Source organism: Lutjanus erythropterus, chromosome 13, assembly GCF_056507025.1.
Source record: "Lutjanus erythropterus isolate fLutEry1 chromosome 13, fLutEry1.hap2, whole genome shotgun sequence".
Lineage (NCBI taxonomy): Eukaryota > Metazoa > Chordata > Actinopteri > Lutjaniformes > Lutjanidae > Lutjanus > Lutjanus erythropterus.
In genome coordinates, this window is record NC_139329.1 from 21033794 (window position 1) to 21304822 (window position 271029).

At 38.4% G+C, this 271029-nt stretch overlaps 6 protein-coding genes and 1 non-coding gene across 8 annotated transcripts; 2 read left to right on the plus strand and 5 right to left on the minus strand.

Moving 5' to 3' along the window:
* Positions 1–68624: 68624 nt before the first annotated feature.
* On the minus strand, positions 68625–96896 carry tmtc3 (transmembrane O-mannosyltransferase targeting cadherins 3). 2 transcript variants are annotated; one of them, XM_084733877.1, is made up of 14 exons: positions 96765–96896; positions 95885–96098; positions 95494–95712; positions 89978–90077; positions 88175–88290; positions 87736–87908; positions 82881–83133; positions 79226–79374; positions 78281–78401; positions 77945–78056; positions 75938–76041; positions 75506–75675; positions 74762–74988; positions 68625–71420 (listed from the first exon to the last, which is right to left on the minus strand). In XM_084733877.1, the coding sequence occupies exons 2-14, from the start codon at positions 96071–96073 to the stop codon at positions 70543–70545; spliced, it is 2811 nt and encodes a 936-aa protein (XP_084590003.1). In that variant the 5' UTR covers positions 96074–96098; positions 96765–96896; the 3' UTR covers positions 68625–70542. The 2 variants fall into 2 exon arrangements, with proteins under 2 accessions (XP_084590003.1, XP_084590004.1); XM_084733878.1 differs by having other exon boundaries at positions 96832–96884.
* Positions 96897–97173: 277 nt separating this feature from the next.
* On the plus strand, positions 97174–141868 carry cep290 (centrosomal protein 290). The gene is made up of 53 exons (XM_084733381.1): positions 97174–97866; positions 98277–98354; positions 98883–98952; positions 99038–99084; positions 99647–99781; positions 100654–100707; positions 102761–102907; positions 103129–103311; positions 103517–103606; positions 104749–104871; positions 105515–105535; positions 105695–105818; positions 106621–106793; positions 107119–107281; positions 107408–107508; positions 107600–107666; positions 108926–109035; positions 111258–111333; positions 111525–111658; positions 113587–113751; positions 115384–115533; positions 115645–115760; positions 115851–115953; positions 116468–116698; positions 117397–117570; positions 117728–117839; positions 118020–118225; positions 118571–118722; positions 119051–119162; positions 120058–120513; positions 120664–120828; positions 121567–121674; positions 121854–121988; positions 122075–122344; positions 122711–122818; positions 123698–123897; positions 127402–127615; positions 128861–128998; positions 129794–130015; positions 130568–130690; positions 130815–130957; positions 131821–131976; positions 133151–133274; positions 134042–134839; positions 135454–135588; positions 136936–137022; positions 137172–137336; positions 137432–137554; positions 138643–138812; positions 139092–139233; positions 140075–140148; positions 140839–140933; positions 141226–141868. The coding sequence occupies exons 1-53, from the start codon at positions 97762–97764 to the stop codon at positions 141468–141470; spliced, it is 8118 nt and encodes a 2705-aa protein (XP_084589507.1). The 5' UTR covers positions 97174–97761; the 3' UTR covers positions 141471–141868.
* A 1824-nt stretch (positions 141869–143692) lies between these two features.
* rlig1 (RNA 5'-phosphate and 3'-OH ligase 1) lies at positions 143693–148651 on the minus strand. The gene is made up of 7 exons (XM_084733382.1): positions 148454–148651; positions 147299–147416; positions 146488–146583; positions 146269–146385; positions 145472–145669; positions 144500–144669; positions 143693–144160 (listed from the first exon to the last, which is right to left on the minus strand). Exons 1-7 carry the CDS (start codon positions 148541–148543, stop codon positions 143975–143977), a joined length of 975 nt encoding a protein of 324 aa, XP_084589508.1. The 5' UTR covers positions 148544–148651; the 3' UTR covers positions 143693–143974.
* An 835-nt stretch (positions 148652–149486) lies between these two features.
* Positions 149487–153723, minus strand: lyve1b (lymphatic vessel endothelial hyaluronic receptor 1b). The gene is made up of 6 exons (XM_084734587.1): positions 153600–153723; positions 152399–152564; positions 151777–151916; positions 151218–151604; positions 150671–150749; positions 149487–149945 (listed from the first exon to the last, which is right to left on the minus strand). The coding sequence occupies exons 1-6, from the start codon at positions 153700–153702 to the stop codon at positions 149756–149758; spliced, it is 1065 nt and encodes a 354-aa protein (XP_084590713.1). The 5' UTR covers positions 153703–153723; the 3' UTR covers positions 149487–149755.
* Positions 153724–160624: 6901 nt separating this feature from the next.
* On the plus strand, positions 160625–168113 carry LOC146316506 (uncharacterized). Its single transcript, XM_084734715.1, has 7 exons — positions 160625–160758; positions 162506–162706; positions 163731–163918; positions 166798–167011; positions 167216–167314; positions 167434–167501; positions 167812–168113. Exons 1-7 carry the CDS (start codon positions 160669–160671, stop codon positions 167969–167971), a joined length of 1020 nt encoding a protein of 339 aa, XP_084590841.1. The 5' UTR covers positions 160625–160668; the 3' UTR covers positions 167972–168113.
* Positions 168114–169392: 1279 nt separating this feature from the next.
* On the minus strand, positions 169393–241294 carry eif4g2b (eukaryotic translation initiation factor 4, gamma 2b). Its single transcript, XM_084734079.1, has 21 exons — positions 241222–241294; positions 185201–185309; positions 183261–183326; positions 182631–182756; positions 179494–179596; positions 179194–179325; positions 178885–178951; positions 178154–178305; positions 177886–177996; positions 176811–176993; positions 175567–175708; positions 175260–175423; positions 175027–175140; positions 174549–174677; positions 174277–174381; positions 173032–173247; positions 172527–172785; positions 172190–172394; positions 171706–171914; positions 171279–171400; positions 169393–171039 (listed from the first exon to the last, which is right to left on the minus strand). Exons 1-21 carry the CDS (start codon positions 241292–241294, stop codon positions 170974–170976), a joined length of 2853 nt encoding a protein of 950 aa, XP_084590205.1. The 3' UTR covers positions 169393–170973.
* On the minus strand, positions 174776–174960 carry LOC146316508 (small nucleolar RNA SNORD97). Its single transcript, XR_014771819.1, has one exon. It is a non-coding gene; the product is annotated as a small nucleolar RNA SNORD97 (small nucleolar RNA).
* Positions 241295–271029: the final 29735 nt, after the last annotated feature.

Here is a 271029-nt window from a genome sequence, read left to right on the forward strand (position 1 = left end):
GTAGTATTAGCCAGTAAATGCTCAATCTTTGAAAGCACCTTGAGTCAGATGCTGATCATTACTCGTCTTCATCTGGCTTTTCCCTGCAGGGACCAAAACCAACTGTGGAACACTGTGGAATGCTGAGCCGTATACCTCGTGTAACATGAGACGCATGTTAACCCGTTCACCTCCATAATAAACATATAGTATGTCGGACCACCTTCTTTTATCTTCGTGATTTATTGATTGAATTGGTGACAGATGAGCCATGGCTTTGAGAAGCTGAAGTTGAAGTACTTAGGCCCTTTTTCATCAGAACAAGTTTTCAAACAGGCAGACAGCATTGTTACCAAAATGACATGTAGCAAAATAGCATGACATCTTAAAATGTTTCACATGCAACAACTGTTTATAAATGTTTCTTTATTCATAGAGGAACAGCTGGTATTTTTAGGAGAAATAGTTCCAATAAAACTTTGGCAGTGTGGTCTGTGCACTGGCCAGATATTTCTGTTTGTCTGTCTTGGACATTTAATCAAAGCATTATGAGCTCCTTTTTAAAAAAAAGTACAAACACCATTGTTAAGTAACTGTCTTTATAATCAAAGTATAAAAGAAAATACACTTTAAAAATAAAAGTTCCCATTTAGTATCTGCTCTTATACAGATTCACAGCAGGTAAGTGAGTATGTTTCAGTGGAAAGTTTGCTTCCCAAACAAAAAAAAAAAATGGAGTTTTTGATAAACAGGCATCTCTGCAACATACTGTAGGACACGTGTCAAGCTGTTTGCCTCAGGAACAAACGCATGGAGAGCCCCTCTATTTTATCTCTGTATTTGTCAAGAGAGATCTAAGCTCTGGTTCCTGAACCTAAAACATGTTATCCAAAGATTGATTGATTGAGTTGGTGAGTGATGAGCCATGTCCCTTTTACCTTCAGAAAAAAAAGATAGTGCTCACAGAAAATGTTTTTTTTTTTTTTTTTTTTTTTTTTGTGATTTTGGTGAATTGACCCTTCAATGAATCATTTCATTGCATCAATAATTCATAATAATTCATTTTAAATTATCAAAATACAATAATACATTACAAAACTAGAATTACCATCCCATTGTAGGCACTATTTTGTTTTTGGCAAGATGGAAGTTATCAGAATATTGACCTGTATGATTCAAATAAATAATTTCCAGTGAGAAACATGCTGTCTTCACTTCAAGACTACTTTTACAAAAGAGCACATAGAACTGATAGAGATGACATCACAGTGAAGCTGAACTTTGACCTTTTGTAGATAAAATGTCATCACCTCATCATTTTATCCTATAAGATGTGAGATTTTTTTCATAACTAGCCTATGAATTCTTGAGCGATTGCCAAAAACGCCTTGACCTTTGGCCACCAAAATGCAGTCAGTTCATCCTTCAGCCCAATGGGACATTTGTGCCCAATTTGAAGAAATTTCCTCGAGGCATTCTTGAGATCAAAAAGCTGATTTTGTAACAGGGATGCTGTTGGTTTAAATCTTAATGATTTGTCTCCCGCATCTCTTACAAAACAGTTTCTGCATTTGACTCCCAACCAAGAAACTGTGTTTTATTCATGATGCTGCCAAAAACTGAGATATATGGGTAAAACTTAATTCCTTTAATCAACTGCGTACATGCCTCCTCTTGGCACTATGAATTAATTGCTCCACTTCTGGAGGCAGGGAAGAGTGGTTTGAGATATCCTGCTATCAAGTAATAGTAATGCACTCGCTGCAGGCTGCTGTGTTTAACCTCCTCTTAATATCAGCCGTTTGCACTGATCGTGATCCAGGGATTTAGGCTCATACTGAGTGCTGGATAAAATTTGGTAAAACTGTTGTGTGAGAGTCTGTAAATCCATTAGCACTCTGAAGTTGATTTGGTACATCCCTAGATAAGTATGTCCTTTTCTTTTATTGGTTTCAAAGGAAGGTCATGACAGAAACTGTAGCAGTAAGAGTTAACTGTTTCCATGTCATACGTTCTTCTTTTCTGTGTCCTTTTTGTGTACAAATTGGAGATTTTTTGAGATATCTCTACCGTATTTTACGTGTTCCTGATGAGCTTAATGGGAGGACCCATTGGACAGCTGGTTTACCTAAAAATAAATCAGTATCAGTTCAAGTGAATGATATATTTAGAATATTTTCACCATAATATTTTGCCTTCAGACAGCTGTTTCTCACTGGAAGCCGTATATCATATAAGCCAAATATGGCTCTCTCCAAACCAACCAACTCCACTGGCAAAATCAGAAATGGGAGTTGCTGCACTACCACTGTCTCAGTGTTAATAGTTTAATATTCATCATTGTTGTAGGTCTAAAGTGATTCTTATATTCTCCAACTGTGAAAATTGTGTAGCCTCTACCGATATATGATATTTTGTCAATTAAAATGTGTGTCATAGCTTGCAGCTCCGTGCCTTTTCCTCTCAGTTTCTCTTTCAGTCTTGGATCTCCCAAGAAAATAGAGCATTCAATAGATGCAGCTCTAGACAGATTTTTTTGGGCCAAAAGTGGTACTGTTGAGAGTAAAAGTTGCAGACCCCTGCTCAAAACTAACCAAACTTCATAGGCAAATCAGTCATTTTACCTCTCAGAACATGGGACTTGCTTGTCTACCCCCGTCTTGGTGTTTTAAAAGAATAGTTTGGATTAGACAAAGTCACACAATAACACAAATTAACTAACAAATCAAGGCAGACCTGTAGCTCCTGTGCTCTGCCAGTGCAGTTTGGTTGGTTTGGAGAGAGTGATATTTTGTATATTTTTTACAATGGTTTCCCGTGAGAATTTGCTGTCTGACAGCAAAGTACTCGTGCTGGTACTTTTCTCTGTTTCACCAAACTAGGGGCATGTCGACCAACATCTGCTGTAGGTAATACACTGACTATCGATAAGTACCTCATACAGTCCGCACTGTAATATACCTACCAGTCCTTCAGGGACAATATAGTACCGGTATTGCATCTTTATTCAAGTTGGTTACCTAACTGAAAAAAGCCATAAATGAGATGACCATGTTGCACAGTAGTTAAGTCACATCTAGTCAGGTTTGTAATTTGCTCAGGGGGTTTATAATCTGTACAGCATACAGTATTCTCTGTCCTTTGACCCTGGTAACTGGCACGGTCAGTATCCAACAATTTTGTTTTATGAACTGAAAAGTGTTTTTTTTTATGCCATACATGCCCTGCAAATTAATTTAGGAGATATTTATTACATTATTTGTGATATTTCCTTCCTGTCAGGCATGCTTGGAGGTGATAAATACATTTTACATTTGACAGTGCAAGGCAAATATAATTTTATAGGCTACAATATATACAGACTGGAACTGGCTTATATGTTCGTGTATGTCCAGCAGCTGTGTCTTATTATGAACTAATCCACAGAGCCAAATAATCAGCTGTGTTGCAAGTTTTGTTCTTAGCTGTATTTTTTTTTTCTAAGTATTTATTCAGAGGATGTTTAGAGGCAGTAAATATTTTATATTCACCAAAGCAAGGCTATTTTGTTTTTATAGCAAACTTAGTAAGTTTAATATGATCTGCATTAAATTTGCAACAACATCCACTCAAAAACAGACAAGAACCACATCACAGATATAACAAAGAAACAGACATACTCAGACTCATAGGCATATTTGCACATTAGCAGTTATTTCACTACTAAAGGATTTAGAACATTTGTAGCCTGGGGTCCTATTCTTTAAACCAATGCAACTATAATCTGGAGAAACATTCATTTTGTAGGGTGGTAAAATCTCTGAAATTGTTTTCTGTCAATTTCGATGTTCTTTTTTGTAGTTCACTGACCTGACTGTGCAATTCTGTTCCAATAAAAATCACATCAATAATGGCATGTTTATTGTGTTTGGAGATTCTTCTTTTGATCATTATGAATGTGTCTTTGTTTTCATCAAGGGAACATATTATCCATTGATTCTTTTAACTGTGCACAGCATGTATTCACCCTAATATGATGTTGTCTGGGTGGCCTTACTTCTTCCATACTGGAACCAGTTGAGTTATTGAATGGCTAAAGCAATATTTATCACCTGGCTAACCCATGCAGATAAGAAAGCAAGTAGTATGATTCTGCCAACTGGAGTTCAGCATTAACAACCCTTACCTCCCCTCACCTCAGTTAACAAAGGCAATCTCTGGTACTAAAACGTTTTCTTTTTATTTTCCCACTAAAGACTGACACTGCCCCCAATACAGTTTCTAACCATTTTTTGACTGAGGATGTGACACTTAACCTTTCCATAATCTGAATTTTAAAGCATTCATACAGAATTTTGGCAACCTCTCCTCTCCACTCCACTCTCTTATTTGTCTGTTAAATGTGAAGCTACAGCCAGCAACCAACTGACTTAGCTTAGCTTAGCTTAGCTTAGCATGATGAATAGAGACAGGGGATATAAGGGAATACAAGTTAAAGAAATCCTGCCTCTAAAGTTTTAGGAAGTAAGATGCTGACCCATTTTTGTTTAAAGGCCAGCTCCTGTGTATATTGACATGTTTAAAATATTTCATACTTTTCTGTTTATTAACCACATTGTTCGCCAAATATTGTTGACAAATAACTAAAATTGAATAATAACATGTGACTATCGTAGATGCTGAAGTGCACAGACACACTGTCACACCTCTTTGTTACCGTGGACTCTCTAGATGCTGCCTCTCCAATGAAATGACATGAACTGGAGAGTAAAGCACCCAGAGGCTAACTGTGTTTTGTGATTTTGGGCTAACATTATCTAATGAAATCTGACTTGAATGTGCTGCACTTTGGCAATAATCCCATCCAACCACTGTGTGCCAGGACAGGGTCATCACTGAGTCTACCTATGGGAATTTAGCGTTAGCTAGTTAGCTGCGGATGCATCTTTCTTGTCGCTGAGCATCAAAATTATATAGTTTTTCTTTTTACGTGAAGTATATACTGCACCTGTCCTTAGCCTCGCTAAGTTTTAAGCTTGCCCTGTATTATTGTAAACACACAGTAAACAGTCGTTTAGTATTCACACAGGCACACAGAGAGAAAGCTCACATTTCACAGTCCTTAAACAGTTATCGGTAACAAGTCACAAATGTGCAATAAAAAACTGAGATCCAACTGATAAATCTGCTCTCTGGCCGGTGGCCTGCAGTCATTAGATCCCTCCCCACAGCCCATCACCTCTACTGAAGGTGATGGAACAGCAGGAAGAGGTCTAAGCCCCCATGGATCATCAGGCCTCCTCTTCTTCCTCTGTGGTACTCACCTTGCCAGAACACATTTGTACTCCTACAATGACACACTGTAAGTCAGGGTCAAAGTTGTATTCCTTTTTGGATTTCAAGGAGTACGCACTCCAGCTATGAGCCTTCTTGTTCCAAAGTCTTTTGTAGATGGAAAAAAGTAACACAATCATTTGAATCACATCGATGATTTTTGTTAGTAAATGTCAGTCCTGGTGGTAACGTCTTAAATGGTAATGCCACACATTTTAAGAATTCACATGCTCCAGGTCAATTCAGTCAGTATTTGTAAACACAAACTACTCTTAAAGCTAAAGATCACATGGAAAACCCTCAAATGTGTGATGTAACAAGGACTTTTTGTGCTTTTGCACCCAAATGAGAGTTACATTCTGCTTCAGATCTTCTAGAATTGCCAGACCATAAACCTGATTTGGGTGTGAAAGTGCACATAACCATTTTATGAACTGATATAAACTTTTATAAGTTGGATTTTTTTTTTTTTTTGAAGTTGTACTCCAATGCAGCCAACAAGATTCTTGTTTCATAAGCAGAAGGTTAAAGGAATAGTGTTGTCTGACACACATCAACAGGTTTCATGGATGGACACACAGCCACCTTTCAAGTGGGCATAACAAGTTTGTCACTAATAGAGCACCTCAGCTCACTAAAAACATTATGTATTGCATGATCCTCATTTTGCACAGTATTGAGCTTATACCGGGTTTTTTTTCTCCATGACCACTTCTGCTGAGTCAGGGGTCAAAACAATAATGCATCTTGCCTTCGTTATTAATTCATTGATCTTGTTTTTGTCCTGAGTTTTAGTCCCACCCTCCTCAAACAACAACATAAAAAAGAACACTCTGAACATATTTTTATGAAATACACATGTGAGTGACATCAAAATTTTCCTGAGGAAAAACACCCTGGACTGGGCCTTTTTAAAGATGTTACTCTTTCCAATCCAGCCTGTTATCCATAAGGACAGTGAAGTATTTGTAGGAAGAAACCACCTCAATAGCTACATCTTTAATCAAGACAGGAGTCCCTGCAGTCTTTTTCTTTCTAGACTCAATGACAAGCTCCTTGGTCTTACCGAGATTTAACATCAGGTATTTTTCATTGCACCATTTTGACCTCTGGTAGACAAATCTGTCTACATCCTGTTGGTAAGATGCAACCAACTAGTGCTGAATTGTCTGAAAATTTCAGGGATGGTCATATCAACACAGAAGATAATGTACTCAGTGATACAGTCTGTAATATTTATTGCACAGGATGCATTATTACATTTATAAACTACAGCTCAGAAAAGATAACTGTGCACACTCAAAGATTGTGCATACATGAAATGAAAGTGATGCTGTCCAGCAATAACCTCTGTGAAAAATAAGACAATGATTATCTAGTCTCTGTCAAGGTATAGTTACAACCAGGAGTGGAAAAAAGTATTCACATCCTTCACTTAGGGAAGTATTATAATCAAATTGTACTTCGAGTGAAAGTAATAATTGTGCAATGAAATGTCCCTGTCAGTGTTTTTTTTTTTTTTTTTTGGATCAGTATGCATTAATGTTGCATTTAACTGCTGCAGATTTTTATGGGTGAGCTCATTTTAACTACTTCATGTTGGCTTGTTAAATCTATAGCAATGCGTCATATTCTATAAGATCATCATATGTTTGTAGCATCACTGTCCTGTGAGAACCACAAATCTCTTAAGTGTCAGCCAGAGAGCTTTCACCCTGTGGTGAAAGTTCAAAGCTGTCAGAGTAAAGACAAACAACTGAATTTACCGCCAACCATCTTGTATGGTTTATCTTGCGTACTGTAATGTAAGCTTTAGCGGGCTAAATGTTACCTCAAAATGCACTGAAAATGCAAGCTGCTTCAATATCTCTAATTGAGTCAAGTTCATCCATGTTCATGAATTAGACAACCAGATAGCCAACTAATTTGCCAATGGTCTACCTTTAGCTATATTTTCTAAGGTAATTTGATATAGCTATCATAGCTAGCTCACTAACTTGATCATTCCCAGCTAACAGAAAAAATAAATTGCTCTTGAAGCAGTCTGTCATGGTTAGGGGTTTGTTGGTTATTTCTTGTTTTATATTGTAGTCCTGGTCCTCCCTCACGTGTCTTTTCTTTATTTCCTGTCTTTGTCCTTTTCCCGCTCTTTATTGATTGCCATTGGTTTCACCTGTTTGTCCAGCTGTGCCTCATTAGTTCCTTGTCTATTTAGACCGTGTAGTTTTCTCTGTTTCTGTGTCAGTTCATACATTCTTTTGTTTTTCTGGTCTCTGGTTTTGACCTTACTGTATTTACGTAAGCTTTTGTTCTGTCGATTTCTTTATTAAACGCATTTGAACTGTTTTCTGTGTCGCTGTCTGCAATTTTGGTTCCACCATCTTGTTTCATTTTGACATAGGTAACACAGTCCCGTTTGTTGTTTTCAAACCTGATGACCTAATAACCAACGGGCAATCTGTAATTCCACTTGGGCACCACCACAAACAATAGTAGAGTAGATATTATATGTATAAATGTTAGAGACCTTTAAGTCCAAGAGAAAGAGAGCCACGTCTTTATCTGCCCCCAGTCTCTTTTACTCTTTTAATGCACTCCACTTTGGAAAGGCAATGGTGACACCAACTTTGTTTTTTCCTCGCTAAATTTTCTTTTTTGTCTGTCTGCTTTTTTCTGAATGTCAAATTTCTTTCATTTTCCCTTGATTTACACTTTTTTGAGATTTCAGTATCTGTAAGTATAATAGGTGAGAGAGTAATAGAGAGTATAGAGAAAAAGTGAAAGAGAGAGAGAGAGAGAGAGTGACATTAAAGCACATCCAACAACTCGTTCAAGTCGGACAGTCAGAGCATTAGTGAGATGAAAGCGATCGCATCATGTGTGCTTCCTCTGTGACATAACCAACAGCGCTGCCCTGGGTACAGACTGTTGGAGAGAGACGTTTAAGAGGGGGAAGGGAGGAATTTTATTTTATGTCGTGTGTAAAATGCTCAAAGTAAATTACAGACTGTTTGAAATAAATAACAATGTTGAAATGGAAAACCTTGGACCTACTTTTTTTTATACAAAAGAAATGACATTTTTTATTAACCAAAAAAAGTTTCTGATGTGTACCTCACTGGTTCAAATGTGAGTGGTAACCAACCCTAATTAAGTGAGAAACATTCCAGTATATTCAAGCTGAATCCAAACGACCACCCTCTGGACATGAGGACTGAACCCTCGTGCTCACTGTCATCACATCAAGTCTGTCAATCTAATTAAATCAGTGAAGTCTTGTGAAGTCTGCACTTCAAGTAAAAGTCTACAGAAAGTCCTATTCAGACCCGCTGTGGACTGGACGAATTGTGGGTTTGAACTTCCCTCATCACCTGCAAACTTCCCAGGAACGCAAAGTCTGTGAGTCTGAAATCCTGACATTTGAATTAAGCCTCAGTCTCTAGTAAAACTACCACTGAGAAAATCCTCTCATTTTAACACAGTTCAGATGTTTCACCCTCACATTTGTCATTGGGAGATGAAACAGGATGAATCATTTATCCCAGATTTCATTTGTAGTGAAAATCAAACATGTGGCCCATTTGAAATAATCTTATTTTTGTTATGTGTTTTGAGCAACTAAGAAACAACAAAAAGGTTGGGATTTAAAGCGAGTGCGTCTTTTAAACAAGGATACATTCACTGATTTCATGCTCTCCAGTCTCCTTTTTTCTACTTTCAGATGTGCCAGATTACATCTACCGCTACAAAGCAGAATTGAGTATGACATGTACACTTACTCCCACTGACTGACTATAATAAAAACATGATCATAAATTGTTGCTCCAAAGAGAATAAAATAATGGATTGATTCATAAAGCTGACACACTAAAATCATGAGAATCTCATTTGAAAAGGTCGTTTTTTTCTCCTTGTCAGGAGCAGAGTGTTTTATAGCCACAGCTTGGAAAAGGACAAATAGCTGATTTGTAGAATTCCAGCGCAGGCATGAACAATACTGGATATTTGCAAGATGTGTGATATGTTATTTTCCAACTCACAAACAATTTTGGCCAATTGCTGATATTGATATATGCACATTCTTACCTAATTGCAGAAAACAAAGTTTCTCCTGCAGTGTAATTATGCATTATTACACCTACCTTTATCGTGATGGCACACTGGCAGATGCAAACATAAAATACAATGCTTTTCAAAATGTACACATTCACTGGGCAAAATAAGACAGTGCGTGTGTCTATTTATACCCAGGTATGAAAAGACATACAACAGCTATTTGGTTATTTACACCATACCCCCTTATTTTAGCTATAAAGTGCAGAAAATTCACTTCTGCTAAGAGGCGGTGGTGGTTAAATGAGTTAATCACAAGACTTTCCTGTTGGAGAGAAGGGTTGGAGGAATAAGGAATGTGATTTTTCTCATGTAACGGGCACTGGCTGAACCCATTTGCAGCACATGGACACACAGGAACATTTGGTAATGACCTTTATTGTCACTCTGGCTGAACAGGAACTTGAGCAGGTAAAGCAACACAGTAAAATGTTTGTTACTGAGACAACGAGTTAACACAAAGTCTTTAAGCCTCCCACTTGAGGGATGAACCAAGCCGAAGCTGATGCAGTTCTTCTCACTTGCTGTATGTGGCCAGTAGAGCATTGAAGCCAATGGAGTTCAGTGTATATAATGATGATTTTAACAGTCTTTGGAGTACTAAAAAACAATATATTAAAATAAATTACAGACAATTAAAATGCTAAATAAATGCTAAATATACACATTTCATAATGATGTCATGTAGGCCCCACAGTTTATAGTTTAAGTAATTAGTCTATGAAGTGTGATTTAGACTAATTAAACTGTACAAACGTGGTTAGTATGGTACACCACTAATGATGATTTATACAACCCATCATTTAAAAATGATACTGTATAAAATTACCAAGTATGGCTTACTGAGTAGCCTTTATGACTTTGTTATCTTAATATTACAGTCATAAGAATGATATTTCTGTTATAGAATGCAAGTGCATTTTTATTCAGTCAGTACATGCCTTAATGACTGAATTATAGATGATTACACACAAAAGTTTGTGGACACCCCTGTCACACATGCTGTTTTTCATGGTTTGAGTTAGGTCCCTTAATTCCAAATAAGGAAAATCTTAACACTATAGCTGTCAGACAGATATAGTGACAGGCCCTTTCCAGTTGTGTGTGAAAACATCGACCCAGCATTCCTAGAAATTAGGCTCATATTGGACTAATCAGCATGTTAAGATGTGTGCCAAGTGCTAATGTTCAGGGTTAGTGCAGGAAGCAGAGTTCCCTTTGTGTGCCTTGTGCCAGTTTGAGACACGCAATTAATCTAAAAGGACCAATATGTAGCAATTGCGCATGCAAATTTTCATGTAGCAGTCCAGTGAGTTGGAGCCATAGACACTAAATCAAATAGGTTGAAATCCTATTTAATATACAATATATCATTGAAGCGAGTTGTTTCCTTCTGTCACCTCCTACCAAGACCGGGGAAGCTTGGACTGCAGACGTGCAAGATGTGCAAAATCATAAACTGACAATAACAAGTGAGGACGCCCATTATTCTGAAAACAAAAGACCACACACTTTGAGTTATGTGACTCTCTCACTGCCTGACAAAGCCCAATAATATATTACTCAATCTAACCATACTAAACATCAGATTATCAAAGATAATGAAGGATTTCTTACATCTCATTAACAAACACTTAGTAATTTGGCAAAGGTTCGGCTTCAATTTGAATTTTAATTAACATGAAACAGGCAAATAAAACAGTTATTCTGGTCAGGGAGTGGAAATTTCAAAGGGAGATGCCACAGCTGTAGCGTTGTCACCAGAGAAGCAAGTATTTCAACTTAACTTGTTCCTTAAATTTCTGATGACACATTGTGGTGATTTTACGATTTATTGCAGTGAATATATTACTGATTGTCTCCTTCAGCTCAGTGTTGTAATTGCCTAAACCGCAACCGCATTTTAACCATAGTTTATTTGTCATAATCACAATATTTTTCCTAAGTGAGAACTTTGGAACGGCTGTCACCCTGGCAGAAGGGTTAGAGAAACCTTGACTGACCTGGCCCTCACCCCGTCAAACACCTTTGGGATGAATTAGAGTGCGGTCTGTGAGCCAGTGGTTCAAATGGTTCAAATATTTTATAGAAGCCTTCCTTGAAGAATTTAGGCTAAAGCAGCAACATCCATATCTAATGTGTTAATGGTATAAGTGAGAGAAAATGAACTGTAGATACACAACCACTAATTGTTTACACGTTAATAATAAACCCCACTATTTACAGATTTCCTGTTTTACTTCCAGACCCATCCATTACTCTGCCATATTATTGTTAGAGCTGCCAGCTTGCCCTAAGTATAAACACAGTCTTAAATCAGCAGGAGGAGATTTATTACCTGTTACAAAGGTTATAACAAAGACCAAAGCAGTTGGAACAGTTGTTGTCTGAGAACCTAATGCTCCTCATTCAGCTTGTTTAAACTCCTACATAAATCAAAATAGCATTATTTTATTTGAATATTGCTCTTTCCTCTCCAACAACATTAAACTGTTTGCACCATTACCGTCAACATCCTCAATGCAGTTGATACATTGGAAATTTAGTCATGAATGATTCCACAACAGGCGTGCTTTGCTGAAAACGGACTTTGAAGCTTGGCTCCAGATTTTTTTTCAACCTCTTCATGCATTTTCAAAGCAACCACAGCTCTGTGTTGCACACCACTGGCATGAAGAAGTTTTTGTTCCTTGAGATTTACATCAGGAGTTGCAATGCTTTGATGTTTACTCTAATTCAGCCACACAAACAGCACGACTAGCGCCAAATACTGTATACTCACTTCTGTCATGGACACTTTTCACCGTGGCTGCTTCTTACCTCAGACTGAATGCATTACTTGATTCCTCTCATGTGAAAAGCTTGATGCAGTTATGTGCCTCTGGAAATGAGAAAATCTTAATAAGTATTGGATTAAATGTTTAGTGGGTGGTTTACTTAACAGCATACCTTCCTAATAAGATATATAAATTAATTGTCTGCCATTGTCTTTAACTAGTTCATATCCTGCAAGAGGATGAAGAGTTGTAGAAAGGGCGCATATGTACACAGAGACTTTTACACTTGGACTTTCATTATTCATGGTGATTATGATTATATGGTAATGAAGACAAGATATCAATCAATATGGTGGTTTGGGAATAAACTCGGCACTTATTGTCTGTAGTATTTATGCAAGTTATGTGCTTAAATACACCTTTGAGGTACTTTGTTTGAATATTTCTATGCCACTTTATATTTTCTCTACATTTCAGAGGAAATGGCTAATGGCAAATTAAGATTGTATGTACAAAACATGAAAAATGATAAACAGACTGCATTTATATAGTGCTTTTTCTCCCAAGTCTACTAATGATTCTATGCTTGCCCACTCACACACACACACACACACACACACTGATGGCACAGCCATCTGGAGTAATTTCGGGTTCAGTATCTTGCCCAAGACACTTCTAAATGAAGACTTGGAGGCGTGAGGGAACAAACCACCAACCTTCTGATTAGGTCTGAAAAAGTACAGCTTTAGCTAAATAGCTAATTAAAACCAAATTATGATGCCATCAACGACAAGACAGACCCATTTCCCAAACCTATAAACACCATTCCTGTTCTCACACATGCTTCAGGTTTGTTGAACTTTGTTGAGACACAAATTCCAATATTACTGACATTCAGACAACACTTGCTTTCAACATTATTATCTTCCACAGCTGGAACCCAATTAACACACAGTTCCCCAGGTGGAAACACTAAGGCTTATGAATATTGTTTACTTAGAATTTAAAACGGTAAACTAAAACAGTTCACTTGTTTTTAAAGAAAAGATCCCCCCCCCTCTGGTGGACCACCATAGGACCTAACCTCAGAAACTTTATGTCAGTCAACCATGAGAGACAAATTCTTCCATGAGATACACCAGATGTTTATCAATTTAAAAGATAAGCGTGACTTTCTCTTTTCACAAGGTAACTTTAGCTGCTGAAGCTACAATGCCTGTGTGTTTTTTTACTGAGATAGTCATTCAAGGAAGGGGTCCTGCTCATTCTTCTGTTTCCTGACTGATAATAGGACCAGGATTTGCTGGATAAAATACCTCAAGTAAGATAACATTACAAGGGATGGTGATGTTGGTGTTGATGATGTATATTGTGCAAGAGAGATGTTGTTCACTGAGCGGTTTCACACAAAATTAAACTGTACAACAACAAACCTATCACAAACTGTGACCTTGATTTGTAAAATTATCTTATAAACTGACAAACATGTATGTGTAATTTGTGGCATAATGCAGATGAGATCGAAGAGTTATTTGTCTCTCACTGTTATGTAACTACTATTTTTTCTAAGGTAATGTCCCATGGGGCACACCAGAAGGGGAAGGACTTTGTCTTTCTATTGACCCACAATGACCTGAAGGCAGATGAAGAGGACACAGGAGAGGTGAAAGAAATCAAATAGATTCCGATGAGATTTGAGTGCGACTCCAGTTGACCATGTTCTTGTTTATGGGAGTTGTACGAGGGGAAAAGGACTAAAAAGGGAAAAGAGTGCAGCTGAATCTGAGCCGCTTCGCAGAGAAGCTTCTACATCCCAGACCTTCAGTGAAGAAAATAGGCAGGGAATTTACATATTGCTTGCTACTGTAAGTTTGGAGATCTGTGCTCTGCATTGTTACATAAGATACAGGTACAGTAGCTGTTTGTGCTATTGTACTGTATGCTGTATGAAATGCATTTTATTACTGTACCATATCATATAAAGTTCATTTGGAGTTGCTGTATGGACCCAATTTGTAAACGCATGGTTTGCTGTAATCCCATTGGTACTAGTAATAGACCTTTTCTTTAGTGCAGTAAGTATGTTTTAGCAATGATACTAATCAAGATCCTGTTCCATTTAGTGTAGTGCACCACAGCAGCACCCCGACTCTGTTTGACATGAATAAAAAGGAATCTTAATTAGTATCACTGGTAATACCCGTGTCTAACCTACTATTTCATGTCTGCTTTGAAAAAGGCCTTTACAGAACTAAGAGACGACCACCTAATGGTGGCAGAAAACGGCGAAGAGCAAGCAAGGAAAATCATCAATATGGTCATAACCAGCAATTTCACTCACTTGCATGAGAAACATAGCAGAGTTATTGTGAAATGGGGAGTATTCCTTGGCATTGACACAGTCGGCTTTACAATAATTTACTGCTTTCTTCTTATTATTTTGCTGTGTTTCATCTCTTTTGTTGACAATATTTAGTATTAATGACAGAGACACTCCTCATGAACTCCTCTTTGTTCATGAAAATGAAAATGATTTAATCTTAACAAAAGGAGGGAAAAGGTGAGGAACATAATTTGCAATCGGGTCACTGTAAATGTCTCTGGCTATCAAAGAAAGAATGTGCCCATGGGTGCTTTTCATTGTGTGGCCTAAGTGGAGGACTGGTTTAGTTTTTGGACTGCCAACAATGCCCCTTGGGGAACTGCACCCCAAGAAATACTTAAAATGACAAGACTTCCTAAGACAAACTATTTATTTTCACTGATCCCAACTCATCCTACATTCAACTGGTTTAAACCTCTAGACTCAATCATTTCCACATTTTACTGGAAAAACACTGTTGCCATTTTTGCTACATCTGCAAGATAGCAAATGCACTTGTGCCTGGTCTGTGTGATCATGGGCAGGAGGTCTAAATATGAAGACAAAACAATGACTGTCTTATGCTAGGTACACTGAAGTAAAAAACACTTGTGCTTTAAGTTGGATAAAATCTGGTTGAGGCACAAAGGCTGTGGCGTGAAAAACAAGGATTGAACGATTACGATCGTATATTGTTATATCTGACCATGAGAACAGTTCATCCCAGGGAGTGTACAGTAAGTGTCTTTCTTTCAGAGCCTGGTGCTGGGTGGATAAACTATGCATAATTTTGCGTGTGGGTTTGAGCTGCACCTCAGGGTCTATCTTGCTCCTCACTCATCTTCCCCGCTCCTGCCCACTGGCTCGTGGTGTTATAATGATGGTAATAAAAAAGAACTGAATGAATGAATTATAGCATAATTTCAAGGCACTTTAGTGTAAAACATAACCAGTTACATAGATGCGTGACACTTACAGTTCAGGCATTATATTACTTTTTGCAGGTGTTAATGTAAAATAAACTATTTACACATGAAACCTGCATTGGAAATATCTATATATAGGATAGGATACCACTGTGCCCCTGGAGCAAGCCAGCAAAGGTGGATTTGGACACACCTTGAATGAATAAAATTCATTGCATCTTGCACTTTCCACTTGTGCTTTAGATCAGCGTAGGGCCCTTCAGAGTTAAATTAGCCACCCTACAAAAACCCAAAACACAAGGCAGTCTGGAATCTCAACATTTTTACCACTACTGTCTGGCTTACCAGCTTCAATACATGTTCAAATGGATTCGCCCTAACCCATCAGAAGGCATATTGTTTTATATGAAACACTCCGGTGTTCTAAGGGAACTCCTATAAAGTCAAAGACCAGTGCTTGGAATGATTTGGAATGAAGTGTTACAGTAATGCATTATGGCCGTGAATGCAACCAACTTTGCAAGGGGCCTGCCAGCTTGGCAAACCCATGTAGTAGCTGGCAAACCCCCAAAACGAGTGCAGCTACACCACATTGTGGGGTCACAGCTACTTGGTTACTGCCTCAGTCTTTGCAGGCTTTGTAGAAACCTCTTTGTCAGAGATGACATGCTCCAAATAGTTGACCTTTTGCTGGACAAAAAAAGCACATTTTTTAATTTTGCTTTCAAACTCCTCTTTGGAGTGGCCAAGAACAGCGTCCAGTCACAGCAGGTGTTGGGAGGCAGAGGAGGAGAACACTGGCACTGCGTACCACATGCTGAAAGATGCTTGGGGCGTTCTGGGTTATTCAATAATGAACACACAACCCAAATGGCATCCAGTTCCAAGACCAAAAGGTGCATAAAAAGATGTTTTGGCTGCTTTACTGGCTGCTTTACTGGCTGTTTTACCCTGCTTGTAAACTGGAACTCGGTTGTACCTACTGGCCCAGTCAATAGTAGAAATACAACGGATGCTCCCAGAAAGGGCATCCAAGCTCTCCTCTATATGAAAAAGGGGTCCTCTACTGTCTTGCTCTTAAGCAGACGGTAGACTACGCATAGTGTAAGCTCCCGTCCTTTTTTTTGACCAACACAATGGGAGTGTCAGTGTTTTCCCTAATCACCTGAATTCCCAACAGCAGATCAATTTGAGCCTTCATGTCCTTGTACTCAGATGGAGAAATGTGTCTGTACCTCTGCTGAACTCTGTAACACAGCCATAGAACAGGCTGTATGATGCTATAGCAATGTGTTTCACAGTAGTCATTTATTATCCTGTGTTTCATCTCTTTTGTAGACAATATCTGATATTGATGCCAGAGACTCCCCTGAACTTTTCCTTGCTCATGAAGCAGGATTTAATTCCACTGAAAGGAGGGGAAGGGTGGCCAGCTGGCTATTGCGAATGTTCCTTTGAGGAAGGAATGTGCCCATGGGTGCTTTTCTTTGTGCTTTATGCTTCCCCATGTCCTCTCTCTTCCCTTGGCCCACAAATCATTCCACCTCCACCATCATGGAGGATTCTGATGACCTCTTCAATGCCACTCGAGGAGACAATGAGAGAAGACACTTCTCAAAGAGCTTAGAGCGAGGAAACACAGATGTATCCTACGTAATACTCTATTAAGTGGCGTGATTTATAAATGTCACCCCTCTACATGTGGCGCACAGTTTGAAGCACGGAGAGAGCAGCTCTTCATAAATGCAACTTGTCCACAATTGCTTGTTGCAATTATGTTCTTTAATAACAAATGTATGCTCTGCTACAAAAGGACAAATTAATGCCAGAAGAGGTCTAGCAGCTGTGTGTAGATAAATACATAGCAGGTGTAGGTCTACATGCTATGTAAAACTTTATGGTTTACTGTTGTTGAGTTACTGTTACTTCCTCTTGTATGACATTTATGGCTTTCTGTAAGTATTAATACTTAGAATATTAGCTTAGTCATAACAGTATTAATATTAGTTTAGTTATTACAATAAACAGTACTAAAGTACTGTTTATTGTAATGCAGTCATTACCTCTGTGATGGTCTCAGAACTGAGATGTGACCACCTAATGAAAGCAGAAGATGGATATGGTCATAGCCAACAATTCAGTCACTTGTGTGAGATATAAAGGAGACATTTTTCTTTGACAGAACAGGTTGAATATAAAACAGGGCTATTGTTCTCCTTTTAAAAAGATCTCCAATAAGAACTTGGAATATGTGCTAGTATGTTATTTCGCAAAGTATCAAATAATTTAGTACATTTATGTATTATTGCAGTCATGAACAACAACAGCCATGTTACACTGTCATTTGGAACAATGTCAGGTTCATTTTGGGCTGCTTTAGTTCTTTACTGGTTTATGAACAAATCAAGAACAACCCCTGCTGCCTGGCAATGACTAATATTGCCTGTGATGTTGATGAGAATCTCTGGCCTGATCCAAACTAGAGATGGGATACAAAGACAAAATAAAAAAAGCAGAAAATGTGATTTCTTGCTTTATATACGAACTGTACAAAACCATTTTTCTGCTTATCCGGGATCAGGTTGCAGTGGCAGCAGGTTAAGCAGGGTATTCCAGACATCCCTCTCCCCGGCAATGCTTTCCAACTTCTCCTGGGGGATCCTGAGGCTTTCCCAGGACAGATGGGATATGAATCTACTCCCTGTTGGGCCACCCCGGAAAACCTCCAAAGAAGGAGTCACCCTGAACAGATGCCTGAAACCCTCCCGGCTCCTTTTGATGCAAGGGAGCAGCGGTTCCACTCTGAGCTCCCTCCAGATGTTTAAGCTCCTCAACCCGTCTCTAACGGCAGAGGCACGCAACAGAAGGTGCTGCAAAACACTGCGATAGGTCAATTCCAGAGCAAACCAACCTGGCTGAACACACCAGAAGCACATTTCTCAGTGCCAAGGAACACGATTCAGCTCCTTTGCTGAACACCTTGGTGTCCTTCATAAAGTGAACCAACCACAAAGGGATTCAAGCACGTCCTGCCTCTTTCATTATAGATTTAGTTCAAGAGTCCTTTTCAAAGAAGATAGACTTCTGCTAAGCTACAGAGGGAGAAACCTTGAAACATGCAATACTGGATGATGGTTCTGAGCAAACTGTTCTACTAGCAACTGCAGCCAGATGTCTTGGTCTTGATGGGGTGTCTGCATCCCTCATGTGAAAACTGTCTTTACAGAAGTCTTCTAACCGGCCAACACACACCCCTCATTGGATATCAGCTTCATATGTGTCATGACTCACCATCCAGTTAAAAAACTTAACTTGGCACAGGACCTGTAGCAAGTTACTGCACATATGGAAACATGTGAGTGAACACCGCCTCTCTAATGATTAATATACTATTAAAACACTCAGACAGCATTACAAGACACACCAAAGAAATCACCTGTAGTTCTGGTGGGTGGAGGATTTATGTGCACATGTAGATTCAGATGACATCAAATCTGATCCGCTCATCACTAAAAATCATCACAAACAACTTTTTGTGAGATTTTATGAGAGGGATTTTTGTTTTCATGGTCTGTTTCCCCCATTTTTTATTACTGACATAGTTAAAGCTCCTATAGGCAACACTGTTTTGGTGTTACTGAGAAATAATTTCATAAAAAACCTCTCGGCATATTGTAAATCAGGTGTTCTGGCAGAGAACTAGACTTCTGCGCCACCTCTTGTCTCTTTAGAGAATCTGGACCGTGATGATAAACTGGTCTTTTCAGACCTGGGGGGTCTCCTCCCACTAGAGCAGCAGTGCATGCACATTCCTTCAATGAGACCCTGAATCAGTGATAGAAACTACTGCTGGAAAAGTCGCTATAAAATGCATTATAATAAAGAGAAAAAAGCCTAATGAACAACATGCTCAACCCAGGAGTTTGTCAGTTCACTCAGTTACTTCTGAGTTCACCTTCAATTGTGTACATTCACATATATCGCAGAGCTTTGCCGAGTGCCGAGAGGACCAGATGGAGCTGAGACACAGAGTTGACAAACGGCTGCTCAGAGCTGGGGAGCTTTGTAGGAGAGGGTTGGTGGCAGACTGGTGCTTCTTGAGGAAAAAAAAACACTGGAGTTCCTGTGATGCCGGCTGCTTTACTGGCAGGAGAGGAGCTCAGAGTGTATATGTCAAACTTTTAGGGTTAAAAAGAGGATTTATTTTCATGTTTGCTTGGTAAGCCTGTGTGCAGCAGCACCATGGAAAAGCCAACCACGCTGTTTACAGGCTGAGTAAATGACACAATTACTGACACTGTGCCTCTGTACTGACATTTTTGGCTGTGCGATTCAAACCGTGTTGCCACTGAGTTGCATTTTCATGACCGCTTATATCGCAGCGAGCCGCACCTGACATGAATCGCAAGCCTGACTGGCCTCCAAGTAGGCTGCAGTCACGTTGAGCTGACCGCTGTCAAACCATGATGAGCCTCCTTCACTGAGTTTGTGTGTGGAGGAGAGCAGAGATAAAAACATTTTTAAAAGTCTCTTTATATTCATCTCAGTACTTCTGTATCTTCACACTGAATCTCTATATTTTTAAATGTAGTTTCTCTCCTCTGTCTGTGTTTTTTATTGCCAGGTGTCTGTTTTATTGCACACAGCTGATGTCTTTCAGTCTGAGCTCACTCACGATTGCCTCTGGAAAGTGTTGCTTGCGCTCAGGAAGCGTATGCTGCTCATCAACTGAGAGGGGCTCAGGGCACAGAAAACAAAACCCAACTCAGATGAGACTCAAAAATCAACTGTTTTTAGGCTTTCTACTCACTGCAGTTTTAACATTTGACAGAAGGAGAGCCTATCTATCAATGAGAAAAACTTTAGACAGCATTTCCCATCATTTCATTCAGTCACAGGTGAGGGAGAGTTATCCCTGAAACATTTAGCTTAATTGATAATTACTAATGTTCAAAAGACACTGTGATCACATTCTGGGTTATTTTATAATGAATACACAATCTGAATATAAATACAGTTGCAAATGATGAATAAATAACATAAACAGATTCTGCCTCTGAGCAGGACACAGGACATCGCATTTTCGCTTGACATTGTAATGATGCGGCAGTTGATGAAACTGCAGCTGTGGGACTCCAGCTGACTTTGCACGATGGATATTCACACACACACACACACACACACACACACACACACACACACACACACACACACACACACACACTTCTCTCCCCCACAAACAACCTTTGAACACCTCATATAAGAACTGGGTTGGTCACTCACAGGAGCTAGGAGTGCACCCTTTGAACCACCAAGAGAAGCCAGCCTCACAGGGGACACGAACCGGCTCAGGACAGCAGTAACAATAAGCATGGCCGCCTGCTCACTCACCTCTGTTTCATATTGGCTCTGCGTTTGTTTTTTCTCTCTGTTTTTCATTCTCTACTAACCACAGCAAGTGGCAAGTTCTGACCATGGGCTTGTGGCGCTGTGGCATAACAAGTCATTTAACCTGGCTGAAATCAATATCAGTTTAAATGTACACTATATTTAGAACTTTCTCCGTCCTCGTCTGTGCTCTCTTCACAGCTGCAGATTTTTTTCCCTTGCAGGAAATGGGAGTTGCTGGTCTACCACTGCTTCTATCTGCAGCAAGTACAGTAACGTTATTTAAAACAAACATGTTTCAAATATTGATACCATATAGGTATTTTACTATTTAAAGCCACCTCTCCAAAGCCTTTAAAAGAGATTTCCTTGGGGAGCAGACAAAACTGAACCCCTCTGGCCTCTGTTTCCAGCCCTTCATCTGGTCTGCTCTGCCTTGGATCCCCACTCAGCTCACGTACTTCCAGGTTTACACCCTGGACCTGCACATCTCAGCTGTCCCCTCAGTTCAGCTCAGCCCCGGCTCAACCCTCCTGCTCAGCTCTACCATTCATACGTCACGTCCCACGATCATGTCTCCCTTTGAAGACAAGCCCTGTAAAATCAAATGGTGAGTATTTGATTGTAGCAAACATTTTGAGACAGTAAAGGACATATTTTTATTGTGAAAAATATGGCTCTACTTTAAAACACCTGTTTTTATAATGAAGTTTGGTTCAACAGCACAAAAACAGCAAAATAAAGTGTCTTAAAAAAAAAAAAATGACATTATGTGGCAGGCTGGGTCCTTTCCCCATCTCTCTGCCTCAGCCACCTAATTATCACCAACTGACTTCAATGTTCAGGTAGCCAGGTATGTGTGCTGTTACTCTTGTAACCTGCTGCCTGCAGCAGTGTGTGGCCAGTTTGGTGTGGCCGTCTCTTGGTTTTCCACCACGTGTAATGCAGGCATTTTTAATGTTTATCATGCTGCATGTTTATCTTGTTATTGTTGGTGTTACATCTGCCTCTGCTCTTCGCTTTGCACTGTTATTTGGTTCTTCTCCCTTCGGCAGGTCCTGGGTGATACTGCTCCACTTTAAACTTTCGCATAAGGCAGCTTCACTTTGTTGGGGTAGGCTGGCACATTTTTATTGTGACCTGCAGCTTTTGTCTTTGTCTGTGGTCCGCTGTTAATGAAGGTGAAGCAACAGCTGTGTGGCTCTCCTCTTCCTGCTCTGTGGAAAACTGCACCTAAAAGAGTAAAAAAGACCTAACAAGATGAAAACAACGTGGTATGTAACAAGACAAAAATGACACAACAAGACAATAACCTTGAAGTGAACAGACTTTCAAATCCCATGGCTAGAGTTGTGAACCAATATATTTATTGGGACTGTATAGGTTTTATATTATTGATCAAATGATAGCCGGGATTCTTAATTTCCTCCTCAGCCAATGTGAATTTTGGCTCTTCGCTGAGGTGCTCTCTAGGTTAAAAGTTTATACAGTAAATGCATAATAAAATTAGTTGTGAATGTAAAAACCATCAGCACCCGTGTAATTTGTGTCCGTCTGTTGTACAGAGATTGCTGAGATTCAGAGCTGGAACCAATGTTACACACCCTGTTCAATTTAAGTCACTAAACTGCATATCAGTGTCCAGCACATACAGTACAGTAAGAGGCAGGCTTGTTGCAACTTCACTCTCAAACGACCCTCTTGTGTACTGTGAGAAAAGCTATATTTAGTCTTGTGGTCACTGACCTAGTCTGACTTTTTTTTCCGGACCAGAACAATTGTGGGAATTTTGGTAAACAGAAGCTGAACCACAGAGGCGTGCACTCAGTTGTTGTTGTCATATCAGACGCAGAGAGCTTTGGAGTTATCTTTATTACACAAGCAAATCTACACTCAGCATAATTACAAGCAACTCTTTACATATTATTCTTATCATATTGATCAGTTTAGATAAAACTTTCTCAATCAATCAACAGCAAATTAGAGAAATACTGTAACTAATGGTTCATGTCAGAGTGAGAGATTGAGCTGGCAGGAATGAGAAGCCACAGGATTTTCTAAAATATTACAAAACTTGTAACACAAGTCCTCTGCTCATAAAAGAGATGAACTAAAGAGAACTAAACTCAGGCTATGATATGATTTTACATAACCTGAATAGAACTGGTCTGACTAAACTAACTGAAAAAAGACAAGTGACCTAACCAACTGGGCACAAAATAAAATAAATAAAATAAAGAAATACAGAAATAAAGCATGTAAACTGTCAAAATTGTAATAAACTGGAAAATGACCCTTTGCTAAGTCCCTCCTCCACACAACAACTGTCCAATCAAGCATTAGTTGACAGTAACTAGACACCAGGAAGTGTGCCGGGCTTTGAAGCTAATTTGACATAATGGCCAAACCATCACATCATGTGATGCCCTGCGGCAACAAAAGGACTGAAGTGCTGTAAAGTAGTTGATACACTGTTTTTGAGTCTCATTGTCCCCGAAGGGACTCATTTCAATTTCAGGATTACAAAGGAAACATTAAAAAGTCAGCTGGAGATGGACTTCTCAGCTGACACCACATTTATGAAATCTGATAGCAAGAGTACTCATTTTTAGCCAACAAAATCCACGATTGTCAGACATAAGAAGCCTGCTTTTGTTCATAGACCTAGTTTTTCAAAAAATAACTGCCAATTCTGATGTTATCACTGTAAACTACATATGTGCAGTGTGAGAATGGGAAGCTTGGCTTTTAACAGGCATTTAACTGTAAAACTCAGGGTCAAGTCAGAAAGGAGTGTGGCTCCCTGATCTCCCTTCGTCTAACCACTTGGTTAAATGAAGAGAGAATCAACTGCAACATAGAATTTCTCATGGCTTCTCTAGTTTTCTCCGTCACTCCCTCTCTGGCTACACATCATCCATCTCTTCTTGTCCTCCTCAGCTGGTTATTATCCCACACGTGTGTATCCAGTACCAACCTCCATTTAGCCTTCTACATTTCCTTTGGAGCCGGTATCTCCCTCTGAAACATGTGACCGCTTCTCTTCTTCAATTGAGTAGTGTGCATTGACTTTTCATTAGTTCAAGGAATCAATCAAACTGCTGGCGGCAGGAAAAAAGGATTCCTAATTTGCCCTCTCATCTACCCAGCGACAGAGCTTCTGAACGGGCTGCTGTGTGTTGAATTACTGTGACCTAGAAAGCCTTTTTTATCTGCTGTCTCAGAATCATATTGAAACAATGTAATGAAGACAGCGTGCCTCGTTGTTAATCCACAGATCTCATTATTGTGGCTTGTTTTGCACCGACCCTGCCGACGAAAAACAATACATCAAGATTTGGGTCAAGAACAGTGATGAAAGAGACAGTTCACCCCAAAATTAAAATTCCTCCTGGCCTGCAGTGCTGTTTATCCATTTAGATTTTTCTTTTTTTTCAGTTTGTGGTGCTCATAAATACATTTGAAAAATTCAACAGCAATCCAGAAATCATGACCAAATTATTCAAAATAATCCACAGAGCCTGTGAGGATTTCCATGTTGTTTCTGTAGTAGAATCTATCAGGACTGTTTTTACTTTTCTAATTTTAGCATGTCACTGTATAAGTTTAGAATATTAGCATGCTAACATCTGCTAATTAGCAGTAAACATAAAGTACAGCTAAGACAAGAACATCACATGTTTTGCAGGTACTTGGTGATAAACCAAAGGATTGGACAAAATGTAAATTTGACAATGGCCACTGGCTTTTTGTTGTTTTTATGGCCAGAGACATTCAAATTTCCAGTCATCTTATTATTATTAACACAATATGTCAAAAATGTCTTGAGGGAATTTCCTCAAATTTGGCACAAATGTTCACTTGGACTCAAAGATGAGAATAGATTTTTGTGATCAAAGGTCACAGTGATCTCTCAAGAAGAACTTGAGGGCATTTCGTCACATTTGACAAAAACGGTCAGTCAAATTTTGTTGGTCAAAGGCCAAGGTCACAGTGACCTCACTAACCCCATATTTGGCCATAACTCAAGAGTTAATATGCTACTTATGACTAAATTAACCACAAATACCGAATAGAATAAAATGATACAACAAAGGATGGAGAAACAACTGTGAGGCAGTAACGCTAATTTTTCACTGTTCTGTTTTATATGATTTCAGTTTGAAATCTTATTTCAGTTAGGGACAACGTGGGGAGTCAGCTTAATGCTGGCAGAGCAATCTGGCAGTTTTGGTGGTATTGCAGTAGGTGCTTCACCATCTGTAGCCTGGTGAGGATCTGCACGCTGCTGAGTGCCCTCTTATAGTTATCATAATGTCATTTGAGAAAGTTACCCATCCTTTTTTCCCTCATGTATTGGTTACAGTAATTTTTTGTTTTGTTTGTTGAAGGCATGACGCTAACTCTCATCTCTGTTCTGCGTTTTAAAACTATGGCTTGCTGAATACTTAGGGAGCATAAAACTCATAAAACTTTATTTTAAGCTACTTAACCAGAATAATCACCCACCTACAATTTATGGATACAAATAGTGGGATACATATAACAACAAATAGACTCATTGCGGCTTCAAAATCCCAACTTTATTAAGAGATACAGTCCAGCCATGTTGTAACTAATGCAGGAAATACTGTAGTTTCATTTTTATGACTCTACTTTAGGCAGAGATTTATCTAGGTTTTTTTTTTCCATTTTCTCTTTGTTCCCTTTATTCAATTACTTTAGCTCAATGCTCTCTAACAAATCTTAAAGGAGTGCCTTGCTAAAATGATATATGAGTACTTTCAGTATGGTTTGCAATGAGTAATTTTATAATATCAGTCAGTGTTCTGTGCCGTGCCAAAAATATTCAATAAAAATAAGTTCCAAATATAAAAACATAAGTGAATTAAAAGGAAAAAAAAAAAAAAAAAGAAGGACCGCAAGTGGGCAGCTGACTTTTGTGCTGACTGGATCCAATCGGTAACTTCCTCATCAGACTAATCCAGTCTAAGAATAGTAATTGGCACTGCAGGGTCATTATGACAAGACCACATGGCTTCATTATTGTTGGCCCTCAGAGAAGAAACAACGACTGCTTCTGTAAAGTTGGTCTTTTCTGTGGAGACCTAATGCTTGGGTCGCTTGGGTTCGGGGTTTCTCTCCTCATGACATTTTGAGTTTAGGACACTTCATTTCCTGCATTCTGGTGAGTTTTATACACATATGAGTATTATTGTGTACTTGCTTATGCATCACTTTCAAAGTCCATTCCACTAGGCCTACTCTCAACATGAATAGAAAGGAAATAAAGAGTGAAAAGAGTTAAACATAGTTTCATTAATTCGATTAAGGATTTAATCATAAGATCATAGACACATGCAAAATGGTTGGTCTGTCAAAATAAATTGCAGTTTTTTAGTTTGTCAGGTGGAGGAAAGAACCCATTGATAAACTTTGGAATAACAAATGACCTGATAGACCACAGAGACCACTATGGTGGATGACTGAACAATGCATGTATTTGTGAAAAAAAATTCCTTTTCTTCACTGTGAAACAACAGTCCTGAATGCTGACTTTGAAATAAAGAGCAGTCTGTTCCAAAGTGAGAAAAATAAACAAAATAACTGCTTATTTATCTAGATTATGTGAACTTAATTAATGTAAGTTTATCTTTCAGTTCACCACCTTTCAGGAATGACCTTTACCTAAACCTAATTCAAACCACAACACAACAACAAAGTGGTGGTCTGGACTCTGCCATCCACTTGAGTTAGTGTCATCTGAACTCACACTGCTCACAAAACTCAGATCAAACAGTCAACAAAGGAAGTGCTGATCAAATGCAGATAAAGATTATGTTAATACATTGTCTATTCCTCCCTTAAAAAGTCTTTTAGTGACTGTTTTGATTAAAAAAAAAAGAATGCTTGTAACCAGGCGGCTGCCATTTTGGCTCTGGTGTCTAGAAGGAACCCCAGACCCACGAAAAATCTCGTAAGAGAAGTGATTTTAACCCAAACTATTATCTTTCCCTAATCCTAACCACATGTCTTCTGCCCCTAAACCTACCCTGATCTCAAACAAAACACTAGAACACATAATTAGTTTGTACTATGAGTGCAATAAACAAGAGTTTAACAAATCTACGGCTCACCTCTAGACACAACCATTTTGAACGGAGACTCCAGAAACTCGGATCAAACTGTCAAACTAAGCAGTCTTGATCAGAAGTTGCTCAAAATTCTGTCTCTGCATCAACTGTTTCAACTGTGAAATGTGTTCAGAAACATATTTTAGGGACTCTTTAGCTGTAATATGATAAAGTTACTCACCAGGCCGACGTGTTGAAAACGAACGCAGGAAAGACGCGGCTGTCCTTGACTGACAACAAAATCACAGGGAGTTTAACATCATTCTGCTCAGGAAGGCATTGTGCCATATCTGTACATTGCAAATAGTTGTTTTCTGACATCTAATGAGACTGAATGTTGTATTTAGCAACTTTAAACAAGCAACGGAACACTTCTAGGGTTTCATGAATTGAGCGATTACACATTGCTTCCTGAGTTCTTGCGCTGCTCGAACTTGGTAGGCATCTGCTGAATGTAACTTCAGATTGCGCAGACCACCATGGGCAACAGAAAATACTCTATGTCAAGCTGTACAGTTTGACTTGCACTCATTAACATTTAAAGAAGTGACCCATGACCGTCCTTCAGACCTGTGTTTGGACAGCCTCTTCCTTTTTATGGGCAATTCCGAGCTGAGATTTTTGCCAATATTTTTAAATAGGGCAACAAGGACATAGAGTGATTGATTTAATACTTCTCTGCTGTGTCTTGTTAAACTGTTTTGGTTTTATTATTTCTCATGTCATTCCAATCATATGAAAACATTTTGTATATATTATAGGCGGGTGTGCACAAAAATATAGGACAGATAGTCCCCCATTGTTTTATGTTACTCTCCAGTCCAGTTGCAGCTCATGAACTCAGCATGAGCTTTTCATTTTGTTGAAGGAAATGTAATTTCTATTAGAAAATACACTCAGCAGACAACAGAAGCCAAGTAGGATGTAGGACAGGACCTGGGCCTCTTTTCATTTTATTTCTTGCTTTAAAGCAACTACAAGAGTTTTTTACTGGTTATAAAATATCAGTTTATTACATATATGTGCTGTATTTTGTGGTTGTTACAGTGGAAACAGTACTGCTTTCATCCAAAATCGGCAAAATATTAAAGTTCCTTGTAGTACCTTTATATAAATGTAATACAAATCCTTAAATATATATTGGCCTATTTAAAAGTATTAATGTTTTCATCAAAAATATGTGGATGTTATTACACGTATACACACACGACTACTTGTCATGTGCGAACATGCATTTGTGTGGGCGTATTTTAAGACCTCCTGATTCTTTTTTTTTTTTTCAAAAGGGAATTATGTCTCCTTCCCTTTCAGCCACTTGAGCTTAGATTCAAGTGTGGGATTTAGTGTGATGACATAGGCTAGCATTATCTCAGTCTCATTATCACAGTCAACAATTACGAAGAACACAAAGAGACAACAAATGTCAAACGGCTGCCTGCTGTCTTGTAGCTGCTCTCCACCAGTAAGAGATACATGATTAAATATGCTTCAATTGTTAACTAGCTAATGAGCCTACATTGTCTATTAGCATTCTATAACTAACTTTAAAATTAGTTAATTAAATTATATGTTTGGATTATTTCTGGTCCATCTTAATAGACCCTTTTAGCACAGACGTTATGATTATGTACTGGGGTAAGCTGGAAAAGGAAAAACTGAAGGAAACACAAAACACCCCAACATCAAGACCACATAACCAAGCAAAAATTTCATCTTTCTGTGTTGTTAGTGCCAGAATTGAGGAGTATGGCTCAAAATTGAAGTTTTATCACATACCAGCTGCCACTGCCAGTCAAAAAGACAAAAAAAACTACTGGGTAGTAACTTGAAATATTCTCTCACATCTATTTTCTTTATTAAACAGAAAAATAAAACTGTACAGCTTTTTGAATCAAGTTTCTTTCTTTTACCAAACTAAGACGAGCTGTAATTATCTCCGTAAAACACTTAATTTAAACTCAACAGACAGAAACATGAAAATAAAACTTCTCGGTCAGTCCTTCCACTGTTATAACAATCATCATCTCTGATTTGGTTGCAATAAATTCTTACTTCACCACGTTAGATATGAAAATAATCTAAAGTACGACAAACTACCATAACCTGCATACTTGTACAGTCTGTACAGTCTACACAAAGAGACTAGAAAGACAGTAACTCTGGACGACTTGGATGACTTGATTTGTCTAATTCAAACACTGAGTCCTCATATTGACTTCAGTCAAATTTAGAATGCACAGAACAAGCAGTGTGCATTTGCATGTGAGTGTTATACTATGATTAAATGTGGGATGGAGAAAGATTGTTTATATTTGAACTCCACAACTAAACAAATCCTCCTTCAGTGCTTCTTCGTCCTTTGGCCTCTGTCTGAGCCACTTTTTGTTTCCCATTTGCAGAGCCAGGGCTGTGTAGGAACATTGGATGCTTTTTCAGCGCACACACAGAACAGGGAACTGGAGGCCCATGAGAAAATGTTCACTGAATTTGCTAAAAAAGTGAACTGGATTACAATATCACACTCCACCTTTAACTTGAAAAAACCCCCCAAACTTCTCCTTTAATAAGAAAGAAAAACATCATCATTTTTAACACTTTATTTTGTTATTTTCAAAAGTTGTTCCTGGAGTTGTCTTACCACTGCCTACACTAACTTTCCCAGCTGTGAGTACATTTCCTGTTATCTTTGTACTACAATCAAAATGTTCAAAGAGAAATTAAATGGCTCTATTTTTAAAGATAGCATGTGACTTCTGTCCAGTCTAGACAGATGTACTGTTTTTTAACAAAACCACAAATGTGTGAATCGAGAGGCTTCGGAAATAATTAACTCTTTGTGTTAATACAAAAAAAGCCTTTTGGTAAAAATGTATAAAAATTGGAAACTTGGAAACTGGAATCATGCATAGTTAATAGCATGGAATTTCTAAAAGGCAGCATAAGGACAGCTATTCTTGAATATGGCTTGATAAATTGGGGGACAGTGTATAAAGGGGGGGGGGGGGGGGGGCGGTTGCAATGAAAGAAAAGGCACTCTTTCATTTTTGCAGGAAGTGAAGTGAGGGCACGTTTGTCTGTCTGTGGCCTCATTCCCTGGATACGGTTTGGTTGTTTATATAAGTACATAAAATATGTTTCTCCACTTCAGCACAGTTCAAACAGGCTGTAATCCTTGAAGTACAGGTATGATTTTGTTTCTCATACGCACAATAAGAATATTATGAGTCACGTATTTGACTTTGTGCTTCATAAAGCTTCACTTAAAGTGTGTCAAATAGTTTTGAAATGACCGACACACCATCAGTGCACTCATTCACTCATTTTAACACTCTATTTGCTCTGCAAGTTCAAACACAAACTCAAAAACATGTTACAACAGTGCTACTCCTCAGGCAAAGTTTAAGGTCACTCACAACAACCTACAAATGTTACAAAGGAGACCCCTTTATGTACCCTCTTATGTAACTTTTTGTAAGTCAGTGGGACATCACCACATATTTAATTTTATTCCTCAAGACTCAAAACTCTTGCCCAATGTCAGCTGGGATCAGCTCCAGCCCCCACACGATAGATAAATGGATGGATGGATGAATGGCTGGAAGACTCAAAACTATTTGGCTCACTTAATTTTAGTCGCAGTTTCATGAGTATGGTGTCAAATGTCAAAAAGCCTGACTCATAGCTTCCAAATTTGAAAAAGAGCCAAAGCTCTCTTCAGAGGACTGCTGGCTGTTTAAACTGTGCTGCTCTTAAGGAAAGTTTTTATAGAGACCATATTGCATGATGGTTTTTCAGCCAAGCATATCTTGCCAAGTACAGTCCCAGCAGTTTTAAAAAGATAATTTTAAGAGTTTCATTTTTAACCAGTAACAGATGTAACACATGGGTGGGATGCAAAAATGACTAGTGCATCTGGTCATTATCTGATGCATCTCTCCGCTGTATTCAGTACAAATCAGTGCAAAAACATAAATACAGCCAGACAATGCACACTCACCACCAACACACACACAGAAGCTGGATCAGTATAAACAAGCAACAAAGCAATCAACCATCATGCTGCACAGCTACCATTATAGGTGGGGTTAACATGGCACCGTTTCCTATATGAATGGTACCTACTGGACCAAATTACAATGCAGCTTATGGTGCCTTATGCTGGACGTTATATTCATTGCAGATGCTACAGATGCATCACCAAACCACAAGATAACATTATCACAACACTCTCTACATAGCACCGGGACCAGGTGATGTGACAATAACCTTCCTTTATCTAGTAGCTGCTGCAAACACAGTGAAAAATGCAGAGCTAAGCGAGCTCAAGTGTGGCTGTATTTCAACTGAACCAGTTCAAACAGCAGGCGAGACGTGCAGGAATTGTTCAAAAAGACTTGCACGTAAAGAGGAGAAGCATCTGACGCTGCAGTGATGATGATCACAGCAGCCTGTGTTCAAGTTTGCAAATATGATCATATTTCTGCAAGAGAATTAAAGCTTAAGTTTTATGCTTTAGTTGTCGAATATGAATATCAACTTAAAATTTGTCTTGTTATTAGCACTGTAACTGCTAGATAGGTTTTACCTATATATGAAATCATGTAAATGCAAGTGTTTTATATATATATTTAAATAAATGTTTAACTTATCAGTTAATATATTGTTCAAATCCTAACTCACATTTTCCTCAGCAATGAAAAATCCACACTTAAATGTCACAGACGATCATTTTGTGCTTCTTAAAAAAACATAGAATCAGGCACCATTTTAAAAGAATCAATTTAGCAACAGTATTGGAGAAAACTCCAAACGAGATGATCAAATGAGGGTGAGTTAGTCCTCTTCATGGGCTAACTCACCAGATGTCACCTCTCTAATAAGAATGGTGACTGGTCTCTGCAAGTTGCTACTGCTTCCGTGTCTGTTTTAGGTTTCATTAAACAAATATTGTGATTCAAAAGGTCTGGACTTTGCGGCTCTGAAATTTTGCACAGACATTAATGGCATACCCTCCAGTCAGTCTTCACTCATCTTGAGGAAAACAACAGCTAAATCAGATTTCTGATACTGATACTGCGCCACAAGGTGTCAACAGTTATTTTTTAACAGGATGGCAAAGACATATCCCACCCTACTCTTACATGCCAAGTCACACTGACGTCAGATAATCTCTGCATCTATCATCCTTCTCTGCTTCCATAACAGCTTGTTAATTTGGTATTTAAATCAGTGCCTAAACAGTCAGCATTACAATGAGTCCTCCTGCTCTCCTGCATGCTCTGCAGGCACCGCCCTTGCCTAGATTATACAGATTATTTCTAACATATATGAACAGGCCTGTGAGAAAGGGCACATTCAGACAATGTCCAGACCTGATTCTCAGGATGTAATTCAGTGTGCATATGTGAAAACAGATAGTCTTTGTTACAGCTGTACGTTCCCTGTGCTGCTGTTTCTTTTGTTACTCTCTCTAACTCCACTCACCTGATTGCTTCATGAGCTGCACCTGGCCTAAGTTAGGTGCTTAAAAGCACCTGTGCAGAAAGCATTTATGGCAGAGACTGTTGGCGTGCTTCCGTCTCAGCACAGGGTTTTTGTTGTGTCTGTTAATCTTGATTTAGTATTATCTAGTGGTCTACAGTCTTTGTTTTTATACTTTCTTAATAAATCTAATGGATTTTGTCATTTTAAAGGTGTCTTATTCCAGTTCATTTGGGTTAAGTGTGAAGTGTTGTTCGCTCCAGTAGTGCCATTTTGAAGTGGAGCATACAAGTCTTGTTGTCAAGGTCTCAGTCACACCAGAAAGTGACAAAGCGAAATTTCAAGACACCACTCTTGTAAAACCGTAATACCTCAAGCTCACTCTAAAGCTAGCAGCATTATCCAGCTTCCACATGAAACCACTTGAGCTATCAGTGCTGTTAACCCAGTGCACTATTAGCTGCAAACTGGTGTATCAAAGTTCACTGAACCTAATGGGAAAGTGCTCTGGCAGTACTCTGCCTGAGGGCACAAATCCTCAGATTATTTTGTCTTTCATGCATCATAAATTTAGTCCTATGCTTATATTTTAATGTCAGCAACAAATTATCACAACCAGCAATTATCAGATGCATTGTGTTGCTGCACTTACATGGATTCAGTATTTAATTGCTGTGTTTAGCTTAGACAGTTATTATATAGATGTGCTGAGATGAGCAGAGACAAGACATGTTAAGTATATCACAATCATTCAATTACCTGGTGCAGAAAAATATATCCTCCAGGGAAACCTTCCCTCAGTCACATTCTTTGTTCTAGTATGTAACCCTCTTTGCGTTATTTTCCTCCTGTATTTAAATCACATAACATTTATTACCTTCATTATTAAGTTCCAGACAATTGACTCCATGTGTCTTTATTTGTTCCTTGGGTCTTCATTTCCCTCAGTGTTGTTCTGAAGGTATTGTAACTGGTGCAGGAACAATGGGGAATGTGATGTTTCTGATGTGAATATCCTGCTGGCAGCAAGTGTCAGTTTTACAATGCATACTGACCTCTGGGCAAACCTCTTAACCTCTGGATGAGTCACAGAGTGAACTGGCAAGAGAAAATCTAGTCTGTGATGGGAGACTTTGGCCAACTACAGTCTTTTTATTAAGTTCAAGTAAAGGCAGACATCTCTACATCTAATATCTCCAAAACTAATCTGGTTGGAAAATATATATTTTTGATTTTGTGCTGAACTGTCCCTTTAAGTGACAGACATGAGTTAATGCAGCTTTAAGAGGATCTGAAAATATGACATGTCATTGCCCCCTGCTATCCTGGGTCATATCCTGGACAGCCGGAGACGAGCCCGAAGGCCTGTTTGACAAGAGGAGAAAGTTTATTGACTGCAGGTGTAATGCTTCAACATTAGGGTGACAGAGATCCACCCACCTCTGTTCACAAAGGGAACTTAATACTGAGTTTTTGTTTGTTTTGTTTGTCTTTGCATTTATTTTTGTCTTTGCATCTCCATATTCCCTTCCCTTTTAACGACTGCCAAGAGCCACTCATCTTAAATCAGCTAACAGTTCAAAGTTTTGATCCATGTGTGTGCAGAGAAACAAACCCTTTTTTCACCTACGCTGGGTGCCACCCTGTTGAAGTTTTCCTTTGTCAGTGATCCCTGTAATTTAGTTGATGAGATACCAATGCGATACATTTTCAAGTTTAACCACCTGCACAAGCATGTTAATGTTTGGTGTTTCTGCCACAACTGACGACGTCTTTATTGTTGATGGATTTATTGCATCCCTAAAGTGTGATCTACGTGTAACCTGCAGTGCAAATCCAGGCAAAGCTGAGCATGAATGACTGAGCTTTCAGTTTAGTCATCACAGAAGAGTGTTTATTATTGTTTATGACATGAGAGAAAAAAGTTCCAAAACTTTTTCTGGCATTTTGCTCTTCCCACTCCAAATAATCGAGGAAGTAACTCATAAAGAAGGACTCAAGCTGAATGTTAGTGAATGCATGATATCATCAGCAAATAGCATCAGCAAATAGTAAATCAGTAAATCATGTTTTATTATTTCCCCTGCAGAAATCACATTCATTCAACTTTGTTTGACTCTGTATTTCTTCCATGGACATCCACATCCCCCCTGCAGTGGCTCTGTGCCTTCCAGTGGGAACCACTGATATAACAGATGGCACAAGTCAGTATCACACCAAACTGTGTAATAAATAACTGATTAGACTTTAAAAATAAAGCTTGCTGAGAAATATTTCTGGTGACGATCGGTTAGCTTTAGGAAAACTTCTTGGTTTAGGTTAAAATACTTTCTTACAACAATCAACACTGAATATTGCTCTCACATGGAAACCAAACCATGGTCACTCATGTGAGATTCCTGTGTTTTAATCCACCCATTCACTCTGACCTCTTCCTTATGTGAACTTTCTTACTACACACGTGTACTTTCCACACCAAGTTGAGGCAAAATGTGACCCTGACACGGCCAGGTGCCAATTAGTTTTGACAGAAAGTATTTGGCTCTTACACCCTACTGAGAGATTTTGTTGTAAAGGAGCGCCTGTCCTGAGCAGCACCAAGATAAATCCCCTGATGGAGGCCGACATGCTGATAGGGCTGATTAAGGTGGAGGGGCTTGCATAACAGCAGCATGAACATATTAAATGCATAGACAGAATCATGTTTAAAGAGACAGCACCAAGATCATAGGCTAACAATGCTGTGTCACTGTGCCGAATATGAGATGAGATGATGAGAACAGCTGATATCACAACTGACAGATCCAGACAATGACACCAAGGGAAATTGTGTGCGGGAGAGAGGAGGGGAGTGAATGGCAGGATGGTAAGAAAATCAACTACAGGCCTAAGCATGCAAAAGAATGGCCTTCCTGACTGAACTTTTGCCAGAGCAAGCTTTAAATTTGGCTGGAGGACCAGCGGCATTGAGACGTAAATTGTCTGACTGATCAGAGAAGAGACTTTAACTCTGTAGCCACCACCACCAAGGGATTAACTAGCCTGCTGCAAATCTTTGGTTGTTATCATTGATTATATTTAGTAGTTTCTGTGTTACATGTGCATGTGGCAAGGATTGCGGTGGGCATTTTAATGTGTGGTGTGTGTGATTCCTGATATAATTAAATTTGATATATTGAAGAGTCTCTCTCAGATCATATCGAAGAATCCCATAATTGACCCTTCTTAAGTCCTACCCCTTTTCACTCTGTACTCCAATAACAGTTGAACAAGCTTGGTTCCTCATTCAGTTTTGTATTGGACTTGTCTCTGTTGTAGAGAAATATAAGATGGTTAAAAGATGTTGCAGTGAAAAGCTGCAAAAGTGATATATATTCACAATGACTCTATATAGAAATGGACTTGAGAGCCGCTATCTAATTAGCTAGAGACTCTTCATCAGTCCTTATCCAGCTAGTTTGCTGGCATTTTGCTAACATTAGCAAACTTGAGATGTGACCCTCTTGTTTTTACAGGAAAAAAGAAAAAGGCAACAAAGATATCAAGTTTACTCAAATGTCATTGGAGCACAGAGCAAAAAGGGGCGGGAATAAGGAGAAGTCTGTTTCATGTTTATCCATTTGTTCATTAAGGTTCCCTTTACTTATACAAAAATACACTCATGTCAGACATTTCTGACTATTTATTGTACATCTCCCCTCCATCCTCTAAATAATGATATTCACTAAAGTATTTTTCCAGATATCTAAATAACATAACAACAAATAAACTTAAGCCAGTTTCACCATCTTTTGACCTGCGTAAGTGCTTCCTAATTTGTTGGTAGCAGTTAATCTTTCTTAAAAAATAAATAAATAAATAAAGGGATCTTGAACTATATAGGTTCTGTATCTTTTATCATGTTTGCCTTGTGTATAGAAGTAAAGAAAGTAGAAGCAAGTATTTTCCATGTCTGTGTATCTAGGTTTAAAGAGCAGTGATTTGTTTTGCTGCTGTTTTTTTCTGACAGGCTGGTGGCTCACTCAGACAGCTTTTAGTTTTACACAAATTGTTATTGTTATTAAAAGAGAATTTGAAAAAAGATATATGAGTATGTTCATTTAGCTTGTTAGGGATGTGAACAGTGGTAATCAGATACATGTCAGTGATAGCGTGTTTATGTGTAATGAGAATTTAATGAGGAATTTAATAAAGGCACAGATGTTTGACACTATTTCCAGATCTGACTAATCTGCTTTGATGAGTCTGCATGACAATTGCACTCATCCAGGACATGTGGCCTGTTGGAAGAGTGTGATCATAACAGCAAATAACTCTGTTCTCTTTCCTGTTTTTCATCCTGATATAAATCAACAAGTGAAAAGTGAGTGATCTTGATGTATCTCAATCAGACAAATTAAACAAAAACAATTTGAAGATGTTAAGATTAAACCAATTTCAAAAATGCAGGCAGACAAACATTTGTTTTAAGAATCGCTCGTGATGTCAGCGGAACTGTTACGTGAGGAGCTGAGAACTTGATGAGCAATTATCTGTGGATGCCAGTTACACAAGAGCACAAAAAAAGCTTAACACATGATTGTCTCTGGTTCGAATATTTTTAGTAGAGATTCAGAGGAAGTGTTATGAGTTTGCATTTGTTTCATAATATAATAATTTTCCTTTTTTTTTCTTTCTTTGCCTAGAAACAGTGCATTTATTTTTACATTTATAACTTACTTATTGGCCCGGACTAAACTGCTTTCATGCTTCACAAATAAAAAGCATCAGGACACTGAAATTGGAATTAGGTTTAGCTGACTCGCTAACTCAGTATGATCTCAAACAGACTTTGTTTTTGTTTTGCTGTTTTTTCCAGGAGACCATTTGACACGAAAAGCTACGGCGAAAACACTACTTGGACATATATCAGTAGGAAACACACAGCCAGGTGCTCCTGATATTCTCTCAGGCACAAATTTCCCAGGCAGTTTGTGTGCAGGCAATACACATTGATCATTTTTAATTATGTAAGCTCATTACTGTGGCCTTCATTCTTAGAAATGAGAGTTATAAAAGGGTTCTTCCTGATGGTCTGAGGTTCTACCCAGAACCGTTTGCTTCTGAAGAACCCCTTTGTGAAGAAATGGATTGTCAATTGCTCTTTGTACAATGAAAGTAAACCTTTTTATCCAAAGAACCCTTTTTGGAAGACAAAGCTCTTCTTCTTCTTCTTCTTCTTCTTCTTCTTCTTCTTCTTCTTCTTCTTCTTCTTCTTCTTCTTCTTCTTCTTCTTCTTCTTCTTCTTCTTCTTCTTCTTCTTCTTCTTCTTCTTCTTCTTCTTCTTCTTATTATTATTATTATTATTATTATTATTATTATTATTATTATTATTATCATCCTTGAAGAGCTCTTTTGTCAAGAAATCGCCAAGGGTTCTTTGTACCACAATATAAAAGGGTTGTCAGGAGAATTCCCTGGCTGAGTTCTAGATAAAATCCTTGGAATATGAAAAGGTTCTAGGTAGAACCTCCAAATGTGTTCCAGATAAAACCCTTGGAATATAAAGGGTTCTCAAAAGAACCCCTTGAGTGTGCTCTAGATAAAACCCTTGAAACAGAAACTGTTCTCAATTGAACCCCCTTACTAAGTTCTACCTAAAACCCTTGGAATATAAAAAAGGTCTTTGTAGAACCCCCTGAGTGTGTTCTGGATGGAACCATTACATCATAGAGGGGTTCTCTGTAGAACCTCTTATGGGGAGCTCTGGATAAAACCTTTCACAGATGCTTCTAGGTGTAACAGTTTTTGTTGGGTGCGAGGTAGAACTCTCTGAAAGTGGCTCCTTTATAAAAAAGGTACTACCGGGAACCAAAAAAGTGTTCTCCTATGGGGACAAGCCAAAGAACCCATTATGGTTCTAGTTACCACCTTTGTTTGTAGAAGTGTATTAGCCTTGCCAGGACTGAGCTGAGTTGTATTAAAGGTTAAAGGTCAATTCACTCGGACAACGAAAAACATTTTCTCCCTTACCTCTGTTTGTGTTCACCCACTCTGACCGTTTTGGTTTTATTAGTTGAGGTTTGTTTGTTGACAGTTTTGTTTGTAGTGCTTTAAGCAAGGAATTTGGAAAAACAGCGAAGTGTTTCTCCAGAAATGATGCGCCATGAAATTGGTGTACTCCACAGACCTCACTGTGACAGGATTTCACTGGAAGTATTTATTTCTGAATCAGTAGTTCTAATGAAAACTTTTCGAGGAAATGTTTTCATGGAAACATTATATCAATTTCTTTCACTTATGTTGAGGAACAAAATAAGATTCTAAGACCCATTATCAGTGCACAACCCAGTTTCAGTGCGTGAAACTAGAGCTATCTGACAACCCCTCGTGTTTTAAAGCTATCACAAGGAGTTTTTTTACTTGACTATGAAACAGTCTCATTTACTCGTTACGTCTCTTATGTGACCTACATAAGCAAATGAGACCATCCACGAACTGATACTGGTTATTTCTTTATAGTTATTCTGAATGTCTGATTCTGCTTGAAATCAGATGAAACAGGTTTACATGACTGCAGCTTCTCCACAGCTAATCTGGCATACTAGTGGACTGATTAGTGTAAAAATTTATTGTTCACATTTATGACTGTATGCTCAAGGACCTCTTGTGGTTGCGGTGAGTTTGAAAAACCATGAAGCGCCTGTATGTATACTCCAATATATAACCTAAACCACTGAGTGCTGCTCACTCCTCCTTAAAGGCTGGCAGGGGCTGCAAGTCATCAACAGCTGCTGGGCTAAAACAAAACTTACAAACAAAGACAAGTTTTCAAACTGATAAAAATCACTGTTTTTTTGTAAATATACACTCATTTTGAATTTGATGACTGCATGACATTACAAAAAAGTTGGGACAGGAGCATGTGTACCACTGTGATACATCACCTTTTGTTTTATCAACTCTCAGTTACTGTTTCGGAACTAAGGACACTATTTGTTGAAGTTTTGAGAGTGAAATTCTCTCCCATTCATGCTGAATAAACGATTTAATGTGCTCAACAGTTTGAGGTCTCTGTTGCTTCATAATGCACCACATATTTTTAATGGGAGACAGGTCTGGACTGCAGGCAGGCCAGTCTAGTTCCTGAGCTCTTTTACTATGAAGTCTCTGTTGTAACATGTGCAGAATGTGTCTCGACATTGTCTTGTGGAAATAAGCAGGGACATCTCTGAAAAAGACATTGTCTGGATGGCAGTATATTTTGCTCCAAAACCTGTATGTGCCTTTCAGCATTAATGGGGCCTTCACAGACATGACATTTACCCATGATGCCATAGGCACTAACACAACCCTATACGATCACAGATGCTGGCTTTTGAAGTTAGTGTTGGTAATAATCTGGATGGTCTTTTCCCTCTTTAGCCTGAAGGTCATGACCAGTGTTGACCGGTGCAGTAATATATTACTCGATAATTTAATTACTGTAATATTATTACTTTACCCAGTAATATGTGGTGTAAGGAATTACAACACAAATCATAATATTGTATTAATTCTGAGTTACTGAGTTACTTTTTGTTACCTCTAGTTACCTCTGCAGGCTCTTATGATGACGTGTTCATGCAGCAGGTCAGAGCAGGTGTTCCAGATTAACTGGTGATCGAATTAACTGGTGATATTCCCGTGCATTAGACAGATGCGCAGCTGACGTGGCTTCTAAGTTTTCATAACACTGCAAATGCCAGTACCGATAAAGAGTTTACAACTTCTTCTGTTGTTTGTCTAATACAACACTATTTAAAAATAAGTAATATATATCACAGTAATATATAGGAACATTTTTGTGAGGGATTTTTCTAACTTCCGAGTCAAGAAAGTTGGGTCCTGAGATCGGCATCGCAGCCACAGCCTAACGGAGTATCACAAGTTAATTGAGACTCCAGTTGATCTGCTAATGTTTTTTGTTCCAGAGCTGATCTGTTGCCAATTTTAATGATTTAATTTTGGTGGATCTAAATTATACTGAATATAGAATGGCGTCAGTGTTTCCAGAGAGCATTTGAAGCTTATGTTTTATGAAAACTTAGAAGCCACGCCAGCGGCACATCTGTCTAATGCGCGGGAATATCACCAGTTAATTCAATCACCAGTTAATCCGGAACACCGGTTATGTCAGCTGCTTGCCAAAAAGCTTCACGAGGGCTGGAGGATGAGGATGAGGGAGAAGGAGATGCTTTCCACCGGATGTCAAGTATAACTCATTATTTCGAGTTTGTTTGGCTCCTGAGGAGATAATATGTGGTGATGGAGAGCTTTTGTTGTTAGCTGTCCAGATGTTGGATATTGTGTTCTGTGTGTTGTTGTTCTCAGAATCAGCAGTTTAATTTTGGAGCACAGCAAGGCCGCCAACGAGGTACGAAAGTAATATAGTAATATAACGAATTATATAACTTATTGATTTTGATGCCAAGGACAGCTTTTACAGGAATTGTAAGAATTTATTGACTTAATTCTTTACACCTGAAGCTCATTTGAATAACGTATGAATATGAATATGTTCATTTAGCTTCTTAGAGACGTGAAAAGCAGTAATCAGATACATGTCAGTGATAGCTCATGTTTATGTGTAATGAGAATTTAATGAGGAATTTAGCTAAAATAGACACACATGTCTGACACATTATTTCCAGATTTGACAATAACATATTACTAATCTGCTCTGATTCGTAGCAAGCGTTGTTGACAACCTACGACAACCCTTGCTACGAAAACCATGACCTGGATGACTGAAAATCTTCACAGACAATCTGCTTTGATGTTTATGCGTGATAATTGCACTCTTCCGGGACGTGTGGCCTCTGGGGACAGAGTGTTGATCATAACAGTACATAACTCTGTTCTCGTCCCTGTTTTTCATCCTGATATAAACCAGCATGTGCAAAGTGAATGATCCTGATGTAGCTCAATCAGACAAAAAAACAAACAAAACACAATTTGAAAAATTTAAGGATGAGCCTAATTCAAAGATGCAGGCAGACATTCACTCATGATAACAGTAATTGGTAAAGTAATTTATCAGACCTCCTGAGTAACTTGCCCAACACTGGTTTCGACGTCCAGGATTTATGAGAACTATTAGAAATGTGGACTTGTCAGACCACCGCACACTTTTCCAATTTGTGTCAGTCCACTCCAGAGCCCATGTCGTGTCCTCTACACAAGTATGTGGCTTTTTAAGGCAGTTTTGGATGCAGTGCTGCCTGAGGACTCAAAAGTCATGGTATTCAGCTTTGCCCCTTACATGGAGACATTTCTCCATAACCACTGAATCTTTTAACTATATTAAGGATTGTAGATGGTGAAATCCCTGAATTCCTGTAGTTTTGTGTTAAGAAATGTTGTTCTTAAACTGTTGGGACTATTTGCCCACTCACAAAGTGGTGAACTTCTCACCATCCATGCTTGTGACTGAGACTTTGGTGTAGGTGATTACAAAGGGGTTCTTCTGAGGGCGCTGTTCTAGTTTGCAAAGTAAAAATTCCACAGTAAATTACCCACTATATTTTGCCAAACACAGAGGTCTTGTGATAAACATTAGTCCAGTGTGATTCCGCAGCTCTGTAATTTGGTGGTTGTGATGTTTTTTATATGTTTTCTGTTGTCAGATGTTACGTGCCACAGTGTGTGTATGTGTGCTGAGCTCTCCTGAGGGCTGTACTACGAAGGAAGCTCAACACAGCCAGGCTTTCTTTGCATGATCTGGATCGACAAAGCCTAAAACCACAATCAGAGATAACGGGTATCACGATGGTGGTTATCAACTCACTTTGTTAATACAGGCTCTCATCTTAAGGCTTTGTGCGCGCTCACATAAAAAGGGCGTTTGTTGCGTCATTTGACTCTTCTTCCGCATGAAGTGAAGCGATCGCGAGCCACTTACTTAAGTCAAAATGATCAAGTTGTTATAATTATGAGCTGTGGAAAGTATACTAAATACATTACGGCAAAAAACAACATTGTTGCTGCAAATAAAGCAGGAGAAGACGAATGATGTCAGAAAATGACTGATGGACTAAATGTGGTCTTAATGCTGCCGTTTATTCTAACATGAAAACTGCACATTAAACAATAAAACTCCATACAGCAGATTTAAACATGATGAAGTCTGTCTGACACTGTCCTATGATGACAGAGACGTGGAGATCACTGAAGTTTTTGACCAAACCAACGTAAAATGAGTGTAACTGATTTAAGATTGCCCGTGATAAATTATGAATTTTCTAATCAGTGATCTGAGCTGCAATATCACCAAGACAAAAGAGATAACAGGAAAAAGTATTCAAAGTGTCTGTAGTTGCTTCATCATTATTTTAGTGTGTGGATTATATACGATGTCAATTTAAAGTGTTAATATGATCTGGAGCAAACGGGGAAAATGACTCTGCATCACCAAATGGAGGTTACCATCATGACAGCGCGATGCAGACAGTTTGTGCCACTGTTTCATTTTTACATTAATACGGATTCATTCAGTGATATTATGAACATAAAGCTCAGCAATTTGGCCGACTTACAGGTCTCACACACCATACAAGGTACAACAGCAACAAAAAAAAAACACGCTCATTGATCCTGTTGGTTCAAGCAGCTCACCTGACCTCCACTGATGTGGATGCATACAACACAGGCGCACCCACAACACAAAATAGTTCCACAAATCGCACATTATAAAACAGGAGAACAATGTGAGAACATAAACTAAACCAGTGGGCCATTTGGCAGGTGGAAGTCTGCATATCTGCACTCTAGTCCTGCAGTGGCTGGACTGCTTGTAGTGTTGTTTGTCATGTGCTTTGCTCTCCTAGCTAGCAAAGGCACTCATTGTATATTGTATATTATGTGTCTTGCTAGGCTCTACGGTTAGCAAGGACACTCACTGAACACTCCATGTGCTTTGCTAGCTCTGCCAGCTAGTCTGTGTTTATGTGTTCTTGTTAGCCTTTCTGCCTGACAAGGACACTCTTTTGTGTGTTGATATTGTTGTTGTTGTTTAATTTAGTAGATTAAGTTAACCTTTTTCTTTTATTTGATTTGTTTACTTAATTTTGCACTCAATTAGTTCATAAAAAGAACCTTTGTTTACACTTTTGTCTCAATTTCCCTGGTTAAATTTATTTATTGTTACATCCCTCATCCCCTAACCCAGTCCTGGGGGTCGTAACATCAGACAACTAATTGAACAAGAAATTTAATTGTGGCTGATAATGTCTAACAGCAGCTGTGCTGGTGTTACAATAAGTGATGATGACAGGGAAAGTTAGTAGCAAAACTACTCTAAACCATATTATTATTGTGGCTGCTGAAGAAGAGACACTTTGCTTTGCTCAAATGTAAAGTCTTGACTTCGTATCCAGGAGATAATTTCTAAATCACGAGGTCCCCTGGTAATATTAGTCCCGTGAGAATAGGGCTTATGAGTGACTTCAGAGTTGGATATTTTTTCAGAAAGTAAAACATTGTTTTAGCTGATTTGCAACTGTGTGTTAGTTTATTTTTGTTGGTGTGGAACAGTGTCAGATTATCAAACACAGGGGTTAGTAGCTTATTTTTGAAGGTAACATGAACTGCCCTCTGGTCTTACACTCCCCGTGGGCTTGTTTAAATCTGAGGATGGAAGTGAGGCCCATCTTCCTCCTGGATCTACTATAAAACCTGCCCAGGCAATCTCACTGTTACATTTAAACTCATTTCACTGTTAGCTTTTTTTCATTTTATGAGCAATAGAACAAGTCAGTAAAGAAAGTCTCAACTGAGATTTTTTTCATTAAAGCCACAATATTTAACATTTCTACATTAAATGTCTAAAAACACAATTTTGTTGAGTTGTATGTTTGCATTACCCCAAATGTTTCAAATAAATGCAGAGAAATATGTAATTTATTTAAGGTAATGGTGCTTTTCCTGCTGTCTATTGCTAGGTAGTTACTATAACTTTCAGGAAAACACAACATAATCTGAATAAAACTTTCACACATTACCTCATCCATGAACATGATTTCATGGACGTCATGTCAGATAGATTTTCATCAGTAATGGTGGCTGTTTAACAGTGACAATAACAATTCCCATAATCCCACACTAATTCACAGTATCATCAAACTACATTTTTGTGTGTGTGTGTGTGTGTGTCTGTGGTTTTAATGTGAGAGACTTCTAGTGGATGAACATATATATTGAGAGTTTAAATATGGTGTTGTTATTAATGATTGATATGCTAATAAGGGCATGACAACTGGCCTATTTTATTTGCACTATGCAATTCATTAATATTAAAATGAACTCAAAGGACCTAATTATCCTAATTACACAACTTCCCGAACATGCAACTCTTAGCAACCAAGTTGATCTTCATTCACTATGCCTTTAGATGACATTTCAATAATAAAAGTTTCCTCAAAACAGTTTCTTCACTCCTGATTCTAGTGATTCAGTTAACTGGAATCTTTTAGTAAACTTGTCACTGTTGCACAGGTGCTGTGCCTGCGAGCTTGGAGTGACCTGAGGGGGCTGACATAAAACTTCTCCTTAAACCAGTTGCGGACTGTTAAAAATGTGTTCACAATGAGACTCCCGTCAGCATATGAGGTTGACATGTTGGAGAGACACAAAGATTTCACCCAAGAGCAAAATTCTTTAGGTAATTTTCTAACAGTTCCATGAAACCACGCCACGCATGTAGAAAACATGACATGCTGCTATATGTAAATTTTCTCTCGGAACTCAAAACAGGTTTCTGTGTGTGAGTGTGAGTGTAGCTGGGTTTCTGTATGCATCTCAGTGTAACAAAATAATAGACTAAATGGAGGCATTGACCATTTTTAAACCAGGAGGTGTGTTGAGCTGGTGCACTTCAAATTATTTCAAAGAACAAAGTAAAAAAACACAAAAGACTTATGGAGGGTAGACAGGTACAGGTTGGTACTCGTACTCATAAAACTACTCCAATTCCACCACACCTGATACCACTTCACAAAAAGTAGCTCCTTCAGTACTTCAGCAATTTGATATAAGATCCAAAGAACCAACACAACACATTGATTGAGGAGTTTACTCATGGCAGCAGTGGGAAACAGAAACAGCATTTTGAAAGGGAGGAATATCTGATGACAATAAAACATGTTTTTTTTTTAAGTTATTTTAAGAACTGTAACGGCATTATTAAGTACTCATATTGATACTCAATATCAGCAAGTATCCAAATTTGTACTCAGTCTGAAAAAAAGTGATAGTGCATCAAAGACATTCATTCTAAGACAAACAAAATCTAAAGGGGCCTGCAAGAAATCCAAAGTACAAAAAACTCAGAGGGATGTCCAAAACCACAAGGAAAACAACTCACGTTTTAGAATGTTTATTCAGCAGCAGAACATGACTTAAGTTTGGCATTTAGGCTCTGACTTCATCACTCCACGCAGGTCAAGTTAGAGAGAGATAAGCAAATTCTTAAAACCCCCCCTGTTGGAGCCTCCAGGTGGATGCTGGGGTGGTGGTGGGGTTAAAAGAGCAGGCACTGTGCCCTGACACTGTGTGGGGCAGCAATGCATGCAGGCAGAGGGGGAAATGGGAGGTTTAGCAGTTTAAATAGACTGCCAGATTGGAAGGGTGCGTTCTGTATCGAGAGTGAGGTATGTCACGTGTGATTGGCGATGCAGCTCGAGTTGTCTGCCTGAACTAGCTAGTAGGCGTTGCTGCATGAATTTGAAGGTGGACTGGCAAGGAATGGAGGAACACAGGGACTCAGTACACGGGGAACTAATCAGGGACAAAAAAGATAAAAAAGTAAAGCAACATAAATAATGCAAGCAACTTGAGCCTCGAGTTTGGCATTATCAGGATTACCATGCACATGGGGTAGGAAAAAAGTTTTTTCATCTTGCATACTCAATCCACGCAGATTGTGAACTCTTGAACATAAATATGACTTGTATTTGTTTACAGGCCAGTCTCAACTGGTCCAGTATGGCGGCCACGTTGACATATGATCCAAAGGTCAATACACCGTCATTGCGTACGTCTATGCCCTCTAAGGTTTTGGCGAAGGCTATGGCTAGAGTAAGTTAAATGAGAAACAGATTTTGACCTGTTGTCCTTGTCATAGCAGCACAACAATAATACAGCTTGGGGCTTTAAAAGTTGTCTGTTTCCACTTTGATTAAGTTTGTTTATTGATTTTGAAACTCTGTTTGAAGTGACTTATTAAAAAGTGGGAATCAATCACAGACATGGAGGGATTAGTGTAGGGACCAGGCTGAGGGTGAGAGGGATTGGGGGACCCTGAGCTAGAACCTCTGTGTGAAGTTGCTGGTATTGGCTTTGTATTTTGTGTCATTTAGTCATTTAATGCAGAGCCCCAAAAGTCTTACTGAAAAACTGAAGAAATAGCAAAAACATTAACTTTGAAGATGTCACAAAAAAGAATTTTATCCCCCCAGTTTACCCACAGGAATTCAGATGGGCTGAGTAGTCCATGCAATATGGGCTCTAATAAGTTAATAAGATTCAGGTGAATGTGTAATCAGTCTTCATTAATATACTTTTTTCATTAATTGCGTGTATGTGCGCCGCATATCATGTTGTGGTACAGGAGAACTGCCAGGTGGTTTGAGGGGATCACAGTCCGCCTATGATCACAGACTCAATTTCTTCAGAGTTATGATACATTTTCATTTGAGCTGAATTTAATGAATAACTGAGAAGACATTAGTGAGGACCCTCAATGAATCCCCTGCCCTTAATTCCAACCATTACCATTATGATTACCTTATTCAATCCATAACCATAAATTCTAAACCCTTAAACAGTCCCTTAAAGAAAAAATCCCTCTCTCACAAGGTCATAAATACTTCTAACATAGAACAGATGCAAAATGCTGAATTTACTGCACAAATATGCACAGTTTAATAATTATAATAACAACTTTATTTATATAGCACCTTTAAAAACTGAGTTTACAAAGTGCTTTGACAGACAAAACAAAAGAGCACAAGAGCAGGATACAGAGGAAGCAAAATAACAACAGAGGGCCAAACAGCAGCAAGCTAAAAATGAAGCAAACAAGATACAAGCAAACACAACACTGTTAAAAAGATAAGAACAGTAAAACTAGCTAAATAAGACACTAAGAATACATTAAAATAAAGAGGGAGGACATAATAGAGACATAACTTGATCAGGGTTGGGAGGGTTTAAAAATGTAATCCAGTACAATTGCAAGTTACCTGTTAAAAATATAATTAGTAATTTACTCTATCACAATATTAAAGTAATGTACCTGATTACTTTTAGTTACTTCTGGATTACTTCAATACCAAACTTGCAAATAAAGACAAGAGAGTATAAAATATGTGTCATCTGCTCAGTGTATTTTTTTGAGAAAACATACAAAGATAAATAAATAAATAAATAATAATAATGATTGTAACAATCATCAATCATACAGTCAGATATTAACATGCTTCAGAGTTACCTAAAAGTTACCTACACAACATCAACAATAATAGTAATTATTATTGTTGTTATTAGTTTACTTTAATTTCAGGTGTGCCAAACATGATCATCTGCCAAAACTGATTTCCTTTGCACACAGGAGCAGTTAGCCTTAATTCCGTTGTGCCAATAGCTCTTTCTGGCAGAAATCTTGCTATTATCACTAAAAACATGATTAGTTTCCTCCCTCTAAACCCAAGAAGGGCTTTTAAAGTGTTAAAAAGAGATTGGATGGTTATAATTTACAGCAGAGAGCAGGTAAAATAATACAGATGATAAGCAAGAATTTAAGACCAAACACATATAGAACAGGACATGACGTTATGTTTATTGCACGTTATGACTGTTTGATCCAGATAAATGCAGCTGTTAAAATATTGGATGTATATAAACTGGGTGATTCAGTTTTTGGTGGATCAACGTGATCACTTTTTGGCAGTTGTAATGCATGCGCACTGTGCGTGTGTCTGCTGCATTGTAGTATATCCTGTTTGATTTTAAAATGTAATCCTGTAATGGATTACAGTTTTTTTTGTATCCTAATTACGTAACACTGTTACATGTAATCTGTTACTCCCCAAGCCGGAACATGATGTTGTCAAGACAGTATAAATAATAAAGGAATGGAATAAGACAGAAAACATGTAATGTCAGTGTAAATAAGTGCAAATAAATGAATAAAAATTAAAGGATAAAAATTAAATATATTAAAAAGAGACGATGAAATCACATCAAAGCAAGTCTATAAAAATGAGTTTTAAGAAGTGATTTAAAAGATGTAACTGATTCTGCGAGCCTTATTTCGTCAGGCAGGTCGTTCAAAAGTCGAGGGGCCCTGATGTAGAAAGCATGGTTACCTTTAGATTTAGACTAGTTTTGTCTGTAGTAGCGGAAAGACTTATCAGTAAGACACAGGAAAGTACGATAATGTCTTATCAATTGCTTTATCCATTTCAACTCTCTATCTGGTTGTACAGCTTGCCTTCCTGTGCTTTTTTGGCATTCAGGTTGAAATAAATTTCCCTGAAACTGGGGCATGTTTCAGTTACATTGATGACAGCTTTATGTAATAGCTAACATTCCACTGTGTAGAATTCTCTTCAGGAAATAGCACACACGACACAACACTGTATGCAAATTTTCTCAGAACAAGTTCCTGCATGCACAGTTTATGAGTGAGTGTAGCTGAGTTTGTGTTTGGGTCTCAGTGTCACAAAATAATGGACAAAACAGAGGCAAAGACTACCAAAATACAGATGCATTCACCGTTTTTGAACAAGGAAGGGTGTTAACACACCTAGATCCATCCAAGTAAAACATGGCCATACACATATTGTCAGTTGGGGGATTTCACTGGCCAGTCATCTGCACAATCTGTTGCAACTGGCTCTGTCTTTACAAAGGAGACGGGTGGCAGGCTTTTCCTTTCAGCTCAGACTCTTAAAGGCTATTGGGCTCTGGACATTGTTGAAGTTGGTTGTTTGCTGGCTTGTCACGCTGGCTGTCACTGCTGTTGTGACTGCATGTGGACATGCTTGGCATCAGTAGAATCACAAGAATCTCATCTTTCTGGCAGTGTATATGCATATTTACAAAACAGTTTTGCAAATATAAGCGGAGATGTCAAGATTGTCTAGCAGATTTTGTGCATTTTGAGAATATTCATCTGATTGTGTGTTTTGGGCTGAATATGTGACTGGACTGGATTTACTGGACCTTGCCGGTGCAAAAGCAGTACTTGTGTTGAATATTGTTGATCTGTGGGATTACTGTTGAGTTTTAAAATGTAGGTCACCCAGATGTTTTTGCATTTTTAATAGTATGCTTGTTTGTTTGAGGTGCTGATTATACCTGCTGCTGTGATTGTATCTGGAAATACGCTGTCTGACCAAAGAAAAAGTCACCTGGATTTAACTCAGTAAATAGGTTAGAGCCTTCCATTGAATACTTACTGCAGTGATTAATGTGTTTCAGCTGGCAACAAGTTATTTAACCCTGTTTTATAGTGCAAGGTACATTGATATCAGTTAACACTTTACAGTTCTTGCTTTGATTTGGTATAAAAAACTGGAGATTGCATTTTTTGGAAATTGAAATAGCAAGTGCTGCAAGACCCGACGGGACCCGACAGGTTTGGGTCAGGTCAGGCTGTATTTCTTCTCAGTAGTAGCAGTAGTAATTTTCGTTTTTCATTTTTCTCTCCAATTTTGTCATTTCCAGTTCTAATCCTTCCCATGTACTATTCCTGTCACTGCCAAAAACTTTTGAGTAAACCTGCTTGATCTCAAGAAACAAGCTTTAGCAATGTCACAGAATCAAAACAACTGGGAGTTAGTTAGACTTTCTCTGTTGCTAATGATATTATTTAGTGCTTTTGTAAGATTAGTTAGCCAGCTAGCAGCCATGGCACGTGGAGACAATTGTCCTGGGAGATCATATTAGATGGACATACACCACTTCACCTCCATTATGACCCCTTCACGTGACCCGGGTGTATCTGCCTGTGTGGCTCCTGAGGCTTTACTGATGGCTAAATGCCTGCTGTGACTTTGTCTGGGGATTTACTGGCTGTGCAGTTGTTGGGGTGATATATGTTGCCTGACTTGTCTGCAAGCTGCTGTTTTATTGTCTGTCTCACTGCATGACCTGTCTCACTCGGCTTCCTCTGACATTTTTCCTGAGACACACTACTTTTAAAATGAACGCTTACTTTCATGGTATACTGCCCCTCTAAAAGGATAGTTGTCCTCCTGTGGTTTAAATGAGCCAGAGCCATGATGGCTTATTCGGCCCAGAGGACCCATCAAGTTGGTTCAGGCCACGTGTCCATGTTCATGCTTCGAAGTGTTTGTGTCATCAGTTTAACTCATCGTTAATTTATCATCTGTTATCATTAAGCAGAAGCATGTTGCTATTGTTACATGTAGTTTCATTAACCTGCTTGTTTACTGATTTTGCATCTTTGTCCAAAGTGGCCTGTTAAAAGCGAGAAATGATCACATACTGAATTTCTTCACTGAGTTATGACCCCTTTTCACTTAAACTGAAGTTAAAGGACCAGTGTGGAGGATTTAGTGGCATCTAGCGGTGAGCTTCTAGGTTGCACACTTTTACCCATCACTTTCACCTTCCATGCATGTAGGTGAAACATTGACATAAATAGAAGACTTCCTTCCACTGTACAAAACTGAAGCCAAAATATCCTGGATACAAGCACTGCCATCTTGTTCTGGTGACATAATTTGAAGCCAGAGTCTGCACAATAGTGACCAGCTTTTGAGTTGAGTTATATTTAGTGTACTAAATCATAAAATGACCATGTTATGTCAGCTGAAAGTTGTAATAAAATAATACAACCATGCTACAACCAGTATGTTCCTCTTTGAAATCTTCATTTCGGTTTGTAACATCTGTTACACTTTACAGTTCAAATTAGAGTTTATATTATTTATCAATTTAATGTTTTTGGGATAACAACTGATCAACTTACACCACAGGACTCGCTGCCACTTGTCATTTTCAGAGTATAATGTTAAGCTCATCTTGTGTAGCCTTAGATCATTAGGGTGCAATCACAACAGTTTGGCCTTAATTAAACAAATCCCTGTGAGTTCTGCACAACCTTGCAAGTTTGTTCAATTACAAAATATTTTAAGCAAATTTTAACAATCATATAGCTTCCAACTCAATGTTTTATTGTTAACTTTTTTGTCAAAAACATTTATCAATGCTCTGTGCACTTTTATTTTTTATGATTTTGTGCTGTTTTGACTAAGTTTAAGCTTTAATAAAATTTTGCTTCTTTGTCAGATACCACCCACATGGACTTCTTCATTTACAAACAAAGCATATTTTGTTTAAAAAAAAAATACCTAAAAGCATTGCAACATGCATCATTTCCAGCTGCAACAGTCTCAAAAAAGGCCTGCGAAATCCTGGACTGAATAGGGATTCACCCTATTTAATATACCTTCTATGACCTTTGACCAGTAGGATGTTACATATTGCTCCTTTGATGACAATAAAATCCTTAATTTTACCACAGAAGAGTGGAAACAGTTGTCTATAATAAAAGCAAAGAAGTAAGACAAAAGAAAGTACAGCAATTTTGATTACATTTATGATCTTGTCTTTCATTTGCTGCATCCATTTTAAATCACTATCTGTTTGCACCTTTCTGTTCCTTGTTGGTGTCCTTGGGTAAAAATAAATTTGCCCAACATTGTGGCATGTTTTCAGTTAGGTTAGTGATGGTTTCATGTGATTCAGTGGGACAGACTATTGGGCACCACACGTAATCAATAACATTCCTCTGTGACATTTTCAGACTTGACTTGACAAGACTTGAGAAGGAAAGAAAAATCACCTAGTCAGGGAAAGTTCCTTCTCAGCTTGTTGTCTCAAAGTGCTGACACACATGAGACAATGGTAAGCGTCATTTGTCATCACATAGAGTAAGATCAAAGAATTGGAGAGCATGACTGAGTTTTGTCTGAAATAGATGTCATTAACATCTTGCAAAACCTTGAAGTCTAGAATTCTGAGTGTTATAAATAAAGCAGCTCTCAGTGTGCACCTCTATTATCTCAGTGGATATTCTTTGAAGTTACTCCCGTGGGATTCTGAGTAAATCTGCAAAGTGGGCAAAGGCAAGAAAGTTAGATAATATGGTGCTGTGTTTAGCTGTGAGTGTTTGTGTTTTTTATGGTCATGATGTTCTTGATTCACATGCATGGATATATGCATTACTGAAATTTGGCATGAGGTTCAAGTGTGCATGTGTGTGTCTTTGTGTTCATGCCAATTTTCTTAAAGGGGACGTGACAGTGGGAGTGGCCTATCACAAGTGAGTAGATAACTTCCAAATGGATTCACAGACTCACACAACATTTAGTGGAGAGGTCGGTCATGAGCCAAGCGACAGCTGATTAACTGTTGGTGCAAAAAGGAGGTATAGCAGTGGAAGTGGCCTATAACTGATCACATACCTTCGCTAAAATTTATGAATTGTTAGTCTCAGACTCTTGTGGGGGGCATCAGTGCACTCAGCAGAGAGTTCTTGTTTCAGTTGTGCGAGTTCGCTTCAGCCCTACACTTTAGTCATGCTACCTTTCATAACTCATGGACTGTTTGTCATAGAGTCTTGCAGCAGGCTTCACTGGACTTGGAAGAAAGTTCCTTTTTCTGATGATGCTACCAAGTCAGTCAATGTAACTGTTTTTACACTTTGCAATATAACTTTGATTAAAAAAAAAACATATGTAACTTGAGATTGAATAGTTTTGGTTTGTGGACTGCTGGTGAGACAAAATAAACAATTTACAGTGATATAAAACAGAGATGCAAAAAATATTTCAAGTCTTTGGGGATTTAGAGACTTCACTCACTGAACTTCCTTTCTTTGGAATAAATTTGCACTGCATATTTGAGATGCAAGCATTAGTGGAACTAATAAGCATATGCTCAGTCTGGGTGCTAGTTCTGTGTTCATCCTGTGGTGCCAGCCAGAACATCACAAAGGCCAAGTCCTGCAGAGTTAAAAAAAAAAATAAATAAATAAAGCTGAGTTTCCAGTTGTCTTGCTGCAGCTGGGTGTTTATGTCTGGATGTGGTTTCTATAACCACAACCAGACAAGATTTTTCAAGTTCAAATAAAAGTAATAATAAAAAGTAAGTAAGTCACATAATAAAAAAAAAAAAAAAACTATGCTGAGAGTCTACCAGGTCTTGGTGTCATTTTACATGTGCACTGCTTTCTGTGTCAGAGTTTCACTCACTTACACACACATGCACACACATTGGTTATTCAATTGAGACAATAATCTAAAGATTAGCTCATTAGCTGATAATGAAAGTAATTGTTTGTTTCATCCCTATGATGGACTAATTGTTTCATGACTTGAAGTGTTAATTAAAACAGTCCAGCACAGCTGTTTTTATGATGTGCACCAACGTATTAAAAAATGAAAATAAAATAATAACAGGGATATACAGTAGTATTGGCACACTCCAATCAAAGGCTTGAAACGCTGCAAGGGCCATTTCAGCACATTTCTGCTGATATAACAGATGACAGTTTAATTATGTGCCTGGGGTATGAGTATGTCTGCTGTGTGGAGGTTTTTTAAGGTGTCCAAAGCATATAGCTATTCACAATGACTGCCCAGTGTGGAGTTGGGTCACAGTGAGTCCACACTGAAATGACAGCTGATGACAGCAGACAAGAGAGCAGATTTTTAAATTGACAGCAACAACGTGATTGGCTGATGGAGATAGCAGCTACATCTGGTTGGTTAACTGAAAAATGAACACCCATGTGCAACCCTATTTTTTTTTCACAGAACATATAATGCAGAAAAATGCAGAAAATGCTTGAGTTTATTTAGGTTTAGCACTATGGGAAACATTAATGAGGACAGGAGGAATTCTTTGGCAAGTGTAAATGCTGAGAAGCATTTAGACCATTCGACTGAGAATATTAAAATATTTAGTAATTTATTGATAATGAACAGTACTGATCTTCATTTAGTTATTTAATTTATTGTTCAATCTTTACACATGGTTGGCACATGTATATGTTACATTACTTAACATGTTAAATAAAATAGATAATATTCTTTAGTAAAGTAAATATCTTTCTGGTAACCTTTGAATAGTCATATTGTTGCCAAATTGGTGTACAATCTTTCTTTATTCCAACTTTTCCCTTCTAAAATTGGCATCAGTCTCAAAAGTCTCATATCATTTGTGCTCTAGTCTTCAGTTTTATCTCTGGTTGCTTTACTCTTTGAGCCATCAAACCAGGAGTCTGTTGTGGGTGTGCGCTCTCGCAGCATGTTCAGAGATCTTTATCTTTGCGTTGCAGTGTGAAGTTTACCACCTAGGGTCAGATGGAGCCGAGCACCCAGGTGGGGAACTCGTCTTTAAAGACGATGAGGTGAAGAGTCACGTTTGCCCAAAGACTTAAAAGTACTTTTGGGTGGGCAGGCTTCACCAACACTTGAATGATGTATTGTCTTCTGTTCCAAAATAAGCTTATCTGCCTTGTTTGCATGTGCCTCATCAATGAGCTACAAATGTACGGGGGTCAAAAGTACCCAGCCGGGTAAACAAACAGAGGTGACATCAGTGGCCTTTCACCATACAAGCAGAACTACTGTTTGATGGTTGCTGGGAAACTGGACAACGGACCTCCAGCAGACACCGTCACAGCTATGCTTAGTTTGATGCTCCCGCTCGAGTCACTTAAGAGGATCAAAGTCAGGTCAGGCCTGAATCAGCTTTGCTTTAAGGATTTCAATTAGAAATCTATAATAATGCCTAACTATAAAGTAAGAAATCTGTCAGTCTTCATCCAGTCGACTCCAAAGTTATTGATTACATTGCTGCAAAACTAGGGGAGTGCAGTGTCACATTTGGTGCAATTTGACTAGATGGTGGTGGTATGACAACAAGCCTTTTTTTGTTTTTTTGCTACTCCTCCTAAATTTTGAGCATTTGTCATCGTCATTCTTTAGTGTTTTGTTATAGCTGGCCCCAAAACTTAGCTCAAATGCTTTGGCCAGACCATTAGTTACAAAAAATGTCACAGGCTATCATAGGCCTTGTGCTATTACAAGCCAATTTAGTGGACACACAGATATGATGTCTGAGTGACCGTGACAAATTTGGTGCCATTTGGCCAATAGGTAGCAGCATAATTTAACAATAAAGAAAGAAATCTGTCTGTATGTGTACATGTGTATGACTGTCATTTACATGTTTCAAGAACTGCTGATTCGATTGACTTCACCGCTGATTTGCTCAATTTCACTCTTTTGGCAGCCGAAATGCAAAAGATGTTGCAAGTGTTTTAAACAGAACTTCTGGGGGCCATGCAATTGGCAGCAGCCATGCATTTAGAACAAACAGGTATGCAGTCCCAATGGCTAAACCCTGTATGGTCACCGCACTCGTACAGTGAGAAAGTCACAGAGTAAGTTCAGTCAGGAACACTCTTCATAGGTTTAATTATTTATTGCATCAAATGGAAATGTAATTATGTTTGGCACTGATGGCTCTGCTCTTAAGATGCTCCCTGAATTGACCAATCAGGGTGCTAAAAGCCAAAACAGGGAATGCAAATGCTAAAACCCCCAGAGGTATACTAAAGAAGACCTATTTGTTTCTTTTTTTTAAACTTTTTTAACACTGTGGCAAATACTGTAAACAAAAAAACTAAAAACCTAAAAAAAAACTTTTGGAAACAGAGGAAACTCTCCAGAGGAAATGTCTCTAAATGACTCTAAACCAAATAGGTGGAGGCTGTGGCCCGGGGCAACGGTGTGGCAGCATTAAGGGGAGAGATATGTGTGCAGAGGGTGACATATTTAACTGGACCACCTTGTGGTGAGAATGATCGGTGTGTAACTGGTAACAATGATTCAATGGACTAGTTGCACGGCAGACATTTTGACATGTCACACCAGAAAACTCACAGGTATATTAATGATTGTTGCATTCCACTGAGGGGAGGTCATTCTACTGTGCATGCTGGTTCACTGTCACTGTTTCTGGGACACTTAATGGAACTGAGCCGTAAATACTGTTATTAATTATACCTGTGTTTTTCCTGCTCGGACAAGTCAAAATGTCTGCTGTGCATCTGTCCATTGACAGGCTGTCAGCTGATTACAGCTGGGGTGTATGACTTATGTGTCCTGCATGAACTGCACAAAACTTTTTGGTGATTTCACTGAGTGAAATGTATAATTTTCGTAAAATGTAGAGTGATAAAGATGGTAATGATAATAAAAAGAACTTTAAAATGCTAAAAATTAAAAAAAAAAAAAAAGAAAGAAGAAAAAATTTGGGGAGCAGTACTTGAAATGATATTTCTATGAACAGAGAAACTAGGAAAATTGAAACCTACTGAGATCCATACTACTGCACACATAAGCATGTACATGTAAGAGGGTAAAATAGAAGAGAAAGACAAAACTACATCAAACTGTATCAATATACACAAACCACAAAGTTAAAAGATCCTGCAAATGCCAAAGAATGAAAGTGGGTTTTACAAATATTTGTGATTTAGCAGTGACCTTCAGCTTTCAGCCTCAATCTTGGAACAGCCAGCAGTCCCCAAGGGACTGTAGATGCTACTGGTGGTAAAAAGGCTGTAGGTTGATAAAGGAAGCTCCTGTGTTTATTGGTTTGTTTGTGGAAGGCAGGAACAAAGCTAATTGGCAGTGTAAAGTTACATATAAATAAGAAGAGCTCTGACTCTGGGAAAATGACAGAGAGACAAGAAGTTCAGCAGAAAAGACCAAGGATGGTGAAACTGAGAAAAGAAAATGCAGGAATTTAACTTAAAAAAAACAGAATATGATAAATATATCTTTTTGTCCTTGTCTCTTTAATGACGTATATTTCATATAGTTGCTGTGTTAATCTATAAGGTCACCCTGTAATTACTGAGTTTTATCTTCTCAGTGTCTAAAAACCCTGGCGCCTCTCTTGATTTAAGGATCTAAGTAATCTGTTCAGTTTTTGATTAGGATGAATATGTTTTGGGTGACCACTGGAATTCTCTTGCAGCACCATCAGCAGCAGACCAAAAGCCAAAAGCCTCTGCATTGCCAGATACCCTACACCAGACCTGGGCAAAATGCAGCCCAGGGGCCGGATGCAGCCCACTGAAAGGTTCCATGTGCCCCCCCATTAAAAATAATTGCTCACCCCTGCCCTACAGTGTGGATTATGCTATAACCTGACATGCACCTTCCCAGAAATGTAGCTTCTAGGGATGTTCCTGGCAACTAATTTCCCTGATGATTAAACAGAAATTTTAATTTAGACTGTTCAACTAGTGTAAAAGTAAGAAAACACTCAAAACAGTCAAAATTTAGCCCCAATGATTAACTGGTTAAACGCCTGAAAAAATATTGCATGTATTATAAGAGCCATTTATAACCAGTAATCACATTTTTCAATAACCAAATTGTGTTTTAAATGTGTCATCTTTTCAGACTGAGCAGGATCACAGTGTCTGCTGGTAAACAATGTCATGTATGACATTATAACATCAGCTGCCACACAGGGTGGCTAATGTTAGCAGCACTAACACTAGCGGCCTTTTTTTCTTGCAAATTAACATCCACTTGCTCCAGTGTAATTGCAAAACGACGCAGACACACCAACACAAAAGTGTAAATGCTTACAACAGCATAGGGTCCTTGTGTAGGCTATGGCAAAGCTCTGCTTAAAGCCTACATACAACTATAGTCCCCAATTGTACACAAGAAAAATATAAATCGTCGGCAGGCACAAATTCTTATGCCCCCCACTCCGTTCAAGACCGACAACCTCAGTGAATTTACTATTGTATTCCAACCACCAACCTCAGCTGACCAGCTTCACCTCCCTGACCTCAGCTGGCTGTCTTCACAACACCACAACCACAGTGATGACTGTCTCACTAACAGATGTTTTAAGAGGCAGAACTGTCTCTCCATCTGCTCTGAAGTACTGTGTTGATCAGCTGTTTACAGATTTTTTTTTTTTTTATCACCTCACCGGAGACATGCCACATGCCAGTCTGCTTCGAGACCTCCACCATCATCCGCATCCCCTGGAAAACAAGGACCACAGGATTTAATGACTACAGCCCCATCGCCCTGCCATCTGTGGTGATGAAGTCTGTTGACCGTCTTGTGCTGTCCCATGGGTGTGTTGGTCTTAAAATGAGCTGTCCTCAGGTGCAGTGCCAGCACAGTTTTATCTTGAGGCTGCAGAAAGCAACTGTATCACTGACCAACAAAAACCTGGTCTAAAGGTGAAGGTGCAATATTTTTCTGCTATTTTAAGAACGCATTATTCATATACTAAGATGCACCTACACAGGTGGGTTCACAATATGCCTACACACTGCTTTTAGGGAACTGCAATTAATCCAATGGTCATAAAGATTAATATTCTGATTGACAGAGGATGATCGCAGGTGGATGGAACAGGATGAAGCTGTGAGACAAACACTGTGCCAATTTCCAAACATGCCAATTTACAATCTGTAAATTCTTGGGAGTAAAGCAGCCAAATAAATCCTGACTTCTATCAGAGCTGTCTAAAAAGCATTTCCTCTGGAGAGTTTCCTCTGTTTCCAAAAGTTTTTTTTTTAGGTTTTTAGTTTTTCTGTTTACAGTATTTGCCACAGTAGAATTACACACACACAGAAACAAAACTGAAGCCCCTGATCATTAAACCATTGTTTGAATTATTCCGATATGATTTCTTTAGTGTATGTTGTGTTGCTTATGAGTAATTAAGACTCTTAGTACAACCTCTTTGCACCTTACTTTGCACCCAGACTGTGTCATTTAAATAGCAAAGGGTTAACACATGTTTGAAGAGCTTTTTAAAGGTCAAAATATGACTGAAAAAAAATTTGAAGTCCAATCTAGAACATAGAGAAACTGAATACAAAGCTTAAAGACCATTCTTTCTTTAAAATACTTTTTGTTGTTGTTTATTTGTTTTAAAACATAACTAACCATAATGCTATCCTCTTAATTACATGCTGTATATCATCTTGAGAAGACTGATTCTCTTACTTTAACACATTTATCATCTCTTGAACTTGTCATCACACCATCTCTCATTGTACATTGTGTCATTTCATGAATGCAAATTTATGTGGCTTCTCTGTGTGTCCCTCTGTCAATCACGAAACCGTGGGCTCTGCTGTGATGTTTTATTCCTTGCACTTGACAGTGCTGTACGCAGGTTTTTTTTTGTCTGTTCATCCATGGTGGCTTCAATGACCCCAGACAGAGAGTAACAAAACTTGTGTAAAATGCTTTGAATACTTGTAATGATGACAATAGTACTACTAATAATCTGAATAATCCTGCATGAAGTTACAATTTCTTTACAGTCAGAAAATTATAAAACCGAATCAGAACAACTGGAATTACTGCCTCGTGGTTGACCTTTGACCACCAAAGTGTAATCAGTTTATCCTTGAGTCCAAGTGTCCATTGTGCCAAGATTTAATAAATTCCCTCCAGGCGCTCCTGAGACGTCACAAGAAAGGGATGGACATGAGGTCACAGTGACCTTTGACCACCAACATCCTATTATGTCATCTTTGAGTACAATTTGTATCAACTCTCTCAAGGCGTTTTTGAAATATTAGTTGTTGCTGGCACAGAGGCATGATTAAAATAACAATAATAATTAAGAGGACAAATGCACACGCACAAAATGTGGTTTGGAGGACTTGACACAAATGCAAAATTATGTTTAGTCGTTACTATAAATGGCACAATGATATCTTAAATAAGAATGTGCTTACAAACCTTTTCCTGTCTCAACAACAGCTGTCTCAGCACTCCTGTCCATTAACCCAGGTTTGTGTTCAAGACTTTGACTGGCCTGTGCAGAGCCCTGACCTCAACGCCATCCAAAACCACTTGAGCCATGAGCTTGGAACTTTGACCGCGAGCCAGACCTTATCGCCCAACATCAGTGGCCAACCGCACTAATGCTCTTGTGGCTGAATGGGAACAAATCCCTGCAGCCAGGTTACAAAATCTTTTGGAAAGCCTGTTAGAGTGGAGGCTGTTTAAGCAGCAGAGTAAGGCCCGTGGTTCTGAGAATGACAACTGCTTTTGGCCATTAGTGTGACTCTAAATACAACACAGTGATGATACTCAACTTGTGGCTCGTGGGCCAAATCTGGGCCCTGACCAGTGTGCTGGGTAGCCCTCCAATCTTTTTCTAACTCACAATAAAAATGAATTGATTCACACCTGGATTTTTTTTATTTATTTGTTAATATATTAGTAAATTTTCAATAGTGTTCCTGTGCTGTTACTTGGTAAATTGAATATTAGCCCACACACACTGAAAGAGCTTAAATATGCTATTCACCCTCCCTGGAAAGATCAATTTGTGGTTAATTATATATTAATCTAACATGTCAGTGATAATGGAAGGGATGCCAACTATGTTATGTTATTCGAGCAAGACAGATATATTGGTCAGCCAATATTATTGACCTAATATTGGCCTGGTATATTGGTGTATATCGGTATGTGTATATGTCGTTCAATATTTTTTTTAAACAGATAATGCAGATTCCTCTTACTTTTTTTCATTTGTTATTTTTATATGCAGCATCTAATTTATGCATGATCCCTTTTCTTTATTCAAGTTCGATTTATGTTCTTTTTATTTATAGTTATTTATGATTATTAAAAGTACTGGCGAAAGTTTGCTGTTTCTGTTCTCTGATGTAATTTTGGATCTTATATATAAATAAGAAAGATGAGTTATTGTCATTTTGTCTTAAAAATAGTATTCATGTAATGGGCGCCTTGCTTCCTGTGGCAATAGTGGCCACCAGGAAAAGCGAGTTTAGCACCCCTGCAATATTGATTTGTTTCAAGAGGTCAGCCGGAGTCCATTCATAGAATCAATTGCAGTCCAACTGAAAAAAGCTAAAATAAGCAAGTTATGTGATCGCTCTCATTTACTCTGGTTTTTGGTTTGGCTGCAGCATTCTTTATCAGTTGAATCCTTGTTAGTTGTGCAGGTAAACAGAAGGTTACACTAACCAATTCTAGGGAAGAAAAAGGACTTTCTTCAAGTGACCCAATTTTTTAATAATTCTAATTTGATAAAGACATTACTAAGTTAATGGGCTGGCATAACCGATTTATGCTGAAGCAGTGCTGGTCCAGTACCCACTGTTACAGAGCGTTGGATAAAATCTGCCCTTTTCCGACTCAAACACGGAGCGGTGAACATAGAATATGTGGTGTAGCTCAGTTCAACCTTCAGCTGACACTTCCAATTTAGTCTTTTATTTTGATGGAAAGCAGAGACACAGACTTTGACACTTGGACACTTCCACCCCCAGTTAATAAAAGTAGATAAACCATTCATATTGTTTCTCAAAAAAAGTCCATCATCTGCTCACACACTCATGTTTCAGAGCTGCAAGGCACAACCACAACCTGATTTAATCGCAACTGTTCTCCATGAAAGGCACACAGAAAGTAACTACTCCGAGGAGGGGAGAGATCCTGCATTTCTAGTTTTCACTTGTCATTAAATTCAGCATCCTTTCAGTCACATGTTTGCTTCTTTTACTTTGAAGCTTCCCTGTCCCCCAGACCTCAGAGAGAGTTTAGAGAGTTCAAATCACTAATTGTCTATGTCCCACGGTAATAATTGCTGCGAGCATCTTCCTCTGAGATGATGCTCTGGTTGCTGAGTGATGGACAGACCCCCTTTGGCGCTGTGTGTCTCAACAGCACCACATACTGCAGGTTTACATTCCTAAAATCTAAAAAGATAGAGATAAAAGCAAACAGTCAAGTACAAAAGCTATAACTGAAGGCAATCATTCATTCAGTGTCACAGGCATGCCATTTATACTGTACACAGGTATTGCACGTGAGTGTAGCCTACGGTTTGTCATCAGCTCAAAGTGATGCACAAAAAGTATAAGATGCATGCACCCCCACCAAAATGTTTGGAAGTCTTTAAAATAAAACAGATCAGACAGACAACCTTTATTTTCTTGCTGAATAACTGAAAATTGATACTCAGTAGTGATGGGATTATGGCTCTTTGAAGGGTGCTGGATCTTATGGCTCTGTTCCTTTCTGCAAGCTGTTCAAAAGAACAGCTCATTGTTCTTTTTTTTTTTAGGGGTTATTGGGTTTACCTGCAAAATAATCACTACATTGTTCAGTCAGTGTGTGGAAGGAGTATGCGTGGGCGGCGAGCAGTGTGGCTTGTGTCAGGCTAATTAACAAAAAACAAAAGGGAAAAAAAGAACAGCTCTCGGATGTGAGCCGGCCCCATTATTCGCTTTCAGGAGCCGATTCACAGAGCTGACTCGTTCGTGAATGTCACATCACTAATGTGCATGACTTAAATGTGACACATTATAGAATATTTGTCAGTCTGCAGAAAATTGATCAGCAGAAACTTTGATTTAATAGCACATTCATGTGCTCATTGGATGGTCCCAGTTTCTGAGAAAGGATGCTGTTATTGTGTGCTCACGTGCTTCTAAGTCGTAAAGCGGAAACAACATGGATATGAGTAAAGGGTACTATGCATAATAAATAACATTAATCACTCTATATGGGTAGCAACTAATGGTCACAACTTAATACTGTATTATAAATTACATGTGACCTAAACTGATATGCAATACTTGAATTAATAAAAAGTTATCATACAAACATTTAATCTCATCCACCATATTTCTGATAATGACATCAACAGACAACTCTGCAACTCCTGCGACTAATTTTTCATGTGAATTTCCCTGGGAAATAATTAATGCACCATGATAATTAAAGAGTAACTTTACAGCATTTGCAAATCTGGTAAATCTTTTTTGTCTGACCACTGGTTTAACTTGAAGCAACATTCTGCAAGATTTGGTATTTCTGTGGTTTGGCACCCCTAAAATTAATTTATACAGCCATAGTAAAAATGGACAGCTGTACACATGCGTTTTTTAGTGATTAAATTACTTAAAAAACTAGCAAGTCAACAGCTTTGCTGACACAGCCAAGCATCAAACAAATTTAACATACAAAGTCAGCTAATATTATTAACTAGACCAACAGTAAGAAGCCCAGCTCGGCATGCAGCCTTATATTTCATGAAGCTCCAGTGTTTTTCATAGAGAACAGGTTTAGACTGTACTCTAATATCATTTACAGACACCCAGTAGTTCCCACCAAGAATAAGCACTAAGGCAAAGAGGCATCATGCTCTGTATTACAAGTCAGCGTACCATCAGAATGAATTTGAAGCCAATATTTTATGTTAAAATAGTTACATAATGTTGCTTTAAAGTGAAGAGAACTCCAGGACCCCATGACATCATGCTGGGTGTGGTTACAGGTCCTACAAAGCACACTTGGCATGACAATGTTGGCATTCATTTAGAGACATGTTACCATTACACTTTGTCCGTCAAAAAAAGTACAGACAGTTCATTCTTCAACTGCGAAATGTCCCACTCAGTACTTTTCTAGGTTGCAGTTTTCTAATAACCAAATTTAAGGAACCTTCATCAAAATGGTTTGTTCACAGTAAGTTATATTTTTATAATCAAAAATAAACAAAAAGAATATCTCCTGCCAGACATAAGTCTGTGCAATTGTTTGCATGTGTGTCTGCGTGATCACTGGACCTACAGTTTGTCCACAGCTAACCGCAAATACTAGTAGACCAATCAGCCTGATTTTTTTGTGCAGATTCATGAATGTATGGTGAAGGACCTCTGTGATTCTAATTTTTTCAAAAACCTTGAAAAACCTTTTTTTTTATGGCTCCACGCCAGCAACAGCCATGGCCAAAGGAATCATGTTTTCAGGCCATCCCATTCTTGTGAATGCAATATCTTGCTTTGAGGGAATTTCTTCACAGTTGGCAAAATTGACCACTTGAACTCAAAGATGAACTGAATAGATTTTAGTAGTTGAAGGTCAAAGGTCACAATGACCTCACTGAACATATTTTTGGTCATACCTCAAGAATGCATTAGCTAAAAATGAAAAAAATACACACGAGTGATGACTTTTTATATCCAAAAGGTCAAATTGTCAATTTCACTGACAACATAATATTTAGCTCTCCATCAGCCCGCTGCAAAAATTGTCTCTAAGTGAAGACAATATGTTTCCCACTGTGCATTTAATTCCTTTTGCTAAATTCCTTCTAAGTCTCCACTACATACATTATATAAGTCTGGACAGACATGGATGTAAACTAAAGATTAAAGATTTTTTAATTGAATATCTTTCGACAGAATACAAAATAATAAATAATGAAAATCCTTAGTTGCAGCCCCATTTTTTTCCACATTAAAATGACAATGAAAATCAAAAATGTATGCTATTTGTGTTTCCCAACAGCAATGCTTGAATGTCACAAAAAGGTAAAAGAAAAAAAATAAAGAAAAAAGAACTGGTTACATATGATTTTTCAGTCCCTCTTAATGGTTGTAATAAATTCTTGGTTCCCATGACAGTGTACAAATTAGGAAGCAGATAAAACATTTGCTGGAGCAGAGCCTGCCCAGAACGGTGCCTTAAATTGAATGTTACATTTCACATGCTGTCTGCTGGCAAGAAAAGCCTCAGATGAAAACCGCACAGCAGGTATGTGTGACAGCAAAAGCCCTTAAGCAAAGTGTTCCAACAGCACATCACGCTGCATGAAAGGCTCATTGTGACTGACGGCTTGACAGTTACACTCTGCTCCAGTCAAGCTGACAGATCAGGCTCTGGCTCGGTTCACAGTGTTGACAAGTTCTTCCTTTGATTTCCTGTGATGCTCGACTCCCACACTGTTCAAAACTAATTATCAGAGCTCTTATGCACTGAAATGTTAATGGCCGTTAAAACACAGACACTGCATTCATATTGGCGCACTGCCACAAATCTGCATGTATAACAGTATCATAATAGTTTTTTGAGAATTGATACATCATAAAAAATGCAATACTCAAGAGGATATCTAGAAGAAACCCTACACACCTTCTGTGGTGTAATATCTATAAGCAAAAGTCTTCTCAGATGGAGATCCGTGGTCTAACTTGTGTCAGTTTGAGTCTTTGACATTAAAACATTTGAGAATCACTGCAATTGATGATGGACAGACAGTAGGATATTAACTTTATCCACAGATCTATGTTTTTAGAATATACATATGGAAATGTTTTTTCTTATGGAAGAAGCTTTTAATATACCATCCATGGCTGAAGTGAATTGTTTCCCAAACACTCCTCCCCAAACGTAAGGAAGCTCAGACAGGCTCCTCAAAACCTGCAGGAGTGCATGATGAGCATTGTAACAGAGCAACATTGTAATTTGATACTTACTCTGGAGTTTACTGCCACACCCCATTAACATATTACTCAATATAACTATTCTAAACATTTATTCCTTCTAAAGAAAAATTCTTACAACTCATAAACCAGACACTAATTTTTTGAACATTCAACATTAATTTGAATAGAACAGAAATTTCACAGGACACCATGGCTGTAGCGTTGATGTCAGAGAGGCCCCAGTACTTTAACTTAGCATCTTTCCTTAATCTGTGAGGACATAAAATGGTTTCATTTTATAACTTTTAAGTAAATTACATTACAGATTTGTCCTTTCAAGGTCTTGTCCTTTGTGTTGAATGTCATCAAAGAGCTGACATCGCTGTTTTCAGTCTCTCCTTGACACTTTCTGACCGTAAGTTCAGGAAATGCTGTCCAATGCAATACTTAACTCCTTTTACATCTCCAGCTTTCTCTAATGTAGTAAATAGAACATCCTAAACACATTGTTCCAAACAAAACCCTTTAATTTCTTGGACATTTCCTCACAGACACACATTGTTGCATTAGAAGCAGTATATCTGTAAATGACATTACATCTAAAATTTAATTGCTCAAAGAGACAAACGACAGCATACTTTCGGAACATTGGATTTCAATTTGGAACTCAATTTGGGATTTAAAATTGGATTGACTCTGGCCTTGACATCCTGTGAGGGACAGCATGATGTGAAATACTTCTGCAGCAGACCAACAGGAACACTGCAGGCATCAGATTTACTACAAACAGACACAGTAGAATAAAGTTTTCATCTCACTTTATTTAATAACCTAGACCCCCACCACCAAGGGCAATTGCGTTAAAAAAAAAAAAAAAAAAATCTTAAAATCGTACAAAAGTCCATCACTCAGCAAAATGAGGTCAAACAGAAAATATTGCAAACTGGATGCTTCCTCATTCAAAGCTGTACCTACTTTTTGGGGCAGACAGTTTGTTGAATATTTCATACATGTTTAACACTGACACAGGCTCTGTTGTTTAAAAGTGAAAAACATCTATGACATGTATTACAAGTGACAGTACACAGAATGGAAATTAGTAGAAACAAAATAATGCACCATGAATTTAAAGCATACTGTCAGTGGTAAACAAAAAACATCTACACCATTTGCAGTGCATATAAAAATAAATAACACTGGATACAAGTACACTGTAAATATATGTACATAGAATTTCAGGGATAATTAAACAAGGTCAATGCATAGCAAGGCTCTGTAGTACCGCCACAGTGCTCAGAACTAACAGTAATCCGTCTTCTTCTGCTTTCAGGAATTGCTTTGAGCAGAGACTCATCGCACTGAAACAAATTATTGCACCGTGAAGTGAAAATGGGACACATCATGGGAGCTGTGAAGACGTTAACATCCGCTCGCCAGGAAGAATATCTCCAACAGTTCTACTTAATTTGCTCTGTCATGAGCATGATGAAGTGAAAGTTTACAACTGTCAGGGCTGCTCTTGAGGCTATGCTGTTAACCATGTTTTTTGATCAGTTATTGATAGGGCGACCCCCTCGTAGCTGACTAAACCATTAGTCAGTGCCAAGAGCTTTAGTTGACCATATTTTCATTTGTTAGTTAGTTGGAGATAAAAAAAAAAATCCCTTTAAACTCCATTTAGGAGCTGTGCCTTGCAGTATCTGGGAGACTGTTGCAACATGGACTTTTTCTTCTGTAACACTGCTGCTAACTAGGGCTGCATGATATGGTAAAAAAAACAAACAGTCATATTGTGATTATTTTGAAATTATTAGTGGAAATGGTTAGTTCTGCATTACAATTTTCATTTTACTGGGAAAAAAAATTAATTGTGAATTTGTGAAGTTTTCTTTCATCTGGAGTACAAGATTTTTAGGCCAGGGAAGATCTACAGCACTACAGTAATTCATTATAACACTATTTGTTTCCACTTGCACCAATTGCGATTTTGATAATATTGAGATTAATTGTGCAGCCCTGCTGCTATACATGTTGTACCTCCCATTAGCCAGTTAGTTCAGTTAGCAGTCCTACTAGACTGGGACAGAGTCCTGCATGGGTCCGGCTTTACAAACCTGCCAACGCCTGCAAAATGCCTGCAGCTAAGTCCCCTCACAGTCTTTTAGCGCACCATAATCCTCCAAAACGTCTGACTTAACCTTTGATGATGTGTTGACTGCAATTTGGTGTTCTCGACTGACTAATTTAGCCTTTATGTCATCCATTTTAGCCAGCAGCTAGCCTTCCTAGCTGCCACAGCAAACTGTGACAATTATTATTTTTCAGCCGTGCCTGCAGCCGTGACTTTATATACATTTATTTTTTTTTACCCATTACACAACCTTTTTGCAGGTCTCCTATTGGCTACCCACAGATACCCGACTTGGTGCAGGACTCTAGACTAGGACACAGCCTCAGAGACTGATGGAGGGGTCAGAAAACAGTAATGTTACTAAAGTGATGTACAGGACTTTGGCAACAATGAAAACACGGTGGGTTCAGGTGGAGGCAGGAGGCGTGAAGCGGTCGAGGAGCAAGAAAAAATATATATATTTAAATAATTAAATCAGCATCATAAACATGCAATGACTAGTTCACTAATGGCTTGAACTGAACAGTGCTCACAATCAGAGCAGAGAATTGTTTAAATCATCAGACCTCTTGGAAAGCAGCCAATCAGGCGCCGGGCGCCGGAGTGGTGTAGTGATAGAAGAACGAGGCCTGAGGAAACAGGAGTGGGAGAGGGTTCTGAAATTTTAATTTGTGTGCTCGCCCATGGCAGTTTGAAAAGTTGGTAGTAACTACACAGAGATACAGAGTATTTTTTGATTCAGTGATTGTAGCTGTAAAGGCTAGAGAAAGTGAATACAAAGGGGCTACTACAAAAACTACATGTGGAACGTCCCAATTAAATTTTAGTGCCAGTAATCTAAAACAACATAATTGCTGTGGAGAAAGATGAAGGAGATCCGTTTTCTGCAAATGTGCTGTGAAAATTCTCTCTGTGAAGTAGAAGGAAATTGAAGAACACATGATGAAGCCTGACGCCGAGGATGAGTGTGCGTCATTGGTGACTTGACAGTCGCATAAAACTGGTGTTGCTTGGGTCACAGTGGCAGTATGAATACGGTAGTGTACCAAGAAAAGGAGGAAAAAACATTTATCTCTAATGTGGCTGTAGTGTGTAAAGCAGTGATACTCAACTTGGGGACTGTGGGCCAGATCTGACCCCTGATAGGGTGCTGGGTAACCCTAAGACCATTTAATTAGTGACAATGAAAATAAATTCACACTGTTTTTCCTAGGGAGGAGGGAGGGATATGTCAGTTTTATATGATAGGATAAATGAGGCTGATCTTTGAGATCGGCCTTTCAGGCTGTGCAAAGTGCAGTAGGATTAGACGGTGAACTATGCAGGGGGAGACAACTGAAGAAGAACAAAAGTTACACAGAAACAAGGACAATTCTGATCACATAAATGTGTATTTGACACTGAAATAGCTTAAATATCTTATTCATTCTGTCCCTGGTAAGAGGTGTTTATGCTTTATAGTTTGTGTATGAATCATTCCAACATTTCAGTGATTGTGATCGAGGTTCCAGCATATTTAATGTTGTATAAAGTCTTTCAAATGTTACCAAAGCATTTACAGCTAAAATACAGTTGCAGTTATTAAAGCCAGTAAAATATCTGATTTGTCTATACATCCTTGCACAAAGTTAATTTAGTTAATAGGTTAACCGATTTGAATATAAAGCATTTCAAAGAAAGATGAGTTATAGGCATGTTAAAGTTTTTATCTGATGAATAGTGTTATTGTTTATTAAGCAGCCCCTGGCCTCCTGCCACAAAACTGGGCCCTAAGCAAAGCAAGTTGAGTATCCCTGGTCTGAAGGATGGGAGACAGGCAAAGAGATCTGAGGGGGTAATGTGACAAAGGGAGTGAGATAATAGTCTTTAGATGGGATCACAATGAAATTTTGAGGTGAAGGCAGCTGTGAGCGCAAAGGCCGATGATGTAGTGGCAGGAAGTGCAGAGTGAGATCAATAAAGATTAGAAGATGTTGCTGCCTGGTGTTGATGCGGTGTGAAGGGTTATTTTGTTCTCTGGGTGGTTCTGCGCTATTTTGAGGCGCAAACTCTGCAGATATCATCCTGCCTTGAGGAAATCTGGGGAATGCGTCATTTCCTTTAATTGTCCATAATACAATCATTCTGTTTTTAAAAACAGTAACACGTAGTGGGTGAGTCACATCTTAGCAAGAAAAAAATCCAGTGATCAACAATGACTACTCATGGAGAAACAAAACAATATTTATAACTTCTGCGGATCTACGATATGTGAAGTCACATTCAGATGAAGCACGCACATTGGCATCTACATCTGCCCCATATGCTTTAAATAGGTTATCCCAAGTTGGCTTTGTGCTTATTGTTACATGATTTCCATGTGCAGATCAACATTTCCCTTCCTTACATGATTAGTGGTAAAACAGCAGGACCATGCAGAGCGGCCTGCAAACACGTGGATTAAATCAAAGGAATAAAATGACAATTGATTAAGAATACACATTCCTAAGGGGGGAAATGCAGTCTTATCCTGGAGCGTTAAAGAGCTCTATAAAAGTAGTCCAGCTATAAATTACATCAATGTCAATCACCACTTAATATGCGCTCAATCTCCTCTAGTCTCTTCAAGGCAGCTGCCCTTTTTTCCTCTATATCTTTAATCTCTTTAGTGGACTTACCCTTAGTCCGCTTGTCAGACTGGCTGCTGTCCAAAGACTCTGATTGGTCCACACCCACACCACCAGGGCTTTCTGCAGAGGATTTCCGCACATTCTTCTCATCCTCAGCCCCCTTTCCAACAGTATCAGCACCCCTCCCTTCTTCCTCACCCAAAGCAACCTCCTCTGCCCCCTCATTAACCCTCTTCGGCTTTTCCTCTTTAGCCGACATGGTGGCTCCCTCTGCTGAGGTAAGTGGCTGCCCTGCTGCGCTCATGGCAGCCATCTTCCCTCGCACAATGTTCAAGTGACGCCGCACATACTCCTCGTTTGGTGCCAGGGCCAGCGTTTCCTCCAGGCAGCGCTCAGCCCGCGGCAGGTCGCGCTCCTCAAAGTAGACCACGCACAAGTTGTGCTTGCCTTGCACATTGGTGGGGTCCATGTGCAAAATGCGCTCAAAGCAGGCTTTAGCACCGCGGGTGTCCTTCTTGTGGTTCATGAGGATGTCACCCTTCAGGATGAGGCCCTTGATGTGCTCCGGGTGGTGGCGCAGCAACTCGTCCAGCACAGGCAGTGCATCCATCTCACGTTTGGACTGAGAGTAAAGCAACGCCAGGTTAAACAGGGCACTGCGAAAGCCAGCCTGCAAACCAATTGCTTTACGCATCCACCGCTCAGCTGCCGCATTTTCATTGGCATCCATGGCCAGCATGCCAAGGTTGAAGTAGCCGTTGGCATCCTCAGGCTCCTCCTCCACGTAGGTCAGGAAACGACGGTTGGCCTCAGGCCAGAACTTTGGCTCACCTGCCACAGAAAGTAGAGATATAATATGAGGGGTAATTTTTTATTTTTTATTTCCAGTACTGATATTCAATTACATAGCCTACAGAAGGGGTATCACAAATCTCCAAATCCACATTTGATATAGACATATTTGTTTGGCATAGACTGCTATGATGCCTGGTAAGCTACAATGTGCCAACTTTGAAGTGCTGTTTTTTTCTCACCAGATGCTGCAAGCAGGCAGTGGTGAAAAATAAAATACTGGCAGAATTTAAATTCTGCCTTTGATTTAAGTTTTGATTTTGCTCATTTTGATTGATTTCTGATTAATATTGAAATTGTGGCACCACTAGTCTACAGATATTTAAAGTCTGGGTTGTAGTTAATGTTAGGAATCGACGCTACAGTTATGGTCAGCATTATGACAATCTCAGAAACCATTGGCTGTTGTCTGACTACAGCTTAGCCTCTGGGATAAGAGCCAGTGTTTAAGGGCTTGTGCAGCCAGCAGACATCCAGACCAAGACTTCCTCTTCCATGAACTGCTCATTGTTTACTGTTTGATTAGAAACATGAGACACTGGACTGGAGTCTGAGTTCAGATATCTGCACATGAATTCAGGTAAATAAAAAGGGCAACAAAACACTAAATTATCATCATACGGTAACAAATGGGTTCTGAGATTGCATTTAAACCAGTGCGTTCCACCTCTTTTGTTCTTGACACAGATTATTTTCCTGCATGCAATCAAAGCCTGCTTAAATGTGATTGGGCAATGCTACTCAGACTGCAAACGGAAACCAGAACACATCTGATACCTAAATCTTGTCCCTGCACTGTTATGGACATATCCATTTACAGACATTAGAGCTATGTCTGAAACACACTCTCAGATTCTGATGGTGCATCATGATCACATAGAAAACAAGGGGGGGAATTCAAAATTGAAATTAAATAAATGAGACATACAGAAAATTACTGCGTCTCCTGGTGTCCAGCTCTGCCACAGCAATTCGAAAACCCAGAGGTGAAATTTAAGGGAGAGTCTATCTGTCGATGCACATTTGTCCCGCCTTTTGTTCAAAACCTGACTCGGCTTTCAGTGGAAAAATCTAAACGTCTCCAAAAGCTGACCACCCCCACAACTGTTTGAGGCAAGTGAGAAAAGTGAAGACAGACAATAGCGGAAGTAAGAATGTGAGGAATGAGAAGAAAAGAATTTGTGGCACACACACTGAACAACTATCTACTTTCACACCTGTGTGCACCAGGCCACTGGCTGCAAGTGATCAAGTGATGCTTTGTTTAACTTTGTTATCAGACTGCTGAGTATAAAAAGTGGCTACAGACAGACAAATAAACAGCTACAGACAAATCTAGTGAAAATGTAAAACAATATCACATGATGTTCTGCAAGCTGTTCAAAGACCTGGTGGTTATAAAAAAAAAACAAAAAAAAACAATGATTCCTGTCCTGGGGCATATCGTAGTATTTTTCCTGCATGCCTCTATGATGTGTGACATTAGGAAACCAAACACCAACATTATTAGACCATGGTGCGGTGTGCTTACTGCTCACTGACGCTGATTTACACCAAAGGTATCAAAACTTGGTAGCGTATGACAAGGCATTTTTCGATATTCAATTTGGATGGTGCCAGAAAAGATACCCTGCCCTAGCTAAAATAAAAATATATTTAATATTCCCTTTATTTATAACACCTCACTGAAATGTTATTTGTATGCTGCTCTGTTTCATCCTGATACTGTAATGCACACTGACTTACAAAGGCCAGGCTGCTATTGTAAATAAGAATTTGTTCTTAAAGACTTGACTGGTTAAATAGAGGTACAATAAAATTAAAAAACTTAACTATAAGAATCTTAGTCAACTGTGGGGTCTCCAAATGATGATTTTAATCTTTGACTTTTAGGGGGCAGCCCTACTAATTACACACACAATGTTGTGTTTTATAGGGATATCCCGATACAACTTTTTCACTTCTGATACAATATTGATATTGCAGCCTTGAGTATTGGCCGATACCAATAGCGATCCGATACGATATCAGCACAAATCATACATACTTTTATTACTTATTTTGTAGTGTGGAATGTTAGAAAAGGCTTGATCAAGTGATGTTACTCAAACAGAGAACAATAGTCAGCAACCAGAGTCACCTATGGATAGAAGTGTTGGAACGGAAAATGGACTGCTTATCGGAGCGCTTATATCGGGGATTTTAGATGCAGTCCAATAAAATCCGATACCCGTTTTTTGGCTAATATCGGACCGATATCCGATATCAATATCGGATCGGGACACCCCTAGTGTTTTATGTCCATACAACCTCATAAAGAGGACAGCTCTTGATGGGGAGGTTACACTTTTTCCATAGAGGTAAAATCTGTCACTTGAGGACTCAAGATCAAAGAAACTGTGTATTTATAAGACTGAAACAGAAGAGAACAATTTAAACAATGTGATAGATCCATTCTAAAAGAATAAGGTCTGTAGAATGGAGGAAGCACACTGTGGCTTTAACAAACATGGAGCATGTTGTGTAATATTATTTAGAAAGTTTTTTTTTTTTTAAAATTCTTGTTGGATGAATCATTTTAAGAGTAGATGTTGTTTTTCATTTAGCGGTGGAACAAATCAACTGTTGATTGATGGGGTGGTAATAAAAAACTTTTATCACCTGTATAGTCGTTTAATAACGGTTGACTAGCAAGAGAGTCAAGTTGAGGTTAGCGTGCTCAAAAAGGAAAACACAACATTGGAAGAAATATTGCTACCTTAATGACTCACCTCTTTGTCGATAAATTTGTTTGAACAAGCCTACATAGAATTAAATAGATGTGTCACCCATTTATAGTCTCAACAAAGTGCACTTCATTTACTGTTTATATACTGTATATATACATTGCACTTGCATTAACCTGCAGCAGGAATGTGTCAGTAGTAAAGAGTGCACAAACAACTGTGGCGAGATTTACAAAAGCAAAGAAACATGGGTGGAAAAGCTAACATAAACTGCCTGTACTGCCAGTCAAACCTGCTGTAAATATAACTGCTTATTAAATGTTTTTATTGTCACAGAGTTGATGAAGAGTGATCCAACAGAAACTTGGCCGGTCACGTAGGGTTCATTGCAACATAAGGGCCAAACTTAAGAACCTGGCTACACCCTAAAGGTAATATCAGGTTATTCCCTTTGTTAAGACCAGTTGGCATAAAAAAAGGCCTGAAATAAATATCAGGTTATGTATTCCATTACCAAATGGAGTGCTGGTTTTACTCTAGACTAGACTGGATTACATCTCAACTGCAGACTTCCTCATTGTAGACCTCACTCACCAGACTCTTGCATGAGAAGTGCCGAGTTGAAGAGTGCAAGCTTGTGGCGTGGGTTGAGCTCCAGGGCGTGGTTGAAGTTTTTCAGGGCCTCTGATGGGTCCTTCATCTCGATGTTGACGATGGCCAGGTTGTACCACAGGTCAGCGTTGGTGCGGTCGAGCTCCAAGGCTCGGAGGTAGGCGTCACGGGCTTCTGTGAGCTTGTTCATCTTCAGCAGCAGCTCCCCTCTGTGTCGTAAAATTCAATAAATTAACACAAATAGAAATCATGAGTCCAAGTGTGTTAACTGTATCTATTATATATTTTGCATGATGGATAATTTATAGAAAAACCTGTATTATAACTATTCAACTGTGCTGTTTCCAGACTAATCATCATACATCCCTAGTCACCGACCTAATACGGTAATTACAAACAGTACTGTTGATCAGCTCAACATGTGAATCCAAAGGTCAGAATACATGAGGAAAGGATCAGTTTTAGGAAAACAGACCATTAAAGAGAAAAATTTCAGTTCATGATGATCTTAAAACATAAAATGTTATCGCAATCCACAGTTGGAACAAGATTTGAAGTTATAGTATTCCTGTTAAAGTCTGGAAAGAATGAACATTGATGAATCATGCACATTAAAGAGAAAAAAAAAAAGTTAACGTTAGTTTGCGGTGATCTTGAACAAGAACTGTTGTGAATGAATCATGCTCAAAGACTGAAATCTGACGGCTGCAAAGTTAAACATCTTGCCTGCTGATGTAGGCTTGTTTGAAGTCTGGTCTCATGCTGATTGCTTGTCTGTAGAGCTGATCGGCCTCCTCCAGCCTCGACTCGTTGGCCCGGATCAGATTGGCCAGATTTATGTAAACATTTAGGTGGTTTGGTGCTACACGTGTTGCATACTTCTTACCGGGAATAACCTGATAAGTCATGAATAGAGAAGTGATTGGTCTTGCTGCTTTGGTAAAATCTGAGAAATACAGTGAATTCAAAAGAACATGTTTGATGACACTGTAACCATAACACTACACAAGAGAAACATTTTACTGATCTGTGTTTGAAGGAAACAATTCGCTGACAAGAAAAGCAAATAAGATTTTTGAGCTCTGCCTCCATCTTGGCTCACGCAAACACGAAAACATTACAAAACATCTGTGGATTGGATGTGACATGATAAGATACCTGTGGCATGAGGGATTTGGCAACCAAGTAGGCATCTTCTGCCTCTTTGGACTTGTTCAAGTTCTTGTAGGTTCTCCCAACGTTCATGTGAGCACCGATGTCATCTGCAGAAACATGGTAAAGAGTATAAGAATGGCAACAGAGAAAACATTCAACAGCCGAAACATAAATTTGTCTCTGTGTTCTTTTTATGTTAATGTTAACCTCACCTGATTCTGTTTATTTCTACTGTATTTTAATGTCCCAAAGCTAAGCTAAACTGATATTTAAGGAGCAATATGTAACAACTGGGTGTCAAAAAACGAGTACTGGGGTCCAAGGTGGGGTACAGGTGAAGCAAGTTGTTTCCCCTCGTCCCCACCTGCCCAGACTCAATGAAGGCTACAGAAATACTGGTTGAGTGCAAGGTGAGCGCAACACTGTAAACTGCCAGTAAGAGGCTATGAGTCCTCCGCTATAAGCTGATCGGCAGTTTATAACTGTCAGTTGTCTGTAAATGTAAATTTAAGCCTGTTATCCTGAAAACAAAAGCCCACCAATGAAAATACACACTCTGGAGTTTGAGGTCAGTGGCTGCCTTTCTTCTGCCTGCCAGATTCCATTAACATATAACTCAATTTAACTGTTGAAAACATCTACCCCTTCTAAAAGATTATTAATGATTTCTTATGACTCAAACAGACACTTTCTAATCTGGTAAACATTAAGCATTAAGTTGAACTCTAATTAACATGAAACGGGAAAAATAAAGTTACGCGGTGGAATAGAAATTTCAGTTAATACAGTAAATATTTCTCCTTTCAGAGAAAACTGCAACTTTATTTTGAGGAGGCTGGAAGTAAATTAAATCCTTCTGGGAACCAGTAAGAAAAGTGAGGCTTGAACAGGGGTCAGTGTGGAGAAGCAGACCTGATGCCTGATGATTAGCATAGCAGGAAATCCTTATCGGGTTAATGTGTTTACATCATTAATCTTGGGGAAACACTCATGGGTGGTGAACTGACAAAAGTGTTCACGTCACAGCTGTTGACAGGAAAACTGAAAACTAAGCTATGAAGTAAAACAGAAATGCTGGGAGAGGCTTAACTTTCGCTAACTGTACATTTTATGTATTAAAATTAAATAGGACTATAAGATTAGTAGAGGTTTGTAAACTGCATGCAGCGTTTAATTAATGGGTTCATTACATGACAGCCTGGCTGTTAACCATGTGTCAAGAGAAATTTCTGGAAAATAACATGACAATCCAAAACTAATATGAACATAAAGTCCCTGGACTTGCAACTGAATTAGACGTCATGGGGAAGGTTAAGTATACTATACAAGCATTTAAGTAATTGAGGCTTCTGCTTGTTAAAAGGGAATTTTTCATTCAACAAATGTTTACTCATGGTGGAAATCTCTGTAAATCATTTTATAGAGTACGGTCTGAACCTGCTCTGTATAGAAAGTGCCCTGAGATAACTTCTTCTATGATTTGGTGCTTTATAAATAAGACTGTCATGCCAACAGTCATTCCTTTCATCACCTCTAAGATCCCAGTAAAATCGATTCATTTCAACAGTATCCTCTTACATGTTCACCTCTTTTCACACAGCCTAGATTTAATTTGTCCTTTGCTTGTTGTAGTCTTGTGTCTTTTTGTTACATTGTGGGATAGGGGTAGGTGATATGCACAAAATCAAATATCCCAATATGTTTGGCCAAATAGCTTGATATTGATGGGTTACGTGACGTAATCCCTGGTTCTTTGGTAACTGATATTGTTGGCAGCACAGTTTATCAAGACAGACAGCAAAAACATTGTGTGACAGGTGATAAATTGACAACAGTTTAAGCACATTGTGTGTTCAACCAAAAATAAACTATAATGACAGATGTTACAGTGTCCTCTTTAATCCAGTTCAGAAATAACCTGGCGAACCTTTGTACATGTGATACCGGAATTTCATCTACAAATGTTAAAATATTGTAACGACTGACAAATGCCTGATTTATGCTTCTTACCTGGCTGGACGCGAGTGGCCTGGAGAAAATACTGCAGAGCCTTTGCGTAATTATTTTGGTTCTCAAGAGCATGGCCAACATTGTTCCACAACTTGGCATTGTTCTTGTTGACCTGAAGGGGCAGAAATTGTAAGAAAATAATATTGTGCTTATTTTTATAAAGGACTGACACATTGTTAGCATTAAGAAAGCAGGAATAATCTGTTAGACTGTTTATTCAGGCCTGTTGTTACAAGGTGTTTGAATTTGTTCTGGCATTGGAGAACAGCCTTAAAACACTGGAAAGATGAGCCAAACAACTCTGTCAGCACTGCGTTTACTGTCTTTGCAGCTTACCTTCAGGGCGGAGGTAAACAGAGTATATTCTGACTCCCAGTCCCAATTCCTGTTGAAGGTTTTCACTGCGTGCGTAGTTAAAAGCACTCCAATTATTAACCAGGAAATCTTCTTCAGGTGTCTACAAAAGGAAAATTTAAACCGTTTGAAACTATACTGATTTGGTAATACAATAAAACAAAAACTTAAAGCTACTACAAGGAGTTTTTAACTGGTTTTGAAACAGTCTCAGTTTAATACTGGTGCCTCTATATGACCTACATAAACAAAGAAGACCATCAGTGAGAGGAGTTAGTTATTCTTACCTCTGCCACAGAGTCTGATTCTCAACGGAATCAGATGAAACAGGCCTGTTTTTACATTTTCCAAGGCAAAGTTAGAGTGCATAGTAAGTAAGTAAGTAGAAATTAAGTAAGTCATTTAAAAAGAGGCAGGAAGAATTTTTTATCCACACAAGCATCCAAAATCAAGAAATTATCAAAGTTCCTTGTAGTAGCTTTAACTCATGTTTAACATTTGAAGGGATTTCTGACCATGTTTATCAATTCCAGAGTCGTCAAAGTGGTTAAATTGTGCACTAAATCTGAGTAATAAATGGTATCAACCTGAAAATTGCTGCAACAACAAATAACATGATAGAACATGAAAATGGCCATCATATACTTCCATCATAAGGTTAAAATACCTAATACACTCTAATCTTTCAACATTTGAAGTGTGACGACTCTTCAGGTTCCCAGCTTTCAGATGATGTAAATTTACATCCTAATAACTGTTGCCTCTAGTGAAAAATGTGCTCACAACAAAAGAAATAGTGTATACTGTTTATCCAGTTTCCCAGAAGTGCAAAGGCATGGGTCACTTGTTTTGGTTCTTTTGAATAACAGAAAGGTTACAGCTTTGTTACATTTAAGGCCATTGGCATTATTTTGTACAAGCACTCACCCTTTATGTGAGACAATTTTGAATCCGTGTGCAACAAGAACACAGAAGCCCATACTGGGTACATAAAGTACCCTCTCTGCCACAACAAAGCCCACTGGGAAGAAGAGGTTGGACGCAGGAATAAAAGGCAAGACGATCAAAGACAGGGCCTGAAGGAGAAAGACAAGACATTTACTTCAGTCCATATGGGTCATCTTATTTTATTGCACTTGTAATTACATATAAAATTTCAGAGATGCTTAAACCTATGTAACAGATATGTTGAAAATATTAAAATGATGAAGTCATTTTTCTATTAAAAGTCAACGACAAAAAGAAAATTCTATTTTAATTTCACCCCGAGCTTGGGGCAATTAGGGCAATTGACAAAATATTTTCTGAAATTTTATATAAAAAAAGAATTAATATTGTAATCGAAACAAGTGTTGATGTGGAACAATCAATAAAGGCAGTAATCACTAAGTACACTCTTAGTCTCAGCTTCTAAAAAGGTTACATGCAATAAGCACATATGTGCAAAATCAACTATTGTTTCAGTGGTTAAGTCAGACAGGAGCAGGGCTAAAATATGCCCATCTTAGCATGTGTGAAATGAGATAATGCATCAGTGCAATCATAATCCTGAACAAATAATTAACAATCCATGTTTTATGCAAGGATTTGCATTATATTTGATGCATGGGATACTGGCACTGGAAGTGGTGACTACTACTGAAAATTACCTGTATTATCATTGCTCATATAGTCAGGTAAATACATACTGAGCGGCATTGTTGGCTCAGTCTTTTCTCACCTCAACAAAAACATACATGTAATGAAAACTGCTCTCAACCAAGGCACTGTTCTCAGAACTGGAGTTAGTCCCTGGCTATCTGCTTACTGTCCCTTAAGAGGTGGGATAGTTTAAGAGCACAGGACAAATTTCCCTACAATGATTAACTCGGTACAATCTAAATAAAACCCACCAAAAGTGCAACTTCTGAATTTTAAGTTAAAGTGATTGAAAAAAACCCCAAAAACTTTTCTTTAAGTCTCTTCAAATGTCATAATGTCAAGTGTTCTGATGGATAGTCTGTCCTTCAACATAAAATCCTACTGTGTATCATTAAGATACAGTGTAGAGACTTAGGACCTCATTTGAAGCATGAACTGAAAAAACGTGTTTGTGAAAAATGTGACTATGCAGGAAAACTGTTAACAAGTGAACATGGCACATCTGACTGATCATTTTGTCTTTATAATTTTATTTTTATTTATTTTTTTTATTATTGTATGTGTTTCTTATAATTAAAATCTGTAATTAATATCCTTTGCACTGTCCCCTGATGTTTTCATGATTGGGTAATGTCTGAATATTAAGACTTGTAGAAAAACGATCAAGTATTAAAAATGTATTAGTTGATAATTAATCAACAGTTCAGAAACAGCACTAATGAAAATAATCCTTAGTTGTAGTCCTGGTGCACTGTTAGCAGACACCAAAGGTAGGAAAAGGCACTTCAGAACCTTTTCAAAGGACAACTGCTGTCTGAAATGATCTGATGTGTCTCATACTCCTTGTGAGACAGCTGGCAGCCTTACAATGAAGCCAAGTTGGTTGCCATGGTATGATATTGTTATGCAACATATTCCAAAATGATCTTAGCAAACCAGAGTAAACACCGCAAAGGTCATAATTTAGTTTATTTTGTGTTGATTTGTGGTCGCCTTTTCTAAACTGAAGCTAAGAACAATACTGTGAGAAAGTTTACTGACCGGCCTGTTGCACAACAGATGCTACTTTGCTTCTCTGTGCCACAATGAACAATCACCACTAATTCGTTCCTTCCACATTTAAGTAAGAACTTATGTTTTATCTCTTTTCATTTGTGCTGGCCAATAATATCCTATTAGATGTTTTAATGACAAAGCTGGTAAGAACATTCTGCAATCCTGATTTTGTCCCAGTGATTCAACATTTTAATGTGACACATTTACCTTCTGTTTTCCAATTAATAAAGGTGGGAACCTATCCAATGGTACACAATGTATACTAATAAAATCTCAAATGACGGCCAATTGATATGATCCCATTTCCAATTTAGCAGGACAAAATATCCTTATCCACAGTTTCTATACAGTATGTGGTTGTGACTGGGGAACACAACTGATCTGCTCGTCCTTATATGGCCTTTTCTTCTTTTAAAGGGTAAAATCAACCATAAAAGGAGTTCTTTCATTTCTGAAGTATTTCCATCCAATGAAACAATTTAGCCCAATCTGGGTAGGTTGGAGTAATTACACCCATGTTAGTGATGGAGTGAAAACCCATGTGAAAGTGCACGAGGATCAGCGATTGAAAAAAGATTGCAAATCTCTCATTTCGCAAGGAGGGAAAACATATGATTGGTTTTTACAAAAGAGAGACACCATAAAATATGTTTTTCATGAGCTTTTGTTTTTATGTTGTACATATACATACTGTACAGAGCTAACTAAATGCAAGCAATCTGCTTCTAATTATATTTATTATGGATTGTGGTCTGCAGTGGGTTTGTGTAGCAATGCTGCTGCTGTACCTCATTATACATGAGGGTGGTCAGAGCTACACGTTGTACTTGCTTAATTCAATAAACAACATTTTGTTGGTCATGTATAGCTCCAATGTAGGTGTTACTGATTACACTGGACATTTAACAAGAGGAGATTCATTGATGATGTTCAATATCTGTCATGTTAGAGTGCTTACTTCATAATCTTTAATGTTAGATGTGCCCCTTACTTTCAACAAAAGGAATGACAAGATGGTGGATTCATTATTATCTGTTATCATCCCAATACTGACCCCAATAACTAAGCTGAGGCCAGAGAGGAGCTGGAAAGTAATCCTAATTTGAAGTACACACCTGTTGAAAGGATAGCGTATACCTTCATATTTCAAGATTTTATTCAGTCATAATTCCGAAAGGTAGACACTATAGAACATTAGAATAATGATAACTGTGGCGTATTTTAAAATTTGTCCAACATCTGCCTTATTTAATTGACCCCATTTGTCAGATGCCTGATCAGAAAAAATACTGGATGTTAAATTCAGAAGGATTTCTGTGATGCACATGAATTTAATCACTGTGTCAACCGTTTTTCTGAACTAGAAACTAGACAATCGGTATTACTACTACTACTACTACTACTACTACTACTAACAATAGAAGCACGTTTCATGTGTTATCATGTTTGTGTGCTGACAAAAAGTTAACAGGATGGTGCTGTCTTGCTTTTGCTGCTACTTAATAAAGCACTCCGGTGCTTTCATTTCAAGTGGTTATGCAGAGCAGCTGCACTGTTGGCCATTTATAGAGGAGCATGATGAATCTTGAGTTGATTGTGGGCGAGGTTTGTCAGCTGCAGCTTGTTCTCCGGATGAATCCATGCTTGGACCAGGCACAGTACTTCATTGTGACGAAACTGATGCACCTTATGCAAAACAGCGTATTTCCAGAATATCGATTTAATCTACAAATCATCCCAGCCCTACCAAAGTGACTCAGTGTCACAACCAAAGCATACTCACCAATGCAGCAGCATGACCTCTGAACTATGTTTATATATGTAAATTATGACCATAAATATTAAGTCAAAGTGCATTTGAATAGTTTAACAAACTTCTTCTCACCATGATGACAGTCTTGGAAGAGCTGTGTCTGTAGCGCAGGCTGTGGAAAGCTAGCAGGCTCAGAAAAGTGTAGAACACCAGGGTGGCCAGGTTACGGAGGTCTAGGAGTGACTCCACCAGAGGGATGGTGCCCATAGTCCAGTCGCAACAGAGCTCAGAGGGATTCAGCAGAAGCCATGCATTCACAGGAAGAAGGTAGTTGAATGTCAGTTGTCTAGTGGGAGTGGGGCTGACTGCTGCCGGGTTATCAAATCTACAAGAGAGGACACAGAGGAAAAGTTAATCCCACCAATATGGCATAGCATAGATGGAGCAGGACAGAGTAAAAAAATAAAAAAATATCTGGAAAAATACTGGCATGACTTTTGAGGAAAAAAGCTTAGACAGCAGAGAAAAATTATGAAAAACTTTTAATTAAACTTACAGATATGAAAAATCTGATTTAAGTGCATTTAAACATTAAAAACATTTGGCAAAATTAGTGATGATAAAAAAAAGTGGTCACAATAATCCTATGTCAATGCTCACACATTAGTCATGTCTCATACGGAGATAGTGATGATAACCATGCTGATTTTAGTCACTATAATTGTGATATTAAATTATAATACTGCGTCAACTTAGTGGGTAGAAATCTTGCCATGGTTGACTGCCACGGTAAAACAGAAAATCGTACAGAAAAAGGAAGGGATGTGTTCAATTTTTCCGCAACGTCTTTGTAAATCACATAGAAATATATGCAGGCAAAAACTTCTGTGAGCTGTATTTGAAAATGGACCTCAGCAGTTACTGAGATACTAAGCAAGTCAGAATGTATTGACACCTCCCTTCAAAACACATTATAGGCAACAACAAACATTGTTTCCCTCATTTGGAATGAGATGTTCAGCTTATAAGCCTTTAATGTAATCAAGGGTAGTCAAGTTTCCTAGCCAATCACAACAGCCTTTCTCCAAGACCGTGGCATAGTTCATGCAACTGCAATGTGGTATGGAAAAATAACAGTTTAGAGAGATAATTTAGTAGCATTAAAAATAAATTGAGAATAATAATATTGCGTCATGGTAGAGGAACATCTGATACACCAAATTTCATTAAACATGACTCAGTGGTTTATGGTCTATGTAGATATAACCAGTCATATTTTACACTGAGGTTTGACAAGAACACAGGTCTAAAAATATATCCAATACAGTACAGCACATTCTATTTATGTATTTATTTATATTAACAGTATCTTTATCTTTTGCACAACCCTAACTAGGATCTTCACACTCATTAGTCTTGATAAAGAGATGTCATAAAGTACTGAATGTTAAGTTTCAGGTTGCTGATAATATCTTTATGGTTTGTACTAGCTGAGGTGTGATTTTTTTTCTTTAATCCATCTCAAAGATATAAATGAGGTATGATGAGCACATAGGCCATTTTGTGCAGTATTCAAATCTCGTCCACTATACCTATGTAGATCTATATAAACAGTAACTACACACAATCTATATCTGCATCTGTATCTCTCCATCTGTCCATAACAATATATAAAAAGTGGGGAGGGCAAAAGAATGTATTACGTAGGTTTATGTTCAGTGCAACAGCCTCTTACTGTTTACATATTTCAAATTTAATCTGGTGCAGGATACCCTCACACTGTCTGTCATAATGGTGAGCCTCCATCACTCCCCATAACAACCATAATCTCAAAATCACAAGGCACAAGGTTTTCTGGTTTGGACATGAAATCTCATTGTTTTGTTAGCTGTAGGGCTAACCCAGGTAAGATTTTCTTTAAAAGTAATGCTGTAGGAAAGTCTACCAGACCATCTAAAATAAAAAGGGTTTATTATTCTATAGGAATGCAAGTGTGATTAGCAAACTTCATTAATATATTCTTACTGAAAAAAATAGATACTTGTGTGAAAAGTTATATTTGATAGAGGAAAGTTCAGAGAATGTGGAAAAAAGGTTGAATATTTCTAAGTAGTAAATTAAATAGCAATCTGCCTGTTCAGTTGTTTTGTGTATAAGTGAAATTTGGCATGAATATGAACTAAAGGAAATGCTTGAGTTCACCAAATCATTCTTTTTTGACCTCAATGTTGCCCATAGCAAAATTATTTTTTGTGACACTTTGTCATGAAAAAAAAAAAGATGGTGCTCTAAACACTAAACCTGTTTTGTCTATACAGCTGCCGGTGACATCAATACAAACTAAACTCATGATCTGTTTCTCTTTGGTGTTTCAGGTAAGCCTCTCCACTCTGTATTTGCATCTAAACTTCTCAGTTCCAGCAGGTGGTCTAAACCTGTTTTAGTTTTCAAAGAGACCCTCCTTCTTTGGAAAACCGATCCCAACTGGAGATTATCGACATATGCAATGTTGTTATGGCTTGAACACAGAAATTCTCTCAGACAATCTGGAGACATTTTTAGGATTAGGTTAGAGGATTAGCATATCTAGGCTAATTGTCTGGAATTTTATCTTCGTGATCAAATACCATTAGGTTGAATCGGTACGGAATCCTGTGCAGACAATTTCAAAGTAGTCTAGACTCAACACTTAATCTAATTTTGTAGAATTAACATTTGGCCATTGGCCTGGTCACATAGTTAATCCAGAACTAGACTAAATTTGTCCATTAAATTATTAAGTATAGCAGCCATGCTTCCATGCAGCTGATATCAGTCTCTTTGTCCACTTCAAGTTGTGTTTTTCATTACATTATGCTGCTACAGAAGACAGATCATGCATAAAATTTAGTTTCCAGACATGTGGACATTGATTTTCTGCTCTTTGCTTTAATTTTAGTTTGAACAGAGTTCTGTTATTTATTCACTGACATAATGATCTCTTAAATAAGAAATAGGTCCTTACTTACATAAAACTAAATTGAAGAATTGAAAATGTCTAGATGAGAATGTCCTCAGAAACAAATGTCTTAACACCATTAAAAGTATAAGGAAAAAAATCGATACACTTGAGTATCATGACATTATGCTTTGTGGTACTATCATATAAATTCTCAAAAACACTGTGTTGTGATATCGTCTGATAACAGCTTTGAAGAGTAGCAGTTAAATTTGTAGAGTTAAAGGAATGTGATTTGGCATAGCATATCCTAAGCTGAGCTATCGTTGCAAATAGCAACTTTGTTATCCGTTTTGGACGCTTCAAAAAAACATACACTATCTTAATGCATCTAATGCATGCACAAGACCTTAGAACCTGTAACATGATGCTAGACTCTTAAGGTGCACATGTGGCACAGATGATGTGATGCATGGGGCCTGTGTGGAGCTACAGAAGAAGGCTGCACTGAGCTCCATGTACAGCAGGTACATAAGTATAATCAACGAGGGGAGAGCCTTTTCCCTCTACAAGCTCTGTGTACATATCATGTTCATGACAAAATTCCTCTGCAGTGATAAGAATCTCACCGTTAACTCCACCAACACCATAAATATCATTTAACAGCATGCATATCACACAAAACATATTTGCCTTAGGGGGGGTATCAGCATGCATTAAGGGGGCAGAATATAAAAAAATAACACACCAGCTTCCCTCTTTTTAAATTCACTGCCATCACTAAGAGGATTAAAGGACAGACCATGAGAGAGTATTTTTAGTTGTTTTCAGGTTTGAACTCTTTTGAACTCCTAACAATTGGTTGCTTGCAACATTTGAGATCAAGGAATTAGAGCCATACTGAAGAGCAACTACAATGCATGCATACAATGTATGCATGTATAACTCAATTTCAGGCAGAGCTCTACGCACTACAAAATAGATGTAGGCCTGTTAGTCACATCCATCAGCTGGAGGAAGTCAGAAGCCATGGGAAGATTTTCTACTTTAATCAAATAAATAAAGACATTATGTAAACTATTACATAATCTGAAATAAATAAAGAGCCAGACTAGCATAATGTGTTTATATAATCTTGAAATCCATTTACATTCAAATCATGACTGTATTTCACTGTCCTTTAGTATCTACAAATGTCTATTCCTTTTGTGCAGAGAAGATGCAGCTGCTACAGACCTAGACTTTTTTAAAAAAGGGCCCAACACGTAGTTTAACTACACCACAATACAAATACATTTAAATTTCATCAGGTTGTTTGGAGCAATATAAATTACTGTGAAAAGTAAGCTTTTAGTATATTTGATTTGTAAAATCAATTCCTGATACACTAATAAAAATTCATTTAGTCAACAAATGGGGAAACGGCAGTGTTTCCCAAAACACTGGGGGCGGCCTGCTAACCCATACACTGAGTTAACGGACTGACGCTGCCCCATAGCTGCTGCACTGCAAATTGACAGCTGTCAAAGCTCACAGTTTCCATCCATGATTGTCGTTCATTTGGCAGCCACACATAGGTTCAATGACTGTGTAAACCTGTTGTGTATTAAAGGAGAAAACTGTCATATATATTTACTGTAATTTAATCACAAAATGACCATAATATGCCAACTAAGACTAAGGAAACATGCCAAGATGAAATACTCACTTCTCTGACAACAACACTACAGCTGCAGTGTCTTCCTTTGAAATTTCAATTGCAGAAGGTTCACCGAATGGGTTAGTGTCTGTTTATGAGTCGTGAGAGATCATTAATAATCTTTTAGCGGGAGCAGATGCTTATAACAGTTAAATTGAATGATATGTTAATGGAGTCTGTTGCAGCCTGTCTGTGTGTCTTTGCGTCTGGAGACGTGTGGACAGGGGAAATAACTTGCTTCAACCCAATTGATTCAACCTGCTTAACAGACTGTCTATGGTTCCACTGTGGGGTCATGAAGGCCCTGCAGGTGGGCCTTGAGGAGTCATGAAAAATACTTCCTTTCTTACCTGGTGAAGACAGGGAGCTGGGACTGAATGACTTGAACTCTGATGATGACAAGCAGCAGGGTGCTGATGACGAGGACAATGAGCTTCAGGAGAGTTTGGAGGACAGCATAGGGGAAACCATCCTTGCCCTGCAGGACTTGGCGCAGTGTGTCCAACAGCATGGGCAAGGTAAACTGAGAATAGCAACAGAAAGCAAGAATCAGCTCAACATTACAGCATAAATGGGTACTACACAATTTTAGACATGAATTCTACATTTTTTTTATCATTAAAATTACTATGATCCTTTTTGATGAAAAACATTTAAAATACATTTTGGTTAACACTGTCTTTTTACTTTTGATAAAAATGAACTCAACAGCAAAAAGCTACCTGTGCTTTGATGTTGCAGGTGTGACCAATAAGCACAAAGAGTGACCATGCACAATTCAAGCCTTACCCCTTGTGCAACAAAAACTTCATGGACACAGCAGATGCCGACGACAGTGATTCCCTGCTCCTTACACAGTGTTGCTGCAGCCACTAGAACAACTGTCAGCGCAATGGGAGCCCAAACTGAAAAAGAAGAAAGACTCAAATAACATAACCTATACACAACCTTTTATGGTGGTTGGTCCATGATATACAATTATATACGTATAGTAAAATTCTAGGAAGACACAGTCTTTTGATCCAAATTATATAGGCTTCCAAACTCAAGTGCAATGCAGCCTCTTAGTGCTTGAATGGATGACACAACCCATTTATCCTTTCTTTGCAGCCCTCAGAATTTAAAATCCATGGTTTAATGGGGCGTACACACAATCCTCATGAACACGTAGTTGGGAAATCGAACATCAAATATTTGCACATAGGTGGCCATCAATCTCTGATAAAATACCACTTGAACATTACCAGATCAATGAAAAAAGCCACTGCAGGGAGAAATAATGGAAGTCGGGCATTAACTTCTGTGTTTGCTCTTGCTAGCAGGTTGGATGCCATTAATCATAGGACATTACACAGAAATGAAAGTTATACAGATAGATTTTGCATTAACCCAGCAGAACATTTGCCAGTCGTTCATCATGTGTTTGTGAAAAAAACCCACTCGTCTTGTAAACACCATTATAGGACCTGTTCCCAATTTCCATTGTTCTTTTGTTGGTCAATCACTGGCAACATCTTGGTCATAAACTTTGAAATATCTGACTCATTAAGAACTGCATGGAATGACCAGCAGTATTGGTCATCTGTGAGGCATGGTCATCTTATTAAGGAAAGAAGAGCAAGTTTAGCCTTCATGTCTTTTGAAGATCCAGGCTCTGAACTGGGACACAGCTTAAAAGAGCTGCCAGGTGCCTAATGAAACAGTGTTAACAGACACTTGGCAGGCATTTCTAACACAACAGCCCACACAAATACAAACCACACCAAAGAATGTAAAGAGGTTTACAGGTTGAAACTAGAGCCTGATTTTAGCTTAATATAAACATATCAGTAGCTGTGTACCTTGTGGTAAATAAAAGACAAGAAACTGCAACACAGAAAACAAATGATATATCATGTCTGACTCTGAGTCATTTTTTAAGGAAAAAAGCCAAAGTTCTCAGATTCAAGCTTCTTAAATGTGACTATTTTCTGTTCACTTTTTGGTTGTGTGCAAAACAAGACTTTTGAGGACATCATCTTGGGCTTTGGGAAACACTGATTGCCATTTTTCACCCTTTTCTGACATTTTATAAATAAACCAGCAATTGATTTATCGAGAAAATGATTGACAGATTAATTGGCAATAAAAATAATCGTTAGTCAAAGCCATCACGTGTTTGTACTTTTCTATTTTTTTCAGAATTTCAATAACGAAACCTGCATTAATGTTAATATAATTACAAGTAAAAATCAAAGAACAGGAAAAATGTGTGAGCTTGAACTTCTGAACCCTGACGGTTTTCTTTTGAGTCAGTTGCTTGATCCTACCCCGACCCCTCCTGTTGCCACAAACCTCCTTATGTACACAAATATCTAACTGTGTACTTCTTATCAATGAAGGAGGACTGCAGCATTGCCAAAGAACTTCCACTGAATCATTTGTGTTCTACAGTCAAAAGTGGGAAATCTGGGCTTGGTTTCCTGCCTCTGTCTTGAATGTTTGCATTCCTGTCTCTGTTTGAATATCTTAATGGTGGGGCACATCGAAAAAAGCTGACATGACGAACAGAATACAAACGGGTGAGACACTGCTGAGTTTAATTTGACTTACCGATGGAGTGGTCTGCCCCTGTTGATTTTGTGTAGGCCAGGAAAGCAGCCAGGAGGAAGATTGAAGAAAGAAGTTCAGCTCTGCCAACCACACCTGTGACCTGATGATAAAAGGTGACAACCATCACTACAACAAATCATACATACTGATTTATCATTTGTTCATTTTAAGTCCAACAAAACTGTAAATTAAGTAAGAAAATAGTGCATATTCATTCATACAGATTGAAAACATTATTTTCTAGATTATACTATACTTTATGAATGCCATGCTATTTTGCCATGGACATGTGATCCTCCTACCCCTGAGGTCAACAACCAGAACAAATAACTCCTCAACCTGTGGGAAACTGCCAATAACAGGAGTGTAGTAGCACATCCCACAGTATGATATTCCTGAAACCTCAAGTTAAGAAATAAACAGAGCAACACTTTGATCTAACCTCTGAAAACATTACACATGTCTGCAACTGACAGTAATCAGAGTCCACATGTTTAGGTCCTTGAGTCCAGCTGTTAAAACAGGTCTTTTTAGGTAAATCATCGCAGTATATGGCAAGCAGATATACATCTCGGTGAAGCAGGCTCCTCTCTGACAGCAACGCCTGTCATTTGCGTAAATGATGACTGCCCTCGTGTGGAAGAAATAACATTCTCACTTCTACCATTACCACAGACCTGACTTCTCAGAAACCAACATACTGTGAAACCATACACAAAGGGTGCTACGAACCATCAAAATAAGAGTCTGTTGTGTCTAGCGTGTATCCCTTCAGTGCACACCAAGCATTACAAGAAGGTTACAACTTCATAGAGACAAGTATAAACATTTAGATTCAAACACGGTTTGTGCATTGTTCTCTGGCTGACCTTCAAATTGTCAATTGGTGACAGAGGACATAAGTCACTGGCAGCCAATTTAACTGCAACTAGTGTCACTGTTTCCTTTGAATGGCGCAGTCTGTTAATCTCTAACAATCACACTACCTACCTACTTACTTTACGAGCTGAGCTCTTCGGTACTCCTATCAGGGTTTTCTAAGTATTACTTGCACAAGTGCCGTGCAATAGACCAATTTATAACAAAATTATGATGTGAGACTTGACGTCTTAGATTTTGAACATGATTATATTGTGATATAGCGTAAGTGTTGTCTTTTTTTGGTTTTAAAAGCTGTACTTTAGTTAAGTGGTTACATTTTCTGAACTAACCACACTGTTCTAGCTGCTCTATTATGTGCCTTTACCCACTTGAGTCATTTGTTATTTATCAAAAATCTCACTGTGTTAATACTTTGTGAAAGCACCAATAATCACCCTCACAATACTGCTGCAATATCAATAGAGGTATATGATTTAAATATTGTGATATTTGATTTGATATGACATTTTTTGGATTAATATTACCACTGCATTAATATGCATGTTGCATTTTACTGCTGTAGTTCATAGTTGTCTTAATCTGTACTACTTTACATACTTTTGGTTGGCCTAATTTACAGCGATGCATCATGCTCTACAAGGTCATAATATGTTTGCATAATTCGAGAATTTACAGAATGTTCTTTAAAGCTACTACATGGAACTTTTAATATTTGTGTTGATTTTGGAAGCCCTTGTGGATAAAAGCGGTAGTGTTTCCACTGTAATAACCACAAAAAATATGTCATCATCAATAAAATTATGGAAATCTGAAAAATCTCCTGCTTCGTTTTTAACATACAAGTCACTGTCACTTTGCCTGAGAAAATGTTAACACAGGCTTGTTTCATCTGATTTCTTGGAGAATCCAACCCTGTAACTGGCATAAAGATAACTCTATAGAAACGGCCAGTGTTACCTCAGACACATTTCAAGACTGCGGGAGATGGTTTTTTTTCCCCCCCAATTGGCAGCCCCTGTGCTTTGGAATAGTCTCCCAGTATGCTTGAGAGCTTTAGCCTCTGTGGAGTCTTTTAAAACGCTGCTAAAAACTTCTCTGTTCTGACAGGCATTTGGGTAGCATATGGTATTTTGTGTTTCAATCCTGAAGTTTTATCTGCTCCCCCCATATATTTTGTCTGGTGCTTTATCTATGTTCTATCAGATTTTGTTTCTTTGACTGTGATGTACTTTGTGACTGGTGTCTGAAAGGTGACACACGAATAAACTTTGCTTGCTTGCTTATCAGGCAGCTGCAGGATAGAAGACATGCATACTCCAGTGTTACATTCACAGTTTTAGTTCCATTACAGCTATTGCCGTTGAACATTGTAAAAAAACTGCATTATCTCATACATCTAGACCTACTTTAAGCTATCACTTGCCAGAGTGGCCCTAGTAAGTTAATAACAATTCTCTTGTCAATCAATTAAAGCTTATTCAAAAGAATGTTAGAAAAGCTGACTACAGTTAGCTCAATTTCACTGAATTGCTCAGACTACAAGTCCCATTTTGTGTGTGTGTCTGTCTGCACAATGGTGGGGCAGAGAGTTTCAGTGAGTGCATTCCCTAATTCCATTTTAGAGCCTTAAGATACTGTTGTGGAGTACACTAAATAATTTAGATTTGAGGACACTTGGAGATAATAATAATAATTAAAAGAAAACACTGAAGTCTTCATTCAAAAAGACAGATAACCAAAAAACACACTGAGAGAGACATGGGGACACACAAGGACTCTTTGTACGCACTTATCATGAAGGGACCTTCAGTGCTTGGAGCATAACTCAAAAACAAATGATCCGTTCAGAGAGAGATTCCAGACGGCGATAACATGAAGGGCATTCGCTGGACTAACTCTAAGGGCTCATTTGTGAGGCAAATTGTTTCCATTCAAAAAGTCTGAGAGACTCTGCATAGATTAGAGAACACCACGAGGAAGACTGGCGCAGCGGTGCATGCTGTGTAACAGTAGCACTCCAGCCCAAGAAGCAGAATGTTTTCTTTGTTTTTCTGCTCTGGTCAGGGCCTGTCTGGTCATCAGTTCAGTTATGCTGAATAGGATGAGTTACAAGTCCTAACTGGGGAAGAGGCTTTTCAGACAGACCCTATAGAAGACAAGGAGATCAAGTTCAAATGATAAAAAATAAGCAAAAGGTTTCTGATCAAGTTCAGTAAACATCGCGGTTCTGCTAATATTCATGATAAATGGCTGTAACAACTGAGTTTCAATTTCAAAAAAGAATCTTAAATTTTTCAAAAATAACTAGTCTTTAAAGATTTAAATGCCACATGTCCAGTCAGAAGAAGAGGACTGATAATCATTGCTCTATATAGAGAAGAGCTTTAAATGGAGTTGCCTTAATCTCCTTGTAAGTGAGCTAAAAACATGCACATAACAACAGTTCACAAAGAAGGAAAGGAATGTCTAGGATAAGGTTCAGCCACACCCTGAGCAGGCCATTAGGGGCAGGATCTAATAATATGCTATGTGGATGGTTTTCCACCTTGTATTCAATGTCACATTATCACATTATTAAAAAAAAAGCGAAATACAAAAATCCTAAGTGGGATTCATGTACAATGCGTTGGCAGCAAACTCTGTTCCTGTCCACCCGAGTATGTTGATTAATCATGTTTGGATGCGTGTGCCAGGAAATTAGCAATTATCATATGGATACACCCATATAAATCCAAATACAGGCAGCAGACTCATGAGCTGTGTGCAAACCACAAAGCGACAAGCTACTGACATTTCATAGGTAACGCTCAACTCAGAAAAAAGAAGAAAAGAAAGACTTTAAAACAAAAAGGAAATGCCGCAGGAGGGAGCAAAAAATAGAAACTTTTTAACAGTTAAAAAGTTACTCATCATTGGAGAGGTTTTTCTGTCGGGGTGCAGGAGGTTCATTATTAAATGAATTAACATTTCACAGACAAAACGTGAGCTGGCTTTTGTGCATACTGGCTTACATGTGGTCGAGGGCACATTCTGGGGTCAATTTTGATCATACCTCAGAACAAATAGGAAGTCTGAATGCAACAAAAGTTCTTAAATGGCTACGCACAACTTAAGATCAAAACTATGTGTACCAATACTTCATGCATGAGGCCCCATGTCATTTTGATGTCTTAAGCTCTAATAGTGGGTTAGAAATCGTGATGAGTAGGAAAAAGTACTGATCCTGTGGCAAAACCACACTCACAGATAGATAAGGACCACCTGCTCAGAAGCGGCAAAATTGAGGCAACGTATGACTGTGAGGCCCCACCCTGCAAACAGAGCTGGTGGGCATGTTGGAACAATGCACAGGCTGTGATGTTACAGCAGTGTTACAGCAGACAAGAGATTTCCTAATCCCCCTCTCCTGTTCAGCAAAGCCGTATACAATATGTACATACATATTTGACTTTAACACTACATCCTCTTGATGTACATGACATGTACATTCTGGATCTCAAAACTGTCTTTGCTTCTCCAACTGACAGGAGCCCAACTGAGTTCTGGCCTGATATATTCACTCTTCTATATTGTGAAATGTATTTCAGCATGGTTGCACTTAACAATCCAGTCAGTGCTGTTGCTAATGTTTGATTACACAATCTTACATGGATGCATGCAAACTAAGATTGTCTTGGCATGCTGCCTAGTTTGAAACATACCAAGAATGTTTTGCTTAGCATACATTTTGCCCAAATTATGCTCAAATGGATGGTTTCAGTCAGACAGGAGAATGATGCACTGGCAATGGCTTGTGTGGATGACATAAACAGTGCAAAATCAGCCATCTGCTGCTTAAAATGTACTGTAATGTACCAAAATTCCCACTGGGCCTGTCCAGTGTAGTGGAGGATCTTCTGGGGAAGGATTTGCTAAGTGCCCTCACTTTTGCTGGAGAATAAATTCTGGGTAAGAATTCAAACAAAGATCAATTTGAATGGGTAATTCTAATTTTAACTACTGAATAAAAGCAGTGTCTTTTCAGTGGTGACCTCATGCTGCATTAGTGGGTGTAACTGAAGTCCAACCAATAAACATCACAAATTAATTTCTATTTATACTAATATCCCACCTTCAAAAAACATATAACAGTAAGAAAGTAATACTACCATTTCACTGGATCTTTAAATGAGCAAAGAAACATCTTCAAGGCTATTAATTAAGAGCCAGAGATGGAAAAACAATCATCAGTGACAATAAAAACAGAACTTTAGGACTGTCCCGAGACAGGATCCAGCCTAAATGAAGCTGAACGATAATTTAATAATTTCCATAGTATTCTATTTATGCAATGCATTACTTGTATTCATTGAAATAATTAGGATTTTATTGTAGAAAACCAGTCATTTTATAACTGGGATGGCCAGCATTTACTTTGGGACAGTTTAAATTGTAATTCAGGATGGTTTTGGATGGTGGTGAAAAAAGCTCTTCTTAGAGTCCTCATTTTCAGCTTCACAACTTATGTCCAAGGCATCAAGTTAACAAAGCAAGTCATTTCAGTTTGTGATTTTAATCTTGGCCAAGTGATTGACACAAGTTATTTTCTGTCGCACATCGCATCATTTGCCTTCACCCAGAAAATGTATACTTACAGCTTCAGTGTGGATGGGGTGTACAGCAAACAGCAACGCTGCCACCAAGCTGGAAGTCTTGTCCAAGAACAATCGGCACACTCGCAGGAAAAGCACGCATACTATGGCGTGTAAAACAACATTGAGCAGATGGTAGGAAGCTGCGCTCAGTTCACTGAAGAGGTAGTTCAGTCGGAAGGTAAGTACAGTCAAGGGTCGATAAGATTTATGGCTCCGCTCCTGTAGATGGACATACACAACATACATTCTGTCAGAAGCAGGTCAGTTGGCTTATTAAGAGTAACTTCAGGTTGACACCACTTAAGCTTTTATCAGTAATGTAATGTTTTTGAGTGTAAACTAAAAGTAAGCCTGTGCTAAGCACATAAGTGTGTCATGGACCATGACTTGCCTCAGCCATGGGTGTTCCCCAGAAGTCATTGAGGAATAGGTTACGGAGAGGAGTTGAGGGCCGCAGGTCCTTATTGTCAAGGATTGCTGAGACATCATCAAACACAAAGCCACAGGACAGACTGTTCCAGTAACATCCCACCACCAGTCCAGTTAAAAGTAAAATCTCCTTCCATGACACGACAGCCATGGCTGATCAAAGCCGTCATTGATCACTAGACAGAATACAAAGAGGTTTCACATAGGTCAAAATCAGTTGACAACAAGTTGTGTAAAACAGTCAGTTCACATTCAGTTTTAGAAACCACTACGTGTTTCAGAGCTGTTCTTTGACTCTTTTTAAGGTTGCTTCAAGAATTGTTGGCACAAAACTCACTCACTGACTTAGAATCTGCAGTAGTAATATTATGCCTCACTTTCACTGACCTAATAAACTGCCACCCTGATTTATTTAATGGAATGTGGATTAATCTATTATTTAGATCTATTATTCTAGAGTGCAACCTATCACCTCAGAGGTATTCATTTACAAATGCTGAAAAATCAAATAGTCTAGCAATCAGTACAGTAACAGCTGGCAACAAAAGGGCAAAAACAATGCAGGGTGGACCTTAACAGAACACCATTGCTAGTATAAAATTGCCCTCTTTAAATGACTAATAAAATAAACATTTCTATGCTCCGATCGCGTTATAAATGTGCAAGTACAACACGCCCCAAATGTCATGCCCTGACAGTTTCAGACTGGCTACTGCAACATAACGTTAGCTAACGAAAAAGCTAATTTAGCTACTGATGCTAACTAGGTTGACACAGGTCTTTAAACTAGATAAGGTGGCCGCAGTGTTATTTTTGTGTTATTTCTTGAATTTTCTACCTACCGTGTCTATAACGGGATAGGCGGTGACTGCAGCGGTGATATAAATAACTGTAAATGGTTATACATACGGAGCAGTACCCTACACAATTCAGGAAGCGGCATTCCACTTGGGGAAGCTAATACTAGCTTCAACACATCATCACTATCACTTCCGGTGCAGAGGTGACCGCGCAAGATGGAAACCCCAAACCCGCGAAAGATCTCGCGAGAGCGATCATTTTAACCAAAACATTGGCATTTGCTTCACCGTAACCAGTGTTGTTCATTATAATACAACTATGTTTTTGTAGCTTATCTTGAAGAGATGCAAATCACCCCGTAGTCAGATTTGATATCATAATAAACTTATACAACGCGTACAAATCTCGCGATAGTTTCGCAAATGAAGAGTTCCCTTGTAGTCGTGACCAGCTAAACGTTATAGCGAACCTAGCTAGGCTAGAGTCGGTGTTATTGACAAACTTTAAGTATGTGCGGGCAAAACCAAATGCCATTTAAGAGTACCTGGTGATAATGTGATACCTGTCATGTCTCTACAGTTTGGTAAAGTTCCCGCAGGTGTCCATTCGTCGCTTTTATCCGTTTAATTTTCTTGTGGACTAGCTTAATTAGCTAACTGACGCTATTGTTGTGAGTGGTAACCTAGCAGCCACAGCACCATCACATCATGGAAACCCCAGGATGGCTGTTTACTGTCGTTTTAACTTCTAACTTGGTTTAACATGCACCCTGTATTCTCCGTCGGGCATATTCAATGTATTATACGGGTCGATAAGTCATAACAGAAATTCCTTGAACGTTCACCTTACAAATCACGGCGTGTGGCTCGCCAATTAGTGAAAACCAGTTAACGCTAGCAGCTTGTGTAGTAACGGAAAGAAACCTAAAGTTAGCTAAACTATTTTCAGTGTGGCTAAGCAGCTAACACCAAGTGTAACTGGTTATCACTGCACTGTTTGCTCAATTCCTGGTTAGCTCTTTAAAACTCTATTACCAAGATGCCTGTTAAACTTAACTGGGATACAATGATGGGAGTTCACCCAGGGAGCCTCATGCAGTGTGAAAGAGAGAAAGTGGATGAGCTCGTCAACATGTTGTTTTCGGTAATTGTTTAGACTTCACGCCAGTATTCATCACATCTCAAATGTTTGTTCGGCTGCTCAACCATCAAAGTTTCTCTGGTATTACATTTGAAGTTGGATACAGCCGTGTAGTGTTATGGCTACTTTCACAAAAAACACTTCTATCCTGCTGAGACTGTTGTTCAGTGTATTAGATCTCCTTTCTAAATGGCTTTGTTAGCAAAACGCACTTATCACATTGTTTTGCTTTGACTTTTTCCTCTTTCTGTGGTCACTGTTGAATGCATATGATGTCTGGATATCTCCGGTAACCTTACATCTGCATAAAATCCTTTTGAACAGGAAAAAAATGTTATTCTGAATTATTGTGAAATTGGATGACTATGCCTTTTATTTATTTCTGTTAACATCAAAACATGTTTTCCATGCAGATTGATGAATGGGCCGTGAAGGATAAAGCTCCGGAGAACATTATTCAAGTCCTCAGAGTGTTTCAGGCCCTGTTGCAGGTGTTCAATGTTGTTACTGCTATATTCTGATCTGTCTAGGGCTACAACTAAGACTGTTTTCATTGTCAGTTAATCTGTTGATTATTTTCTTGATTAATGAGTTAGTTGTTTGTTCCATCAAATGCTAGAAAATTATGAAAAATATCCATCAGTCCAAGGTTATGTTTATCAAATGTCTTGTTTTGTCCACAACCCAAAGATATTCAGTTTACTCTCATAGAGCAATAAAGAAAAAAGGCATGTTGAAGAAGCTAGAATCAGTGAATAGGAGATTAATCCATTATCAAGATAGTTGGTGATTAAGTTAATAGTTGCCAAATCGATTAATTCTTGCAGCTCTAGCTCTGTCTTTCATACACTATGTATCAGCATCCATCAGCAGGAGATGTAATGTATTTCAGAAAGTAAGAATATGTAGTGTGCAATTGATACTGATTGATGGAGTATTTACTGCTTAAAATATTGGAATTTAAATGATATAGGTTTATAATTTTACACGCAGTTGTCTTCTCTCCTTCTGACTGTTAGAGGGAGGCCATGGAACGTCATGTTGCCAACAAATATGCTGAAAAAAGGGAGGCAGATCATGATGAAAAAGGTTTGTTCACAGGTGAAGTTTAGTAGTCAAATTTTGCTAACAAGCAGCAAAGTTAAGATTCTTCATTATGTCTTCTGTACTATAGAAAAAGAAATCCTCGCCAAGGTGTTGAGCCTGGAACAAGAGCGCAAGGTAGCTCTTTTTAAGCATCTGTCTCTCAAAATTTGTTACTGCATGTTTGGATACTTACATACTGTCTGTTACATATGACACTCATTGACCTACAGAGGTGTTCTTGTTTTTTACTGGGATGGCTGCCAGTACCATTATGTATGTGGGAAAAAAAACATTAATGTGTCTGACTGGAAATCACCCTCCCTGCTGCTTTAGTTCTGGCAACAGTGCAAAATCTTTTAGCCAATCATAGTGTAACCCCAGCTACAAAGGGATTGGTTGTGGTGACCATTGAACGACAGCACCTAAGAAGATTACAGCTAATTCCTTGCATGCTCACAGCCATTACTTCTAGTTTCAAGTTGATTATTATTTTTATTTCTTATGGTTTATAGGTAATCAGAATTTACACTTCAACAATTTCTCTTGCAACAAGAAGGTTTATCTTTGTTTAAGTTGCTGTTAAAGATAGCGTATATATTAAAGCTGTGAACAGATGGAGGTGATGGGAGCCTAAGAGTTTTCTTGGTGGGGGTTGTTTGGGTGTTTGTTTGTCTTGTTTCCGGTCCACACGGCTCAGCACTCCGGCACTGGGCCAGACAGCCGCTTTCTGAGAGATGAGATTCGTCAGCTTGAGACCCAGCTGGAGCAGAGGGAGAAGGAATTGACCCAGTTAAAGAAAGAAATGGGCAAAGAAAAGAAAACCAAGGAGGAGGTATGAGCATGTTACTCATAACTCCCACGCATGGCATATTATGTCTATTTTTTCTAGAGCCCTAGGATGACCTACAAATATTAATTCATTATTTGGCACTGGGCACACACTGTGTTGACATTGTTTTGGTTATTTATAGAAAGATAGTACTAGTGGGTTTTATTGAACTGCATATATTTATATTTTAATATATTTAGTGTTACATTTGAATTATTTTAAATTCAGAGATTTGACTAATAGTTGTTAGTTGCACTAATGTTACTAGTCACTGTGTGTTTCCAGTCACTTTCCACTGATTAAAGGTATACTATGCAGGACTTGTTGGTTGCTGCTTGTAAACACATCACGTCACATCATTCGAAGTTGGCCCCTCCTCCCTGGCTCAACGATCGAGTGAGAGACTGAAAGCAGAGTTGGTCGAGGGAGCAGTGTTAGCAAGAACAAAGCACATAAATCACATAAATAAATTATTATTTTCTGATTGTTTCATGATAAACACTAGCACAAACAAAAATGCTTGCACCTTCGTACAATCCTGCAGGAAAGTGTGTGTGTGTAGCTCAGCCCCGCTCTTGGTCAAAGAGACAAAGAGACTCAGACCTGCAGCTCTTTGTAGCGCTATGTTTTTATAGAGTTCTGATTTTTGCAACCTGCATGCTGTTATTTGCTGGGAGCTACACACAACTGTCCTCATAAGTGATGATTGCCAGGGATTTTTTTTTTTTTTAGGAAAATGCCACATAGTATGCCATTAATACATAGGTTAAGACACTGGAGCAAGGCTAATGCCAATTGTAACTATATGTTTTGCATCTGGTTAAATTTGTGCTGTACTATGCTTTTACACTTTGTATTCTTGTTTTGTATCCTAGTTGGTTGTGCGAGCAGAGGAAGCTGAAGATGAGGTCAAGAAGTTGAAAAGAGAGGTATGTGGCAGCTGGCACTATATCATACAAAATGTTTTCATTCATCACTTTATCCTCTGTACACAATCCGTTCTTGATTGAAGATGTGTGTGGTCTCGTGCTCTGCCATCATTTGCTCATACTGTATGAATGGTTTCTTAAATGTCATCACTTCTTTTCCATCTCTTTTTATTCCACCGCCTTAGTTAAAAAATCTTAAAAAGAAGGTAAGAAAGCAGGTAGTTATGTCAGTTCTTCAAAATAGTGTTTGTAGTTGTATAAATGTACAAGTGAGCCAGTATGTGGAGTACATGTTTTAAACATTTAACTCTACAGACGGTCATTTCTTGGATGTATATTAGTGCTGTAGAATTGCTTTTATGTTATTTTGCCACAGCTTTTTCTAAAACTCAATTAAAGCTGAGCAGAGGACAGTGTGAGAGTTTGAAATATGAACAAGTATAAAATAAGATAGCATATAGACCAGAGAGGTAGGTAGGTGCATGATACAAATTACAAATAAAGCAGAATTACACAGCATACAATGTAGTTTATTTTAGACCTGTGTCTATTAAACAAATAGTCCAGTTTACTGGTGTTGTAGTTTTAAGGGATAATGTAGGTTTTGTTGTACTAGAGGAGATTCAAAATATATATTTAAATATAAATTCAAAGTTTATTGTCCATTGTCCAAATGTAATTCACCTGTGTAGCAAGTGTTACACAATAGAGTAAACATAAATTATATAGGGAAAATTATGATTGAACAATCTAAACCCAAACATACTTAGTTTACTATTGCAAAGAAGAGTACTGGGAAATCTCTCATTTGAGAAGCTGGAATCAGATATTTAAAAAAATAAAAAATGATAGAAGTATTGGGTTATCAGAATGGTTGCGTATTTCTACTCTATCGAGGGTAAAGCAGTTGTTTAAGACAGGAATAAAATACGATGGACCTTTATTGATCCACTGTTGGAAATTCAATTTGACACAGCAGCAGAAGGGAAAATTGTTGCAGCACAAGACGTTGTATTTTTATGGTAGTAAAAATAAAATGAAAATGAATAAAATAAGACAAAATAGGAATACTGTGGACATTAATTAGGGCTGAAGGATTTTGAAAAAATATCCAATTGCAAGTATTTTGACTGATCTTTTGAGTGTTATATGATTTTATGATATTAAAGAGTGATCATTTTTACATCAATATTCTCATTTTCATGGAAACATATGCAAATGATTCCGTTGTAATCTTTGCAGGGATCTCTAATAAACAAAAATGTTTTTCTTAAATTTGTAGAATATGATCTGTAGGCCAGAACATCTCTGCAACATGACAGTATTTCATTTAAAATGGTGTTTGCACCTACTACTATTTGAAATTTGCTTTGTCTGATATATACACACAGTGGGCCTATTCAATTACTATTAAATTACTTTAAAAAAAATCGGGCTGAATGTTCACATTTCCTATGTATGACCTGAAAAGTTAGGAAATTAAATGTGTAAAGCTACACACCTTCATTTTTTTTCTCTACTTTAGTTGTTTTCACAATTGGAAAAGAATTAGTGTATATGAAAGAACAGGAAATAAAAACAATGCACCTTTGTAATCCTAGATTAGACATAACTTGTGTATTAATAAACACAGTGTTGCATTTTTACATTCAATTTGACTGTCCTAAATTTCCTCTTCTTGAACCGCCTGAGTTAAAAAAACTGATTGAGAAGAGTCTCTGGGTTTAACACTGAACATAACTAATGAATGGACGAATTAGTCTACTCATAAAATTATAATCTTCTAATAAACAGTGTTAACACCCATCAATTTAGAATGCCACCAGGTTATTTAAATAAAATCACAATAATATATCTTCAATTTAATTCAGCTTCATTGAGTTTGTTAAAGGGACAGGCACTATATAGACTTACAGAATCAGTATATACATGTGCAATCTGTAGTGGTGACATTTGATATCAAAAGTAGTGTGTTTAGATTACTGTATGACCACAGGACATTGGATCCAGTTCCTGTACTGAAACTAATTCTGTCCTTCCTGCACTAAAACAGAATGAACAGCTCCAGCAGGATGTGGACTTCTATCGTGGAGAGCTGGACCAGAAAGAGCCCGTCCCATCCAGAGATGAGAATGCTGAGACTCAGAGAAAGCTCAACTTGGCCAACCGCCAGCTCTACCAGTGCTTGGAAGACCTTCAGGTACTTGGAAAACTGTTTGTCTGCTATGCAATCTGGTGAATTAAGTAACAGATCAAGGGTGGGAATAGTCCTCGAACCACCAAGACAATGGGCAAAGGAGAAACACTAAGTCTGTGTGATGCCAAAAAAGTGCAGGATCAGAATTGCTTTTACTTAATAATTTACTTTTTTACTACAGCATTTTTATTTCCTGTTCTTTGTGCTGTTTTTATGTCCATTAGCGAGCTGAAGATGAGAACTTACACCTGAAGACACAGAATGAGCAGATGCAGAAAAGTCTTGAGGAGTCGGTGAAGGAGATGGAGAAAATGACAGACGAGTACAACAAGATGAAGATCGTTGTGCAGCAGACTGATTCCATTATGGACCAGCTCAGGAAAGAGAGGGATCATGCAAAGCTTCAAGTAATGACATTCCTTAATGAACTACTTTTCTAGTCTGTATTCTTTTCTCACTTTAAATTTGTGGTTGGTTTGTAAAATGTATTTTAATGCTGACACTTAACACCATTTGTCATTTTACTGCAAGGTTATCACTTTTATGAACTGAGTTATCTCAATAAAAGATTCCAAAGTTGAAGCTGTGAATCACGGCTCTCTCTATGTGCAGGTCAGAGAGTTAACAGATAAGATTCACAGCATGACTGAAGAGGACGACCCAATAATGGCAGCAGTCAATGCCAAAGTGGAGGAGTGGAAGGTGGGTGTTAATCAAAGCTCTAGAACTCTCATCAAGGCACCTCTTGTCTTTTTTTTCTTTAAGCCAGATGTGCTTGTACCCAGAAACCTTTTATGACCAAAGAAACTTTACCGGAAATATCAAAGTCTAATTTTGTTCCTGGCTAGCAAATAGTACCTGCTCTTGGAGGAGTACTGGGGAGTATTTTCTGGAGTTTAGAGCAATTTATTTTAATTTTATTGATGCCAAAACAACACACATGTACTTCTGCACTTGCAATCAAAGATTTAATAACAATATTTCAGTACAACATCAGGTTATTTATAATCAGGTTATTTTTATGATGATGGTCATTGTACTGAAACATTGGTATTAAATATTTAATTGCAAGTGCAGATGACTGTGTGCAGGAAACTCTTTGTTTTGCATTGTTGACCCATGGTATTCTTCTACACATTTGTCAATCTACAGGTGTGCAAAAGTTTTTCTCTTTAGTAATTTTATTGACATCGGGCGCCCCATAGCTCAGTTGGTAGAGCGTGTGCACCATGCATTGAGGCTGTTGGTCCTCTGCAGCGGCTGCTGGTTTGATTCCTGCCTGTTGCCTATTTGCTCTGTGTCATCTCCTCTCTCTCTGCCCCTTTTCTTGTCATATCTTCAGCTGTCCTATCACCATAAAGGCAACCCCCACCCCCCAAAAAAAATAAATAAATACATAAATAAATAATTAGTGGTCAATTTACCAACTACGTGAACAAAAGAAAGAGATTGTGTTAATGCGGTGAGGGCAGGCTGATCAGTCCCAAAATATTGATGTACTTACCAAAAAAAAGGGATCAGTTTCTTTCTTTTAGGTGCTACCATTGGTGTGGGGTGGGGTAATGTCTGTTTCCTAGGACAGCTGAAATGAGGACGGGAAACAGGGAGCGAGAGTGGGAGGAAGACATGCAGCAAAGGGCTGCAGGCTGGAGTCGAACCCACGGCCACTGCAGAGGACTCAAAGCCTCAGTATATGGGGCAGATGCTTTACCATCTGAGCTACCAGGCCACCCTGTACCATTTAGGTCAAACCCTTAACACTGGGTTTGGCTTTTTGTGGAACTATTCTACAGGACCATCATGAGCCTTTCACTGTGCTGACATAATCTTTTCCTCACACGCAGAGAGTGCTCTCAGGGAAAGACGATGAAATTCTGGTGTACCAGCAGATGATCCGCGATTTGAGGGAAAAGCTGCGGTCAGCCCAGTTGGACTTGGACAAAAGCAACATTATTGCCTTGCAGCAGGTCTGTCCCAAATCAGGGGAGGAATTAGTCGTTTTTGTTTACAGTGTGTCTGACGTGGTGCACAGGATGTTCTCATGATGATGTATGTGTCTGTCTGTGTGTAGGCACATTTTTGTGAACAGAAAAACAGTAATACGAAATAAATCTTTATGCCAAAGGTTCCCCTAATATGGTAGATGATGTCATCAAAATTTTAATGAATTTTAGTTATGGAAAATGGTGACATACTAGTTTAAACATGATTATTTGGCTTGATTATCAACATCATCACTGTAGATTTTAATATATCGCAGTAATAACAACAGCAGAACATTTAAAAATTTAAATCTTTTCAGGTAAAGCAGTATCATACAGTGCCTTGCAACATATGTAAGAAAAGCATAAAATATAACTGTGTTCCAGACATAATTCTTCCAGCTGCTGCCTTCTTAAATATTTAAGACAAAAGCCTTAATTACAGCATGCGTGCGTGCCTGTATTTGTGTCCTCTTGAGCGGGAGGATCCTGACTTGGAATGGATTATCATTCCATGTTCTTCTATCTATATGTTATTTTTCCTACTTTCTGCTTTCTCTCTTTTCCTTGTCATGCGATTTTATCAATCTGTCCTCCCTTTCATCTCTTTATCGCTGCCCTGGGCCAGGTCATTTATGAGCTTTGCAGCGTAAGTTTCATCTGTCACATCCCTCTTGTCCTCAGCCTCCCTTACTTCGTAAATTCATCAAGGATAATGATGAAAGTGCTGAAAATTAAGTGTCTCACTGCTGTGCTTTATCTTACACGTAAATTCTTCTCTTTTAAATTGTTTGTGAATGTCCTGAAGGCTGTCCAAGAGAGAGATAATCAAATCAAGATGCTGAGTGAGCAGGTGGAGCAATATACACGGGAGATGGAGAAGCACACCAAGCTCATTGAGGAGCTCAAGACATCCACAAAGAAAGACAAAGGTGGACTGATCACTGTTTAAGATTCTTAACTGGACACCTTCATACCACACTGATGTGATGAACTTCAGTGATCTTAACACTCAATAATCCTCATGGAAGAACCACTTGCAGGAGCAGATTCATTCTGAAGTGTTTTGTAGGAGTGATTTAAGAGCGCTTTTGTCCAGTAATTACATTACTGTGAAGCAATTTTGAGTCTGAAGTTACACTTCCTCATTAACATTACTGTGTTTGACGCGATTTGGAATTAAAATATAATTCACTGATAATAACTGATTGGTAATAATTTACTTTTATTGCCAGGTGGCCAGTAATGTCTCTCAAAATTAATGCTGCCTACTGGATGTGTATATAGGTATTTATTTACAATCATATCAAGCTAGTGTCAGTGTTGTGTCGACAGCTTGTTCTGCTGCCCCCAAGTGGCCAAAAAAAATAAGAAAAAACGCTATTAGTCAGAGTTTTGTTAGAGGTTCATTAGCATAGTTAGCAAAAGTTAAGCAAAGTTAGCTGTCGTATCACTCCAAGATGCCAATTTAGTAATTACTTACCGTATATTCTAGTCAATCCAAGCCTTATGCTAAATTAAGTACATCTTTTAGCTTTTCAGTTATTGTGTCTGTCTTATAACAAATTATGTGGCTGTCAAATACATGTGAACTTGAGTGAAATATGTAAGACTGTAAGGTTACTTGCTATACACTGAACAGGAGGAACTGGCTAGTAAATTCTGATGACCTACAATCATCAGAATGTCACTTTTGTCTGCGCTCAAAGAAATATTTCCTTTTCTTCTCCCAAGGTCTACCATCGACCATACAGCAGAGAAAGCTGGAAGAGCTGAAGTCCAAGCTGGAAGCTGCAGAGACCAGAGCAGAGGAAGCAGAGCAGGCAGTAAAGCTTGCAGACGCTCATGCTGAGGAAAAAGACAAAGCACTCATTGAGGCCTCAAACCGCTTGAGCCAGTATGAGTCTGTAAGTCAACAAATACCGCCGCTTCCCCCTGTGTTTTTAAAACCAAATCGAATTAATTGAGACTTAAGTTCCCAGAAGCAAAGTTTTGGATTTCCTGTCCATCTTCACTTTTAATAGAAACATTGAAATGACAATGTGACTATGGTGTGATGGTAAAGCACATGCTTTTTGCATCCACAAGTTTACTGTTTATCTTTCACTATGTCTAATCACATCCTGATTTCCCCAAGAAGCGTACAAGTCGAAAAACAAAGGAATAGAGAAAGTGAGACAAAAACCAAGTTTTTGGTGGCTGAGTAACCACCAGTCTGTTTCTGCATTACAGGGCACCTATGGCCTAGAAGCAGCCATTGTGGAGATCAAAGAGTGTAAAAATCAGATTAGAATGAGAGATTGTGAGGCAGAGGCCATGACCAAAGAGATCAACCAGCTAGAGCTGAGAATCAATGACCTCATGGACGAAAACGAGGATTTCCGAGAAAAACTGGGTCAGACTTTTTTGAAAACCTTACTGCTTCCATCTCTCAGTTCTATTTAGACAACACTGACCTGACCTGGAGTTGTGAAAAGATTTTTTCTGTTTGTTTTCTTCTGTATTTCTCATGACTCCCAAGGTCTGGAACCAAAGCAGGAAGTGGATCTGTCAGACTTTAGGCGAGCCAAAGATCTCAGACAACGCCAGTACAAAGCAGAAAACCAAGTCCTCACTAAAGAGGTAAAGTGGGATTATAATGGTTAAAGCCACTGCTTTTATAACCGCTACGTTTTCTGTAGATCTCTCACCTCACTGACTGATTTTTTTCTAGATTGAACGGCTTGAAGAAGAGAGACTGGAGCTAAAGAAACAAATTAGAAGCATGGTGAAGGAAAGAGGTAACACAAAAATCATGGAATTAAATAACACCAATTATTGTATTTTGTATTGTATTTTGATATCTGTGTCTGTGGAGGCCCTGAGGTACCAATGAGAAAAAAAAAAAATTAATCTGTAAAAATGTGAAAAAAAGTGTTAGCAGGTGAAAATCTTTTTTTGTCAGGATCATTTTTTGAAGCGTTTGTTGCTGTAATACTGACTTTCCTACTTTGTGTACGATGGCTGTGAGTCCCCTGCAGCAGCTGCGGGTTTTCGACTCTCGCATGCGACCTTTAGTGAACTTTCACCTGGAAGAAAATATGGAGGCTTTTAGTCCTATTTAAAATTGAATTGGTATTACACCTCACACCTTGTGGCCAAAATATTACAAGAAAAAACTTTTTTTCACCTGCCATAACTTTTTTCACCTTTTCTTATGTCATAGACACAAGAGAGCCAGTTAAAACAATTTAGACAAGCAGTTTAGATTTGACTGAGAAAATAGTTTCTCTATCATCTGTGGTGACATATTTTTAATTAAACCTGATTGTTACTGGTGTTTTATTGACCTAATGTGGTCATAATGAGTAAAAATTAGTAAAATTTGTTACTCAGAAAGCTATTTTTGATTTTGTCTGAGCCTCAAGAGATAATGACATTAAAAAAAGTTCCACCTATTTTCTGAACTTGTATTCAGCGTCACTATTGTTTTACATATGATTGTCATGCGGTTCATTGTTTCACCTAAATTACACAAACAGTTCCCTTTAGTTACCTCTGGTGGCATCTACTTATGTAGGTTTTTGTAGCTTTACTTGCACATCTTTTGACATATTAACATATCACTCTTCTGCCTCCTTCCCAACACAGTGGAGTACAAAGAAATTTTGTTTGTGCTGCTAATGGCAGCCAATATTATGCATCCCCTTTCAATACTGCAGTGTGATGATGATTAATTCAAAACATTTATTGGCACTTAATGCCTTTCCGGAAACAATGTTTCTATGAAAGCGGTTGGAAGTCATTGAGGTTGTCCTGATTTAGAAAAGACATTTCATTGCATCGGAGAGGAGGCAGAAATTTAATCCAACAAGTGCGATGTCTCAAAACTTTGGCAAATAAAACCAAAATTATCTTTCTTATCAGCCTTTTTTTAATCATTGACTTGTAGTCTTCTTTTTTTCTTAACTCTTTTAAAAGTGTTACATGGATAGAAAAGGATTTAATATTCACATTCTGCTGTTTCTTAAGTCTGAGTAACCATCAGCTGTGTCCATAGGGATCCCACAGTCAAGCTTGCTGCTGGAGGAGGATGTTGGGTCCAGAAGAACTGGACAGCTGCCATTTAAACAAGGCAGCACTTACACAGATGAAGAGATCCGACGCAAAGTAAGCTCCTGGATAATGTTGTAATTTCTTGCATCTCAGATCTCAAAGTCTGGTTTAGATTGAGAGTGTCCCTTTTCTCTATGGACTTGGTAATTAAAGGAAGAAATGTTGATAAAATGAGAGCAGAGACGGGAAAAGATAAATACTTCACAAATCCATCACCTTTTACTTTAAATTTACAAGGCCCTGTTTCAGAAAGCAGGATTAGTGAAAGAGTTTCTGAAGCCTGAGATGAGAGGCACTCTGGGTTTTCCATCTCAGAAAGAGAAATGACTTAAAGCGATAGTTCACCCAAAAATGAAAAGTTTACAAAACACTCCCAGAGCTTCAGTGGAAAACAGTGTTGCAGGCAAATCCAGTACAATTGAAGTGAATGGTGACTGAAGTGAAATTTTAATGTCACGGCTTATGAACACTTGGATTACACCACACAAGCAGTATGGAGACATTTTGTGTTTTTTTTTGTCTGTTCCAATTTATATTTTAAAACTGGTCACCATTCACTTCAATTGTACTGGATCTGACTGCGAAGCTGTTTTCTAATGAAACCCCAGGAGTGTTTTGTGAACTGGAAGTCTTCACCCATCCTCACATCAGCACAGGGGTGAGTAGATATTGAGTGAAATTTCATTTTGGGGTGAACTATCGCTTTAAACTCTGCATTTCTCACTGTGGTAACTGACTCTGTGAACCTAGCCTGCTTGCTGGCAGGTTTTCTTCAATAAACTCTGAGTTTCTCTTTGACTCCTCGCCTCCTGCAGACGCTGAATGGGCTGTCTGACACACCCCCATTTCATTTCCTCATTCATACAGTCATCAAAGCATGTATTGGAACTTATTAATTTGCAGAGGTTTATGTCTTGAGAACTATCAAAATCCTGGTTATTAGTTTGTTATCCAATGACTGACTTTAACATGAACACTTATGATCAGTCCTTCATCAGTATAAGGACAGAGACAGCGATCTGTGACATCATGGATTCATCCTCATCTCAGAATAAAATCTATACATTGTCCTTCTTTGCAGCACTGTAACTGTGTGGACATGAATGCAACTCATTTGCATTTACCGTACCTGACTGTAGAAATCACTGTTTCAATAAAAATAAATCTGTCTGATGCTTTAGACACATTTATAAGATACTGATCAATGATCAATCATTTATCATAAAGTGATGGATCATATCATAGATATGATGTGAATATTTTTTTGTTAGGATGATTGTGGTGCAGCTGATACCACTTTAGTGTTCTAAAACTGGTTTACATGCAATTTAAGTGAGTTTTTAATGTAGGCTTTATTTAGTCTGAATGTGTTTTGACATTTCATGTTGAAGTATTTACACACGTTGAAAAACAGGATGCTGTGGAGAACACCTGCACAATCATTATTACTTTTTTTTTTTTTTTTTTTATCTAATGTAATGTACAGTCAGATTCCAGCACTTTATCATTCAATAATTATGTCTGGTAAATGATGAATGAATAGAATATAATATGTAGTAAAGATTTATTGACTCCTTTCTCCACCGTTGTTTTTATGATTAATGTTATGGTTCCCTTCGGTACACATTCATATTTCTGCCTCCACTGGATTAAATTTATTTACCCGTTGCACTATTGAATCAAGTATCGGAGCTCCATTGATGATTGCTTTCATGCACGAGCTCAGCTCAACATGAACATACTCGGAGCTGATTTAAATAATTCCGATCAGCTGTTCCGAAACCAAAAGAGGTTCCCATCTCAGGCTTAATCAACTCAGAGTTCAGGATGAGGCTCAGAGTTTGTTGAGCCTGCTTTCTGAAACAGGCTCTCAGTGTATGAAAGATTTTTTGGGAGTGAACCAAGTATTGAATCAGCAATTTGTGCTAATGTCAGGAGGATAAAAATAAATGAAAGGCCTACAAGGATTGTAAACAAGGCAGAGTATTATGTGTTGTAGATAATCAAGAGTTTTGTAAAAACAAACAAACAAAAAAATGTTTGTGGTTCACATTTAATCAATATTCTTACTAATCTATCAAATACGTTTATTCATCCCAAAGCACATGTCCCTTGGAGTAGACTAAATTAATTTGAAATTCCCAAATGTAAGTACTTAAGAGTTGTATCTAGTTTGATGGTGGCAGTAAAGTTGATGCAATCCATGTTCCGTCTTTTACTGAAAAGTTATAATGTTGTCATTGTACGTTCTCCGTGTCGTAAACTTTTCTTTGCAGAATGAGTACTTGGAAAAAGAACTGAGCAATAAAGAGAGAGAGCTGGAACTGCACAAGACTCAATTTCACATCAAATGTAAGTGCAGTTTTTTTGCATCCATGGGCCATAGATTTTGTTAGTCTGACAACACTTAAAGGTATAAGAACATTTGCTGCATGGATCATTATGATTGTAGTTTTCACAAAATTAGACTTTTTTAACTGAATGAAATATGTCAGAGGCTAAAGCTTCACTGATATTGTTTCCTCCTGTGTGTTCACTCATAGTGGATGAACTATCAAAAGTCAAAAGAGATCTAGAGGCTGCACTGAAAGATGTCCTCCAAGCTATGAGGATAACTCAAGAGTTCGCTCCAGCTGATGCTGCCATCAATATTACCAGTCCGGAAAGGTTGGCTAATGTAAGTGTCTGCCGTGCGCCAAATGTGATAAAAACACTGATTATTTTTTAAAGGGACAGTTCCCCTCTAAAATAAAATAGCATTTTTTCTGGCATTTATTCTGGCCTGTAATGCTATTTAATCATCTAGATAGTTTTGGTGAGTTGCTGAGTTGTTTAGTTTGACTGTAGAGATTTCTGCTTTATCTTGATTAAAATGGGACTAAATGGCACTTGGCTGTGATGCTTAAAGAGCTAAAAAAAATACATTTGAAAAACTCAACAGCTTTCTTTTCAGAAATCATAACCTGGTTACACAAGATAATCCACAGATCTTGTTGTGAGCAGTTTCTTAGTAACTATTTTCTTTATATGGTAGATTCTACCTGAACTACTTTCTTTCTGCCGTAGAATCTACAGGAAATACTTTCTTTCTACAAGAAAGCATGAAACTGCTCACAATAAGTTCTGAGGATTCACCGGAATATCCAATTAATAATTTCTTGAAAGAGATTGGTGTTGAATCCAAATGTTTTTTCTTAGTACTTTGTGTACCACAAGCAAAGTGCCATTTAGTGCCATTATATTAGAGAGAAGGCAGACAGCTTTATGTAGGATTTCTGGCCTAGATGGATAAATATACCTACAAGCCATAGAAAACAATTTTGGTGAACTGTTGCTTTAAAATTCTAACGCTTTTTTTCCATTACTAGTAACAGGTTTTGATCAACTCAGGTCTTCAACATTATGCTTTCTACTCTATCTACACACAAAAAAAATGTATTTATATAAAGACTGACACAGCTCAGGTCCACACTTAAAGCTACTACAAGGAACTTTTGTCATTTGTTTGTTGTTTGGAGGCTCCTGTGGACAAAAGCAGCAGTATTTCCTCAGCCATTACCACAAATTTTAATGTCAAAAATGAAATTATTTAAGTCTTCTCCCTCTTCCTTTTAAATGGCTCAAGCAGCGCTCACTGTAACTGTTGCTGGGAAAATGTAAACACAGGCTCGTTTCATTTGATTTCATGGAAAATCCCACCTGGTGACAGGCTTTAACTATATAGAAACAGCCAGTCTCCTTGCTGATGATCTGCTTTGCTTATGTAGGTGATATAGAGGCATCGATATTAAATTTAGACAATTTTATAACCAGTTAAAAACTCCTTGTAGTAGCTTTAACAAAGACATATTGGGTCAAATACAGTTAACATAACCTTAAACATATCCATGTAGATATGATAATAAATGTGAGCTCTCCTCCATTACAGTATCAGTGAAATACTTATTTCATTACTTATGAAATAAATGTATTTTTATACTTATTTAATTTCTGATCTCGTGATTATTTTTGTGCGTATTGTTTCCTAGAGTTATAACATCTTTCTCAAGTTGCACCATGTATAGCACTTTCAGTTTTGCTGTGCTGAAAACAATGGGCATATGCCCCTTCTAGGTATTTCATAGTTTTTTGTCAGTTGAGGGCCTGTCACATAGCAACTTAGTAAACAACAAATGCAGTGAGCCATAAAACAGTGTCCTCCTTTGAAATTTCTATTCTGGGACAGTACGACTGATTAATTTGGAATGTACTTAAAAAAAAAAGAAAAAGAAAAAAAACAGAGTTCACATTAATGCCGAACATCTGCCGAAAGAGTAAGTGTCTGTTTCTGTTTTGAATCTGTTCAAATCATTAATAATGTTTTAGAATCAAGTTGAGCAATATGTTAATGGAGTCTGGCAGGCAGAAGGCAGGTAATGACTGAACTCAAACTCTGGAATGTGCATTTTCAGAGCTGGGCTTTTGTTTTTAGGATAATGGACTTATTTTTACATTGACAAACACCTGACAGTTATAAACAGCCTCACACTTGTTCTTTTCTATTTCACAGACTCGGTCAATTCTTTATTATTGTGTTTCTACTCTGCTCACCCCCTGATATCACAGGCTATAGATGTCAACAACATAAGTGGGCAGTCTGAGTCAGCCCTGCACCTGAAGTCCCAAATACACCAGCTGGTGGGGAGAAATGAAGAACTAAGGCAGGAGTTGAAATCAGCCCGGGAGGAAGCAACAAACAGCTTCAGCCAGCTTGCTAGAGCAAAAGAAAAGGTATGTCAGGATAAAGAGATGCTGTTGTTAACTGCATTAATTTTATTTCTAATCCTTTTTGGCTGTATAATTTCCTTTGGCAAGAAAACAAGGCAGTGTTGTTAACCTTGTCAAGTTTTTCTGGGCAGATATTCAAATATGATTTGCCAAGACGTTCAAAGTGAAACACTTAACTTATTAACTCAGGTTATTCAAGCCAACTCCAAAAGCATACAGCTGTGTGTAGTAACTCTCTTTTCCAAGTCAACAGATACATTTCCCACATAAAAGTAGTTTTGACAAATTTACACTTTTATGTAATGCAGATGATTTATAGAGAGCAATGCCTGGGATGCTCTCTTTCGGAAAGTAATGGCACAACTGAAACATTTCATGTCATTTTCGACTTCTTTTGGTTCATATAACACGAAGCGAGGTAAAGAAATGTGTCTCAGCTTTTCAATTTCAATATTTAATCCGATGTAACATCTCTGATAAATTATATTTAACAGAAACTGTGTTTCCCAGAACGACTCGATTGTGAAAAAGAGGATTAGAGCTACTCTAGGACTAAATTAAACCTAAATTAATCCTTCAAAGAGGCAGATTTAACTTCTGCTTTGTATTTTTTTTTAGGTAGCATGGACTATTTGGCATATCTAAATTAGGGGTACCCAAATTGTTTCATTTGGAGGGCTAAATTTGAAATTTAGTGGTGGGCCATGGGCCAAAAGTACACACCTATTGTATTGTGAAGATGCAAAATGGTGCTATGGTCAAAAAGTTCCCCTTATTTGCTGACTTCCTTTGCAAAGTGTTACTCTACCTGCCTGCTCAGATTATGAAAAATAATTTATAATTATGTGTCATATACATATAAAATGCATTTATAGATTTTTTTTGTTGGCATTTTGCTTTCATTGGATAGGGCAGTTAGAAAGGTGGGAGAGAGTGACAGGAGTCAACATGAGCTGTAATCAGACCTTGGCTGCTGTGATAAGGACTATAGCCATAGTGCATGGGATACATGCTCTACCAAATGAGCTACCAGGGTACCCCTTAAAGAGCATTCTTACCTCTCAAAAATAAAGCAGCATTAATAACAATTTCTGTAAATTTTTTTTACAAGTTGATTTAAAATGTTCTTAGCTTGAAACATCTGTCGGCCAGTTTTGGTCGGCAGGTACACTTTGGGCAGCCGTGACCTGAATGAAGACCATCATGCGTTTGACACAATTAGCTTTAGTAGAATTTTTCAAATTATTCCTGAAGTTTGTTTTGCCGCTTCCATTATTTTGTCTCCAGATTCACACTAGTCCTGGTGTTTCTAGTTCCATTCCAGGTTTTTGTGAGCACCATTAGTTATTTGCCTTACTCCAGCACTCTATAGTCTCAGACTAACTAAGCCAAATTCAAACCACGTTCACAAAAAAAAAATCTGCCCTTAGTCTCTTTTATGGAGTTTCTGTGTATATTTTTCATGTCAATAATGCTTTTTGTTCTTGTGTGAAAAACTACTCTGAAAAACTACTCTGATATTACAAGTTAACCTGGGAACTACTTTGATGGATAAATAACCTTTTTGTTAACATAAAGGTTGGAAAACAAAGGTTTGACTGCCAGACATTGGTTTTCCTTTTGTTTTTCTGTCAGATGAATCAGCTGGAAGGTGAATTGGAACTACTAAGGAGGTCAGGCAACAGTGGAGTCATGCTCCGACCTCTGAACCTGCCTGAGGGCCTGGGGCCCAGCAGCACTGAGGTCATCAGTTCTCTAAATGAGTACGCTGTTCGACTTCTTCAGGTCAGTTTCACTGGCTTTTTAAGGCCAGAATGAGCATCTGTAGAGTAAATCAACAATATGTCTCAATGTCTCAATTATATATTAAACATTTATAATACTTATGTTATTCAGGAGCTCAAAAACAAGGATGAAAAAAACAAGAAACTCCTAGGAGCACTGGAGGAATACAAAGAGAAGTTTTCTGTTATTAGCCACCAACAGGGACTCCTCTATAAAGAATACCTCAGGTTGGTTAACAATAAAGTTGCTCACAGGTTATAGCTGGTTTGTTACCTTAATTGCAAAATCTGAAACCATTTTCTTGTGTTTTTGCTCAGTGAGAAGGCAGATTGGCAAAAGAAGAAAGAGACATTTATAGAGATGCAGAAGAAGCTGGAGGAGCAGCAACAGGTGGATACGGTTAAAATCCAAGAGTTCAATGTAAGTCAGACAAATAAATGTTTGAAAGGTTAATGATACTTAAATGCTGCAAAATTTACAGCATTTATGTAGCACTTTCACCCTCATTCACCTACACACATGGTTATACACAAGATGTTTTAATATTTAAAACCTGCATCATGGAACTAATGTACCACAGACAAATATTACAAAAACTGCCTGTTATATGTCTTAAGAAGTTATCTTCAACATCTTGAGAGACATAACAGGAACTCAATCTGTCCTGCAGTTAAAGAATGAGACCCTTGAGAGTCTTGAACGGCCCAGATTGCCTCACAGAAGAAGAGGAAGAATTATTTTATGAATCCTTAAGGGGGAAATCCAATTTCTTTCACTCCATTAAGGCCCGATAGGACTTAAACTTTGGTGTTTGCACATGTTGGAATGAACTTCAGCAGTAATTGTAATGGAATTCGCTCTTTTCTTCACTGTAATTATCCTTATGTCTATATCCTGTTGTCTTATTTGAGCAATTATCCATTCCATCCATAAGGAGCTGCTTGACACACTTCAGAAGGACCCAGATGAAATCAGGAGACAGCTAAGTGAAGCACTGCGCAAGCTGACGGTGCTGAAGGTTAATGAGAAGAAACTGACGAGACGCTACATGACCCTGCTGGAGCAAGAACAGCATCTCCGCAAGGAGAATGGTAAACTGAGGGACGAAAGCAGCCAGATGCAGGCTTCTGTTACCCAGAGGATCGGCTACTTGCAGAGATACAAGGTACAAAAAGTTCAATTCCCCCAACAAACTAAATTAAAACCAATGCTGTTTCCAGAGTAGAAAAGATTGAGAGAGAGAAAATGAGAGAAAATGTTGATTATTGATTTAGTACAGTAAATATACTACATATTTCTCCTTAAATAATTTGAGTGGGGAGACCTCAGACACCTCACTATCAGCTGTTTTATTTTACACTTGTGGATTAGTACTGACTGAAACTGGTGTATTATTCAGGGGTAGAAAAGATGTACTGACGGAAAATATGAAGCAGCAGCTCATAAAAACAAGAAAATTATGTGCCAGAGCAATAGATGCATCAATGTATGACTGATTCTGAATTCAAAGGACTACTGTTGGACGGATATTCAGGTATTTGTCAATTTGTGTTTTGTTCTCATACTTTTATTAGGTTAGGGTTAGCCCCTGTAACATAATTATATGATTTTTTTTTTTACTGGGGAAAGGAGCACAAGACTCCGAAAGCTCTCAGAAAGTTTAAATGAAATAATTGTAATGACTTTTAGTGACAAACACATAAAGTAGTGCTTGGAAAATCCCTGTAGCAAATATGGACCCCAGAATAACACCCAGATATGGTAATTTCCTCATTTCCTTTTAAAAATCACAAGTTGTAAAGGTTCCATTATTACCATCATACAATGGCCTCTTCACAGCACTGTCTTTTGTTTTGCCTTTAGGAAATGGCTGCATATAAGATATCAGCATTGCAGAAGGCCTTGGATGACAGTGTGCCCTCATCTGACCTGGAGAAGGCTAACAAACAGTACACAGAGCTAACTGTCAAGTACAGAGACATGCTGCAGAGAGACAGCCGCCTGATACAGAGAACCACCAATCTTGAGAATTTGGAGGTATTAAAATACATAAACTGCCCAAGTATTTTCATGATTCCTCTAATACTAATAATAGAAATAATAATAGAAATATTTTATAATAATAAAAGTAGGTTCTCTTATTATCTTCAAATGTTAACTGGTCATATTTTGATCTTTTTTCCTCGTTCTCCAGAGTGAGAATGAGTCCCTTCGGGAGCAAATCTCTGCCATGAATAAAGAGCTGGAGATCACAAAGGAGAAACTGAATACTTTAGAGCAAGCATGGGACAACATCAATGCAACTGGTATTCAGTCCAGTTATTTTCATCTTTCACTCTTATTTATATAGCTCAGAATCACAAATGCTCAATGGGTTTTACATCTTTAAAGACTAGTGCATCTGTGTGCGGCATCTGTACAGTGTATGAAACACTATAGATATCAAATTCTTATCCTAAATCGATCTTTTTTTTTCTTTATATCAGGAGGTGAAAACAGCATGAATAAGGCAGACAAGGTGTTGACCAACAATGAGATGGTATCTGCTGCCAGACGTATCACCACTCTGGAGATGAAGGAGCTGAATGAGAGGCAGAGAGCTGAGCATGCTCACAAAATGTATGAACAAATGAGGAACTCCCTGAGGCAGGTGGAAGAACGGAACTTAGAACTGGAGTCCAAGTTTGCGGAGGTACAATACCACAGAAAACTATTCTGTCACACACCTCCTGTCATGTTGCTCAGGACATCCATATGACTGACTTTTAATAGTGTAAAAGGCCATTTTCTTCACTTGGCAGATATTAAAGTTTACAAAGAAGAAGTAAATTGATTTGATTTTGATTTTGAAGGTTGTAATGCTATACGGAACCTGTTTGTAAATTCCTTTTTTTATTTCTCTAGATCAACATTTCGATTCATGACCTCAATAAAGCTTATCTGTGTCTCAGCCTTTGCCAGTTTCTCATCACCATTTTTCCCCAAAGTCTTTATTCAAAGGGTCTTATCGCATAGTGTTACCTCTGTTTGTCCTCAGTTGACCAAGATGAATGTTGAGGCCCAGAGGGTGGAGCGGGAGTTGAGGGACGAGCTTGCCAACAGCGTCAGCAAAGCAGCAAGTGATGCTGACAGAGCCAGGATTGCAGAGTTGGAGAAGGCCGAGGCTGAGCTTCGCACTGAGGTTTCAAAGTATGTTTGACACTGTGCAGGCCTGGGATCTGTCATTAATGTTCTTATCATGAGATGCATATCTTGTTAAAGATTGCATTTGCAGTCTGAGAATGGCTTTGGAAATAATTTTTGTGTAATCAAGAATCAATTTGTTAAGAAAATTGTCAAATGATTGTGAAATATAAAGGTCTTACTTCTTCCTGCTTTACTTTTATTTTTTCTAATGGTTGTGCCTTGTGATGTTCACTCTTGCTCTGTTGCTTATAATATTCGTAACAAAAGCATTTAACCCCGCTCTACTATTAAAATATGAAGCAAGTAATATGTGTTTGTTTTTTTTCCACAGGCTTCAAGAGGTGTCTGATGTGGCCATGATGCAGGCATCTGCTCTACAGGCCAGACAGCAGTCGAAAGAGAAGGAAGTAGAGGCTTTGAGGAGACAAATACTGGACTACCAGGTAATTGGGTGCTATCTATTTTCATATTCTTTACTGAACGTAGGAATAGGGCTAACAATTAATCTTTAATTTGAAATCTGCTGCAGTTTTCAATCGCAGTAGGTGCAATACTTGTTAAAGTCAAAATATGCGTCAGAATAATAATATTTAATTTAAAATTGAAATGAAATATTGTCATGCTGCAGGGATGTCTATGGTCTATACATCATATTATACAGACTTAAGAAAACATCTTTGTTTTGTAAAGTTTTCTGCAAAAATTACATCATAATCATTTTAATGTTTTTCAATGAAAGTGAGCATAATGATTCAAAAACTCAGTCCCACTAATATCAGCCAAATAATCTCAATTATATTTTAGTTTATTTCTCTCAAGTCAGAAGATTTTATAAGGCTGACGACTTATTCCTTTCATTAATCGCCATCCTCTCCATATTGGAGTGGTTAAAAATGTATAAGACTGCCACACAGTCAGCATTGCAGGGTCCGCTATCTGCATTTTCAAAGTCCTTCGGAAACAAGGACAGCCTCCGAGATAGCAACCTAGTACACGCTGAAAATGCCAAGCGCCTGCGTCCCTAATAGTATAAATGTAAACAAGCTAGCGACTGTGCCTGGGCTCGTCTCCTCACGTAAAAATGTTGCACCAAAACAAGCTCCTCCTGACATTTGTAGGGGCACCATTACTGCATCCTGGTCTTAGTGCTGCCCAAGATGATTGTAACTGGTTTAGAGAAACAAAAACAAGCTGGAGTGTTTTTCTCTCATATGAGTTTATGTAGAGGCAGTGCTGAGTGCTCTGGATTAAAAGTGTATTGAAATTTAGCGATCAAAACACAAAAGTTGTGAAATAGTTTAAAGCATATGTATTCACAGTGTCATCTTTCTCTCTCAGTCACAGTCAGATGAGAAGGCCCTCATTGCAAAGCTCCATCAGCACATTGTGGCTTTGCAGCTCAGTGAGTCTGCAGCTTTGGCCAAGCTGGAGGCTGCCACCTCTCACATCCAGCAGCTTGAAGCGTACAAGCTGCGTGCTGAACAGCGGCTGGACGCCAGTGAGAGCACTTTGTTCCTTGCCCGCCAGGAGGGCAGAAACCGTTCCAACCACCTACGGCAGACCATCCAGTCACTACGTAGGCAGTTTGCTGGAGCTCTGCCTCTTCCACAGCAGGAAAAGTTCTCTGTGACCATGGTGAGCCTCCAGGAGGACAGAGCAAAAGCCCAGGAGGAGAAGAAGAAGGCTGAGGAGGAGAGGAGGAGGGCTGAGGGCAGGGCGGCGGAACTGGAGCTGAGGTTTGGAGGCCTGGAGGAGCTCATTTCAACGCTGAAGGATGTGAAGGGGGCCCAGAAGGTCATTTTTATTAATTGACAGTTAAAAATGTTACCAGCACAGTTTAAGAGTAACTATTAACTATTAGTCTTATGATCTCATTTGTTTTTGTGACAACTTGCCTATAAGCCACTATTGCTGAGAACCACTCCTCTGTAAAACTTCAAACAGGTAACTGAATGGCACAAGAAGATGGAAGAAGCTCGTCTGCAGGAGCTGAGGAAAAGCAGGGAGCTGGTGGTCCAGAAGGAGGAGATTAGATACCTGAAGAATTTGGTAGAGGAGCAGGAGCGAACCATCTGCTCACTGGAAGAGGATATTGTGCAACAAAACATGGTGAGAGAAAAACTCTATATCTATAGACATGGTCAAACATTTGCTATTATGCAGGCACAAATTTGTGTGTCATTGTGTTTGAAATGAATAGACAAACATGTCAAGGTTATATAACAAAGGATCATTGTGTTATTATGGAATTGCAAAAAGTGGGAGTTCCAACACAGTATGGAAAAGTATGAAATTTGATTTTAGTAATTTCCAGGTCTGGATAAGTTTGGAAAAAAAATAAATAGAATATGGAAAAATATTTATGTTTCTAGACCATTGCCCATATTCTGTTTTCTAAAATATAAATTCTGAATTTCTAAAAATAAATTGTTTGATTTCATGGTTTTTGGAGCAGGCAGCCAGCCAGCACAGCAAAAATATGAATGACTGTCTGAGAGAGCACGAGGCAGAGGGACCTTGATGTCTTTGGGCATAGTGAATAAACAAGCTTTACAGAGGCCATGAAAATTTAATTTAATTTTTAACTTCAGCTCTTATTCATAAGAGCCTAAAAATGGAGGAACAGTAATAATATAATTCAATATGTTAATTTAGAATGCAATTATATGAACATAGGTAGCAGTTGTTAGTTTGCTTCCTTTCTGGCCAGAGATGTTTCAAAGTGAAACAAAAGTCTTACAATTTAACTATGTCACTTGTTAAGGAACTTTTAAGTACAAAAGTGTTTGAATAGTATTGAGGAATTTCAAATAATCAAGTTAAAACTCTTCTCTTCTCCATGTCAAGCTTCAAGATGAACGCCAGCTTGCATGGGATCAGCGAGAGGTGGAGCTGGAGCGCCAACTGGACCAGTTCGAGAAGCACCAGGGTGAAATTCTAAGCAGTGCTGAAAAGGTAAACTATTGTTTACAACTGTTTAAAATTAAATAGCTCAAATTAACGGCAAGTAAAACATGATTATTCGGAAACAGGTCGCATACAGGTTTTATAGCTCTTTTTCAGTTTTTAAATGTGGAAGAAAAAAAGTGTAGAATTGACCTTAGTCTTACTGTATTTTTGTTTCATTTTTTCAGTATGAGGATGGTACAGGATCCCTACCAGACCCGAATCTACCTCTTGCTCACCAGTTAGAGTTTGCCTTGGGTAAAATCAGAGAGCATGTCCGCACCATCCTGGACACACAGGCCACCTGCAAAAGTTTGGATGAGGTATTCAGTCCATGTTCATACATTCTGTTTTCTTTATAAATCAGTTGCATAGTGTATTGTTTGAATTCTTATTCCTTCATATGCAGAAGCTGAAAGAGAAAGAGGCAGCTTTGTGGAAGGCAGAACAGAACATCGTGTCCAGGGATAAAGTGATCAATGAGCTACGTCTTCGGCTCCCAGCTTCTGCCAACAGAGAGCGCCTGCTAGCTGACCTTGCCAAGCACGAAGAGGGCCAGGCAGACAGTCAGCCTGCGCTCAAGCTGGCTCACCAGACCATCAGAGACCTCCAGGGTCGCCTTGACAAAAAAGAGGATGTGCTAAAGAAATATCAGAACCAGCTGACTCAAGCCAGACAGGTACAGTGATACAAAGACTAATACACACACACACAGACTGTCAATGCAACAAGTGTCTCATATTATTACTTTATTGCTGTGCGCTTTTTAGGTATTAGCTAGTTTGTAAGTGGCATTTTATCAGTGATAAATTGCAGTGTCTGTTTGAGTTAGGGTTTATAAATGCCTTGAATCTCCAGTGGATGGAAAACCCAAATGTTATGGCCATTATGCGCTACTAAGAAGTAAAAGTGTTACTCATTGCCGTCTCTATGTACAAACTTGGCTTGGATATTAAGAGTAAAAGTTATACAGCTTTTACAAGGACAGCTTTTTAATATCAAGAGTATTTCTTTGTTTCATTTACTTACACCTTGTTGTTCCCAGGATCAAGAAGACATGATAAAGAGACACCAGGAGGAGTTGAGAATGCTGCATCAGAAGTTAGACCTGCACACAGACACCTCCCTGGACCGTTTTAAACAGACAGCAATGGTACGCATGTGTATCCATATCCCTTTTTGCACTGAGATCCTGAAATGGTGCCAGAATAAAGGCTCACCTCTACATTGTGTGTATTTTACATTGAATCAAGCAGCACCACTGTAAAGCCAGTCCAGCATTTTGTACCACATGCTGGAATTGCAGAATCACAAGAGATGTGACATATCATGACTGCGTACTGGTGAACAAGTGATTCTTTTTTTTTTTTTTTCCTAAACACAGATAGAGTTTTATGTTATGAACTTATAACATAAAGCTTTTTACATGTTCCTGGATAAACAAGAAATTATTTCTTCAACAATTAAGTTTAAAGGATCGCCTTATATGGTAGTCTGTGGGAGGGATTTCTCTCCTCCTGTCTGTGTGTGTCTACTTAGTGCACACACAACTATGATAGTGCTAAAGAAAGTGTCGCCTCATCTCCCCCTCTCTCTGCTTAAATACAGCTGACAAATATGTGGCGTAAGTCTGTAATTTTTCTTTAAGTATTAATTGTGTAACACAACACAGTCCTGCCTTGTCCTGCCAGCTTATCCTTTAACAGAGGCGTTGATTCTGCTCTGTTCCTTTCTTGATACTACCTCTGCAGCTTTTATACATACTTTCATGTATCTGTTTAAACAAGTTTTGCTTGATAAAACCTACCAAAACAATAATAGTGCAAGTCTAGTCTCATTTGACCTGAGTTGAAGTCCCCGTTTGGTATTTCTAAGTATATTATTACATAAAATCTCACATTTAATTAACCAGTGTTTCATGGAAAAACATCTAATTTTCTAGAAGATGTTTCTTAATGATTGTTTGAGCGCTATTTGAAATTCCCTGCTTTATTTGAAGCAGTGTCTAATGCTCCCGCTCTCCTTTGTCCAGGAATTGATGAAGAAGCCCACTATCAGGGTGCCAACCACCAAGCATCTGGAGCGTCTGGCTGAGTTGGAGCAGACCGTGGCTGAACAGGAGTTCTCGCTCTCCTCCGTTACAGAGACGCTGAATCTGACTACGGCTGAGCTGGAGCGACAGAAGATCTCCATGGAAGCACAGGCTAAGAAATACGCCGATGAGATTTCAAAGTGATTATCCCTTTATTAAACCTTTTTTTATTTGAAGATTACATTAAAGCAGAATCCTTTGTTTCCTTTATGTTAGTTGGTTAAGTGAGTGCATTAGCTACTTCACCTTTTTTATCTAGACCTTTTGTTTAACAATACAGTTTGGTTGTGTAAAGTCTTAATTTAATACTGATGACCTACATAAGCAAATGAGGCCTGCCACGAGATGATTGGCTATTTCTATTTCTATTGATCCAGATCAAATCAGATGAAACGAGCCTGTTAACACTTTCCCAGGCAAAGTTACAGCGTGCCATATGTTAGCCAGTTAAAAGTAAGCAGGAGGAGTTTTGATCACTTTTGATCACTTTATTTTTTTCATTATATTTTGTGGTTATAGTGGTGGAAACACTGCCGCTTGTCCACAGAGCCTCCAAAATCAAGATAATATGAAAGTTCCTTGTGGTTTAAAAGCTTTAAAATCCTGAAACACTGAAAACGTGAAGCATGTTGAGAATTGATTAACCACATATTCCATTTCCTTCCTTCTAACGTTGATTCAAGCTGATGATCTCAACTGGGTGTTTTTTGGTAACTTTATTGAACCCCAGATTAACAAAGAAATAATCACACATTCAGCTTGTAAGTGTGAGTCCCCAATTAACTAAGTGCTTCCACTTAGTTAATGAGGATCACACCCAATGTGTGAAAAGCCCATGTGGTTGATGTCAGGAACCATTAAAGCCTGAAAAAGTCCCTGAGCAAATTTTCTAAATTGAAGGTCTTTAATGATGCTTTTTGTAGAGTATTGGGTTTGATTATTTTACATTGTGCAAACACCATATAGATTCGGATGAGATAAACATCTGAAACTCTCAGACTGTGCACTGATAATTCACTGATACACATTGTAGCCTCTCAAATGACTAGTCATAACAAAAAGTGAATATGACAGTGCATATTGAAAATGTGAACGCAAGTAGAAAATAGTTAAAGCAATAAGAAATTGCATTTAAAAGGAAAATAAATACAGAAAACAAACACAAAAACACTCTCCAATATAATGGGAATAAATGGCACTCATAAAAATTCAAAACCAGTGTCTCTTCCCAAAAATCATGACCCGGCTTCTCAAGACAATCTGCAGTTCTTGTTGTGAGCAGTTCTGTGTAGGAACTACTTTCTTTCCAGTAGAAAGAAAGTAGTTCTGGTAGATTCTAAAGTAGTTCTGATAGATTCCAGGCCATGATTCAGACTTAAGTCATAGTCACATTTAAGGACTTGAGACTTGCTTGACAAACAGTGATAGTCTCAACTTGACTTTGACTCGTTTTTCATGACTTGAAACTTAGACTTGAGATTGATAACTCGAAAAGACCTGACTTGTTTTTATTAAATATTTAAATTTTCCCAGGCAGAGACAAGGCAGCCATCTTAAAGGGGGCTAGTCCAAAACAATAACATTTGGATTTAAGATTGCATAAAAAGTATGCAGTGTCATGAGAGGCACCTTAGAAAAAGATGTCTGCCTTCTCTCCAGCATAATGGAACTAGATGACACTCGGCTTGTTGGGCTCAAAGTGCCAAAAACAGTAAACCTACTGGAACTACAACATGTACTTTTTCTCCTAGAGAGAGAGAGTAGTTCCCACATGAATGCTCACAAAAAGTTCTGGGGATTGTAACTAGGTCATGATTTCTGGAAAGAGACATTGCTGTAGAATTTTTTAAATGTATTTTTTGCCACTTTGAGCACCACAAGCCAAGTGCCATCTAGTTCCATTATATTTGAGAGAAGACAGACATCTCTACGACCGAAACCTCCAAACTTCTGCAACTCACACCAGTCGAAAAATATGTCTTTTTAATTTTACGATGAACTATTCCTTTAAGCTATGATTTACATTTAACAGTTTCAGCAGACATCAGGAATTCAGGTGGGGAGCACAAAAACTCAAAGCTGCTTCACCTTGCTTGATTTTGATCCTGGGAACACTCAGTAAACCTCTTCTAGATGACCTGAGGGGTCTGGGTGCTTCATAATGAACAAATAAATCAGAGATGTAGTTAAGCCAGAGACCATTAAGTTTTTTTCTAAACTAGAAATAGAATAGCAAGAGAATCTTTTCCTGGAGGCTAGAAAACCTTTATTGGAGTTTGCGCCAAGTGAGCAATTTGAAGAGGTGAAGCATTGGTGGAACTGAGGCGGCTCAATGAAGCGGCAAGCTATCTGAGACGGTTCCTGCCTGTAACTCAGTGCGCACACCTGTAATTCAGTAATACCTTGATATAATTTTAACGGAAGAGTTGTAGAAAAATTGACCCCACTTCAGTTGTCCTGAAATGGTAAATTATCTATTCTACTAACTCATTGTTAATGTTCCAGACTGTAAACACGTTTCTGTTGTAAGTTTGGGCATTGTAATGTAGGATCTATGGGTAATGAATCGCTTTTGGAGGCAGCCTCAAGTCAAGGAATTTGAGGAACTGCAGTTTTTAGCACTTACATGTTGGCTTCACTTTTCAGCCCTGAAAGTTGCTGGCCACTTGATTGAATTGCGTTACATTGAACTGGGTAGGTAGGTGCTCTAAACTGGCAAATATTTAAGCAGTTTTACACTCAGTCACAGCAGAAATTGGGTAGCTTTCTAGATCTCAACGCTGATTGGCTATAATTGATTAATGCAGAAAAGAAACAGACAATTAGTCATGGATGTTTTTTCTAAAACAAGGTTGAATCTGATTTCGTGGCAGAAATATTAACCTCCATGTGTCAAAACAAACTGATAAGTAGGTTTGAGGTAAAAAAAAAAAAAAAAAAGAAAAAGACCACTAACCAGGCCAAATAAACTTACATGCAGAAAAAAAATTCCCTGCTTAATAAAATAGGGTCTTACATGTTGGTAAAAATGCCTTGCCAGCCAGGGAAAATTGCCCATTCTGGCCTTGGCAGACATGGGTGTTAAAGTTACCTATCAAATAGAGAGATCTTTGTATCTGGCTGAAATATTATCCTGCTTGGAACCACTGCTGCCCTACCTGTCAAATTAATGATATTTATTATAAAAAAGTGGCTTGCCAAAATGGCAGCGTGCGTGCATGCGTGCGTGTGAAAGTAACTGTGTTTCACAGTAAGCAGAAACATTTCTGCTCCTCCTGTCAGAAAGTGATTAATATATGTGTGTGTATGATAGTTGTCTGCCACACATGGCACCATTTGTAGCAGATATATGTCCTGTCTGAAGAAAGATCCCAACTTTTGGATTAAGCACGTTCCCTTTTAAGTGTGTGATTTTTACTCTCATCATGACTACACCCCCTGCGTACCACATTAGCCACAAAACATGAGACACATGCCCCCCAAGTATAGAGGCAGTAGTAATGACCCGGAGCATTCAAAATACATTTTCCTACTCTCATGTCAAATATAAATTAAAATTTGTAGTAAAAGTGTTTGAAATTATGTAATAACACAAGAAAAATCTGTTTGTTATAGGACAGATTAACCAAGGGGATTTGTTGCAGGCTGGAGGAGTATCATGCTGCCCAGGTGAAAGCTCTAATGAGTGAGAATGAGGACCAGAGGAGCCAGATGGCCCAGATGGAGAAGGAGATGAATTACCTCCAAACTGAGCTGGCAGCCCAGAAGGAGGCCAATGTCCGCTCCCCTAGCAACACCATGAAAAACCTGGTGGAACGTCTGAAAGCACAGCTCACCCAGAAAGAGAAACAGCTAAAGGTTATCCTTTGATCTTATACATTTACATTGTCCTGATGTAACAGTGAACAACCTAGTATACCCAAATTTATCTTTTGGGAAGTGGAAATGGTATAAGTGGTCTGCATGTTTCCCCTGATTGAGTCTGTTTCTTCCCAGTCTGACAATGTAGTGGACTGGGTGCTATAAATTCCTCATACTAACGAATCTCGAGAGAGCGTCTTGTCTCAGTTTTGGTCGTCTGATGGATTGGTAGCCTGACCTGGATGTTTTCATGTGTTTACCCTCGGTATTAGGGCTGTACCTGACTCAGTCAAGGTGGATTTGGCTGTTCAATATGAATATTCAATAACTGATTCCTAATGTTTTCATATCAAGAAATGCTTTATTGAATTGCCAGATTTTTTGAACAGGGTTGGGCAGTAACAGCAACGTTTATGTAATATAGTAAACAAGATAAGTTAGTCCTCCAAGCAAATCAGTCCCTCCAGATTTCACAGGCTGTTCTTGAGATTGTTGCTAAAATGTTTGATTTCATGACAGCTTTTCTTAAAAACTGTTACATGTTGCTATGTTTTTAGGCATTTTTTGTAATATGTATGTATGACATATGTGTCACAGGAAGCTACAGTACAATGATTGGTCAAATTTGCAAAAAATATTCTGTTGACTGGAGAAAATTGCAAGGTCATGCAGAGTTCCTTACGATTGGTTGTTGTTGGAGGGACTGGCTAATGTGTATGCACATTGGAAATGTGTAATGAAAGTTTTGAATGAGGAGCACACTCTACAGCTACTTTGGAGGACAAGAATGTACAGAGAAGTACAAAGCACACTGACAAAAAAAGACTGCTTGACTTGAAGAATCTCAGATGACTGACGGGTCTTTGATTTGAATCTACCTTGTATACATGTACTGAAACTTGAATGAAGCTTAAATTAATATTGTTTTTCTGCCTTTTAGCTGCATAGCAATTATGAGCAGCTGACTTGGATATCCGTTTCAGAATTAATGGAACTGCCCAAAGCCTTTTTAATGATACATATATTATTTTTTCATTTGTCAGAACCACTGTGCTCTGTTATTATTCTTTGCTTGTGGAAAACTAATGTTGTTAGTCAAGTTTATACAAATAATGAGTGTGGGAGACAGGAAGTTGTCCATGCAGAAATGGATGATGGTGCATTAACTGTAAAATGAGGTCTGACCACTGTTGTCATCATATTTATCATAGCTGGCATCTCGTGGCTTCCTTGTTTTCTCAGGGCCTCAGTAAGGCTCTGTTGGAGCTGCGGGCGGAGATGACGTCTGCTGCAGAGCAGCAAGTCATAGCCAGTGCTGCACAAAAAGAGGAGAGTCTCAATGTACAGATGTTGGTTGACAGACACACCAAGGAGCTAAAGGTGAGACCCCTCTATCATAATAACACACTCATTTTTCACGCATGTTTCATTTCATTACAAATGTTTATGAATAGATGTTGAACTCATTGACTGACACAAATAAAGACTCAGGATTAACTTAATTCACAAAAATGTTTCTTTATTAAATAAGAGTGTTCCATAAAGCAACAGAAATATAAAAAATAACAAAATAAAATTATTTAAATTAAAATCTTTTTAACTTCTACTCACTGTAACTTTGCCTGGGAACAGGTAAACACAGGCTCGTTTCATCTATCTAATTTCACAGAGAATCTGAACTAGTGGCCTTCGTTAAGAACCGTTATATAAAAATAGCCAAACTTGGCGCCACAGGTCTTGTTAGCTTATGTAGGTCATGTCGAGACATCAGCAATAAACTGAGACTGTTTCATAACCAGTAAAATCACAAAATCATAACCATAAAAAGTCTGTCTAATATCTTGAAAGCATAACTGGCTATATTCTTGTGTCCCTGTGGCACCAACCATCAAACCCATATGTGTCTTATAAAGAGTAATATTAATTTATTACTCTTTAAAAAGAGGTTACATGTATACGGTTGTACTTTCTAAAAAATATATATCCTTAGTCAGCTGGACACTGTAGTTTTTAGCAAACTTTACTGAAGTAGTAGCAACTAGGGCATTTATGACTCATTGATTTGAACAATGGAGCACTATGGCACAGATAAGATACATGAGTCTTTGAATACACATACAGTAACTGTTATCACCAGGCCTATCCTTTAAATTGGAAAACCCCTCTTCTCTAAAGGTGCAGGTTCAAGAACTTAATGAAGAACTTCAAGCTGCAAAGGAGTCTGTCAAAGCAGCCAGAGGCCGGGAGAACACCCTGAAAGAGGAAGTGGACAGCCTGAACCAGGACCTCCAGAAGAGTCAAAAAACCCAGAGACGCTTGCAGGCTGAAAGGGAGGAGAGGGAGCAGGAAATCCAGGAGCTCAAGCAGCAAATCAAGAGGCTCAGCAGCGCCCTACAGGTTAGTATCTGTCCAGAGTGAGGAGGAACACACACCACATTTTGAGCTTTTGTTGTTGCTGTTGTTGTTATTACATAAGCTTTGGAGTGATAGACTCAACAACAGCCACATGACACAATCACTATCAGCATAACATCATGTGGACAAATGACCAGAACCCTCTAACTCAGGCAAGACATACGAACCTGGCCGCATCAAATTCAAAGAAATTGAGGAATGCATCCACAATGTAATCTCACATCTTTCTCAGACATAAGATCCGATCCTCTAATGGATGTCAGAGCTGATTTAATTGTTCTGGTATTCTAGTGAATCAGTGCCAGTATGTATTTTTAGAGTCCAGATTTGTCTCAGGACTTTGTCTGCATCTCGGCTTCTCATATGTTTAACATGAAGTGGGGTTGTGACCGTAACCTTTGCAGTGTTAATGCCTGATTTTTTTCATTGACTTATACATGGAATCCCTGTTGGGACCACTGTCAGTCTCCACTGTACGTTGTCTAAGAAAAGTGAGGTGCCATGAAAGTCTTCTTCACTGTATTTGCTGATTAGAGTCAACCAGAACCAGATGGGAAAGTGCCAACCATCGAGAATCTGCAGAAGAAGATCAGGAGGCTGGAGTCTGACTTGGAGAAAAGAGCAGAGCTGAAAAATGTTAAAGATGATCATGGAAAGGTTTGATCATCAATTCTGTCAACATTAAACATTTCATATTACAGCTATTTTATTCTAGTTTTATTGTTAGCATTATTATCATTCACTGAACGTTCCCTTGATGTATGACTTGTTTTTCTGACAGACCAGAGATGAAGTTGTGCGTTGGGAGGAGGGTAAGAAATGGCAGACCAAGATGGAAAAGGTGAAGAATTCACTGAAGGAAAAGGAACGAGAGAATGAATCACTGTTGAAACAGCTCGGCACTCTTAAAGACCTTTATGCCAGGTCAGTGTGTACGTCATGGGCACTTTACACATCATTCTTTGATCTTGCTCTTACTGCATGATATTTTGTTAAACTGTGTACACACTATACACAATCTCAAATGTTTTCTGCAATGTTCAAATCTAAAAAAATCTGTAAATTATTCAAGGGAACAGTGTGTTTCCTGCTAGCTATTGCTAGGTAGTTGTAAGTTGCTATAATTTTTGTTCAGATACATCACAGAGTGAGGAAGGAAGTCAGCAAATGTGACTTAACATAACATGAATAAAACCTTAATGTTACCTCATCGATGAACATGATTTATGCCTGTGTTTTGTCAGATAGTAGTATCAGTTGCAGTGTCAGTTGTATTGTAGTCATTTTTCAGATCATAGAATTTTTATGTTGGGTTAATTTTATTAAAATAATGTCATAATAGTAATCATAATAAAAGGGGTTGCAGGTAATTATTATTTCCATTACTGTTTAATTTGCTAATTAGGTTCTGAATTGATTGTTTTGTCTAAATTAATAATTGTAAAAACTATTCAATTTTAAGTTTCCAGTGCCAATGTTAGTCTTCTTTGATTTATTGGACATACTGAAGGTATTCAATTTACATTAATTTTTTTAATTTTTATTTTTTTTTCAATTTTTCATGTGAAAAATTGAAAAAAACAATTGTTTATCAAATCAATTGTTTATGGATTGATTGACAAATCATTTGATCTCTAACATCATAAGAGGATATAATAGATGTAGTGCAGGTCCTGTGACTTTCAGACTTGAAAATGTCAAAATGTCCAAATCCCAGGTGCCAGTCTTTACATTTCTATTTTTATTTTTCTATTCTATTTCCATTCTGTGTTCCGTTGTGTGTGCAGACTGGAGCAAGAGAAGAACGCACTGCAGAAAAAACTGAAGGCTCGAGGTGTGACTGCTGATCAGGTGGTGGGAGTGCGATCCACTGAAATGGAGAAGGAGATGGAAGAGCTGAAGAAGAAGAACTCAGACCTGGAGACACAGATCCTCACCATAAAGTAAGAAAATATGTGCTATTGTTCAGAATGCTATGAAATGTTGTGTTTCCCACTGCAATATATAAAATCTTTATTTGCACTTATAAAAACACATCGTTGAACAGGAGGCCCCTTTACAGTGTGTTGAGTTTACAGAATAATAATCAAATCTGATGTATGTACAGTAGCACATTTCTTACAGTAAGATGCAGTACGCGGCACATCACAAAATATTTGTACAGCTTATTGTATTTCTACACAAGAAGCAGAACTTATTTTACTTCCCTAAATTTGTAAATCAGTGTCTTGATAAAGACTTTAAAGCTGAGTTTGTCATCAATCTAGATGCCCAAGTGCTTGTAGTCATAAAGGCGCTTAATACAGGATCAGAATGACATTGACAATTTCAAAGTTATGATTCCCAGTTCATCATTTTTTTAGAAAACAGATGAAAATAAAACCGTGTTATAAAGTTGAACAATTACTTTTATTATTGAAGTTAACAGTAATAATAGTACACTCAGAGGAACAGATCTGTTTAAAAAACAAAGGGTAAGACCAAACAAAAAACAAGATGGATATCTGTCAGAGGCATAAGCTTGTGGAACAGTTGTGATGATGAATTAAGAATGTACAATTTACTTTGTAAATTAAAAAAAAAAAAAGTTTAACAATGAGGTACTGAACAACTTTAAGAATGAGTTATAAACATTATTGTGTATGAAATGTCTGAAATCTTACCTCAGTCTTTTGTCTTGTTTTTTTGGAACTTCTGTTTTTGTTCGTTTTGTTTGTCTTTTCAGTCAATTGAATGACTTTTGTTACCTGTTGTTACTTATTTATCTTTATGAACTGAACATTAAACTACTGCCGCTACCTCTAATCCAAAGTAAAACATAATACATATTGGAAATTCTAAAATAATATTATTAAAATATATCATATTACATTTGGAAAATACATCAAATTTGAAACTACTTTTGTAGAGAATAAACAACAAAAACATCAACTTGAATTGTGTAAAAACCTGAGCACAGAAAATGAATATATACTATCAATATCTAATGTGAGACAGTACTATCAACCACCTGCTGTATTATGCTCAGGTAAAGTAATGTCCAATCCTTGTTAATGAGGCTCATTATGGGGTCATATAATCCCGACCAACACTTTTGTTTTCTTGTTGACCTTGCAGACAGCACCAGGCTTTACCTCGTGATGACGCCATGGAGAATCTGACTATGAGGAACCGCTACCTGGAGGAGAGACTCCACTCCTTAGAGAGCCAGATATCCAAAGAGCCATCATCAAGACCCTCTGTAAGTAACATGCAGAATGTGATGAGTGTCGTACATTTTATCAGATAATTCACATAGCATCATAAATACATGATGGAGAAGTTAGTTTAATTTTCCATTGACAGAAAATCAGTTCTGGGGGGATAAATTGTAAGAATGTGACAATATATCAAGTATTGCAATAATAATTTCAAGACAGCACCTGTGGCTCTTGGAACTTCAAACAAGTGTTTTTGTCAAATTTCCTTGCCATTTTATAGACTAAATGATTAACTAATTAATAGGAAAAATAACCTAGGTTAGTTTATTGTCAGTAGGACAGCAACAATTATGTTCAAAATCAATTAATTAGTCATTATTTTCTTGATTAAGTGATTTGTTGTTTGGTCCAGAAAATGGTAAAAAAGTTTACTGTCAGAGGAGCAAAGAAACCTGAAAAGATTCACATTTTAGAGGCTGAAATCAGAATTTTCACTTTTTGTAAAATTAAAAATCCTAGTTTTAACATGGTTGCCAATTACTTTAAAATTCAATTAATAATCAGTTGCTGCAGCTCTAATTTTCAGCTCTATATTCATATTACAGAGATGACAAAACCATTTATTTCAGGTTGTGCAGTAGGCAGTCTACAGTAAATGTACTGAATAACACATTTTCATGTGACTCTTGCTGTTCTTTTTAAGGAGCCAGGCATGTTTTCCTTTGATCTCTCCATTCATCATTCTTTACTCTCTTTCTTCATGCATTTTCTTCTTCTCTGGACTTAACGTGATTCATTACCTGTGAAGGGAAGAAGCTCCTCACGTACTTCGAGAGGGATTCGTTCTGTTACTTTTGATGTTGAGGATGGGTCACGCAAAGGGAGTGCATCACCCCGTCCCGCTGAATCCTACAGCCTCTGTGTGAGCCCTGTAGCTGCTGAAGACCTCGCTGACCAACAGAGGGGGCGGAAGCGAAGCCAGATTGATAGAAAAACTCAAACCAGCTTTGAGGCAGCAGAGGATTTTCACACTGAACAAGAGCGAGTGAGTGTTGAAAACACAGCAGCTGATGAGCCAGATGTGTGTGTGGGAGAACAAGATGTTAACGAAAATGACGCAGATGCTTTAGAAAGTACACAAGACATCCCCGGTGGGTCTGAAGCTGATGCACTTGAAGAAAAAGAAGAACTGCAGACCACAGAAGGAGGCGAGGCTGAGCCAGATGATCCGTCAGAAAGACCGGGATCAGTCATATCATTGTCTGAGCAAGTGGCGTCAGCAGCAGGCGAGCAAACGAGTGAAACAGTGAATAAAGAGGGTGTCAGTGAACAAGATGATCGAGATAGAGATGATGATGATGATGATGATGATGTGGTAATTGGAGATGAAAAGCCAGAAGAAACTGAAGAACAGATTGATCTGAAAGATGAACCAGTTCAGACTACAAAGGAAGCAAAAGAGGAAGATAATCCAGCAAAATCCTGCTCAGCGGAACCAGATGTGGACTCCAGCTCCACACTGAGCAAACACCCAGAGAGGGTCATCAGTAAAAAAAAGGATGATTGTGTACAAAAACGAGAAAGCAGATATCTTAGATATCTGAAGGTACTCCAGGCCTCTGTAGTCACCCGGTTGAAGTGGTAGTGCTGTGATAGCATTGCAGCAAGGGCGGACATTACGAGGAGCCAGGGGGTCTGGACCTCCCTTTCTGGGAAAAAGACACAGTTGTCTCCCTCAATATATCGTATCAGCCCATATAAGCTATTGGACTGATGAGGAACACCGCTATTAATATACTCATTTAAAACATTTGAACATGCTGCTATGACCCTTATCAATTATCTAGTATATATTAGTAACAAGGATTTCCTCTGTATACATTAATACAAGAGTAGGCAGAACAGTGAAATGAAATATCCGCCCTTGCATTGCAGTAGATGTGGCAGAGGAAAACTCAAGGCAGTAAAAATTAGTAGTAAGTCACTTGTTGTGTTGGTGTTTTCCTTCCTCTGCATTGTCTGTTATGGACTAAAGGTTTCTGTGGTCATGTGTGGGTAGAGACAGTTAGAGTTTAGTTAAAAAAAAGCTGTTTATTTGCACTCCCTGTCTCCCTTAGAGGTTTTGCTTTTTAAGAAGCAATATTTTCCTCTACAGCAGTTTTATAACATTCATCCCAGTTCATTTCCCATGGCTGATTTAGTGTCTTTTACTTCCTGTAGACTTCAGGACGAGGCACTGGCACTCCATCACAGAGAGATCAGGACCTCCAAAAAGAAAACCTCAAGCTCGCCTCTGAGAACCTGGAGCTGCGCTTTCAGCTGGAGCAGACCAACAAAGACTTACCAAGACTCAAGGTACATATAACCCGAAGAGCAGGCTAGTTGTTTCCCACTGCCGACCTTCCTCCTGCACAGTTATTACGCTCACTTTGGGCCACTGATAGGCTGATGGCAGCATGAAGGCATGGCCATATAGTCTCTGTGATAACATAAACACAGCCACAACTGTGGTATTGAGAATTTAAAAAAGTCATAACACAGATTTCAAAAGGCCCTACATAAGGCTAGGACAGCCAAGCTGGGCATTTTGACCGTTTTCAAATTCATGTGTTGCTGTCATGTAACTTTTCCTGAAAGAGTCTGTATTTTCATTCAAAATGTTTTTTATATAAACTACACAAAAGGCAAAGAAAATGTGATCATTTTTACTTATTTCAGTCACAGGCGGTCATATCAACCACAAGAAAACCGTCACTGTTATACTGTTACTTTTTGCAGTTTAAAATGCTTCTTGGTTGCTGAGCAACTATCGTTGTCTCTGACGTGGTCTCAATTTCCAATTTCCAACATTTAAACACAAATAATTAATTAATTAGACTCAATTAAAATTAAAAAGGGGAGACCAGGGACAGTTGTAACACTTTCAGCAGCTATAACTCACTGAATTTTTGTGTTAAAGCTCTCAAATTTTGAAAGAACGTATCCAACTGAGCTGCCCCACCATAAATATATAACTATAACAGCTTGAAAATACCTCCACTGAAAATAAAATTCCCTGATGCTCAGGCCTGGCAGCACATTTGGGGAAACTCTGCACTGTTTCTTGTTTTTGTGGGAAGTTACACTAATTGTTTTGCAGGCCTATGCTTCATATTTAGACAAAGAAAAAACAGAAAAGTCTGTTTTCTACAAACTTATCAATGAAAGCTGGATTTTTTCTCACCATTTATGCAATCCATCTTAAAGAAGAAATATGTAGGCTTAACGCTGACAGCAAGTGTTCAAATTTGAAACTGAGACTTGAAGCATAGCCAGGTTGCCAAGGACACCGAACCTACACAAGTGCAGGACAAACGTAATATAACAATTTGACAAGTGAGTCCTACATTGTAAGTTGAACAGCTAATGTAAATGTTGGCAATTTATTTGTTGTTCGCAATTAAAACCAGCTCATGTGGAGTTTTTATATCTCTGTCAATTATTGAAACTTTGAAGGAGAACAGACTGGCTGTGGCATTGTTGTTGGAGAGGCCAGTATTCCAATTTAACATCCTTCCTTAATCTCTGATGACATTTCCTGGTCATTCAATGATTTAGTACAGTAAATATAAAACCCCCATGTAAAACCTGTTTTAGCAAAGATTTTTTCATAAGATTTTACTCAGTTTCTCTTTGTTTTTTGTTTTTTTTGTTTTTTTACAGAATCAAGTTGCTGACCTTAAGGAGATGTGCAGTGTGTTAAAAAAGGAAAAGGCAGAGGTGGAGAAAAAGCTGGCACACATACGCGGAGTATGTTCACCTAACGTACCTTTGTTCTTTTTTGTATATATGAGTATTTTCCAGAAACAACACAGAGATAACAATAAATAAAACTATACATGTGTATATTTAAGGGTAAAAAAACGTATCAAAATGATTTATCACATGTTCCTCATCAGGCTGGTCACAGTGGTAAAACAGTACCTGAACTTGAAAAGACCATTGGGTTGATGAAGAAGGTGGTGGAGCGGGTGCAGAGGGAAAATGAGACGCTAAAGAAATCCAGCGCACCTGCAAATCAAGACAAGGTCACCGCCTTGGAGCAAGAAGTCATAAAATTAAAGGTTATTGACCACATCATGTCTGTCTACTTTCTATTGGACAAGTTTATTAGCTTCTCTGTTTTCTTACTACAGCTGACTGCTCACTTTTTTTCTAGGCTGACTATGAGAAACTGAAGAGTCAGAGTGAAGCAGAGCTCAACGCCAAACTTGAATCTAAAACTAAAGGACTGGAGAAAATAGTGATGGAAAACGAACGTTTACGCAAGGAGATTAAAAGGGTAACTACATACCATTTATGTTCCACAATGAAACTTAAATGTTCCAAAGTACTTTCTGAAGAAAACCAATGTGATGTAAGTCAGTATTTAGCAGAGGTCACCTGTCTTAAGTCTTTGCACTCAAGTCCCAAATGGAGACCGAGGGCAACACAAAGGTCAGGTCATCAAATTTGTGAGTTGAGTCACACCTCAGGTATCTAGAATTTCTAGATTCGGAAAATTATTTGATAAAAATTTGATTCTGCATCATAAAAACTCTTGCAGAGTATATATCATAGATTTTTTGTTAAGTGACGAGGTAAATGTTTTGCAAAGTGTGCAGTGTTTCTAATGGCAGTTAAAATACCTTCTTCATGGCAGCCATACTGATATGAAATAGGCACTTCTCAAGTGGATATGCAGTCAGTGTTGATGACAAATGTACTCAATTGTAGCAAAAAAATACTCAGTGCTGCTATATTGACCAAGAAAACAGACTTTTCCTGCTTGCGAAGCTGTGCCAAAGTTTTTAGATGTATCAGGATGGATTGCATGCAAGCTTCTGTCGGCCATGTTGCCATGTGTCACCATCCCAGCCAATAGCGACTTTGTTGTCCAGAACACGGTACTAGGTGACAGTAATGCTCATCTAGCACAGCTACCAAGAGGCATAGACGAGAAATCCAAGCTGAAATAGTCTGTAGTTCTGCTTTACATGCAGGACCATCACTGTATGCTGGTAGATAAACATTTTTCTCTAAGCTTTCTTGGTCAATATAGCACACACTGTGGAATTTATTGCTTCAATTGACCATCAATACTGACTGGTCTTTTATAGATAAAGTGCCAAATTTCCCATTTCCAATTTTCCCATTCCATTTAGTGTAGCTGAGCTTTTTCAGTGAGCCAGCATGCACTATAACAGCACCCTGACTCTGTTTGACCTGAATGGAAACATAATTAGTATCATTGATAACATGATTTTTTTAAAGAAAATGTTGCATATTATCCCTTTAACCCAGTAATATTTTCATGCAGACTTTTAACTTAACTTAACTACTGGAAACAATTTTATATGACATAAATAGTATTTTTTCATATTGGGACAGGAAATAGAAGCAGCAGAGAAGCTGAGAATGACCAAGACAGGTCTGGAGGTGACCAACGAGAAGCTTGAGGCAGAGCTGGAAGAAACCAAGTACCGACTGCGAGCAGCGCTATCCGGACCCATCACAGAGGGAGCAGACAGTAAGACCTGGAAGGCATCTGTGGTAACAAGGTCAGAAACTGTTTTTTCATTGAATTTTTTAGTGGGGTTTCAGAATAAATCTAAAAGTATTCAAGGCTTTAATAAACTCGGTGAACAGTGGTTTAAATCAGTATCAACTTCTACTGTCAAACCAGTAGAAGAAGTACTATTAGGGACAAAAAACTCCATTACCTCCTTCCTACCCTGGCTTTCCCAGATGTCTCAGGAATTCAAAACCCTGACCTTGTTGACCTTGACAAACACAGTTTATAGAGTGTGAGCCCGTGGTTGTTTCTCTTACTTCCGCAGAATGTTTGAGAACAAGATGAAGGAGCTGGAGAAGGAGCTGTCCCAGAAGACCTCGAGTCTGTCTGAGCTCAAACAACAGCTGAAGGAGGTCAACGAGCGTGAGGAGAGAGCGCAGATAAACATCCGGCAACTGGAAGATCAGGTAAAGGATGGATAACAACTTAATTTGATAACTGCAGTCAGGCAAAGGCTACCTCATGGTTTAATTCAATGCGAACATTCAAGAACAGGCTGACTGCTGTTGGTTTTCTATCTCAGCTTCTGAGGGACTGGGCTGCATTACTGGTTAGGTTTGGTTAGGTTACATTGTCTTTATTGACCCCCTCAGTTAAATTTGTTGTGCCAACTTTTAGGACATGAAAGGACAGGATTGGATGCTTCACAACTTTAAAAACAACAAACTTAAAAAAACAAAGGAAGGAAACTGTATTTGTGATTGGTAATACTGCAAATCAGTCAATCAATCAAAAATACCAGGCTGTCCTACTGTATGCAAACCAGCATGCTATTCTGGCTATTCTGACCCACAATGCATCACATTGACTGAGCTCCCAAGACAGGAGATGACAGATGCTCATTGAAGCTGCATTCAAAATCACATTTTTTTTTTCTTTTTACTTAAAATTTCACGCTACACACTGTAACGGATGAATGCACAAGGAGGTCAAAGTCCAAGGTGCAATGTTATGCTGAGGCAGTGTGTCTCAATTGTATGAATAACTGCATGCAACAGAAGGTGCTTTGTAAGGACAGCTGCAGTACATAGTAACAATTAAAAAGATATATTCGATCTGGAACACAGCACTAGTCATGGGAGGCAGTGACTTGTAAGCTGACATGAGTTCTCCTTGAAAAGAAAATAACCTGCTTTAAACTTTGGCATTTCTGTTCTATACCTGTACTTACAGCTTGTGGTTTTGACAAAAGCAGTTATGTTGTGTACGATGTTCTGTAATTGTTATTCTGGGTTTGTCATTTCTTAGGTTGACATGTTAAAAAGATTTCCTTCAGCTGCAAAGACTGGAGAAGGACTCACCAAGGAGTCACAAGCAATGAGGTCTGTTATACTGTGCACTGTTGTTCATAAGTTATAGTGATAACACACAAATATTAGGCTGGGCAACATGACTGATTGATAAATTGATAATCAATGCAGTGGTTCATACGTAACAATCCTACTGTTATGTATCGGATCAAGTAAACCATCGCCCAAATGTGCACTTACACTCCTGAGTGGTGCATTTGTACATTTGTCTCACTAAAGGATTCTGCACGCTCTTACTGCCTGTCTCACTGACAGTAATGTTTGAATGGGTAAAAACTTTTTAAAGCTATGAAGAATGAAATTGGGAGTGATTCTAAATTTTGCAGAAATAAAGTAAAGACATATCTTCTTATCTGGCTTTTAATTTTTCACTGGGAGTAATGTTACAAACTTAATTTTTACATTTCAATTGTTTTTTTTAATAATTATTTTTATCCATGGTGTTTCTCTTACTTCAATCTACTGACTTTTTTAATGTAATTTTACAGTAAATAATATAATATCCTATCCCATCATATTAATAAAGCAAACACCTCATTTATACAAAACTTAAACAAAGCCTTAGTCCAAGATACAGGACAAAATTGGTGCAAGCAAACCTAGAAAGTGTAGCAATGCTTAGTTGCTTGATGGAAATAATTTCCCACATGGATCTTTTATTCTGTGTAACAAAAATCTGCACAATGTTTATCTTGTTTTAAGATCGGTCATCACTGAGCTGCAGAAGGAGAACAAAGAACTGAAACAAAGGCTGAGCGAGTACAGTGAGCGATACGGTGAAACATCTTCTAAACTAGGTGAGACGTCCAAAACACACTCTACTGTCTTAATTTTAGTTTCTTATTTTAGTTTGATTATTTCTATCTTTTGTTATTTTGTTGTTGTAAAAGCAGCATACTACATACTGATTGTAGCCTGACACTGAAGAGACATTATTTTATCATTTTAAAATTATGAGCTACATGTTTTCTGTACATGGTGGCTTCTTTATAGCAAGATGATACAAGACAAAACATCTTAATATATGTGATGTAAATTGTTATGATGAACAATAATCGCTCCAGTTGCTGCTCTCGTTCTATTCTTTAGACTACGGGAAGCTGAAAAACCTTCTGCGGGCAGCTGAGGTGGAGAAATCAACACTTCAAACTGAGGTTAAAAACCTGAAGAAAGAACTGGAGAGCTTTGATCCAGCCTTTTTTGAAGAGATCGAAGACTTAAAATATAACTACAATTTAGAGTTGAAGAAGAACGTTTTGCTGGAGGAACAGCTGAGGAAGGTGTGTGATCAGTTTGGTGTAAAGGTCGAACTGCCCAGTGTGTCCATCAGTTAACTCAGGGTCACTTTGCCTTTTAATCAAGTCAGGAGTGTTACAACTACACTTTAATGTACTTTAATGGTCGTCACCACTCAGGTGATTTTCAGTTTAGATCTCTGGGACAACTGGGTGTCAACCCTCAAGACAGTTTTGGCCCTGGGCAAAATGATTCCATCAGTGAATGCTGAAAACTGTCAGGCATCAAACGTATAAAGGCACCAACATGGAATTTCAGGGCCAAAAGCCAATAATTATCTATTTGTTAAGTTTGACACAGAACATAACATGTCATATTAACCTTACCAATGTAAAAATGTTAAGAGATCAGTATATATTGTTAGATTAAATTTATTTTTCTACATCAATATTTAAAGAGCTTTCATTCACTCTAAAATAAAGAAAACAGTAATTTTATTGTATTTTATTGTAAACCTGTTACATGTAGACTTATGTTAACCTGATGAGACAAGATGTAGTCTGTTATTTATGACATACTGTTGGACTAATGTTTACCTACAGCTCCATTGTTTGTAAGGCTATGAACTGACTTAATAACACTTTATGACACTGTCATAACCATGACATCATGAACAAGGAGACTTGTAATTACTGTTATTAAGTGTTTCAGAGCAGTGGGCTTTTGTTTTCAGCTTTGCATAGACGGTTATAAACAGCTGATAAGCTTACAGTATAGGTCTCATCGTCGCTTGTTTTTGTCAAAATATGATGCTGTTTTCATTGTGCGATCTTGTTCAGTCTTTCTACAGTCTGAGCTTCAAGTCAAGGGAGGAGGGGGGCGGGGACAACTTGCTTCAACCACAGATTGTATATCTAAGAGGATTTCAACCTATTTAATATACAGTTTGCGGCTCCAGTTGAGTATTTGGGTTGTGGTACACATTTATGGACAATAGGATTTTACATATTGCTCCTTTAACTTAATATTAAAAATGAAATATATGACAACAGTCAAACATTCATTAAGACTCCTTTGTGTTTATGACAGGTGTAATGTCCTGGGTATGGCAGTGTCATGTCTGTCTTATGCACACACCTCCCTCTTACATTAGCATCTGGTTTTAGCTTGTTCATAAAAATCTTATATAAGCATAAGAAACTCCATGTACTAAACATACCATAAGAATAATACCGCAGCCATTATACTGCAGGAAAATTATCAAAATTATTTGCCACCATTCTTTATTCTTGAATAGTTCCTAACAGGGTCCAAAATTAAAGGGACAGTTCATCCTAAAATCAAAAATACATATTTCCCCCTGGCCTGTAGTGCCATTTAACCATCTACATAGTTTTGGTGTGAGTTGCAGAGTTTTGGAGATATCAGCCATAGTGGCCCTCAGCCTGTGGTGCTCAAAGCACTGTTGTGAGCATTTTCTAGTAGAACGTTAGTTGTTCTGGTATATTCTCTATGAAACTGCTCAAAACAAGGTCTGTGCATTATCTTGAGTAACCAGGTCATGATTTCTAGAAAGAGAGACTGGTGTTGATTTTTTTTAAAGTATTTGTTCAGTGCTTGGAGCACCACAAGTTGAGTATTTGAGAGAAGACAGTAAGAACAACTGCAAAACTCACAAAACTGTGCAACTCACCATGACAATCTAAATGGATAAAAAGCGATACAGAATAGAAGAGTAGAGAAAAAGATGTATTTATCAGATTTTGGGGTGAACTGTCCCTGTAACTTTTAGTCGAATGGCTAATGAAGGTTTTTAGCAGCTACTCAATATATTACCATTGTTTTTGGTTAGTGCTAATTTTGGTCCCTGATTTTAATCAGTTTCTATTATTTAGGCTGCTAGTACTTAGAAAACAGAACTTAATCTTTTTTTAGCTTTATTAAAAATAGGTTTTGGGATATGGATATTGGTAGCACTGGACACAATCTTTTTTTTTAGGTAATGTAGTTTGAAATTTTACAGTCACATTCCTGAACCAAATATCTTGGAAAATTGTAAGAAATAATGTCCTCTTTTCAGATGAGAGTAAAAGTCAAGTTTACATTTCTAGTGTTAAGTGGTGTTGCTTTTACTTTCTTTAATAAAGCAGCTCTTTTTGCAATGCTAAATTGTTGGTTTATTCATGTAAATCTCTATGTCGCATATTTATTTCTTTGTATTTGTAAGGTTCTGACATATTGTGCTTCTATATGTTTGTCAATAAAGCAGCTTTCATACTGATCAGACTGAAATATCAGAAAAATCAGTAAAATATAAAAGTTTCACTTATTCATCATTTATTCCTCAGCTCTAACATGCAATATTTACAGTGTATTAATGGCACATTTTAACGGCAAGTTGTTAAAAATGTCCAATTGGTCAGTAATTTGTACACGTTTTTACAAACAAATGTTAAACTGTCCTCAGGTTGTAATACACTAACCTGCCCTCCTGTGGAATTACTGGTGAGAATATCTGGCAGCCATCACCAAAGTGATAAATCCTTACAGGGTCACAGCAGAAGCTTCAGAAAGAGGAATGTCTGATCATCTCCGCCTGTGTTCACGAGTCAAACTGGATGTCCTGCAGTCGGCTGAAACGGTGTCCGTTTAGTCTGGAGAAAGACGTGAACAAGTCCTTGCTGTTGTTGTATTCATCAACCATCCCGTCAAGATGAACGACCACCGACCTGTCGCCAAGACACGTCCCTCCGTCTGGCCATCGCAGTCCCAAGTGATGACGATGAACCTACAGACACAACAGCCACTGAATAACCCAACACTTTCCATGGCATTATAGCTAATTTAATAAAGTGTTGTAATTCTCAAACAATTATTTTGACAAAACTAAAGCTTAATCTCGTCTATGGATTAGTAAACTGTATATGAAACATCCTCTCTTGTGTAACTATTGAACTAATTCTGCTTTTTTATTTAATCAGTTAGCAAGTAGAAATTCCCTCCCAAATAGATGAAACTCTACTCAAAATGGACACTTTCAGTGTAGTCAGTGAGGAAAGAGTTTGACAAAAAGAAAAAACAGTTATCACAATCAACAGTGCAGACGCTGCATGTTCAGTTTTCTTACCTTAATGAGCGTGCCGTCGTCGCAGTGCCAGACGATGCCCTCGACTCGGCCCTCTGGACTGTCCTGCAGCCAGGAGCAGAGCTGCTGGAAGTCCACTGGTGGAGGGTTTCTGATTCGAACGCTCCCATGTGACACCAGGCAGTGGACAGGCTGCTTCTTACTCCCCAGTCCTGTGAGGACAATAACAGTTTATCAAATAAACTTGGTAACCTGCACTCTTAATGTTAGTATCAGGGATGCACAATGTTGGATTTTTGCAGATATGCCAATATTTATCAAATCAGTTTTGGCCAATACTGATATATACACATTTTTTCTACATAACTGCAGAGAACATCAGATGTCTTTTATAATGGAATAAACATATTATTGTGCCAACTCTGATTGTGATCGTCCACTGGCAGATACAGGCATAAAAATACTATGTTTTTCAAAATGAACACACAAAAAAAATCCTCCACAATGCAGACACACTTGCATTATTTGTGCATTATTAAAGCGTCATCATATTGGCTGAAATCCAGGCATTTTGAGCAGATAATATTTCATTTTGAAGCTTTTATCATCATAGATAGAGCTATGGAGCAACGCTTTTACATGTGGGTTCCCGTTTCATTGCACATGGATGAAAATACACATTCCTGATGTAAATCACACACAATTCTGTTCGTAAACAAGTGGCAGCAGTGACATGCAGAGAAATATGAAAACTGCTCGCTAGTAAACAGACAGTGACGGTATACCTACACAGCTGTGCGTATTGGTAGACTCCATCCTTCCACTGCAGAAGGATTCTTACTAATCTGATAAGCTCTTCTTTAAGTACAATCTACCCAAGGTACCACAATGATCTTAAAATCTTGTGGTTTTGAAAACGAAAAACAAGCTTGTGCTTAAACAACTATTTGCTCAAAAATTATCCTCCCTTGACATTTCTGTAAAAAGCCATATGAAAATGCTGCACCATATTACCATAAGGGTTTCCATTGACGTTGGTTCCAATGAGCTCCAGCGTTTGTTCCAGGAGGTTGGCCAGTGGCACTGCGGCAATTTCTAGCTGGTCTTCATCATCAGCGCTGGCCAGGAGAACAAGAGCCGCCCCGATCTCATAATCCACCACAGAGGAGTGCCAGCAGTACTGCTTGTTGTCCTTCTCCACTGGAACCCAGCCTGAACATTCAACAGGGACTAAATCACAACCTCTGCACGCAACATCATCCACAGTGACAGAAAAACAATATCCACCATATTCCACATCAGAAATGTTACTGGTTGCCATCCTTCATGAACTCCGGAAGACTGCATCTCTTTATTTCATCTACGTTCACTAAATTTAAGAAATCTTTGAGACTACATTTGATAATTTTATACCCACTTCAACAGAAGCCGATGCTGTGATTTGATGTAATTTTACTGTCCGTGCTCATCTGCACCCTATATTTCTGCATAAGCTACACATAGTCATGAACTCCTTCCAAAGTATCAGTGTATTTGTAAACAGATGTAACTTTTATGTGACATTTATTCATCCATTTTCTGCAGCCGATCATACTGATCTAGGCTGCAGGGTAGGTTACAGCTGTCTTTAATGGAGCAACTGTTACTGGTACGCTATAATATAACCACTTGAGATTCAGTCTTCCATGAATTAAACTGATGGGGTCTGCTACGCCAGATTTGCAGGAAAGCTTTGTGAGGTTACTCTATGATGATTTCAAAGATTATTTACAATTTGTTTTACTTGAAAGTAACTGGTGTAACTTAAAGACCTGGAGTGTGTCCGTGCTCATCGGGCACTGGATGGCCATTTTGGTGTTTGACTCTGTGGGCTGGGATCCATGTCTCTGGCACCACCTTAAAATCTTCTTCTACGTTCCAAGTAAAACCTGAAAAAGAAAGAATATGAAACCAATAAAACTAGTCCAAAACTGCAATAACTGTTCCGACACTCACATTTACATGTACTTTGGTAGCTAATGTTAAAATACCTTTAGAGCTCCTGTGAGAGTGCTGATACTTTTTGAACCTCTTCTCTGCCTGTTTGTTGGGTTTCCTGTCGAGTCGAGCCCAGAGGTAAGGTTGCCCTACAAAAAAAAAATCATCATTCACTTCAGTCCACTCAACTTAAAGGAAATTCACAGGAGGAAGGTGACTAATAGAAGTCACTTTTTTAAAATTAAAATATAGGGTAAAGTTGAGAGATTATGTGAAATGTAAATAAAAACAGAATGCAATGATTTGCAAATACTTTTCAACTTGTATTCAATTGAATACATTACAAAGATAAGATATTCAATGTTTAAACAGATAAGACGGGTTGGTTTTTTTGTAAATATACATTCTGAATTTGATGCCCTGAAACACATTTCAAATAAGTAGTGACAAGATTTCAAATGCTCAAAAAACATTCAGCAGGTAAACAGGTTAATTTAGTAACAGGTGACAGTATCACAATTGGATATGAAAAGGTCGTCCTCGAAAGGTTAACAAGCATGGATGGGGTACCTGTACCAATGTTTTTGAAATCAAATCCAGAATGACTGTATATTTACAAAAAACAATGATATGTATTAGTTTGAACAATAAATGTCTCATCTTTGTGCTGTATCCAACTGAATATAGGTTGAAAAAAGTTTTTTTTTGGATTTGAGGTTGTACAACACATTCACAATATTAAGCAGAAAAGGCAGCAAATCCTCACATCTGTCAACCTTCAAACTGTATCTTTTTTTGTATTTTCACATGATAAAACAAAGAGTCTTCAGTGACTTGGTACTTTTTTTTCTGACAGATACTCGCCTTTATAGACTGTAACATAACAGCAGGTGCCATCTACTTTTTCTGTGGCGAGGGCGCAATCAATGTTTGCCTCCAGAGCAACAGGGTTCACGTTTTCAGTGGCAACAACCTGAAACTGCTGAAAAGACAAAGTGATGTTAAACCATTAAAGGAAACAACTGAAAAACTACAACTGCTGTTCCCATATCCATTCATTGTAGAGTTAGTGTCATATGGGTGAATCAGTTATTAAAAAAAAAAACAAAATTACACTTTTTTTTTTTTACAAATAAATGTATCAGATTTAATATCCGCCCTCACTCAATCACACATTTTAATGTTTTTAAATATATTTTGCTGTGTTTATTTAGAGTTACTTCTAATTAAAATTAATTAAAATACCCATTTGATTAATCACAGTTACTGTTTCAGTGCCCTGATACAATTTTGGACATTAATGTTTATTTTAACTGTAAAATATCCCACCTCCATTACATATCATTATCAAACGTGAGTAAAAATATTGTCATTATTTATCTAAATGTTCCCAGTTGTGCCAAATCTAAATCACCACAAGCATTATTTTTTCTATTAGGCCTATATGTTCTGTAATAAAAGCTTTCATATCTGCATCATATTGGTAAACATTTGATAAGCAAATACCAGCCCATGCATCAGCTGACCGATATATGTCGGTCTGCACTGATTTTTAGTCATATCAGTCAAGAACTTTATTTATTCCAACTAAAATATTCACTGTAACAGCCACCAAATCAGTAACTGGTGATCTTTTACCTTCTAAAATCGGTATCAGTCTCAAAAAACACTTCAATCAGACTGTAGTATTTCGTTGTGGTGTCTCAACTCATTTATTCTGGCTGACACAATGTTTTGTTATTAGCCTGTTCATACTGTATACATATACACCTGACATCTGAGGTAAGAGTAGCCGAGTAGGGATGATGATGACGATGCTTCATTAATGACGAGAGAAAAATGCGTCATCGTTTAAGACATTAGCATCACTACACGCCCATTAAACATGTTGTCTCTTTGACCGACACACTCTGTGCTAAAGTCCACCTGGCTGTTGCTCCATGCTAACAGCAGCAGCATCATTAGCAGCGTCGTATTCACTATAAATCAATGGCTGCTGCTGTTTGCAGCTGCACTCACCTGGCAGTCTCTTTTTCTAGACGGTTCCTCCTTCACCTCCGTCACAAACACGCACGGTATCTTCTGCTGCACGGAGCCCAGGCGGCGCATTTTGGTTTATTGTATAATTTCCTCCTGAAGCCACTCGGTTACGTTTATATTTATCGCTGAGCACAGCTAAACCATCATGTTACTTAAGCATGGATGTGCTGGATGCGCGTGAGCTGTGTAGTCACGTGACGCGCTCTTTTCTTCTTCTCCACTTTTTTGTCGGTTAGAAAACATTGAAATCACTCATTAGCGCCACTCTGCGGTGTATGCGGGTATTGCTCTAATTTTGTCAAATCAGCAGGAAGAAACTTTTGAGAACTGAAATATATGAAATTTTATTGTAAAGTTATCTTATCTACGTCTCTCTCTTTTTAAAAAACATTTTGTTAAAAAATAATTAATTCATGATTTTACTCAGTTTTGGTTAAGTTTTATTTTGTACAGTATAGAATTAGATGTTAAAATTTAAAATCTATAATCACAATAGTCATGTTTTCCAGTCCCATCTGTCTTGATTGTTGTGCTTAGCTTGTGTCTCATGTCCTCTTTATTGCAATATGCTAAGATCATTATTATTTTTTCCCTTTGAAGCCAAAAGGGTAGAACAAAACAATAAAATGTATTTTTTTAACTTTTCAATTTATATCAATATTTATTCATTTGATATAAATTTATTAATAAGACTCATTAATCAGCTAGGTCCTATTTTAATTTAAAAACTTAATAAGATGTTTTCTAAATTTGATTAAAGGACTAGTGTGTAAGATTAAGCAGCATTTAGTGGTGAGTTAGCAGATTGCAAACATCTTAACTTATTATACATTATATTCAATTTATGCTATATTCTGCCAGTAAATCCCAATAAATCTTAAATAGTGGAAATTTAAAGACCCACTGGTTAATTGTTTTTTATTTTATTTTAATTTAATATTTTATAATATGGAAACTATGCTGCTGACAAATTTCAGTCTGTATATCAAAAAACATAATGAAAAATTGAGTAGTTTTATTTCAAAAACAAGATATAAACAAGACCTTTCAAGGCATGTATGCTCATGCACAAAAACATAAAGGGACAAACAAGCTGAATAACAGCAGCTTTTAAATCTCAGTAATGGTAAGTTTGGAATGCGCATATTTACAATCACTTTGAAAAGTACAATGAACCAATCAGAGCAGTCATAAAGTAAACCAAAATCTGTTATCTGGTAACACTAAGGCTGAAATTCATTCAGTACACTGTAGAAAAAGCCCCATGGAAATATTGTAAAGCTACTCAGAAAAGTTTGTCTTCAGGTCTGGATTCACACACAGTGTAATATCACTGGAATATTTCCTGTCTAATTCTTCTTCTTCTAATTCATGTTGACTGTGCAGGTCCATCTCACTGTCCGTATGCTTCCACATCTCTGTCTCTATGTCGTCCTTCTGCTGCCCCTGATGCCAAAAGGCGAAGTTATTCCTTTTCCAAAAGGAGAGAAAAAAAATCTTATTAGACACTCAATATACGAATATTAGATTCAGTGGAAATGAGACTCTAAGACTGTGTTGCACCAACAAAGGGTCCTTAAACTAAGATAAAATATTAAATCCAGATTCAAAATTAAGATGAAACATCTAATCTCTCTCTAGTAACTCCAAGTTCATTGGTATATACTGAAATTAAATAAAGTTTAAACAATATGGAGATGCTTGCTTATCCAAATTAAAATAATTAAATAAAAAATACATTTGAGTGCTGTTGGGCCCAAATAAAAGAAAACTGGAAAAACTGTTAACTTTTGGCTGCAAAACATTATATCATTAATCTAGGTTTAGAGTCAAAACTAGACTGAGGTTTAAAGAGCAGCCTAAATGTAGCCCAATGCTCTCTTTTACTTTGACCTAGTTTTCAAGTCTAAAGCCATAATTTAATTTGGTTTAAGAATTTTATAAACACAAAGATGGTGCTTGAGTTGCCTCTACTGATGACAATAAAGTGAAGATAGTGGAGTCATTCATGGTGTCAACCTCTTTCCCTCCTCCAGGATGAAATCAAATCATTTTTTTCTACCTTTTATCCTTTTCTGTTCCAAGCTAGAGTAGCCGTTTCTGTTTCCAAGTCCTGATTATACATGTTTTATCGAGGGGGAAGTTGTTTCAGACTGTGTTGTTAAGCAATGCAGGACAATTGCCAACACGACTCACAGTTTGTAGTACCACACAACTCCTGCTGCTGTTAGGAGCAGAAGGACGATGCCAAGAATGATGAGTGCTGTTGGCACATCTGAAAAATACACAAACATTTTATGAATGATTACCACAAACTCTGTCATTGTATTAGTTACATTCTGGTCGACACGGCCTCAGTTTGGAGAAACAGAGGGAACAAGCACAAAACAAGCACTATTCATAAGTACCTCATACAACTCTACTTCAAATAATCCAAACTATCCATCCATATCCAAGTTTCTGGAAGGGAAAATATCCATCCATTCAACCTCAATACCTCCATTTTCACTGCAGTTGCATTGCATTTTAATCAATTATTTGATATACGAAAAAGCACCTACTGGCCTCTACTGGTGACGAGTGATTAGCGCAGTAAAGATCATTTACAGTTTTCCATCGACCCCTTGAATTCCACTGGGAGTTCAAATCAGATTTAGATGAGAATTGTGAATTGTTCAGAAAACTGATACAACATCACAATCACAAAAAATGTCAATCTAAAATTAAAAAAAGACAGACGTACCTCCAAGGGACGGTTTTGTTGGGCTCACTGACGGTGGTGTCACTGACTCAGAGGACACAGAGGAGGCATGGACAGAAGTAGAAAAGGAAAAACTGATGACAGGAGGTGCTGAGGTGATAAGATGAGAAAGAGAAGAAGGAATAAGGGTGGTGGGGGCAGAAGGAATCCTGACTGGATGTGTTGTTTTGACTAAGAGAGTAAAAGCTGAAGGGACAGATGTTTGTGCCGGAGCTTTTGTTGTCCTTGGTTTTCTTGAAGGTGGAGGCTTGGTTGCTGATGTGACCAGAGGTGCGGCAGATGTTGGGGTTCGGGTCAGTGCTGACAGTGTGGTGGAGGACATGGAGCTTTGTGGGCGGGATGTTGATCTTTTTGGAGTTTCCTCTAAATCTGCAAGTTGCGAGGAAAAAAATATGGTCAATAATTATTTTAGTTATTTAACTGATTGTTTAGGTTCACTAAATGAGAAATGAATGATAAAAATTTTTATATAAAGTTCGGTATTATAGTTCTTGAATATTTGTTGAAATATGCAGTATGCAGTGCAGAAAATGAGCCGTACCTGATGCATTGAAGCAGAAGACACCAAACTTTTTATCTAGACTTGCGAACCACGTCACCACTCCAGTTTTTCCCTGTCCACATTTTATGTCAGATGTGAGTCGAGGGATGATTGCCATTTGTTCAGCTGTCCAACCATATCTGTTAAAACAGTAGATAAGATAATAAATGATCGTGGAAAAAAAGGCTTTTTCTGGCATTTTATGCAAGTTTTGTAATAGGTTCTCCTACACGCTTGGAAGGGGAGGGTGAGAAGGAGGAGTGTGCAATCTGCAAGCTCACAGCTAGATACCCCCAAATCCTATACACTGGGCCTTTAAATCTGAGACTTTAATTACCAAATCCTACATATTAAGCACATATTACATGTAAAAAAAACATATGTCTTTGATTCTTTTCTGTTTTTGTTTCTTTTTTCAAATCAAATATAAACTGGAGTTGGTGCGTCTTTATCGTATGATGCACTTGGTTCAATAACAATTATAACATTTGTAGCAACAATTAATATTTAAGTTTTGGAATTTTTGACAATTAAAAAGCTCGCAGCAGAAATCTTCAACACTGCATATGGGTCAGCAGGTATGCGACCACAGCAGAACAGTCAACACATGCTCTCAGCCTACTTGCACGTCTCCAGTCCATGTTGTACTGCTTGCTCCATCTGGGCTCTGGTCGCCATGGTGACATTCAGAAATAGACAGGCAGCTCTGGCCGCAGTGAAGTTGAAGGTGTATTTTCCTCCTTCAATAAGCATGAAGACTCCAGCAGCTCTGGGACTTTGAGGCACTGCTGACGTTTTGTAAAAATACACACGTTAAAAAACACGAGTTCTGTTAATAGCAACAATATTTATGGTCTAAATATGAAGATAATCTTTACACCTGTGTGAATTTAAGGTGTTACATCTTATATAAGGGTTACAGTCCTTTTAAAAGCATCATGATTTGTGTGAGATCACTTTAACTTACAGTACATACTGTACTATATTTCTAACAAAGCAAAACCCTATTTCCAAAAAGTCATCATATTGTGTAAAAGGTAAGTAAAAACAGAATGTAATAATTTGCAAATACATTTTGACTTGTATTCAATTGGATACAGTACAAAGATGAGATATTTAGTGTTCAAACTCATAAACTTTAGTGCTTCATTAAATATACATACTCATTAAAAGATTCAGAGAATCCAGCCAGAGAAATCTCTCCACATAAGAGGTTAAACTGAAAACAACACTGAATGCCTGTGACCTTTGACCCTTTTTTCTACGGCCTTTTTGGAAACATGTTGCAGGCATCAAATTCAGAATGAGTGTATACTTAGAAAAAACAATAAAGTTAATCAGTTTGAACATTAAATATCTTGTCGTTGTACTGTATTCAAATGAATATAGTTCAACAAGTTTTTGACAATCAGAGCTTTGTTTTATTTACGTTTTACACAGTGTTCTAACTTTTTTGGAAACGGGGTCGTAAATAGTAAGAGTAATATAATATATATCATAAAAGTGTACTGCAACAACAAACCATAATAATTAACATTTCCCACATGTAATTCATGATAATATTTGATGATTTTACATTTCTCATGTATTTTATTGACTGTGAAGTAACTTTGATCATCACATTAAAAGCAACCATGAAGAGTGCAGAAGTTAGAGCTGAAGTGTCCTCTTCAAAAATATTCCTTTCACCATAAAATGCATGAAAGATCTAAAATAAATAAATAAATATATACTGCATTCAAATTTATGACAACAAAATACATAAATGTTCCAGTATTTGGTCTAAATGTGTTTCCCCCCCAAATCAAAAACAAACAACTTACTTTTAATCAGACTGGAGTCAGTTGCCAGCAACAAGGATGAAAAGGTCAAAAGTAAGAACTGAGTAAAATGACAAAATCTTGCCATGTTTTCTGTTAAATACATCTAACTGAAGTGTTTGAAGGTGGAGAGCCAAATAAAGCGAGCGTAGAGGATCAGCCTCAGGACAAAATGTGATGTGGACGGGACGAGGAAACAGGAAGCAGAGGTCAAATCTGTGTGATGCCCCTTTATGAGATAACACTCACAGACCCACTTATGGAAGACCGAACTGTTTGATCCAAATGTTGTTGTTTTGGTTACTAATCCACGGATACATGTCATAAACAACATAGCTTGTTAAAAATAAAAACAAATTGAGGATTTCCAGGAAATATTAAAGCAGGATGACTTCAGGAAATAATTCTCATGGCATCATTAAGAGTTGATTGGCTGATTGCTTCATGCACCTTTATCAAACTGGTGCCCCTTGAACCAAATATGGATGAAGCAGTGAACTTTTTTTTTGTGTTTCAGGGGAGATTTTCTGCTTTGCCAGCATCTATCTTCCAGGCTATGTTTGCTCTGACAGGCTGGTCGGAAAGGGAACTTCCTCCACATTGTCCCTGTGCATGTGTCTTTTCTTTCTCTGCATCTCTTTTTATTATCTTTTACTCCTTTTCTGTATCACAATTTCTTGCTCTCCTGTTCTCTGGTAAACTATGGCATATTCTATATATTTTAACAATGCTCTCTGGCCTGAAGGGAAAGCGGTTATTCCTTTTTCTTTCACTCCAAATCAACACAGAGGAATGACAGTGTGTCCAATGGTAAACGTCAAAAGAACAAGAAACAACATGCAGTTGATCTCAGTCTGTCTTTGATCTGTTTGCATGTTCAGACAGGGTGGCACCGTGGAGGATCGAACCTCCAACCTGACAGCACTGGGGTACATTCACTTCATGCACATTATAATCACTTTAACCACAGAATTTTGTTGACATGGTGTTTACTTCCTAATTGTTAGGGGTCCTACAAGTACAAATGCTACAGCTGCACTACTACTACTACTAATACTAAGGACAATAACTGCAAAATCTTTTTTTTTCCATTTGACTTTTCCATCAATATGTGGATAAGTATTTTATTAAGTTAAAACTCTTGTCTTTGCCACAAACTGAGCTTGCTGACTTATTCTATGTGAAGTCGGAGTAGATGAATTTGCCCTGAATTCACAAGTCAGGTCAGAGGTCGGAGGTCAGAAGATTCCGACCTCTGATGTTGTTCGGACCACAGCATTAGCATAAGCTGTAATCAAATTAGAGACAACAGATCCACCTTGCAAACTTTTAAAATTCCAAATTCTTTTATGGGAGGGTTGGGGTAATACTGTGTAAACAGAACTGTCAACTCCAATCATAGCTGAAAAATCTTGAAAAAATCCTTTCTTTTCCTTTATAGCCAAGATAAGACCCCAAACAGAAGTAATGCTTCATTTTCTGTGGTGCAAACATGACAAACAATTCAAAATCATGTTTAGATAAATTATAAAATTAGGACAGCCATGTAGAATGTATGGTAAAGAGAAAATAGAACATTAGGGTTAAAGGAACAGTAAACATTTTTGTGTTGATAGTCTGCTGTTCCACCTCAAGCCTGCCTGAGCTCATTGAGCTGATGCTTCAACATATTTTTTAATGTGCTCCTTCCTGCGTGTTTGACACCCGAGAATCTAAATTACAACAACAAGTGCAAACAATCCGCCATGCATAGCTAAAATTACAGGGTGACATCAGATGTGTTTTGACTCATTCACCTCACTGACCAGGAAGAACAAGCAAGTCTAGAGTTTCAACCAGGCAAAAAGGAAAATTTCCAAGGGCCCAAAGCTTAGTGTCTAATTTGGAGGACCACCTAGGGGTTGCGAACCTCCTGTTGAAAACCCATGTTTTAAAACAGTAGTGTGAAAAATGTGTATAGGCTCTATTGACCAAAGTTAGTTGAGACTATTAACACCACTCTCATATCTCATATCAGTTCAATATGAAGCTACAGCCAGCAAGTTAGTTATTTTAGCTTAGCATTAGGACTGGAGGTAGAGGGAAACCAACTATAAACTATATATGCATATCTGCATCCTTGTCTAATGTCTCTAACCAAGCATTTGCAAACCTGAATGTGGGCGTCATAAAGGCTTATTAGCATGAGGAGTGATCATTTCTGTTGATGATGTGGTGCAGAAGGCAAGAGAGTTCAACATGTCCTACTTTCGTGACTCGGTGAATATCATGTGTATAATGGAGCTTCCTGCCTGCCTCAGGCTGCAGCATGGATGACTGCAGCTGGGCTGTAAGGGATACAGTGCTGTAACACAGATAGGAGCCGGAGGAGAAGCTAATTGGTCACACTTCCCTGGTTAGGAAGAGTGTAAGTCTGACTTCATCCACCGGGGGAGAAAAGCATAATTCAGTGATAAAAGTGTGAAAATTTCCTTCACACAGCATCATTACTGAAAGTCGTCCTCAGGGACAAGAGGAGATTATAATTGAAACAGTTTTTCTGAGGTCACTGATCCAAAGCCAATTACACTCTTTTTTCTCAGACAGAACTGTCAAATAATATACTGTAATTTTCCTAAATGTCTTTTTGTGTTGTTTCTCATAGTCATTATACATTTAAAAAATATACATTTTCAGTTAATGAAGTTTATTATTGTTACTGTCAATATAATTTTAGCATTAACTGTTATCTATCTATGGAAGAATGTTCAATAAAAAGCCATCGAATGTTCTTTATGAATACCTTGATAATTAACATTCATGCCTAAAATCTACTCAGTACTTGCCTGCATTGTCAGAGTAATTTGCAAAGGTGAATTAGTGTGGAATCGCTCAGTTCTTTTTCAGTTTCCCAGGGGCATGATCACCGCACACAGGCAAAAATGCCTCTGGACAGAACTGGACCTTGACCTGCAACCAATCAGAGCAACAAAACGTGTTATGTAGCAGTGTCTGGTCCATTTCCATGCAGTGCAGAGAAGGGCAGCTGCCTGCTTATAGCCTTTCTTTGACAAATTACAATTAGGTTTCTGCAAATGTCATAGCACTGAAACTGCTTTTATTAAAGTAGCCAATCACCTTTTACGTTTTCCTTCTCGACTTGAGTTCTGCTTTTGACACTGTGGATCAAGCTATCTTATTGGATCGGGACACTGCTCTGAATGGTTTGAATCTTTTAGGCAGAAATTTCTCAGTAGCCCTGGGTAATGCCTCATCTTCAGTGCCCCCTCTGACTTGTGGTGTTCCCCAAGGCTCCATCCTTGGAGGAAGGCAATTTTAACCATCTTTTATTCTGTCTGTCCGAAATTAAGCTCTGGCTGTCCCGAAACTTTCTCCAGCTAGATGAACATGAATTGGAAATAATTCTCTTTGGTCACCTGAAGTTCACTGCTGTTGTGCAGAAACATCTGGGTCTTCTAATGTCCAACTTGCTTGCAGGAACTTTTCTGAAAACATTTGAGGTGAGAAAATAGGAATGCAGTAACAGAATCTTCAGACTCATATTTGATCATATGTGTTCATTTAGTGCATAAACACAGTGAGGAAATCAGTATCAGGTCTTTGAAGAGATTGGGCCCTGTTTAGACGATCAACAGCACATGGTCCAAAGTGCATGGCACAAGGGCATTTAGGGTGTGTCCAACTCCACTTTGCTATCTAAATGGCGCTTAATTAGGATATGAACAGTAGTCCATCATGTTAAAGTCAAATAACTAAATAATTACACCTCTGGGTTTCAGTACTTTTTGTAGTAATTGCAAAGAAATGAGAATAAATTAAACCTATTTTGTCATAAACAACAACAGAAATCTTGTTGTTTTTTTAAGTGCATAATCCAGAGTCTCAGTAACCATGAGCACTTACCTAACTCTCTATGGTCTATGTCTGTGGTTGGTGTTGAGTGGTTTCCCTACATGTGTTAAGATTTCATGCCATTTCGCACTTTAACAAGTAAAGGTGCCCTAATACCCAAACACACACTGTTAGCCTCTGTTCCATGCAGGTTTGTCCTATCATGTTACCTTATAAATAATGACTGATGCTCAGTTGGTGATAGGATCCACCCAGTGAACTCGCTGTGAAACTGAGAACTTCCTTCACATCACACGCCTACACTCTGAACACAACCCAAGAGACCCGTCTGCTCTCACTCACAGCATCATCACGATTACGGCGAAGTGACATTTTGACAAAACTTCACCGATCAGGTTTTGAAATGTCACTCAGAGCCAAATCCCACACAGACCTGCAGACGGCTGGGAAGGCCTCGTTAGACGAGAGCCTGTACAAGTCTTTCTCCATGAGCAGCAGTAACGTAAACAGAGGCAGTCGCTTTGGGAACGGGACAACTGAAGAGGTCAAAGGTCTCTCCAGACCCTCCAGGAGGCCTGTGCGGATGGTGAGGCCGGTCAGCGCCGTCGGCTCAAACGGCTCCTTCCTTCAGATCAACCACCTGCAAGGAGAGCTGGTCAGAAAGAGGAAGGTAAGGATGTGGAGAGGGTGAGTGGTGTTGTGATCAGTCCTCTGACCATACAAGTATCATCAGAGATTCTGTCTTACTCATGACCTGCAGGAAAAATGTTGGATATAGAAGGCTATTATGTAAATATCAGAGCAAAACTTAATGCTGTAGGAATGTTTCAGGAAGATTAAAGTGATCTCAAAAGGATATTCAAAACCACACTACATCTGCAACTAAGTAATACTGTTAAGTCAAACAATTACAAAGTGAACATTGCACAGGAAAACAAAAGCCGACCCATTTTTAATCAAATAACATCTTCAGATCTTAGCTGAAGAAAATAATGTGGCAAACCTCTCGAATATAGTACTACATTAAATAGATGATGTGTGAAAAAAAACAGGGGCCATATTCATAAACTCAGAGAGCTCCTTTGTGAGGAGGTGTGGTTGATCCCGTTGGTGTGACACATGCTGTAGATGATATTATTGCTTGATCCATCGAAAACAGGGAAGCAAAGAAAAGGTGATAATGGACAGTGAAATTGATAGAAGTTAGTCTCTATTAAAATATTGCTGTTTTGAACATCTCTGTTGAGTAAATTGCAAGCCAGACTTTAAAAGTAGCCAACAAAATGTTTGATAACACAGGCCCACTTGCACAGTGGCCTTTTCACACACTGATAGTAATTATATTTAGTTACCATGCTGGTAATTCTAGTACTTATTATATTCTATATTAATGGGGGAAGTCCACTATGTCCATGAATGCCCCTTTTGTGAGTCTACAAGCTGTGGACATCCAGTGGGAATGAAATGAACTGCATCACAATATGAGACTGTGAAAGCACTACAAACATTAGTGTAATCACTTTGCTGATGAAAGTCATCACTTACCACACTAGTGTATATTTCCAAATATCATATCATTGTATAATTTCTGCAGTTAATGTGTTATATTTGTTAAGTGGGACATTTATCTCCCTTGTCTGGTTTGTTTTCTTTTGTAAGGCACTAACATTGTTAAGGAAAGTGCTATATCAGTAAAGTTCATCATTATTATTTATGTTAGTGCATCTCTAATGAGATCCATGACAAACATCTAATCTGCAGTGTTTTATTAACTCCTTCTGCCACTTTATCCTCTGCTTCCTCCCTACTCCAAACAGTTTTTCACCTCAGGAGCTCTTTTACCTTTACCAGGATCTAGTCTTAACTTTAAGGAGAGATTGTTGGGAAAATATCATAATTCTAAGAATTTTCCTAGAATTTCATTACTAGGAAATATTTTTTTTTGTACTAGGAAACTTTGTGAATATGGCCCCGGGTTAATGTGGCTCCTCCTGGTGGTGCTAATTCCATTAGTAAGAATCCACCATGTCTGAACGAAAAACAATCAATTAGAGCCAACTTCCAACCCAAATCATCGCCCAACTAAAGACAGAAACTAAACATTTCATTTTTGAAATTTAAATTTATTTGCACTCTTTTCTTTTTAACTCTGTGTGAGGCTCTTGACTGGGTTTTGTTGTCTCTCTCTTTACTGTCTCTTCCTTTCTGTCCTCTTCTCTGTGTGCTTCTATCTATGGCTCCACACACAGCTGAGACGGCTGACAGGCACCACTTGACCCAGTGTATGGGTTAGCATCATCCTCCCACACACCCCCAAACTGGTCGGTGTTTAACAACCTGGGAATTCTCATGTTGTTCCCTTGTTGCGAGCAGTTTCATGTAGGAACTATTTTCTTTCTACTGGAGCTACTTTAGAATCTACTATCTACAATCTATCAGTCCACCTTTGTTTCTAATAGAAAGAAAGTTGCTCCTATGTGAACCTGCTCACAACAAAGTCTGTGGGTTATCTTGAGTACCCGGGTCATGATTTGAGACTGGTTCTTTGATAACCACAAACTGCTTTGAGAACCACAAGCTGAGTTCCATTTAGTCTCATTATAATGGAGAGAAGGCAGACATCCCTATGGCCGATATCACCAAAACCCTGCAACTTACACCAAAAAAATCAAGAGAACTACAGGCCAGGAGAAAAACATGTATTTTTGATTTTGGGGTAAACTGTCCCTTTAAAGTGATGACGAAAAAATGGAAATTTGAACATCCACAACTGCAATGCAACTGGCAGACATGAAGATCATGCCAGATAATCAAAACCTGTAAAGCAGACTTTGTGAGATTATTTTTCTCGACTATATTAATTACTTTAACTGCTGTTTCTGAGGTCAAGAATTAACTTTAAACCTTAGCTTTGTTAAGGTAGTTTAGGAGTTTAAATGTTCATCAAAAGATAATATATCCTAAAATGGTAAAAGTGATGGTGAGAGTGGATGTTAAGAATAAAAGTGTATTATTTGCTGTGATTAATGATGTCACAAACCTGTTTTATTTCAAAGCACTGTACACTGGTGAATTCTGTGTGATCCATCATTTTGTTTGTGTCCTTTGAAATAAATCTCTCATGTTTTTGCTCCACATCACACATCGTTGATAATATAACTTCCCTCAGGAATGCGAGGATCTGAGAAAAGAAAACAAGTACTTGTCAAATGAGATCCACATGGAGCGGATCATGATGCGTACGGAGAATGAGCTGACCATGAGGAACCTCAGGAACCTGAACCAGGAGCTGCAGGCTCAAGTAAAAGAGGTAACACTGGGCATAGTTTATAACAGTGCATCACTCATGACATAAGACAACAAGGCATGTCTCTGCTGAGCACTGATATAAAGAAGGTAGACACTTCATAAAACATCCACCCATGTGTATCTGAGTTTTAGGAAAACCCTCACATTAATAACACAGCTTGACACCTGCTGAAAGCTACAACCTATGTAAGTCATAAAGAGTTTTGTCAGTCTACAATATCAACTAAACTAAAAGCAAGTGAAACACGCATCCAATAAATGTAGAAGACTGGAGTTTCCTTTGAAGTTTTGACTGGAGGCATTTGTGAAACTGTGCAAACACTCAGTGTGAAATTTAATTACAAATCAGAGAAAGATGTGATATCAAAAATAGACCCTGGGTACTGCAGAGATGAATAACTCCATCCAGTCAGACTTGACGAACAGCTATAAAATTTATTATGATTTATTACATTTTCAGTGTGCATGGGTTGGGACTGAATGCAATACGAACCATCATCATGGTTCACAGAAGAAAATTCAGAAATCTTCAATACTGTGAAAACAAACAACCACGACTCATCTTAAACCGTATAAGAGACAGTTTCTATAATATATATTTTCTTCAAACTGTAAAACACAAGGATCTCAGGAGAGCTTTGACTCTCAAACAATGCATTCTGGGAAACCTGCTAATATGTTGATCATGTTTCTTTAATCTTTAATAAACTTAATTTAGTTGAGTTGATCAAACTCTGTTCAGTGCATTCATTCAACTCATAATTTTAAGTCAGTGTTTCTAGAGTTCTTAAGTGTTCTGAAGACGAGTATAAATTTTAAATTTAATTGACTTGAAAAAATAAAACTTGCATATTTGCATTAAGTTCATGAGAAAAGATCAATTGATCCCAATAAATTCCTGTATGATTTTTTTATATGAAAAAAAAAAAAAAATCCTCCATACCAGGGAAATACAAGCCATCACTAGTGAAAGGACATAAATTCCCTGCAGGGACTAGAATAAAAATAAAAAGAGGATAACAGTCAACAGCTACACCTAACAGTAATTAACACTTACTCATTATGCTGTATTAGTAACATATTAGCTTCAGAAAGCTACTATAATGGCCAGCTTGTTATAAGTAAACTGCAGAAAGCTAAATTAAAGCTACTACCAGGAACATTCATAATTTGTTGATTTTGGAGGCTCCTATTTGACAAAAGCTGTACCGTTTCCACCATAACGCCCACAAAACATAACAATAATAAAAATCTCTTCCTGCTATATTTTAAGTGGTTAACCAGTTAAAAACTCATTGTAGTAACTTTAACAAATCAAAAATCACAAAACAACTAATTAGGAGTTGGTACATCAAGATAAGCAGTAGGTGATGCTCCAGTAGAATGCAGAAGAAAAGGGTAAAGGAAGATGATGACATTAAAAAAGCACCAGGCAAACCTCAAATAGTGGAATGTAGAAAACATGAGCATTTATGTTTAATTCAAATATTAATGTAAGGAGATTTTTTTAAAACTGACTTTGTGTAAAAAATGGTGCCTCTTTAGTACAAGAACAAGACAGCATTTGAGTTATATCAGTGTTAGTGATGTTAACCCTCATCCATTCATGCCACATAGAATCTGACTGCTGACCCTCATTCTGACTCTGAGTGGTTGGAGTCGTGTTACATCTAGAAACAAAGACAGGCCTCTACTGTTTCCTCACCAAGTCAGCACTGCACCCACCTCTCCGTCTCTCACCCCGTCAGCTGAAGCAGAAGCTGTATCACAGCCAGCAGAGGGCGACATTGTGCTCACGAGCTGCAAGTGAGGCAGAGGAGTCCAGAGGGGATGCGGAGAAGAGCAGGGCCCTGGCTGAGGCCCGGGCCCTCGAGTGCCAGCGGGACAAGGACACGGCAGAGGCAGACAGGAGCCGCTTGAGTGAAGAGCTCCAGCAGCTTAAAAAAGAGGTAAACACACACTCACACACAGTTTGACACAGATATTGTCAGATGATCTGCACACTCACCTGACCAACTTGTTAGAGACAGAAAAGAGATAATTAGAGGCAGCAATTAGTAACTTTAGTACGACATGTAATGTATACACTCCATGTGCTCCATCATGACTCCATCAGAGTGAGATGTTAGACTTCATCCCAAATGTCAGTTAGTCTTCCTGTTTTAGCAGCAAATTGCACACTAGTTGTAGAACAGATCCAAGTGACAATTTAAAAACTGCAAGTAGTATGAAAAAAAAAAGTGTAAAAAGCCTTTAGTGATAATATTAATTAAAATGTTTTCTTGAATCTTATGTGCGTAAATATGTGTTAAAACAAACTACATTTTATCAAACATACTCTGAATATCAGACACTTGGTTTAATGAAAGGCCAGCTCTGACTTGATATATCAAGAAACCGATAATAACTACATTCAAGTCATGTTACTTATGCATTTAAAGGAACAGTGTGTAGGATTTAGTGGCATCTACACTCTTAGAAAAGGGTCCTTCCTGAAGGGCTGAGGTTCCATCCAGAACCATTTGCCCCTGAAGGACCTTTTTTTTTTTAAACGGTCTGAAATTTAACACAAGACCATGAAGGTCTTAACAACAAACAGTAAAATGTTAAAATCAATTCTACACCACACTTAAAGTCAGTCAAATGATGAGAGGACAGGGCTGATGTGTGTGCCGGTTACAAACCCAGAACTTTCTTTAGATCCTGGGGTGAGGGGAAAGACAAAAAATAAATAAGGATAAATCATCATCATTTCAATAATCGTGTGTGGATGAGCAGACCATTGAACTGCAGATGACATCTCTTTAACCAGAATGGATGTGAGATATTTTAGTGCAGTTCTTTCTCTCTGTTACTGCCATCAATATCTCTGAATCAGCCGGGGCATAAACAGGATGTAACATTATCAGTGGACTGAATCGATTCAATTATGATCTGTGACATTAATTTGGAATCTTCCTTTTCTTTCTGTAGCACACTGATCTGCAGCTTTTACTGGCACAAACAGAGAAGAATTACTTTGAAACCAAGCTGAAGCTTGACCGAGTATCCGGGGAGAAACAGACCCTGCTGCAGGAGAACCGGAGCCTGGAGGGAGACAGAGATGACCTCAGACGCAAGTTGAGACAGATCACACAGGAAAATGTCCAACTTAAAGAGAGGTGGGTTTCTTTCATGGGCACCTGGCCGTGTACCCAAAGATGCACCTTATTTCTCTAATTGCGCCTTCAGGTAAAGAATATGTCAGGCAGCAAAATTTGAGTCTTGATATAGCAGAAAAACTTCAGATTAAAAGGTAGTACAACAGTCTGGTGAAGTATGTAATACATAAATGCTTTGTTTGCTGAGTAAGAAAATATAAAACAGATTTTAACAAAGGCTGAAAATGTAATTCAAAATCAACTATCAGTTCAAATGTTGGCCATAAAAGGTCTTTGAAGTGTTTCATAGTCTGGCTGAACATTTAAATGCCAGATAAACTTTGAATCAGTTTTAAGCTGCACTCTTAAGTACATGCAAAGATCGCGCCTATTCAGTTCAGTAAGAATTGCTCGCCTGGTGCATATGCAAAAAGGGTTTTCTATCTTTCAGGTTTACTTCCTGGATATGTGTCCTACTGAATGTGCAGTAGTATAAGAAAACTCAATGGATCAAAAAGGCATAATTGGCAGTTCAACATGTCCTGTCAACAGTTTTAAAGATGTCTCTTTTATAATGATGTTTTATGGAAAAAATGCTTTTTGGGCTGCAGGAAATTTCTTGCTGTAAACAAAATACAGTAGTCCATTATCATAATAAACAATTGTAGCAATATTTTACGCAGCATGTTTCAGTCACATGCAAAAAACAAGTTAATTATTGACAGTAAAGTGAAATCTTAGTGATGCATTACAGCCACACCAAAATATGCTTTATCTGCTGCATCTGCTCATTAGAGAACCTTTTAAAACCCTTAAAAATGCTGTAGAATGGAGTCCTCTACATAAGAGGAGGTGATGGATCAAGGTTTGTTGATTTAAAGAGACAAAGACAAAAAAATTGCTCTTTTAAACTAATCAGGCGTACTATACTAGCTAGAAGTGCTGAATTCCTCTTTAAGAGGGGAAGTTGGAGGAATGTCAAGGGCGTCAGACGAGGGGTGCTTTAGGTTCACAGTGTCTCCCACCACTTGTTTAAAAATAGGAAGAGCTATGCATCAAGGTTGAATGTCAAACCTGATTGTAGCCCCTTATCAACAGAGAATGTGGTGGGAATGCACTTGACCTATAGGAAGCAATAAATCAAATTACAGCAAACCTTGAAACTGTGTAATAAATCACCTTAAGATGAAATCGCAAGAACAAGATGGCAATTTAGCCAGTGGTGGGTCCAGCATCATGTGACAAGGTGATTTCTTATGTTTTAAAGTCTATCAAACAATTCTGTTGAAATACATTGCGTGCTTCCTTTTTTGGCCACCCAGTGCTGCATCATACATCAACCGTGCAAGTACCTGAGCTCTATTTAACCTCTAATTGTTCAATAAACAGAAAGGACATATTTTCTCCTGCTGAGTGAAAAGTCGAGAGCGTAAATTATAACATCAGAAGAACATCAGATCAGATGAAGTGCTGCACATCAAATCTAAACAGTGTTCGTCACAACACTGAAGCATCAAAGCAGATAACGCTGCTAAAAATGGAGAGCGGGAAGAAGATGAGGAACATACCACAAGAATTATCACCATGGCCTTAGTTAGGTACTGATCCCTGTCTTTTTTTTTGGACATTTTTTGTGTATGCTCTGAGTTGATTTGTTTAGTTTCTATGGCAATTTTCAGAAATAATCTTAGTATACTGTAAAGAGAAAACTCAAAACTAAAATACATTTACGCTTTTAAGATGAAGGCATCCTTGAGGTCAGTCAGATGCTTCCAAGTTTTTCAACTGACCCTTCCTAAATCCTGGATAAGACATACAGAGTAAATATAGAGTTAAATGAATATTATTTATGTAGGGGAACTAAACAAACAAGAGTTTAATGATGTTATCGTGCTGACCTTTATTTCACTAAAATTCAACTTAAATTCTTTTTTATTAAATTATATTTAATTATTCAAACAATATGTAATGCTTGATAATTGGTTTTTGTGGTGGACTGAACATTTCTAAGCTTCTGAAGGGAAGCATGCCAGCAAATGAACCAGTGGGTTTGGATAAAAATGTCAGGGTCAGCCAATCAGAGGAAGAGTAGGGCAGGACCTGACTTTGCCATCCTAAGAAAAAAAAATATCATGTACAGGAAACAGGAAAGGAGAAAGTTGATCAAGAATCCAAAATATGAGGGACTTAGAAGTGTGAGAAAAAAAAAAATCAATGTTACATACAATGTACTGTAGAAGATGCGTGAGAGCTTGAGCAGAGGAAAGATGAGCTGAGAGGAAAGCTCAGAGGAGGGAAGTGGAAAGTGAAGAAGAAAGAAGAAGGGAAGGGTTGTTTGTAAGACAAGTTTCACAAGACATATGTTAGACTTTAACAGGCTACACAAAGTAAAACCCCATTAAATCACACTTCATCGCCCTCATCTGGACACGAGTATAGGTGGTCTCTGTGTGCAGTGTCAGTGAGCTTATGTGATTCTTCAAAGGAAAAATCCAGCATCCAGCTGTGTTTAGAATACATTTATCCAAACACACTATTGGGTGAGTGACACATACATGTAAAATTTTCATTTAAAAAGCTTCTTTCTACTTCCTGATATTTTGCTTGTTTTTGCATCAGCATAAAAGTCTATTGATTTCATTTTCATTTCAAGCAGGAAAGTGCAGTGTAGACATATATATATATCGCTTTAAAAACAAGAAAAGTTTTCATTGAGGCATTGCAGTTCTTTGCACAACAGGAGTCACAAGACTGGAAAAACAAAAATGAAAAAGGAAATGAATAGTTAAGCACAAATGTAACAGAAAAAGAGTGAGAAATTGATTCAAAACAATTTCTCTGCAGTCCAGCTGCAAAAAACGAGACATTTTGGGATGTAATTTTCAACCTTGTGCTTATAGTGAGATGAATTCGAGGCGCAGGGCGATGGCGTCGGAGGAGGAGAGCAAAAAGGCCAACCAGGCTCAGCGGGAGGCCGAGGCTGAGAGGCGTCTGGCTGAGAAGGAGAGGCAAGAGAGAACGGCCGAGTGTCTCAGCTGGAGGGAGCGGCACCAGGACTTAGCTGACAAGTTCAGAGCTCAGGAGGACCTGAAGGCTCTGAGGCAGAGCAAAGCAGTGAGAAAGCACCCTTGACAGCCATTATTGTTGCCAGTTGAGTTTTATACTAAGTCATTATTTTGAGATAAGTCACTATTTTAAAAAAATTTCTTGTTATTTTGAGTTATAAGTCAATATTTTGCATTGATCACACTGGTGGAAATAGGTTTCCAGTGTAGTTAATTCATTTGTAAGATAACTTTTGTGTTTGTTTCCCTACAGTGTCAAGCCAACATCAAGAGTTATTTCCTCTGCATGACAGAAAGCGATCAGAGGGTTAAAATTCTCAAAAATCAAGACGGCACCCCAAGAAATTTTACGGTGAGATGACTCTACAGCTGTGTTCATTAAGTTTATATCTGTAGCTGTAGGTTGATGTTTTTGATATGAAGATTGATGAAGAAAATCGACCTGTTCTCATGTCATATGGTTTTGTCAAGGAGGGAGACCCTGTGTACATTTCCACCCCTGAGTCCAGTCCTGAAGAACCTGAGAGAAGTTCATCCAGGTAACACTGTGGTGACCAGGGGGCTCTAAAAACAACAAAGTTCACTGGCCATGTTTCAGGTGAAAACCTTGTATCTCCAGAAAGAAAAATAACCCTGTTTTCGTTGGGTGACAGAACACTTTTGTCACTATTATCTAAAGGGCTTTATAGGTCTAACAGGTGAAAAGCCACCTCAAATTTAAACCCTCACATTATTTAGGAGCATGAAACCCCTCAGAATTGGAGATATGAGGCTTCCATCTGGCAGTGACAAGATGTAAAGTCCTGTTTACATTGTACCCCTCTATCTTTTTTTACTTTTTTTTCTCAGGACCATGTTCAGGATCTCTGCCCCGCACACAGGGAGGGACCTCGGTCCGAGTCACTTCGATGAGCTGCCTGCCTTCGGAGGAGAGCGACCTGACTCTGCCCCTCAGCGCAGAGGCAGGAAGGTGGTGGAATACTTCTGGATCCCGACAGACCAGGAATAGTCAATTAACATTTTGTCATCACGCGGCTTGCTTGCAAACCTGCTTGCTTGATCATGAACAGCAGCAGAGACGGTTTTTTTTACAGTTCTTTATGAGTTACAGAGGTGCGAAATGATTGTTTTTGGGAAAATGTTGAGATGACATAACATTTGACATCTCCAGGCCTTGGTCCTCCCACCCAACATCACAGCCTGAATCAACTCCTCCTGCCTCCATAGTCATCCAGGACATTCTGCTTCTACCTGCTCTTTAAACTTTTAAAAAGATTTTACCACTCTAAATTGTTCTTTGATCCCAAAATGTATTTTACGGTTCCTCACGAGTCCCCCTAAACAGGGACGAGATAAATTTGTATCTGTAGCTCAATAACTTTTAAATTACTTTCAGGGTTTTGGTCAGTGACATTGCTTCAGATGAAACACCTACCCCATCTCATTGCTGTGGAACCAGTATGACCTGCAGAGGTTGTGTACGGAGTGGCTCTATGCCAGATACCGGATCCAGGTCCATCAGTCACAGGTAACGTTAAATGGGAACATAAAAGTTGCATGTGCTCTCTGCTCCATCACACCAGCTCGGATACTGACTGGTCCCTTGTTCCTTGATCGCCTTGGCCAAGACCTCTCAACCAATAACTTCTTCCCTGTGCCAAACACCTTTGCAAGGGGTTGGATCCTGGTGGAGAGAGCCAGAAAAAATGTCTGATTAAGGGCTTCACTGAGGAAAGTTGTGGGACACTGGGGGGGACCAAGAAGGTTGTGGTGGAACTCCAGGGATTTCGTGCAGGTCTTTCTGGAAGACCAGCAACCATCTCCTCTGTCCAGAGTTGAAGCGTGCATGGAGGTAACCCCAGGATCCTGGAGGAGTACAGGGACCATGGAATGTCATGAATAAAGAAGGCACTGGCTCAGCTAACAGGCTGGATTCCATAAGCCACCAGTCATCTGAACATGCTCACTTTTGTCAGCCAAGTCATCATGGTGATGAATAAGGACTACATTGACTACAATCAGGGCACTACATATGGATATCAGTCCCATTCTGGGACCAGCGACAACACCCAGGCCTGTCCAACCTCAAACCACCTGCAAAAGACATGGAGGAAAACAACATCAAGCCTGAGGAAGGGGTACGTGTCCATGAAAGTCCACAAAATGACTTATGAGGGTTATTAAACACTGGTGGTTTGAAATAAATATGAAATCTGTAAGTGGTAGATTAATAAATGTGTGCCTCGATCCCTGTATTTTCCACAGGGCTATCAGTTTGGCATCAAAAGTCAGGAAGCATCAGTGGAACGAAAACCAGATAAAGAATCAGATATAGTCATCTCAGATATGAAGGTGTGTAGCAGTGTGAACCATTTTGATGCAAAGTTTGAATATGTTAAGAACAGCAGTGTAAATACAAATGAAAAGCAGTTTTGGTGCTCATGTACTGGACTTTATTGACATTAAAGCAATAGAGGTGCACAATAATTTTGAATACCTTACATTATGATCCAAATCTATTACCTTATACATGAACATGGCTTGTGAGCACAATTCTTGGGTAAAACTTGGATGTTTCTCATTGAATTAGCTGTTAGACTTATTTTAGTGAGAAGGGTTGATTACAACCTATCTAAAGGCTTTGCTTTTAATTTGCCAATTTAAGAAAAACATTTAAAATTCACTTGCTTCATTACTTTGCTTCATGAACAGGCCACATTCACACTGTCACTCCAAGTTCTGGGCAAGACGAAACTCTGAAACCCCACCTTTTAACAGGTACATTTTTCAAAGAGGACATTGATCTGTCAAATTGCTAAAAATAAGCTTTTCTTTCATTCTTAAATATTAATACTTGTAAACCACGTGAAGCTTCATAGGAAAAAGTCTGCTTCAATAAATTTATTGTGCAATTAGGCCAGGACTAAATCAAATACTTCAGCATGTGATTGGGCTCTGGGTTCTTCTTAGTAGATTTCATTATCCCAGCACAAAAAAACAAACAAAAGCCCATCTAACTAAGAGGTAGAAACACAGGCAACTTTGAAAACGTTACGGCGGCACACCAATGATTACAACTTTTTAAAATATTGTAACATTTGGAGGAGGATGAGTATTGCAACCACTCATGTAATAAAAGACAATAAAGAGGACAGATAACAAAAGGGGGAATCTCCTAATGTGGGAGACAGTCGCAAAAAAAAAAAAGATCGGGTTTATAGGTTGACTAAACACGCACCTTAAATCATTTTGAAATATCTCATCAGCTTTTGCTTCACTCTTATTTCAGTGGGCCCCCTTACCATTGATCATACTTTCTGAAAGTCACATACTCTCTTTGATTTTCACTATACAGGAATCATTCTGCAGCCTGTCTGGTGATTTTAAATCCCCCCCCTCCAATGTTTTTTTTTAAGGATCACGTAAGTGCAATGGAGGGGAATCCAGGCTGGGCCCCTACAGAAGATCACAAAGCAGGTCACTGACAAGACCTTTTTGTTAATGGTCTTGTGTCTTTAACTAGCATTAGCGAAAAGGAGCACTTATTTCACTTATTTAGGGGGGAAATCCTACACTTGAAATTAAGCAGTTTCCTACTGGGAAAGGTTCAAATCAGTAAAAATTGAGTGGAAATGAAAAACATGCAATACAGTGAAAAAAGAAAGTTACAAATTCAACACAGTCAGAGCAAAAAAAAAAAAAAAAAAAAAAAGAAACACATGGTTGAGCCACTCCAGACTTCAGAATTCATGTAGCTGATCAGGACACAGATCCAAAATCAAACATCCATTAGGCAACAGGTCAAATGATGCTTCTCAGCCTATCATTACGATAAGGGTGGTAACACATGAGGCCCTACAGGTACAAGCTTTCGGTTTATATTTGCAAAACAGAAGCAGCTGAGTGCCACGTGGTAGTGGTTAAATTAAGCATGGAGTTTAATAAAGGAAAGGCGACTGTAATAATATGATGAGGTCGAACTTCTACACCATGATGCTTCTGCTTGGTTTCTCAATCTGCTTCATCCTCTGACTCCTCTTCCTCTGCCGTCTCCAGCCAGGTAAGCCACTGGTTGACCTGAGGGAGGGACAAAAAAAAAAAAAAGAAAAATTCTGTAAATTCCTGCCAATTTTCTAAAAAACATTTATTTAATGTGTCGATTTAACTTTATGATCTGATGTTTATAAACAGCTGAGGATAATCACACATTAAATGGTTATTTCCTTCCTTGAGAGCAAGCCCATCACTGCAGATGTTTTATTTAAAAAGACAAACAAACAAATCCTACAATCCCCACTCAGATGTCTTTATTGTACCTGGAACAAAGCTTTTCCTTTTCCAGGGAATTCTTGGGTAATATCTTCTTTCCATGCAAGGAAGGCTTCTTCTTCAATGATCTCCATGTCGTAGAAGTTGACAAAGTAGCGCAGCAGCATGCCTTAGTAGAAAGATGTTTTTAATTAAAAGCATTAATGAATGTTTCCACTAAAAACCCATGTTCTACTAGCAATGAAGGATAATACATTAGGGTTGCAAATTTTGTGCATTTTCCTTAACAGATCGCTGAAAATGTTACCAACTGATAAATCATTAATAAGGTAGAAAAACTCATGTTTTTATTCCTTCTGTGTAATGGAGACACTTTATAAACTTTTGGCATTTCTGATATATTGGCAATAAGTTAATTATGACTCCATCAGTTTCATTCTAATAGACTGTCCATGACTTGGGGGTGTACTGTACCTTTAGGGAACGAGCTGGCGTTGCAGTGCACCTGCAGGGCATACAGGGCACTGACCTGCAGCTCGGTGTGGTCGTGCAGGAACTTCTGCATGACGGGCTTGAAGGCCAGCAGCAGCTGTTTCTCCTGCTCCAGCTGCTCTTTGGAGGGGGCTGCCAGCTGCTCGTCGCTCTCCGCCATGCACAGCTCCTGAGAGATGTACTGGAGGAAACTGGGAAAAGACCAGAGGACAATGGTCAATAACAAAAAATAGAAAGAAAAAGGCGCTAGTGAGGCACTGCAGAGTGCTTGGATGAAGCACCTGCCGTTAAACCTGGGGGAAAAAAAACCTGGCGCTCAGGAAAAAACACCATGTGGACACAGGTCCTTAGGTGTTCATAACTGATCAAAAATATCAGGAAAAAAAATAAAAGAATAACCTAACTTAAACACTGCAATGTTTGAGACTCAGTGTTCATCAAAAACCAACAGCTGATTATTTTTTACCTGGTCATGAGGATGTTGACAAAGCCTTTATCAGTGTGGAGCTTGGGAGAGATGTTGTCTTTAATCCACTTGTAGATGGACTGTGGAGAGGGGTCTGCCTTTATCTGCTTCAGCAGCTCCTTCTCCAGCTTCAGCAGCGGGAACAGGAAGCTCAGGCCCTTCCCCTCCAGAATCTCCAGCATGCGGTCCTTGTTCTGATCGATTTCTGCAAAGAAGAGCGGTTATTCAGCAGGGATTATGATGGTTATAACTTTTGCCTCAGTGGGATGTATTCGGGGAGTTTATGAAGGTTTTAAGAGTTGGATCCTGGATTGGAATGTCTGTAGGATGGACGTACCTGGAAGCATTTTCTGCATGTTGACCTTGCTCTGCTGGAAGAGGTCGGTGAGCCACTCTCGGTCCTTCAGCTTGGCTGTCTGTTGCAGGCAGAGAAGGAAGAGGGGGAAGTGGGTGCCATTCTCAAGGGGGTGAGCCAGCTCTGCCACGCTCACCAGCTCTGCTATGATTGCCCGAGCCGCAAACTGGGCCAGGTAGGACTTCACCAGGGGCACATCCAGCTCGATCTTAGGGCACTGGTCCAGGACGTTGAGGAAAGCCTGCACGAGTACGTTAAATTAATTACAGCAACCTCTACAAGCAAGAGAGTAAGCGAGATTGTTTCCTCCATTTTTAAGCAAACCCCTGACATAATGTGTTGATTTAACAGATGCAAATATTTCTACCAGACCAGTAACTGCTGCTATAACCCATGACCATTATATCTTGCTAATTTATAAATTTTAACTTCTAAACAATAAGTGTATACTAGGTTGAGTGTGATACAAAATGTTGGATGTGTGTACCTGCATAAAGTTCTCTCCGGTAATGAGGCCCTCAGTGCGGAGTGTGTGAATCAGAGTGCTTGCGTGTTCCTTGTCCTCATCAGGACGGTCCAGGGAACACACGATGATCTTACTTAGCATCTCTGGCAGGAAGTGCTTGGGAGCCCTCATCTCTCGCACGCCACTCACAGCCTCAGTCAGATTCTTGCTGTTCAGGTACTCAGTCATGATCGCCTCCTATAGTGATGATTGAAGTGTGCAGAAATGAGCTATGGCTACTTTAATCGCCAACTATTTGTGCTCTCAACTGTTGTGAAAACTCATAAAGTCTTAACAAAACCAGAAATGTATAACCTCCACATCTATCAACCATCATAAATAAATGGTAAATTGATAGTTAATGAAACTTAAATTAATAGCTACTTTTAACAAAGTTTAAAATAATGTTTATGTGGTTTTTAAACTATTTATTAGCAAATATTAAGTTTAATCCAAATAATGTTTCAACATGCACTGCACAGTATTTATTAACCATTTACAAAATATTATTTACATTGGGTGCAACTTTACAATAATGTTTATAGGCAACATGTTCTCACTCCCAACTCGTGACATGCAGCAGCTTGGTTAGTAGCACTTCAAACTACAACACTTTGCAGAGTCCTGCATGTGCAAAAATTATGTTTGAGGGCTACCCAGTCAGCCAATAATAAATAAGCAACGTCTGGGTAGGTTTTCAAAATAAAAGGCAAAAAAAGTACTTCTTTAGGTTTAGGAAACCAAACTATTTGTAAAAATTTAGGAAAAGATCATGCTTTCAGTCAAAATAAGTATGCTACATACTAAGTTCTTAAAGGTTTACTAATCATTTGCTCATCATTAACAAATACTTGATATAATTTAACTTTTTTTAATTTTTTAACTATTTTGATTTAAGTTTAATTGCAGCTCCTACAAGGAACTTTATTATTTTGCAGATTTTGAAGGCTCCTGTGGACAAAAGTAGTGTTTCCACTGTAATAACCACAAAATATAACATCAAAAATTACATTCATCACCAGAAAACTCTCCTCCTGTTTCATTTTAAGTGGCTAATGTACTACTCATTTTAACTCTGCCAGGGAAAATGTCAACAGGTTTGTTTCATCTGATTCCAAAGAGAATCCGACCCCATGGGGAAGCATTAGGATTAATTTCCATTATGTATATATTGCTGCAGTTCTAGATTGAAAACAGTGAACGGTATAAAGGTTTTGTTTTGCCTACAGTCATTTTGAGCAGTTCCTCCCTGGCAGGAGGTGGTTTCTTGTTCGTCTTCTGAGGTTTCTCTTGGATGGGCGGCGGGTTGGTCTTCAGGCCAAGCTGTGGAGGCTGAAGCAAAAGGTCATGTGGTTATCACACAGATATAGTTTCACCAAGAAACCATCACAGTTTAAAATGACTGGAGAGGTTTTTTTTACCTTTAAAAACATTTTTTTTACTCTTTTCAGTGTTTCACAACAGCTCTCTACCTTTCTCTTTGTTTATGTTGAACTAACCTGTCCCAGAGGAGGGGTTGAAGTGCGTGGGGGCTGGGCACTGGGAGGCATCATGGTGGGGATCTGGGGCTGGAGCTTGGGTACCTGGTTCTTGTTGAGGAGGAATGACTGAGCAGGTCTGAGGCTGATCTGTGGGACCACATAGCATCACAAAGACAGTGCATAAAAAAAAGTTTAGTCAGTTAGTCCTTAAAAAAATCTGTATATTTGCAAAATTCATGTCTCTCATGCCCTCATATCTCATAATCGCAATCAGTGGACCAGCTACCAGTTTGAAAAAAGAGGAGGAGGAGTGGAGGATGGATAGGAAAGACAGATGGAGACAGATCAAAGACAGAGTAAAAGGTAGAAGAAAGACTAGTAGCAGGTTGTGTTCCTCAGAATAACGCGTCTTTTTATAATCACTGGGCATGAGGGCTTAAAAAGTGGTGATGAATGGTGAATAATGTTCCTGCCAGCTACAAATAATTCTCGTTACCTCATCCGCATTAAGCTGTCCTTTCTTACTGAATCGTGGAGGCATGTCCTTAGACTGAACCTGCTGCTGTGCCATGTGGTTCTGGTTCTGGTTGAGGAAATGCTGGTTCTGAACCTGTCAGAAAGTCACATGGGTGTAGAGTACCAGTTTTTAAACTGTGAATGCTGGATTTGTAGAGAAACATTGATCACTCTTGCGTGACTGATAGTAATTTCTACTGTTGGCAGAATTACCTGGTTGGACTTAACAAAAGACTTTGGCCCCATGTCAAACTGTGACTGTGGTGGAGGGGCAATGTGGCCACCGTGACCGTTGAAGAGCGGGTTGGTGCGATGGCGTCCCATAGTGGGCGAGTACCTATCCTGAATAACCCCCGGGCCAGTTCCAATCCCACTGCCTGAGAAAACACAATACAAAGATGTTAGTACAGATTTTACACAAGCAGAAGAAACACTTGTGTATTATATGAAATGGACACCTTATTTTATCAATTATACCTTATTAAATAAATAAATAAATAAAATAAATAAAGGCCCATACCTGGCATCTGTCCAAACATGTCGGCCAATCCACCAAGAGTCTCCCTGTCCAGTTTCACTCTGTTGGGCATGAAGGGGCTTTCCAGGAAGAAGTCCATCCTCATCCCCTGAGACATGGGTGCTGGGATGAAAACACCCAAATCCTACAGGTACACACAAAACAGAGCTGGTGTCATGAACTGTCCAATAACAGGATTCCAAGTCTAACCGAGAACTCAGCTTGAGTTTTGAAGAGCTCCATTTTAACTATATGATTATCATTAAACTGAAAACAAGGGCTGAAAGTGATTAATGAAATTAAATGGTGGTATCCTTGCTAGTCAGAACAGAAATATTACTTGGTCAATTATTTATTAATATTTCATTAATGTACAATGCCAGTTAACCATTGCCTCCAAGAGATGCAGCTGCCCACCACCTCTTTCTGCACTAATTGCCAGATGTTGTAATCAAGTAAGGTGGAAAGCATAAAGTGGAACAGTGACATCCTGTAAAACCACTCCAGTATGGCAGTATTTTAATACAGCAAATGAAAACATGGATGTATATATGCTGTATCAGAATAAACTGCAATGTAACCACTTGACTGGAGCAATGTGTAACCACATTCAGCCAGCATGTGGATATTAACCTGCAAGGAGCAGGCTACTGGTGCTATGTATGATATTGTAAACCTGCGGATGATTATTCTGAAATTGGTAAGAAAGCTTAACTCATTTAGTGAGTTGTCATATTCTGTAGGATGATGTGCAATGTTCATAATGCACAGCACAGAGTGCCACACATTTAAGTGGAATTTAAATTTCTGGTTGATTTAGTTATTGAAAGAATGTATTAATAGCTTCAAGTGGCTTTTAATACATGTAATACTTGACAATGTTAAGTTACTGGTTAATAAACTTTTTTCAGTCTTTTTTCTTGTTGACTTTTCTACATTAAAATTTCTATCTAACTGAGTGGGAACTTAGTCACCAGAAACATCCCTACCGGAAACTCAATAACATGCTGTGGATGCTTTTTTCAGGACAATGTTGTGTTGACTCACACTCCTCACGAGTGGTTCCTTGCCGATGTGCTCAAACTGTTCTTTGTAACGAAGACAGGGTTATAATTATAAAGTTTATTTATGGAGCCCTTTAACACAGGCATGCCTCAGCCTTAGCTACTGCTGTTGGAAATCAATTATTAATCCTCCCAAAATGTGGGCGATCTTAACAGTTGGCACCATAATTTCACCGGACTCACTTTCACTGCATCCTGACGGATCTGATTAATCGTCTTTGGTCCGTTGTCGATGAAAGCCTTGCGGGGGACCCAGTTGTTTTCTCGCAGTTCCACTGTGTCTTGCAGCAGGAAGCGGATCCTAGCGGGCAAATCCTTGTTGTTCATTAAGGATCGCATACGGCCAAAGTACTGATCCATTAAAGACTGGAGAACAGGTGGAGAGAGGAGGGAGACAGTGAGGGCAGGCAGACCTTGTACATACAGTGTGACAGCCAGATTTATGTTAGCACTGGCTTTGAGCCAAGTGGGGCTTTAGGTGAGGCTGCTGCATCCAGCCAGATGCTGGGCTTCAGCAAGACCTGAAATGACCTGATCGACCCAGACAGCACCACAGAGGCACAGAGGAAAGAACCCAGCAGACTAAAAACAACCCTTATCAGCTAAACCCAAAATGTAAAATGTCCAGTTTGTGTTCACCACCCAGAAAATCTTATAAAAATTAGAAAATTCTTTACTAAAGCCTTTTGGGTTTAACTTACAGCTGCAACATCACAAGTAACGGGTATATACTACTATCCAGCATACCATAGTAAAAAAGATCACACCGTGCACATTTACTTTTCTAATTGGGATGCGAGAAAAAAAATGTAATATGTTGATATAAAAAAATTACTAATGCTTAGTCTGTTAGCTCGATGCTAACACATAATAGGAATTCCAAATAACATGCTAACAGAAAATAGCATTGCAGTAATATCTTAACTTACAGACTAATGTTCCTGCACATGCTTAAAATAAAATGATGTATGCTCAGACTTTTGTATAATGAACTAATATTTGTTCAACCAAAAACCCCTTCTGTTTTCATTCCTTTAAGGGCCATTGAACATAACTGTGTTATACTGCACACTGTAACACCATGAAGCTCTGATATTTTCTGAGACACTTATCATACAGTGAAAATCTCATATCATTGCAACCCTATAACTTATAAACAGAATATGAATTATCTCTTGACATGTAGTTCTAAACACACAAAAACCTACAGAAAGCCTCTTCAGACAGTTATGGTTCCATAAAAGGTTGGAGCAGTTACCTTTGCTTTCTCATGGTCGAGTCTCGGCCCCACTGTCCTCATTATCTGACAGAGGCACTCCAGATCCTCCCCCATATCCTTGAGCTGGACTCTCTTCTTCTTTTCCAGAAGCTTCAGAAAAGATTAAGGAGAGCAGGAAGGCAAGGGGTCAATCAAGGTACTCTCCTCTGTTTTCATTAATGTATGCTGTTATTTCTTTTTGATTACAGCTCAAATTTCAAAGGAGGTGAATTTCAAACATGCAGAAAACTCGAGCCAGAGCACGTACTGTTTTGATGCACTTATGAAGGATAGATTCGTGGATGAGGTCAAGTTTGCCAAGTTCCCCGATGAATTTAATGTTGCCAAGCATCTTGATCTTGGCAATGGCACGCTGCTCCTCCTCTTCAGAAGTAAGAGGGTTGTCATGTTTGTCATAGACTGAAATGAAAGGAGGGACAAAGGTTAGTGTTTGAGAGGACAGGAGATTCTCAAGTCTTCTCAGCCAAGCCTTTACAAGATACAAATCATATGCCGGGGACATCCTCATGTATGTCTTTTGGAGTAATTTTAGACCTTTTTTTAAGACTTCTACTTAGAGAAATGATTTATTAAGATATTAGACATGGATCAAATATATATAAATATATTATAATATATGAACCATGTCAACAGAATACCCACAGCATTCATATGCACACAACATGAATGTGTTTTATTCTTTGTGCATACACAGAAACAAAATGTGGATACTGATTTCTTGAAATAATGTAGGCTACAATATAAACTATGAAATATGCTTAATAAAAAAACAAATACAGGACATTAACAGGCCTAGCCCAGAACTTGAATATGAGAGAGATATCCAGTTTCCATCATTAATGGATGACATGTACCAAATATTTATATATACACTAATTAATTAAGACTTAGGGTATAGATTCCCAGACCATGATTGAAGAACCACTGAGCTGGAAAGATGCCGCATGTCTGGTAAGATACACAAAGACATCCACTTACTTTCAACATTTCTGGTGCGGTTCTCAAATTCATCTTGAAGTTTGGAAATCAGCAGTCTTCTGAAGGTCTACAACAAGAAAAAAAAACATTATCCATTGCTTAGAAGTAGCTTGGTGAAAAATATCAAAGGAAAGCACAGATTACAAAAAATGAGCTGAGGAATGAGTTTAGTTTTATAATGCTGTACAGATAAGTTAATAATAATGACAAAATAATCCTTAAAAAATCCATCAGCATTTATCAGGGTAAGAACAAATATACCAGGACTTGAAAATATATTTAACTATCCAGCAGAATGTGAACACTTACTGTGCTCTGCTTTTGGGATGTTTGGATCTCAGATGAAGGGCCATCAAAGTTTGGTGCGTCCTCTGCCAAGCGCAGACATAGCTGAGCATAGAGCGAGCTATACTTCGGCTCTTCTAGGGCTTTGTCTACAATCTGAACCACAGCAAGGGAGGAGGAGGAGGAGAGAAGGGAGAAACCAGAGAGGGACCACTCAGGTCATTAAAACGTGCAGTGTGTATGAGTCACTCAGAGCTGCCTGCCAAGAAAGGATGAATACATTTCCATTAAGCAGAGTACTGAAGAATAAAAATGTGCGCTTACCAGCAAGATGATTCCTTTAAGGACGAGTTTTGAATCTACGCCCACGTTCAGGAGCTCAAGGCATAGCTTGTCAAACTTCTCAGGCGTGAGTTTGTTGAGTATGCTGGAAAAATAAAAACAGGAGGGGAAGAGAGAGGCAGACAAAGTCAGTCTGACTATGCAAGATCAAGCTGTTGGCATGACAGGCGTTTAGCTGGATGTGGCGATGTGCCCGAGTCTGGTAAGACCACCTCAATGAAAACAAATTTGATCTTGAGTATTTGCACATCCCCCTCCTCCTTCACCCTGAGGCTGACGCTCAACTGATTTTGCAATACACCAAGGTTACCATTTGTGTAAAATAAACCTTGTTGACATTAGTTCAATCTGCATTTTGCATTTTAATCCTGATCAGAATTCACAGCATCATTATCTGAAGCTGTAGTTCCAAAAAAACACTGTTAGACCAAACAATTGTAGTTACAAAACATAACTGTTAGTATTCTAAAAGTGGTCCCTTCAATGCTTACTATACTTTTTTGTAAAGCTGCAGGCAAAGTGAAGAAACTTATTTCAGCTTTGAGTTAATACAATAACCTATTCTCAATCACCTTTCACTGACATATAAAAAGCAACAGTTGAGAGCTAAAATCGGGATTTGTTATTTATATGGTACGAATTATATTAAAGCCTAAACGCTCCTTTGAAAAGATGACCAGACCCATGATAAATGCAGATTTATTCTGGGTTGCTGAATCAGTGTGACATGAGTACTGAAGACACCAAATAGCGAGACTGCTGGGGCCCATTTCTCAAAACATTTAATCTAGATCTGAATTATCCAGATAGGATTAAATCTCAAAAGAGGGTATTTCAAAACCACGAGATGTGATCCTAATTCCTACTTAAATTGGGATACAGATTTGGTAATCCAATACTGTCCATAATCCAAATCAAATGTTGTTTTGGGGTACTTCACAACTCCAAGGTGCAGATTAGGATCGATTTGATGCTAAAAATCAGAAAAATCCTGATTCCACAGCAAGGGTGGATTCAGCATGGATTCAAAGTTGAAGTTAAGACATGTAGTACACATGACATATTTAATCGTTTTTGGAAGAACTAGAGGAACAACTGAATGTTTAAATGGGGTGCTGAAAAGACACTTTGCACATCTGAACCACCCACGTGAAAAGTATGTAACATAACAAGGTGTTGCTCATTGCAATGACAGATGGCCCTGACCTACCAACTGTAGCACTGCAGCCAGATGTTATGTTATACAGCTGTGTGTTTGGCATTTATTAGTCTATCAGAAAATTCTTTGAAAAAGCAAGGACAAAACCTACAAGATCAGTTTTGTCTACAATAGAGAGAAAGGATTACAAAATCTGGACAATTCTGATCTACATTAAAGGTTCTGAAATTCTGTCCCCCTGGTTTGAAGCTCAGTGTTCGTTTTATGTTCATGTTTAAGTCAAACTGAGTTATTGTTATTATATGGCATTAAGTCTCAGTTGTTTTCTTTCAAAAATGATCATTTTATAATTCTTCACACTTCTGGACAAATCTGCAGCGTCACTTGATTTGCTCTGACACGGTGCAACAGAGCCAATGAATAATGATTTGTAAATCCACAGGCTTTGTTTCCTAAATCTCATGATCCACATTAGCTTTGTCATTCTTTACTGGCTTTGTTTTTATTGAGAGCGTAGCATTCTGTTAGTGTGTGACTTAATGTTTGATTTTCTGATCGGGAATTTAGAAACGCATGTCAGCAAAAAGAGAAACCATGCCCAGGATGATGAAGAGGGAGATCCATAGGCTGCAGCTCAGTACGGATCAAGTGGTTTATTTAGTAAGTACTAAGGTTGTCAAAAGTACCAATACTTCAGTATTAGTCTGATGCCAAATGTTTATCACAATAGCTGGTAATTATAATAACAAAAGCACAGCAGCTATTAAAATAATAATGTCAATTCAGTTCCATCTTTATTGTCCTGCCTGACATTAGGCTTGCAGCAAAACCAGACAATGTTCAGTTCTTTCAATATCTTTCAATATATATATATATTTTTAAATACTAGCACTGTATCAAAGTTAAAATTCTGATAGTGTGTCAGCTCTAATAAGTACTGTAGGACCTTTTTATTTTGGTATAAAACAAAAACAACAACTTTGCAGATTTCATCCAGCTAAATACCGCCTACCTCACCCTCCTCTTCCCAGAATGTAGGACAAACTATGGATGCCACAAAATGTGCGAAAAACATGGCAGACTCTGTGGAAGAGGACCCAGACCCTTTACAGATATAAGTAATTCCTTCTAAAGTAATGAAAACACAACAATTCTTATTTTCCTGATGATTATATACCGATGAAAACATTTACCAAAATTAAATTCAATTTCTGTCAATAAATCCCTTAACTCTTACATACTGGTCCTTTAATTATTGTACATTAAGTACATACGCAATGATTTACTCAATTTTTCTTAACTCAGAGAAAAGCGTAGATCTTAACATTTGCATCCTGTGGTGGCCACCAGTGAGACTACATTCTTGAGGGAAGCATCTCTCCATCTTTTGTACTTGTAAACATCACCTGACACAGAGGGGGAACAGGGCTCGAGTGCCTTTGGCAAAGCACATGCCATTTTAATGACCGCAGAACTAAGCAATTCAACACTCTATTTCTGCTGAAATTCAAGCAAGACCCCCAGAGGGGAAATTCTGGAGTTTTATCTCATCTTTGATAGCTTCAATAGAAAACCGAATAAAAACAGCATTATTTTCTTTAAATCAACCTGTTCTCAAGTTCTGCACCCTTTATCAAACACACTATTCTAAATTCCAAGACATTTCCTGGGATTTTCCTCTGAGGAGCTATACTGGCAGCCCTGAATAAAATTTTGCAAGCCAGACCACACCAACTGTTTATCAGATAGGCTTTGTAAATAAAGCAAGAATGGGAAACTGCACACATCTGAAATGGCTTTAGTACCAACAATCTTGGAGCCACGAGATCAAAATTCTTGCACACTGTTTCTGAGTTAAGTCTGGATAAGAGTTGAGGTGGAGTTAACAAAAAAATGGTGCTTTTTGTCCCTGGGGATGGATAATTAACTCTTCAAATATGCATAGAGGCTTGAACCTTACCCCCTCACTTTCCTGAAGATTGCATCATGTCGCTCTTTTTCGTTGCTGGAGTTGACATCTCGTCTAGTGCTTCGTGAAGGAACCCATCTCTGAACGCTTTGCCCTGGGGTTTTCCCCAGGAACTCGCTGTAGAAGTACAGAGAGAAAGAAAAAGAAAAACAACATCAGAGCTGGAACAGAAAAATATCTCCAACCCTAACCACTTACAATACTTTACAAGTTTTTTTTTTTTTTTTTTTTTTACAAGGCACTGTACACTCATACTGCCTCATATAACTAATTATTTCAAATAAAACTCATGTGTTTTAGATTATTTCTGCAATCAGTGAAAAAATATGTTACTGTTTCAGACCAGTGTGACTGCTTCGCTACCCATGTTAGGCAACACTTTCCTCCTTTTTCACTTTTTGCTGATTCCAGACTGTCCAGTTGTTAAACGTATATGCACTATCTGCAGTTGACAGACAGGTTCCAGGACTTCAGAGTATAAAAATCAAAGACTTCAGGAATTCAGATCTGCTAAAAATCAAGTTGTCTTGTCCACTTTTTCTGCAGTCTATTAACAACAGTCACTGGTGCCACAGTATTATTGACTGAATCACTATAACTAGAAAATGCAAAATGACAAACCTGTTGCCGACAGTCTTGGGATAGTGCTGAGGTGCACCCCTACCACCTCCTCCCCCCGAAGAAGCACTGTAGAAGCAAACACAAGGAGGAACATAACTGGTACTTGCAACACTGCATAACATGGAATGAGCTTGTATTTTTACCTCACAGGACACAAGATTAATTGCACTGCTTATTCATACATTCAACACTTTTTTTACACCAAAGGAGTGAGAGCCCTTGGTTGCCAGTGAGATGACTTTACATTTTAATGCAGAATTAGAAAACTGATCTCTAAGAATTTAACATTATCAGCCACACAATTATAAAATATCTTTATTAAATGTGTTATAAAATGCTAACTTAGGGTATCCTTGCCTGTTTATAGGATAACTACTCAAGTTTAAAACTCTGTAAGTTATCAGAAAACCAATAAACCACCGACTTTACAAAATAATTTAAAAGAACAATTTAAGCAGGAGCAAGAGCTTGGCCTAGCCAGCAACTTCACAAACACTGCATGATGCTTTGCAAGTGACCGCCACAACGGGTTGGAGAGCCAGTGATGCAGCTTCAAGAGTGACAATGCACGTTCTAAAGAGCAACGCCAAATGCAGTACATTTAAGGTGATGGCATGTGCATTAATGGACCAAGTCAACCACATGGAACAAAGCCAAGGAGACAATACACATAGCCTTGCACAGATAAAACCAAGGGCTCTCACAGTTCTCTGGTTTACAATGGGTGATTGCTCACCGTATAATTTAATTTTGCCACTGTTCCACAGTACAGATTCAGAGTACTGACACGTTTTTAATGTCACATGGTACAAAACGAAATAGTGCGCACAGTTCACAGTAGCAACGCACCGAAGCTGTAAAACAGTCATCTAAAGACTCATTGAAAGCCTCAGTGTTAATGTCCTACCTGAATTTTAGCTTGCAGCATTGCAAAACCAGCCAGTGTTCAATGTATTTTCAGTAACAGCATTGTGTGTTTGGGTTGTCATTATTTTTTTCTTTTTCCCACAGAATAAAAAGATGTACTTTTTTTTTTTAACTATTGTCCCAAACTTGAAAAATCTGGTACTTTGGCAACTCTGCTGTAGTGTAGATGTAGTGTACTGCTGACAAATTACACTTTCAGTTTTGATCAGCTTTATAATGCTTATCATTTTACTAAACAGCTGAGCTGTTACTTAAATTAAATAAAGATAACTATTAGAGTGATTACAACTTCCCTTATTCGGCCAAAATATCATGTGAAGTCAAGGTACCATGCACGGTTTCAGGTGGAGTGGAAAAGCAGAACATGTTATTTTTCACTGACTGCTCTGCTGCAGCTATTTAATCTTAAATACCATGGTCCAGTGATACTCAAATTTTCACAACAGTGTGTGGAACTGCAAGTCAATTGAGCATCTTGCTGGTGACTGATAATATGTACATTCAAGATATATTAGGGAATTTTGAAACATTTTGCTGATCAATACAACCAATTTGCCAGCTACCAAATAACATGAAAACAATTTTTTTGGAATCCTTTTGATAGGGTTCACCATAAATCTGCAACATTAAAATCCTCCATGCTAACTTCTACAATCAACATACAGTATCCCAGGGCTTTTGAGGCTTCAATACAAACATTTCAAAACTGTATCCAGGGTGCTAAACATCCTGTCACAGTGATTCTGTATACTGTAAACTGGGTGTGTGCTGCCACTACCACTGTAAAACCAACAGGACAGAAATCCTCTTAAGGCTCATTATGTCTACCCAACCCCCCTTTTCAAAAGGTTTCACAAAGAGAAGTGTCCGACAGCCATTTTGAGCCTTCCCGCATCCTGCTTTGTTCATAAGGCCGGAAGTCCCTGCCCAAAATGCTAGCAAAGGGATAACCATGGAATAAAGAAAAGGATTTCCATGCTGGTATTTCCTGTACACAGGCCATGGGTTATTACCTGAAACGAGAAGCACCCCCTTCTGCAATCACACTCTCCACTTTGGCGGCTTGACAATGAAGAATACTCAAAAGAATAAGAATAATAGGAGGGGATGGGGAAAACGGTGCTGAGGAAGAGAAAGGGGAGTGCAATTAGTGACTGCATGGGGTTGGGGGGAAAGCTTTAGCTATAACAGTCTTAATCAGACATCTGACATGGCATAATCAGTTATAGGAGGACAACATCTGTTAGCCTACTTAGCTAGATGAACAAGGGATAGCTCACCAAAAATGAAAATTCAGCCATTATGTTCTTACCCTTATGTAGACTGAAGATTGGGTTTAGTTTTCAGTCTACAAGACACTACTGGAATTTCACAGCAAATCAGCATTGCAAAATCTCACAAACAATTTCAGTGAATGGTGACCAGTTTTCAGATTCTGCAATGTTGTTTTTCTGTGTTTTTCAGTGTTTTGTGGACTAAACAACTAAACCCCACTTTCAATCAGCATGAGGGCGAGTGGATAATGACTGAATTTTAATTTTTTGGTGAACTATCCCTTTAAGTAGCCAGTTCTTTGTTATAGGCCTAGCCACTGACGAAAAATCAAATCATCCTAGCAACCCCTTTGCCGAAGTAAATCATCGTTATAAACATGATACCTTACACATCACAGCTGTGTATCGATTAGCATGCTGCGTTCATTGACATCAAATGCCAAAACATAGGAATCTGTGCTCGTCTTTTCTCTGCTACAACAAAGCAGAGGTGCGTCAGCTAACTAGCTAACGCTAACTAATTAGCTGGCTATGTTGCTACATCTATACGTTAGCTACGTCACGACCTTAGAAAGATGTTTACCTCGTTGGAGTTACACTATTTTATACAATTTGCGATGTGTTGAATCGGTTGTGTAACCTTATGTTAAGAGAAATGTTTCCATTTGCACTGGAATATTGTTGTTGCCTAAGCCAAGATACTTTGTGTTGATGTGCTATTAGGATCGACACAGCCTGCAAACCTAACGTTTAACGGTTCACCATGATGCAGTGAAATGGGGCAGGGCAGCGTGGTTAGCCGCTAATGTTTCCATCGGCTGTGCTTGTGTCGCCATCCCATCATGGCTTGACACTTAACATCAAGGATTCAAGGCCAGTTATGAAGTGATCCTGGCCCCGGATCCCGTGTATGGAACAAAATGACACTTAAACGACGCACTGCTATGTTTATTTTCCTATTACTAACAGTTTAGAGTAGCTAGGCGACGACGCCATTTTCTACTTGAATGTAAATCAGCTGAGCCATCGCTAAGCTAGGCTATCTGCCGGCTCCGAAGCTAATATGCTACAGTTAGCTTCAGCAAGCTGATGTTAAACGTTTAGTACCGTAGCTTGCTAGCTAGCAGGAGCCATTTTGGATGAGCCGGTGGGGTTCTGTAAGGGAGAAAAAAATCTGCCTTACCTTTACCAAAGCAACTTCAGTTTTATATTGTTGTGTGACTACCAAAGAAGAAATAAGACAATTGTAAAAGAAAAGCGGGTTATGCGACGGATATCAGGAGAGCTAAAGGCAGAAAGATGACCGCACAAACACACACATCAATCTTCTACTTGCAGCCTGGCTTGTTTGCGTTAGCTAGCTGGTACAGAGCTCAGAAGCTTGATGGGGGACAGGAAAGTCACCAATTTGCATTGGTCACGTATTTTGTTGCCATGTCAATCCTGGCCAATCACAAGAGAGATATATTATTAAGGCGTTTCCAGCATCCGATATCACCCAATGAGACGTATTTTGGCACATAAGAGACCGCCCTCTTTGGTTGATTGACACACAATTTAACATCTGCAGTGCAGGAAAAGATACTGTTATCAGCTCAAATTAACCTAGATAGAGGCATTAAATTGCTATTACTGTAAGTAAATAATCTTTTTTTTCAAAATCATTAAAAATATTATTATATTAATTCTAATATATGTCAACAAAACTTCAACAAATTCAGAATGTATAGAGGACTTCCTTGCTCATATCTGGCATATGAGCTTAAATTGTTTTACCTTTAAGCAATCTAATTTAATTTTTGCATCATATTACCTGACTGTTTAATTATTTCATGACTTTATGGAATAGGCTACTTGTCCTCAACAAATTTAAGGTGTAAAAGAAATTACAGTCCTCTATTGTTTTTCTACAGCATATATTTTTATTTGGACAATACCAAATGTCGTGATACTTTTGACCAAATACCTCAATATCAGTATTTATTGATTCTGTATAGGGATGTAGGGATGATTATTGGTGCTTTCACAACATATTAACACTGAGATTTTGATAAATAATTATAGTAATGACTAAGTTATACAAATACAAATACAAATGACTAAGTATTACATCTGAGCTGAGTGTGACGTTAGAGGAAAATGGCCACTGTGAATGCAGTGAATTGCTTTTCAATTTTTTTGTTTCGGGCAGGGATCAGTTCAGAAAAGGTTACTGCAGTGGGTCATAACAACCCACAATCCTGATGTTTTTGTGGCAAGCTTATATTTTATTGGCTTTGAGCAAGAACTACAGAGTAAAACATATATAGTATAATGTGTCTTTGTATGTTTAACTGACTAAAATGACCCGTATAATATATAATAATAAAACACAATAATAAACACAGAAACAACATTTTCAATGACAAGTCGCCAATGACAAGAAAAATGACATTTTCTTCTTTCTTGTCATTAGTGTTGTCAGTATTGTGAAACAACACAATTAATGTGTATCAAAAAAAATACAGTGAAACCTGTTGAAACAACTGGATATGCAATTAAAATACTATAATTATATTTCCACTTTTTTCACAGAAAAAACATTGTCTCAGCTGCACAAACACACATCTGACCATATATTCAAAAGGACTTAAAGCCATAAAAGACAAAGAAAAAATGCTGCACAATTTTATCCAATCTCCCTAAACCTTTAGTTTGTATTTAAAAGGAGAACACTGTAAAAATGAAAAAGCGAAAAAGCAGAGAAAACTGAAAATTTCTAGGCAGCTTTACTTCAACAGATTTTTCAGTTCTGAGCCCAACTCAAACTCTTAAGTTTAGAAAAAGTTTCACCAACTAATGTTTTGTTGAGACAATTACCTCCTTTTTCTTCTTTAGATATTTGAATCTTTGAAGTTGCAACCATTTAATTTTCAAGCACCCACATAATGTCAAATAAGATTCACAGCTCACGGTGAACAATTTTTGAATTATATTTTTGGGGGTTTATAAAACTTAAGTTTATCTTAAGAAAAAAAAAGTTTTAAGATAAAATAAACAAAGTTTTGTTGACTTACAAGCCTTTGTTGATAAAATCCTTTTAAGAGTTTGAGTTTGATTCAAAACTCAAAACTTAGTGGAGGCAGTTGCCTTGAAATTATGAGTTTTCTCAACTTTTCTTTTACAGTGAAGAAGAGGGCATACTTTATTGATTCCTCTTAAAGAAATTCAATTTTGCCACCCTCATTGTCACAGGCATAAAATGCACACAGACAAGACCTATACATGTTCATTAATATATGGCGAGACTCCATGGTGCCGCCATATAATCAGGCGGTGCCGGCAGCAGCCACCCTCTGTACTGACTGGTCTTGGCTGAACTTGAACCAACCACCCTCTGATTCTGCAGCCACGTCCCCACAGACTGAGCTACTTCTGCCCATTTAATTCTGAGGAATCAATACTTGACATAAATAATGTGAAGAAAAGATTTAAGTCTGAGTCAGTTTCAGGGTTCAGGTTGCCAGAGGCTGCAAGTAACACATTTATGTATTTTCTATGCATTTCTTTAATATAACAGTACACAAACTCAACTTTCTTATGATAGTGGGTTCATTATTTTTGCTGGATGCAGCATCTGTTAAACCTTCTGTTTTGGAGCTCAGCCACCCTGCAAATGTACTGTAGTTGCTGAAGAAAATCCACTTCCAATCACTGTCCTGAACAGTTATAACTGACTCCACTTTTACTTCATCCATGACTGACAGGGGTGGAGCTGAATCAGTCCAGGCCAAGGGCAAACTGCAGCACATCACTCAGTCTGCTGAGAAGAGCAAGGGTCACGACCTCCTCTTCTCCACGCAGCCAGGAAAATAATTGGGGACCTCCATCACCCTGGACACCCTCAAACCTTTGCTGGCACTTTCAGCTAATCAACCCTCCACCTCTTCACCTCTCCTGCTGCACGGCTGCCAAGAAAACATCAGTTTCAAACAGGAAATTAAATGATTTTGTGTAATCATCTGAACATTATATTGAATATTTAATCCATAAAATGTAATTAACTCTTATTTGGTGTAAACTAATTGTTTTTTATTTCATGTATGTTTATACTACGGCCATGTATTATTCCGAGAGCTCTATTTTAGTCCAGAACATGGACAGCTGCAGACACCACGGACGCTAATTAGTTTGATTTATACTTCTTTCTGAAGTCTGTGCAGAGGATGCATTTCACACATGCTCAGTGCACTCTTAGAAGCAAAAGGTGCTAACAAGAACCATAAAGGACTCTTCAACTTGTCCCCATAGGAGAACCCTTTTTGGTTCCTGGTAGAACCTTTTATAAAGGTTGCACTTGGAACCCAGTTGGTGAGTTCTACCTATAACCAAAGATAGAGGGTTACACCTAGAACCATCTGTGAAAGGTTTCACTCAGAACGCCCTATGAGAAGTTCTACAGTGAACCCTTCTATGGTGTAATGGCTCCACCCAGAACCCTCTCCGGTGATTCTATCCAGAACTTTTCCACCTTCTGGATGCAAACAAGAATCCACCCGGGAGGTTCTACTGAAGACCTTTTTAATATTCCAGCACTCCAACACTTACATGTCGTGTTGTTATTTTTCATGTTCATTATATTTTTGGATGATTTTCTTTTAGAAAATAGTTATTAAGGATGATTTGGATGATTAAGGATGATAATCAGGCACTGAATGATAGGGGCATAAAACAGGATAATCACTCACAGATATAATTATGTTTTGAGGCCTATATTGTACTGATGATAATATAAGTGTGCAAAATATTGATTATTATTCATTTAATCTTAAAAATGTGTCCTTGATTAATTCACCAGTGCATGCATATTTTTACATTGTTGGTCTAAATACTCACAACTTTTTCTTGTTTCCTCTGCTTCCACTGCTGACAGGATATAGCAAGTGTAAGGGAATCACAGGGAAGATGATAAAACAGGAATAAGATGTTTTGTTTATAAATGATAAGAGCTTGTTCAGTTTTTCACTTTTTAAGACTTTGTATGCAAAACATGAAAGAAAGTAGCTAATTTATTGTTTATAAAATGTTTTAAAAGTTCATTAATGAATTTTATAAAAGGGAAAATACCCATCTTGGGGGATACATCGTGCAAATTGGAAAATAAAGGCCATATTTTGAAAAAAATCATGTAATTTGGTTATTTTAGATCCATTACAACATAGCAATGAATTATTTTTTCAAGATATTTATATCTGCTTGCTCACTTAAGTGTTAAAAATGTGTTAAAAGTGTTAAAAAAAAAATCCTTTTACATTACAATTAATTTTACATTCCATATGTCTATGTGTATATATTAAATATGTATACATGTAAATGTATACATATTTCAGTTCCTTAACTATCCTACTGGTCTTACAGGTTACAGCACATACATATTTCTTTCCTATATATTTTACATATAATATAGTTTTTAGATTTTCAATTTTTCTCTACTTTTAATTGTTTGCACCATTGTTGTTACAATTGTACTTAGTGTCATTGTGCTCTGAGCAGTGACAAAAAAGGAATTATATTTTATCCTATTGTCTTTTTTGTATCAGAGAGAATAAGATGTGACTCAACTCTGTGGTAACTGAAGCTTCCAGTTTGTGGTATGGAGATGTTATCCTGTGCAGATGGTTCCATTAATTTGTCCACCCACTGAGCTTCACAGAGGAGGCATATATAAAGGCAATGGGAAAATATAGAGGTCAAGGAAACCTGCAGGGTAGGGTGTGGATGTTCAGGGTCTGCTCATTTCTCCCCTTTAATTTAGTAATTTAATTGAGGGGTAGATGGTGTGTAAGACTTAAATGAGAACTGGGCTTGACTGTAGTTCATTCAACTTTCCACTAGAGGGCAGAATGGGCCTCCAGTTGGGATGAAAGACATCAAAAGGCTTCGAGGATTTCTACTGGTCTGTCGCTCCGTCCTCCATTAGGATGCACTCTCCTCAATCCTATTACCTTCCCCTATCATAACCACTGACTTCAAACCCTGCAGACAAAATAAAACACCTGTGAGCTGTTCCCCTGACAACACTATCTTGTTGTTCCCCTTTCTTTTTATTGTTCTCCACACTTCCTTCAGGAAAACTTTCATCTTGCAGGTCTGCAGTAACCCGTCTTATTGCTTCATGAGGATAACGATCTCTGACCCAATTAGCTGTCTTTATTAAATAACCGTCCGCTGGCCCTCATTTAAACCACCAGCCAACCCTCACACTAGCCTCAACCCCTCCTTTTGTGTTTTTAAAGTACAAAGTGATTACAGATTTAATTAGCCGAGGACCTTGCTTCCATATCCATACTGATGTTTGTGCAGAGTTTGGAGCCTCAGCTGTGTGATGATAACTTGCAGGGGAAATGAAACAAACGCTGGGCTCTTGTGAACTGAGACTACGTCCACACTTTCAGGTCATCTTCATAAACATCCACCAATAAGAAAACTTCTAAATCTCTTTGTCCCCTTTTCACCGCCATGGCATGTTGATATAGCTGTATGCATTGATTTAGATAGTTTTCTTTTACATATTTTGCTGTTTGTCAGACAATGAGCAAATAGAAAATAGTGATATGATCAAGTGGCGATAATCAAAAACAAAGACTACACTCTAAAAACGTAAAGTCATTGAATGTGAACAATGGTTAATAATTTAATATTTGCAATTGAGATCATTTAATTTTCAGGTATTTTCTCTAAAAACATTATTAGGCACGTAATTACTGCCATCTGAAGAAAAATGCATTATTATTAGTTTAGGAAAGTTTGTGTAAAATGTCAATAGACAGAACAATTGTGGTTTAGGCAACAAAACACTGGTAAAGGTAAAGAAATATTGTGATTTTGGTTTTAATTTCCCTCAAAACATATTTGCTGTTGCAAATAGCATACTTTCTGGCAGACATGGCAGGGAAAACACTGATTTAAAAGCTGGATATACAGACATGGAAAGTGGACATGCACATGGTTCTTGTGTGTCTGTAATGTACAGAAGTGTCCTTCCATGTGCAGATGGCACGCCAGTGCAGTCACAAGTTTTGAGCTGCATGAGGTCCTTCACAGATGCGGACATGGAAAGTATAATTTGAGCTTCAGTGTGGATGGAGAGCCTAATGAAGGAAAAAATGACTTACATGTTGTACTTATTCCTCAGAGGAAGGGCTCATTGCATGGGTCAAACAGTCTCAGTAAAAAATCAAAAAAATGCAAGTCTCCTTCAAAAACACTCCAAGACACACTGTAAGGTTGGTTTATATAAAATTAAAATGCCTTTATTTTGGATGGCAAAAAGAGTCAAAAGCATTTTTAACCTGAAGTATCAAAGAGCACTTGTAGAGTGACCAACAGAAAGACCCAGCAGCGCTTCCACTCTATTTTATACAAACTTACATGTTGTTCTGAGACCACAGAGGTGATCTATATAGAGATACTGACACACATAGATAAATGCAATGAAAATATGATGCAGAGTGAAACTCTCTACTCTGTACTGCTTGATTTTCCACCCAGGTTATGATCTTTCCACTGTAATGCTTAAGCATTATGCACAGGCATGGCAGCAATCACTCTTTTGTACTTTGTTCTACTTAAGAAATATTTGCTGTCATTACAGAAAGGTTCCTGCTGCCATAAATAAAGGCCACCGAATGAGCTAATGATTCACAAGAAAGTAAAATATGAATGTACAGTGGGAGCAGACGAATGGGGTTATCTCTGCAGTCTAAACTCTGAGTAAAGCTGTCACATGCTGTAAGCATCAAACTTTATTTTTATTTCTCTTTCTCTTAACAGGATTTAAAAGGAGCCTTTGAAGGAATCAGGTACTGTCAAAGACCTGCAAGAGCGGCTGCTGCTTAAAAAAAAAACAGTGACCTTTTCCAAAGATGCATTTATCGCTCAATGACAGCCGCATGAGTTTTTTTTCTTTCTTTTTTTTTTTTTCAGGTTTTGTTGGAAAGCAGCTTGAGTGGATGCAGGTCTGTCTGTGCTGCAAAGGTGAATGAGGGATAAGAAAGATCTGATGGTTTTAAAGAGAGAAGAGTGAAATACAAACCACTTTCATCCTCGTACTTTCTGTGCACTGAAAAGCTAGTTATGAATTTTTTTGTAAATTCTTGTAGCTCTATACCAAAATATCCTGAAAAAGAGCCAATAACTGAATCTGAAGCACAGCAGTTTAATTATCTTTGGTAAAGTAGCATAAACACCTTGGGACTGACAAGGTCACACTGTGCACCTTTCCACAACAGCTATTTATACCAGGTTCACCTTTAACCCGGCCCTATGTGCATTCATCCATGACCTTCAGAGAACATAGAAAATATGAATGAAACACTCCTTTGCTCTCCCCTGAGACATGTGTGACCTTTCTCACACATTTCAGAGCCTCTATTTATCCAGGGAGGGTTCTCTCAGTGTGCTGCAAGCTGTTTTTCAGCTCCACAAGCTCGGCGTTTCTACAATGTTCACACCTGAGAGATGCTCGGCACAGCCAAGTCCTCTACTGTTAGCCAATGAGCACGCAGGACTGGCACAAAAATCCACACTAAATCATTTTAACATACTAAAACAGACACTGGCAAGGTGCGTTTGCAATCAAAAACAGCTTTACTGGCCAAGTATATGTGTGTGTACACATACAAGGAGTGTGAGTCTGCTTTTCCTCTGTTATTTGTAAGAGAAGTACAGAAAAATATTAAGATAAGATAAAATAAGTTAATCCTTTACTAGAAATTTGCAGTGTTACACAGCAAAGTGGACAGCAAAATAGACAGACACAAATAAATAAATAAACATGCAAATATATAAAAATAGGAACAATATAAACAAGGGGAAATACAAAAGATTACAAAAATATAAATAAGAGGAAATATTAAACTAGGAACAATTTAGAAAATATAAAAATTGGAACAATAAAAGCAAGATGACATATAGGAACAATACATACAAAATAAACAATAAACAGACTAAACAGTTGAATTTACACTGTTGCACATGCAGGAAATATTGTTATTGTACAGCTGAAATGATAATACACCTGATTAAAATATCGATATTGCACGGTTGAAATGAGATTTCACACGAGTGAATGCTGATATCGTCAGTATACGTCAATTGTACACTCAATTTGTCCATTTTGGCGTTGAAGTGGCAGTTGCACTGACAGTTGCATAAGTACTGCATAAGTATTGCTTGATGTACCGTACATGTGTCATAACCAAAGCTAATTTTCCAACACCAATTCCTTGCTGCAGTTTTCAGCAAGATAGAAATACATTTAAAAACAAGAACATCAAAGCTGAAACATACATAGGTAAATGTAGACATTTAACTATAAATTGCATACAAATAGGTGAAAAATACTTGTGTATATAAACATATATAAAATGCAACAATGAATAACAATATACAGTGTTTTGTGTAGCAGTATTCTTACTGACCAATCACATACAATGAAGATATAAGATACTGCGAGCAGCTGAAGGTAGGTAACAGCAGAAAATGGTTTGGTAAACATCAGTTTTCTTGGAATCTGCTGATTCAAAATTACATTCAATCACCATACAGGGAGAAACCCATAATAGTGGAACAGGCACCATTTTCACTAACAGTAGCCTTAGTAGACCTTGTTATATTGCAAGAGTATGACCTCTGTGTGTCGTTTACTGGGAAAAATCACTGGCCCTGTTATTTCCCTTCGCCTACAACTTCACACCACATATGTGAGGTTTGCTGAAGGGTATTCTGGGAAAAGTGGGAATTGGCTTATCAGAAGTAGAAGTAGCAGGCTCAGAAAAGGTGAGTAAAAATTGAAACAGTTTATCCAAAAAAACACAGAAGATCACAGACTGATGATAAGGAACAGTAAGATCTGAAGGTGTTACCAGGTTTTCTCATCAATACAAAATCTGCTAAAACTATGTTCTCTAACACCCTGCGTTGTTTTTCTTCTGAGTTTCCTGCTTGTTCCTCTGTTGCCTGTTGTTGCTAAGTGCACAGAGACACAGAAAGTTCCCATAAGCATAAGCCAATGGTCTCTGGTGCACAGTGCAAGGTTAGACAGAGAGATGCTGTGCTGCTGCCAGAGGAGTACTGACTAAGATTACAGCATGGGAATAAATGACAAAAATATTAGATTGGTGTATATTTCTCACTTTCAGCCTAATGGCCTGAATGACTTGCTAGATTTGTTTGTTATGTTTGTGTCTGAAACTATAAGATCTGTCCTTTCTTTTGATATATTTCATGTTAACATATTCAACTGAACATTACCTGTTTATTTACCTGTTTGGGTAAGACTTTACTCTAGTCTGTTAATTTTTTTTTGAGAGCTGGTGTGTGCAGTGAGAATATTTTTAACGTGGCAAATTAAGGATTTATTTCAACCAAACCAGAGCTGGTGATTACTGGAATGGTGGAAAAATTAACCAAAACATTCTTAATGAGAATTATTTTGTGTAAATGTGTATGAATTTCTGACTAATGAGTTTGTTGAAATATTAGTCATTTGCAAATAATAATACATTCTTTTGTGAAATAAAAACCTTTTTAAAAAAGTCTTATTTCAAATTAAATCGATTTCATTTATCCATTTAAAATAAAATCATCCTTAACCCTTCAGTTAAATTTATTATTTCCATTGACTTATATCATTCTTTCATATGTTGGCCTTGCTGCTGTGACATTCGGCCTTAGGGCCCTCAAAAAATTGACAAAACCAAAGTCCAGGTGACCTTGCCCCTAAAGTGATGAAATTTCAGAATTTTCATCTCCATAAATTGAATTAGCCAATGTTAGCATGCTAACTCGCTAAATTAAACACCTTCTAAACATCAGCATTTTTATCATTGTCAATGTGAGCATGTTATTACACTGATTTTAGCTTTTAGCTCAAAGCACTCTCGTGCTGAAGCTGAGCTCAATAGAGCTGCTAGCATGGCTGTGTAGAGTCCTGTTTTCCTTAGAGTGCTTTGCTAAGTGACATCTTGATAGGCGGTTTCAGGATTGAAGCTGGCAACCTTCCACCTACAAGCCCTCTTACATAGCCCTCAAGCCACCATCACCACCACCTGCATCTTCTCCTCTCCATTGTACCGGTAATTTATGTTGAGATGTGTCTGATGTGTTACATTAGGCATCCTTTTTTTCAACATAGGGTCAGTAATAGTAGATATGAGAGCAGGGACAGGTTGTAGCTGCAAACTTGAAAACAATTGACTGTGTGACCATAGAGGGTTTTATAAAAAGTCTCCCATTCCCAAGCTGTCTGCCAAGGTGCTGATAAACTGTGGTACATGTGACCCTCTTCACATGCGAATCAATAATGCACTGTGATATCTTCTTTTTAATCTCCCCAGTCAATTACATTGTACCTGACAGGCTAATCTAAAAGAAGGCATTACTGTTTGAATGGCCTGTGGCAAAGGGTATCGCTCTCCGAATAAGAAAGGGGTTTCTGGCTGCTTGTATGAATTAAGAGTGCAGAAAGCAAAATGGCGTCATATCAAATTTCAGCCTATATGGCAGATTTAAGATAAAGAATTCACTGTTCATGTGAAAATCAATACGAGCTGATGTTTGCAAACTTCACATAACGGTAATTTGTTTGGCATAAACTTCCACAAACTTCTCTAGGTGGAACCATTCATCACTTGTCAGTATCATGTTAAGAGCGACCAATTAAAGGGCAAGTTCACCCCAAAATCAAAACGATGTAATTTTCCTTTTATCTGTGGGGCAATTCATCAATACAATTTTGGTGTGAGCTGCAGTGTTTTGGAGATATCGGACATATCCAATATAACAAGACTAAATGGTGCTCAGTTTTTGGTGCTAAAAGTTCCAAAAATACATTTGAAAAACAGACTTTTCCAGACTTTTTTGACTGGGTGGCCCAAGTGAGGCACTGATTGATGCAGGGGCGGCACACACATATAGCACATGTACACATTAATGCACCATTTCTCATATCTACTGTAATTACTAACATTACAGTATCTTACAGTTTCTTAAAAGAAACTGTACCTTCATTATACTGCTTTCCTTAATGCAGTGGTTCCCAATTTTTTTCTGGTATGCCCCCCTTTCAGAAGCCGAAAAAGGTTTGTGGCCCCCACCCCACAATTTTTTGTCACTCATTAACAATACTTGGGGATGAAACTGAATAAAAGGAATTCAAAAGTGGAATTTCAGTCAAATGGAGGTTAGCAGGATAGAATCAGCAGACTCTCTTGTTTGTTTACTTCCCCTACATAGACCATATTTATTCAACTTTGCTTCACTCTTTATTTCTCACCTGGTCTTTCATGTGGCTCCGTGCCCTCGCAAAGGCCCTAGATTGGCAACCGCTGCCTTAATCCATCCTCCACCCTAAATCACACAAAATACTTTTATTTGTATAATTTAATATTGACCTAAATTAACCTTGTAAAAAAATAAAAGTAGGCTACATACAAAAGAAAAAATATACATTTATTAATGCTAATCAAACAGATGTTCAAACTAAGGTCCCGCCTCTCACTGGACAGATAACCAATCATATGAGAATAATACTGTAGCACTTGGTGGTGGCCAATCAGATTTCAGGGGTGGCCAATGCTCCTCATACCCACCTCTAGAAACGCCCTTGTTGAAAATCTCAACAGCAGTGTCTCTTTCCACAAGTCGAGACTTGGTTACTCAAGATAATCCACAGACCTTTGACCTCTGATATTTCCAAACTCTATAATTCACACCAAATGTATCGACATAGATAAATAGCCTACAGTATAAGAGGTAAAATGTGTGGTTTTCATTTTCAGGTGAACTGGCCCTTTAAGACTTGGGAAAAGCGAGAGTGCATTTTCAGGTTCAAGTGCAAGAGAATTACTCCACAGGTGGATTTAGCTACATTTCCTCTGTGGAAATATATCATCCACCACTCTTTCATGAAAAACTCTTCTGCAACTTTTTTCTTTCCATATGAAAGAAACAAAATCTTGTTTGTTTGTGTTTTTCTCTTCGCTGAATATCTCTCCGTCTTGGGAATGCAGGATTAAAATATTAGCACTTCCTATTCAAACTCTTCCCTCTAGTTCAAAACAAAAATCAATACGAGCTCCATTATGTAAAAATGTTCAAAGAAACCCGGTCCCAAGGGTGGGGTCGCTCTCTGTGAGCATGCTGGTGTATTTAGACTTGAGGATATATACTCCTCTGATAAACCAAAGAATGCCTTTGGATTGAAATTTTAAAGAAGTTTACTTGAAGCATAAAGCCTTTTTTGTTGCTCAAGATTGTTCTCTGCATGCAAAAAAGCGTGGGATAATCCATTTTTATAGTTTTATGTTAAGTATTCATGACGCATATGTTTGTGTGTGAATGCAAAAGAATGATTTGTGGCTCCTGGGTGTAATTGGTCCCTGCACGCAAATGTTTTTGTACACAGGGACTGTCACTTTCCATACAGTAGATACTGAGGGGCTGAACAGGTCCGGTCCCTTGATGCTGGCATAGAAAAGTCTTTTATTAACAGCCAACAGTGGAACTGATCTCAGAAACAAAGAATCCAAACAGTAAATCAGATAAAGCTGGCAAGGTAAAGCTTTGAGATTGAGTGCCGAGCACCAATATATTCATGGGAAGCTCTTTCCTTAAGTGAACAAAATGAAGATTTGTGTTCTTTCTAGCTGTGCTTTTAAAATGGTTACTCCCTGCTGACATTAAAAACTGAGCCTAAATATGAATACACTGAAAGTACAATAAATCTCTTTTATCTCTCAACTTGAGTCAAAAAAAGGACCATAGCAGCACAAAATGGCACTCAAACACACCATTACACTGGACCTCTGTGGTAATCTTGCACCATGCCAATTACCACGCCCCCTCATTTGCGCCTTCTATACAGTAATGGGCAGCTGAACATGAGAGAGCAGAAGCATCCGTAAATAATTTCTTGCTATGGAAATGGAGGAGAACACTGAGCGGTAAAGTAGCATTGCTGCTAATTAAAAAGCCGCCGCTTAGGTTGACGCTCTCCCTCATTAAAGCCTGCAGTCCTCGCAGGCTCGGAGAAAACGCTGTGTTCCTGGACCGAGTGGGCATCAAAAGAAGTAGCAGTCAGAGGTTAGGACTAAGAAAAACTGAGGCGGCTTTGTGGAGGATGACATCCAAACCCAAATTAAGTTAATTTGAGGTTCTGCAGCGGGCCTGTCAAGCCCTCACAGTGTCAGGACTCCGGCAGACATATGACTAATAGGCAGGACAGCTCTGCGAAAAAAACAGTGTGAGCTGCAGAGTTAGTGTTATACTCTGTGTCTGCCTCAGAAACTCTCTTACCCATCGCTGACACTGAACCTGCCTGACATTGTCAGGTGAGGTGCATCTCGTTTGTATTTTCGAGGATTTCCACAAATATTCTGATCGAGAAATTGTGGCAGTTGTGTGGTGCTTGTAGTTACGTGTGCGGTTATATATTCTCATTTGGAAAATAAATTCATTTGTGGTGTATAACACTGCTTATATTGCTCTGCAGCTGCCTTTGCATGTCCTTCAGCTGCCTCAGGTAACAATTTGCAATGCAATAAAGTATGATCAGCGACAGCACAACTTGAATCTCCTCCATGCAAACTGGCTAACTGGAGCAGTATCGCACAAATGATAATGCCGGCCTGTCTGTCGCTCTGAATGGCGTCATCATTGTTGTATAGAGTTTGTCTTCTGCTTATTGGCACCTACTGGCCTGGAGGTGAAATGCAGTTAGTTATTTGCATAATATCCATGGCTCATAAGGCCGTGGTAGAAATGCAGACAACAACTGGTAAGCTTTCTTTGTTTTGACAAATTCATGACATGTTACTGCTATGTGTCTATGTGTCTTAACCATAACACATCAACTCCGAAGCCCCTCTAAGATAAATAGGAATTAAGATTTAAAAATGTGTATTTTATACTTTGTCAGAGAACTATATCGGAATTGCATAAACCGCTTTAATGAGCCCAGTCGTATTTAAGTGTGATGCTGTTAGTCACTGCAGTCGCCATTTTATTGTAGCAAGACCATTTTTTTGTAACTTCAATGTATAAAATTACCCTTTGTGACCTCTAGGATAATCACAGTGTCATAAAACTTCAGAACCAGACTAGAGACCTTGTGAATTCAGAGGATTTTACCAGGCATATTAACAATAAGGGTGTTTCTGAACAATGTCAAAAACCAAAGTGCTTGCCATCTAATTGCCAAATAATTAAATTCTTACAGGAATCTCCAAATGTCAAAAGTTTTGATACACAGCATGATTTTTTTTTTTCTGTGGTGTTCCTATGGTCTTGGTGTTTTACTGTGGTTTTTGACCATTTTGATCAATCATTAAGTGGTCAAAAATGACTAAATAATGTACCAAATATACATAATAAATGGTATCAACTCAAAAACTATTGCAACAACTTAGCCTATGTGACATAACAGAGCGTGCAGCCCTGGCCACAGCACGAGGGATGATGCCTAAGAGGCAGACATGCCATACTTTGATTTATATTCAAATGAGCCATACACAAGAAATTGGATTTCAGGTTATCTCCCAAAGGATTTTTTTATGTTAATATTCCACCACGTAGATTAGAGGTGATTCTTCATTTTGCGGCTCCGTCAGAGAAAAGTGCATCAACAATGGAGCACAAGCAGAAATTAACATGGACTCCACAGTCAATATGGAAGACCGCCTTACCTTTTTGTTTGTGATTTTCTAAACTAACAAATTACCACCTGCCACCTTTTCAAATTTACACTTGAAAGGCAGTTTTTTTTTCTCTGTTTGATAAGAGAGCTTTCAGTATTAAACTTCAAAGCGGTATAAACAAAGGGCAGAAGAGTATGAGGAATGATGCACCAAGCACAATATATAAGTTTTTCTTCCAACATGAACTCGATCTGCTAATGATAAGCTCCACAATCATTTCACTATAAGGACAAACACAATAAATGAGGATGGAATAGTATCATAAATATAGCCTTTATCAGAGTATAAATGTGAAAGGGCAAAATTAGCCATACTGTTAGATATGAGTTTGATAGATATCTAATTGGGCACCTTGGTGGTTAGAAAGTTTCTGCAGTTATTCATCCAAATGGCAACAGCAGAGCCTCATTTAATAATATGAATAAGATTTGTCCTCAGGAACTCCTGCTGTGAATCTTTAGTCATTTAATACAGTCTCCCCATCATAGTTTCTTCTAATAAGTGAAATTGAACTATTCTTGGAACTTCCTGGAACAGCCTCAAGGAGCCCTGAAGGTCCTCACAGCTCACACGGGGAACCAGTATTTTCTGCAATTATCCTGTAGCCAGAACTTCACACGTTGGATCACCATTATAGTAACTGTGCCAATGTGAAAAAATATATTTTAATGGTTTTTACACTGATTACCCTCAGGTGAAATCCACACTGTTTGTCCCAGAGGACAAGATTTTTATAAATACATACTTATACATACCTCCCTACGTGTGCCTACATGTGCACAATGTGATGTTACTGCATTTAGTATTTGGGCTACAGAATGCTACAATTTAACTGCTTTGAAGACAATGCATTGTATGAGACTATGTATATTAAAGGGACAGTTCACCCCAAAAACAAAATACATATTATCACTCTTACCTGTAGTTCTATTTAGCCTTCTAGATATTTTTGGTATGAGCTGTAGAGATGTCTGCCTTCTCTAAAATATTATGGAACTAAAAAGCCTGTGATATTCAAAGCACCACCACACTTACCACACATCAGGACCTGGTTACTCACAATAATGCACAACCTTGTCGTGAGCAGTTTCATATAGGAACTACTTCATGTATACGGTCGAATCTACCAGAAATACTTTCTGCAGTAGAATATAGCCAAACTACTTTCTTTTTACTAGAGAGAAAGTAGTTCCTACATGTAACTGCTCACAACATAGTTTGTGGATTATCTGTGGTAACTGGGTCATGATTTCTGGAAAGAGATGTGGCTGTTGAATTTCATGTTGTTCTGAGGTGGAGTCCTGCACTATGTAATGGAGTAACGTAACTACATTAACAATGATACGGGAAGCAACTTATAAAAGAGGATCCAAGTTGAACTAAAGTGAAATAAAGGTCAGCATGACAGCATCAGTTTCCCTACATACTCATTTAACTTAGTTTCATTCCGTATTTTCCCCCAGGTCATCCACAGCCCACCTTAACTTGGATAAGGTTAAGGCTGGATTTTTGTTATTGACATTAAATATTCGTGTGATTTTGAATGAGATTTTTGTACTTCTGGACCAGTGCGGTAGTGTACTGAACTCGTAAAGATACAGCAGTTTCTTACAAAATGTCCTGGAATCGAGCAAGCATCGTGATTTCTGATTTATAAAGTGAAGGAGCCTTCAAGGATGATTTTTGATTTTTTTTTCTTCATCAGCAATAAATACCGTAAATCATGAGGCCGCTTGGTAATTGTATTCCATTATGTTGCATGCTATTTTCCATTTTCAGTGCGCACGTAATGCAAATCAAGTGCTGGCAAACGTTTCTGTGACTTTCCCTTCCATCCTCTCTGTGTTTGGTCCTTGTGGAGAAAAGATACTCGAGTGGCTTGTACATGGTTGTAATTAAGATGCGGGGCTATGATAAGAAATCTCTCGGAAAGTTTACAAACTGAGGCAACATGAAACGGCGATGTTTAATTTATGTCTATGCCTTTCAACATTTAATGATGTCCTCAGATGTTCTTTAGGGAGAAAAACACACATATTTCCATGCAAATGAGAAGACAAACACAAACAAATATGCTAGTCTTGTGGATCACCACATATCACACAGAACCAGACGCCCAGATTATTCCAACGTCTGAACAAATATGCCCTTCTCTTCTTTGTTCATCGCTTTCCTGTTTAGTTTGTTGCCTTGTTTGTTTATGCAAAGAGTATTATTCTGTTCCAACAGTTATCCCGCCCATATTGTCAGACAGCGGCCAGTTCGCTGCTCAAACAGAGTTCGTCTGCTGTGGAGACTCTGAAAGACGGGTTTTAATTTAAATAAAATGAGACTAATGTGCAATTAATCTTCTGCAACAACAAGGGAAATTAAACGTCTCTATTCAGCATGAAAAGGTGTGATAGGAGGGAAGATTAGCTTAACTGGTACAATGACACACCGTGTGCCGCGGGGGAATCAGCATTGTTAAATCTTGTTGACGATTAGCCTGATTAGGTGATGTCTGATAAGCAAGTGCTGATTTGTTATTGCATTTGTTGATTGGAACATTGCAGAACTTTAAGCTGCGTTATTATTCAAACAATCTAGGACATATTTTTAAACCTGAGCAATTCTAATTTAAGTGTGTAGTATGTGTGTATTTCTCAGCGTTGGAGGTCATTGGTAAACATCTCCCCATTAATACGGCCTGTCAACAACAATATTTCAATCAATATTTTTCCGCAGCTCAGCTGTCACAATTTTTCACCTGCAGACAGAAGAGCAAATGAACGACTTTTTCTGTGTTTTCTATTGTTAGCCGGGGCAAGAAGCCTCTCAGTCACAAACCTGACACAACAATGGGAGCCAACATAATGGATTCCAGAGGGATTTTGAGGAATGAAGTGTTGAATGTTGCAGATCATCATTGGCCACCGAGGGCTTGTTATGTTTGTGCTGTATGAATAAAGTTTGACTTGTTATAGTTCAGTCATTATTTTCTGTCACTCAAAAAAACAAACACAAGTAGCACACGTCTATCTCATTGCAGCACCAAAAACATGCAGTTCCAGAGTTGCAACTCGGAAATCTGTGTTTTCACTGCTGTTTTACAAAAAACTTTGGGCATTTTACTTAAATAGTATAGTACAAGTAAGTGTCATGAGGCCCCCAAAACAACACATGCACATCAGTGGGTTTTGGTAAGTTCATTAATTTAAAATTTGTGAGGGGATTTGCATCACTTATGTATAATACTAAGTAAGGTGGGTCGTCCATCATTAAATAATTATGTGGTCCTGTCTTGTAGAGAGTCCCAATGTCAAAATCTAGTTTGAGGCCTTAAAGCTGCACTAATCAATATTTTATAATATAGAGTCCCGGGTTTTGTTCAGATGTAGCACTATGGAGCTGTTTTTCTATAAGTGGGTCACCTGTTTGTTCACAGTTAACTAATATCTATAAACTCTGTAGTTGCTCTCAGCTCTCCTGAGCATTAAAGTGTCTTTCAGGTCATTGTTTTGGTTTTGCGGCCCACAATATTTACTCCTTTGGTTTACTCACTGCTCTCATTAAAGGAGCAAAATGTAGCAATTGTGCATGCAAAAATACGTACTGCAGTCCAAATAATGACTTAGAGCCACAGACTGTGTTTACATCCTGATCTGTGGTTGATGCCAGTTGTGTCCTTCGACTCCCTCTTCCTCACACTTGTAGAAGCTCATGCAGGAGCGCATGAAGTGCACATCATCGAAATTTTACAATAACAAGTGACAACGAGTCCTACACTCTAAGTTGATGAGCTATTTATAACTGTCAGTTGTCTGTCAGTGTAAATTTTAGCTTGTTATACCCTGAAAGCAAAAGCCCACTGCTCCGAAAATACACACTCTGGAGTTTGAGCTTAGTGACTGCCTGTCTCACTGCCTGCCAGAGTTTTTGCTCAGTTTAACCGTTATAAACATCTACTCCTTCTGCAAGAGTATTAATGATTTCTTACAACTCATAAACAGTTAACATAAGCTTACTTATACAGCAAACATTCAGCATTAACTTGAACTCTAATTAATGTGAAATGGGCTAAAAAATTATTATTATTCCTACCTGAAAAAGAAATTTCAAAGGAGGACACAGCAGCTGCAACGTTGATGTTGTAAAATAATGAAATTATATATCCTGGTGATTTCATATATTACAGATTCCTCCTTTGTTTCCAGCTGCATCAGGCAGTTGTTTTCAGAGAAGTTCTTATGAACACATTGAATGCTCAAGAAGTGAAACAGCAGTATAGGCGACAACTCAACAAAACCTTCTGCCTCTCTCTCAGCTGCCTGTATTACTCCGCTAAGGCCCATCCACCAAACCCACAAGCTCAAACGCTCTCGCTGTGATTCTTCTTCTAAAAAAGATGCCTCTCCAGTGCTTGGCAACCCCGGGGCAGAGCTCCCTGGGTTTCAGAGGCAGCTGTCTAACAGCAGGATGAGAAGCTAGAACACCACAAGCGCACCGCTGTCCCCAATCATGAGTTATTCTGCACTGTTTGTCACCATGCCTCTTTACCACTCCTCAATACGAGCACCATGGCACCGAAACTGATGAGCCTGAAGCTCTGTGTGGAGCTGGGACATGTTGACTTGCATGTTTTCTACACCATATAGACAAATTAATAATTGGAAATTTATCACAAGTTGAAGGATTTTCCACCACTGAATCAGACGTTCGCCATCTGAGGGAACATGCATGCACATCTATATTTGCAGAACAGCCAACAGGGACACCCTCTCTCTGAAATTATGTGTGATTGGCCAAAGTCTCCTAACACAAGCTAGATTTTCTGAAGCCTCTTCTAGTTTTCTCTCAGACCTCAAGAAGTGCCATCAAAAATAAACAGCTTTAACAGGGAAGCAGCATAATATTTTTCTCAGTTGATGGTGGAGACGAAAACGGAGCTAAAAGGATAGCGGGTATCTCACTTATGTTCATCTGGTGAACAGAAACACAGCTCCAAATAAATGTTGATTAAGGTCAGTGTCTGCTGCCTGTGTAAATAAGGTATAACAGTACATAACAGTCACATCTGCAATATCAACTTTGTAATATGTCATTGTTGTGTCTGCTGCTTCGTTTGATGCCCACAAGTCACCAAAACTATTGATTAATACTGTTATAATTATCAAAATTTATATTGCACTGATATGATGCACATTTCCAAAGAAATCAAATGACTAATTATCATTAGCACACAGTAAACCTAATTCCAGCATAGGAGCATTGGTTGGCCTTTGCATAGTGCATGGCAGCTTTGTTATATTCTCACTGTACTTAATGAGAATTTGAGAGGTGACAAGGTACATACAATACACAAAGGGTAGGCAGACAGTGGAGAGTACAACAGTGATTATTGTGTTGTCAAAAAATCCAGCACAGACAAAAAAGAAAAAGGAAAATAATACTAATGCCCGAGGCCAAGGACAATCAGCTAACAAACCCACTGCAAACATTAGTGTGAATACCTTGACTATAAATTCAAACGTGATAGAAATAGTAAAACCACAGCCTCAAAGTTTTTCCACAACATCAGCAAAATGGGTTCTATCCTGTCATTGCCTTTTCATCCTTCTGCATTGAAATATGGGGATTCCATACCATCGACCCAACTGGGAAAAGGACGTGTGTGTCATGTCACGTCGTGCAAAGACAGATTTTAAACTGCAGACAGAGAGTACACAAAATACATCAGTGGGCGAGGAGTTTGAGTCATTACATCTTAATGTTTGCTGCCATGCACTTTGATGCATGGAGGTTTAGTGGGCAGCCAATCAGTGCTGGCTGCTGTTTGTGCTAAAGACTTGTTATGATGGGGGGAGTTGTTTCCCTCCACCCTCCTCCTCATCAGACTCGAGGAAGCTCAGGCAGGCTGCAGGATGATGAAGCACAAATCAGGTGCAGTGTTGTAATCTGACAATAACAAGTGACGTTGAGTCTCACACTGGAACTTGATCAGCTGTTTATAACGGTCAGTTTTCTGTTAATCTAAAATTGAGCTTGTTGTACTGACGACAGCCTGCTGCTCTGAAAATACAAACTCTGGAGTTGAAGTTCAGTGACTGCCTGTCTTACTACCAGCCAGCATCCATTAACATTGTAACCAGGTAGAAAAAGCAGATATTTAAATAAATATGTCTGGCATAAAACCACTGAAAATACAATTTTCTACTGCGGGAATACTGGTGTACATGTTGACTTTGGACAGCAGGGGGCGTAGTTTCCCCATGTTTTCCTGAACACAACACTGCACTGTTTTGCAGGGAATGGCTGCTGCTGTTGATGGTGAGAGTATTGATAATAACACTATGTGTTATTGAAATATTTAGCACAATACTACTATATGTTGGTTCAGCTGTGTATGATGTACTTGATGAAGAATTGCAATTTATTTTTGCACATTGAGGACCAGACAAAAGGCTCAATTTAATTTTTCTCCATGAGAAATCAACCATAAAAATTTAAAAGGCAATTAAAGAAGTTGTGTGTATGATTTAGCCTTGCTTCAATATATTACTGACTTAAGATGTAAATATCTACTCCTTCTGAAAGATTAATATTGTTTTTTTATTACTCATAAACAAACACTTACTCATTCAGCAAAGATTGAGCAATAATTTGGACTCTAATTAACATGAAACAGGCAAATAATAACAGAGGGTTGAAACAAAAATTTCACTGTCACAGGACACTGCGGCCGTAGCGTTGTTGTCAGAGAAGCGAGTATTTCAACTTAGCATGTTTCCTTACCATCTGATGATATATCATGGTCACTTTATGATTTAGTATGGTAAATATATTGCAGTTTTCTCCTTCAATGATGGCTCTCTTGTTAGAACACCAGGCCAATGTACTTATCACAGTGGGAAGCACAGCGTACCTCTCAAAATCAAAGGCCCTGTCAAAACACTCACTGGACTCGCTGTATCTACGAATATAAACCAAGTATGTGTAACAGTGGGCTGCAACTTATGACTTGTGACATTTTACCCTCCATATTTCAGCATGGGAATGGGGCTATTTGCTCCTAAACAACAGTGATTACCCCTGACACCTTTCGTCAACACCTGATTTTCTCGTCACTTTTCTCTCCTCAGTAGTGGTGGCTCTCCTGCCCTCCTGCGTCATGCTGTGTTGTCAACCTAACACGGCAGCCCTGCAGCAATGTGTGCAAAGCATCGCAGAGAGAGACCTCCAGTCTCAAAATAAGAGCTCACAAGCCTGAGCTCCTGCTGAGCCCGGGTATAAAAAATAGGGAGCGTATAGTGAGAAATGGCAGCAGGAGACGTGACATAGCAGACAAAGGCTCTATCAGTGTCAAGGCTTAAAACTGCTGTCAAGCCAAGGCACAAACACTCCTCAGTTTTACCTTTGTAGTTATAAGCACAGACTTTCAGACTAATGTCAAGATCTACCTGATGTCTCATTTCAGCACAAGGTCAGGAGGTCACAGTGTGCATAGGAAAACAGACAAAAACATGAGTCACAGGAGATAAGTAGAAAAACCTTGAGAAGGTAGAGCCCAATTCCAAAAAGTTGGGATGTTGGAAAAGTGTTCTGTGGTGTGATGAGCCGACAGTTCAGATTGTTTTCAAAAATCATGAATGTGTCTTGCTCCCATTGAAAATGTGTAGCACATTATGCAGTACAAAATACAACAACTATTAAGCTGAAATCAAGCAAGAATGGGAAATAATCTGTGTCCTCAGTTGCAACTGCCCAATGCACTTATGACAAATGATCCACACCTAGAAGACTTTTACTTTGACTCATTCAATATTTTTTAATATTAGGTACAAAATTTATAATTGGATTGAGTGGAAATGTGTAGGTGAAATATTATGTCATGTCATTAAAATTTGTAAAGTTTTTATTAGTTATTCTATAACTAACAGACAAAGACATCAATCTTGCCAGAGGTAAAAACAAAAATTTGAAGGGCTGCAATTTTATTGTAGACTCAGGATGTATGTAGCATTAGTCCTAACCTCTGTGGATCCTTCACACCTTAATGTCACCTGTGACTCATCATGTGACACTGTGTCATATCTCTTCTTAGAGCATGATTTTCTCAGGAACGGTCCGGGCAGGATGTCAGGACTCTGGCAGCTTCATAACAATTCACACATGGTACACACGGGTCACCCAGTCTCTTCCATATGTGTACAAATAACAACTACCAACTAAATAATAACTTTCTACTGTCAAAGAGTGTGGAGAACATACACCAGAGTCCACTTTTGCATGCTAGTGATAACTCCGATCTCTTTATATGGTAGAATCTCCCAGAAACTACTTCCTCTCTAGTAGAGATGTTGAATTATTCAAATATATTTGTTGCTGCTGTGAGCACCACAAGCTGGGTGCCATCTAATTCCATTATATTGAAGAGAAGGCACATATTTCTATGACCGATATCTCCAAAACTCTGCAACTCACACCAAAACTATCTAGATAGATAAATAGCCCTACAGGTAAAATTAATATGTATTTTTGATTTTAGGGTGAACTATCCCTTTAAAATCACTTATCTATAAAGCAGAGAGCCAAAGAGAAATTAAAGTGACTCAGCATAAATTTGCACCAAATTGCTGATATAACATCCAACACAATTTCCCTAACCTCTTAATTGGATTTTACATATTTTACATTGCTTCTTATCATAATAAATACCACAGGTCATTTATTCATGAGTCTGACTTTTCATTCCTTATTACTCTCAGACTTTGACAGCAATCCCAGGGCGTTTTCAGAAGATGAAACTGTTTGGATAGGTACTTGAGTCTTCTGAGGTTGCTAAAAATTTTTAGGTGCATGTGTGTGTTTATGTTTGTGTGTAAAAAAAAACAACAAAATGACTCACACAAACTGAGTCCACAGGGAGCAGATGAAGGCCTCTAGTGCTGGCAACTGATGCCTTACTTAAAGCTAGATTGCAGGTTCTGACTGCATTCAAAGAAAATGCAGCCCATGCCAAAGCCTGGAGAAAAATGGATTATGCGTAACAAGATTACATAAAAAGGTAACTGTATTTCATTGCAATTACAGAAAAAAGGGCAAAATCAGATCACAGACACATTTAGTGAAAATGGGGATTATTAGCAGGATTACAGCATGCAAACATTACAACATTTAATGAGTCTCACAACACCACTCTGCTCTCAGTGAAACCAACTAATTTTATAGTCAATTCATTATCATGGCCTCTAGTGAAAAAAATGCTTCACTAACTGGAACTTTTAATATTATTTAATCTTTAAACCAGAAAAAAGGAACAATATCACACTGCAGTGTCAGTTCTGCCTTTAGCTGTGAAAATACTGTCATCATCAAAGAACTCGACATCTTATTTAAAGATATATTTACAGGTAAGACCAGCTGCTAACATTAGCTACACAGATGAACCGTTATTGTTAGCTACACAGAGCAACTGGTAATGTTAGCTACACACCAACTGCTAACATTAGTTATGCAATCTAACTGCTAATTAGCTACACAGAAAATTAGCTGGCTAACTTGTCAAGTACATTTAAATGTGCATTATTATTATGGGTGTATGATCAACAGACCTGCATCTTGTCCAGAGCAAAACTCAAATAAAACTGGACTGAACAGCCCATTTAAAAAAAAAACATTCATGACTGTAACTTCAAGTACCTCTGTGATTCCTCAATTCCTGTTCTTTTATGGCGCCACGCTGGTCATAACCATGGTCACAAGCATTATGTTTTCAGGTCATCCCATTCTTGTGAATGCAATATGTCAAGAATGCCTTCAGGGAATTTCTTCAAACTTGTTCCAAGTGTCCACTTGAACTGATTAGATTTTTCTGGTCAAAGGTCAAGGTAAAATAGTCTGCCAGTGAAGACAACATCTTTCTCACTGGGTATTTTTCACTGGAATCATACATGTATAGTGATAATTCCTATTTTGCACAAGACACACTTAACATTGTGATACTTGGATCACATTATTGACTGCATTTTTTGACAAGTAATTAGTAATAATATTTGAAATAATTTGAAAAGTAGCCCTCCTAACCCTGCCTAGCCAACCAACCTACAAACCTACTGTGCATTTTTATTGCACCAAGAACACAACTTAACTTTAACCACTAAGGTAAAACCCAACACAGGTCACACAGACGGCTGAGAACCACAATATAAATCTCCTTATTTAACAACTTAGGCAGCAAGCGTTTTGCAGGAGCAAACACACTCCTAAGAGAAGTTTCCAAAAGTGTTTTCACCATGCAGATGGTGCATGACTTTCATAAAAGCCTTAACAAATGGAAGGAGTAAATGAAGTGGACAGTTCCTTCCAACCGGAACATCCAGGAGGTTCTACAATCTTGCAGAAAATAGGTTCACATCTAGTTTCACTGGTCCAAGGAAATAATGACACATGAAAAAGTATCCCGCAGCAACTAACTTTGTTGGTAGTCCGACTCAGAGAGCCTGATACCCTATAGACTCAATATTAGTCAGACAAGCCTCCCTCTCCCTCTGGGCATGTGAATACAACACATCTATTGTTATTTGTTTTACAGTTGTTTCACCATAGTACACAGAAAATGTTTTAAAAGCAAGACCAATCCATATTCCAGTGAAGCCTCTCAGATTTGAAAGATGAAAAAGACAACACAAAATGCTTTTAGAATGCTTTATGTGGCTTATATATATGATTTGTATTGCCTGACATGAACTTTCTAAAAAAAAAAAAAGTCAAATCACACTGCGTAAGGCAGTCTGTTAATTAATCAGGATTTCAATTAACAAAGCGAAAATGTTTGCATTATCTCTGCTGCTTCAGATAAAGCTGGGAAGCAAATTAAACAAGGATCAGCACTTGGATGTGCATCAGATGGAATGCTAATGGCCGCTGACGATCACACAGCTTCACACTGTAGATTGTGGAACGGGCGGTTCGTGTGTTCGAGCAAACAAGAAATGTTTTTTGCCATGAAAAGCACAGTATGACAAAAGTAAAAATATCCATTAAAGGAAATTTGGTTAATTATAGCTTGGATCTTTTTATCATTATTTTGGCCAACATTTCTTTTGATTATGATAACAGTATACTCACCAAAGTAACAGCTGAGCAATAGGAACATGGCAAATTGGCACTTTGGCAAATTAAACCTGACTCAAACTGGAGTGTGTTGTAATCCCTCATTACAAAGGGAAACCTTGCATGCATAGAACTATAGCAAATTTGATAGTAAATAAGTGGGTCTGTCTTGATGAGCCATATCCCCAGGTCTTCAAACACTGACATTTCCGGTTGGAAACTGCATAGATTGGCTGTTTTCATTCAGGCGTAGTGGGTTTTTGCAAATGCCATTATGAGCACTAAGAGGAGCCAGATGAACCAGATTTTTTCACGTATTATCTGTCTCATGCACTACTGTCAGGATATGGTGATAACAGTGAAATGTTATTTTTAAAGAAGGCCTTTTAACAGTCAGTCCATTTTGTAATGTTTTTTATGCAATTGAACAAGTGTGTGCATGTGTGTGAGTGAGCTGAAGGTGGTCCCCATCTAATCACATACTATTAAACCAATCAATCTACCTTTTCTTTTTTTTTTTTTGCACATTTAATACTGTATGTTCAAAGACCCCTCATAGTTGCAGTGACTCACATATTTTTGAAAAACCTTTAAAAAAGCTTTATATAACAGAGAATTATATACTTTTCACTCCTCTTAACTGGCTGGTAGAGGCTGCAAGTCAACAACTGCTTGGCTAAAACAAGGTTTACCTACCAGAGGTGTAGGTTACATGTAACTAGGCACATGTAGCTAAATTACAAAACAAATGTAAATGTGATCTATTCCAGTAACTGAAAAAATGCAATTGAATTACAGTTACTTATCAAAGTGTTTTGGCGATCACAGAGGGGTTACATCCACAGATTCTTTTTTTGGATGCCTGGTTGAGATCTGAATGATACTGAGTGATCTCTTCTAGTTCTTCCTGGTTTCCTCTTGGTTAACCCGAAATTGATCTTGACAACATTTCAACTGTTTTAACAACAGAAAATTGGACTCATTATAGCATGAAACAGCATAAGTGGAACCATTAGGAGGATCAATGCCATTCTATCATTAAAAATTACTGTTATGAAGAAAAAAATAATGTGACAAATTGCACCTTTCACAAGTCAAATGTCTCCTGTGAAAAACGTCACTTCAGCTTAAGTTCCACACCACAATTCCCCCCTGCATATCAGCAGCAGAGTCTTATTTCAGTAAGAATAATTGCATTGAAAATAAGACTGTAGATGTAAGAATTCATGAGTACTGTGATCCTGCATAAAGATAAAACTGAAATGGTGAACTTCCCTGAATATGTACCAAAGATGTGTGTCCTGCTTTAGAAAGAAACAAACCTTCTGCACTGCATGCGCCCCACGTTTGAGGTGTTTGTTGACTCAGCCTCTATAAAACACTGATTGGTGTGGTGAGCACGGCTTCCAGAAATTTATATTAGCCTCTGTGATCAATACGGAGTTTTAGCTTTATTGCATTGCAATCAATAAGACCAAAACAAATGTTCATTAGATTTCATGACAAATTTATGAAATCCACAAACAATAGCTCATTGATTCTTACAGAAGTTTTATATCAGAGACATTTTAAAAGTGAAACCCTTGTAACTTTCATAAACCGATATCAATTAACACATTAGACACCATATAGACAAAGTTATTATATTATATTCATGGCTTGTATTTTCTCAGAGCTATATTAAAGTCTGATGTCAGCAACACTTGCAAAACAGTGTTTGATGAATTACAGCCCATGTCTGCACTCATGGACATCCAATCAAAGCACAAATGACTGACAATAAAACTCAAAGGCATACCAATTAGGGTTAAAGGTTTCTCTGCAGCAGACATCTGGTTGACCACGTTGTTGTGCAGGTCCAGCCTGCCCCCACCAGCCAATCAATGCGGGGGGATACAGACTATGAGGGGAGCAGGGTCCGCAGGGAGAGAAGTTGAATCACATGGTCTCCGATCAATACTCAGCAGTGTATTTCACCTCTGTCGAGACACTTGCCCACCGCGGTCTGGAACGCACACAGCCATGCAGCCTAAAAAGATGTTTCAGTGAGATTTGTGGAGTGCTTTTTACCTCTTTTGCTAATTAAACATTTACCTTCACTGACATGCAGGGAGGTATCTTCAGTGAGGCGTCCAAAAAGTCACTTTTTGTATGTGCATCTCTCCCACAGGTAAGATTAGAGAACAAAATGGGAGGTCTGACTATCTAAATTTCAGAATTTTTAAAGAGACAGGTCCACGAGTGAGGATGTTATCTTCAGAGAAACTAATCAATAGAGCCAATCTCACACCCAGGAGGGCTTTACTGCCCGGGCACTTATTGATGCTTTCACAGCTGTATCCCTGGTGCACATTAAAACCTCCCCAGCTCCTCCTTCTGCCCCTCAGGAATCAACACAAAAAACACCCCAAACTCTGTGGAGATACCATTTATTTTTTAGCTGAAGGCTTTTGATTCTCTAAGAAATTGCCTCACTTTGAAACAATTTTTTACTCAATACCAATACATTCAGCAAAAAAACAAACAAACAAACAAACAAACAAAGAAAAAACCTCCACAATAAATTTTTGTTATGCTCACAAGGTGCAGCCTCTTCATTTATCCTCTGCCCTTATCTGAGTGCAGAGTCCAGGTTTATCGAGAGAGAAGTTTAAGGGCTATTTGTGAGGGGGGCAGGTCTGGGTGCAGTGAGGAATGACAAGAGGTATGCTCACACAGGGAAGCACTGAACAGATTTGTTTATTCTTAACCTTTTGATATTCTTTAATGATATAAAAAAAAATCAATGCACCTTAAATAAAATCAAATCCTGTCACATATCTCAGCACTGAACAGCAACAGCATTGCAGTCCAGCCCATTTACCCCGACAGAAAAGGTACACTATTACACCCTTTCCAGACACATGTGCTGGCTTGGCTTGACTTAGTTTGACTCTGCACATTGGCCCAGCACAGCTGGGAACTGCATCTCTATTACAACAGGGCTACCTGCAAATGGCGTGGATAAACATTTTGTTTCCTATAAATTCTAAACACTCAAAGTCCCCTGTTATTTTGTTATCTAAAACCTTTTATTATGAAGCAGCAAAATGAGGAAATGTTGTGTTTTCATTGTGCAGGAGCCTTTTTTTCGTACCCAATTCCATTATGGAGCTTAGTTTGCACTAGTTTTCAGAGGCTCCTTCCTATGTCACAGTTTCAGACAGTTTTAGAGGAAGTGAAGGAGGGAGGTGCTATTGTTCAGCAGCAGACTAATGCTCATGGTTTTGGAATGGAATATTAAATAATCACATTTCGGTATAGAGTAAAGGTGTCCAGCAAAAAAAGCTAATTCAGACTATGGGGATTTAAGGGGTAGTTCAGATTTCTTGAAGTAGGGTTGTATGAGTTACTTATTTATAGTGCATCCTGACAGTAGATCCTGGTTGACACACCCCACTTAAAAAAAGGCCAGTCTAAAATAATTTATATGAGTTTAAGTGCACACTACAGTTAGGATATTTTCAGTGCTTTACCTTGCTGTGAGACAGCCTTTTCCAACAGGACGGCGCCGTTATGAAAGCCAAATAACACTCTCAACTTTACCTTGCAGAACATGAGAGTTACTGGTTCCACTCCCTCAGTCTGAAGTAAATCTGAAATAACCGAGGTCACAGAATAACACAAACAAACTAACAGATAGGGATAGTGGTAGACCAGAGACTCCCTGTGTGCTTCTTGGTAAAATGACTGATTTTGCCAGTGAAATCTGTGGGGGAAAAAGGCTGTCTGATGGAAATGGAAGTGGCAAAAATATTCTCTATATATCTCGCACTTAAATTTATATTGATCTTTTTAGGTGGGGATTTTTAAAAATGGCTAGTATACGTGTGTTTTGCTGCTGACCCTATCTACAGCAGTACTTAGCTTCCCTGCTGGTACTCTCTGTGTCTCCAAACTGGGGCTGTGTCAACTGGCATCTACTGTAGGTAATACACTGATTATCAATAAGTACCTCATACAACCCCACTCCAAATAATCCGAACTATCCCTTTAAGGTTAATGTGTGGATCCATAAAGCAGTGGCATTACATTAGCACAGTCGAGCTGATGCCAATGCAATTACATTTTAACTATCCACACATAAAGAGCTCCTTCCCTCTGCTGTGAGTGGGGCAAATGTTCTAAATACTATATTCCATTTTGTATACCGTCTTACTACAATGAATAGTCATGAAGGAGTAAATTTGGTGAAGGGTAAAGGGGAAAACTTGGACAAGTTTGTAAGAATTTTGGTTTGCAAATTACATTTGATTAATTAACATATTAACATCATTTTGTATTGATTTTGTTTGAGTGCAGTGTAATGATAATTACTTGCCATGGAAAAGAGCTGGTGTTGTAGATCTGTAGCTTTGGGTTTTAGCTCCACAGGCAGAAATATTAAATTGCTAAAAATGAGCAGAGCCAAAGAATGACTGACACTACTTTGAAAGATTTCTGTCATGTTCTTTTGTAATCTGCAGGAGCTGTCTCCCTTTCTATGCACAATTCCTCCAAATGAAGGGATTTTGCTTTGGAATTTTTCCCCCAATCTGGCTCTAAATCCTGGTCCCAAGGGCACAGTGCCCTGCTGTTTTTTGAATTCAGGTTTAAATCTGGGATTGATTTACACCTGAGATGCCAGGGGCATTTACCTGCCCGCTGTGTTAATGCCCCTGTGCAGTTAACTACAGCCCTAATAGTATTCTGAGTCCTGCCCATCAGGATTAGGAGTATCTGAGCTAAAGGCCCTCCTTTAAACATCTGTCAGAGGCACAGGTGAGCACTGTTAGAAGGCCAAAATGCAATTAAACCATGAGGTTTTATTGTCTTTTTACACTCACTGATTGTAACCACTGCTGCTGCTGTATTGACCTACAATTACCTATATATGGGTTTTACAAGAAAGATGAGAACCACTGTTGCAAATCATTTATGCAAAATGTGTCAGACGGCAGTGTGCAAAGCCACATCTCCTGACCCAGACAGACGTCATGTCACTGGGACAGCAAGTAACACTTACTGCTTCTCCACACCACACTTCCTCTACATGGTCAGATTCAATCAAAAGCCCAGCACTCTTCATATGAAACAGAGTAGCATATCATCTTACTGCAAAACTGCATTTAAAACTATATAGAAATAAGCACCTTTACACATTTAAAGGTTTTTCTTCTACACACATTATACATGCTAGAAAACAGTGACTGAAATCATATGAAAAGACTGAGAATGATGTGATACTTAATTGTGGAGTTAGACTGTTGACGTCACAATTTATTTGTCAAAGATTTTTTGGGTGGTCCTGAAATATGGCTTGATGATGCGACAGAGCTATAGTCCCCTAACTCTCTATAACCCTGTGAAAAAGCTCACAAACAACACTGCCCCCCCCCACCTCCTCAATGGTCAGTGACAAAAGTACCTTCGGCAACTCTCAGTCCAAATCAGCCCAGCAGCTGCTGCTCAGTTTAGTTCCAACAACCAGACACTGAAGAAGAAAAAAAGATACCATCCTGTTGCAGACAGAGAGAGAAGAGATTATTTTCCAGTGAGTTGATAACTCACTGTCCTCTGGCTCTGGTGGCTCAAACATGTCTGCACAAGTCCAATAAAGCCAGCAGACAGTGTCCATGTTTCAGGCAATTTTGGTATTTGACTCTGAGACAGCAGAGCTTAAAGGCCTTGGGAGCAGAGAAAACTGCTAATTTTATCATGATGTTGAGACCCAGTTTTATATACTTTTATACTTGTGTTGTGTATGTGATGTGGTGAACACATTCATTTCTGCTTTACACAGACTTGAATATATTGTCCATGGGTTTATTATATTAATCAGCCAGCAGAAACAAGCAGGTAACAACCAGGAAACAGGAACAGAAGGGGCAATAGGAGGTTTTCAAGCTGTAAAACAGTTAGTAAGAATTATATGGAGAAATCTGTTCATTGTTGTATATGTTTACTTAGTTTTTAGTACCTTTGCAGGAGCTTAGGCGCACTGCCCACCTGTAAATGTTTTCTTGTACTCAGTGTTTTAAGTGAAGTAATATGAGAGGTGTAGAGCAGAACTGTATGTAAAGGTTATTACAGCCCATGGTCAAGAGTGATAGCAGCGCTGATGTACACTGAGTGGATAATATGAAGTGTTGCTGACTTTTGTCATGGATATTTCTGTGCAGGTAATTTGAACCACTCTGGACCTGAGAGTGTTTCAGTCTGAGCCTGGAACAGTAGTTGGCTGAACTCCTACATGTGAATTGTCTGGAGGTGCCACCTGAAATTACTGAAGGGGGAACGCAGGATCAAATCAAATGCTCACTCTGGGTTAGCATGGATTACTGCGATAAAGTTCTCTGAAGCAACTCATGTGAGGTCAGAATCCACTTCAAATTCACTCTCTGCCAGGATAATTATTTTGAGAGAGAGAGAGCAGAGTCCAGGTTAGCTTCACAATAGAAGATGGCGTAGAGAGGTTGAAGCACTTCATGTGTTCAGATACTGTGAACTTGTGGGGTAAAAACATTTGAAAACAATTCTAATTATTTTGTGAAACTAAATGAAATGTGATTTTCATTTCCAGAAATAAATTCACCGCAACAGGTATGACAGAGAGAAGGAGCTATAGGTGAAAAAATAAAACACTGCTGGTTTGCAGTATATTACTGTAATATTATTTTATTACTCAGTATTAAGTAGTGTAAGAGATTACAAAACAGAATCCCAAACAGTAAGTGCTGCTCAATTAGCAAATGCAATGTTTTCTGATACCAGAGAATACAACACAATAATCTTCAATACTGCTGAAAAAAACGTATTACAGCCTTTAAATTTCCTTGCCTATACAGAGAGCCAAGTATTAACTACAATAGTTAAATATTTGGGGAAACTTTACAGACATACTTTCACGTGTTGTGCCGATAGCTTGATGGACTCTTTCTGTGACCTAAAAATTCACTCTCACTTTACCAGTATTCATGCCACAGCAGCACCATATCTGTACTGGTTTGCCTGCCAAGGCGAGGGGAACTGGTGAATCCTAGATGTGGTACACTTTCATTTTGCCTGATTGCTTGTTCAGTGAGAACACAGAGTCTGGCCATGGCCTGGGTCCTCTCAGTTTCCTCTCTGCTGAACTGGCCTTGGTACTTGAAACATAAGCATTAGTTTGGCCCCAATGTTCTCCAATAGCTTCTCTATGAATCCCTGCCATAAACCTCATCCCCTGGCTCCAGTAACTCCCAAGTTTCCCGACTTCCTTGTCAATTCCCTGTCAGAAAATGAGCTGGTGAATAATTTGGATGCAAAAGTAATTGCACCACAGGGTGCGACTCCAGTTGTATGTAGAGAATGTCTCAAGAGTGGATGGTAATCGCCTCTGGGCATTTTAGCTGTACAGTCGACAATAACCCTCACATTTGAGCTGCAGCCTGCTGCTGAAATTTCACAGGCATTGTGTGTTTCACCTGATTCTGCATCAAATTTGAATTGATCTCAGCACAAGGTACAAGTAATCTGACCACGTGTTTGAAACACGACACACTGTAGAACACTAGCATAGCCTGAATAAAGGGGTAAACTAATGTTAACCTCAAAAAGCATATAACCATCCCTTACTCTGTCTATAGGCTTGTCTATAACAGAGCCATAACACAGCATTAAAAGTGCTTTCATCATTGTACAGCCCATTCTTTGATTGTTATTTTATACTGCAGTCATTCTTTACATATCCCATGAACAAAATAGGCCTACCATAGAATAAATAACAACTAGGAGAGACTATAATCTACACAGCATTTACCTTAACCTTACCTGTGCAAGTTGGTAGCTTGGCCTTCAGTGATTCAAAATGATGCCAATAAGATAAGATCCTTTTCTGACATCAGCAACTAGAGGCTATTTAGCCTTCTTGTGAGCATCTTTGCTCTGCTGCTGGATTTTTAGCTGAAAAACTCCTGCTCTCTTGTTGAGGGAAATGGTCTATAATCCATTTTAAAAATAGCAGTTATAACAAGAACATAATAAGCTTAAAAAAAAAACAAAAACATTTTAGTAAGGCAATAATTAAAATTCATTCAGTTCATCTTATTTTGGGTGTGCCTGCACCACCCAAAAAGGCACACCCATGGCTACACCATAGCTTTAGAAGTTGTTGAAGAACTCATCAATAAGCTGTAACTTATGCCTGGGGCTTAGCTGAAGGACCTCTCTTTGTGCAGGGGCAATTCCAGTCCTCATTACTTTGGACCAGTACACAATGCAGAGGGTTCAATTGATCTCCAGAAAACAAAAAAAGATGTTTGGATCAGAGTCTTGTGAAGTCTTCATCAGGCACACAGGAGGGTAGGGCTTGACACCAGTTCCTCTAACTTTTTTTCCAATGGTGCATCAAAGAAATCCAATTAAATAAAAGATAATTTAATGTTAATAAAATTGCACTTAAATACATTCCACTTCAAATGTAAGTTTAAAGTTATACATTTTTCATAGTCAGCTTATACTTACTAATTTGGTAAAGGACTTCCATTTATTTTAAAACCAGTTAGATCATCAGTGTAAAATAAATACATCCTTTATTCATTTCAACAAGCAAAAAAAGCCACACATTAGATTCTCCTGCATTTTAGTTAAATACCCTTACTTCCCATTACTAAATAGTGGAAAACAAAAAATTCACCGTACTAATCTGATTTATCCAAGTTTGCCATTGGATGGCCATTGTAGCATCACCAATTTGCATTTTCAAAGCAAGAAACTAGACCAACCTCTGAGCTACCAACCTACAAGCTGAAGATGGAAAATTAGCATGTTATTCACTAATGGTGTAAACAAACAAGCTAGCAGCTGTTAGCTTTTCTTTTTTCTTTTGCAGTGATTTAGTCATTATGATGCCAGAGCTTGTCTCGCAAATCAAATGTTCCACCAAACTCTTTGTGTTTCAATTGTGCCCATTTCCTCCACAGCACAACCACTTCTTCTGTGTCTGGGGAGGTTTATTTTCTCCCCAGTTATTCAAAACAAATGTGTAAGGGACCTGCGGTTTCAGATATTTGCGACTATGTATTGAGGTTAGATGTTCAACTCTTTTTACTTTTACTCTTGTGGCCTCTGTTTAAAATAATTACTGTGTTTTACTTCCTTTGGAGACTTAATGTTATTTTACTTGTGGTAATTTGTTTCTTCCGGTGTTAGCAAACAACTGAGTAGGCCTATCATTCAGAAAACAATCTGTGGTCTGGTGAGAGCTAGACAACACAAACACTGAGCTAAAAGAAGTTAAAGGTAGACCTGTTCATCCAAATTACAAAATTTGTGCTCACTCGTTACTCTGTGAAGACTGTCATAGCACTTAATCCCATGAAATAAAAATAAAGTTGATGTTTTAATTGTTTTTTATCACTTTACATCACATGTGCTATACATCACCTATCTGATCCAACAATGACAAAAACTCATTTTATAGATATTCTCATATAGGCCTATTTTAAATGGTATTTCAGAGTTTGTCTCATCCTCTCAATGAAACACTTTCTAGCTTATAACACTGCTTGAGCATGGAAGAGGAATGCATCCATTCTCAAGTAGCATCATAAGCGAGAAGAATACTGAAGAATACATCCATTCATCAGAGCAGACTGGAGTGTTTTTGGGGGCCTGGCCTCACTAATAGCACAACCTTATTACCTTAGTACTTGATTTAGGTGAAACTGGATCATATTTTATGGAGGGTTACCTGATGGATAGAGTGCTTTAGCTTATATGTTGCTAAAGTAGCTTTTAGCTGCTGTTTGCAGCTAACAGCAGGCCTTTTTTTGCACATAGCACTGGTGCTACAAAGGTTAAAAAAATCTGTAGCACAGGCCACAAAAAATCCCTAAAAACCACAACAGCACATTAATGTTACATATGGGGCAACAAATATTGTTTTTATTTGTCCGTAATCGTAAATTGCAGGAGCACCTCTTGCTATACAGAACCTCCACATTTAAACTTTTAATGAGCAGTACAAAATCTTACATTAAGAAAAAAATTGTAAGTTTATATCATCATGCATAAAATATTTTTATTGAATTCATATTGATCATGCAGTATAAGGCATTCTTGTTCTCTTAGTACTGATTTACATAAACAAATATGGGAAAAATGGGGAGCATCAGCAAACTCTTGTTTCTGTATTGCCCCTACATAAATCACATCCATTTAACTTTGTTTCACTCTTTATATCTCCTCTGATCATCCACAACCCCCCAAGCTGTGGCTCTACGGCCCCCCATCTTAGGAACCGATGAATTAATCAATCACGGATGGCATTGTGGATAGAAAAAAAACAATAAATAAAATGCTAAAATGAGTCAACACATATTCTTGGGTGGCTGTTAATGTACCTGGGCGGCCCACCCAAGTAAAGTTGTATGTGGGAAAACGTGCATCAAGATATCTCACACACACACATACACACACACTACAAACCTGTATCGCATGGGTGCTACAGAGGTCACCTCATTCATTGGAAAGACGGATTTTTCCCAAGCATAGCCCTGAATAGGCCCACTATTTGGGTTCCTTCAGTGGAACAGCTCAACACTCAACCTGCACAGGAGCTAAGAGAGGTACCACCAGCACACCTTTCAAAATGGGTATATTGTCAGACAAGTAAAATACATCCTCAGCGAGGTTTTTGCAGGATGTCACCGAGCACCAAATTAAGTCACCAAAATAGCTTGAATGACTGACTGCTGCAACATGGGCTGAATGAGCAACACCAGGGGAGTGTGAGTCACACATTAAAACTCTACAGTGCAACAGTTTTCAAAAAAGGGGACAAATAGTCCTAATTTTCCTCCCATGAAGCCTCGCTCCACTCTGCTGTCCCTCTAAAGCAATTTGTAGTGCCAGATTGCCTCTGTGCAGTATGACAGGGAGAAGTGGCTGTTTATCAGACGAGCTGGTATTTAACTTTGTAGGACACATTTGTATTGATTGGGCTTTGTAATTTTCTCCTGAGTAGATTGAGCTGCTGGTTGCTGGCTGGTGTGCATTAAAATTAACAGGATATGCCTCCAGCATGGCTGAGTAATGCCACAGTGTAGAGAGCTATGCATGATTCTCGCAGTCATTTATGTAATAAGGAAGATTGCCACAGGAGAGGTCTTCTTCCTGGCTGAGAGAAACTGAAGTATGTTTTTTGGGGTACTAGGTAAATTCTAAAAATATACCTGGCTCCTCGTACTGCGGTAAGCTCTGCACTTGGATTTAAGATGTACTATTAAATTTTACTGATGCCCACAGGGAAGGTTAAAGTCACTAAATTAATATGGTATTTCTTTGGAAAAAAAAAATGCTTGCATGCCTCTAATTTAGAAAGAGGTGGCACTATGGTTCACTGTTATTGGTTAGCACTGCTGCCAGAGGGTTCTGGGTTCACACCAGTCATTGTCATTCCCAGCTCGTCAGATACCAATTATTTGTCACCCCCCCCCCCCCCCCCCCTTGAACAGACTGTACCGGTTCACAACTGAAACCGACATACCAGGCTTTTCAAGTGACTTCAATGTACTATAACTCATATAAGGGCTTTGAGAAACAGATTGTCACCAGTTTGCATTCAGAACCGACAGATCCACAGTGGATGCCATCTCTGCTGCTGTCCACTCTCAGTCTTAGCTCACCTTGAACAAAACAAGACCTTTATCAAAATGCTGTTTGTTAATTTCAGCTCAGTGTTCAACACAATCCTCCCCATGAAGCTGCTTGGCAAACTGAACACTCCTTGATTACCACACGCTGCAATTGAATATTGGACTTCCTCACAAATAGACCCCAGACAGTTCAGATTGGTGGTCTCACCTCCTCCACATGAGTGCTCAGCACCAGAGACCCCCAGTAGTATGTGCTCAGCTCCCCCCCGTTCACACTTTACACTCATGACTGCAGCCCCCAACATGGAGAAAACTCTATTGTGAAGTTTGCAGATGACAGTACCATCATCAGCAAGATTTCAAACAGCGATGAGACTTCATATCAGGAGGAAATCATCAGTTTTGTAAAGAGGTGCGCACACAAAACCAAGTGCTCAACGTTAGCAAAAACAGGGAGCTGATTGTTGATTTTCAGAAGAAGAAGGGCAGGCGCACACTCCTGTCAGTGGAGCTGAGGTGGAGCAGGTGAATAGTTTTATGCTCGTGGGAATCAACATCACAGAGAACCTGTCATGGAAATCAAACACCTCCACCATAGCAAAAAAAAAAAAAAAAAAAAAAAGCTTTGAGACGGCTGTATTTCTTAAGGAAACTACCATCCACCCTGCTGCTGGTAAAAGATATAGATGTATTTGCTACTGTACCACCTGATTACATCTTCAGACTTTGAGACCCCATGCAATCTTATACTTTTTTTTATTTCTATGACATTTTATTTATTCAACCAATCTATATAATCTATATAATTTTCATTCATTCACTAAACCTTTATTTTAACTTGGAAATACATTGTGGTAGAAAGCTCATTTACAATGTAGCCATGTAAGAAACTGAAATAAAAGCTCCTAAACACAAAGAAACACCAATGACAAACTGTGGCAATAAAAAGTAAAAAAAAAACCAAAACATTGAAAGTAAAATGTGATACAGCTGAAGATTTTCATCCTAGGGATAAAAATGAGAAAAGTTTTGAATTATTCTGTATGGTGTTCCATGTTGCAGGTGCACAATGTGGAAAAATAGATTTTCCAAATTCAGTAAAAACTGCCGGAACCTGCAGCATAATCTAATCACTTGACCAAGTTTAATAAGGACCCACGTTAAAATTATGTTTTTTTGGCATTAGCAAAGAGGGAAATGCAACTTGATCTTTACCTTGTTGATCATTGACACCGTGTGTAAATCATTAGGTGCAGAAACATTCAATATGGACATACGAGGTTATATGTCCATGCAGATTAGTTATGAGAAGTAGCAAGTCAAGGCTAGTCTTCATCTTCATTTTTGTTTACAAAACCTCAGGAAACAACAAAGAAAAACGAGTCTGATCCTAGAAGGTTATTTTAGATCTATGCAGCATTGCAGCTGAAAGCAGCTTCAAGAATCACAGGAGCTTCATCATCAGCAGACCAGTGCCAACTGACCTCAGAGGACTTCTGGGTTGATAATGTAGCAAAAGATCAGACATATAGTTTGGTCCAATGCCATTTAATGATTCATAAACAGATGGCAGTAAAATCGATTGTCTGACAGACCAGAAGCCAGTGCAGAGATCTGAGAACTCCTCCGATGTGCTCAACTTTCTTTGGACTTTGTTCAGACTTGAGCAGCAGCAGCACTCTGAAAAAGAGTCTGAGTTGTTTTTTAAAGAAAGACCTTAAAAAGTCCATTACAATAGTTCAACCTATTAAAGATACGGGTGTGTATTCAGTTTTCACTGTGTTTAGATTTGGATTTTCTTATCCTCACTCTATTTTTTGGTGGTAGTAATAGATGTAAAGTGCTGATTGGCTTGAAGCACCATGATATGAGGCAACCTGACAGTGTGAGTGAGCATTTGGTTCAGTGCCCTTAAAAGAGCAGAGTAAGAGGAGAGAACTAACCTCTTGACTTGAGCGAGTTCTTTTCCCTCCAAGGCCTCCCTCCTCCTAGCAATCGCCCTCTCTCACCTCTCCTCTCTTGTTGCAGACCTGTCTTGTTCAGACTGTGAGGAGGCGGAGAACAAACGGACAGACCTCTGACACGCAGGTCTCTTCATAAACCACTGAGTGCTTGACACATGCCTTGGTCTTTGACGTGGTTGAGAAAGCTCACGAGGACAGAACAGTAGTTCCAGATCGTCTATACAAGATGCAACTTGGGATGAATGCTCATAACTCTGGAGACATGTATTACAGTTCAACTTAAGCTGGGTGAAGGTGACATAGTCAGTGAGCCAACTGATAAAAACTGAAGGACAAGTATTTTAATATCGCTGGTGAATGGCTCCTTTTCAAAAGCCAGAAACTCATTAAACTGGTCAGTGTTCAGCGCCGTAGTCGATTCTTGTTGTTGTGTTCTTTAGTAGACTTCCACAGATCTGACACCACAAAGCGATATTCTGAATACTGAAAATTTATCTTTTGTGTTGCAAATGCTCACTTTTCAGAGCCATCTTTTAATCCTGTGGAATGTGTTGCTCAAAAGATACATTTCACTATTTAAAATGTATCTTTTGAGTCAAATATTCCTCCAACTTTCCTAGATAAAAGTTCAAAGGTAAATAGCCCAATGACAACTTTAAACAAGCTTTAAAACTTTTTTCTTATGAATTGAAGGAGGAATCAAATAGTATTCAATAGTATAGTAAGTAATAGTATTAATTAAAATTGCCAAAAAGAAATATTTCTATATTTAGTTTATCTAACCAGAGGAGAGCACTCAGCAGAGTGCCAATCTCTGCCAGGCAACCTGAAGAGAATATCTGGATGTAACCAGTTTCTAATCGATAACATTTTGATTAGTAACAGTAATTAAATAAAATATTTTTTCTGTACTTTAACAGTTTACAATTAGATTTATTTTGTAGTTTCATTGCATATATTACACTAGTTACTTGTTAGTAGTTACTGTCCAGCACTGCAAGTATCCTATTAGACATTTGTGAGGTCACAGTATCACTTTATCCTTGAGTCAAAGTGAACATTTGTTCCAAATTTGAAGAAAGGCATCATCTTGTTTACCCAAGGCATTCTTGAGATTGTCGCATTCACAACAATGGGACAGACACGAGGTCACAGAAACCTTGACTTTTGATCTTTCACCACCAAAATTTAAAGATTAAGTAAAGGAAAAAGGGAGAACACATTATACTAAGTATTGAAAAAGTGAAAAGACAGAACAGAACTGTCTAGTGGAGTTGGTAAATGTGGGTGGACCTTGAGACATGATATTTATTATTATTTCACAGTACCTTTGATCAGTTCATCCTCATGACCGAGTGGTTATTTGTGTCAAGTTTGAATTAATATCCTCAAGGTATTCACATCACAAGAATGGAATGCCCTGAAAACATAACGCCTCTGGCCACGGTTGTTTCGAGGTTTTTCAAAAAAATTTGTGAATCAAAGAAGTCCTTCAGGACACAGTCATGAATGTGCACAAAAAAACAAGCTTATCAGTCCAGTAGCATGAAAGATTAGCTGAAAACAAGCCCCAGGACCATTGGTCACTCACACACACGTAAGCATAGGCAAGTATAGTTAGTTCAGTACTTTAAAGTTAAAGCTTATGTAACAGCCACGTGGCTGTATGAAGTGCAGTCTTTTGTGCAACTTCTTCTAACATCTTTTAGAGAATTTCCTGTCTGTGAATTGTACTGTCTAGAGGAATTTCATTCCAAGACAAAGTTCCCCACATACTCTGTTCTGTTCAGTGTTAAAGTTTTGTTCTGTGCCAGAGAGCTGGCTGAGGATGTGACATGTGAGAGATGCACAGCTGATTCATTTCAAAGACCCACTTATTACATCATCTTGTTTAATTCAATTGAGGTGCTCAGCTAGATTGATCGAAACATGTCTTATTCTGATGATCGATATGTAGTTGTTCCTGTGTGACTTATGATTGAGCCTGACTTTACTTTACTGTGGTATTCTTTTTTCTCATTGTCAGATAGACATTTTGGTGACATGTTCTACTGAGTTTGCCGAAACCTCTAAACATTTCAAGAGCATTGCACATCAAGAAGGCCTTCAAATAGTTGCATAGCAACAGCAGGAGCCGAATGCCTCCTCTGTGGGGGCTCTGCCCTGCAAGCTGAAATAAAAGGACCTCCTCAGTGGTCAGGTTGAAGATGCCATACATTTTGATGGCAATTCATGTTGTTAGTGCCACTTAGTTTACTTCACTTTTGCTCACTCCAGAGTTCAGCTTGTCAATTACATCAGCTTTTCACAGTTCACTGCTTCATTTCGGCTAATTTCCATCTGAGAGGAGTTGTGATTACCCTCCATGGCAAAGTGAGATGAAGTCGTGATGAACACCCTAGGCTCCCTGCTGAGAATCATTATCTTCATTCCCACCACTACGCCAAAGGTCAAATTTATTTCTACACACATACACACAATTTAAAACATCGGTCACCAAGTCAGGTCACAAGATTTTTGCAGCATCAAAGTTAGAGATTTTTAGAGAAATGTTCATATCATGCCAAAGGTTTGGCCCAGACCACATAGGATAGACATTGACTTAGATTTAGACTTAGACAGATTATATGTAATTGTGACTTTTTCTCTGCTACATAAGCACCATGGACATCGCCATGGATCTATCAAAACACAGTTAGGCTGATATTTCAGAGCCATGGTCGAGGCCGTAAGTTGTAAGATCAGGCAGACTAAACAACCTCTCTTCACTCTCTCTACATACCTTGGGATGGAGAGTGGGTTTGGCAGGTTAACAAGGGGGATGCATTTTGGTCATTTTTAGAGACAAGGGGGATGGCATCCACTCATATACCCCCTCAAATTGTTTACTGGTTACATGTATCACGTGACTTGCATCACATGACTTACTTCACTTTATGTTACTCCATTTATGTCATTCAGTTTGGCTGCCTAAATTTAACCAAATAGCTTTGTTGCATAAACATAACCAAACTGCAACCATGTCACACCGTTAACCATGCTGAGGGCTGAGACAAAGACGTTGGTACTTGACAACCAAGCATGAGAATGGGTTCCTCACTTAAGTCCAAACCTGGACTGGAAAAGGACACAGGAAACCACACTTTTTTATGTGAATAGAATTCACTTTAGCAATTTACCTATACTTTACAACACTAATTTATAAATGTATAATCATACACATCTACATAAACTAATTCTGTATAATAGTTCCAGAAAAATGCAGTAAGACTTACTGCAGGAAGTCTTGAAATTCCCTCTGATCCATATCTGCATGCCCACATAGACAAAAACCCTGTTGGCTGACACTCTCAGGTTTTTTTTGTTTGCTTGAGTAAGTTATGAATTTTTCACCCCTGACTGCTATAACATGTGATCATGGTACACTAGATTGTTTTTTTTTATTCCTGTGGTAAACCTTTCAACGAACCTACATGGCATTTATTGGGGATTTGCATTCATTATCACCCTCTTTGCAACATCTTAGTAACCGCTTCAGTGGTTTCAGAAAATGTGTTAAACTTCTCAGATCCTTAGAGACCTGAAAAACAAGAACTGACAAAACATATACAGAAGTTTACTTCAGGGGGTAGAATACAAATTACTTCCTCTAATATTGCTTCACAAAGTCAATTGGATCAATCACATTTAATTGGCCTAACAAAGGTGTTGTCTAACCTTTCCATTTATACTGGTGAAAAAAAAATCATTATTTGAAGGCGTGTGAAAATGTCATTACACTGTAATAGCCATGCCATGACCTCTGTCATGAACATAAAGGAGTCTTTATGAATGTCTGTGACTCATGTCTTTAAGTGTCATGCAGTCATCTTTAAAGCAAAGTTGACATTGTTTGAGATGTCTTTGTTATGACAGTTTGACATTAACCAAGACAAAACTGTCTTTGTCATGATGACTTGACATTATCAAACTTAAAGAAACTGTTCTCAGATGGAAAATTGTGTGTCAGTAATATTTTCCTTGTCCTCAAATAAAGAGGTACATTTTGAACTTGTCATAAGGATGTCATTAAGATTTATTACACTGTTGAATGCTTTCTATGTCATGAATAATTGTCTGGATTTCAAGTTTTACTATTTGGACTTGTTATAAAGATGTCATTAAATGTAATAAGGCCTGTTTTATTCAGAATGTCGTTGAAAAAGATTTTTAAAATAAAAAATGAATCATGCAGAAGATGTTAAAATGTGTTTTGTGTCTTGATTATTGTCTAGTCGTCATGGCAAATACATTTAAGTCTTGGGTAATGTCAAGTTCTCATAACAAAGACATTTCAAACAATTTCAAGCTTTAAATTTAATCATTAAAAATGACATAATTGACCAGAGGACACTCACTGACACAAGGATTCATGAAGATTCCCTCATGTTCATGAGAGGTGCAATGACATGGTTATGACAGTCATAACTGTCATATGCACACTCCTTAAAATAAAGTATACTCCCCAGATCTCCATATTATACTAAGTAATGTAAAAAAAACAGCAGTTAAACACTGATTAAGTGGCAGCTTTGATTCCTGTTGTACAACAGAGAGCAGAAGAAATAAAAAGAACGGGGGTAAAGTGCAAGTGTGTGCATGTGTGGCTGTTTTTATATTATATGGGGCGTTTCATAGTGGTAAGGTAAATGAGCAGGAAGGCCTGGATACTGCTCAATCTCATCCTACCTGCACTTGATCATCCTCCCAGTGCCTAACAAGGGATATGAGTTCTGCTTCCTCAAAGCAGGTTACAGGAATCCCAGAGGTCCCTGCAATGCTGGGGTGGTCCCTGGTGTATGTATGTGTGTGCAGGGATGTGTGCGTTTATATGTGTGTGTGTGTGTGTGTGTGTGTGTGTGTGTGTGTGTGTGTATTTATGTATGTGCATGCACCTCACTGCGTAGGGGTCTGTGTGTGTGTGTGTGTGTGTGTGTGAGCGGTCCACTAATAGCCCTGTCGTCTCTGTGGGCTCTCCTCCAGGCTCAGCCGACCTTGAGCGGGGGGCTCTTAAAAGATGACATGCCCAGGCTTTCCACTTGCGCTCGGCCCCGAAAGTTGGAGAAATATCGTGTAAACCATTCCATTAATCATGCAACTCCTGGGTCATTAAGCACCTCAAATCGCCTGCTGCAACATCTACCTTTACAGTCATGTTATCTCCCCACAATAGCCAGGAGCTATGACATTGCTCTTTAATAACAACCACACACACACGCACACACACACACACAAAAAATACACTCGTCTCTCTGTGCTCCCCTCTATCCTTCCAGCCTAATGCTGTTTGGGAGTCGGTAACTCTGCTTGTTATGCACGAGTATCATGCTGCTAATGCAGAGAGACGTGTATAAATCAGAAGATAATGAAAAGTATGGAAGCCTGGACCAGCTCCGTGTGTTAATATCTCTGCTCTTCTCACTGGAGGCACGTAGCAAGACAGACGTGATTTCATGAGGCACAGAACAGTTTGCCTCCATTCATTGGTAATGATAAGCGAGTAACTGTGTGGCATGATGGGATATCGGGTGACGCAAACAGGGCTCAGAGTGAAACAGTTTGAGCAGCAGTGACATTGGGCCAGAACCTGGAAATTGTTGCCTGTCTGATGTAACCTGAAATAGCAAAACCTGTGTTAATTTACTAGGTTATCTCATTCAAATGTTTAGCTTAATTAGCTGGGCAAATGAGCCACTTAGAAAGCCAGCTCGTTATGTTGAATTACAATAGTTGTTATCCAAATTAGACTATATCCCGACACTATGAAGTACACAACATATAGAACTCATTTTTTTTGGTTTTTAGAGATAATCAGCAGCTGACTTTATTTTTCTCCCATCTCTCTTCACATCCTCTTACTGTTCTGTAAGCAATTTCTGAGTGATGCCTGTTTCAAGTTTTCAGTCTCTTCTTGTAACAAGAAACCCAACAGCTTTTGGATGCTTGGGGATTTAATTCCTGGTGGGGAAAACGACATCTGTGCATTCAGTTAAAACTGGTTTTAAGAAAAGACTTCAAGCTGCACTCATCAATATTGTTATGTTGTTAAAGGGTCATATGACCATGTCAAAAGGAATTGCTTGTTGTGATGAACCTATAAAGAGTTATCACTCAGACTCTACAGTGTTTTAGCATTGTCTGCGCAAACAGCATAGTACAACCCAGATTTACATTTACTGATAGGCAGTGACCTCTAGTGGTCATAGTATTTTTGATGGGAAAAATATGGCGATAGAATCTTTGTATGAAGGAATGACATGGATGCATGGCTCAAGCAAACACTTGACTTTCTCCCAGAAGACTCTGGTATATGTCCCGTATCAAACCAGAAGTCAATGTTGACTTAAAATGCATTTAAAGTTTTGTTAAATAATATTGCATACGTCACTTTTATCCTGTGACTTGCATCACGTAGCTGACCACTTAAAGGGCTTCAAACTACATGTCACATTCACCCATTCATACCTGAAATGCAGAGGTTGCCATGCAAGGTCCCTATACTCCTTACAATCAAACTCATACACGCATAGACGTTGGTGCCTTCGGGACCAATTTGGGATTCAGTATCTTGCCCAAGGATACATTCACACGAGGACTCAAGGGGGCTGGGGATCAAACCACCCACTCTATCACTGAGCCACAGCCCCAACCCCCAATAATTTTAGCTATATTATGCAACATCCATGAGAAACCCGGAGTAGAGCTGGTGCTCCTTTGTGTAGAAAGGAGCCAGCTGAAGTGGTTTGGCATCTCATGAGGATGCTACCTGGTTGCCACCCTAGGGAGCTGTTCCAGGCACGTTCAGGTGGGAGGAGGCAATGGGGCAGACTAAGGACTTGATGGAGGGATTGCATCTCCATCCTGGCCTGGGAACGCTTCAGGATCCCCCAGTCAGAGCTCATTAATGTGGCCGGGGAAAGGAAGGTCTGAGGTCCCCTGCTGGAACTGCCACCTCCGCAACCCGACTTCGGATAAGCGGTTGAAGATGGATGGATGTAACATTTCTGCATTAAAATGTCTAAAGATGCTAGACATGTTATATAATTTGTTGAGTTGAGTTTAAATGTTTAATCAATCTTATTTCCAACCGCAAGCTGGTGCTCAGTGAAAAAGCTCAGATGAATCCACTGTACACTAGAGCACAAAGACAATGTTAGTGACAAGTTGGAAAGTGGATCATTTAGCAACTGCGTGTAAAGGGCCAGGTATTTCCCTCAAGAGTTGTTGACCAAAACAAAACTAAAAGGGAGAGTCAACACTGGGCTGAAACACGAGTCCAACTGGATGCTAATGTTGTTCTGTGCCTCCTGCATTTGTAAATGTGCAGCTTTTGTTTTTTGTTTTTTTTACCCATAACAACTTCTGAAGTAACACTGACAAGATGAAGCAGTCTGAGGAAGAGCCTGGAGCTTGCAAATAAATACTTTAAACAGGAGCTCTATAGTGTGAGGATCTTGCTTTTCCCACAAAATTATTTGAAAACTATCAGTAAAATGTATTTCCCATGATTTGTTACTTATATTTGATCTTTCGCTGGGGCCATTGTGCAACTTTGAATGCATAATGGTGTGTTTAGGTGTAATTTATTATCTGGAGGGGATCATGCGATTGTTTACCTGTTTGTGCTTAACTGCAGCTAATTATGAATACTACTGGATCAATCCACCTAAAACATTTTTGTGTTGTCATGACACTGTGCGGGATGACTTCTGTGATTCAGAATTCTTGAAAAAAAAACTTTTTTTTATGGCTGACAGTCATGACCAAAGGCATGTTTTAGGATTTTCCCATTTTGTGGAAAAAAAATTCTCAAGGTCACTGCAACCTCACTAAACACACTTTTGGCCATAACTCAAGAATTCATATTCTAATGACACACAAAACAAATATCTGAAAAGAGAACATGATGTGATGACATTTTATATCCAAAAGAAAAAGGTCAGCTTCACTGTGATAGCTCTCTATCAGTCCTCTGTAAAAAAAAAAAAAAAAGTCTCTAAGTGAAGACAGCATGTTTCTCACTGGAATCACAAATATATACTGATTACATCCATTTTGACAAAAAAACACCCATAATACATTTCAAATTCCCTCAAATTTACAGGTCAATATAGTAACAACTTTCATGTTAAATTCCTTCAAAGTCTTCACATATACATATATGATGTATATGAGTCTGGACAGACATGGATGTAAACTCAGTTTACATTCATGTCAAGTCAAGTCGCAGTTTACTAAATTGTAACTTGACTGGTTGGTGGAGACATACAACTGCAAGGCAGTAATTGTACTTTTTGACTGCTCTGTTGTATAGCATTGACAATTGACTTCTTATTCTTCTTAACCAGCCACTAGGGGCCGCAAGTGATCAACAACTGCTTCAGTTTGAAACCTTTGGACAGCGTATGTGGGGGCCATGTTCATGTTAGCAGAACTTTACAAATCTCTGCTGGTTGTATCTGGAAGTTGTGGTGGCATTGCAGCAGGTGCTTCATCATCTGTTGCCTGTCAGGGATCTGCACTCTACTGAATGTACTGTTCTAGTTTGTTTTTAACGTTTTCCACACTTTTCATACTTAGACACATTATATGTGAAAAATGTAATGAAGACATTTGTAAAATACAAAATAACTCTTCAATAAACACTGACGAGCGAGTATTTCTTCAGATGCATGCCCCCAAAATCATGCACTCACAAGTCTTTTGACTCCACTCATCTTTCTTTTGAATCTGCCAAATAGTGTCACTAAGGGAACTTATGATGCTTCTTTGTTGCCATGATGCCAGATGGAGTCCAGTTGGATTGCTATGACCGCAGCTCCTCTTCTCCTTTTTAAGCAGGCCTCACCATCCAATTACTTTTAATTACTGAGGAGAGAATGCGCAGAGCACCTTAGCAACAGGCTGTGAGAACGAGATCGTGGGCTCGCCAGTGGGTGATTGGGAGTTAGCGAGCAACAGGGCTGACATGTGCGGTTTATGGATGACTTCTTCTGGGGCTCGCAGGGAGCTTGTGTCTGTGCAAAGCTCCTCAAGGGCTGAATTAGCCCCCTGATCCACTAATCAATTTGGAGAGGAAGGGAAAATTAACACAGGTTCTCCCACTTGGAGTCAAGGAGGAAATATATTCCCTCTGGTGCTTATAATTTGCTGCTTGTGTGAAATAGATGCCAATATAAAGAGCAAGCCATTTGTGTCAGACTTCTTGCTATTATTGCTATGTGATATATAGGACACAGTTGAGGTGTTTTTTCTGTATTTGTGGAGAAAGTTTGAATCAGATTCCTGCTCTAGACATCGCTCATTTTTGAGGATAATGATCAGTGTCAGATCTTTGTGATCAGGTTAGAAAAATATTTGAGCACCATCCATGACCTGTATAAATCATATCCAATGGCTTATTTAAAGTATTATTGTGCCATAATGAAATATTCAAATGCAGCCCGCCTGCTCCCAGCACGATGGAGCAAGTAAGTCTGTAATGATGACATAACGGCCTGCAAGGAATAAATGGGATTCATAGGAAATGAATCAGAGTCTACAGGAGTCTCAATGTGACAGATGAGGCCAGAAAGTGGGTCAGAACCACAGGTTGGTTGGCTGCACAACTGGGCCGAGACACAACGCCCAGGGCAATCAGGCATTGGTAGACAGACGATCCCTGCGTTCAGCCGCTCTGATCACATATCCTCAGGTCAATTATAGATTGTGGCTTACCAAGATCAGGCCTTGAAATGATGAAAAGGGAGACTGAGGGATATATATATTTTTTTGGTTTTGTCAATGAAACAAATTATTTTTACTTGAGTTTTGTTTACCAATTACACAAAACAGAAGGTAGATTAACAAACAACTATACACATATTATATAAATCTTATTACCTTATTACCTGTCCCTCTCTTAATAATAAACATAAATACAGCATTATTCAATTACTGGCTCACTATACTATTTGTAACTGTCTTTAAACCAGAACAAAAAATATTTCTATCATCTGTGAACATAAGTGAACATCTCTGAACAGAGGATACAGCAATACTTTGAATATTTCACGGATCTCATTAAAATATATATAAAAAAAATAGCTTTGGGCCCAAAACTGACCCTTGTGGGACTTCACATTTAACTTTCATAAATCAACAAACTGCACAAATTGTTACCTATTAACCCAGTAACTTTTTAACCACTTATGATTTGGACAGTAGTGGACCATGATCTATTGTATTGAATGCATTTTTTAAAATCAATAAACACCCCCACATTATGTTGCTTTCTTTCAATGGCTGCTGTAATTTCTTCCATTAATTCAATCAATGCTAAAGGATGTAGATCTTTGTTCTAAATCCGTACTGATTCTCACTTATTTAATCTTTTCTATAAGATTTTCAAATTTTTGTACAAAAACAAATAATTTTTCTGAAGCATACAACTTTGACTCACTTATGACTACTTCCAAGCCTCCAGCTGTCTCTCTCAGCCAGGACAAAGAACTGTCATTTGTTAATCAAGGGAAACTCGATTTAGCCACCTTTGACTAAGCTCTGAATTTTCCACGAAGTCAGTCATATTTTAATCACACCAGCCCTGCAATTAATCATCGCGCTGTTTAGTGTGATTGCAATGAATATTCAGTTACCTACTGAGGTCTTTCGCCCGACCCTTCCTTTCCCCTCATCTTAATTATATTCTGTTCGGTGGCTCCTGTGGTGGAGCGGCGCCTGTTTGCCTTGCTCACCCAGCCTCCCCTTAACAGTCATTAAGAAAAATGACACAAGCGCAGGTAGTGAAAGTACCTCAGTATGCAGAAATTAGTTTAAAGGCAGACGCCATACAGCTCGCCGGAATGAAATCCCCACTACCTGCTCTCGCATGTTGCGGAGAGTCATAAATCACCACGCGCTACTTCCTGACGGGTGAGAATCAGAGCGTTCTGTCTTTGAAAGTGTGAGGCTGGGACACCCCAGACTGCACAGCTGCTCCAACCTGCCCTTCAAAATGTTCATGCACTTGGCTCAGTGCTGAATATCGAGAGTTAATATGGCAGTAAAGACGAGGTAGCTAACGTGAGTGGGAGTACAGGGATGAATGGGTGAATTACTTTAAGAATGGACTGAGTGCATTATTGCATTTTTTTAAAGCATTCCAGTGTTTATAACTGGCCTAGTAAATTGTTAATTAAATGAGACTAAATTGCCATTTTGTTTAACTTCATGCCTGATGTACGTTTGTTGCCAGGTTTCCTAATTGAAAAAAATACAATGAATGCTTAAAGTCGGATATTTAATACCACAGTTGGTGGGGACAGTAAACATGTAAATAATGAACAATAAATATGCAGGGACGTGGTGCTGCTGCTAGAGGAGTGCTGACTGAGATTACAGCATGCATGGAAATAAATGATAAAATAATAGCCATCTTTTTTAAAAAATTGTTGTTTGGGACAGTTCAGTAGTCCTTGGACATTGGACACCATTCCTACACATCTCTACCCCCTATGTCACACAACAATGGCAGCACTCACTGAAATCTACAATAACAGATACTATTAAATAATATCTATTCTGCATGTAAATTGATGTCTTAATGTGTCACCAGTGACAAGTGGTGTAAAATAAAATGTATAATGGCATCTATTACTTCAGGCTTCATTCTTCCTCATCTGTTTATGCAAGGAGGGTGCACTCTAGGGTTCACTTGTGTCAGCCATGTTTTTGCTTACTTTTGGCATTGGGCCCCTGGAGCGCTTTGGTCAGAAACTGGACATTTCAACTGGGAAATTCTGACCTCTGATGCTGTTTAAAATGCAGCGCAAGAGGCATTATGTTTTCAGGTTGTCCGCCTCGTTCTCATGAATGCAGTATCTCAAGAATGCCATGAGGGAATTTCTTTAAACTTGGCAAAAACATTCCACTCAGACTCAAAGATTAACAGATTAGATTCTGGGGGTCAAAGATGAAGATCACTGTGACCTCATGTCCATCCCACTCTGGTGAAAGCAATATCTCAGTAGCCTCAGGAGGGAATTTTGTTACTTCTAGCACAAACATCCACTTGGACTCAAGTAGGTACTGATTAGATTTTTGTGGTCAAAGGTCAAGGCCAATGTGACCTTACAAAACATGGTTTTGACCAAAACTCTGTGGCGGCCAAACTATGGCCCACAGGCCAACTGCAGCCCACTACCCATTTTTTAATGGTCCAGTGAATTCTTAAAAATAAACAAGAGATTCGGTAAGTTTCAGTTCCATTCAGCAAGCAATAAATCAAGCAGAATCCTTCTTATTGTGGTGAACAGCAGACACCTGAGGTTTAGCACACCACTGCATAAAATGGGTAGAGTGTGATTAGCAAACAAGCACCAGCTGTGCCAATCAAGTCACCTGGTACTGCCCCCCCCCCCCCTCTCCTGCAGATGGCTACCAGCCCCACCCGTCTCCACCAGCATATTTTTAATAATTGCACTGTATGTACATATCCCATGAATTCTATGATTTGCTGCAGTTCACTGAAAATCCTCACTTAAATGAAGAGGTGCCCACTCAACCCAAACAAACAGCTCTATCTCCAAAACAGAAATAAATCGACAACTACAAGTTGTTTTCAATTATTTTGATACAAAATATGTGGCAACTGTAGCTTTTTAGACCAAGCCTGGTTCAACATATTTCTAAAAATAGCAGACAAAATGACAAGTAGCACTAACATTGCTTTAAATAGTTGTGATGAAATGAACCTCAGTCTGCCTTTAAGAAGAGAAACTAAATTAAAGTTTTATAACAAATCTTGCTCAGAGTCTGAGCAACACATCCTTCACAGGATAACACTAGGCTTTCAAAATAAAAGAGAAATGTCCCACACTTGACCCGACACAGCTCTGTTATAAGAACTTACAACAGTAATATGGCAGTAGGTAGAACTGACCTGCAATGATTGCTTATCAGCATAGTGGAACCAAAGAGATTAAAGATGGCAGGTGAATACCAAACACTTCAGAAACACTGGAAAGTGGTAATTTATGTCTATTTCAATTTTTCTTATTTAGAGATTAATACCGTTATGTAGGCATATATTGATAAATGGCACTTGGGGTATTCTGGTTGAGAAAAACTGGTTTCATGCAGTGGGACGGGTTGAAAACTACACAATTACTATTGTTTGGCTTTGAAGGTCAAAGGTCAACTTGACTGTGACATCATTATATTCAGCTCTATATCAGTCCTCTGTGCTCCTCTGTAAAAAATAGTCTCTAAGCGAAAACAGCATTTCTCACTTGAAATTATTCACTGGAATCATACATGGCAATACAGTGAGAACTCCCATGAGAACTTCCATTTTGCCTAAAAAATACACATAATACCTCTGAACCCTGTAACTTGACTTGTTGCCAGAGGCATACAACTGAGAGGCGGTAATTCTAACTCTATTTTTAATAGATGTAGCTTGATAGCTAGCCAGCTACATGTATGTTGTGTGTAGGAAGATTCTTAATTCCACCTACAGAGCTGTGATTCAGTGAGTGTTTCTCCAACCTGAGGAAATCAGCATGAGCACAACACCCATTTGAATTGCTGAACACATTGTGGGTGGCCACTAAGAGGTCTGGAATCAGGCCAGTTTATTACCACTTGCCTCATTTAGGTAGTTTTGGCCATTTATTATCATATTGTTTAAGATAATGGAGATAATTGTGCTCTCCAAGTTAATTACTGGGATCCATATGAAGACCTTGAAATCTCAAGTTGGCACTCACCTATAAGACAAAACAAAGTGGGACAGTAAAATTACTACCCAAATTTTCTGTTTTTAACATCCCTTTATAGACCAACACTTTGGTCCAACTTTGACCTACTTAGCTTCACTGTGCAATGAAGGATTTTAGCTGTTGTGCCATATTTGTGAACGTGATATGTCACAAACACTTTGATGTAGTTTCTTCAAATTCAGCACAGACATCCATTTGGGCTTTAAGGATGAACTGATTATAATTGGAATCCTAGTTACAGATATTTCCTGTGCTCTCGTTCTTGATTTTACCAAAATAAAGTGGTTTATCATCTAACCAAACTTCTGGCTTGTTTACAATCCTAATTATCTCTTGCTTCTTGCCTCATGAAACTTAGTTGCTGCCATGTTTCCAGATGTGTGACAGGAATAATGAGCAAAACTATGCATCTATAAAAACCCAACTTGAAATACAAACCAGAAATATCATTTAAATCTGACCTTTAGTGGTAGAGACTTTGTTTCAAAGAAATGTTCATACTTTGGTAGAAGAGTTCATGTTCATCCATTTATAGACATTCATGGTTGAATTGTTTATATTTTAGAAAAGGTTTTATCCTTGAGGGAAGATGTTCTGCATGTCTGTAACATTCTGATATCTGCTCCTATCCACTGACTTTGCCTTTGCCGATGAAGCCACTACACATCACTTCTCATTACTTTGGCTTTTCAGATCTCACATTGCTTCTCAGATTGTCTTAGTCACTAGCTGGTGGCTATTAAAATTCTTTCACTTGCTGTTTCCAACTGGCATTATTGTCTGCTCACCCCCTACTTTTGCAAAAATACCTGTTTTTGTTTAGTCATGCATTTCAAGGAATTGTTTTTGGGGGATTTTTTACGTCAGCTTTGCATTGATTTCCCTTTTGAGATGGCTGACATCACTGATTTAGATATAACATTGTTACAGCAAATATTCTTTTACAGAGAAAAAATAGAAATCTTTTTAGTTTTTTCTGTCAAGTCAAGACCACTGTGTTTATATAGCTCAGTATCACAAATCACAACTTTGCTTCAAGGGGATTTACAATCTGCAACACACTCCATCCTTCAGATGAAGGAAAGTCAGTTCTGTTGAATGCAGGGATTGCAATGCAAAGATTAGCATTTAAAAGCCTTTGTAATATGCCCTGACTGAACAACCAAGGCATCGTCCTGTCACAAGGTCCTTTTCAGTATTATAATCGTATGTAATTTACTGTGTCTCATGTCAGATGAAGGTCAGAAATGTCAAAATTTTCATAACAATGAGGCCTTTTTAATGGAAACTGTGTGGTGCTTCATCTCCCATTAAATCTGCCTTTCAACATTTGATAAAACGACTCTGTTGATTAGATAATATTAGTATTTAATGGAAAAGGGCATCAAAAGAGCAAATTCACAAGAAGTTCAAAGTCATCCATTGAACTGTTAAATATAGTTTTTACTGTAAGAGCTTATGCATAGTAAAGTCAAGAGGGGCGACTAAAGGTAATCATTCTTCTACCACTGCTGTACAACATCATCCCGATAGACAGTGCATTGATTTTCTCATCAATGGTTTCACACATGGTTTCCATCCCGGTATGGAAGTACTTCCTGACACTGCACACATCTTTCACAACCTCCAGTCTGGTCTTGCTGAACCTCACACTGTCGACACCCTGCTGGCTAAGGAAGTCAAAGAGGGCTTCATGATAGGGCCATTTGAAAGTCCCCTATTTCCAACATTCTGTATCAGTCCCATAGGCGTTGTGACTCAGAAATATTCAGGCAAAAAGAGCTTAATTGTCGATCTATCTTCACCACACGGCTCATACATTCCAAGCATCAACAGCATCATACCATGCCCAGATTTCTCCATGCAATACGCAACTATTGACCACACCATCACCCTTGTCCGTCTAGCAGAACACGGAGCCTGGCTCTCCAAAGCCAACATCACCACTGCATTCACAGTTTTGCCCATTCACCCAGACTACTGCCGTTTTTTCGGCGTTTGCTGGAAAAGAGGTTATTACTACTCAGAGCCCCTCACCTTCGGATGCAGAAGGAGTCCCAAGATCTTTGACTCACTTTCAGAAGTTCTTTGCTGGATCTTGGTCAACAACCACAAACTCCCTCACATACTACACCTCCTTGACGGTTTTCTCAACCTCCTCACCGCAGGCTCACAACTCTCAACAAAACCTTTTCCGAACTTGGTGTTCCTCTTTCCAAAGAGAAAACGTCAGGGCCTGGCACATCCAGAGTTCTTGGGCATCACCCTTGACTCGATCTCCTTCCAAGCTTCTCTGCCTGCTGAGAAAATGCAGCGCATCTCCTTGTTCCTGTCTAATTGTCTCCTGGGAGACAGATGCACCAAACACCAGATGCTAGCCCTCCTCAGCCATCTCTATTACGCCATTCACATAATCCCTCAAGCAAAAATCCTTCCTCGCCAACGTCCCGACTAAAGCAGCAACCGTCCCTTCACTCACAACAGAGTCACTCTGGATGACGCCTGCAAAGTGGAAATGCACATGTGGAAACATTTCCTGTCCTCCTGGAATTTCATTTCATTCTTTTACAAAGACGTCCTCACTCAGCCTGAGGATATCCAGCTTTTCACAGACGCAACTCCCTCCATAGGTGTCGGCAGCTACTATGGAGGGAGGTGATTCACTTCAGCTTGGCCCAACTCAGAGTCCCGCTATCCTTCTTCCGTGCTTCACGAGCTATACCCCATCACCATAGCTTCTTCTGTTTACAACCCTTCTTGTCATACCAGTTTGTCCGACATAACCATCCATACCTCTGACTCTCTAATATTCACACTCTGAAGGTGCAAAACGGATCAACTGGGAATTTCCTTCCCCATCTACATTTTCTGCCTCGACTCCTATCTTGGCTCATACGAGCCACTGACAAAATACATTAACTCCAGGTATGCTACCATCACATTACCTCAACACCTACTAAATCTCACTGAAACGGGTAAAATGGCCACTCAATTCTGGTTCGAGAAACATCTACACACAGTCCTCCTCATTTCAGGCATTTCCTCCGAACATTATTCAAGCTGTTCTTTCCGTATTGGCGCAGCCTCCACTGCAGCTAGAATGGGCATCTCAGACCAAACCATCCAGGTCCTTGGCTGCTGGTCTTCTCAGGCATACCGCACCCACATCTCTGACAACATCAGCGATCTCCGTCAAGCTCACATTCAACTCACCTCATCTAATTCTGACACTTAACAGCTCAGGCAGGAAACACTGAGACGGAACCCCCACACTGAGTCTCTCTCTGCCCAGCATCCATCGTACCCTCCGGACCAGCCTGGCTGATGACATCCTCCATCCATCTTCGCCCCTCCCCCAACTACATTCATTCATCATGAACTTCCTATCCCTCCAAACGTTCATGAAAATCCTTAACTGCATTTTGTTGTGGCATGATCCATGCTACTGAATGTGTTTTACCAGATGGACTTGGATTTTAATGCCCTTCTGCTTGATTTGTGTTGTGAAAATATCAATATTTTATATCAGATATATCAGAAATTATGAGTGTACATTCTAGTTCAGTTATTAGTAGCCCTGTGGAGCTTCTCTCCTGAGGCTGCAACCGCTGTCCAGCAAGCTAATCTCATGTGTGTGTTATTGTCATGTGTCAGGAAATGGAGAAGAGGTCCAGTCAGTCCAGTCCAGCAGAGCAGATGCTTTACTTTCAACAGACAGATAATTTAACAACTTAAAGAGCATCCAAAGATGCAAAGAAATTCAACAGAGCTAGGGCAGGAAGAAAGGCAAAATGTCAAAAACACAGGTAGCAGGCAACAAAGCAGTTTGATATTTGACTATAATGAAAATGTGATGCACATGAAGTAGAAAAATAATTTAAGACTGTTGCTGCCAATGCACAGATGAGAGACGGAGAAAACTAATGTCTATCTGACAGAAATGTTGCATTTATAATCATCGGAACTTCAGTGTCTGGATTGTTTTTCTCATAAAAGACAAGACAGAGTTTAGTTTTTATTTCCAATTATCATCAGAAAGTCACCTATTCAACGCTGCAGTGCTGTAATAGGAGAATAAAAGCACTGACACAATCAGGAATCCTCTTAGGAATGAAAGAAGAAACTTTGCATAGTTAAAATACAGCGATAACCATCATTATATTTAGCATCATAAACTATTCCTCCATTTGTTAGAAATTCTGTTTTAAAATCAGGGTGGAAATGGAGAGACTGGAACTGCAAAATGATTCAACAGACTAAATAAAAAGACAGAATATTTTTTTATCACTTGTCACTCCTGGTCAGGATCCTTTTTTCATTCGAGCTGTTGGCAGGTGTTGATCTGATCTGATCTGATCTGATCAAAAGGTGAGCCAGTTTTATGATACTGGAGAACCTGAGTTAAGCCCAGGTAGCTTAGTTAACCCACTAATTTGTTTGTGGTACAGACCCCATGTGGAGAGGAGCTTAAGCTGCATGGAAGGATCAACAAAACATTGGACTCTGACATGGGAGACAGGAGTTTGTTTCCCATTTCCGATCAAAGGTCAGTCTTTATTAAAGCATGAATACGATCATTCCTCAGTCTTAATCGCTGGCTTGTTACTGTAACCATGAAGGTCTGGAGAGATGTGAGGCATTAGGAACAGAACGGTGCAATCCCCAAACATGCGAGGGACCCGTTGGCGGCTGTAAGAGACTCACCAGGCTTTCAAGTGACTTCCATATAAAAAATCAAAAGAGTACCAGTGTTATGACCTTGTGGGTCATTTTTGCTGCAGTTTCTTTGCTCATTTCAGTGTGGACAGGTGGTTTGTAAATAATTGCAGTTAGTAAGTGGAAGAAGCTTCTCTATTTTTGAAACACTCTTTTTCTCCTGTTTTTTTTTTTCTGTTTTAGAAGTTAGGTTAGTTAATTTGTCATTAATTCATATTTTGTTTTGTTACAGGAAAGTTAGGGTTATAAAGAGTTTTGTTTGGCCTCTTTCTCCCTCTGAACAAAATAAAAACTGCTCCTTTTGAACCTTGTGTACTTGCGCTGCTGGCCTTCCTTGGGAGTTGGAAGAATGGGGGAGCAACTCATCATCGTTATGTCAAGGGTTCCCCTAGACCAGAACATAACAACCAGCTGTATGCAATGGGGGCACTAAGGTCGTGATGGCACGTTATCCTCTAAGGGGCACTTCATGTATTTTCTTGGACACTGGGCAACTCTAGAGGGCATTTATTTATGTTTTGTCTATGAAAGGGGCATCCAAGTAGGCACTTTTGCTATGTTTTCTGGACATGGGGACACCAGGGCAGACAGAATACCTTGGTACTTAGAGAGGTACTTAAACCTGTTTTTTAAGCTTTAAACTATATATGAAATGGTATAATAATATATTATATTAGTGTGTTGTTATGACACAAAACAGTGTTGGTGTAAATACTGACAATTCTTCTTCACATTTCATTGCTCTGATTGGTTGTAGGTCTGTTCAACTGCATCCAGGGGAAGGAGACTCTACTGGCTGATAATGCCTCTTTGAAATCAAAAATGAACTGAGAGATTCCAGGATAATTTAGTATTTGTGAATCAGACTGGTGATGCCAGGCCAGTCTATCCTTGGATTTGTTGGTAATAAGACAAATATAGGATATCACATATTCTTTCTGTGGGAAGGACTTTACAGTATAACTTCTGAAAGAAACATGCTTTAAAATGCATTATTTATTACTTTTAATTTAATGGCATTTCCCATCTTCGCTTAATATTTTAATATTAATGTTATACATGATATTCACTGGCAGCATTACCTGAAGAATTACTATTTTATAATGCCAATAGTAATAAAAATTAATGTTACGCTCTGTGAATCTTCTCTTTTAAAGCAGTGAGGTATTATAATAATAATTAATCATCCATATTAGTTGCCTGGCGGCAGATTTGTTGATCTCCCATGGACAAAAAGGCTTTCTTTTATCTTTTCATGCAGAGATTGAGCATTAGAAAGAGCTGGTTGTGTGTGTATTTGAATGCTCATCATGCATACATACCTCCTCAGTACCTTTTTAAAATAATTTTGAGCATTTAGAGAACACAATGGAATGAAATTCTAATGAATAATGGACAATAATTTGACTGCTTAGTGATATAATTATTTTTTTAACAATATGACTTAGTTATGAAGTTACATGAGATGAATTTGAGACCTTCAGTAAGATGATAGAGTGAAGTTTTGTTGAGACCCCTGTGTGTGTTTCAGTTTATCTGAGACATTTAATTATTTTGGAACCATCTGTTCAGTGAGGCAGGACGATCTAACACTTCTGACCAAACGACTTCATTATGATAAATTAAGTCCTAATGTTTGTGTCACTTCTGAAATTGCTGCCATTATGTTGCATTGTGTTCTTGCCTAATGATGCACGATCACTTATTTGGTAAACAATGTAACTGTCATCATGTAACAATGTGACTTTGGAGAGGAAGTGTCTCCTAAGTCCGATGACAATTACCTGTTCCATGATAATGATTCAGGACTTGACTTAATTACTTTCATCGTCACTTCATGCTCTTGCAGGTCTGGCACATGTACAGATGTTAACATTAAAGACAAGCTTGTTTGATCTCACTGTGGTCATCTTTATTTTAGGAGTTATTAAAGGATCATTTAATTTTTCTGGTTTTCATCCCCTTTAATGTTTATTGTGGCACTTTTTACATGCATGCACCACCATTAAAGAGTGTCTTGATTACTGTTGTCAAGCATTTGCTTTTTACTTCAATTCAAATTTTTACTTGAGTTAAAATACTTGCTTTTAAAAAGTATTCATAAGTACATTTTCTCAGTAATAACCCATGCCACTTACAATAATATAATAAATATCATCTTTTCCTTTGAAATGTCTATTCTGGGCCAGAACAGCTGTCTTTGTTTGCCCATTTCACGTTTATTCACTTTACACAAAGTTAAAATGAATGCCAAATGTTTGTCAAATAATAATCTTATAGAAAGAGTAGTCATTTATGATGGTTAAATTGAGCAATATGTTAATGGAGCAGTGGGCGTTTGTAAAGATCTGCTCATCTAACAGTGTAGGACTGGGGGGGAGGAGGGGGCAGGAAAAACAACTCACTTCAACCATAGTTCGTATATTATTATATATTGTCTATGGCTCTAATTCACTATTTAGACTGCACTAGTCACTAGAATCTTAAATGTTTCTCCTTTTATTATAGTTAACATTTTCACCAGGTAACACTTTGTGACATGCATCAGCAGTGGATCCACACAAGACCTGGTCCCAACATCCATAAAAATCCAAAGAAAGTCATCTGACAAAACCATATAGCATTAAATATGTGAAAAAAACATGCAACCTAATTCAAAATGTTTCTTATTAATTAAATACATGGCTTACGCACATCAATATGCATTCTCAGCTTGGACGGCAAATTTTTGAAGTTGATGAAGTTTGTGCTCGTCCAACAGAGCAAACACCATAGGTGCTTTGGTGATATGGCATTTTTATTTGCCACAGTCATCATTACCACCACCACGTTCAAATTGAGCATGAGCTTTCAAAAGATTCAGCAAGCACTTTTAACTTGATTTCCCCCACAGGGCATGGCCTATCATATTTTAGAAAAGAAAAGAAAATTCATGTGCTGATGTGCATCAGAGTAACAATACAATATTTGTATTTCAAATGTAGTGGAGGAAAAGTCTTTAATGTTTTAAAACATTAATACTTAAGTACAGATACTCCAAAAAATGTCCTGAGGCGCAGTAATAAAATAAAGGTACTTTTTCTCCACCTTTGTTTATATCCAGATTGGCATTTGAAAAAAAAAAGTAAATAGATAAAGGTAAAGAATAAAGGAAATAGATAAAGGAAATTCTAGAAACTAATCTACATGTTAAACATCAACAGCTAAAGTAAAAGTAAGTAAGAGAAAAAACTGTTCAAACTCTCAAACTCCAGTCAAATTGTTTAAATGTTGAGAAGTTGAACTTTTTGCTGCCTTGTTGGGAGGAATGCAGGAATCCTACTCAATGTCAATACTCAATGTCTTCAGTGATGAATATTGAAAAACCTTATGTCTTCATCCTCTATATTGCTGTTAATTTTACAGATACATGTGTTTGTTCAGGGTATATAACTTTGCTCACTGTTCATATGATAGATGGCTATTGATCCCTTTCTGGCCTAGATAGAGGGACGACTCAGAGTATGTGGCAGAGCGTCTTTTTCCCAGAGATAAGACGTCCTACTGAGCTGCAGAATTACAGAGCTGGATCGATGTATGAGCATGCCAGTAACATACATCATTATGAATGAAGAACGTCAGAGGCAAATCTGATGACAGTGCAGACATACAAATAGAAGAATAGAGGCATTGATGCCAGTACATATCTGCATACATATTAAATCATTGTTTTGTATTACTGCATTGCATTGCATTACTACTTGCTACTGCACTGTTACTACCGCTTTTTGTGGCTTACTTTTATTTGGTTACCATTATTAATAATAATAAATATATAGAGAAAAACTTCCTCATTTCGTCCTCCCACACTGCTCCGCCACTTTTGCTGTTTTGCAAATCATATGGGAAATTAAACTTGGCAGTTATCTATAGAAAAACAAACAGTCAAGGTCTATATTTCAGATGCAGTTTGCTTAAAGTTTCTAACTAAATCTGCAGCTCTTAATGGGAGCTTTTTCCTCCTCATTAAAACCATTTACAATTACATTAAGCATTTCTGAAACTAAAAGACTGTGAAAGGAGTCTGTGGAGGGGTTTCTGTCTTAAAAGTCAAGCTCCAAGGGACTCTATGCAGCTACTGTGCAATTTCTGCTGCATATTTTTCAAAGACCAGAGCCCAGTTACAGAAAACTACTAATGGTTTTCCTTAAATTTTCATCTAAGGATGCCTCAGGAAAAAATGCGTTGTTTACCACATTTACACTAGAGGTTGCTATGGAGCATCTCAGACCAAAACAATCTGCACACTATTTTCTCAATAAAGTTGGAAGGAAAGGCGTCATCTGAAGACCTACTGCTCACAAACTAGAAAGTGCTGATCAAATATGGATCAAGATTCTGTTGATTTGCCTTAGATAGCCTTTAAAATGTTTTCAGAAACATATTTTAGTGACTGTTTTGTTGTAAAACAAGAAAGACTGTAACCAGGCAGCTGCCATTTTGGCATTCATGCCTAGAAGGGAACAAATAAATCTTGCAACAACAAATCTAGGGTTCCCTTCAAGTTATGACTGATCAGAAATAGCTCAATATTCTGTTACTGCATCCCCTATTTCTCACCTAAAATGTTTTCTGCCATGTTGAAAATGGATGCAGGGAAGCCCAACATGCGTGTACAAATGTGCATGCAAAACACTTTGATTAAGATTTGATTGACTGATAAAAGGCTCTCATTGTTAAAACATCAGTGAGAGCTGACAGAAACAGGGAGAAACAACTTGTGTTTTAGATTGCGCATGCATAATAAATACATCCAATATATGCAAGAGTTGCAGTACAGAGAATGCAGTTATAATGGATTTTCTCATGATGCCTGACAATCACAGCTGATATCAGTAAACTATACAAGTTTTAAATAATTGAGTTAGGGTTTTGTGTCCAGCTGCTGCCCAGGAACAAGAAATCTCTCAGGTTAACCGACCACAATGCCACACTGAAACAGCTGTACTGAGGAAAATCTGAACATCGCTCAACACATGAACTTGTGAGGTGGCAGACATCTTTACTCACTTGACTTGCTGACAATTTGACTGCTGAAAGACTCAAATTTGAGATACAAATTCTGCCGGAAATGGTAATGGGCTACTGAGACATTAAAATACATACACATATTCACACAAAAAAGAAAATACAAGGCTCACTGGCACATTCTTTAAATTTGCCATTTCTAGGATCACAAAACTTGCGAGTAACAAAAGGAGAACAAAGTCAACATCCTTCAGACGTGACAGAAGGGCATTGATCTGTCTCAGTATAACAGTCCCACAGTGAATAGGACCAGAATAAGCTGCTTATACGCACTACTGCTGCTGTCGATTTAAGAAGAATTAACACACACTGGGTTGCAACTCTCAACATTTTAGTGAACTGACTCGGTATTTCAGACAGCAATTTAGCACTTTAGCTCCCCGGGCCACACTGGCAGAGAAGTTACAGAGCTGAACTGCAGGAAACTGAAACAAGAAGTAGACGCTGTCAAGAAGAACCAGCCTGGAGATCCTCAAAACTTGGAAATGGGTGCTTACAGTACAATGATTACTCTGCTGAAGTGGAGTCAAACTTCTGGAACAATGCAAGGGTGTTGTTTTAAAGAGACCTATTAAATCTTTTCACTCAGTAGCAGTATAAAATATAATTTGTGTGTTCTGTTTATATCATCAAGTTAAATTTAACTTAGTAGTACATAACTAGAATTTTTAAAGCCTTAAATTTTTGTGTTATATATATTATATTAAGTATGCAGTTGTCATTACTACATTATTACATGAGCACTCGGTAGTCATAGGTCAGACCACACCCACCATCAAACTCGGCCTTCATTTTGATCTCAACTACACATGTGTAAAATTTAATAACTGTACCTTGCACAGTACTGATGCTATCATGTTGCCAACATCTGTCCACTTGTTTGCCTTTCCTTGATGAACAAACTTATAGCGCAATTTCACCAGAAGATGGTGTACCTACGTTTTTTTTTTTTGTCCCCGTGGTTGTCTGCACACAGTCCACAGAAAGACAGATGTATAAACATCTGGTACAGTAATCTAAACCACGTCTGTTGTACTTCCTGCCACAGTGTCTCCAGGACCACATTTTGCCACAATGACACACAAACACACACACAGACTCAAAAGATGAAAACAATACAAGCCACAAGAAAGGATACAGTCTGATTTGAAAAATCTACATCCCCTATGGCCAATAAAAAGTGAATTAATTTTATTTGAGAAATATGTTTATTGACTTTCTTGCAGAGAGTGAGATAAGAACATTTTCTCTTATGTCTGCATGGTAAATTGTTTTTACAGAACCAAAAAAGCATGTAGGGAGGAAATAGGGTGTTGATAGATGAGTCAACAGTATTTTTTTTTTCAGCCATGTCCATGATTGTTCCCAAACCTTACCTAAGTGTTTCTTAGTCATGTTAGCAGCATAGCTCTACAGATGGCGATGGTGGTCTGTTGGTCAGTCTATAACTTTGGTCAAGACCAAAATGTCTCAACAACTACTTGAACTGGAATTTGAGTTGTCTTTAAAAATTGTATAGACATTAATGGTCACTACCAGATGAATCCTAATGTCCAAACTTTCACCATAATGCTGGCAAATACATCATTTTCCAATGTTTTTGGAGACTAATTATGTTGTTCAGCTTTCTGTTCAGCCAATACAACACAGTTGGGTCTAGGAATGTCAGTTAATTGGTTGCTCCAAAAAGTCCTAAAAAATAAGTGACCAAATGCTTGTCTGACAACAAATACACAAATAATGAATGATAATATTTTTTAATAGCAATACATGTATGTATAAAGCTGATATTTTGTGCTAAACCGACACAGGGTCTGCATTCAATATTAGATCCACAAAAATACAATTGAAGGTGTTGAACAGAACACAATTTTGAATCCTTGAAGCGAAGCATCCACTGCCTTCCACATTGTTAGTCAATCTTAACAGCTCCTCTTTGTGGTGACAATCATTGCTGTCAAACGCGCAGTAAGCCGAAGCTGAAGCCTATTCAGAGACGCTGCTTTGTCAAGGCCGTCTCTGCTCTCTAAACTGATACACAGCTCACTGAAAACTGTCTTCATGTCAATCTCCCATTCCTTTTACTCCGATTGTTGCTTTATCTCCTCCACGCAATTTACAAGATAGTAGACTGGATGTGTAATCCATTGTGCCCATTCTTTCATATCAGCCTGTTTCACTCCCTCGTACCTCCCTACTATTATTTATGATTATTATAGGGTTAGAGGAATGTCACAGCGCCACAGCTTCGACCCTTTTCCTCTTCTGTGAGGCTGAGGATCGAGGAACCGAGGCTTATTCTACTGTTGCACACATTGTAAGTCATTCTGGATAACAGCTAAATGACTCACATTAAAATGCTAATTCAGTGCCACTCAAAGTTAGAGCCATTTTAATATTTTGGAGGAAGGGAGGGGTGGTGCTTTTCTTTTAGGGCTATATATATGCTCTTCTTTGACAGAGCGTTGCTAATAATGTTGTTAATGTCATAAAAAGTGACAACCGACAGATGAAGCACAAGCTGTGCTGTGTGTGTGTGTGTGTGTGTCCCTGGAGACGGCGTATACATCTCTGATGGAAATGACTTAAAACGTGGCGATGGTACATACCGTTTTTGGAACAAAGAAATCTCGTCAGTGAAGGAAGCCTGATGTTTTTTTATGTTGAGGCACAGATGGAAATGAGAAAATGTCTGTTATCACACTGGATACTCTTTTAGAGATAAAGTTGCGAGAGCCATAAAGGCTTCTTTGTCTTGTCTTCATAAGAGAACCCATTTTAGTTTGTGCAAGAACTTTTTATAAAGGTTCCCTTTCAGAGAGTTCTACCCAGAGCCATCTGTGAATGGTATGATCCAGGTTCTACACAGAATCCTAGTATGGTGTGATGTTTCCACCCAGAACCATCTCTGGAGGGTCCATCCTTTCGACCTTCTAAGGTTGCCAACAAGAACCCACCAAGGGAACTCTACCAGGAACCTTTTTATAGTCTAAGGTTCGAATGAGAACCTTTTTATGGTCCAAGGGTTTTATCCAGATCCCACCATGGAGATTCTTTCGAGAATATCTTTATATTTCAAGGGCTTTTTTGTAAAACACACTTAAAGAGAACCTTTTTATATTCCAAAAATTTTATCCAGAACCAATCCGAGAGGGGATTCTTCTGAAGGTTCTCCAGAACCCTCTCTCGAGATTCAATCCAGAACCTTTCAACCTTTAAAGGGTGGAAACAAGAACCAAAAAGAACCACCCAGAAGATTGGAAGAGGAAGAGTTTGATATAGAACTCAATGAGGGGATTCTAAGGAGAATACTTTTATATTCCATGGGTTTAATCAAGATACCACCCATGGGATTCTACCTAGAACCCTGTTAAATTTCATGGGTTTTGTAAAGAACACACCCAGGGGGTTCTACGTAGAACCCTGTTAAATTCCATGAGCTCTATCAAGAACCCACCCAGAGGGTTCTATGGAGAGCACGTTTAAATTACATGAGCTTTATCAAGAACCCACTTAGGTGGTTCTACCAAGAAAATTTTTATATTCAAAGGGTTTTATCTAGAACATCGAGAACTGTTTCATATTATTGTACAAAAATGCTTGATGAAGCCTTAATGAAAGAGTTCTTCAAGGATTTCAACAATCCTTGAACTCTTTCTTCTAAAAAGGGTTTTTTGGATGAATAGGGTTCCTTATGGAAGAACCCTTAACAAACTCTTTATTCAAAAAAAAAAAAAGGATTCTTCAGAGGCAAATAGTTCTGAGTGGAACCTCAGGCCTTCAGGAAGAACCCTTTTGGAACCCATATTTCTAAGTGTGTGTGTTTACATGCAGTAAAATAGCGTATGAATAATTTACTCTTACTCCAGATGAGTCATTAACAGCGGACCAAACCACACCTTTCCTCAGGCTGCAGTGACTGAGCTTTCTTTCTTTAGTCTGATTGAAAATTCAAAGTGATTTTGATTTTCTTGGACAAGTTGGACAGTTGTTAATTAGTTTGTCTTTTTTAATCATTTTGGGAAGATCTGAATAAAACCTGCATGTCAGTGTTAATCACTGAGTCTTTTCATCTTTTTTTTTTTATTGCACAGGTTTTATTCACATTGCAAAGGCACTCTTGTCACCTCGCCGTCTGTTGACAGCTGAATTTTTAGACATCGCTGTTGATTACACCCAGGAGAGAAATGCAGACTGACAGAGTTAATAACATTCAAACATGATGATTGTGTAACAAAAATGAAAAAAAAAAAAAAAAAAAGAAAACCCCAAACTGCCTGCTATTGTTAAACCACTTTTACTTCTCCCAGAAGGTCCAACAGGAGCAAACTTGTATATGCTCTTTTTGGTCAAAAGCTGGTGGACATCTCTGCCCTTATAGTTGTGTGTGCTTTTGATGTTGGGCTGTTTTTCATGGTTGGAGCTCGGCCTTTTTGTTTCAATTAAGAGAAATCTTAACGTTACAGCATGGAAAGATATTTAAAAGCAGTGGTTCTCAACCTGGAGGTTCGGCCCCCAGGGGTTGCAAGATGAATCTGAAGGGTCATGAGATGATTCACTGTTAAAGTTAATGATTTTTTTTCACTTGCCTGGTTCCATTTGTTGTATTTATTTGCAGTTATCAAATAACAACAAAGACTTAAGCTAATTGTCATGTTTAATATAGGGCTGCAACATCTACAAAATATCAGAAAAAGGGAAAAATGTCCAGTTTTTTAAATGTCGAAGGTGATGTTTTTAAATGCTCTTTACTCTGTCATTTAAAACCCAAAGATGTTGAATTTAATATGATAATAAATGAACAAAAGCAGGAAATCTCCATATTTGAGAGGCTGATTTTAAATGAAAAATCACTTTAACAATTAATTCAATACCAAAATAGTTTAATAGTTGAATTCTTTTTTTACTACTTGTGTATTTATCTTCGGAAAAAAACTTCTCCTGATTCTTTTTAAGTAGCGAACACAATCCTCAGTGTCACTTTGCCTGGGAAAATGTAAACATAGGCTCTTTTGGTCTACATGCATTAATCTTTTGCTTATGTGGGTCACATAGAGGCAGTGGTATTAAATGGAGGCCGTTTCTATAGCCACTTAAAAACTCCACATAATAGATTTGACAATCAGAAAAAAAAGCAATTTCTTCCACAAAAACCTACAACTGCACATTTATTCAGACCTTTCAGTCTTTGCTTTTTATTGTGAATTACTGGATAACCTTACTTCTTGTGACCTCAATTCAAGTCTCATCACGCTTAACCACCAGCTCAAAAATGTCAAATGCACCCTGCTCAACTTAACTACCACGTACCTGTTTGCTTTAGCTGCAGTAGAGGGTCAGTATCATGTTCCATTAAGAATGCATGTGGCGACCGGCTGCAAGCAAAGTCACATAAACAGGTCTTGTTGGAATGGAGAAATTTCTATGGTTATTTCGGTCAATACCTTAAAGGTATTGAGCACCAATACCCAGCCCTATTGATTACTTGCAGGATCAATATGTGTGCCAATTTGTCTCTGTTCTGGGGGCTTTTGTCTGCATTTTATAAAATCTGTCTGCAAGTGGAAAATTGGGGCTAAAATTGTGTAGTGCTGCCTCAGCTTGGGGACATGACACTTCTCTTCGTACACAACACCAGCTCCATAAAGAAATGATTTCCTAGCTTCAGTAAAGGACATCATTGATGCTCTTCATCAGGATATCATACCGTGATGAAGATGAGTTGAAACACATTGCTAATCCATGAGCTAATAAAGGATTTATAGACTTGCAATCAAAGTGCCTCAGATTTATCTGGACTGCCAAATAATAACTATTAATTTCCATTAATAGTAAGATGTGTTTTTGTCTTTTTCATTCTTCTAGTGGCCCTATCCTTGAAGAGCACCTGATTTGTTACTTTCATATCACCAACATTTTTTGATCATACTTGTAGTCTATGTGTTTAAGCAATGAATTCTGGGAAGGATGCAGTGAAGGAGTCATAATAAAATGGGGCACTTGCTTGGTAAAGTCTCTGCACCACGAAAAAAGAATTTCTGGTTGTTGTTTTTTCTCTTCACCCAAATGACACACTTCTTCCCCGAGACATGAGGGAGTTTCATCATGTGCCACTCTGGAGTTTTAGAGTGTTCACGGCAGATTTACCTTCACAGATGTCAAGCTGAGTTTGTCGTGCATGTAGACCTGAAAAACAAAGCTCAACCTTTTTACACTACACAAGCGTGCACACATGACACTGCCGCTCCTCAGTCGACTTTCTGCAGCTGGCCTACCTTCTCGTGTAAAAAGAATCCCCGCCCCCCCTTTGTGTGTATGTAAAAAAGCCTAAATCAATTGTGACATGCTCATAAATGATGAATTAATGAATATCACAGATCTTCACAGATCTCTATGCACATACCCTAATGTGGAACACTCACTTCTTCACATCTTCAAAGTAGGCTGAAAATAGAAACCAACACAGAATTCATGCTGCTATGTATTTGACTTTTGCTCTTTTTTAGGAGGCATATTTTTAGAATCTCAATGGGCCTATAAAGGGGAATAAAGCTAATCGCTGGTTTGTAGATGCTTAAAGTTCAGTCATGCGTGTACAACAAGTAGATTTATCTCTCTGCTCTGCAGGCTGAATCGAGATGGAGATCTGAGTTTGTTCAAGACAATTACACCATCAAAGATGGCAAAATTATATTGTTTTCACACCAAGATTAGTGCATATATTCAGTGTTTTTTAATACAGCTAAATAGTAGATGAGTTTGCCTTTCACTGAAAAGCTGAGACTCAGCTCATGTCTGTGTAGGACAGCATAAAGAAACATGTTTTCAAAAGTGTCTGTGTGTTCAGTTCTCAGTACTTTTAGCTTCTAACTGAATCTCTGTGGTTTGTAGTTTAGCTCCTGCCCACAGCAAGATAGAGATAGCAGTCATGTGTTGTGCAGATTAAAACCCAGTATTTCCACATCTTACTGCTTCATAATAAATGCTTTTAGATAACAAAATAACAGGAGAGTTTTATTGGGAGAAATTTAAAGGAAATAAAATCTTAAGCCACTGTGCCAACCAGCACATGTACAAAAAAGTGCAAAAGGGGTGCAGAAGTTACTGACGTTACAGGCGAGAAGCCTTCATTGCTTCCACCAAAAAGTGACAAAAATTAGCTGATCCACCTGGGTGTCATGTTTCCATCACTGCCGATCGGAACTGGAGCCGATAAAAAGTCATTTGACTCATGAATGAATGCCGATTGTACCCTGTCCCAATGAAGCTAGATGTTTGTGGGTGTTACTGATTTTTTTGTGTCATGTAAAAGTCTGGAATTCACAGCTGTGGCTTAAAAGATGAAGATTGTTTTAAAATGCAATATAATTTTCATCTAACCTTAAATAAGCCTTTTCAGGGAGTGGAGCCTTTCACTAAAATCACTAAAATGTAACTCCTGGGCACAACTTTTTAGAGCAAGAGAACTCTGTAGCCAAATCTGTTGGGTCAGCTCTTTTGTTAAACTGGAAATCCAGATTATTCTAACCAGAGGTGACTGCCCCTGCATCTGCTGCCCCAGCAATTAATGAGATGGGTCTCAGGAGTCACTGAGGCAGATCCCAGGATAGAGCTGTCCACTTTATCTTAGCCTACATGGAAACGTTGCAGGCCAGACAGTGATTTAGTACCCGGGCTTCCTAGAAAGGTCACAGCTTCCTGTACCACACTGCAGGACCTCCCCTACTGTATCCGCCAAAGAGTAATGGGGGCTGACTCTGCATGCTCCATGGCTAACATTAACATTTTTCTTTTTTGACATGCTTTAGAATTCTTCACGCTTAAGATACAGTTTTCCTACAGTCCGCTGTGACACACTCAAGGAAATGTAGTGTTCAAACAGAATGTGTTCTCAAAATTGATACTGGTCTTGTAAACACCACAATCCATAATCCATACGTGTCTCAATTGGGGATTTTACCACAGTTTGAGGTCCTCTCGCCTGTGCATTGTAGACAAACCAGCTAGAAAACAGTTTGCAAGACTGGGTTAGAGATGCATGCACAAAAGAAAAGCACACATATTTAGCCCACACTCCTACTTTTAAAGATTATGAAAGACTGGAATATCAACAGGGTTTTTGATATGCTACGGATATGATATATAATATAAGATGTAGGACAGAGGTTGTGACGTTAATCAGAGTATGTGGCTACATGTAAACAGAAATATTAGTGGAGTATTTATTTTCACTATTTCATTATCTTCTTTGGAATAAGGACAACAATCTGAATTATTTGTGCATGTAAACATGCTCAATGTAAACTTATGTAGAGATAAATATATTTCTGTTCATGTAGAGGTGTAGAATTGCCAACCTTATTTCAGTCAGTTTCAATTAACAATGTTGTCAAATTTGAGTCAATTGCCTTTACAAAGTGTTTTTTTTTATTATTGAAATGCCTATTCTGTAATATTATTTTATAAACAAAACTAAAACTAATACAGAAAAAGTGTTTGGTTAAAGAAGACAGTCATTTTCATTTGGCTACACAGGAGTCCAGATACTTTATTGAAACAAGACAAACAGAGTCCACATGAAATTGTTAGAGCAGTTTAACTCCATCAGATCAGCTTTTGTGACAGAATAGGAAGTCATGGAGATAATGTGCTATTAACACTGACATTCGGCTTCTGCTGCTCCTCTGCTGCTTCATGGTGGGAGTCTTGTTCATTGCAGCGAGGAGGGTCAGTCCACTCCCAGCACACCCATCAAACCACTCACATCAAGCCATAAAATGGGGACAACTCTCTGGCTTTTAAGAGGAAAACCCTCTCAGGAATGCTTTGCAATTCATTTAACGTAATGACCAGGAAACACACACACACACACACACACACAATGTTATATGAGGGTAATTCTACAGCGGCTAAACGAGGCTGCTTACAAGGTGCTGCTAAGGAAAAGTCTTGATTGCACTGAGATGTTGGTACCACCTCAGGCTACATCATCTACACTGTGCGCACAGATGGCTGATAGTGATTTTAACAGTTTGACACGGTTCATAATGGGAGCCCGACCAATCAACTCATACCATTTCAGAGCAACATGTGCATTTGTTTCATTCCAGCAGAAACCCGAGATATGTTCACTTTCTGTGAATTTAAAGCATTCCCTTAATGAGGCGACCTTGAGTCGACATCAAAGGGTCTGTAGCGATTGACCACTCCTGTTTTATCTCCATCTTTGATCGGCTGCCATCGATCTCAGCTGCCTGTTAAATGAGCAGGGGACACCATTTATTCTGCGGCCTCTTTCATGGGATATAGATCAGTCATCCGGGGTCATCTGAGATGGCCTCTCGGGGAGATCTGACTGAGGAGATACAGAGGAAAGCGATTAACTGAGGTTTCTCCCTGCTTTTGCTCCCGGATGGGAAAGACTGTCCCTCTGAAGGTGACGTAGTTCGCACTTTGCCCAAAGAAAATCCTTAAACTTCACCAGTGAGTCTATTGACCCTCAATGAGCGCTGCAGAAAGGACAATTGAAGATGTTGTAATGTCTTGTACTAACTCATTTTTCTTATTTAAGATACATTTGCTGTGTCCAGAATCACACACTATGCATTACATATCCAAAATGTGTACTATCGTCGAACATACTTTTGCATAAAAATAACAGTAGCATGATATTGCATTGCATCGTGGGATATATTTGCCACTGTAGTGTCCAGTGCTTGCGTACTGCATTTCTACATTTCCCCAGAAGTAGTTTTCAGCATTGATTGATCTTGACTTTTTAAGTTTCATTGCTAATATCAGATCTTTAAAAGTCAGATAGTGTTTCATCATTTTTTCACCTGATTTTCATGCACGTTTCAAGAAATTTGATCAGTTTGCTTTTGCGTAACCCAGTGTTTGTCATATATTTTTTTAATCAATTACAGTGCATTTTGTTTGTCAAAGATACGTTTCTGCAGTGTAGGCAACATTTTGTAACCAAGGCATCTTTGTAAGAAGCAAAAGGAAAAGTAGACCTTTACAGTGTTTTCTGCATCATGTTAATGCCAGTATCACTCTGTGTGTAGGAAAGTGTGTGTGTAGAAAATGTTAAGATATTTGTAAAAGCCAGCAGACGTGTGAATGTGACCATGTAAGTGTCTGCACTGAGCTGATAGTGCTCTCAGCTTGAGCCTGCGACAAAACTGCACAAACAGCTTTTAAACTTAGATTCAGAGGAACCAGGTCCTACTATTATCTAAGACCCAGAAGCACGCTTCGCCACTCACACACCCTCATCACATCCCGCCAATCGACAGGTCGAAGTTTTCAAAGAGGCTCCCTGCGAAGATGAGCTTTTCCGCTTCCCTTCGTCTTTCTCTTTCTTCTCTGACTTTTTGCTTTCTAGTCCGTGGGAATTAGAGAGAAAAGTGATCTTTAAAGTACTTTCTGTTCTCTAAATGATTTGAAAACTGCTGCAAAACAGCAGCAGGTATGGCTGAACCTGCCTGGCATTATCTGTCGGTGTCACAGAGAGCAGTGGCAGTACTGTGAGGCTGCCAGATGAAAACCTTGTGTGTTCACAAAGTCATCATGTCTGAAATGTTGGGGTGGGGGTGGGGGTGTAAAATTCCACTGTGAGTTCAAAGGGTTTCGTGGTTCGTGAATCATGAAACTTGCTCAACCTGTAAAAGACCCTGTAAACCTTTTAAATTAGATTGCTTAGTTTGCACATGACATGATGCAGCACCTCATACCTGGGTGGGAACTTTGTATTTCACACTAATACAGCAACATTTTACTGCACTTTTCACAAGTACAGATTTCTTTATTATCTCAGGTTTGAATGGTATACTGTTTTTTTTTTAATTATTGTATTCAGTCACCCTTTTTTTATTGGGAAGCAAATTTACATTTCAGGGAAATAATGTTTTTTTTTTTAAATTATTTTTTATGTTTTCAGTTCTTTTTTATTTATTATGAGGCAAATTTAAATTTCAGGAAAACAAGGTATATTTTTTTATTTTGATGTTTTCAATGCTCTGTTTCATTTATTAGGAAACAAATTACAGGAAGATAATCTTTTGTTTTTATTTTGATGTTTTTAGTTATTATTTTTGATTAAACAAATTTACATTGCAGGAAACACTGTATTTTTCTAGGTTCATGTTTGGTTCAGTTGTTCTTTTTTGATTCATTTGGAAACAAATTTTCATCACAGGAAAGTCATGCATATATTTTGTATTTTGAAGTTTTCAGTTGCCCTTTTTTATTCATAAGGAAATAAATCCACATTACAGGAAAAATAATGTCTGAAAATAATTTATTACACAACAAACTATAAAGGCTATGCTATTTCCCCACCTTAGTGCTCAGGAATCCACAGGTGGGCTGGCTATTGCAGAGTCGTCTCTTTTCCTCCTCCCAGGCTGTCCATGGAGTGCCTCATTAACCAGCGCAGGAAATTCTGATTATTTTGGTTCATGTGTTAGGACTGTTAGAAAGATGGGACCACAGCGCAGGTCACCATCAAATCTGCTTCCTGTTGAGTCCATACACCTGACGGAGACAAAATTCACAAACACAAATGAAAAAAGAAATAAAAAACTTCCTGAGGAAAGAAGAAAACATGATGAAGCAGGGCTGACAGGTCAGGTCGGCGTCAGCAGTCAGATAATTGGGTTCTCAGCATGAAAATAATATGGTTTGGATCAGGTACTGCTGCGTCTCCATCCTGCTTGTAGTTCTTCCAGAAAATAGGCTTTGCAGACCTACTGAGGTGTGATTTTCCAATCTCATAAGTTATATAAAGACAAAGTTTTTAGAAGGCAATGGCACATGCATTATAGTGTTTACTTTGGAGGACTTGTTTATGGAGGCTGAGAATGGCTGCACTTACTTTTTTAAATGCTGTTATTGAAGTCACAAATGAATTATTTTGTGATCACAAAATCTCTTAAATTAGGGTGTTGAACTGGAGGTGTGTTTTGTTGTAGTTTAGCAATAAGGTTAGTTGACTAAATTGACTTTCAGAATTTGTTAACATTGTATGATAATCACTTAAAACTTTCTATTCCAAAATTAGATTAAGGTTCAATAGGATTCAAATAGAGCCTTAACAAGGATTTTTCAAAATCCTTGCACACCTTTGAAGCTGTACATCCAGCCCGTTCTCACTCCCAGTGTGTCAAACACGACAGCTTAGTCAGTTACCCTAAACTATGACCTTTATGGTACCGTCCTTTTCACATTGTTTTGATGTTGCGATTACATCAGGTGATGTAGTATTAAGAGTGAGTATGAATGCATATGGACAAGGTAAGGGTGGCTGGATGGTTCAAACTAACACAGGACTTTCAGCCAGGAGGCCAGGGTCTGTGTCCCATGTCAAACAAAACGCCAGTGTTACTTTGTTTTTAACTTATATGACATACATATGTTATGTTTGTAATGCAGGGTACCTAATTTATGTTATGTTATGTTTACGTTTAACCCAAACCATCATCTTATCCTTAACCAAGTTTGTGCTGAAACCTACCCAAGTAGTTTTTGTGCTTTTATTTTGAAAGTCTACTCAGATTTGCATATTTATTATGGGATGACTTTACCGTGGAGCTCTGCACATGCAAAAATTATGCTAGGGCTGTACCTAGAGTGTCATAGTTTGAAGCCCCTGAACAAGATGTTGTATTTGACAGGTTAGGATTGAGAAGCTGTTGGTACTTCAGCCTAGCTGTTCTTCGAGTTACATACTAAAGTTGGCCTAAGCAAGGTATAATAAAACCTAAATGTTGACCTGATGGCAGTGGTGAAAAGTAAGGGGATCACCAAAATTTATTACAATACATCACAAGGGCCATACGAATGTCTGTGCCAAACGTCATGTTAACAATTCAATAGCTGTTAAAACACTTTACCTGAAACCACAGAAGTCAACCTTATGGTGACTTAGAGGAAAAGATCAGGTCACCAAAGTCAGTACAAAATGTTGAGATATTTTGCAGGATGTGAAGCTTCCTACACAAAACCAAAAACATAAAATGTCCTGCTCACATACATATAATTTAGTCTTTCCACAAAGTTTTGTTTGTATTTTTAGTTCAGTTTATGATGATGCTTTAGAACACCAATTCTTCATATCATTGTATTTTTGTTTACTGTAATAATCTGGTATGCTGCCAGTTAATTTGAAGCCAAATCAACAAAATCACCAAGACTTGAGTTCTGGATTCAGTCTGTTCTTCAGAAATAACAGACCCCAGCATGCACTCACTTGGCAATCAAAACAACAAAGCTGTGCAACAATTTGTTCTAATTTTGAGCTGTCAGTCATGTTTGGAAAACTGGGTTTACAGTAGCTCAGCCACTTCATAATTAGCTATTTCCAAAGACTAAAAACACAGAAACACACACACCCTGCTGAACTGTTTGGCGGCATCAGACACACCTTCAGGCAGATGTGAGCGAGCCGATGAAAAAACACAAGTCGTACATGTTACTCAGTGATACAGTACGGCGGTCTTATGGGAGGTCTTTCACAGTAATATGAATAGCTGTGACCTTTCATAGAAGCCCAGGCACTAAATCATTGTCTGTGCTCTATGTTTCTATATAAGCTAAGATAAAGTGGACAGCTCTGCCTCGGGATCTGCCTCAGCAGCTCTCGAGACCTCTCTCATTAATTGCCGGGGCAGCGGACAGTCACCTCGAATCAACTGATTAAACTAATTGAAAGCATGAGACTGTATAACTAAGATAACAGTTTGGTCTCTTTTTGGGTGTCAAGCTGGTGAAAGGTTAGCTGTGCAGATTTCTTTTTATTTTGGTTTTGGTTTTATTTGCCCAGTTTTTCCAATCAGAATGAAAGAGAATATACAGAACTGCATGATTCATGACAGGCAGGACTCTGAAAGACCCTATTGACCTCTGCAAATGGTTGGTATTTCAGTAACTGCAGTGATGGTGGCCTTCAAATCCATACATCACACTGCCCTCCTTGGACCTACTTTAATGCAACTTTCCAGGTGGACTGCACCACTGTACCCTAACACATCCTCTCCCATCCTTGTGGTCGAAGCCACACGTATACTTTTTTATGCCACAATGATAGTAGTGGCGTAAAAAACAATAAATAAGGAATGAAAGATTATTTAAAAGAAAATTAAAAAATATTTTTGCTTCTCCCCATTGCTTATGTTGTTCTTTTTTGGACCAAGCTGTGAAATTAATTTTGGCATCCCTTGCTGCCCAGGCTGAGCAGTCAGTTGCACAGATGAAAGCAAAAGCAATAGGGAAAAACAAAGAAAAATAAAGGGAAAAGCATAAATAATTGACATTACATGAATATAAAAAAGTAAAAACTAAACTGAAAAAGATAAGTATATCATATTTTTAAAGAATATACACAAATAAGTAAATGACTGAACAAAAATAATATATACGAATTATATATCCATATAAATATGTTCTTGATATTTTACAGATTTCTTCTGTTTTATGGCCTCCTATGTGGAGCTGAACAATTTCTTGAAATTTTATCAAAATTGCAATATGGCCTGCTGCGATTTTCAAATAACAGGAGGCACAATATTCATTTAAACCAAAGCAAATGTTAAAATATAATTTTAGATTATATATTGTCATGCAGCAAAGACATCTTCGTTTGCACATATCCCTACTAAAATATTGGAAATCATATCACAATTGCAACATCAGACAAAATACTGATATTTTTCTTGATCGTTCAGCCCTACTCCTATAACTCCATAACATGAGGTTGCCTGATATTAAAACTAAATGAAAAAAAAAAGTTTAAAACTTAATTTTGCTGCATGAACTTTGAACTTCAAGAATCATGGCCTTAACAAGACTGAATGTTGATGCAACCTGGCACTTAATGTGTGGTTGTATAAACGCTGAAGCAGTCGAGCAGTAAGCTGTCATGTGTCATGCTATCCAACGTTGCTAGGAGTCTTGGTTTGGAGCAAAAATAGATGACCCAAACATAACACAGCATGCTATAACTTGTGCTTCACTTTGCATGCACTGTGTCAATAAACTGTGCTTTAGAACTGTTATAAATAGTGGTAAATATAGACAAACATTCTTTCACAACTCTCTCAAAACCTCTGTCTGATCTCAAAAAAATATCCAACAGCAAAGAAATGCCTTTATTGTAGACAGCAATGTAAAAATTCAGGGTTCTGAACAAAAATATATCAGGAATATCTACATAATGTCGCACAAGGTCTGCAGTAAAAGCAAATGAAAGGTGGGATTCACAAACCCTGGAACTCATCAGCAGCTGAAAACGCTGCATTCAAGACCAGCCTTTCATATTATCACTCTATGGAACAATCCATTTTCTAGGACTTTCAGTGTAAACAGAAATCCTGATGTCGGTACACTTGACTGACAGGCCGTTATTATTATTTGATATATTTTATTAGTTTTATTGTTTGTTTTTAATATGTGCACCCAGGGAAGCAGTATTGTGACCGAGTGGATTATCTCGAAGAAATTCAGTACATTGAATTGAACTGCAACTTCTTTCCTTATGAACACTGTTCACAACATGTTCTGTGGATTAATGGATGTTTATGGAAATTCACATTGCTCTTCAGTTTTTAAAATGTCATTTCTCAATGCTATGAGCACTACTAATGAAATTCCAGTAATTTCGGTTGTATTGGTGTGAAAGCAGGAATCTCAGAGATGAATATCACAAAACCTGGACAAAATTAGACCAACATGATCTGAATGGTTAGATATCACCGTGTGAACTGTACTCTGAGGGGCAGGAGCAAAAAAGTAAAAAGGGCACCAGCATGGAAAAGGTCCTGATGCATTTATGGTAAAACATTTACAATCCTTGATTTAGATTAAAATTGTTTTATTATGTGACTTAAGGCACTCGAGAGGACACTTTATCATGTTTTGTCCACTGGAAGGGCACACTAGACAGAACTTTATCACTTTTGTGTTTCTTTTTTTCAAACATGGCGGCACTGGAGGCGTAATCTTGTGCACACCAGTGTTTGTTTTTTATATGTGCACTTATGTTATTTATTGAAAGTGTGCTTAGGTAATTTAAGAGCAACTGTACTGCATACACTAATGAGGCTTTGTGTAGCTGTCATTGAGGTTTAGACATTACAGACACGGTTATTATGAAAATATCAGCAGTAATTCTGAGTCATTTCCATATCTCTATCCCAGGATGACAAGGGGAATGAGGCTTATTAGTCATATGGTTCATATTGGATTTGAAATGGCACTGAGTTAAATGCCCATCTGAGCAGCAGTAAGTGATCTGTACTATGCAGAGAGAGAAATTTCTTATAAAGGGAAACATTCACTTGATGACTTCATTGTTCAGCGAGGTCAGTCAACTTGAAAACCACCACAGCAGCACAAAGCAATGCAATTTCAGCTTCGATTACTGCCAAATTTGAAGAAGTCAGTGAAAGACTTCATTACATGTAGTTAGCCTTGATGGGCATCGTCAGTCGACTCTTAAAAACAGCCATGATGCTGCCGCTGAAACACATGCTGCTACAAGCACAAGAGCACTTGAGGAGAAAGGGAATATCTGGGCTGCTTTACAAACAGAAATGGGCCTGTTTGCAGTGTACTCCACCTGAAATTAGGCCAGAAACTCATGCATTTTTCTCAGCTGGGAGCGGTTGAAGAGATGTGCTTCGGGACCATTTTAAGCAACAGCGCTACATGCGCTATTTGCCGTATTTTAGCAGCCATTTGAACTGCCTTTTGCATCACAGATGGAAAAACAGGAGTGTTCTCCCCGCTGCTGTCAAGGCCACTTTAAAGCTGGCGAAGTTCGTGGATCATGTAAAAAACAAAAATTTGATGATCTGTCCTCAGAGGGACTCCTTTCAATTATTTTGGCAGCATTTGAAGAAAGAAGATGCCATGCTGTCTAGTCTCTGTCTGTGCTTAGAGATTTTTCCTCATACTGTGTTGTTACACAGCCACCACAGCACATTTGAATTTCAAAGTTTGCTCTTCCCAAGGAAAGTTTCCAGAGTGACTTTCACAAAAAAGCTGTAGAAAGGTATCTTTTTTTTATTATTCACTCACTCCAATCCCGAGAGACATTGTTTGTCAGTGCCAATTTAGAATGAGCCTCCTCACATATGGTGCTTTAAAGCAGGAGGAAGCTACTCAAACTGATCCAATCCCAGGGAAAGAGATTTTTGAAAGGCACTGTTCTGATGCATCACACTACTGTATATCACCTAACATATGAATTACTGCAGAGTATTCACTGTCAGAAACTAGTTATTTATCAAATATTTGTTTCATTGTAGTTTTCACCCTTTCATTTTGGTCATGACATTAAGTATCTTAATCTTATACCACTGTCAGCACACTGTCATCAAATCCTTGAGAAAAATCTCAGTGCAGTCTTTCCAAGGTTTGAAAACTGCTTGGATTTTGGATAAAGTGCTTGACACTGCTTGAAATTGTAATTGCACCTCTTTCATAATAAGTCACTCTCTTAATTGAATAATTCACTTTTATATAAGGAATTAAAATAAGTCATTGAGAGCCTTGTTGCACTTGCCTTTCACACAAAATGAAGATGACTCAGCTCAAGTGTTTCTTGCCACTCTGCACATGTGGCCACACTTGGGCTAAATCCCAAACCCGCCCCGACCCACTCCACTCTCTCTGTGACAAGTGTGAGTCAATGTCACACTCGTGGCTGCAGAGGGTCACTTAAATAAGCGGGAGACATACACCTGCAACCTTTTGACACCCTTGCCTTTCTCTGGCAGAAACAGGAACATTCATCATGATGGATATTCTAATTGAATAGATATTAAATGATAATCTTATAAACAGCATTGGCAGAGATGTAAATGGCGATGACAGAACACTAATTACACCCATGACAGTGAGCTTGTGGAAGTAAAAATGATTAATTAAATTTTAAAAAAACCTTGCTCCCATGTTTCTTCAGTGACATCTCTGTTTTGCTGAAAATTTCCATCGTAATTCCACCATGTGTGCCTGAAAATTGTCTATTAAATATCTCTTTGATTAAGTAACTTATTACTTATCCTTTGGAAATAACAACACCTTACACAGAACTAACTGTTATGACGTTTCCTCTATCACAGACACAAAAGAGGTGCAGCACCTGGGAGGAGTGTGGTTTGTGAAACAGTATCGATGCAGACTCACTATTCAAGGGTTTAACAGTCCACTTGTACACTCCACCCTTAGTTGTTTGGGATGACAAATAATATGGCGAACCTTCACGGGAACACACAACCAGAAGGGGAGTGGATTGTGAGAGGGGATAGAGGCCGAGAAAGCTGTATGTACATATGATCCTATAATATCATGCAAATGGATTTAAATGCCAGAATCTTTGTGAAAACTGCCTAGGTGCATTTTAAGAAGAAATGTATTCTTAAGAATAGTGAATGAAGTCCAGTGTTCTTTAAATGTCAATCCTATGAGTTTTAAGTTAATACAAAGAACTTTCATCCTGCTTCTTTTTAATTGGCTAAGACTCACTTTAAAACTTTGTCTGGGAAAATGAAATGCAGGCTTGTTTCATCTGATTTCAAGAATCCGACGTGATGGCAGGCACTTAGTAACTATAGAAATAGCCAGTCTGCTCATGAATGGTTTCATTTGCTTCTGGAAGTCATTTGGAGGCATTAGTATTAAACTGAGACTGTTTCATATAAAATTAAAAAGTCCTTGTAGTTGCTTTAAATAAAGATAGAAATAAATAAAGATATTTATATATAGTATAACTTTAAATGTTCCAAAGCTAAACTAAAATATATTAAATAAGGATTTCAAAAGGGTTTGGATTCAAAAGTATATTTAGAGCTGTCCTTAGAGTCAACAAAGTATTATTGACCCTCAGTCCAGCCCTGGTAACATCAAAGACATTGTATTGAATGTCAGGTGGCTCAGCAAAGGGCTGATATGCACCACCGACTTGAAGCAACATTTGTGGTAATTGGGAAAATAGCCCTGCATCCTCACACCATGAAGCCGCATTGATTCTCTATTTATTCATCCCTCTGTTCCTGAAATTCAGCGGCTGCAGAGGCGAAGCATCTCCCAGAAACCCTCAGCTCCTCTGGGAGCAGCCGTGCTGTGAGGAAGAGATGTTCCTGATGTAAACAGGAGGCCGGTGTGGATGTGTGTTTGTTGGTGCGTGCATGTATGTATGTATGTATGTGCACTGGCTTCATCTGTCTTGCTCTTCATGTTAAAGGCAATGACTCATGCTACGGCGAGGGCCAAGAGACAAACAGGGCACAAGCTGGAGACCACCTGCTGGGCTGGAGAGCAGGGCGAGGAGAAGTGGCTCCCTCTGACATCCATCTCGGCTCTGATTCATTATCGTCTTTATATGAGCAAAAGGTTGCCGTCTTTGGATTCTGTGGAAGGAGCATGTGATGCATTTGTCCGCCTACTATCCCCCAAAGGCTCGGCAACCCTTCCCTCCCTCGCTGCCAACTCTAAGCACTGTTATTTAGAGTGATGCATTTCCCTCTGCCTTCCTGCTGGAGTGGACTCTCCATCACCTACACAAACAGAAACTCATACACACACACACGCACACACAAACAGGAAAGTTACATACACACGCCCACAAGTGTGTGAAGACGCACACACATGGATGTTAACACAAACAGACACACTAACACAAATCTACACACACACACACACACACACACACACATATACTTCTGCCACTAGTGTTTAGCACAGGAATTGGAGCGGACACGTCACAGTATCCAGGGGCAGCAGATCCTCTCCTGTGCAGCACGACTTTACTACTGTTACTCTGCTGAGGCAAAAAGTCAAAGTTCTGCCACTCCGACTCTCTCAGGCTGCTCACACTGAAACTGAAGTTCAGGTTGTGTTTTTTTCAAGTCATGCAAGTCTGATCAGTAGCTACAAAGAAAAGATGCATGGGAGTAACTTTTTTTTCAGTTCCTAACCAGGGTTTTGCAGAATCATCCAATATCAGTGTCAGTACAGTTTGTATAATAACACTACTTACATCTGAGTGTGATAAAACAAAAAGAATTTGATCCTGATGCACCAGCAGGCTGATACAGTCCACAGTGTGGACTTGATTTGTGTCTGTAAAGTGATGATAACAAAGGCCTTTTAACTCTCTGTACTTAAAGCTGGGTAGGCAGTTTATTTTTGTTGTCACTGGGCAAAAGTTCCATAGTAACATTTAAGCACAAAGTAATGCAAGTGGTCTGCGTGAAAAATAGACTTCTGGTTCTCCTCTGTTTTCAGGCTTGAGAAAATCTAGCCCGTGACGAGAGACTTTGGCCAATCACAGGTCAGTGAGATTGTTGATTGCTGAGTAGTTCCCAAAATGTATTTAATGACCTGGGAATGAGACTCAGAAATATTTATCCTGAATCCCTTATCAGTCCTTTAATCTCCCCAAAATTCAATGCATACTTCTTTGTCTTTTTTTCTGGACAATAATACAATGTCCTTATTGATTTGGCCTATGACCCTAAAAATTGTATGTGTGCCCTGCAGCCACAGTAGCTTTAATGACCTGCCCTCACTGCCCCTGCTGATTTAACCATTTTCTCCTCTGCCTCTGTCCTTTCAGTATGTTTTTAGACACCACTTTCTTTTGTTGAGATTCTGATTGAGCAACATCAAGTTAAACACTGTACACATTGGTTTCGATTTACAATTCTGTGGTTTACACTGCAGATTGGAGTCTCTGTTAACAGTAACAAACCACTAGCTCTATCCTATATATGCTCATCGACTCTCTCTCTCTTTTTCAAAGCCCATTACTGCTAATGTGATTAAAATAAAGATACCGCAAGTCATTGTAATGAGAATCTTTCTTAAGATAACAACTTATTATCTCAAAATAAATGAGTATCTCTAAACATTAACTTATTATCTCAAAAATAATAATTGATATGTTAGCGAATATTCTTCATCCAGGTAATGGTATTCTCTAGGAGCTATACGAAGGCAACTGGACTTGCTTGAGGTTGTAGAAGTCCAGTTTCCTTATTCAATGATTATCCTGAAAAAGTTTAATATATTGCATTATTGGTAGTAAAAAAAAAAATGTAAAATCTTCCTTAACCCTCAAGTTAAAGTCATTACATTATTTCAAACTTAAAGTCATTGTTTTTTTCTCGTGTCCTTTCTTGAAAAATGATGAAATCCCAGCCCTGGGACCTCATTACAGAAACATCCTGTCTGAAGTCTGAAATCCTTTTTTATTTTGGTTTGGGATTACATTTATGTTTCTTGGTATTGCAGAAACCTGTTTCCAAATTGCATTTAGCAAAACATCCTATCTTACCTTAGGATGGGAATTTAGCTCTTATTGAAGTGCCCTAACTGAGGAGTCTCCTAAGCAAGGAATCCTAAGTTAAGATGGCATAGACCCTGTCATAAATTCAAAATAACTGCTGAAAAATGGCAGCACTGCTGTTGTTAGGTCTGTATGGATATAACAGTGAAATGGGGAACGACAAGAATGAAAAATATTAT

Bases quoted from the DNA above. Each gene is read 5' to 3' on its own strand.
- tmtc3 (XM_084733877.1), bottom strand. From the start codon at position 96,073: ATGGCTGTCGTGTCATGGAAGGAGATTTTACTTTTAACTGGACTGGTG. The intron at 83,134-87,735 runs GTAAGAAAGGAA...CCTCTCTTGTAG, and splicing joins CAGCTCCCTGTCTTCACCAG to ATTTGATAACCCGGCAGCAG. The intron at 74,989-75,505 runs GCAAGATGTTTA...TTTACGACACAG, and splicing joins AAACAAGCCTACATCAGCAG to AGGGGAGCTGCTGCTGAAGA.
- lyve1b (XM_084734587.1), bottom strand. From the start codon at position 153,702: ATGTATTTAACAGAAAACATGGCAAGATTTTGTCATTTTACTCAGTTC. The intron at 152,565-153,599 runs GTAAGTTGTTTG...ACAAAACGTCAG, and splicing joins TGACTCCAGTCTGATTAAAA to CAGTGCCTCAAAGTCCCAGA. The intron at 150,750-151,217 runs GTACGTCTGTCT...TGTATTTTTCAG, and splicing joins AACAAAACCGTCCCTTGGAG to ATGTGCCAACAGCACTCATC.
- rlig1 (XM_084733382.1), bottom strand. From the start codon at position 148,543: ATGCGCCGCCTGGGCTCCGTGCAGCAGAAGATACCGTGCGTGTTTGTG. The intron at 146,584-147,298 runs GCGAGTATCTGT...TTTTTTTTGTAG, and splicing joins TTATGTTACAGTCTATAAAG to GGCAACCTTACCTCTGGGCT. The intron at 144,161-144,499 runs GTAAGAAAACTG...TTGTGTCTGTAG, and splicing joins ACGACGGCACGCTCATTAAG to GTTCATCGTCATCACTTGGG.
- LOC146316506 (XM_084734715.1), top strand. From the start codon at position 160,669: ATGGAGCGGATCATGATGCGTACGGAGAATGAGCTGACCATGAGGAAC. The intron at 163,919-166,797 runs GTGGGTTTCTTT...TTGTGCTTATAG, and splicing joins AATGTCCAACTTAAAGAGAG to TGAGATGAATTCGAGGCGCA. The intron at 167,012-167,215 runs GTGAGAAAGCAC...GTTTCCCTACAG, and splicing joins CTCTGAGGCAGAGCAAAGCA to TGTCAAGCCAACATCAAGAG.
- cep290 (XM_084733381.1), top strand. From the start codon at position 97,762: ATGCCTGTTAAACTTAACTGGGATACAATGATGGGAGTTCACCCAGGG. The intron at 107,509-107,599 runs GTAAAGTGGGAT...ATTTTTTTCTAG, and splicing joins ACCAAGTCCTCACTAAAGAG to ATTGAACGGCTTGAAGAAGA. The intron at 116,699-117,396 runs GTACAAAAAGTT...TTTTGCCTTTAG, and splicing joins GCTACTTGCAGAGATACAAG to GAAATGGCTGCATATAAGAT.
- eif4g2b (XM_084734079.1), bottom strand. From the start codon at position 241,294: ATGGAAACCATGTGTGAAACCATTGATGAGAAAATCAATGCACTGTCT. The intron at 178,306-178,884 runs GTAAGTGGATGT...CTTTCATTTCAG, and splicing joins CCGCACCAGAAATGTTGAAA to TCTATGACAAACATGACAAC. The intron at 177,997-178,153 runs GTACGTGCTCTG...TCTTTTCTGAAG, and splicing joins TTCATAAGTGCATCAAAACA to CTTCTGGAAAAGAAGAAGAG.